Source organism: Hemitrygon akajei, chromosome 14 (assembly GCF_048418815.1).
Source record: "Hemitrygon akajei chromosome 14, sHemAka1.3, whole genome shotgun sequence".
Classification (NCBI taxonomy): domain Eukaryota; kingdom Metazoa; phylum Chordata; class Chondrichthyes; order Myliobatiformes; family Dasyatidae; genus Hemitrygon; species Hemitrygon akajei.
Window position 1 is genome coordinate 64775823 of NC_133137.1, and position 244162 is coordinate 65019984.

Below are 244162 nucleotides of genomic sequence, written 5' to 3' on the forward strand. Positions count from 1 at the left end.
CTCGAATAACCCTTTCATTCCTGGAATCATCCTTGTGAACCTTCTCTGGACCCCCTCCACTGCCAGCACATATTTTCTAAAATGCGGGGCCCAAAAGTGTTCACAACACTCAAGGTGAGGCTTCACCAGTACCTTATAAAGCCTCAGCATCATTTCCTTGCTCTTGTATTCTAGACCTCTTGAGATGAATGCTAACGTGGCATTTGCCTTCCTCACCACTGACTCAATCTACAAGTTAACCTTTAGGATGTTCTGCACAAGGACTCCCAAGTCCCTTTGCATCTCAGATTTTTAGATTTTCTCCCCATATAGAAAATAGCCCGCACATTTATTTCTACTACCAAAGTGCATGACCATGCATTTTCCAGCATTGTATTTAATTTGCCACTTTCTTGCCCATTCTCTTAATCTATCTAAGTCCTTACGCATCCTACCCATTTCCTCAACACTACCTGCCCCTCCACTAATCTTCATATCATCTGCAAACTTGGCAACAAAGCTATCTATTTCTAAATCATTTACATACAGCAGAAAACGAAGTGGTCCCAACACCAACCCCTGCAGAACACTACTAGTCACTGGCAGCCAACCAGAAAAGGATCCTTTTATTTCCACTTGCTGCCTCCTACCAATCAGCCAATGCTCTAACCATGTTAGTAACTTTCCTGTAATACCATGGGGTCTTAACTTGGTAAGCAGCCTCACATGTGGCACTTTGTCAAAGGCCTTCTGGAAGTTCAAATACAAAACATCCACTACATTCCCTTTATCTATCTTACTTGTAATCTCCTCAAATTACAACAGGTTTGTCAGGCAGGATTCTCCCTGAAGGAAACCATGCTGACTTTGTCCTATCATATCCTGTGTCACCAAGTACTCCATCACCTCATCCTAACATTTGACTCTAACATCTTCCCAACCACTGAAGTCAGGCTAACTGGTCCATAATTTCCTTTCTGCTGCCTTCCTCCTTTCTTACAGGGTGGAGTGACATTTGCAATTTTCCAATCCTCTAGCACCATGCCCGAGTCCAATGATTTCTGAAAAATCATTCCTAATGCCACCACAATCTCTAACGCTACCTCTTTCAGAACCCTAGGGTGCAGTTCCTCTGGTCCGGGTGACTTATGTACCTTTAGGTCTTTCAGCATTTTGAGCATCTTCTCTCTTGTAATAGTAATTGCACCCACTTCTTCTCCTTCACAGAACATATGGTACACTACTAGTGTCTTCCACAGTGAAGACTGATGCAAAGTACTCATTTAGTTCATCAGCTATCTCCTTGTCCCCTGTTATTATTTCTCCTGCCTCATTTTCTAACGGTCCTATATCCACCCTTCTCTTTTATTTTTAACATACTTAAAAAAGCTTTCACTATCCACTTTGATATTATTTGCTAGCTTGCTTTCATATTTCATCTTTTCCCTTCTAATGATTTTTAGTTGCTCTCTGTAGGTTTGTAAAAACTTCCCAATCCTCTATCTTCCCACTAATTTTTACTAATTCATCCATTAATTCATTCTTTGTTGTATGCCCTTTCTTTTGCTTTTACAATGGCCTTGATTTCCCTTGTCAGCCATGGTTGTACTATTTTACCATTTGAGTATTTCATCTTTGGAATACATAGGTCTTGCACCTTTCTCATTTCCCACAGAAACACATGCCATTGCTGCTCTGCTGACATCCCTGCCAACAGTCCCTTCCAATTTACTTCAGCCAACTCCTCTCTCATACCACTGTAATTTCCCTTACACTGAAATGCTGCTACATCAGACTTTACTTTCTCCCTATCAAATTTCAAATTGAGCTCAATCATATTGTGATCACTGGTTCCTCATGGTTCTTTTACCTTACGCTCCCTAATCGTCTCCGGTTCATTACAGTACAGTTGATCCCCTAGTAGGATCAACAACAAACTGCTCTAAAACCATCTCTTAAACATTCAACAAACTCACTCTCTTGAGATACATTACCAACCTGATTTTCCCAATTGACTTGCATATTAAAATCTCTCATGACTACCATAAAATTGCCCTTTTGACACGCCTTTTCTGTTTCCTGATGTAATCTGTGGTCCACCTCCCAGCCACAGTTGGGGGGCTGTACATAATTGCTATCAAAGTCCTTTTGCCCTTGCAGTTTCTTAACTCAACCCACAAGGATTCAACATCTTCCATTCCTATGTCACATCTTTCTACTGATTTGATGCCATTCTTTAACAGTAGAGCCATACCCAAACCCTCTGCCTACCTTCCTATCCCTCCGATACAACTTGTAACCTCGGACATTCAGCTCCCAATTACAACCATCCTTCAGCCACAATACCAGATCATGATGCAATTAGTTAGAATTCTTTAAACAATACAGCTTAATTTTTTTTAGTGTTCTATGACATACTGTATCTCCTTAACCCGCTGAGAAAGATGAGCGCTCTTTCCTCGTGTTTATCTATGTGCTCCACCCATGACTGGTCATCTCGTATGTTAACATCCAGGAATTTGAAGCTGTTTATTCTGTCCATTGCTGATCTGCCGGTGTAGACTGGTGCATGATTGCCCTCCTTCCCCACTTTTGCTGATGTAGAGCGAGATCGTTTCTGTTGCATCACACAACTGGATATCCCATCTCTCTCCTATCCACTGACTCATTGTCATTTATAATTCTAGTACCAGTGACAAATTTGAAGTTGGCTTTGGAACAGTGCTTAGTCATACATGTGTATATAGAGAATAGAGCTAAACTTCCAGTCTAGATGCACTTGTGATAATCAGAGAAAAGGAGATATTTTCAAAATAAACAATGGATGACAGAAATGATGTTCATGACATGATGGGGAGGAGAAAGTGTGGTATGTTCACAGATTGATTTAAAAAGAGCTGTGATAAATGGTGGTTGTAACCTCCCCCCCTCCGCCCCCCACCGAATTGGAGGAAGACAAACAATGGTGTTCCTCAAAAGTCAGTACTAACAACCCTGTGAAATCACTTGGACTTTAGATATAGAGTAAAATTTGACAATGATGCAAACAGGCAACATATAGATGAGCACAGTAACAGTTGAGGAGGCAAATGCCATTTACTATAGAGTTTCATGAGATTTTGGCATTAATGCTTATGGGTCAGATAGCCAGTTAGCATGCTGTATCTTTATAAATAAAAAATAAAGTTTCCTAGGTCTTATGGTCCTAGGTATATAAAGCTGAGGTTCTTGATTAGTAAAGGCATCAAAAATTATGCGGAGAAGGCCGATAAAAGGTGTGGAGAAGGATAATAAATCTGCTATGATGGAATGACAGAGCAGACAATGGGCCAAATGGTCTAATTCTGCTCCTCTGTCCTATGGTGCTAGGGAGAGGCAATGTGGACTTAATAGCAGAGTTATAACAAATGTCAGCATGAGATCTGAGAATTAAAGGTGTAGATCATTGAAAGTGGAAAGACACATTAAAATAGTAATTAGCAATATAACATCTTAATTTTGAGGACAAATGCAAGGAACTTATGGTTAGGCTTAATTATATTATTCTGACACTGGTCACGACTTTTTAGGAAGAAAATGAATATCCTTGAGAGGATGCATAGAATATTTACCAATTTAGATTCAAGAATCAGACATTTTAATTACAATGTTAGCCAGAGAATCCAGAATCTGATAGAACATTAGGTAACATGTCCTGCAACTGTTCTGATTACATAATCAAAGGCAGGGCAAAACAAATTTAGGATTTCAGGCAGGAAGGACAGGAGGAAACATAATACTGCAAAGCAAATGTGGCAACATGCATTTTATGCATAAGATGATGTAAGCAAGGTCAATGGAATATTCAACAACCACCTACATTAGCTTCAATGACCAAAATCTGCTCAAAGTATGTTTTAAAGACCATTTTAAAAAGATAGGGAATACATTTTCAACTCCCCTCTTATTCAAATTGTATTATCTACCTTAAATTATGTACACAATAAAATATTGGTAAAAATCACATTTCCTTCACTTTTCTGGTTTGCCATCAATAGGCTTAATAACCTCTCTGCTTTAGGGCAGCAGATATTCTCCAAGTTACATCTTACAGCAATTGAAAACTGAAATAAGTACCTAAGATTATAGATAGCAAGAATTGTTGTGTCACTGCAAAATGCACACAGCTCTGCCAGTATCGCAATGCTTGAATGTTTCAAGGGCCTTTGGTGAAGCCATTTTTGTTGTACACTATTTTTAAAAAAATGATATTTTCCTGTTTCTGATCTACCAGGCGTCTGTGTGCACATTAGTACTGCACAAGGCACAGAGAACAATAATCAATCTCAGTTATTGTGCTTCTGATCCTTAACTGAGTGTGCTGCCTGTAAAACTGCCATCTTTGATATTAGTCCTCATGAATATCTGCATTAGGAATTGCATTCATCGAATTTCATGTTCATCTGGTGACCAGTTTATTATTTACGTTTCAAAACCCTTTGTCATCATGTTTGTGACATTTCACACAAATAAGCCACGTTTCAATAAGTATTATGAGGGTTATTTCAAAAGTACATCACCAACTATGGATATCTTGAATCAGAAATAGCAGTGCATTAATTCAAATCTTTGTTGCCTTTTCACTTCATAGAACTTAATATGCCTTTTTAAAGTAATAATTACAGAAATGAAAGTTCCTGATGATTCAGAAACTTTTAATGTGTTTAACAATAAAAGTATTTTCCAAATTACAATACACACGGTGCATTTACATACAGATTAAATAGTCATTTAAATGCAAAACAGAATTTCACATTCATTGAGGTAATTTTTAAATTCATTTCAGAAAATGCAACTTACTCCTTGCAGTGTTTGGACTGCTCAAATTACGTTCTACATCAAGCCAAGATCTCTTCAGATTAGTTAATACAAACAGTACTTTAAATGTAACATAATTTGGCCTTGCATATGTATTACTTTGGTTGGTAATAGATGTGACAATAAATATGCACTTTGATACTGTATTCATGTGTGGTTATCCATTTCTCCTCTCAGTTCCAACACTTAAGAAATATTGGTAAATACTGGATGGCAGAAGCAGAATACAGAGAACACATTTGATTACAAATGTATATCACATCATTTATTTTCATTTAAGATTGACCACACCTGCCAACAGATTTGCCTTGATCAAATGTGGTAACATTTCTGGTCTTTTTGATAGCAATGGAAAAATGTGAAGTTTTTGGGGTATTTAAGCAAATTTTCCATTTTGCTGGTCAACTGTACCAGAATTACCAACTTAACAAAATAATGACCTGCAAATCATGCAATTTATTGTTAATATTTCAAAGTTTCAATATAAAATGTTATTCATTTTAGTTACAAATCTTTCAAAACACAAATGAAATAGCTGTGTTCATTCCCATGCACATGCTATTTTTCCATCACATCCTGGTCCAGCCATATGAATAATGTTGGAGCTACTATACATTGCATTTTCACAGAAATGCATGATATTGCTTAAAGTTTACATACATCATGCAAAACACAGTTTAGAACACAAAGCTGAGGGTATGAGGTTCAGTAGTATGGACTGGTTAGAAGAGTGTGATAATTAAACAATATTTAATGGCATGCAAGTACATGCAGATCACCAACTTTTCATGAAAGACAATAGTTTCAAGAATACAAACAGCACATTTTTAAATTTACACAGAACAGCAAGGAATGATAATAGACCCTTGCATTTTAAGATGATAAATTTAAAAAGCTGACTTCAAACTCAACAACTTAGTTGAATCTAAAAGCTAATGGGGAGCACACTCAAGAGTACTGGCAGCCATTTAGTTTTCAAGTTCAAATACATGCTTCAGTTGTGGTTTGAATTCTAATATTCCTCATTGCAAAGTTTCCATAGATTTTATGTTTATTTCATGTATAGAGTGAAGTGTGCCGAATACAGGACCAGCTCTGCATCAAAGAAGTACACCCCCAGATGGCCAAACAACAGTTACAAAATCCACAGACTTAACCTTCCTGGCTGGAAAGGAACAAATTTAAAAATCTGATGCTTTATAATTTAAAATAGTAATGTATATAAAATTAGGCATCTCAGTAGTACAGATGTAAAGAACACCAAGTACATTGAGCAAACATTTTCTTGGAGACAAGCCTCTGCATGAATCAGTTCTAATAAATGCATAAACACGTTTGAGAAGAATAAAGTAAACCCAGAAATAAAAATTGCAAACACTGTGGCGAGCCAACAGCCAATGTTTCAGACAATGACGTTTTACCTGCAATGATGAAAATCATAAATCTTAAGCATTAATTCTCTCTCACTACAGATGCTGCCCATCCTGCAGAGCATTTCCTGCACTTTGTTTTTAAGATTTCATGCATCTGCTGTTATTTTGCTTTCAAAGCTTGCCTGCGTTTTTCTTTGAAGCCATTGGAAAAATAAATGTAATTAATGGAACCAATAACCCTTTAGTTGAAGCAAAATGTGCATTGTGTTAATGTACACTATAATAATTAAAGGGGCAAAACAGGTTACTGACATCTTAAAGCCAGTTGCTTTAGGCAGATGGCACCCATCAAGCACAGTTGGCAGCTCATCTAGAAGGAAAGCTCTGATCTCAAACCTCCACTGCCTTGTGGCTATCTATACCTACTCATAGGGAAGGCTTCGTGAGTAAACTCCCAAGGAAAAATCCAGAGCTGGAGTCCTTAAGGCAGTTCTACTTCGAGTTCAACGCTGATTGGCAACTCAGGCAACGCTGCTGGTGCCAAACTGTATTGGTCTCTGCCATTCCTTTGGATTCATCAGCTCCATGAAGAGGGTGAGACAGCTTGCTTTTCATGTCTTAATAGGCAGTCATCGATCCCAGGGGATCGTGTGGGTTTGCGCCTCTGGTGGATTGTGTCCTCTCCAGGGCACAAGCATGGGCTTCATATCTTACTGCACTGACTTGCCTAACATGTAGACAGCTAGGACCCAATATCTATGGTTGATCTCAACCAACAGAGGGCTTCAGTAATTAAATAGAAAACCATCTTACCTTAAAAAAAGAGCACAATTTTAGATGCTTTGTACTATGGAATGTGGGTAAACAAATTCATACCTAACAAAAATGCAGAAGCCGTGCTGAATATACTGCTTGAACAGCAACAAATAGGGACATAATAGTTTAAAAAGCATGGCTGGCATGCTAAATCTTATACGAGAGATTCAATCATACTGCACTATAATAAAATCATTTTGATATACAAACTCTTATTTCTTTCCTCAAAACAATGGATCCTGACAAGCAGGACAAAATACTGTTTGTGCTTATTGTAAATAAACTTCTTGGGCAGAGTGGTTAAAAAAGATAATGGTGTGGTAACAGCAATTAAAATCTATCCTGGTTACTTGTACCACATGATAGCTGATACCAAGTGAACAGAAAAGGCAGTTCGTTAGATCTTGGAGCATAGAACTGTATTTACAGAATGTGAACCAATTATCCAGAATATGTAAATTCTAGCTTCCTCTTAAGATTATTTTTTTTTCAAATGTGTGCAGTCAAATTCATGAAAAGTTGTTAGTTCAATAATGTAAACTTTCCAAAGGTTTACCTACCAGTATTCTAATCAAGTGATGAGGCTGTACATCCAAAAGTTAAAACTTGTTTTACTGAAAGGAATTAATGATTCTAAATGAATTGGAAAATCTCATTTTAATTTTGTTTGCATGATGTTTTTCTTTTGTAGCTCTTATTATTCACCATCCATTGTCTGTTATCATTCTTCTGATCCCGTAGTTCTGAGCACAGAGTCTTCTCCCAAAATCTTGCACAGTTCATTCAATCTCTGTTGCATCTGAGGGGCTCCAGCCAGTTGAGACTCAAGTCTTTGCTTTTCTTCAGCTAATGAGAGTCGGGTGGCAGTATCCAGTTGTTCAAATCGCCAACCACCCTCCCCATCAAACTGTAACAGGTGTGTGTGGTATTTCCTGCAAAATTAATTAAGTCAATCTTATATGATCTCCTTCCATTTTGCAAACACAACTGCTGATGTTGTTCATACAACTGCAACATAATAATGTCCCTATTTCAAACTTCAATGTCCTGACTGATGAAGACCAGCATACTACATGCCTTCTTCACCACTTTATCTACTTGCAACAAAGTAGTGGATACCTCAGAGGCCAATAGTCATTGCCTCTAAAGGAAAAGCTTGATAACCTGTCTCAATTGGATTGTACAGTACTGACAGATATAATTGAAAACTATTTGCAATTCCTCAGCCTATCTCCCTAACAGATCAAGATCTCTTTGTAATTAATGGTAACCAGCTTCACTATCAACATGATCCCCTACTTCAGTATTATTACACAAATAACGAGCAGAGGTCCCACAATGACCTCTGCAGCACCACATTAGTCACAGGCCTTCAATGAGGGAATCAACCTTCAATTGTCACCCTCTGTTTCTTATCATCCAGTCAACTCTGAATCCACCTCACCTGTTCCTTCTAAATCCCATGCAGCCTAACTTTCCAGATCAGCCTTTCATACAGAACCTTGTCAAAAGCTTTACTAAAGTTGACATAGACAACATCCATTACCCTACCTTCATCTATCCCCTTAGATACCACTTTGAAGAACTCCAAATGATTCATCAGATCTCCATTGAATAAATTCATGGTGATTATTCATGATCAAGCCTCAAACATCCAAGTGATGGTAGATCTTATCCTCAGGATTCTCTCCTGTAATTTCCTTACAACTGACCAGCCTGCAGTCCTCTGACCATATGTACACAACGCTGGAAGAACTCAGCAGGCCAGGCAGCATCCGTGAGAAAAGAGTAGCCAACGTTTCGGGCCAAGACCCTTCATCAGGAATGGGGGGGAAGAGAGGGCCGAAGCCAATCGCCCCCCCCCCCCCCCCATTCCTGATGAAGCGTCTCGGCCTGAAACGTTGGCTACTCTTTTCTCACGGATGCTGCCTGGCCTGCTAAGTTCTTGCAGCGTTGTGTACATATTCTTTGATCCCCAGCATCTGCAGTTGTATTTTTGTGTTTTGAGTCCTCTGACCAGCCTGCAGTCCTCTGACTTGTTCTTGCTACCCTTCTTAAACAATGGAACATTAGTCACTCTCTAGTCTTCTGGAACTCTGCCAGTGTATAATGATAAGACAATAAGGACTTCTGTGATTTTTATTTTTTAAATTGGCCTCCCATAAGGTCCAGGTTGCATTTGGTCAGGCCCTAAGCATTTGCACATCTAATGCACTTCAAGTCTGTGATTACCTCCTTCCTTGCAATTGGCCTAAGTTCCAAGGCCTCAGTACTTATTACCTTCATTTAATTGGTATCCATGATATTCTTCTTAGTAAACACGAAGGAGAAGCAGACATTAGAAATCTGTGGAATCTCCCGTGGCTCCATATACAAATAACTCTGATGGACTGAGTCTCTACCTTGCAATCCTTTCTGCCCTCCTGATTTCCCTCCTTTTGCCTGCTCTTAAAATTTTATATTAATTGAGGGATTTATTTGTCTCCAGCTGTCTGAAAGTGATGTATGCTTTCTTCTTTTTCCCGAACAGAACCTTGATAATAATGCTTGTCAGCCAGAGTTCACTGAACTTGGTACGTCTACCTTTTACCCTAGCGGGAACCTGCTGCTCCAAACCCTTGATGTGACCCTTCTAAACTCTACCTCAGTGCTGACTGTTCCCTTGGCTTTAAAAAGTCACATGGATGACCCCAGCTAGATCCTAACACGCTCAAAGTTACCTCTGCTCCAGTTCAGGATTTTATCCTATGGACCTATTCTACATTTTTCCATAACTATTTCAAACTTAACAGAATTATGGTCACTGGACCCAAAGTGCTCCAACTATCACTTCGGTTGCTTGGCCCACCTCGTTCCCCAAGGAGGTCCAGAGCACTTTCCAGAGTAGGTTCCGATACATATTGCATGAGGAAACTCTCTTGAATACACTTCAAAAATTCTGCCTCATCCAGCTCCTTTGCACTCTAGGTGGCTCAATCAATACTGGGAAAATTGAAAACTCCTACTAACATTAACCACCTATTCTCACAACACAGTGCAATTTCTTGACATGTCTGCTCAAGCTCCTACTGACTATTGGGGTGTCTACAAAATAGCCCTATCAAAGTATCAATCCATTTTGATTTCTAAGTTCTACCCAAGTGGCCTTGTTAGATTATTCCACAGGAATAACCTCTCAAAGCACTACTGTTATGCTTTCTCTTATCTGTGGAACATTTAAAAATATTGTAAGGAATGTTGAATAGTAGACAGATAACTAGAGTATAAAAATCAGACAGAAGAGAATCATTTTAAAACATTGCAAATAACTATCATCTATAATCTAGTCCAGACTGTGGAACAGAGAGCAGGATGTTGCATCCGTGGCAATACTAATTAAAATACATATTTTTAAATATACAAGTCAATTTTAAGGATACACTTCAAAAGAAAACAACTATGATACAATAGCAGAGCAGAGTTAATGGGTTAAATGACCTAATTCTGCTCCTATGCTACAGTTCAAAAGCATGTTGAACATTACATTTACAGTATTCACTTTTAGTAATTTAGATCTTAAATGATTCAACTGCATCAAATGAATGATGGCACAAAGCTGCATTTTTGTATTAATTTTTAATACATTAATACTGTATGTAGCATCAAAATTTGAAAAGTGCTAAGAATAAATTATGATTCTTCTTATTATACTTAACAATTTTAAGAAACATTTATCCATGCCTTAAACTGAAATAACATATCAAGATGATTTCAATTCCTTTCTTGTTTAGTGCACTATAATAGAGGAGAATCTAGAATTTAGCTAAGGCATTTTGCAATAATGGTTTCTAACTTGGATGAAGCAGAATAGCAAGCATACATTTCTCATTAGAAATTTATAAGTAAGTACTCACCAGAGAGATGGCCTATGCGTAATTGACAGCAATGAGATCCCAGAATTTTTTGCAGTCTGAAATATCTTTCCTTCGACATCAATGCTCACAGCACTTGTGCATTCATCTAACAATGCATATTTTGGTCTAAATGGAATTAAATAAACTTAGTAAACCACAAAATCTATATATTATTAACTATTTTGTAACAACTTAACCAGATCTTATTTTAAATTAGACCAAATTTTGTAAAATACTTATGATATTCAGAATTAAAAGACATAATTTTCATTAAAGTCAAAGTGCATCAAGGAAAGCAAGAATGGGATGTTAAGTTATAATAAATCCTTTGTAACATGTAAAATGAGAAACTTTTAAATTGACAGTACAGCGATATGAAATAATGTTTCATTTGGTTTGGAGGTAATCCCATTATCTATATTAGCTTAACTTTGCTTAATGGGAATATTTCTATTCAATTGCTTAGATGGAATGTACAACTAAACCGAAAATGGTATTTATTCCCACACTTCCTCCCTTCCAACATCCTTCACTAAACCCAGTGGCTTTCTATCGTAATTTCATTTGGGAATTTGTCATTTTTTAAAAATCTCATAATAACTTTATTACTTTTCTCCCCCTTGTCTTCTCTTTTTGTCATAGTTCATTTACTCTATTCAGTTGAGCTAAAATCTGGTCAGTAAAGGTCAAACAACTAATAACATTCAAGTTGTAATTATATATAATACTAAAGGCTACAGAGATCAATGGGTATTGGAGGAAACCAGAAAAGAGATATTGAATTTGTATTATTAGCCATGATTATATTGAATGGTGGTGCTGGCTCAAAGGGCCGGATTGCCTGCTTCTATTTGCTATGGTTCCACAAAATAACATTATAGAAATACCACGCTGCCTTGAAAATACTGAAAATTGAGTTGCAAGTAGGCTATTTAATTTGGAAACAGATGATTAAAGTATTAAATAACATATCCATTGGAGATAGAGATGAGACTCCTCCAGTTCTCTCCTTCCAACAAAGTAGTGGATCCATTAAACAGAGGCCAATTAAGGGTATATTTGCATTGTCATTTATTGTCTTAGGCACTCTAGCTATATAAATGTGCATAAGACTTTTGCACAGTATTGTATGATGGAATACTTGGTTTCCCATTTCTGCACAGTATAAAAAACATCAATATTCAACTGTTTAGTCAATCTAATGTAGCTGAACTAAAACAAGGAATTACTAACATGTGTCTTTCAAGCATTACATCTGTTTAACTGTATAGCCGGGACTGACAGCAAGTAGGGCACCAAGCTAACACAGCTAGAAGTGGGGCTTTGGAAGAGAGGCTCCAGACATCCTGTCTTTGGGGTGGACTGGTAATGAAGAGGATCCTAGCCATTTTGTACCACAAATTAAGCTGAATTTAGCAGAGCACTGGCCCTTTGCCCTCTGGGCAAGGACTTGCAGCAAGAAGAATGTCAGCATCTTGACAGAAGAATCGTGCTTGCAATGACACAGGCCAAGACCTCTCACTGTTCTTTTGGCCTGCATTAAAAATATAACAACTGCCTCCCTTTTATTTGGTAGGGATCTCCACATTAGACAAATAACGAATGATGCAATTTGGGACAGTTATTGGTGAAAATGTTGTTTGAATGCTTTTTTAAAAATGCACACTTTAAGTAGCTAGTATGAGCTCGGCGCAAAATGCCTAGTGAGAAAACTGACTGGACCAACTTGCCAAATAATACTATCATTTAATTTCTGATAATATATTTTAGACAGTTAGATGGCACCAAATATTTTCTTAGAATCTGCTCCTAGACAATATTTGCACTGACTGGTTTTAAACTTACTCCAGGAAGTACTCTCTCCATCATGCTGAGAACTTTCGCAAACAGGTCCTATAGCAATTCCACTGTTTTTTTAAAAGTAGGAAGCATTGACAATATTACACTATTTAAAGACCTATTCAAATTTTTAATTCAACAAGCTACCAATGAACTGTCTACTTAACAGAAAAATAACAGACTACTACAGCCAAACACCAACTGACCAAACAAAAAAAATGAGCAAATAGATTGCACAAGCTTCCAGACAGATAATGATTCACACCTATTTTGATGGGGTTTTACAATCTATCCATTTCTCACCTTCTGAGGTGGTGCATCTAAAGGAGAATAATTGTCCCCAACAATGAGTATACTTTTCCTTTCACCTCTCCACACAGAGATCTTTATTGAGACAGCATGTTGAAAATTAGCAAATGATACCACAACCAGCTAATGGAATCTCAGAATCATTCAGCTTGGAAACGTTCTGCTGTTCATGCCCATGTTGGGTCTGTGTAACAGCCAACTGTTCAATGCTATTTACCCAGCTCTTTTCCCATGTACCTGCAATTATTTCTCCTTGAAGGTTCTGCACAGTTCTGTCTTAAAACTGACAGGTCAATTAACTGCTATAATCTTTCATCGAATGAATTCCAGAATATGACTATTTACTTCATAAATAAATAAGTTTTGTTCATGTCATGGCTATCAAAGCTTGCAGCACGATTTGGACCAGCTGGAAAAACAGCCTGAAAATGGCAAATATCAATAAATGAAGACAAGTATGAGGTGTACAAGTGTGAGATACTGTACTAAGTGCAATTATGAAGAAAGCACGGCAGCGTCTCTACTTCAATAGGAGTTTGCAAAGACTCGGTGTGACATCTAAAAGTTTGACAAACTTCTACAGATGTGTGGTGGAGAGTAGATTGACTGACTGCATCACAGCCTGGAAACACCAATGCCCTTGAACGGAAAATCCTACAAAAAGTAGTGGACACAGCGCAGCCCATTCATAGGTAAAGCTATCCCCATCATTGAGCACATCTACAGAAAGCATTGTCACTGGAAAGCAGCATCCATCATCAGTGACCCTCACCATCTAGGTCATGCTCTCTTCTCACTGCTGTCATCAGGAAGGTGGTACAGGAGCACCAGGTTCAGGAACAACTATTACTCCTTAACTATCAGGCTCTTGAACCAAAGGGAATAAATGCAATCAACTTTGCTTGTCTTACCATTGACATGTTCTCACAACCGACAGACTCACTTTCAAGGACTCCATGTCATGTTTTTGATATTTGTTATTATTTCTTCCTTTTCGTATTTGCATAGTTTTCTGTCTTCTGCACAGTGGATGAATGCCTAAGTTGGTGCGGTCTTTCATCGATTCTATTATGGCTATTATTCTACTATGGATTTATTGAGTACACTCGCAAGAATAAATCAGCTTCAAACTTTGAATCTGGGCAAGATGTAAACAGTGAATGGAAGGCACTGAACAAAGATACCTGGGAATACAGATTCATAATTCCTGAATGCAATGTTACAAATAAACAGAGTTATACTTATGGATTTTGGCACTTTGGAGTACAGGAGTTGGAACATCTAGTTGAAGTTGTACACAGCATTAGTGAAGCTGAATTTAGAGCATTGTGTGCAGTTTTGGTCACCTACCTATAGAACAGATACCAGTAAGCTTGAAAGAGTACAAAAAAAATCACAAGGATGGTACCAGAACTTGAGTTCTAGGTAAAGTTTGAATAGGTTAGGACCTGGAGTGTAGGGAAATGAAGAGTGATCTTATACATAATATTATGAGGGCTGTAGGAAGGGTAAATACAGTACATGTAGGCTTTTTCCTCTGAAGTTGAACAAGACTAGAAATGAAGGTCATGAATTTAGGGAGAAAGGTGAGGGGAAGCATCTTCATTCAGAGATTGAAGGGTGATATGAGTGTAGAGCAAGCTGCCAACAGAAGTGGTGGATGCAAGTTTAATTACAATATTTAAGGGAAGTTTGGATAGGTATATGGAGAGGGTATGGAGGGGTTTGGTTTGGTCTCCATGTGGGTAGATGGAACGGGGGGGGGGTAAATAAAACAGGTCAGCATTGATGAGATATGCCAAGGGTCCTGTTTCTGTGCTGTAGTGCTCTTTCACACAAAGTCAACCTTGGTCTTTTACCAATTACTTTTAAGGGAACAGTTTATCTTGCTCCACCCTGTCAAGATCCCTCAAGATCTTGAACATCTCTATCTAATCAACAGCAAACCCTGTTTTTTCTAAGAAAGTCACTTTAGCTTTGACAGCCTATCCACTTTACTGAAGTCCCTGTATATTGCCAGGTGTTGGTGCGTGGCCAAGTGGTTAAGGCTTTGGGCTAGCGACCTGAAGATCATTATTTCGAGCCTCAGCTGAGGCAGTGTGTGTGTCCTTGAGCAAGGCATTTAACCACACACTGCTCCTGCACCTTTATAGCCCAGTGGTGGCGGTTGGTGCAGTATGGACAAGACAAGACAAGCTTAGTATACTTTTGCCATAATCTCTCAAGCTTCACATATTTCCTATGGTGTGGAACTAGGGACAGACTATATTACCAGTGATAACCATGTGTCATGAATAACCAGAAAACAATTTGGCATACTTATTATTTAAGTAAGCAACCACTTTCCTTGAATTAATCTGGCAATAACCTTACAGCCCACTCACTTGTGATAAAACATTCGTGCCATCCCCATTCTTTGTTTCTCACCACCAGACAAGACATCCTTCCAGTCAGTAAAGGCATCCCATCCTGCAGCAAAAGGAAATAAAGTAATATAATGAGCACTGTAGATGTAGCAAAATTTGGTAAAATTATACAGTATTAGTATTTTTCATATTTTTATTATCATATTAAACTTGCTCAAACATTGGACGTATTGGTCAGGAATAACCATATAACAATCACAGCACGGAAACAGGCCATTCTGGCCCTCCTAGTCCGTGCCGAACTCTTAATCTCACCTAGTCCCACCTACCCGCACTCAGCCCATAACCCTCCACTCCTTTCCTGTCCATATACCTATCCAATTTTACCTTAAATGACACAACTGAACTGGCCTCTACTACTTCTACAGGAAGCTCATTCCACACAGCTATCACTCTCTGAGTAAAGAAATACCCCCTCGTGTTTCCCTTAAACTTTTGCCCCCTAACTCTCAAATCATGTCCTCTCGTTTGAATCTCCCCTACTCTCAATGGAAACAGCCTATTCATGTCAACTCTATCTATCCCTCTCAACATTTTAAATACCTCGATCAAATCCCCCCTCAACCTTCTACGCTCCAATGAATAGAGACCTAACTTGTTTAACCTTTCTCTGTAACTTAAGTGCTGAAACCCAGGTAACATCCTAGTAAATCGTCTCTGCACTCTCTCTAATTTATTGATATCTTTCCAATAATTCGGTGACCAGAACTGTACACAATATTCCAAATTTGGCCTTACCAATGCCTTGTACAATTTTAACATTACATCCCAACTTCTGTACTCAATGCTCTGATTTATAAAGGCCAGCGTTCCAAAAGCTTTCTTCACCACCCTATATACATGAGACTCCATCTTCAGGGAACTATGCACTGTTATTCCTAGATCTCTCTGTTCCACTGCATTCCTCAATGCCCTACCATTTACCCTGTATGTTCTATTTGGATTATTCCTGCCAAAATGTAGAACCTCACACTTCTCAGCATTAAACTCCATCTGCCAACGTTCAGCCCATTCTTCTAACCGGCATAAATCTCCCTGCAAGCTTTGAAAACCCACCTCATTATCCATAACACCTCCTACCTTAGTATCATCAGCATACTTACTAATCCAATTTACCACCCCATCATCCAGATCATTTATGTATATTACAAACAACATTGGGCCCAAAACAGATCCCTGAGGCACCCCGCTAGTCACCGGCCTCCATCCCGATAAACAATTATCCACCACTTATCCACAATTATAACATTAACCATCTTCCCATTAACATATGCTCACTCCAGATTACTATTTTAAATTAATATCAGTGGGGGTGGGGGGGGGGGGAAGCTTGTCATAAATAAATATGCAGGTTAAAATTAATTTATTAAAATAGCGTAAGATGAGAATTCACATGTAGTTGGTAGATATAAAAATCATTTTAATTGTATTTTTTACTTTCCCCTTCCTTGGAGATCTCAAGGTGTCAAGTTTTGATGTTAAATGCAAAACCAATGATTATGTGATAGAAATCCCAGAAGGGTTAGTTCCTGCAAGTTCCACTTTATATAATTGACCTGGGTAACTTCAACTCACAACCCTGGTACCATGCAGAATACAAAAGGATAAATGTACAACTTCCATTTTTAACCAATCCAGTAAGAGCAGGCATATTCCCTTTCACGTGGCATATACAGTATATTAGGCTCTGAATTTCTAATGGAAAGAAAACAAAAATGCTGTCACTTGTACGAGAGCAACATTTCCAGTGGTACTGAAAAAAACTTAATATTTTTTCCCATCCCATCAGCTTTAGATCATAGCACACTACAGCACTAGACAGATCATCTAACTCATGATATTGTGCCAAATCTTGATGTCAATTTATTCTAAATGTGCTCCTCTTAAATATCATTTATATTCCTCAATTTCCTTCATAACAAGTGTCTATCTAAAAGCCTCTTAAATGCCACTGGACTGCCTGCTTCCACTACAACCCTATTCCAGGCAACTACAACTCTCTGCGTAAAAAAAAATACTTGCCCCTCATGCCCTCATGTTACCTTTAAATTACTGCCTCCTCCCAGCTTAAAAGCATATCCTCTAACTTTAAAACATTTCTATCCTGGGGATAAGATTCTAATTGTTCACCTGATCTATGCATCTTATAATTTAAAAGTCCTCACGGATCTCCCCCAGCCTCCATTGCTTGAGGGAGAATAATCCAAGTTTGCTCAACCTCTCCTTGTAAGTCATACCCTCTAATCCAGGAAACATCCTGGTAAACCTCATCTACACCCTCTCTCTATTCTCCACATTGTTCCATAAATGGGATGACCAGAACTGCATGCAATACTGACATCCTGACAGCTTCAGATAGCTGCATGACTGGCTTAATCCTATACTCAACACACATACCAATTGAAGGCAAGCAGGTCATAACCATACCCATTTCATAGCCACCTTAAGTGAAGTATGGATTTTGATCCCAAGATCCCTCTGCATAACTGTATTCCTTCTTCTTTCATTTGACCTCCCAGAAGGCAACACCACACACTTGCCCAGATTAAATCCATCTGCCAATTCTCTCCCCTGATCTGTAACTGTTACATCTCACTGTACCCTATTATAGTCTTTTACACTGTCCAGAACTCCATTAATCATCATGTCATCTGCCAAATTTGCTAATCCACCCATATACAACCAGAATTCCACTGGTCATGACATCCAGTCAGAATAATAACCTTCCTCCTCTACACTGTCCTCTATGGGCAAGCCAGTCCAGAATCCAAACTTGCCATTCACCCTGGATCCCATGCAACTTTATCTTCTGAATCAACCTACCATGAAGGGACTTTATCTCATGCTGTCCTAAAGTCTACATAAATATTGTAACATACATTGTCTTATTTCATCAAGCTCCTTCATCACCTTGTCAAACTGAAATAAAATTTATTTAGAGATAAAGCACTGAAAAGTTCCTTCCGGCCCAGTGAGGTGTGCCACCCAGCAACTCATCCATTTACCCCTTGCCTAATTATAGGACAATTTATAACAACCAATTAACCGACTAACCAGTACTTGACAGATAGACCTCAGTATGTGCGGTTGGGAGACTGTAGGTCTGACACGGTGGTAAGCAGCACAGGGGCGCCGCAGGGAACGGTACTCTCTCCGGTCCTGTTCACCCTGTACACATCAGACTTCCAATATAACTCGGAGTCCTGCCATGTGCAGAAGTTCGCTGATGACACGGCCATAGTGGGGTGTGTCAGGAATGGACAGGAGGAGGAGTATAGGAAACTGATACAGGACTTTGTGATATGGTGCAACTCAAACTACCTGCGTCTCAATATCACCAAGACCAAGGAAATGGTGGTGGACTTTAGGAGACCTAGGCCTCATATGGAGCCAGTGATCATTAATGGAGAATGTGTGGAGCAGGTTAAGACCTACAAGTATCTGGGAGTAGTTAGACGAGAAGCTAGACTGGACTGCCAACACAGATGCCTTGTGCAGGAAGGCACAGAGTCGACTGTACTTCCTAAGAAGGTTGGCGTCATTCAATGTCTGTAGTGAGATGCTGAAGATGTTCTATAGGTCAGTTGTGGAGAGCGCCCTCTTCTTTGTGGTGGCGTGTTGGGGAGGAAGCATTAAGAAGAGGGACGCCTCACGTCTTAATAAGCTGGTAAGGAAGGCGGGCTCTGTTGTGGGCAAAGTACTGGAGAGTTTAACATCGGTAGCTGAGCGAAGGGCGCTGAGTAGGCTACGGTCAATTATGGATAACTCTGAACATCCTCTACATAGCACCATCCAGAGGCAGAGAAGCAGTTTCAGCGACAGGTTACTATCGATGCAATGCTCCTCAGACAGGATGAAGAGGTCAATACTCCCCAATGCCATTAGGCTTTACAATTCTACCGCCAGGACTTAAGAACTTTTTAAAAGCTATTATTAATGCTTTTTGAGATAGTGATTCAGATGCATATCATATTTTTTTTTACTGAGTTAAGTATTGTATGTAATTAGTTTTGCTACAACAAGTGTATGGGACATTGGAAAAAAAGTTGAATTTCCCCATGGGGATGAATAAAGTATCTATCTATCTATCTATCTACATCTTTGGACTGTGGGAGGAAATCCGGAACACAGGAGGAAACCCAAGTTGTCATGGAACAAATAAACAAACTTCTTATAGATGGTGCTGGAATTGAACTTCAAGTTCCAACAAACCAAGCTGTCATGGCATTACACTAACCTGTACCCTACCATGGCGCAGGAATGACTTACTCAGCACAAAGCCATGCTGACTGTCCCTGGGCAGGCTCTGCCTTTCTAAATGTGCATAAATTCCAACCCTCAGTATCCTCTCCAGTTGGTCCCCAATCACTGGTGGGACATTCTTTGGCCTATAATTGCACTGATCATCCCCATTTTCTTCCATGAATAAAGAGACAGAAGTTGTAAAATGTTCTACTGTAAATTCTGGTGTATAAGCTGAGAATTTGGCCCTAAATTTTGGTCCTAAAATTAGGGGGACAGCTTATACAGAGGGTGCCAACTTTGGAAAAATGAATACATGGACGTCAAGCCACCTGGGATGACTGCAATGTCCATATTTTCAGCTTTCAGTGCTGCTTTTGTCTCACCTGACAAGTGAGCTTTGAACATGTCCCAGACAAGTAGCAACTTTTCCTTCCTGAAACCTTCAGGACGTCGATGCCACACATCTTTAACCCACTTCAAGCAACCTGCTTCGTCCATCCAGCCATGTTCTTGAACGTAAACAACACCCCTAGGGAATTTTTCTTTCCTTGGGAATGTTTTCCTCTTAAAAATCACCATCGGTGGTAGTTTGGTCCCATCAGCCATACACGTTAACATGACAGTAAAATGTTGCTTCTCGTGTCCAGTTGTTTTGACAAGGAATGTTTTCTCCCCCTTCTGATTGACAGTGCGGTTGCCAGCAAAATCAAAGAACATTGGTGTCTCGTCCATGTTACCATCAGTGAGAGTGGGTGAGAATGTGCCTATCGATGCTTGATTACAAACGATTGGAAGGCCGTAACCTTATTCTCAAGATTACTAAGCAACTCCTGAGCAATCCTTGTTTTTTGTCTCAACACAAGATCACGTCTATTCATAAATCGGGTGCACCAACTTCGCGTAGCTTTGAGATTTTCGCTGACCTCACGGTGTTTCTCGGCCCATTTCAACACTTGAACTCGAATCATTTCTCTGGTAACAACGTATCCAGATGATCGCTGGTGATTCACCCAACTCTAACACTTTTTCTTCCAGTTCTGGTCATTGGCATGTTTTCCTGTGGTTTGCACATTTCGTCTTTGGCACTTCCCTCAGCGCGTCCTCCACTCTCGCACTTGTTTCTCGTTTACACTAAACTTCTTAACAGCTGCAGAATTATTCGTTCCTTTAGCAAAATCAACAACCTTCAGCTTGAAGCCAGCATCATATTGTATTAGCTTTAATCTTTTGTACATGGTGGTCGCAAACTCAATACTGAGTACATGTACTGATCCTGCCACCCTGTGTTATGTTTTAACGAGATTACGATGGGCGCTAAATGGTTTCATGGGGGTTACATTTCAGAGGATTCTTTAACATTGGGAACCTAATCCAAAACTTCCATCCCTGATTTATTTATTAAGATTTCACCTATAACGCTCTACAAAGTGTAGGCCTGTTTTCTTAGCAGGTACTGGTTCACAAAATTTCCAGGTTCCAGATCGGACAAAGCTGAGTACCGGAATGTGAGATCTTGTGATCTTTTCTGGTTAAATCAAAAACTTCTACAAAAGGGGTCAGTTTATACAAAGGTAACATGATAAAGATACTATTTTTAACCTTGAAAATGGGGGAGGGGGTCAGCTTATACTCGGGGTTGGCATGTATATCAGAAATTACGGTATTTTGGATCGGATTCTAATGTAGATCCCCTTTCACCTGATTCTGCGCTTGGGAGTATTGCTAGCCAATCAAACACCCCTTTTCAATCATGTACATGGGCATAATGCTTAAAAGCAAAGGATAAGTGTACCACTGATCCTCAGGTTGACTGAATTCTCATCTTGGAGGAATAGATGAAAACAAAAGCAACTGCATATAGATGCTTGTCCCCTCACCCCAAGTTAAACAAATGGAAATCCAAGTGAGTGAAAAATGATAACCATTTTTGAGTCTTGTGCTTTCAGTAAAAAATCTAACCAGGCAGTATTTTCCACCACCCAAGGGGCACAATGAATGACATTCTCTGTGCTTCTTTTAGAGAATTGTGGGGAATAAAGATCACACTATTCTGGGAAAGCTCTGTATTGGGAATTCTCAGGATAAAATTATCTTTCCAGCAAGGCATCAGACTGGGACATCTACAAGATGAGGCAAGAACTTGTCTATGAGTGCACTGCACCAAATCCCCTCTCCAATACCCCAATATTCAATCCACACCTCTTCAACAATCCCACTATTATAGAACACTCATGCGTGACCTATCTATTTGCTTCACCACAACCTGTAATTACTGTATTGAACTATCATTATGAACTTGGCTGGGGTATAACTGAAGCTGCCAGCTGGGCTCCAAAGACTTGCATGTTCTTTAGTGAGCAGGAAATTCCAGATGGTTTTCTCCATTGACAACTGTATCAATCTTGTACCATCAATCTCTGTTGCCAACTATCATCCCTACTCACACCACAAAATATTGTGCCCAGAATCCATGCCCTTTTGTCCTCCTTTTCCATACATAAACTCATCCATTCGATTTCCTGCATTGCCACAGCACCATTACGTCACAAAACATAACCTTTTGAAACTAACTTTGGTAAACTATTCCTCTACTTTCACCTCAGCCCAATTGCAGAATTAAGCAGAATTAAATATTCCCTCATCTTCCAAATCTCTCCCCCATTGTCCACCTGAGTGGTAATTTGCTCTTACATTACCACCAAATAAAGTAAAAACAGGTAAGTTAGCTGCATTGGCTTCTCTTTCCCCTCTTGTACTGTTACCCCTGGAGTTCCACAATTTTCTGTTTTCTCAGCTGCAATTACTGTATTTGCCAGTAATGATGTCATGATTTCTGAAATGCTTCTTTGGATCATGCCACTCCATCATACCTATCACCCTATTCAGCCAGTTTAAAACATTAGGTCAGCAGACTGCAGCTATTATTTGAGTCCATCACAAACTTAACTGCTCAATTATCCCAGAAAATTGAGTTGATTTGCAGACATGATCCTTTCTACAAAGGAAAGCCATATTTTTGCCCACATATCAGTCCTATCACTGAAACTGCCAACTGCCCAATCTGTAACAGAGCACAGCTCCATCTCTGTCATAGCTCATCTGTAAACAAAACTCTCATCTGCATATCTGTTTGCTACATCTAAACTTCAGGCAATCTCTGCTGAGCCCCTCAACCTTTAACCTGCCTAAAACAGCACTCACTCAAGACACCACTTCCCATACTTGGTCCAAGTCTAATTTACTCCTTAAATTTAAGCCTACAATATCAGAGCAAAATTTCATAAGGCCAGAAGACATAGGAGCAGAATCAACTATTTGGCCCCTCAAGTCTGCTCCGCCATACCATCATGGCTGATTTATTACCCCTCTCAATGCCATTCTCCTGCCTTCTGTCTATAACCCTTGACGCCTTTACTAATCAAGAATCTATCAAACTTCTGCTTCAAATATATCCAATGACTTAGCTTTAACAGCTATCTGTGGAAATAAATTCCAAATATTCACCACCCTCTGGCTAAAGAAATTCCTCCTCATTTGTCTTCCTCTTATTCTGAGACTGTGCCCTCTGGTCTAAGATTCCTCCACTATCCACTTGCCTTTCAATATTTGATAGGTTTCAATGAGATCATCCCTCATTCTTTTAAACTCTAGTGAGTGCAGATCCAGAGCCATCAAATGCTCTCCATACATTAACCATTTCATTCCTGGAAACCTCTTCTGGACTCTCTATGTCAATACATTCTTTCTTCGATAAGAAACCCAATATAGCTCACAAGATTCCAAGGCTGGTCTGACCAATACTGTATGCCCAGCACTAATGGATATTGAGACCTAGCTGTCTAAACAAAGCCAAGGCAGTGCAATAGGGAGAGCAAGCCTTTGCCCATGTAGCAAGCTCCCCCTCTCCACACATCTGATGAACCCAAAGGAATGGCAGAGACTGATACAGTTTGGCCACAGCAGCGTAAAAGGCATTGCCAGTCAGGGATGAATTCAACGCAGGATGCCCTAAGGACTCCAACTCTAAATTTTTCCTCTTCGGGTTTACTCTCGAAGCCTTTCTCCTAATTAGGTACAACCATAAAGCAGTGTTGGTTTGAGATCAGAGTTTTCCTTCTGGATGAGTTGCCAACAAGCCTCATCTGCCTAAAGTGAATAGTTTTAAGGCATCTTTGCCCTGTCTCCTCAGCACCACATCCTTGTTTTGTATTCTAGTCCTCTTGAAAAGAATGCAAACATTGCACTTGACTTCACCAATTCAACCTTTAGGCAAGTTACCCTTTAGTTACCCTGCGTGAGGATTCCCAAGTCCCTTTGCACCTTCGATTTCTGAATTTTCTCCGTTTAGGAAATGGTCTACACCTTTATTCCAACTACCAAAGTGCATGACCATACACTACATTCCATCTGCTTCAGCTCTGGCAACCTCAATATTAACATAGTTGTTCTTATTTATCCATTCCTGCCTTTTCCACTTACATAATAAAACATCACATACCACATTCCTGAAAAACGCCTGCTCCTGCGTGTCCATCAACACCTCCAGCCCTAAAAGCCTATTGAATCTGTGATCTTACAATTTTGGCCTATAACACATTACTTTTTTTTTACTCACTCCACTACTTTTCTGTCTTCTTTTCAGCTGTGGAAGTTGAAAGCTTTGTAATTCTTTCCCTACAATTTTACGCTTTTTTTTCTCCTTTAAGATGATACTAAAACTCAATTCTTTGATAAACTCTTTCGTCACTTTTTCTAGTTTCTTCCCCTGTAACTGTGTCATATTTTGTTTAATACTCTTCATACACTTTGCGATGCATCATTCCGAGAAACACAATGTGAAGTTATTGGCATTGTTTTAAAAGTATTGAGCTGAAATGCACACCGTTATGAAATGTCATATAATTCATGAAATGCAGATCCATGTAACGTGATTCTATTAATTACAGGAACATTTCATTGTGTAGCTTCAGAATTACTTAAGATAAAATTTTTTGCACAAGGTAAAAATTCACTACCACCCAGCTTGACGTTCAGTTTTATTGGCTGGTTATAGTTAACTTAATATAAACACATGGTGAATTACAAATTATCATATCATAAAAGAACTGTAGAGATAAATAACTTTTTATCTTTTTATCCAAGTGTAAATTTGGAAATAAACTGAAATGATGCATTTTAACAAATATTTCACAGAATTCTCTCTATTAAAGTATGTATTTTTGGAATCAAGCTCATACCTCCCTCTCTCTGTACTATGTGATTCAAGTGAACAATATCGAGAATATGCTCCAGATCGAGATCTGTATATCCTTTCTCATGCATGTCTTCCACAGAATCCGGATAGATAACCTGATCTCTTAGAGTTCCAACAGACATGTAAGGCCTGTGAACCCAGATAGAAATACATTGTTAACTTCATTTGTGTTAGAAAAATGTGGACAAACATGCAAAAAAAATGAAAGACGTATCATCTGTACAGAAAACTACTTCCAAAAAATTTGGAAGGGAACAGGATTAGAAAGGAAGTATCCAAGTTACAATGGTATACAATGCAATTCAGTCCATTTTAAACTACAGCTCAGATCTTCTAAGAACAATTCATGGAGATAATGCCCCTGAAAATGGTATCACTGTAATTTGAGAGACACTTCCAATCTTCCCTTAACAACTGGAGAATATGGTCAAATATTGCAGAGAATAGATACGGAAACAAATCAGATGGTCCTGGTGAAGGGTCTTGGCCTGAAACATCAACTGTGTGTTCATTTCAATACACCTGGCTTGACTGCTGAGTTCCTTCATCATTTTCTGTGTATTTCAGCATCTACAGAATCTCTTGTGTTTATGGTAATATTTCAGTCAGCCTAATTTTTCTCACTATATTGTACAGCTGGAAAAGCTTTCAGCAGAATAGTGAAGATACGATTAAATCCGAACAAAAGTGTAAGCCCCTGAGTCCGTACAATTTTAAAAAATATGAATATATCATTTGTTCTCAAACTTGTGAAACTTATCATTTAAGAGCTAGTGGTAACTAAAATTGCACAACCTTTTCAAGAAGTGCTCCATTGGCTCACCAGTAGTTCAAGTGTGAATCAAGAAAACCAGTTTCCTTTTAATTAACACATTAGCTGTTGGCTGAAATGAATAGTGTGATTCTGTACAAGTTATTAAGTACAATCTGATTTTCAATAATGAATAGCACTCTATCTTATCTTCCATTATACAATTTAATTAAAAGAAAATTTTAAATTAAGTTATAAAATAATTCTGAAATGTGGAAATGATACAAGAACAAATAGGAGGGGGGGACGTCACGTGATGATGTAGGATCGAGACGTGGAAATCCAGCTCTCCAGTAAAAAACCAGTAAAATAATGTTTAAGTGAAGAAAAGTTAGTAAATATTTCTTAAAAATTACTTATAAACTACTCAGGATTGTCTTAAGGTATGTCTCCTAAACAGAAACAGAAGAAGACTACTACTTTGAAGACAACACAAGTTGGAAAAGAATCAAGGCCGGCAGCCATGAAAGAGCCTCGGGCTCAAGTGCATTTTACCTCCGGCGATACAGAACAGGAAACTGCGGCAACATCAACCGCTTCCAAAAAAAAAGAGCAACAGAAATTGCGCATGCGTGAAGGAAGGGGCATGCGCAAACACGAGCAACCCAAACTACAAATCCCAGCTATGATCAGAACTGAAAGTGAAAGTGAATATGAGGTGGAATCAGATTCTCTGGATAAATCAGACAAAGATGAAGAGACAAAGAAGAGCAAAAGGAAGAGGTTGGAGGTGATATTGGAGACATAAAAAAATCTTTGGTGCAAATAATGCATGAATTAAAAGCAGTAAAAGTAATAAAAAAGATATTAAAAATATGAAGATTATGTTTGATAAAATGATGAAAAGACAAGACAAAATGGACAAGAAAATTAAAAACTTGGAAGAAACAACGGGAGACACCATTGATAGAGTGAATAAAATGGAAAATAATATTTCTGCCTGGACATCAGAAAGAAAACGGTTGTTGGAAAAAGTGGATGTACTTGAAAATTTTAGCAGACAGAATAATATTAAGATTGTTGGACTTAAAGAAGGTATAGAGGGAGAGGATCCAAAAATCTTTTTTCAAAAATGGATTCCGGAAATTTTGGAAATGGAAGAAGGAACCCAGTTAATTGAAATTGAAAGGGCTCACAGAGCCATAAGATCAAGACCTCAAGTTGATCAAAACCCACGATCAATCTTGATAAAATGCTTAAGATATCAAGATAAAGAAAAGATCCTGAAGGTGGCTGCCCAATGTGCCAGAAAGAGAAACGGGCCATTGATGATAGAAGGGAAAACAGTTCTTTTCTATCCTGATATAAATTATGACCTCTTGAAGAGAAAGAAGGAATTTAACCCAGCGAAAAAAGTTTTATGGGAAAAGGGTTATAAACTTATATTGCGCCACCCGGCAACCCTGATCATTTTTTTGGATGACGGAAAAAGAAGATCTTTTACTGATTATCGGGATGCGGAAGAACTTGCATAAGAACTCCCAAATATTCGCTAACCACAGCCAAAGATTTAAAAGCGAAACGGATTAAAGATGAAGACAGGGACAGTGAATGGAGTTGATGGATGTTTAAGGACAGAAGAATATTTAAATATATTCTTAATTATATGATACAGGGGGAGAAAGGTAAAAATTTGAGAAATATTAATCGAGAGTAGTGATATTATTTTTTCTTCTCTTATATATACTTTTTTATGTTATGGGGGAGCTGGGGGAACTTCGGATCGATTGCTACGGGATTCACGTGTGTAATCATGCTGATTGCCATGACCCGTACAACGGAGGGGGGTAATGTTGTGTTTTTTTTTATTCACAACATTAGTAGGGGGGTATTTTGTTATTTTTTTCTTTATAATCTACTTTTCTTTATCTTTCTTTCTTTGCCTGGACAATTGGGGGGGGGGGGGGGAGGGAGAGACACATAGCAACACGGAGAATTTAAAAAAGATTCCCCAAGGTACTACGAAAGTTAAAACGTTAGGTATTACTATAGACTGGAGTAACCCTGTTAAAAATAATGACTAATTTACTGAATTTTTAAAGTTTTAATGTTAATGGGCTTAATTGACCAGTGAAAAGAAAAAGGATTTTAACATACATTAAGAAAATGAAAATAGATATAGCTTTTAGCTGCATTCCATTTGAAAAAAATTACTTATAATTTAAGAGATAAATATGAAATATTTCTGAAAATTTGGTGCCCTTATTTACAAAAGATAGGATTAAATATATAGGTTCTCCGAAGATAAACTTATTGGTTATTTGGGGAAAGAAATAAATATATATACTAAAGCTATTATGAACTCCATGGAGCATGTGGGGATCTTCTGATATCCAGGCATTCTTTCTAACTTTTTTTTTCTCTTTCTACAGGGATATGTTAGGGGGAGGGGTTAAGGGGAGGTGGGGAAGGGTTGATAATTTTTTTTTCTTTCTGTAACCATTTGAAAATTCAATTAAAAAAATTTATATAAAAAAAGAACAAATAGGACCATGATTCAGACTCAGATGGCAGAGACAGTACAGGGCAAATGGACTCAAAGAGTGATGTCATCCAGACGGATCATCTTGCTTACACTGGTAAACAATACCAAGGATTTCAGTCAATATTCTATGGACTGAACTAGTTGAGTGCTTTATTGCATTTACACATTTCAAGCATAACACATCAATATTCAGCAGTCTTGCGCTGGGTAAAATCTTTCCAACCTATTCAAGTGTGACAAATTGTCAAGACCATAGTGAAGAAAACCTAAAAACACATTGGAAGGATGACTTTAATCCAGAGGTAAAGTGTTTCAATGACAATAAAGTACTCACCTTTGGGGAATGTAAAACATATGTTGCGGAGGAGGTTTATACAATACCCCTCCATACACCGGCCATAGACCACTTAATATCCTGAATAAAGAACTTTTTCCACATCCATTAGGCCCAGTGATAAGGAGATGCATACCTTCATCAACCTACAAAGTGAAATTCAGATGAGCAATTGTAAATTATTGCTCAATTTTTTTTTACAAATGCACTTTTATACAATTCAGAAAAACAGTTTCAAAACTAAGAAATATCAGTTAGCTTTCCAAATTGAAGCTCATAAATTACACAATATGCAAGCTTTTCTTTATGATGAATATGATTGAAAATAAAATCAGATATAAATCTAGCTTCAGAGATTTTATGACTTCCTCAACTTCCATTCTGAAATTAAATTAGTATGTTCTATCAAGTTAATATAGACTTGATGAAGTTACTGTTTCTGATGTCACCAAATTATGCTGTTTAAAGAGATTAAGAAAAAGCAGAGGCAGAAGGCAATTACTATTCATTTTTTCATGCCAGTATGGTCATTAAGGATCAAATGGTACAAATGAAGCATCACATAAGTGAGACACAATAGCAAAAAAAGGAAATAAAATAAAAATGAAAATGACAGGTTACAAGAAATAAGTAACATGGAGAAAACGGATGCCGTGATACAGTGGTTCAAGCACCTATAACTCGAGTTGAAGTTACTGCTTTGCTATATGTGGCCGAGAGATTATGGGCATAAATCTACAATCAAATGACCCCTTTTCTCCTTATCATGGTTAAGCAAAGGCTACTGCAATTCCCGGACAAGTCTGTTAAAAGAAAATGAATCCATGAAATAAATAATTAAGGTGGATAAAAGCAAGACACTTAACAAGAGATAATATGAAAACAATGACGTATGGCAGAAATGTTCATCTGGAAATGGGGAGGTCAAATGTTCATCTAAATATGGTCTTTTAAACTGTTATCTGTACCTACTATCTCTATTTGCTCCAATGCCACCAGCTATATTTCTCTTCCCAGCAACTGTAGGAAAACAACCAGATTACTGATATTAAATCTGATCCTAAATGAGCTTTACAAAACACGTCTGTGCCATCAGTAAGACTACTTAATTCCGCTCTTTGAATACCATCTAATTCTGCCTTGCCTTGACTTAGATATTCCTGAAATTTTGTGCATATTTTCTTATTCCATCCTTTTCAAACATGGCCCATGTGTTAAAAATCACAATTTCTACTCAATCAACAATCCCCCTACCCCATACAACCCTATCAAACTTGCCAACAAAAATAAACAGATGCAACTCAGAAATTTCTGGCTGCTTCAAAAGGACAGCAGTGTTTTCACTGTTTACTCCTCACTGTTTCTCACAAACCTCCATAGTATTCTTGACCTCTATGAGCAACACCAGTGCACATCAGATTACAGCCTTTCAAATTAAACAAATTTATTTAATTTCCTGAGTAGCATAAATATCACTGAGTATCAAAAGCAGACAAGATTCAAAATAATGCAGTTCCTCATCAAAAAGGTTAAGACCAAAAGCAGAGAAACCATTGTCTTTGCTCTCCTGGTAGGTTTACCATCCAATCCCTCCAATTCTGTTTTAACATCACCATTTGAAAGTTAGCCTTATTTTACAGTACATCTTAGATTAGTACTACAGTGGATGCTGGTTAATTGGATCATCAGTTAATCAGGGCTACCGCTTATTTGGAACATCTCTTAAAGAACAAAAACAGATCGAGAAAATAGCCAGGTTTCCTATGTGTATTTGAGACATTATGCCACTTAATTGGGACAGGAGACTGTTGCTGAACAGTTTCTAACTAGCATTAGTTTCCTACAAGTACATTGTCCGCACCAGGTACCTGCACTGATTTTGCTATTTACAGTCAATCAAAAGAATGCGGCAGCATACAGGTATACTGGATGAATTCCTTTGTTGATAACAATTAGGAACTAATACAGTTTTAGAGTACTGTGTTCCAATTTGTTCTGTATTTCATTTAAATACATAATTCGCTGCTCAGATAAATTGTAGTTTTTCTTTTTTTATACCTTTTTAAGTATTTCCATCAAAATTGGCTAATTGGGCCACAAAGTACTGGTTCCGGTGTCCCAGTTAAACAGAATCCACTGTATTATCATCATTCATTAGGGTAATGTATTTCCTATACGTCTCTCACTGTCTTTACAGTAACCTGGTACGTTATTTTATTCTTTGCTCAACTCCATGCCAATATTACCAAATATTATTCAAAGTGACATTCTCCAGGTAATAACTTCTATCGTGAACCTTCCCTAGTTCCACAAAGCCAATGAGAGAAATGAAGTCCAGCATTAATTCTGAGCTTACAGCTTTATTTGGAAGAACACCATCTTGAGGTGCATTTAATCTGGGGCATTAACATAGTTATGGAGTTCCACCCAGATTGATAGGAAAATAATTTATTTGAGGGAATGACATCCCTTTGCATTACCTCCACCTTGCTATAGATTCATCTACTGCATCTTCCAAGGACAAGAACAATGAGAAACACTCCTGCCCACTGAGTTTCTGCCCACAACATTGCTGCTGAAATAGGGAATTTATTGCAATGGGTGTATAATAAAAAAACATTAGGGACAAAACATGCCCTTTTCTCATTGCTACCATTAGGAAGGAGGTATAGATGCCTGAAGGCACACACTCAATGATTCAGGAACAACCTTTTCCGATCTGAATGGACATTGAACCCATGAACACTACCTCACTACTTCTTATTTCTATTTTTGCACTACTTATTTAATGCACACAATAATGGTATTTCACAGTTTTTTTCCTATTATTATGTACTACATTATAAAACTGCTGCAAAGTGAACAGATTCACGACACATGCCGGTGATATTAAACTGGATTCTGGTTCAATAAACATTTGGTAATCCAGAGCACTGATGATCAAATGTACCAACCATAAAAAATAATTATGACCAGATTCTCATTTTCAAATAATTCTACTTTCCTTATCATCATTAGTAGGATTATCAGTCCTACTTAAAAATAAATCTGTAAAAAGTAATTGATTAGAAAATTAACATCAAAAAGTTCAATGCTAATCAAATTTATTATTAAGAAACATATCAGCTTCAAGTAGCATTGGATGTTTTAAAATGATATACAATAAAAATGTTAAAGCTGATCAATGATACATAAAAATCTATGATATTCAAGTATTTAATTCCTACCTTAAAGTTTAGTCTGGAAACAACAACATCTCCATTTGGAGTAATAATAGGAACATTTTCACATATAATTCCTACATCAACATCTATAACTTGACCTGATAGATAAAGCAAAATTATTAAAATTAATTGTCATTACAGAAAGTCATTAAACATGGTACTTTGCTGTCTTAATGGATGACCAATAACAATCCTAACTCGGTGCTCAAGCTTTTAAAAAAAATATGAAATTACCTTTAACAATAAAAAGCTTTTAGCATTTAAGCAGTGATCTTTCAAATGAATTTATTGAAAGTGAATATATGTATTTATTCACTATATTTAGCTTTCACTACTTTTAAATAACAAAGCCTTAATCTTTAACCACATCTAAGGTATAATAAAGTACATTCTATATTCTCCAGTTCCCCACAAAACACAGCACTGAGGATCCACTAATTAAGAAACTAAAGCTCCTGTAAGTGTTCAATTTTAATGAATAGCGCATCAAATTTCCGGTTAAATAAAAGTATTATTCATTGAACCAGCACCTGTGTGCTTACTGGAACTTCTCTGAAAACAAATTTATTTGAAAATGCTAAATTCTCTGTCAGTCTGTATGAGATGAAAGTGATTTTTTCATCAACATGGAATATTTAAGTTTATTTCTAAGCTAGTGAACCTTACTTCAGCCAGTGGTTTTAAAAAAAATTGTTCTCCAGTAAATAGCTGTACGTTATACAAAATTAACAGCTCTCAACCTGGCTTCAAATATCAGAGTTGGAACTGATTTTTAAAGAAAATAACACTTCTTTTTGGCAGAGCTCACAGTGGGAAATTAGTCTGCCTTGGCAGTCTTGGGCACATCACGAAAAGCAAAATAAGAGAAATCAACATAGATCAATTTATTATCATTAAATTCAATTGTAAACTAACCACTTCTCAAAACTTCCTTTTTACTTAACAGTTAACAGAGAGGAAAAAGCCTTTTACCTCTCTGGTTGAGTTGAAGCTGATTATGTGCAGTTAGTTGCAAATTATGTGAGAAATTAGCCTTGCCAGTTCATTCATGTCACAAAACCAACATTGGAGATCTTTTTAAGATCTGGTTGTTGCACAACAGTGATGAATCTTAATGAAGAAAATTATAGAAGCACACCCTTGAGGTATAAATAGTTTAGTAAAGCCACATTTAGAGCCATGCCCAAATACTCAGAGATGTGGCTGTGCAGCCTACACTTGCATAATGATTAAATAGGTTGATTTGAAAAATGAATTTAGATTATTTAGCCAAAGCATCCTCTCACTCCCCCTAGTGTAACTGCTTGGAACCAAAGCAACTGCCAAAGACAAAGGGCCGCATTACAACCAACCACCTAGCCACAGCCTCTCAGAATCTCAAGGTGCCACAGAACCAAAGTCATGGCAGATGAGAAATTGATCAGTTACTGGAATTTTGTCTATTTTGATTAAGATAGAAACTTGATTAGGAACAACTCAACAACTGTTCAAACAGTACCATAGGATTTAATATTGCACTGTATAAAAAAGATTGGAATATGACATAACTTTTTGGAAAGATAATTCTGGACGAAGCTGCGGTCTAATCTACATGGGGTTTACATTCATAAGCTTCACATCCATATAATAAAGGTATTATTAACCAAAAGCTGACATTCAATAAGGAAATTATAGTCTGCCTTGGCAGTCTTGATTACTTCACATGCAGATTTAATTTAACATGTGCAACGTATTCTGAGATAACAGACAAATTGTGTAATTTTACCATATACATCAAGCTAACATTTTCGTAATTACAATTGTCCCCTCTTTTGAATGTGGACATTTTTTGATTTTTAACTCCTTGAAATACTTTTTTTTTTAAAAAAGGTATAATTGAGTGTAGTATTTATAAGAGGAAATTCAGCAATACAGAGCCAAACTTCAGTCAAATACAATTGGACAGTCCAGTGCTACTGACTTACATGAGTTATAAAACTATACATTTTTTCAATAAGTTATTTGTTGAAATCTGCAATGTGAAATATGTCCATTAAGGCATTAAAGCACAAGCATATTAAAGTTGATTATATTAAAAATGCACATATTCAACAGATCAATACACATAGTATAATTTTCAATAAGAGAAATGCTTAACTGGAATTACTAAGAGAACAGACATTTTAGATTACAGTGGTAATGGAGATGTCAAGTATTACCTGTGCAGTTTCAAGCTGAACATCATCATTCAACAAAAAATAAAGATTTAAGTAACAAAAAAAATCTGGAAAAGAAAGCCATCTGTTTGCTCCACCATTCAACAAAATGAAGGCTAACCTTCCTCTAATACCTAAACATTTGTTCACCTAATTTTTTTAAAAAAATGAAATTAATGACCAAACCACAAGCTTCTGAAGCAGAGATTTCCAAAGAGCCATTTCCTTTTTAATAACCAGCTACTTCCTTATTTCATTCTTACATATCCTTTCCTCAATTTTGTCTCCCATTTTTAGTCTTAGACTCTTCAGTCTGGGGAATTTTCCTCGGAATATACTCTACGTCCTTGAATAATAATGGTTAGCATTCCTAAGATTTTAGAAAAATAGTTGACTTCATTTTGTTAATGGTCTTTCTTGATAGCAATATACTCTTATTTACTATTTTCAGAATTCCAATGAACACAAGTAAAACTAATGTTTGATCTTTTCTGATGAAGGGTCTTGGCCCAAGAAGTCAACTATTTTCTCTATTCCATGGATGCTGCCTGACCAGCTGAGTTCTTCCAGCATTTTGTGGGTGCTGCTTAGATTTTCAGCATCTGTAGATTTTCTCGTTTGTAATATTTTATCTGCATGTCATAGACATTCTCAACTGATTACCTTTCTGTTCCAAAGAACTTGCAATATTTAAGCCATGTTTTGTTACTTTACTGGAATCCATCTCAAATTCTTGATTGATGGTAGACTTCTTATATATTCCCCTCTGAACTTCATCAAAAACCGAAAACATGTTGTGCACTCGAGCAGTATAGCCAGCCAATTCAGTGATCTGAAAGTTAAGAGAAAAAGCAACTAAACAGAGTATTTCAAACAACAACACACACAAAATGCTGGTGGAACACAGCAGGCCAGGCAGCATCTACAGGGAGAAGCGCTGTCGACATTTCGGGCCTGTTATGCCTGTGCCCCAACTCTGAGGGGCCGAAGGGTACAAAGTAGTCCCCTCCCTTTTGAGAATCGCAAGATCGCTATTAATTCAGGTCAGGAGACCCAGGAAATTAGAGAGAGACACAGAATCCACAAGGGGTTTGGAATGTCCTGGCCCCTCAGCGATACAAAGCCACGGGAAACGGCCATTGTCTCTTGGAGACGGAATTGTGTATTGAGTACTGTACTATTTATTTGAAGCCCTCAGGGAATGACCAAAAGTGGACTGGTTGAGGGGTGGCATCATTCCAACCTGATTGACATCTGAAACCCTGTGAGTAAGGATAAAAGAAGGTCTGGGGAACAACCCCTTTAGAGGCACCAGGAGAAACGCTAGAAATCCCGTGACAGCATTTAATAGCGACAGCCGGTGGAAGGCCCACGTGTGTCCTTTCCCGTTGCCCGGGATTGAGGCCTTACCACGGAAAACGGCTTAGCTAAAGAAGAGATCACCACCGACGACATTTCGAAGGATCGACATCATAACAAGGGAAAACGGGCAAGTTCTAAACATCCGTCTCTCTCTCCAACCAAAAGCTGCAGCCTGAATGAACTAAAGTGACTTTTATATTTCCATCGGACAATACATTATCCCCTAGACAACGATAGAGCTATTTCTTGTTGATTATTATTATACCCGCGCTTTTAGATTTAGTATTGACGACATATATTATCTGTATGTTTGCATTGAAATTATTTTTGTGTATTTTTATCCATAAATACTGTTAAAAATAGTACCATCAAACTTCAACGGACCTCTCTATCTTTGCTGGTAAGTGACCCAGTTACGGGGTACGTAACAGGCCGAGACTGGTTTGGATACAAAACGATAGAGTTCATGACTAAATGAAACATGTATATTTTTCTTTCCATTTTCACAGTAATGTATTGGATAAAATAAAAATGATAATATCAGTTTCTTCCCCTGCCCCACCCTCCACTTGTACATCACCCACAGACTCCAACCATTAGGTCATACAGCACTGCTACTATTGTACATTCAGTAACCACTAGATACACCTGCTCATTAATGCAAATATCTTATCAGCCAATCATGTAGCAGCAACTCAATGCACAAAAGATGCAGACATAGTCAAAAGGTTCAGACCAAGCATCAGAATGGGGAAGATATGTGATCTTAGTGACTTCGACCATGAAATCATTGCTGGTGCCAGACGGGGTAGTTTGAGTATCTCAAACTTCTATAGGTGAAAATGCTTTGCTAATGAGAGGCCAGAGGAGAATGATCAGACTGGGTCAAGCTGGCAGGAAGGCGAAAATAATGGAAATAATCTCTTGCTACAATAGTGGTGTGCTGAAAAGCATATCTGAACCTTGAAGAGGACAGGCTAAAGTACAGACTACAAACACTCAGTGAGCACTTTATTAGGCACAACATTTAGCATTTCTGAGTTTCAGAAACAGTCTCAGCCATAAGTGGTCAGATTACACTTGGAGTATTGAGAGCAGTTTTGGGGCCCTCATCTAAGAAAGGATACACTAGCATTGGAGAGATTCCAGAGGAGGTTCATGAGAATAATCCCAGGAATGAAAGGGTTAATGTATGAGGCGTACTGGTAGCTCAGAGCTTGTACTCACTAGAGTTTAGAATATTGAAAGGCCCAGATAGAGTGGGTTGTGGTGAGGATGTTTCCTATAATGGGGGAGACTAGCACCAAACTGCACAGCCTGCAAATAGAAAGACATCCCTTTAGAACAGAAATGGGGACGAATTTCTTTTGCCAGAGGGTGATGAATATGTGGAATTCATTGCCACAGATGGCTGTCAAGGTCAAGTCATTGGGTATATGTAAAGCAAAAGTTGATAGGTTCTTGATGGTAGGGGTGTAAAGGTTATGGGGAGAAGGCAGGAAAATTGGGGTAAGAGGAATAGTAGATCATCCATGATGGAATGATGCAGCAGACTTGAAGGGCTGAATAGCCTAATTCTGCTCCTCCGTCTTGTGATATTAAATGTTTATACAGTATGTTCAGACAAATATTTAAGAATGCAGTAACAGCATTATAAGCAGAAAATCATTTAATCATATTGTTTTTCCACAAACATTTAAATTGCCAGCAACCAAAAAGAAACAAACTGTCAACAATTTTACAATTTTGATACTGCAACGTTACAATTAGAGAAACCTTATTGAATAAACATTGTACATTTGAATATTTACTAATGTCAATGTTTCCAATTCTAACTTTTATGCAGCAGTTCCATCAAATGGAGAAAAGTTTGGGCATAATTAACAAAATAATCAGCCATAAATCAATCTTCACACTTACTCTTAATAAATAAATTTTCCCATTATAAACTACTTTATAGGAGTGCTTGTCAAATTTGTCACCAACACACATTAAGCTCATTAGGGTAGATAATTACCGTAGATTCCGGACTACAGAGCGCACCTGATTTTAAGCCGCTGGCACTAATTTTAGAAATAAAATCATTTTTTTAAATGTAAAGGCCGCACCGGATTTTCGGCCGCAGGTGTCCCACGTTGTAATATGAGATATTTACACAGAAAGATATTACACGTGAGGATTTTTTTAACTTTTAATTAAATCCATATGGTAACAAAAACAAATACATATTGCAAATGCTTTTTTTCGAACCGTGCCCGTACGCGGCTACTTTTAAATATACGTTGCGTATACTTCTTTACTGAACAACATTCCAATATCTCCTAACGACTGGTAAAAAATATATATACTGCAGCCTACCAGGAAAAGTTATTGATACCTTTAACTTAAAAGCAGAGTTCGCTCAGATCCAAAGCCGCTCGCGTAATCCGCTCCCCCCCTCCTTTCCGTTTCATCGCAAACGGCATTTAAAAGCAGAGTTCGCTCGGATCCAAAGCCGCTCGCGTAATCCGCTCCCCCCTCCTTTCCATTTCATCGCAAACGGCATTTAAAAGCAGATTTCGCTCGGATCCAAAGCCGCTCGCGTAATCCGCTCCCCCCTCCTTTCCGTTTCATCGCAAACGGCATTTTCCCACAAGACGCCGCGAAACCGGGTGTGACGTCATAGCATCCCGCGATGTAGTACAGAAAACAAATATAGTTTAAACTAAGTAGGGTAGGTAGCACAATGCTTCGAGTGTTTTCCATGTTGATGAGGGTGAGTACAAATGACTGATTTACAATAATTTAATTGTGAAAGTGCGCTTGATTTATCGTACAATTTCATTGGACCTCTGTGAACTACTCATCAATTTTATTGGTCTACTGTTACGAGGCAAAATGTTTACGAGGCGGCATGAAAAAAACCTTGCATTAGCCGCTTCGGATTATTGGCCGCAAAGTTCAAAGCTGTTCAAAATGTGGGAAAAAAGTAGCGGCTTAAAATCCGGAATCTACGGTAAAAGCTTGGCCAAAGAGCAAGCTCCGCAGAAGACTTAAAAGGAGCAGCTGTAGAATTAAACTACCGTAGAATCCGGATTATAAGCCGCTACTTTTTTCCCACGCTTTGAACAGCTTTGAACACTGCGGCCTTTACTACGGTGCGGCTAATGCATGGTTTTTTTTCATGCCGCCAAAAACATTTTGCCTCGTAACAGTAGACCAATAAAATTGATGAGTAGTTCACAGAGGTCCAATGAAATTGTACGATAAATCAAGTGCACTTTCACAATTAAATTATTGTAAATCAGTCATTTGTACTCACCCTCATCAACATGGAAAACACTCGAAGAAAAGCATTGTGCTGCCTTTATGGCAGTTATTTAGTTTATAATATTTTCGCTTAGTAATTCATTTGTTAGTATTTTCTAGTTAAAGTTAGAAGTGTTTTAAGTATATTTGTTTTCTGTACTACATCCCGGGATGCTATGACGTCACATCCGGTTTCACCGCGTCTCGTGGGAAAATACCGGTTTGCGATAAACGGAAAGGAGGGGGCGAGCGCATTAGACCCGAGCGAAAACGCTGCTTTTAAGTTAAAGGCGATCAATAACTTTTCCTGGTAGGCTGCAGTACATATTTTTTTACCAGTCGTTAGGAGATATTGGAATGTTGTTCGTGCACTGTTCAGTAAAAAAGTATACGCAACGTAATTTGTGTGTTACCGATACGTATGTATATTTAAAAGTAGCCGTGTTACAGGCACGGTTCGAAAAAAAGCATTTGCAATATGTATTTGTTTATGTTACCATACGGATTTAATTACAAGTTAAAAAATCCTCACGTGTAATATCTTTCTGTGTAAATATCTCATATTACAACGTGGGACACCTGCGGCTTAAAATCCGGTGCGGCTTGTACAAGTACAAAATTGATTTTCTTTCTAAAATTAGAGCCTGCGGCTTTTAATCAGGTGCGCTCTGTAGTCCGGAATCTACGGTAGTCATTCAAGAGCACTTGTTATATGCAGGAGTATCAATGAAGCAGCTAAAAAAAAATAAGAGATGCAAGAAGCACTAGAATTCAAACAATGCAGAGATTTTGGATAAAGATTAAAGGGCAAGAAATTCAAAATCAAGATATTTGCAAACCTACTTCCACAAGCAAAAAGACAGGAAAGCATGAAAAGATAAGACAGAGAATGCAGACATGGACATGTGTTAGCTGGTCTGTCTGAAATAATGGTCAAGGATAAAATAAAGTTAGTGGTTAGGAAAAGGAGTTTGTGCTGGGAACTCAAGATAATTGTTTATATTTCTGTATTTCACTGGACAAAATTTCTACCAATATTGGTGACAAATTCTCATCCTTAAGAATTCTCTAATATTACAGGATGTCTTACACATAGAATATTTCTAAGAAAAATTCCTGGAAACAGCCTAAATGTTACAAAGTAGCATTAATGCCCTGTATTTTTTTTAAAACTAGTATGACCATTAAATTATTACTAATTTATTTTTTTGCTTTAACAAATTGCTTCATCACACAACCCAACCATATATGGCTGAATTTGTTAATCGCATATGGAGACTGCAGAATCAAGAAATCAGAAAAGCGAACAGCCTTCATATTTCAAATGCACAATTCAACTTAAAAATATTCTGGGCCACATTGCTGTGATCCTCTGCACTTGATTTTTTTTAAAATCACTACATTTCATTACGGAATTAGATTCCATTTTTACTTTTGTGCTGCACAATACCTCTTTGTACGATGACATAATTCTTTCAATAGCGTCTGCTCCAGAAGCCAACAGATTGCGTGCAGTGGTAAAAGCTTCTGTTCGTTCACTAATCAAACTTACTTGCTTGTGACCATCTTCTGACTCTTAAAAACAAAATGTATTTATACATATTAAACCATACTCAATGGAGCAAAGCATTTTAATCATACACACTCCACACGTATACTTGATTCTAAAAGTAGTAATCATAATTGGGTACCGTATCTTGCTTCTGGTCATGTGCTTTTGAAGCTTGTGGATAATTTGATTTCAAATAGGGAAACGAGAAAACTCAAACAAGCTGAATATTAATTCTCACTTTCAAGTTATAAATTCTGATAATTGTTTGCATTCACAGAATACCAAGAGATATGTATTAAATAACCAAGGCAAAAATCACAAAATTAAATGTTCTATTAAACATCATGACAGATGCACATTTAGCAAAATTAATTTTAATATATACCATCTTGATCTGAGGCAATGCACTTAGGACATCAATTTAAAGTGAAAACAACAAGAGGGGAAAAAAATTGAAGGGCCTCGATCCAAAACATTCAGTTTTTTTTCCCCTTTCCATTGATGTTGCCTAACCTGCTGAGTTCCTCCAGCATTTTTGTGTTAATCATTATAAAAAATGTTGCAATATGAAATTTATAAAACATTTTTAAAAAAAGGAACTTATTTATGTTAACACAGCAGATCATCAAATAAATACCACTTTGGTGGATCTGGGTTCAGTTCTAACAAGTCTGTTGTTGATACAAAGCATTTTGGTTGAGAAACAATGCATATAAATCCTAGGTGTAAAACTGATCAGATTCCAGTCCAAAGTTTGGCATCTAAGCCTAACATTTAGAAAGCAGGATTCTATTGCTATCTATTGCAGGATTCTATCCCTTTCAAGTTTCTATATTTCTAATTCAAAGGTAATAACTGTACACACAAACACCTTTAGGTTTGTTAAGTAACAGAAGCAGGCAACTGTGACATTTCCAACCCCATGTTAAAGTTTTTCTGCAAGAGTCAATGCCCTTATCATTAATAATTCTTTTGTGCATGGAGGAATCTTGCGCAAACACCAAAAACCAGCATTGAAGATCATACTGGAAGATTGGACTAGATTGGATATGGATCGTAATATTGAAATACTCTACCAGAAGCACAGTGATACAGCTATTTGCCTGGGTGCACCAGTCACCTCCAATGAGCCAAAGACATACACCGACTCTTTAGTAGGTTAACTGATTGCTGTGAACTGCCCGTACAGTAGGTGAGTATTAGAAGAATGGGTGATGGGGAAAGGAGGAAGGTCAAGAAGATTACTGGTATAGTTCAGATTCTGTGTTTGACAGGATGGATCTGTATGATTCTATGGTTCTGAAATAGCAGTTAAAATTATTACACTGAACATAAAAACATCAAGATCACCTCTTCTAGATATTACACAAACCACACATTACATACAGTACTGCTATTCTCTATTGAGAGCACAGTAGGAGTGAAGAACAATTTATTTAGTCTTTCTAGCATTTTTCATTTTCTGTGTTTATATCAAGTTGTCTCAGTTTTTCTTAACTTTCTTTTATCGGCTTACCATGAGACACACACACAAAATAGCTTAAAGCTGTGCTCATGGCTCCTACTTGCAACTTGCCCACATTACTCTACAATTAACTTTCCAATCTCACTAGCAAAGATCTGTCATTAAACATCATTAAACTACATCAACTTTCCCCAACACAAATTTTCTTTGTTCTGCATATTTTCCTCCACCTTCTCTCCCACTGTAATTAGCTTCTCTCTATTTCCCTGTTCTGAGGAATGATCACAGACTCAATGTCTTTTGAATACAAGTGGCCCCCATTTTCGAACGTTTGCTTTACAACAGCTTGCTGTTACAAAGGACCTACATTAGTACCAATTTTCACTAACCAAAGAGGATTTTTGCTTTTACAATAAAAAGACGCCTGCTTTATACGTGTGTTTACCCCAAGAAAGACTACCATAACCGTGAAGCCTTGTGCGGGCAGCTGTGTGCGCATGCGTGTACATGCCGGTTTTTTTTCTCCAAATTGATTTTGGCTCGCTGTCCTCTCGATTTTGGTAAGTGAAACTACACTGTACATACAATATTTCTACTTTATATAGGCTGTGTATTTATCATTTCATTCCAGCTTTTACTATATGTTCGTGTTATTTGAGGTTTTGTGTGTTATTTGGAATGATTTGGTAGGTTATTTTTTGGGTCTGGGAACGCACAAAAAATTTTCCCATATAAATTAATGGTAATTGCTTCTTCGCTTTACGACATGTCGGCTTACAAATGGTTTCATAGGAACACTCTACCTTCGGATAGCGGGGGAAACCTGTATTCCTCTTTCCACAAATGCAGCTTGACCTGCTGAGTTTTTTGATTTTCAGTTCAGTCCTAGAGCTTCTTTAATACTAAAAACAATATATTAAATAAATAAATTCAAGCATTTGTGTGAACCAAGTTGAAAAATATTAGGAAAAGAAATCATTGACATGCAAAAAAACAATATTTTGAAATAGCAGAAGTTTACTGAGGACCAAGTTAATTACCAGAATGGTTGATCTGGTAAGGTTTAAAAAGAGGTGTCAGTGAACCAGGTATGTAAAAATGCCATTTACTGGAGAGGAAGCCCAATTACAATGGCTACTGTGAACAAATCAGAAAAGAATTAACTTTTTCCACTGCAAAAACATAATAAAATCTCCTTGTAATTCAGAGCAAATCTCCAAATTACACAAGCCCATTCTTAGTCCTTTTTATTTGCAGCTTTAAACAACTGAAATCGCCTGTTCTATACTAATTTCTTGCAACTAACAAAACTAAAAGGAATCATGATAATTAGAGATGAAGTACTTGAGAGCAACCCCTCTAACAGCTGAGTTCCAGCTGGGACTTTAAGTGTCAGAGGTCATTGTTTAATAATAACAAATCAAAATTTTAAATCAGATTCAAAAATCTGCCTCATTACCATTGTCTGCAAAACCTGTTGCCGTAATAATGGGCACCGCCACCATCACTAATCCACTTCCACTCCACACATACTTCATTAGAAATTGTTCCAACATTATGTACCATAATCTTTTAGACAAAATAAGATTCATCTGGGCAGCAAGCGACTTGTAACTTTTCTGTAGCTGATTCATTTCCACCTAAGGAAAGAAAATGGAAGGCTGTCATTATCAATGACTGAAGCACAATCATTAAACTCACCAGTTTCCTCAGAAAACAGACCCTTGGATCTCTTGAGCTTTATATTTTATGATTAACTTGATACCTGGGATTTAATGAAATGTCTTGATAAAACCCATGTCAGATATACCAAATGACATAACCTTCATCAATCCTCGTGGCTACTGCACAAAAACAAATCAGGATTTTCAAACACAACCTTGCCCAATTAACCCAATTGTTATTAACTTTTACTTCTGCTTTAATGCTGCTCTTCAGAACCAAATCCAAAATCTGCCTTGCCTTGATGTTAGGCTGAAGATTTGAACATCAAAATTCAGAACTGTGAAGTCTAGAGATGCTATTCCATCCACTTGTGTCAGACCCTTGCCCTTGTCCCAGTTTACCTTTTTCCCCATAGCCCTTCAAGCCCTTGCTCATGTACACTTGCAAAACACTTCCAGAAAATATTTCCCATATCTTCACAAATGTATCCAAAATCATTTATCACCCTCTCATTCCACCACCACCCCACCCATACATTTGCCAATTACTCCCAAGTTATTTGGATGCTAACCAACCTGCTAGAGGAACTATTTTCTCCTTACTTGCTCTATCAAACCCCTTTGAATTTTTGAATATCTGTGTTTGCTACCTGCCAAAGCTAATTCACTCCAAAGAAAACTATCCCAGCATTTCCAATGTAGAAATGAAGAAACTCATCACTGGTTTCATCATATTAAACATCTTGCAGTTTCCAAAACTGAGTCAGCTTTCCTCAACTGAAGTGCCCAGAAGCATAGTTGTTATTATCTAATCAACAACTTTTTAAACGTTTAGGAAAACGTCCATGTGTTAGTAGTAAATGCTTTGTTTTACTGGCCAAGAACATATAATATATTCTTAAATTGTCTTGATCAATTTTTCCCTCCTCACTTAATGATTAGTGAAACTGCTCCTGACCTACCTTCATTTAGTTTATGCCTCCATGCCTTGTTATTCTTGAAATCCATCATTTTATCCTCACTCGCAATAAACTCTTGCCACATATCTGCCAATTTTACTAATCTATGTGTCCCTGTAGGCTGTCATAGTCAACTATCAATTACTTTGTCATGAATAACATAACTTGCCAACTTTGAAACTTAACTCTATTCACTCAAATTTAGATAACATACACAGGAAAAACATTTCTAATACAACAGATCATTGTGCACTTCTCTGCAGCTGTAAGTGGCAGCCAGGAAATGAGGGGAGGGAAGGTCAATGAACACTCTCTGATTGAAGGATGGGTGAGATGAATCAAGGGGCAGATAAACGGGGGGGGGGGGGGGTTAATAAGTGAAGAGAAATAGGAAAGGGAACATGTGTTTCTCTGTGCATGCATACACATGTGCTAAAAGGCATTGACTGTGTTAAATCAATGCAAGTCTCCACAGCATATTGTTTACAAGTCAACCTTCATTAGCATTCAGAATTTATTAACACCAGGATGTGACGTGAAATTTGTTAACTTAGCAGCAGTTCAATGCAGTACATAATCTAGCAGAGAGAAAAAGTAATAAATAAAATTAAAAATAATAAATAAGTATATCAATTACGATATATGTATACTGAATAATTTTTAAAATATGCAAAAACACGAATACTGTATATTAAAAAAAATGAGGTAGTGTCCAAAGATTCAATGTCCATTGAGGAATAAGGTGGCACAGGGGAAGAAGCAATTCCTGAATCGCTGAGTGTGTGCCTTCAGGCTTCTATACCTTTTACATAGAAACATAGGTAACAGTGAGAAAAGGGCATGCCCTGGGTGCTAGAGGTCCTTAATATTGGAAGTTATCTTTCTGAGACATCTTACAAAGACACTCTCAACTTCTTTACCAGGAGTCATTTGTCAACAATGATTCTCCTGCCTTCTCCCTCTAACTTTCGATGGCCTGACTAATCAAGAATCTATAAACCTATTCTTCAAACATCCTCAATTACTTGGACTCTATAGTCATCCACGGCAATGAATTACAAAGATTCATTACAAAGGTTCTCCACCCTCTGGCTATAAAAATTCCTTTTCATCTGTTCTGAGGCTGTGCCCTCTGGTCCTAGTCTCTAGGAAACATTCTCTCCACATCCATTCTGTCTGGGCCTTTCAGTATTTGATAGGTTTCAATGAAATCCACCTGCCCCCGCCCATCCAGCAAATACAGGCTCAGAGCCAACAAACACTCCTCATACATTAACCCTTTCATTCAAGGAATCATTCTCATGAACCTCCTCTGGATTCTCTCCAATGCCAGCATATCTTTTCTTAGATAAGGGGCCCAAAATTGCTTACAATTCTTTAAGTGCAGTCTGACCAATATCTTATAAAGACTCAGCATCACATCATTGCTTTTATATTTTCGATCTCTCAAAATGAATGCTAATAATGCATTTGTCTATCTTACCACTGGCTCAACCTACAAGTTAATCTTTAAGGAATTCTGCACAAAGACTCCCAAGTCCCTTTGCACCCAAGTTTTGAATTTTCTCCCCATTTAGAAAAGTTTACACCTTGATTCCTTCTTCCAAAATGACAATTCACTTCTCCACACTGTATTCTGTCTGCCATTTCTTTGTCCAATCTCAGTTCTTCTACAGACTCCCAGATTCCTCAACAGTACCTGGCCTTCCACCTACCTTTGTATCAACTACAAACCTGGCAACAACACCATCAATTGCATTATCTAAATTGTTTCCAGTTCTCCAGAACCATTCCAGAATCTACTGATTCTTAAAGAATCATTACTCATGCCTCCACAATCTCTTCAGTTACCTCTTTCAGAACCCTGGGGTGTAGTCCATTTGGTCCAGGTGGCTCATCCAACTTCAGACTTTTCAATTTCCCAAGCATTCACTTATGCCCCCAGTATGCTCAAATTTCTGGGATACTGCTCTTTTCTTCCTCAGTGAAAACTAACATAAAATAGTATTAATTTCATCAACAATTTCTTTGCTCCCTATTGCTACCTCTCCAGTGTCATTTTCCAGTCTCCAATATCCACTCTCACCTCCTACACTTTACGTAACTGAAAACCTTTTAATATTATTGGCTAGTTTACCTTCACATTTCATCTATCCTCACCTTATGTTTTTTTTTAGTGGCCTTCTGTTACTTTTTAAAAATCTTCCCAATCCTCTAATTTCCCACTAACTTTTGCTATATTATTTTATGTCTCTTGCTTTTCTGCCAACTTTGACTTCCCTTGTCAGACCTGGTTGCCTCATCTTCCCTTCAGAATACTTCTTCATCTTTGGTATGTATCTATCCTGTGCATTCCGAATTGCCCCCAGAAACTCCAGTCATTGCTGCTCTGTCATCATTCCTGCTAGTGTTTCCTTTCCAATCAACTTTGGTCAGCTTCCCTCTCTGTAATTCCCTTTTCCCACTGCAATATTGCTACAACTGAATTTATCTTCTCCCTTTCAAAATGCAGGGTGAATTCTATCATTTCATGATCACTGCCTCCCAAGGGTTCCATTACCCTAAACTCCCTAATCAAATTTAGTCCATAACAAAGCACCCAATCCAGAACTGCCTTTTCCCTACTGGGTTCAACCACAAGCTGCTCTACAAAGTCATCACATAAACATTCTACAATTTCCCTCTCTTGGGATCTAACATCAACCTGATTCTCTCAATCTACCTGTATGTTGAAATCCCCCATGGTTATCATAACATTGCCGTTATTACACGTCTTTGTCTTCCCCGTTGAAATTTACATCCCACATCTTACCTACGGTTTGGGGCCCGTATACACTTACCATCAAGGTCTTTTAACCCTTGCAGTTTCTGAACCCCATCCACAAGGATTCTATATCTTCCAATCTTGTCACCTCTTTCTAAGGATTTGATTTCATTTTTTTCCAACAGAGCCACCCTACCTGCTCTGCCTACCTGCCTGTCCTTTTTTATAAAAGATGTATCCTTGGATGTTAAGCTCTTAACTACGATATTCTTTCAGTCACATCTCATTAATGTCCACAACATCATACCTGCCAAGCTCTAACTGCACTACAAGATCATCTACAGTACCTTATTCCATATACTGATTGCATTCTGACATACTTTCAGTCCTGTATCCATCGCTCATTTCAAATTTGCCCCCATGTTACACTTCACCTCCTCCCACTGACTGCAATTTTGCCTATCATCTGCCTGTCCTTCCTCACAGTTCCACTACACATTGTATACCAACTGCCACATCCGCAGCCCCATCATTCCTGTTTCCAACCCTCAGGAGATTTGGAGGTCAAGGTCTACATTGTTGACACGTTAACTAAGCAAAGAAAGTTTGAGCTTTACACACATCTACAAAACAAACCTTTAGCAACAAGCCTTCCACAGTACACCACCACTCTCTGACAATGAAACCTTGCAATAAGATCCTTAGCAATGGAGACCCTTTTTAATATCTCTCCGACTACCTGTCAGCAAAAGCATGTATCCATGACCTTCAACATTACATCTAGTGCCCTAGCACAGCCATTATACCTCTCAAACAATGAGTGAAGATCAAGACCTTCAAATTCACTGGCATAATTAATGAACACCAACATCTTCTCCCAGGTCAACATTTCCACCATTAAGGCTCTACATTCAAAGAGCACCACTGAGGAGAGCACAATGTTCAGATGCTTAACATAAGACACCTAAAACAGATGCTCCATCCAAAACTGCCACAGGAAGAGATTGTCAGTGGAAGACCTGGCATATGACTGCTAAGAAGAGAACAGTACATACCTGAGGAGCACACCAGGGCCCAACATAAACAAAATCTACACTTCCATCCTCCTTCAAGTACTTCATGCCTCTCTGAATCCCATCTTCAACTCAGAAACCACAGACCTGGACTGAAAGCAAATGGCCCTTGAATCCAAGGGACTGCCTGACACGATAGAAAAATATCTGTTCATCATTCTTTTTTTTTCCTTGAGACAATGTGATACTCAGATTACCAACATGCCATCAATCCAGTCCTTTTCTAGTTTCCAAACAAGTCTATGATACTTAATCACAATTCTTATCAATGTCTACTATATATAAAGAATTTACTAAATTATATTATAAAATAACTCCAGTCTGATGTCATTTGCCTTTTTCCAAGTCTCTGTTGGGCACCCCTTATTGATCCAATCTGCTCTATTTTTTGCTTGACACACACAGTGGCAGCTTTCCTACACCAGACAACTCCTATTGTATAGCAGTGAGGATCTTGCATTCCCCAAAGATGGTCCATATTACAAATTTCTGGAATGCAAAGCCATGGGGGGGTGGGTGCGCGTGTGCAAGAAACATAAATGTGCCATTTACATTTAACTTAACTGTGTAAAAGCAAATATTATTGTGTCTGAAATATTGGGTAAAGCTACCTTAACAGCTTTAAGTAGGGGTTTGGCCAAGTAATGGATTGAATCAGCCTGAAATTATGTTCATCGTCGGGTTTGTGAACAAGGCACAATACTGGCCTCCTGGCCTAAGGAAGCACTTTCGCTTCCAAGATGCTTTGAAAGGTTACAGTAAAACTTTGACATCTCCACAAGAACACAAAACAGTAAGATGGCAGAACATGTTTGCTACCCAGGCCCTCTGGCTTGCCTAACCATATTCAATATGAACATGGCTGTCTACCCAGTCTTCATCTCTTCAGTGCCCCAGCTCTCAATTCATGAATTATCTCTTTAAACATCTCTAGGCTTCTAACCTCCAAACCCTAAAGGGCAAATAATTCCATTAAATAACAGCCCACTTATCTTGCAACCACTTCCTGTCAGTCGTATCTTATGTCTCTACATTTAGTCTATCACATTCACTTTGGAACTCATTTGTTTTCAGTAAGATCACTCCTCGTTCTTCTACACTGTGGAAAAAATGTCTCCAATTTCTTCATCCATTCATGATGGAATAACCCTTACATCCTTGAAATTAGCTAAGAAATTTCTTCTGGATGACCTGTAATCTAATGTATAATTTTTTGAATAAGGGAACCAAAACTGCAGAGTACAAGTTTGCTTCCCCCAAACTACCAAACTGTCCTTTTAAAATAAATGACGTGGTCTATGTATGATCTATTTAGATGTTTATTTTCTTCTACCTCTTCCTTGACATTTCATTAACTTTATTTCCAAGTTTAATGAAGTAGATTACAAAAACATACAGACTACATTATTTAAAGATTTGCTGAATTTCTCAAGGACAAGAAGTTTTTACCTCAGTAAAAACATTTCTCACTTGCTAACTAAGCAGGAAAACCACTACTTATATCAGTTTAGTACCTAAAACACGAGCTTTTGCTTATTAGGATAGAAACACGCTATGAAAACAAGGAGTATTAAATCTTACAGCTCTAGGTATCATCACACTAAAATTTCAAAACCAAAAGAATGACGTGGCTCAAATGCTTTGATTTAGGATTTATTGTTATTGATCTCATCTGCTTGGCTCTAAATTACACAAAAGATTGCATGTCCCACTTCAAATTTAACTTACATAAGCAAGCACAGACTGAATTTAAAGTATTTCCAGAGAGCCACTAAACCAGATTATTTAGTGATATAATTATTCATTTAATTGCGTAGTTTGAAAAACTCAGGCACTGTTAGACTGCTTAATACTGCCCTTCAGTCAGTTTGCAACTATTGAATTTTACTGTAAAATTACTGTTGGTTTAAAACAGCTCATGGCAATGAATAATTCAGTTACCCCAATTTCTCTGGTTACACACAAAGAATAATTATACAGGAAGTACTGTTTTGTTCTTGAAACATCAGCAACATTACAGCTCAAAATAATCACTTCCTCATACCATCTAATTCTAACAAAGTACCATATTTTGAAATGGGATTTTGGGGAATTATTTGGACAAAGGACAAAGGATTTTTTGTTATACAGAAAGTAACAGTAAGCTTATCATTGATAAAAGCAAAGCTTTAACCACATGAATAATTTCCCACAGCATGACACTTGTTAGATCTTGTCTTCAACTCCACCAAATCTCTAAACTCAATATATTCCTGTTTTCTGTCTCCAGTTCATCAGATAATTCCTCAGCATTAAGTCCAGCAAATTTCCCTGTCAATTTGATTGTTTCAGCCTCTAGCTCTCATCTATCTTCCCATGAGGTGGCTATGGGAATAGATCATGACAACCAAAAGTTTAACACTCAAGCAACACACACAAAATGCTGGTGGAATGCAACAGGCCAGGCAGCATCTATAGGAAGAAGTACAGTCGACATTTCGGGACAGGACCCTTCGTCAGGACTACGGTAACTGAAAGAAGAGATAATAAATGATTTGGAAGTTGGAGGGGGAGATCCAAAATGATAGGAGAAGACAGGAGGGGAAGGGATGAAGCTAAGAGCTGGAAAGTTGATTGGCAAAAGGGATACACAACTGGAAAGGGGAAAGGATCATGGGACGGGAGGCCTAGGAGAAAGAAAGGGGGAGGGTAGCACCAGAGGGAGATGGAGAGCAGGCAAGGAGTGATTGTGAGAGAGAGAAAAAAAAGAGAGAAAAGAAAAATGGAGGGAATAAATAAGGGATGGGATAAGAAGGGGAAGGGGGCATTAACAGAAGTTAGAGAAATCAATGTTCATGCCATCAGGTTGGAGGCTACCTAGATGGACTATAAGGCCATGGCCTCCTCTACTGTCAAGACAAAGCCACACTCAGGTTGGAGGAACAACACTTTCTCTTCCCTCCCCTTCCTGTCTTCTCCTATCATTTTGGGTCTCCCCCTCCCAAATCTCTTACTATCTCTTCTTTCAGTTAGTTCTGATGAAGGGTCTCGGCCCAAAACGTTGACTGTACTTTTTCCTACAGATGCTGCCTGGCCTGCTGCGTTCCACCAGCATTGGGTGCTTGAATTTCCAGCATCTACAGATTTCCTCATGTAAAAGTTTAACACTTATTGTTCTATGAAGAGCCTACCATATTTCCAAGCTCACAAAGCTGATTAGCAACCTAACAGTTTTCACAAAGGAGTTAAATACTTTTGAAAAGAAGCAAACACACAACCATTAACTTGTACATTGTTTCCTTAATGCTTCTAAACTGCTGCATGCTTCTAATGTTTGTTCTTTTTTGTTTTGGATTTCCAAATCTATAATATCTTTTAAAAAATTACACAATAGTTTTGACTTTTGACTTTTCAAAACCAGGCTCCCAGAAAGTTTTTATAGGAATCATGAATTCTTAAACACCTTTTGCTACATGCTCAACTTTAAAATGAGATGTTTTGGGAGCATCCGAAACTCATTTAGAATTTTTGATATTCAACTCCATGTTTTATGCATAATTCAAATACAGCATCTTCTTCAGTTGCATCATCAGATATAATCTTCAATCCATATAATTACTATAAATGTAGAAATTAAGAGGAGTGACAGGAGAATGAATTATCTAACTTGATCAAGATAACCTTAGAAACATCAGTTTGGTGTAAATGGAATGGCCACAATGAACCTAGCCTATCCACATACAACATGAAGATTGCATAAACACATATATTTGCAGTGTACCACTGAGAATATTGTGTTGTGTTCTCATAAGATACCAACAGAAAGAAAATAAAAGGACAAACAGAAGCTTTATGTAGAAAAGGCACAATGATCAACCCAATATATTGCTATAGCTGTATAACCAGCCCAATCCTGATTTAACCATGCTGCACTTAATAGTATGATGCAAAAAGTGCCAAAATATTCATTTTCAAAAGTATCTATTTTCTACAATGCGTGACAATATTTTAAGGCCAAACTCATTTTTTTAAATGTTAATTTAAACAAACTTGGAAACATAAATGCCGATTTGTGCTTACACAGCCTCCTGAGCTAATTTGCACGGGGTGGAATGCAAGAGAACTTCAAGAGGCAAGTTTATGTCTGTAGATAGCCCTTACTGCGCCATAGCATATTTCAATATAAAGTTAGTTTCAATGGATATTGGCACAAAAATATCTTCCTCAGAGGCTGTACACAGGACCCCAATTTTTAAATCAGGGATTTTAGGAAAATATAACACATCTTATTTAAAAAAAAAACAGAAATGTATCCTTTTTCTTTAAAATAATTTCTGCAGGAGCAAATACTCTGTTTTACTAAGCGACTCAAATACGTTGCTTTTGCATTTACTATCAATCTTACATATAGTATCAAGGTATAAATTAAAATACAATGTATCAGATGTAACCCAAAATAATACGCTCATGGCTTCATGAAACCACTTCTCACTGTCATGATAGCCATCATCTAATGAACTTGAGCTCTAGTTTCACTTGGAAATCCTTACCCTATGTCCCCTGTAAAAAGCAATTTCCTCTGCATTGGCTATAATACGTGAATGGATATATCTTAAGTATCCTTTCCTTTGGGCTTCTTCGGCCACCAGTTTGCCAAATCTTGGAGAGAAGGCTCGTAGTACCCTTGCTGTGGCATAGACGACAAAGCCGGCTAAAATAGTGGGTCCCATAGGGTTTGCTCCCCGCGAAGTTGCAGTCTGGATCAAGGTGTACGAGGTCAGCATGACATCAAGGATGGGCTTCGTTAAATTTGAGTACAAATGTGCAATGGACTGAGTAAACATCAGGATATCTTCTGTCAGTGACTGATCGGGATTTTCCAGCCTCCCGTCCATGTTGCTAACCTTGTAGTACGTCTGGTCGGTGAAGTACGTGCGATATGCGTGATCAACCAGGCGGGTGCGAAATGCCAGAGCCAATTTACATTCCAGATAACGAATCACGCTATTGACAAAAGTGGCTGGGATGGCCACTAGGAGCCATTTGACCAGTTTCAGCACAAAGCTTTTGGGTTTCTTTTCAACGATTGTCTTCACGATCTTCCCATCCAACGCGGCCACGTAAATGGAGAGGAACGTCCTGGAAATCAAAGCCACCGAATGCAGGCAGAGCAAACCCAGTTCCTTGGTGAGCAGTTTGGGGAAGAGGATTTTGCTGAGTCCGAGGAGCTGCTGACAAAAATCAGCATCAACAGCCGGAGATTTCTTGGCAAAGCACTGGCCGGGTGTATGACAGGGTGACGATGCCCCAGGCCGAGGCTTGCCATGGAAGTGATGCTGGAGGATAGGATACAGCCTTTTGACACCATAAGTGGCCAAGGCCAGGAAGATGGCTCTGCGAGCAGCCGTCGACTTCGACCACTTCACAGCGGCCGCGACCTGCAGGAGGTGGGACATTGGCACACTTAACTGTCCAGCCTGCCCCAGGAAGATGAGATAGCGAGAAGACGAACGGCCATAACCAAGGAAGAGCTCCCGAGCGTCATGGTGCAGAAAACCAGGGCCACTACCGTCCGCTCTGCGGCACACGTGCGCGTCATACGTCACACGGCCGGCACGTCATACGCCCGGATTCCGGAGCTCGGGGCTGTGACGTTCGACTCCAATGATGTGCGCCTGCGCGACCTGGGCTCCTGCCCGAACTTCTTTGGAGCTATCGTGGGCTTTAGGCGACTGGAGATTTTTAAAATTTATAAACTGTTATTTGGACATTCTATATTGTTTGAAGCATAGTTTTTTTTTGGTGTCAGGCCCGCATCGCATGTTGGTAAACGGCTGTATAGGTTCTGAGATGCTGCATTCCGCCGTGGCGCCTGGAGAGGTAAGAGGAGCGCTGAAGCCCTTTGAAGGCTTGGGAGCATCACGCTTCAGATCCAGTGATCCAGGCAGGACTGCCACCAATACTGAGCAGTAGGGTTAGATTATGAGCAGTGATTGCAGAAATGAAAAGAAAACTGATTAAACTGCAGATGCTGGAACCAGAAACACAAGTGCTGGAAGAAATCAGCCAGTCAATCAGCGTCTGTGTGGAAAGAGAATTCAGCCAACATTCATGAGCCGAAACGTTAACTCGTTCCATAGTGTATGACAGGTTTTTTCCCCCCAAAACTTACTTTTTTATTAAAATATAGTTGTACTTCAGTAAGGGTAATTTAGTTAGGGTTTCTGAGACCGGGGCTTTTTACGATGTATGTTAATGATCTGGACTATGGGATTAATGGATTTGTGGCTAAATTTGCCGATGATACAAAGATAGGTGGAGGAGCGGGTAGTGTTGAGGAAAAAGAGTGCCTGCAGAGAGACTTAGATAGTTTAGGGGAAAGGAGCAAAGAAGTGGCAAATGAAATACAACGTTGGAAAGTATTTGGTCGTGCACTTTGGTGGAAGAAGTAAACGGGCAGACTTATTTAGATGGGGAGAGAATTCAAAACGTAGAGATGATAGGGACTTGGGAGTCCTAGTGCAGGATACCCTAAAAGTTAACCTCCAGGTGGAGAAAAAGGCGCATGCAATGTTGGCAACACACACAAAATGCTGGTGGAACACAGCAGGCCAGGCAGCATCTATAAGGAGAAGCACTTTAGACGTTTCGGGCTGAGAGCCTATGGAAGGGTTGATGGGCCGAATGGCCTTCTATATCTTATGGTCTATTATGGTGAAAACATTTCTGTTTGGGAAAACTTATAACTTGATTAAAGATTACATTCACATCATTTCCGTTCAAGATATCTGTAACTGAACCATGTGGGCTTTGTTTTTAATGAAGAGAAGGATAAGAATATGTTTACAACCCACTCTTATAGCATCTCATGAGTTCTCTACACCAGCAGGGTGGGCAATATTTCTGGAAAGAGAACCAGTCAGTTTGACAACACTTTGTCAACAACGGGACAGAAAGAAACAAGTTTTAATTTGCAAAGATGTGAGGGAAAGACAAATGAGACAAATAGCAAATGTTTGAGTCCAGAATTGCTGTGGGAGTGCATTGGTAATGGGATAGACAGGCACAAATACTTCATCAGGGTGTGGGAATTGAGCAGAAAAAAATAATGTGCCAATATCACAGGTGCACAACTGAGAGAAATGGCTAGTTCTGATAAGGACAGAGAAACTGAGTTGCTAGAAATTAGATAATTCAATATTGAGTTCAGAAAGCTACACAATGTGCTGAGATTGCAGGTAGGGTGCTGTTCCTAAAGCTCCTTCCAACTGTCCACAAAGCAGATATGTAAGAGTGGGATGAAGAATTAAAAGAGGCAGACAATAGGAAGCTCAGGATTGCTCCTGTAAATACTAAAATATAGAGGAGACTAAATTGTGAACAAAAGAAAAGTGCAGCTCTGGAAAAATGATGGATATATTTAACAAAAATCTAGATGAGTACTTGAAACCATAACCTGCAAGCCTGTGGTTAACAAGCAAGGAAAATGGATAAACCTGAAAATAGCATCCTGTCCATAAATTTATGTAATTCCATGAGTTGAAAACAAGCATTTCTGCACACTGAGGATGGTAGAAATTTGAACACTATTCTGGAAATAGCATTTGCAGTCAGTGTGTCTATGTTTACCAGAAATATTGAAGGTTAATATGTGGAGTTAAGTCATAGGTCAGCCATGATTATATTGATTGGTAGGACAGTTTTGAGATCCTACTGGTTTCCCCATTATCTATGTTCTCTGCTCCTATATACTAAAAACTAATATTTATCAATGATTAGAAAAATACAATATAGTATTCAAAAAGTGTCTGGAAAACATTCACCTTAGATCTTGGTCCTTTAGTGACTCTCCTTTCTGCCTCCCAAAAATAATTTCTCCTCCATGGTGTTGAACCTATTTGAATATTTGCACTAAAACTCTTTGCTCTAAGAACAATCATAGTTTTTAATGATTAGTTTTATTTATCACACATACTTTGAAACACAGTGAAATGGGTTGTTTGTGTTATCATACAACACACCCAGGAATGGGTTAGGGGCAGCCTGCAAGTGTCACTACATATTCGGGTGCCAACATAGCAGTTGTAGAGGATACAAAAATGCATTGAAAGTCATATTGTGGGAGGAGAGGAGAGTGGGATACACAGAATCCATACAGGTTGTGGATCTTCCTCCATTCTACATGATAGTTACTAATAGATTGACAGGATCATTTGGTAGAACAGCATTGTTGAGGGTCATCATGAAGCCACATAGAAATGAACATTGTCATTTTCAAAGACACTTTCCCTTTTAGTGACCAACAGATTTCGAGGATGCTGCTGTTGTCATGATCCTGGTGCCAAAATAGCATGCCTGTAACATACTAATCCTAACACATATGTCTTTTTGGAATGCAGGAGGAAACACACACAGTTAGGGAAAGAGCATACAAATTCCTTACAGACAATGGCAGGAATTGAACTCAAATTGGTGATTACGAGGAAATCTACAGATGCTGGAAATTCAAGCAACACACACAAAATGCTGGTGGAATGCTGTCGACGCTGTCGACGTTTCGAGCCGAGACCCTTCGTCAGGACTAACTGAAAGGAAAGATAGTAAGAGATTTGAAAGTAGGAAGGGGAGGGGAAAATGCGAAATGATAGGAGAAGACCAGAGGGGGTGGGGTGAAGCTAAGAGCTGGAAAGGTGATTGGCAAAAGGGATACAGAGCTAGAGAAGGGAAAGGATCATGGGACAGGAGGCCTAGGGAGAAAGAAAGGGGGAGGGGAGCACCAGAGGGAGATGGAGAACAGGCAGAGTGATGGGCAGAGAGAGAGAAAAAAAACAAATATATCAGGGATGGGGTAAGAAGGGAAGGGGCATTAACGGAAGTTAGAGAAGTCGATGTTCATACTATCAGGTTGGAGGCTACCCAGCCGGTATATAAGGTGTTGTTCCTCCAACCTGAGTGTGGCTTCATCTTGACAGTAGAGGAGGCCATGGATAGACATATCAGAATGGGAATGGGACATGGAATTAAAATGTGTGGCCACTGGGAGATCCTGCTTTCTCTGGCGGACAGAGTGTAGGTGTTCAGCGAAACAGTCTCCCAGTCTGCATCAGGTCTCACCAATATATAAAAGGCCACACCGGGAGCACCGGACACAGTATACCACACCAGCCGACTCACAGCTGAAGTGTCGCCTCACCTGGAAGGACTGTCTGGGGCCCTGACAGTACTCCAGCCTTGAACTCCAGGCCAGGTCCTCACATGTTACGATTGTGACTCCCGTCTCCCCTTCCCCCACCACCATTCCGCAATCCCCCTCCCTCAGATCCCATCGTCAGCTCCTTGGCCCTCAGAGGCTCCATCTTCCTCTCACCCCAACCCTTCCCTCTCCACCGATACCACCAGCCTCCCTCTCCCCTCTGATCCCATCTCTTATCCGTGCTGGGTCTTCACCATTCTCTCCGACCTTCAACTCTCTGAGGCAGAGCGCTTTGTCCTCAGTAAGGACCTCACCTTTGTCCCCCTTCACCCACACCTCAGCAAGTTCCGCGTACGCTATGATGCCGAACTGTTCTTCCACCGGCTCTGTCTCCGAGCTTACTTCTTTGGCAAGGACTCTCCTACCCCCACCGATGCCCCCTTCTCCCGTCTTCAACCCTCCTCTAGTCTTCTGCCTGCACCGGATCTCTTTATTGCTAATTGCCGACGGGACATCAACTGTCTCGACTTCACCACACCGTGTTCCAATTCCAACCTCTCTCCTTCCGAACGCTCTGCTCTCCGCTCCCTCCGCACCAATCCCAACCTTACTATAAAACCTACTGATAAGGGAGGAGCTGTTGTAGTCTGGCGTACTGACCTCTACCTGGCCGAGGCACAGCGACAACTCTCTGATACCTCCTCTTATTTACTCCTTGATCATGACCCCACTAAGGAGCACCAGGCCACCGTCTCCTATACCATCACCAACCTTATCAGCTCTGGGGATCTCCCATCCACTGCCACCAACTTCATAGTTCCCACACCCCGCACTTCCCGTTTCTACCTCCTACCCAAGATCCACAAACCTGCCTGTCCAGGTAGACCTATTGTCTCAGCTTGCTCCTGCCCCACCAAACTCATTTCTGCATACCTTGACACTGTTTTATCCCCACTTATTCAATCCCTTCCCACCTATGTTCATGACACTTCTCATGCTTTCAATGATTTTAAGTTCCCTGGCCCCCACCGCCTTATTTTCACCATGGACGTCCAGTCCCTATATACCTCCATCCCCCCCCACCCGGACGGTCTCAAAGCTCTCCGCTTCTTTTTGGATTCCAGACCTAACCAATTCCCCTCTACCACCATTCTCCTCCGTCTAGCAGAATTAGTTCTTACTCTCAATAATTTCTCCTATGGCTCCTCCCACTTCCTCCAAACCAAAGGTGTAGCCATGGGCACCCGCATGGGTCCCAGTTATGCCTGCCTTTTTGTTGGCTTTGTGGAACAGTCCATGTTCCAAGTCTATACGGGTATCCACCCCCCTCTTTTCCTTTGCTACATCGACGTCTGCGTTGGCGCTGCCTCCTGCACATATGCTGAGCTCGTTGACTTCATTAACTTTGCTTCCAACTTTCACCCTGCCCTCAAATTTACCTGGTCAATTTCCGACACCTCCCTCCCCTTTCTTAATCTTTCTGTCTCCATCTCTGGAGACAGCCTATCTACTATAAGCCTACAGACTCTCACAGCTACCTGGACTATTCCTCTTTCCACCCTGTCTCTTGCAAAAATGCTATCCCCTTCTCACAATTCCTCCGCCTCCGCCGCATCTGCTCTCAGGATGAGGCTTTTCATTCCAGGATGAAGGAGATGTCTTCCTTTTTTAAACAAAGGGGCTTCCCTTCTTCCACCATCAACTCTGCTTTCAAACGCATCTCTCCCATTTCCCGCACATCTGCCCTCACCCCATCCGCCCACTGCCCCACTCGGGATAGGGTTCCCCTTGTCCTCACCTACCACCCACCAGCCTCCGAATCCGATGTGTAATTCTCCATAACTTCCACCACCTCCAACAGGATCCCACTACCAAGCACATCTTTCTCTCTGCTTTCCACAGGGATCGCTCCCTACGCAACTCCCTTGTCCATTCATCCCCCCCATCCCTTCCCACCGATCTCCCTCCTGGCACTTATCCTTGCAAGCGGAACAAGTGCTACACCTGCCCTTACACTTCCTCCCTCACCACCATTCAGGGCCCCAGACAGTCCTTCCAGGTGAGGCGACACTTCACCTGTGAGTTGGCTGGTGTGGTATACTGCGTCCGGTGCTCCTGGTGTGGCCTTTTATATATTGGTGAGACCCGACGCAGACTGGGAGACCGTTTCGCTGAAAACCTACGCTCAGTCCGCCAGAGAAAGCAGGATCTCCCAGTGGCCACACATTTCAATTCCACGTCCCATTCCCATTCTGATATGTCTATCCATGGCCTCCTCTACTGTCAAGATAAAGCCACACTCAGGTTTGAGGAACAACACCTTATATACCGGCTGGGTAGCCTCCAACCTGATGGCATGAACATTGACTTCAATAACTTCCATTAATCCCCCTCCCCTTCTTACCCCATCCCTGATATATTTGTTTTTTTTCTCTCTCTGCCCATCACTCTGCCTGTTCTCCATGTCCTTCTGGTGCTCCCCTTCCCCTTTCTTTCTCCCTAGGCCTCCCGTCCCATGATCCTTTCCCTTCTCTAGCTCTGTATCCCTTTTGCCAATCACCTGTCTGGCTCTCAGCTTCACCCCGCCCCCTCCGGTCTTCTCCTATCATTTCGCATTTTCCCCTCCCCCCTCCTACTTTCAAATCTCTTACTATCTTTCCTTTCAGTTAGTCCTGACGAAGGTTCTCGGCCCGAAACGTCGACAGCGCTTCTTCCTATAGATGCTGCCTGGCCTGCTGCGTTCCACCAGCATTTTGTGTGTGTTGCTCCAATTGGTGATTGCGCTGCCTGGCCTGCTGCGTTCCACCAGCATTTTGTGTGTGTTGCTCCAATTGGTGATTGCTGATGCTGTAATGCATTATTCATTCCACATAGCTCCTTCGTTTCTGACCCAATTCTGGCATATCTCTTCTATATCTCCTCGAAGGCAAATAAAATCAGGTGAGCTTTAAGTATGCTAATTTTAAAAAATGTTTATCTTAAATTTCCATTTGTTTGATTCCTTTGTTTGTTGAGACACATGGAGCACATGGACACAAATCAAGCAGGAATCGCAGAATTAAGTTCAGCCTATCTTTGTGGCTTTTTAACTTATCCATTTCATATGAATTTTAATTTTGATTTTGGGATGTAAACAGTGGAAGCAGCTGTGATGAGCCCAGATGACACAACCTTGGCTTTAATGCTGAAAAATTCAATCCAGTGATGTAATTTGGCGTCATCATGTGGTCCAGATCAGAAACAGCATTCACAGAAGGTGAAAATGGGGTGCTCAGTGCTGTGAATCCCAATAATTTCTTAGCTGGGGCTTATGAGGAGCTGAATAAAAAATGTTTTTCAGTAATTGTGTGAAGAAAGTTGCAACCATATAAAATGGTATGGCTTGATATTTCCCTAGAGTTCAGCAGTGGAGGATAGTCATATTTCTGGTGTCAGTGCACAAATCAACAAGAAAATTTGCACATCCATATTCAACCTGCACTGTGCTTCACTCCAACATCATTCTGTCTAATCAAACTTAATCCATAATACACCTTACTACCACACTCATGTTAAATTACATGACCTCACGTCCTATTGATCCCTACACCTACATCTTTTTGTGATATCACACCGTATCCCTGGAGTTATCATCCCCAAATATACTGCAAATGAAGATGACTACATTATAATAAAAGGGAAGAGAACGACGCCAGAAGATATTGATAAGGGAGTGAAGGTTCTCAGCTATTCCATTGCAACTTAAAACAGTGATTTGAGGTTTAGAATTCTCAGTATTTTAATGATAAATTGCAAAGTTTTTGCCTTGGAAGTGATACTTATCTTTGCAGCCTTTACTGGTGATAAAGATTGACAATTCTTAGAGGAAATAAAGTTTAAATATTAGAGTCCAATGAAATCTTACGTTGTTGAATTTTCACCTGCGGATGATAATTGCAGGGACAACAATGGGAGATCAGTGTAAGAAAATATATTAACAACCTTTCCGACCCACCCACCCACCGTACTGTGGTAATTATGTACAGATGGTGCACCCTGGAGGTCATTAATGAAAAGGAGAAATCAATAAAAAGCAGTAGAAAGCATATGATGCACTGACAGACATAGTGTTATAGAGAGAATCAGAATCAAGTTTAATATTACCAGCATATGTCATGAACTTTGTTAATTTTGCGGCAGCAGTACAGTGCTCTACATGATAATAGAGAGAAAAAGAAAACTGTGAATTAAAGTAAATATATATACATATATATATGAATTAATTAAATTAAATAGGTATGAAGGAGTCTTCCTGAAGAATGTGTTGGTTGATGGGCTTTGCATGATGAGCTGTTATATAGGATAGTGTTGTCAACTTTATGGGAGGTCAAACATCCAATTAAATGAGCCCATGAAATGCAAAACTGCAAATAAAAGACATTTGTAATAAAACCAAAACATTCACTTTGGTACTCTTTCCAAGGAGACATTCGCCTGATATGCTGGATGTCTCCAATGTACAGTATTCTGCTTAATTTTAAAACTAGTCCATGTGTGTCTCTACTACAGTATTCTATTTAATTTTAAAATTAGGGTATTTGCCTGGTGGCCACTGATGGAGTAACAGCTCTCTGCTGGTGCTCCTAGCTTGCTTACTTTTGTCTTCAACCTTTTAAAATACTACTGTTAGACGGGTTATTATATTACTATGACTACCAAAGCAGCTTTGGAAGCTATTTCAGGCTCAATTCAAAAGCTTACTGAGGAGTTTCAGCAGTTCAGAAAAAAAAGCATCAGCTGATTAGCAACAAATCAGCGCTGAAATTAAACAAATAGGTATGAAATTAGAAGATATTCAAGCAATCCTAACTGAGCATGATAAGAAGATAAAGGACCATCAAGAGGTTATTACTATAATGGACAAGAGAATGGATGATTTGCAAAAGCTGTATGAAAAGCAATCCAAATCCAACAAAATACTGAGACAGAATATTACTGATTTGGAAAAAAGAAGTAGGAGAAACAACTTGCAAATCTTGGGACTTAAAGAGCAAATGGAAGGAGATAATTCTTAAGAATTCTTTGCAAAACTTTTGATGGAATTATTCCTTGATATTATAAAGTCTGCCTTTGATTGATCGTGCTCACAGATCGCCATCTATGGATTGACTTTGTTACGAACCCCGTAACTGGGTATCTTACCAGCAAAGATAGGAGTATCCGTTGAAGTCTGACTATTTTTAACAGTATTTATTAGTAAAAATACACAAAAATAATATCAATGCAAATATACAGATAATATACAACATCAATACTAAACCTAAAAGAGCGGGTATAATAATAATCAATAAAAAATAAGCTCTATCGTTGTCTAGGGGATAATGAATTGTCCGATGGAAATATAAAGTTCAGTTCGGATCATGCAGGCTGCGGTAGTTGCTGATCACTGTGTTGCAATTGTTGGAGAGAGAGAGGGAGTAACAGCTATTGACTTGCCGACTTTCCTTTTACGATCTTGATCCGTCGATGCGTTGTTTTTGTGACCATTCACGTATGACCCCTCCGTCCTTTAGCTAGACCGTTCCATGGTGGACTCGTCACCCAGGCAAGGGTGGACACACACACAAGCCCCCACCGGTCTCGTAGCATCTCTCCTGGTGCGTCTGAGGGGTGTTTCCCCAGACCCTACTTTTATCCCCACTCACGGGGTCTCAGGTGTCAATCAGGTTGGGATGATGCAACACATCAACCAGATCACTCTAGTTGCCCCCTGAGGGGATTCAATGAATAGAACAGTACTCAATACACAATTCCTTCTCCAAGAGACAATAGCAGTAATCAGTGGTTCCGTTCCGCTTTTGTTAGGAGGAGACATTCCACCTTTGTGTATCCCTGCGTTGCCTCTCTCTCATTACTGACATGAGCTGTTTATCTCTCTCACTTCCTTGGTATCAGACCCGAAATAATAGCGATTTTGCGATTCTCAAAAGGGGGGGGGGCGACTTTGCACCCTTCTGCCCATCAGAGTTGCTCCTCATTCATAACAACTTCAAAATCAAAACCAAGATCTGTCATTATATGTTTCCTTGAATTTCAAATAAAGGACCGTCTGATTCGTGATGCCCGTGGAAAAGGTATGATTGACTACCAAGGTCAGAAGATTCATATTGTTGAAGATTTTTCATCAGGAGTTATGGCAGAAGGTGTTAAGTTTTAAAAAAGTTACGGCGGAGCTATACAGGCAAAATTTTAAGCCTTCTCTTCATTTTCCGGCTCGACTGAGAATCCCAACGGAAGATGGATCACTTAAATGGTTTTGTTTGAAAGAGCAGGTGCAAGAATTTTTAGACTCAAAAAATGACTATACATATATTGAATAGATTAAAAATCTTGCAAAAACAGAAATACTATATATTAAAAAAGACTGTTTAATATTTTTCAGTATGAATAATTATTCTTTCTGTTTGATAAACCTATCTAAAGTTATTTTTTGCAGTATATTATCTAGTCTTGGAACAGTAAATAACCTTGAATTCTTTGGAGTGGTTCCAACAGGCATTCTAAGGGGATGTTTTCTGTGGGGGTAGATAGCAGTTGTTCTTTGACTGATTTTCTCTCTTTGGGAGGAGGGAGGGGGATGGGGAGTTCTTTTTTCTTGAAGCTGATTTGGGAATCTAGTCAATCCTTTGGCTTAGATATACATTTCTCTGACTGCTGCTTTAACTTTTCTTATAAATAGTTTTAAAATGGATCAAAGTATTAATTTACTTAGTTTTAACGTGAAAGGGCTAACTCATCCCATGAAAAGAAATAAGATTTTTGCCTATATTAAAAAACTTAAGGTACCAATTGTTTTTTCTTCAAGAAACCCATGTACGTAAGTGTGATAATGCACGCCTTTTTAATCGATGGAGAGGGTCTCCTTTCCATTCCTCATTTCAGGCCAAAGCCAAAGGCGTTTTGATCCTTATAGATAATAAAGTTCCCTTTGTTCAACATAAAGTAATTTCTGATACTAATGGGCATTTTGTTATAGTATGAGGGAAACTATATAACAGACTAATGGTATTTGCCAGTGTGTATGCTCGGAATATAGATGACCCAGGCTTCTTCAAGTGTTTTTTTTTCAATATTGCTAGATTGAAGTCTGTACTCGTTGGTGATGGGTGGAGACTTTAATTGTTGCTTAGATCCAATTTTAGATCATTCCTCTTTTAAACTAATGATACCAAATAAATCAGCTGTGTTTATTAAATCTTTTTTAATGAAATGTGGTATTGTTGATGCTTGGCGTTTTTTTCATCCGGTGGACAAGGAATACTCGTTTTTCTCTCATGTCCATCATACATATTCCAGGATTGATTATTTTTTATTGATAGCCAAATTATTCCATCAGTTCAATCCTGTCAATATAAAGAGATTGCTGTCTCAGATCACGCTCCTATGCTATCTTTAAATCTCCCTGGTCTTCTTCAAACAAATAGGTTTTGGCAATTTAATCTAACTTTGTAATCTGATAAAGATTGTTTAAAGTTTATGGAGAGACAAATTACTTTTTTTTGAAGAGAATATCTTAGAGGGGACTTCTAGTCTTATCAGATGGGATGCTTTTAAGGCGTATATTAGAGGACAAACTATTTCTTATACTGCAAGTATTAAGACAAAAGCTAATAAAGAGAGAAGTGATTTAGCTAATCAGCTGAAACAATTAGACCAAGAGTATGCCTTGGCTCCAGAACCTGCCTTATATAAAAGATGTGTTGAAACTAAAACTAAATATGATCTCCTTTTAACCTATCCAATTGAAACCCAACTCCCTTTTTGTCAAATTTTATATAGTCAATTTTATATTCATGGAGATAAAACAGGTAAATTATTGGCTGAGCAAATTAAAACCTTTAAACAGCAGATTAAAGAAATATGCAAAGCTAATGGTGATAGGACAACTGATTATTTAGAAATAAATGATACTTTTAGAGAATTTTATTCTAAACTCTATAGTTTTGAATCTTCTAAGGATAACACTAATGAACAATTTTTTAGACCAACTAAACATTCCTACAATTTCTGCCGACAACAGAAAGTTGTTGGAATAACCTATTTCTTTTGAGGAAATTGTTGAGGCTGTCTGCTCATTACATTTGAGGAAAGCTCCAGGTCCAGAAGGATTTTCTGGAGAGTTTTACAAGATCTTTTCCTCACTGCTTATACCTCATTTATGTTCAGTTTTTTCAGATTAATTCAAGTTGGGCAGACTCCCTCAATCTTTTTATGGGGCTTCCATTTTGCTTATTCTTAAAAAGAATAAGGATCCAACTGAATGCTCTTCTTATAAGACCAATTTCTTTACTTGATGTTGATACTAAGATCCTATCTAAAGTTTTGGCCCATAGGATTGAAAATATTTTACCATATGTCATTTCCGATAACCAAACTGGATTTATCAAAAATCAATATTCTCGCTTTAATATTTGTCAGTTATTAAATGTTATTTATTCTCCTTCTAACATGATATCAGAATATGTGGTATCCCTAGATGCTGAGAAAGCTTTCGACAGAGTTGAATCAAATTATTTATTTAAAACTTTAGAAAAAACTTTAGTAAAATTCAATTTTGGACCCATTTTCACTCAATGGATTAAATTACTTTATTTAGCTCCTTCCGCTAGGGTTATCCAAACCATTTAAGCTTCAACATGGCACTAGACAAGGCTGTCTGTTGAGCCCTTTGCTTTTTGATCCGGCCTTAGAACCTTTAGTCATTGCCTTTCAAGAATCTAATGATATCACCGGTATTTTAAGGAGTGACACTATTCACAGAGTCTTGCTATATGCTGATGATATGCTGCAATTTATTTCTAATGTTGAGAATTCGTTACCTCATGCACTTTCTTTACTCTCCTGTTTTTGCCAGTTCTCAGGTTATAAATTAAACCTACATAAAAGTGAACTTTTCCCTTTGAATAATTTGATACGAACAAATTCTAACCTTTTTAAAATGGTAAGAAACCAATTTACCTACTTAGCAGTAACAATCACTAAAAACTATGTATCTATTTAAAGAAAATTTTCTTACCCTATTGAATCACATAAAAAGAGTACTACCAAATTGGTCGCCTCTTTTGTTATCGCTGATTAGCCGAATTAACTCTATCAAAATAAATATAATACTTACCGTAGATGTCGGATTATAAGCCGCTACTTTTTTCCCATGCTTTGAACAGCATTGAACATAGCGGCTTATAATAAGGTGCGGCTAATAGAAGGTTTTTTCCCATGCCGCCAAAACATTTTGCCTCGTAACAGTAGACCAATAAAATTGATGAGTAGTTCACAGAGGTCCAATGAAATTGTACGATAAATCAAGCGCACTTCACAAATTATTGTAAATCAGCCATTTGTACTCACCCTCATCAAAATGGAAAACACTCGAAGAAAAGCATATGATGCAGCTTTTAAGTTAAAGGCAATCAATCTGGCGGTTGAACAAGGAAATCGAGCTGCTGCGCGTAATCTTGGCATACATGAATCGATGGTGAGACGGTGGAGACGCCAGCGCGAAGAACTGAATCAATGCAAAAAGACGACAAAAGCTTTCAGAGGTAATCACAGCAGATGGCCCGAACTTGAAAACTTTCTTGAAGACTGGGTTAACACACAGAGAGCAGGCGGCCGCGGTGTTTCCACCGTGCAGATCAGACTGAAGGCTAAAGCAATCGCCACCAAAATGAAAATCGAAGATTTTAGAGGTGGGCCATCGTGGTGTTTTAGATTTATGAGACGAAAAGGCCTGTCCATCAGGGTACGCACGACTCTCTGTCAGCAGCTCCCTCCCGACCATGAGGAAAAACTTGCTAACTTCCGCACATTCACTCAAACAAAGATAGCGGAGAATTCCATCGGGCCAGATGAAATCATAAATATGGATGAAGTACCTTTGACGTTTGACCTGCCTCTCACTCGGACTGTTAATAAAAAAGGTGACTCGTCCATCATACTGAAAACAAGTGGCCATGAGAGAACGCATTTTACTTGTGTTCTGAGCTGCACAGCATCCGGACTAAAGCTTCCACCGATGGTGATTTTTAAGCGGCTGACAATGCCAAAGGAAAAATTCCCAAAAGAAATCATGGTGAAAGTCAATAAGAAAGGTTGGATGATGGAGAGTCTAATGAAGGATTGGCTCAGAGAGTGCTACGCCAAGCGACCGGGGGGGATTTTTTCACATAAAAAAAGCGTTGCTCGTTATGGACAGCATGAGGGCTCATATAACAGATTCAGTGAAAGCTGCCATCAAGAGTACAAACTCAATTCCAGCTGTGATTCCTGGGGGCACCACGAAGTATTTGCAGCCACTGGACATCAGCGTGAACCGGGCATTTAAAGTGGCACTACGCATTGAGTGGGAGACTTGGATGACGAGCGGCGAGAAATCCTTTACCAAAACAGGCCACATGCGAAGAGCATCTTTAACTCAAGTCTGCCAGTGGATCCTAAATGCTTGGAGCCATGTCACAACATCCACCATCACCAACGGGTTTCGAAAGGCTGGACTGCTGCGTGATGAAGAGGATCGCGTGCGCTCAAGTGAGAGCGACAACGAAGAGATTGAAGTGAGTGATGAGATCCTGAGGTTGTTCAATTCGGACACTGAAGAAGAGGACTTTGATGGTTTTAGTGCGCAGGAGGAAGATGAAGAAGGCGATCAATAACTTTTCCTGGTAGGCTGCAGAATATATATATTTTTTAACCAGTCGTTAGGAGATGTTGGAATGTTGTTCATGCACTGTTCAGTAAAAAAGTATACCCAACGTAATTTGTGTGTTACCGATAGGTATGTATTTTAAAAGTAGCCGTGTTACAGGCACGGTTCGAAAAAAAGCATTTGCAATATGTATTTGTTTATGTTACCATACGGATTTAATTAAAAGTTTAAAAAATCCTCACGTGTGTTAGGATTTAATTTGGGACTGCCGCTTCAGGTCAGGAATGGCTCACGTGATATTAGACAGCAGTACAAGGGAGGGAGGGAGCGAAACTGAGGATTCCGCTGCACCGAAACTGCTAGCGATTCAGTAAACAAAAAAACAGTAAAACTCGTGTGTGAATGGTATCGGGCCAATAAGGACACAAGTGTCCGATGTTATCAAATACCGGTAGGTATAACAAAGTTTAGCCTTACCAAATATGTGTAGCGAGGGTTTGGTTTGGGGGAAAAAGGAGTATAAATAAGAGCAGAATGTAAGGGGAAGGCAAAACGCGTTCTGCAATAAAGCCACGCTGCACTGTAATCCGGTGTTGGTTGTCTCTCTTCCAAAACGAACACAGGGCAGAATTTGAAGCCCAACACGTGTAATATCTTTCTGTGTAAATATCTCATATTACAAGCGGCCGAAAATCCGGTGCGCCGAAAATCCGGTCCGCCGGAAATCCAGTGCGCCGAAAATCCGGTCCGCCGGAAATTCGGTGCGGCCTAAAATCCGGTGCGGCCTGTACAATTAAAAAATTGATTTTATTTCTAAAATTAGAGCCAGCGGCTTTTAATCAGGTGCGCTCTGTAGTCCGGAATCTACGGTAAATTTATAGATCTTTTTCAGGCATTGCCCATTTTTATTCCTAAATCATTTTTTGATGCTCTTGACTCAAGAATAAGCATTCTAGATTAAATAAAATTCATCTTCAGAAAGATAAAAAGAATGGAGGATTAGCCTTACCAAACTAGATTGTATTGTTGGGCAGTTAATAAAAGAAATCTTCCACTTTGGTTATATTACATTAATCGTGATGATTGCCCAATATGGGTTTTTTTAGAAGCTAATGCTGTTAATAAATTTTCTATTATTTCCCTTCTTGGATCCTCACTTCCTTTGTTTCTGAGTAAGTTAACTGATAATCTGGTAGTTAAACACATTAACTACATAGTCAAACTACACATACTATATTTCAATGTTACAAATTGATTATTCTGTATGGATATAGGGTAAGGAGTCTTTATATGCGATTTAGTATAATGTATTGATATATATATTTTTTCTTGTACTCTGTATTCTTATATGTAAATTAATAAAAATATTGGAAAGAAATTTTAAAATTAGTACATGCATGTCTGTACTACACCAACACAGACTCTGCGCATGATAATATATCTGTTAAGTAGGATGTTAGGTACTTAGGATGCATAGATCAGGGGTCACCATCTTTTTTGCACCACGGACCGGTTTAATATTGACAATATTCTTGTGGACAGTTCGGGGGGGGGGGGAGGGCGGTGTGGATGTTAGTACGACTGGAATATAGGTGATAAGTCAACTATAAGTCACTTATAAATGGCTAATACACTCAAATTCGTTTCTAAAAGGGTTTATCTAACAAATTTAATATTAAACACACAGCGCATATTTTCCTCGCATGAATATAGTGATAAGTCAATTATAACTCACTTATAAGTCAATAGCATCATAACATTTTAAGTAACGTTTGGATATTAAACACACAGCATATATTTTCCTCGTATGAACATATGAAATCATTGCAACACACCAGTGAGAGGACAAGGTCAGGGCCGGAGGTCCCCGTTCCGGGGCCGCGGCGGTTGCAGTCCGGAGAGAACGACCAACTGACCGAGGAGTGCAACAGGGCACCCCCCCTCCCCTTGTAGGTAGGTAGGATCTATCGGACGACAGAAGATTGGCTCGAGGAATGACTTTCAGTAGATCACAGTGAGGTAGCTACTCTGCTACTTAACGAAACCCTGAGCCCGAATTAGGTTGTCTGTGAATATTTTAGCACCGGGTTCCCCATGAACATTCAGTGTGCTAAACAGGTTTAGAGGTGGAGCCCATCTGTCCGCGCTCCAGGCCAGTAGCATTGGCACTTCTCACCGGCCGCACGAGGCGGCCGGTTACCTGGCACCAACCAGTAATCCCTGGCGCTAGGGTATCACTGCGTTTAGGCGACTGATGACCTCACATGGGTAATGACTTCGCGTGCATAATGACCTCACATGCGTTCAAGTTCAACAGTGGGTGTGACGGGGAATGAGGAAAGGTGGAGCTGACTCATTTCATATGGACATATCATATTGTTTCCTAGCACATGGTTGGGGACCACTGGCATAGATTCATTTAGGACAAAAGAAATAATTATGACATTAGTGGTCATTCTGAGATCTAAATATGATGGAAAAATATATTTCATTGCTGTAGTATGAGTCTCTGGATAACCTGCAGCTAAAGCTGCAAATCTAGCATGACTCACAGGTGAGATACAATCTCAACAGTAACAGCATCAATGGCAGAAGCTTAAAAGCTCAGCAAAGTTATTTAAAATGTAAGGAACTGTATAGAATGTTAAAGACAAAGTACCAATGTCCAGTCCTGTGTGGCCTAGTGCAGAGGCGTTACTTTGATGTTCAGAGAAATCCATTAATTTGGAGCCTAAAGTTGAGAAAAGATCCAGTGGTGTCTGAGGAAATCATAGAACAGGCAAAATGATATGGGTCGTGGAAGTTCAATTTGCTTGTTGACTTCTGATTAGGGCTAAAATACACTATCTTTCAGACCCTTAATAAACTGTGTTGCTCAGAAAAATCCTAATGCATCACGCAAAGGAATACAGAACTCAGTATTATTGTATGAAGATTGAACATGGATATGCACTTTTTGACAAGAGTCAATGATTCTGTCTACCCAGTGGGTTGCTTCACTCAAAAGCTGCATCCAGCTGGAAAACTGACACTGAAATTGTGAATCAGGAGCAGGAAATTAAACTGCAAAGGCTGTGCTTTGTTGCGCACATTTAACATGAAACATTTAGCGCTGCAAGGAAAAAGTGCTTCATTTTGTTGCAAATCTTTTATTGATTATAATTTCTCATTGAACGTATAAAGAATTCTAACAGTAGGTATGATTTAGAGTACATTCCCACTTTCACCACTTAAGCAAATATAGATAGCAAATATTTTTTTCTTAAAATCACCAATAATGAATTGCTTATTTTACCAAAGGTAAATACACATACTAAACATTTTAAAATTCCTGTATCATTTAAGATGTAATCACATAAACTAATTTTTTTTCAGTTGACTAGATGTGCAAAACTACAGTTTTGCAAAGACTGCTTTGTCTTTGCAAAGTTTACATGTGCAAGTCTTTGCAGAGGAGTACTTGTACTTCATAGTTTTTCCATTGCGGCAGTTCAGTGTTGTTTCTTTTTCCTCTACTTCATTTTCTTGACAACATTCACATTTGTGCATCATGCCATTTTTCATGGAATTAAATCTGAAAAATAACCAAATCATAGTAGGTCAACTTGAGATAAACTGTAATTAGATTAGGATAAAACCAAGTGCATTAGAAACATGGTGTGATGTATCATAGACATACATTCAGTGGTCACTTTATTAGTTACACCTGTATGTTGCTCATAAATAGCCAATTATATGCCAACAACTCAATGCATGGAGCATGCAGACTTGGTCAAGAGGGCTGTTGTTGTTCAGACCAAAAATCAGAATGGGGAAGACTAACTGTGGAATGATATTTGGTGCCAGATGGTGTAGTTTGACTATCTCAGAAACCTCTGATCTGCTGGAATTTTCACAGTCGACAGTCTCTAGAGAATACAGAGCATGGTGCCAAAAAAACCAAAAAAAATTCAGTGAGCAGCAGTTATTTGGGCAAAAATGCCTTTTCGATGAGGTCAGAAGAGAATGACCAGTGTGATTCAAGCTGACAGTAAGGTGATAATAGTAACTCAAGTAATCAGACATTACATCAGTGGTTTGCAGAACAACATCTCTGAATGCACAACATGTCAAACATTGAAGCGAATGAGCGCAGAAGTAAAAGACCTAATGAAGAGGCCGCTAAATGTAAGAACAAACTAATTCTAATCAAATACACAACAGAAGAAAATAAAGGAAGTTGTCAGCTACCTAGCCCTTCAGGTCTGACCTCCCATTCAATATGATCATGAAAGAGAGCAGAGAAGATCTACAAAGGCTTGAATTGGAGTGAGAGGTTGGGCGGGCAAGGACTTTATAGAGAGTAGGAAACTTATGGGTGATTTTATATAAATGTATAAAATCCTGTGGGACATATTTAGGATGAACATATACAGTATTTTTCCCAGTGAAGGAGAATTAAAATCTAGAGGATATTGGTTTAAGGCAAGAACAGATCATTTTAAAGGAACCTGAGGATCAATTTCTTCATGTAGAGGATGATAGGTATATGGAATGAGAAAGTGGTTGATACAGCTACAATAACAACATTTAAAAGGCACTTGGACAGGACAAATGGATGGGAAGGTTTTGGGAGGACATGGGCCAAATGTTATGAGCTTGGTGGGCAACTTGGCTAGCACTGACAAGTTGGGCCGTAGTGCCTGGCTCTGTGTTGTATTAATCTGTGATTTTAAACCTTGTCCTGTACTAGTTCTCCTTAGCACTCAATTCCCCAGTCATTCAAAAAACAGTCATGAACCTCTAAATATCTCTAATGATCTATCAGAACCCACCAAGATAGGGAATTCTAGAGATTTGCCATCCTCTGAAAAGAAATTCCAATAAATCTGTTTCAATAACAACCCCTATATTTTGTAACAATGCCCTCTAACTTTGAGATTCTCCAAGAATATAATGTCCCCTTTGGATCTTCTATGTTTCAAAGTAATTACCTCTCATTCTTATAAATTTCAAAGAATACAAATCCAGTTTCTTTAACCAGATGTGAACAGGCAATTTTCTCATCGCAGGAATTGGCCTAGTGAATCTATTTTGGATCGTCTTCATTAAAGATCCCAGGGGACAGTCTCCAGAAATTTGGGGACAAGTGCACAGTGCTCAAAGTGAAATTGTAAGTGTTTCACTGTTACTCAATGCTAATCCATGTGTTATAAAGGCCAATATTCCATTTGTCCTAGCTACTCCGCACCACATGCTAGCTTGTAATTCACATACAAGAATACCTCTTAGCAGAAACTTTGACTGCTCATTTCCCTTTATAGGTTCTCCCTGACCTGTTGGGTTCCAACAGCATTTTATGTTCGTTGCTCCAATGTGTCAAATATCAGTGCTCCAACTTCTGCTGCAGTCATAATACATCTTTCGCATCTAATACCTCCTCTATATGCATTAAAATAGAGGCTTATCTAGCTGCATTAATCGCACAGCAACAATTACTGAAGGACAAACATGCTCCATAGGAAAAGCTACGCAGAAGGAAGGAGCATTTTAGGTTGCAGGAAGAAATAGCTGCACAGATAGCCAAAGTTAATGTGCTAAGGGCTTCACATGAGGCAAATGCTAAAAGTACTCCAGCAGGACAGTCTTATGGTGTGAGTTCCTATATTGGAAAGGCACAGAGAAAAATAGAAACACTCAATGTCAATATTAATTCATTTGTTCCTCAAATGTTTGCGAAACATGCACAAGAATCTCAAGAGGTAGCTCAGGGTTTACTCTCAGTCTGCTCTAATAAGGCGCTCTGAACCTATGTCATATCCAGCAGCTCAAAGGGCTTATTAACCTACAGCATTGAAACACTCTTGTTTCAGATGATAGAGGTCAAAACAGTATTATTGATATTATGAGTCAAAATGAAATAAAAGCCTTATTGGTACAACAGCAATGCATTTCATTTTTGCCTAAAAGAGACATCCTAATCTTCGTTGGTGATCCATTGCATTATCCTGCATTCATTAGGGCTTTTGAAAAGAGTGTTGAAGGCAAGACCGATAGCTATCGAGACTGCCTCTAATTCCTTGAACAGTAGAGGTCGCACTAGAGAACCTGTCAGAAGGTTAATGTTAATCCTAAGAAAGGATATGGAAAAGCTGAGGCTTTATTACAGGAACATAAATTGAATAGAAATTTGCATCTGTCTACATGCAAAAGGCCATTTCTTGGGTACCAATCAAATCTGAAAATAAGAAAGCGCTTTAAGACAGTAGTCTTTTTCTTAGAGGCTATTGCAATGAAGAAGTAGATGTGAGCTGCATGAGCCTGATAATATATTGACTGTTGTAAAGAAATTGCCCTATATACTTGGGGATAAATGGAGAATAATGGTCTGTGAACTGCAAGAAAGGCACAGCTGTAAGATTACTTTCACCGACCTTGTTGATTTTATTGATTTGATTTTATTGAAAGGTACAAAGAGATTACTGCAGATCCGGTATTTGGGAATATAAAGGATGCGACATCACCAGCAATAAGCAGAGGTGTGAATGAATCTGAATCATAGTTTCATTCTAAGCCTAAAAGAAGCAGCTTTGCCATAATTGTCACCACTATGAGAGGTAAAGCTAAAAATGAACGTATGAAAGGGAAAAGGTCTTGTTAGCCAAAAGGGTTTGTCTGTTCCGCATAGGTGAACATACAGTATATTGGATTCATGCTCTCAGCTGGGAAAAAAAGGTTCAGTAATTAGATTGCCTTCCTAAAAGAAAATAATGTCTGCCTTGGTTGTTTGTGTACAGGACACATCAGCAAGGATTGTAGGAAGCATCTTTCATGCAAGGTATGCAATGGCAAGCGTTCCAGCATACTTTATATTCACTGTGACAGAAAGGGTGCAGAATTGAAACAAGCTATGAAAGAATCAGACACAATAGTGAGTAGTGCCCTGATATCTAATGGCCTTATGGGGGTTGGTGATCATAATTGTAAAATTCCAATACAAGTGACGTCTAAGAAGGGTAACAAGACAGTTGTTTCTTGTGCTTTCCAGATCAAGGAAGTACAGCAGTGTTCTGCACTGTGGGCCTCATGAACAAGCTCAACCTCACAGGAAAAAGGACACACATTCTCTTACACAAAATGGGTCAAGAGATGGTCATAAATAACTACATTGTTTCAGGATTGGAAATTGCTGGCTGGGATAGTAAAAACCGTTGTCACATGGGTTGGGGCATCGTAGAAGCTTTGTCTCAGTTCCATTGAGTCTGGTTAGAGCCAGCGAATGTGCTAGGAGTGATATTTTTTGTTAACTGTTATTTGATCATTAATTCCTCAACCACTATTCAATTGCTTATTAGACCATTATTTTGTTATTAGACTGCTTATTATGTTATTATACTGCTAGTTTCAGTTTCATTTAGTTTTATTGCTGTAAGATCGTTCATCTTTTTTAGTTCTGTAATAATGGATGGACGGAATATTCTTGACTTGAAAATTTGTTATTTTAGAAGTGCGTAAGGCAGTGTCAATCCCTTTCCCGTGCTTAGTCTCTGAGCGGTTTTGGTTTGCTTTCAAGTAACCACTACACAGTCATTAGTCAATGCCATGTGCTCTTGTGCACCAGTCACATGCTTACTGATAGATAGATAGATAGATAGATAGATAGATAGATACTTTATTCATCCCCATGGGGAAATTCAACTTTTTTTTCCAATGTCCCATACACTTGTTGTAGCAAAACTAATTACATACAATACTTAACTCAGTAAAAAATATGATATGCATCTAAATCACTATCTCAAAAAGCATTAATAATAGCTTTTAAAAAGTTCTTAAGTCCTGGCGGTTGAATTGTAAAGCCTAATGGCATTGGGGAGTATTGACCTCTTCATCCTGTCTGAGGAGCATTGCATCGATAGTAACCTGTCGCTGAAACTGCTTCTCTGTCTCTGGATGGTGCTATGTAGAGGATGTTCAGAGTTTTCCATAATTGACCGTAGCCTACCAAGCCGACAGGTTACACTCTATTGGCTCTGCTTAATATATCAAAGACCTCTTGCAAATTTGTCAGATATGATTTACCTTTCATTATATAATGATTGGACTACATAAAGCTTTTATATATGACTAGCTATTTTTTTCCCTGATTATAGACTCCAGCATTTTGCGAACAACAGATGTTAAACTAACTTACCAATTGATTCCTGCTTTTTCTCTCCATGTGGAACATGGGATTCACAGATGTAGTTTTTCAATTGATTAGTATCCTCCTAAAACTTGATGAGCTTTGAAAACCTTTAACCAATGATTACATTCTCTGTGCATTCCCTTCTTTCAAAACCAGCAGTTGCGCACTGTTGGGCCCTGGCATCTTATCTACCTTTAGTCTATTAGCTTTTCCAGTGCCTTTTTTCTTACCAATCAAGATTGTAATTAGTTCCTTCATGGTATTTGAAACTCGCCCATTTGTTATACTTGGGGTATCTGCAGTGTACTTCACTGTGAAGATTAATGCAAACTATTGTTTTAACCCACCTATTATTTCTTTATTTCTTGTTATTAATTCCAGGTTTCATGGCTTAGGAAGTCCCACATTTCCTTGGCCACCCTCATCATTTTTATATGTCCATATAGCTCTTGCTGTTTGTTTGATCTTACTTTCTAGTTTTCTCTCATAATGGGTTTTCTCCAGGCTTCCCTCTTGCTGCTAGCTACTGGTCTACCACTAGTCCCTGCCACTTTTAAAATTCCAGTTATAGATTTAATATTTTCCTTGTTCCTTTGTTCACCATGGATGATTCATTTGTGGAATCCCTCTTTCTAAATTGGATAAATTTCAATTTATTGTAATGAATGAACTATTTAAGTATCTGTCACTGATGCTGAATCATCATTGAGCCAAATTACTCGGCCCATTCTGGACAAATACATCTTCATATCTTGGTAATTGTCCTTAAGTGAAGGACACCGGTTTTGGACCCAAGGTGTCTGCCGCTTTACTGCAAGAAACTACTTCCTCTTGGTTGTCTTACCATTAGATCACTTATTGATCCAACCTCATTACATGTGAACAGATCTATAAAGGCCTATTGCATGTAAACACTGAAATATACTATATCAAGAAGCAATCCATGACCCTCTCCACAAATTGCCATTCCATGGTACCATTTCAGTTTGTTTAGTGCAATCAACCTGCAGATTAAAATCACTTGATATTGTTTACAGTCCCCGAACATCCCTTCAATATTTCTGCATTTATCCTTTTCCTGTTGAGAAGCAACACTTCTGGAACTATACACGAATCCCATCTATGTTTTCTTTCTCCAGCTATTCCGTTTTGCTGCCCAAACCCATTCCACATCACTGTCTAGTGCATCTCCATCACAACTCAGCATTGCTGGACACCTTCTTTGATAATAACACCACCCCGACTCCTGTCCCTCTTTGCCTATTCTTTTGGAGCACTGAATAACCTGGAGTATTGAATTCCCTGTCCTATTCACCTTGCACAAAATTTCACTGGATCCCGTATTATTCTATCCCAATGTCTCAACATTACTTTTGGTTAAAAGTCCTGCCACAAAAATCCTCTCCATCTCCAACTTGTTTAAAGCCCTGTAACAACTGTACTTCTGCAATTTGCCACTACGTTGATCCAAGCACACTTTGGATGAAGATGTGGCTCAGGTAATAATCTTGAGAGTAGTTCTGCCTTTCAATTTTTCCCCATGCCACTCAGAATTCCTCAGCAGAACTTCCGTCGTCTTTCTAACTATATATATTGTGCAATGAAGCACAGTGGGGTTCACCAGATCCCACATGTTACAACCATTGTGCATTTCCTGCCCAGCCAACTCTGTTCAATGTAAGTAGCTAGATGAATTACATTAATTAGTTTGAAGGGATTGAATATGTTTCCCATTTGCACTCCTGAGATAAACTAACACCCCTTGATTTAAATCGTGTGGCCAATCAGAAGTGAATGGGAGTGAATATTCACTGATCACCTGCTGCTGTCCTGTCACATGACACTTAGGTACTGAAAATCAGAAGCAAACTTGTAATCAGATCAGTGTCTTCCCATTCTTTAAAACTGAACTCTGCTTCAGTCCTCCCTCTTTATTTGCCCTCCAAGTCTTGGGCTTCCTGCTCTTCCACAATTTCGCCTTTACTCACTACATTACATTATAGTTAAACATAAAATACTGATTTCCCTCATAGCAAAAGAAATTAGAAATTCAAATTTTTTTTAATGCTAACTATGCATTCACTTCTACAGTTTTGTACTATTGCGGGATGACTAGCTTCCTTTTCTTTCCGTGTCTTTAGTTGTTATTTGTTGTATCAGCCAATAATCATTCCACTCTTTTTCTTTGTTTTTCTCTCCCCATACCTATTCACATGTTCTTTAATCTCCTCATAGAGTATAAATGCAAACCAGAGATTCTCTGTCCTGCCAGGAATTCTCACCTTTTTACATGTACTAATTTATTTTTTGTTTTAAAACTCAACAAATATATTCAATCACATGACTTACATGGAGAACGACCTGCAGAATCCTTCACATGAGTTCACTTCAACAAATGCTGAACAAACACCCTTGGTTAATTTAATCCGCTTAGGTTGAACTGCACATCGTTGGACTGTGGAGAAATAATAATGTGGAAATTATAGGAATCAATCAGTATCTTTAAGTTATTTTAAATGTATAATAAAGAAAACTTGAACTTTGAATTACATTGATTAAAACTGAAAAAAGGTGCATTTGGCAAAATGTTCTTTTATACTTTTTGTCATGGTAAAACTTTACATCTGCAATAAATGTCAATCCATGTACAAAATTTACATTTTGTTCTCATAATGATGCAAGTGGCTTTCAAACTTGGACAAACACGTTTGTCGGTGGAATGCGTTAGTTGTTAGTGATGTTCAGTAGTTAACAAAACCAGAAGGGTGAAAGCTTGGGCAGAAATGGGACAAAAAACAGAAGTGTGGACATCTGTCATGTATTTGCTCACTTCAACCTGTTCAAATTAGCCTGTCCCTTCTCTGTATTCTCTTCACAATACAGCCTCCCACCCAACTTTATGTAGTTTGCAAATTTGGGAAATATTTAATTTCCTCATTCAAGTCATTAATATATACATCATAAAAGCTGGGTATTTAGAACTGATCTATGTGCTAATTAGCTGCAGAGATAGACTGGTTTTGACACAGGTCAGAGTTACACCCCAGCTTTTCCATTGTGAAAGCCTATCAGTGTTTTTGGTATAAGGCAGCTAAACCTTAGTGGAGGAGCAGCAAGATCAACCCGCTGGATCAAATCAACTGAGTGTGGATAGAAAAGGACCACAGCTAACTCTTAACAGGCCAAGTTCATTAAGACCTAATTCAAAGCTTTTGATACAGACACTTCAACTTAATCTTCATCAACTGAAAATCCTAATGAATTAGTGGATACAGCTTCATCCATCATGTGTAAAGGCCCCGCCCCCCATAGTGAGCAGATCTACATGGAACACTGCCACAGGGAAGTAGCATCCATCATCAAGGACCCCCACCATCTAGCCTATGCTCTCTTCTTGTTGCTGCCATCAGGAAGGAGGTACAGGAGCCTCAGGACCCACACCAGCAGGTTCGAGAACACTAAATACCCCTGAACTATCTGGCTCTCGAACCAGAAGGGATAACTTCACTCACTCTATCACTGAACTTCCCTACATTATTTGTTTATATTTATTATTTCTTTCTTCCTTGCTTTTTGTATCAGCACAATTTGTTGTCTTTTGCATATCGGTTGTTTGTCAGTCCTGTTGGGTGCAATCTTCCATTGATTCTATTGTGTTGTTTGTATTTCTTGTGAATGCCCACATGAAAATGAATCTCAAGTTTACCTATGTTGACATGTATGTATTTTGAGAATAAGTTTACTTTGTACTTTAATTTTGTTCCAATCAAGATGGCCTAAGCACAGTTCTCAATTTAGTAATGGTGTGAAAATCTGACAGGAATATGTCTTGCTTCAGTGCCCTCTTATATGGAAAGAATTAATAGAAAATATCAGGACACAGCAAACACATTTTATGGCCAAGTTAAATGTAGTCACTTTTGTGTAACAGAAATGGAAATTTCTCCAGTTCTCATTTTTGTATAATGCACAATGTATATCATTTATGGTCCAACATGGTTTGATAGCTTTAAAACGACTTACCTTCTAAGGGACATTTAAAGCAGCAGTGGAATTCATCCCATACTTTAGAAGCCTAAATAAATGGAAAATATTGAATTGCACCATTGTCTACATTTTATTTAAATTTCAATTGTTATTTGTGATGTTTGAAAATTACACAGAAAATACGAATAAAGGTGATAATGAAAAATTGGTTCAAGTTAAATTATGGCAGAAATCAATTGCAATTAGTCACCCCTTTTTGAAACATGATTACTTTTCCAGGTTATTACACAAATATTTATTTCAGTCATCTATAACAAGAATATGGAGATGCCGTGTAATTGTGATTCCATCTATTTAATATATGGTGCTAAATGTCAATGTTTCTGTTGGTGGTCAATTTGTATTTTACAATTTCTGTTTTTCACAGGATTTAGATTTGTGTTTCTATCAAATGTGTTTTGTGTTCTGTGGCACTGTGACAATTATGGTGAAATTACGATTATATTCTGAAATATCATTTCACTGTCAACATTCTTTAAATCATTTATCATATACTTTGTAATTTCTAATGGCAGTGCTTTGTAAAGAAATACTGTAGTGTCCACAGTAAATCCTCCCTGCTTAATATGTTAAAGAATTGTTGCAAAATAAACTCTTCTCAACCCATTAATATTTCTTTAGTATCATTTTAGAACTATATCTATGTTTATATTGGTAAGTGTTTCATGTTATCCTATGATCAGATATGAGTTGATGAAATCAATTTACATTAATGTGTTTAGCTGGTAGGGAGAGGAGGCTGTTGCTAAAATAGAATAAATGAACTAGTGGAATGCACTGTCAAGTCAAATGTAGCATATTTAAATGTACATTAAGGTTTTCCTTATTCCTTGTCAACAAACTGACATAACAGACTTGAGTGAATTAAAATAAATCATTACAGCCTGGAGTTTCTCCCTCTGACATGATCTGCGGTTTTTGTGTCAATTTGTAATTTGTTCCCAACATAAATGAAACTAATAAGGTTAACCAATATGGTTTTATGAAAGCTATTAAAACTAGCATTTATTCCAGTAATTCGGGCTATATTAAAACCTCTGTTACTGATATGAACCAGCTTATCAATGGTTCCTACACTTTAAATAAAAATCTCTTGAAGGATTATGTTTCTCACCATCTTTTATGTTTCTATTACTGGTAGAAACTTTACAAGTGTTTTGGAAATCCAAAAATGTGCTTCCTGTTTTGCAGATCTTTTATGTGTATCACTGATTAGTGAATTTGTTACACTTAAGAATTATAGAAAAATACATCAATAATGAAAACAGAGAATGGTAAAACATTTTCAGCTGCTCAGGCAGTATCTATGGAAAGAATAGCAGTTAAACTGTCAGGTTAAAAAACTTTGTCAGAACACTTTATCTTTACCTGAAACATTAACTCTATATGTCTTTCCACAGATGCTTCCAGACATGCAGTGTTTCAAGCAGTTTCTGATTTTAAGACTTACAGAATTTGCTGCTTTTTAAAATTTTCAGTACATTGGTGTTATGAAAGTCAGTACAAAAGGAATCTGGTACAAATCCAACAGTTTTTTATACGAACCTCATCACAGCTTGATTGAGAAGAACATGTTATTTTAGTCTCTACAACCACACCTTTTGTACATGTGAAGTGTACACATGTGTTATTGGGGCGAACCCAAGTTTCACCTTCCTGAAATAGAAGAAATATATTCATTAAAAAAGTTTGAATAAACCCAATATGTCTATTTGTATTTGATAATAAGGGAAGAGAAATGGTTGTTAAATCCAGACAAGTGTGAGGTGTTGCACTTTGTAAGAAGTGTAAAACTTAAATGGTAAATGACAGGATACTCAGATTCACTGGTGTACAAAGGATTCTGGACATGCATATCCATAGTCCTCTGAAAGGACAACACAAATAAATAGGACAGAATACATGGCATATTTATGTTCATCAGTTGGGGTATTGAGTATAAGAACTGTTAGGCCACATTTTGAGGATTCTGTGCAAATCTGGTTACTGTATTATAGGAAGGATGTGGAGACTTTGGAGGTGGTTGATGCACCATCAATAACTCTCTCTGAGATGTGAAGGTGAGATATCGGCTTTTATTGACTGGAAGAAAGAACAAGCAGTAGTTGACCACCATACTACATCCTGGAGACTGAGGGCCGGGCTCAGGCCTGAATCGCCTTTATACAGGGGTCTGTGGGAGGAGCCACAGGAGCAGTCAGCAGGGGGCGTGTCCAGACAGGTATATGTAGTTCACCACAGTGGTGCAGGAGAGATTCACCAGGATGTTGTTTGAATTATAGACTTTGCTATAAGGAAAGGTTAGTCAAAATCAAAATTGGATTATTTCCTCTGGAACTTTGGAGGCTGAGTGGTGACCTCAGAGGTATTTAAAATTATGAGGGGCATTGATAGAGTAGATAACTTTCTTTTCTAGGAGGATATGTCAAATACTAGAGGGCATTGCTTTTAGGTGAGGGGGGGATTTTTTAAAGGAGGTTTACAGGACAATTTGCACGCAGAGAATGGTAGGTATCTGGAAAATGCTGTGAGGGAAATGGTGGGTGCAGATCCATTCACAGTGTTTGAGGTGTTTAGACAGGCATATGAACAGGCAGTGAATGGTAACATATAGACCACATACAGGCAAATTGGATTAGTATCATGATCAGCACAGACATTGTGGTTCCTTTGCTATACTGTTCTATGTTCTATGTAACTCCTCTCAAAATAACTCAGCTGCCTCTGGAAGTAAGTATTTTAATTATGTGATCCAGAAGAAACAATTTTGACATAGTTAACATCAGATGGTGAAACATTGGATCAATACCATTGTTATTTGGAAAAGGGAAAATCCTATCTTGAGTTAAAGATTGCTACTTTATATGTAGATATTATTATGTGAGACTGATATCTTAGATGTAATTCCCCACAGTTATTTATTGAATACCTTGCAACCATTGTCAAGGGTCATACATATAAAGCATGATCATTTTACGCAAGCACTGAAGGATGATCATTGGCTGTATGATAACACTTCAATATAAATAGTTGATGAAAAAACTAACGTGAAGAAGAACTGGAGGATTACAATGTGATCAACAAATCTCTGTGACCGGTCAGATAGTGGTATCTTTTCCTGTTTTAATGTACTGAAGAAATAAAAAATATATTCTGAAAATAATGTTCTATTCTCTATCTTTTGGAGGGAAAGACCGTTACAATGAGATCAAGTTGACCTAGAAAGACATGCTTAGTTCTGAGAAAGTATCTACAACCTAAAATGTTAATTGTGCTGCTTGACCTGCTGATTGTTTCCAACATTGTCTGTTATGATTTCAGATTTCCATCATCTACAGTGGTATTTGATTCTCATGCACAATGCATACCTCAGTTGTTTGAAAGCCCAAAGGCACTAATTCCATATTTAGAACATAGAAAATCTACAGCACATTACAGGTCCTTTGGCCCACAATGTTGTAACTACTTTAGAAATGGCCTAGGAATTCCCTACTGCATAGCCCTCTATTTTTCTAAGCTCCATGTACCTATCTTAGAGATTCTTAAAAGACCCTATTGTATCCACCTCTGCCACCTTCGCTTGCAGTTTATTCCAAGCACCCACCACTCTCTGTGTGAAAAAATTAGCTCTGACTTCCCCCTTGTACCTAATTCCAAGCACCTTAAAACTATGCCCCCTTGTGTTAGCCATTTCAGCCCTGGGAAAAAGCCTCTGGCTATCCACATGAAGAATGCCTCTCATCATCTTATACGCCTCTATCAGGTCATCTTTCTTCCTCTGTCACTCAACCTATTCTCATAAGACATGCTCTCCAATCCAGCCAACATCCTTGTCAATCTCTTCTGCACTCTCTCTATAGTATCCATATCCTTTCTGTAATGAGGTGACCAGAACTGAACACAGTACTCCAAGTGGGATCTAACTAAGGTCCTATATAGTTGTAACATTACCTCATGGCTCTTGAACTCAATCCCACGGTTGATGAAAGCCAACATACCATACACATTCTTAACAACACTGCCAACCTGTGCAGCAGCTTTGAGTGTTCTATAGACACAAACCCCATGACCTTGCTGATCCTCCACACTGCCATGAGTCTTACCATTAATATTATATTCTGTCTTCAAATTTGACCTACCAAAATGAACCACTTCACACTTATCTGGGTTGAACTCTATCTGCCACTTCTCAGCCCAGTCCTGCATTCTATTGATGTCCTGCTGGACCTCTGACAACCCTCCAGACTATCCACAACACCCCCAACTTTTGTATCATCAACAAACTTAATAACCCACCCTTCTACTTCCTCATCCAGCTCATTTATAAAAATCACAAAGAGGAGGGGCCCCAGAACAGATCCCTGCAGAACACCACTGGTCACTGTCCCCCATGCAAGATATGAAACCTCCCCAACTACCCTTTGCCTTCTGTGGTCAAGCCAATTCTGGATCCACAAAGCAAGGTATCCTTGGATTCCATGCCTCATTACTTTCTGAATGAGCCTCGCATGGGGAACCTTATCAAATGCCTTACTGAAATTTGTTGGAAATTCAGCTCATTTATTGATGGTATTGAAATTCTTTAGTGGTTCTTTATGTCAAATCACAGTTAGAACAGCATTATAGGTCTGCACCAATTCTCCATGTAATTCTTCTCAGTATGTGGAACTTACTGAAGAATATTTGTTGAATAATATTGATGATGTAAATACAAGTTGACTTATTGCTTTCCTTGCTTGGACTAGGGAACTAAGTCAGGAATTTAACAATGGAATTCTTGTTCATTTTGATTTGCTTTGTGAGTGAATTTTGGTATATGCGACAATAATAAACCAAGACCAATACTTGGTCAAAGGGGATTACACACTGGTAAAAACAATTGTTACATGAACACCAAGTATATTTTCAGAAATTTTGTTTGGCAAACAGCCACATTATATCAAGATAAAATGTGAACCTGGCTAGAAATTAAAATAACATAATAAATGCAGAACTGTTTCAAGCAAAGCAATATTCTATAAGGTATGATATAAGAAAAGTAATTAAAGAAATGGAGGAATGCAACTGTGAGACTGCACTTCAAAATTAAAAGGAGTGGGATGATAGAACGAGTAAATTTCAAGGTGCATGGAACAGATAGAGATGTAAACTGTCTGATTTAGTCTAATCTGGAATCTGATTAGGAATTGAATGCCACCTTTGTGCCTTCACCTAACTGAAATCTCAATGAAAATAGGAAACTGACAGTATATAAAATACAGAATGAAAATCTTTGATGGAGTAAATAAGAAAAAAAACTGACTGCATTGGCAGGAAGAGCAATATTGAGAGGGGAAATTAGGAAAGACATTAAAGTAAAGGGAAATGAGAATTATTTTTTGCCAATCAAATGTCATGGAGTGTATTACTTCATAAGAGCAATGGATACAGTTTTAATAGTGACTTTCAAAGAGATAAGGTAAATATTGTAGGTTACAGTGGAAAAGCAGTGCTCTGGGTCACAGGCATGTTGATTCAGTTGGACTCCTTCAGTATTGTAAAAACCTTAAAAATGTATCTGAACAGTTTAACCATGTTACTAATAACATCAGTTTCATTGCCAATGCTTCAATATAACCCTGGAGCAATTAGGATCCTGAAAAATGGTTAACTATAATGATGTTAACTGAGCTTTATTTATAAAATAGGATCACTTTTTTTTGGGAAATTGTATCTTGATTCTCAATGGACATTATAATTAGAAGAAAAATATTACTTAAAAATATAGATTCTAATAAAGCATTGAAGATTTTTAAAGTACTTACATTTCTTAATCTTCCTGAAAAGTCTTTGCATCCTACAGAAAAATAACACAATGCACAATTAAATTTTTTCAAACTTTCCAAGCATCAAGGAAGGTCCTTAATTATTTTACTGTGATTTATTAAGAATATAACAACTTACTAATACATGAAGGAACACACTGAGTTTCATCTTCAGATAGCATCATTCCGTCTGGACAAAAGCATCCTTCAGTGGGCGTATCGAATTCCTCTCCCAATATCATCATACTGGAATGATGATTATTATGTTTAAATGATAATTTCAAAATGGTATGAAATTCAGAATGAAATAAATGAAACAGATTTTGAAAATATGTATATTACAAAACACTCACTTGTTCTTGCAATAATTGTGATTATGACTCGAACAGGCCTTATAGATGAAGCCATTTGGACAAACATGGTCTTAGAATTAAAATAAAATAATATTAGATACAGAAATATTCAAACTATCCACAAAATTAAAACTTCAGAAGCAGTCAGAATGTTTCAATAAAATTTCTGTCTGAAATAAGTCTATAATGTAGGCTTATGTAGTTGTAGATGAATGTGCCTCCACAAAATCATTCTGAGTATTCCCTAAGCATAAGACCTGGATGAACCATGAGATCCTGATCAGTGGTATTCAGGTCACCCTCCTGAAGGATGCTGTCGTGTCGATTTCGGAGATTGAAATCATGGAGTCATTAGGGGCTTGTGGGAATTTGTGATGGTGCTTCCATGTTTTTATGGTCAAATTGAGCAGGAAAAGGCATTGAACTTATTTGGGAGTGACATCTTGTTGTCACCTCTGTCACTTGGTTTCCCTTTGTAGGAGGTGATAGCATTCAAGCTCTGCCACAGCCCTTGAGTATCCTTCAGATTTCTGTGCACATATGATATTAAAATGTGCATTTGAGGAAACAACATAGAACAAATTTCTTCCCCATTTTTTTCTGATATTTACATATTGGTTTATTTCTCTTCTTTACCACAGGAAAATGATCCCATGGGTCTAAAGGAATAAAATATGTGGAGGCGTGCAAATAAAGTGATAATCAGATGGGAATAAAACACTCACTTCCTGCTTCACTTTCCTATTGGAGACTCAGCCAATCATATCCTTTAAGCTCCTAACCTGTTTGGTTGCTGTTGTGTATATAAGTATATTTTTAAGAATGCAGAGCATCATGTTATGTGACTTTTGAGTACAATGTTGCACTCTCACCTGCTGCTAGTTGAGAGTTGATTAAAATCTGTAAGATTTTACCTCAATAACTTATATTTGTATGTGGCAACACTGAAGGGCCTGAGTCGCTCTGTGTAATGAGACAATTAATGTAACAGCCACAAGTCTGGTCTGCATCAGAATTAATAACGTACTTAATTTCATAAATCTAATCCAATTCTGAACCCAGCAGACAAAACACAACATAGGTACATTTTTAAAGAGAATTTGTGAGACAAAATTTAGTCCATTTTGATTTCATTTTTTAAAATGTTTTCACTGTTATTCAATTAGTATTCCTGTAGGATTAATGGAGGCAAATTTAGTACTAGGCTTAGTTTTCTAGATTCTGAAACAATTCTAATTATTTTTTTATCCCTAAAGGTCATGTTACAGGAGCCAAACAATGGGGCACGTAACTTCACTAGTTCCTACAATTTGAAACAAATTTTTAATCATAAGGAGAATGCTATTATTACACAACACTCACCGCATAATCCTTTTGTAGATGTTCTCCAGTCAATACATGACCCAGCTCTTCTACACATTTCAGCAGCTGCTTCAAGGCTGGAACAATCAATTTTCGGGGTGTTCGACTTACAGTTATCACCTTCACAATCAACTTCTGAAGAACCTGAGCCCGACTTTTCTTTAGAACCTGAGCCCGACTTTTCTTTAGAACCTGAGCCCATCTGTTCCTTAGAACCTGAGCCCATCTGTTCCTTAGAACCTGAGCCCTTCTGTTCTTTAGAATCTGAGCCCTTCTGTTCTTTAGAACTTGAGCCCATCTGTTCTTTAGAACCTGAGCCCTTCTGTTCTTTAGAACCTGAGCCCATCTGTTCCTTAGAACCTGAGCCCATCTGTTCTTTAGAACTTGAGCCCATCTGTTCTTTAGAATCTGAATCTTCTGTAGAACGTGAACCTGATTCACAACTCCCGTCTTCTTGGCTGGAACAATTTTCTCTTCCATTCATCTCACAATTGTCAAACTGACATGCCTTGTAGTAGTAGTCAAAATACATATTGTTGCTACACGTGCTGAATAGTCTGCAGAATTGGAATATAAAATAGTTAATACTACAATTTAACTTCAGTCAAATTATCTCGCATCTAAGCAAACTGAACATAATTGCATTAACAATAAAATTATAATGCATGTAAAATATTTTAAATTACTTTCTCAATTGTTTTACTATACTAGTATGTATGGAAAAAGATTAATAGCTATATTAAAATGTTAGGGGAGAATGATAAATAACTATAATATACAATGAGCCAGATCTCCAGATTGCTTGTTACAGGCAATTTTTCACTTTCCTATGGCTGTAATACATGTTATTCCCTTGCCCATGAAATTTGACAGTCAGCTTGAGCCAATTTGCTGTAAACTGCCAGCCTCAGCAATACAGACTGAAAAGTATTTAAAACTAGAGGAAATCTGTAGATGTTGGATATCCAAAGCAACACACACACAGTCCAGGAGGAACTCAGCAGGCCAGACAGCATCTATGAAAAAAATGTTTCGAGCTAAGACCCTTGGCTGCCTCGTTTTGTGCTCCCATTAATCCAGAAATTTAAAAAGGTTAATAATTTGCCAGTACAGTGATGCTACCTACTCATCCTCCACTCTGAATTCAGGGCAACCAGCCTTGGAAAACAGTCACACCTTTAACATCAAGTATACTTACTGAAGTATATTACTAAGAGGATCAATGAAAATAAATATTCAATGTCTCTGTTTATATCATACTTGACCATTTGTGCAGCATTCACAAGTTATCAATAAAACTAACAGCAGTTCCACTGCAGGAACATGTTGATATTATCTTCAAAAAATATCATATGTAAGAATGGAGGACGGGAGATAAGTGGGACTAGCAGGTAGTGACTAGTTGACATCATTACACAGTTAAATTATACAGTTCCAGGTGGCAACATTTTTTTTCAATTTCCAAGCACTGTGATATATTGCCAAGGTACCCCATCAAGATATGTAAGATGCACTACTCCGTCTTGATACATTAACTTAGAAATGAACGAATTAGGAGCTAAACTTCAAGTAATTTCAGGAGAGTATATATGAGGCAAGTTATTAATGAAGTTTCCACTCCATAGAACAAAAGTCATTGCCTACATTCTAGGTTTCATTGGTCCCCCAGGGCTTTGTTCAGGTCAGTACATTCAAGCAATATTGACAGGAACAGGGGCTTTGATGGCTGAGGAAATGAATCTGACTTTAAAAAGAGCTCAGCATTCTACTGCAGGTACTGACGGATCAATTAATGTTTCATGACATTGGGTACTTCTCAGTTGGTGGAATTTCAGAATTTCTAGCAGAATCAGAATCAGAACCAGGTTTAATATAATTTGCAAATATTTTGAATTTTGCAATAGCAAGGTGCAATAAAGACAATAATGATTTAATTAATTTTAAAGAAAAAAACATGAAATAGTACATACTCTTCCTTTAGGACATCACACACAGCTGCACGTTTACATGATGGAGGAGGGGGAGGAGGAGTGCAAGGCACATTTGTAGGTGCTGTTCTACATTGTGGTTTATTGGGATCATCGATTTTCCAGTCAAATGCAGTTTTGTGACAGCAGTTAGGAGGCTCTACTTTTCCATCCCTTCTTCTACAATCATCATTCTTGTTTTTGGAAATATAACCTATGAAACAGAAGTATAATTTATAAGTAAACAAAATATATTTCTGTGGAATTCAACTTGTTAAAACTGTATTTTTACAGAAGCCTAATAAACTAAGCAATCTATGATATTCATTTACTACAAAAATATAAGCAAAGAAGAAACTTATGGGGAAAAAGCACGAAGTGTGTAAGTAGTTTAATATCATGAAAATGAATATTTTCTCAGTCATAATTCTAATCTTTTCCATAAATGTAACAGCACGATAAATATTTACAGAGGAATCATAGCCTCAGAGCACTGATATTATTGCACTTGCCCTTAGTGGCAGTGAACCAAAATTGAACTGCAGAGATCTATTAAATATGAGAAGGTCTGAAGCTGCTGGAAATCTAAAACAACACACAGAAAATGCTGGACAAACTCAGCAAGTCTGGCAGTATCTATGAAAATGATTCACTTTCCCAGATGCTGCCAGACTTGCTGAGTTCCTCCAGCATTTTTTGTGTGTTGCTTTAGAGACCAATTAAAATGGCATTGTTTGACAAAGCTTATGTATGCTAGTATCAAGCATTAGCAATAATATATCTCTTACCGCATTGTCCTTGTGTGTTGTCTAGGAAATACTGCTCTGGTACTTGGATCCTGAAATGATGTTTGCGACCAGTAATAGTGGTTCGAATGTCAGGAAAATTAATGCGTACATTGAAACCCATCCTTGAAATATTAACTCCTTCTGCATCGTATGGGAAGCTCACAGGTATACGGTTGAATAGCACCTGTCAATAATTAATGAAAATTATTAATTATTTACAGTTTACAGTATTGGCAAATAATAGTCATATTAGCAATGAAAACAATAATCAGAGATCAATAGCTTTTTTTTAGGAAGATACAAACTTTATAAATTTTACAGAGGCTAGATTTTCTTGAGTAACTTTTGGTTCCTGTTACTGAAGCAAAATAAAGTTTATTTGAACTTGAGCAGCTGATTTAAAAGCTGCTGTTAAGTCTTTTATTGCAGTAGCCTTATTAAAACAAGTCGATACACCTATACTAAAAATGCTCAAGAATGGGCTGATATTCTTGTACTTACAGAGTGGAATTGCTGCAAACCTCAGTAGGTCAAGACCTACCTTTAACTTCAGGTTGAATAGATGACATATAGATGGTCAATAAATACTATCAACAGTGAAGTATTGTTCTACAAGATACTGCATTCCCTATAATGGTTTCAACAATGAGGGTGGGGCTTCTTATAATTTTATTAGTAAATTTCTCTGCATTTTATAGGTTTTTATTTCTCACTTAGATCTGTGCATCGAGAAATACGTTAGTCAAAACAAGTATTATTGAATTGTATTTCACATATGGAGTATGTCATTCATGATCTTCCAAACTTGCCAATTCATAAATCTGATCACATCCCAAGAGAGGGACCAATGAGGCCATACAACACAGAAGCAGAATTAAGCTGTTCAGCACATTGAGTCTGCTCCACAAAAAGTACTGAATAATGCTGGCCTCAACTGATGTTGCCAATTATATACCTTGCTCATCCATATATCCTTGAGCCATCTCAATGGCTCTCAGATTCCTAAAGTGATGTCTGCAGGGTGATGGACTGCTGCAGTGTCATGTGAAAATTCCATTCCTGGAATACTCCAAACACAAATGTCATGAATATTATGGTTTGAAATATGCTTGAAATCCAGAGCAAACCACATAAGATGCTTGAGGAACTCAGCAAGTTGCCCTTTCGGGTGAAGACTGGAAAAGAAGTGGGGAAATGCCAGAATAAAATAACAGAGGTAAAGGATGCCTCAGGATGTAAGGAAGTGGCTCAGAAGAGGTGAAATAAAAAAGGAATGTCTCACGAGGGGCCAGAAGGCAGGAGAGGTTGAAAGACAAAATTGTAATGGAGTAACTTGAATCAATGTGGGAATACAGAATGAAAGATAATCCGGTGGAAGTGTAAATAGAGAAAAATTATCAAAATTGCTTATGTTGTACATTGAATGTTGGATATCTGAAATAGAAGTATCTGAAATTGAATTATTCTGAATATATTGAGCTGGGTGTATACAAAGTCGGCATGGAAAGTGATATTTAATTTTTCAATTGTGGCAATACAGTATAATATTTTTGAACAATTTAAAGAATATCAGCTTTTCTTGCTTGTGTTCAGTTTCTAAAATAAATTGTGAGGAGAATAAAAATCAAAAGTAAGTACTTCCTACTGCCCCCCCCCCCCCACCATAAAATGAACAGGTTGAAAGTCTGTCACAGAACCAGAAAATCTTGAAATATTCAGCAGGTCAGTATCTGTGTGAAAACATAAAGAGGCAATGTTTCAGGTCAGAGACCATTCATCATAACTGAAAAAGAGTTCAAAGAAACTTGTAAAACTGCAGTGAGTGTGAAAGAGTGACCTCTGCTGGGGGGGGGTGTGAACAAGGGGTAAATTGTAACCAAGTTTATGTGGTCAATGATTGAATGGAAGTAATTAGAGAATAAGAACATAGACTAAAAATGTAGAGTTGTAAAATGCAGAGCAGAATAGCCTACTCTGTAGATGAGGCTGGGAATGTCCCCCAGTCCATGAGAAAAAAATATACGCTGAGCTCGTGTCACAGATAGATTCCTGAGACAGACTGAGAAATCAAATTATCCGAATTGCAGAATTCAATATGGAGTCCAGTTAATGATGCAATGTGCCCTGCCGGAAAATTAGGTTCTCATCCTCAGGCTTGTGTTGAGCACCATTGTGACAGTACAGGAGGCCATGAACCACTAGGTCAGAATGGGAGTGGGATGGCGAATTAAAGTGCCAGGAAATAAGAAGCTTATGATAGCCACTACAGACTCAATAATTTAATTCATCTGTTTCTAACATGGATGGGAACAGATGAAGACAGAATTTAGCGATATAAGACAGCAAAGGTAAATATACATGAAAATGTTTATGTGTCTGGGCAGATAATGGCTGCTATTGCGATAAGGGGCTTGTGAAGTTGAAGAAGATGAATATATTAATGCATAATTTGTACTTACGCTGGGTTGATATCCAGAAAGTAGATGTATGACATTTCCTCCATAATGGATAATTAATGTTCGTCGGCAGGATTTGGGCATTGATGATGTGCAGTAATAATTATCAAGTATCACAGTAAAGTTGTATTTTGGTACAATTTCTTGCACAAGAATATGTGCACAATTTTCAAAGAAGTTATAGAATATACCATCAAAGGTACGATAATGTCGACCTCCCCATACATGACAATCATCTAAAATTAACAAACATAATTTCATTTAGATTCATACTAAAAAACAAAAGTGAAACAAATTATTATTCTACTTGGTGTTCAATATGAAAGGAAAATCAATTTAAAGAGACTTACATTCACAATCCCATGCTGAACAGCAACCATCTTCGGTTTTAACTCTGACAGGTCTTAATCCATTGTAACACTTTGGTTTCAAAGGCATTTCACAGGCAACATGTTCAATTTTGAACATTACATCTTTAACACAAGTATGGGTTGCGCAGTTTTCTTTCCATGTTTCATTGCACTAGGAAGGGTGACAAAAATGTATACATCATAAGCTTCAAAATTTACTTAACTGATCAGATATAATTTTCATGTTACTGCACGTGAAAAGAAGTATAATTTTGGTTTGCTTGTTTCAATCTATTTCCAACTAAACAATTTGAATAAGCTAAAACATCCTATATTTGTTTTAAGAGCCCTGACTACCTATTATGATAGTCTGGATGAAGGATCTCAGCCTGAAATGTCAACTCTTTATTTCTCAACAGAGATGCTGCATATCTGCTAAGTTCCTCATGCATTTTGTGTTTGTTCCTCTTATTGTAATGATGTTTTTGGAGAATCAGCTCTGTGCTAACATTTATTTCAAAAATTTGAGGTTTTACTGACCATTTCCTATCAATTACCCTCATCTTCCAGATATTGGAAAGGCGATTCATGTTAGCAACACAAGCAACAAAGCTTCTTTGTTTTGTAACCTAGATATCAGCACACCACTTTTGCACTTTCAGGAGTGGAAGATTATGAAGGAAGTAGAATGGGAAAGGTTTGGCCATTAGCAAAACAATTTCAGGGGTAAGATCAAAGAAGATTCCATATTATATCTGGAATGTCCAACTGCTGGTGAGTCAGAATTCTGGCAAAAACTAGACCATGAAGACAAAAGAACACTCCAGCAACTCCACGAAAAGGTTATTGAAAAGCACAAGTCAGGAGATGGATACAAGAAAATGTTCAACTCACTAATATCCCTTAGAGTACAGTTAAGTCAATCATCAAGAATATGGTAGAGCTGTAAATCTGACTAGAGCAGGCCATCCTCAAAAAATGAGTGTGCAAGAAGGAGACTAATGAGGGAGGCCACCAAGAAACCCATGACAACTCTGAAGGAGTTACAAGCTTCATTGGCTGAGATGGGAGAGACTGTGCACAGAACTGCTGTTCAAGTGCTTTACTAGTTGTAGTTTTATGGGAGAGTGGTAAAGAGAAAGCTACTGTTGGGGGAATAAAAACATGCAGTCTTGGCTAGAGTTTGCCAGAAGGCAAATGGGAGCGTCTGAGGTCCGCTGAAAGAAGGTTCTAGGGTCTTATTAAACTAAAATTGAGCTTTCTGGCCATCGGATTAAATGCTATGTTTGACGTAAGCTAAACACTGCAAACCATAAACATGCCATCCCTACTGTTAAGCATGGTGGTGGTTGCATTATGCTATGGGGGTGCTTTGCTCTGGAACGCTTTTGAAGCTAGAGGGCAAAATGAATGCAGCAAATTACAATAAAATCCTGGAGGAAAACCTGATTCAGTCTGCAGAACTGTGACTTGGGAGAAGATCTTTTTTCCAGTAAAACAATGACACGAAGCATAAAAGCAAAGCTACACAGGAATGTTGTAAAAACAACAGAGTTAATGCCCTGGAGTGGCTAGGTCAGAGGCCAGAACTCAATCCAATTGAGAATTTGTAGTTGGCCTAGAAAATGGCTGTTCATTCATGATCCCTATGCAATCTGACAGGGATGAGCTGGTTTGTAAAGAAGAACTGGGGGAAAAATTGCTGTGTCCAGATGTACCAAGCTGATAGAGACTGATCCACTCAGACCCAAGGATATAATCGCTGTCAAAGGTGCATCTACTAAATACTGACTTGAAGGGGGTGAATATTTAAGCAATCAGTTATTTTGTGTTTTATACTTGTAATTATTTTAGATCACTTTGTAAAGATCTGTTTTCACTTTGACATGAAAGAATCTTTTTCTGTTGATCGGTGTCAAAAAAGGCCAAATTAAATCCACTGTGATTCAATGTTGTAAAAACATGAAAACTTCCAAGGTGGTGAATACTTTTTATAGGCACTATACAAATAGTTGATAAAGGAATATTCAGTTCTAGAGATAGCAAACAATGCATGAAAGATTTGAAGCAAGGGCAGAGATAAGTGATGTTAGAGGTTTTGGAAGTTAATGTTTTGGTGTTACAAACAAGTATGTTAAGAAATTCAGCTCAGAGTTAAATGGGATGCTGAGGTTACAAACAGTGGCAGTGAACTTGAGTCAATGGTAAGGTTTGGATCACAAATCACAATTCCTTTTGATAACTACAGTGAAAAAGTGGGCAAATTATTTTTTTTAGAGACAAGGTGTTAAGTATTAATTTACTACCAAATTAAAATTACATAATTAGATGAAAGTATTACCTTTCTTGGTGGATTTGTATCACAGAAACATTCTTCACTAGCAGTTGTAGTGGGGACAGTCGTAGTCTCTTCAGTTGGCTCACAGCAAACTCTAATTCTGTAGTCATTACACAAATCTCCCACAGTTTTGCCAGAGACTCTACACATCAGCCCTATGTCTGTATTGCATGTCACAACATTCGATGATAAACTTAGTGGCCAGTCAGATTTATTGGCAAACTGGCACTGAATGTTTGTAATTTTATAAGAAGATGGACACAATTGTTTGCCTTCTGATGTCAGCAATTCATAATCATTTGGATTGAGTGGAGATGGTGTATTTTTATTAATCCAAGAACTCCATACACCTGGACAATAGGGCTCTGTAATATAAAAGGAGGAAAACAATAGATAATATTCTATAAAAAATGAAGTGGGAATCATAAACATAAATATTACAAGTCAAGATTTAGGAAGTATATTGTATTTTAAAAGGAATTTTCCAAATTCATTAGGCAAAAGAAAACTGGGCCTATGCAAGAACAATAATATTTTGGGGAACTGTTGATTGATTGATTTCAATTGAAACCTGCTGTGTTGAAAGCGAAACATTATTTACCAGTGTATAATCTATAACTACAAGTGAGGAAGCATAAAGAGAAGTTTAGCAATAAAAATTCAACTTGTTGGCTGCACACAAGATAATAAGTTCTGATTTTTCAAGCACATGAGTATTGCATGCTCCCAACAGCCAGATATTCATTCCACTTTGATGGCTTAGATTTAGTTCGCCACTGAAGAACAGCGTAATCAGAACAGCTGTTCAGATACCTTGTTATCTTTTGACATTTATATAATGTTAATTATATGATGAAAAGAATGGGTAGATAAACACTGAGTTGAAGAAGAGATTAGTTGCTGAAGGCAAGAGGGAATTTGGAAACAAAGGCAGCTGGTTCAAGGTAAAATCCTGAAACAAAATGAACAAAGTACAAGGGAGACCGTATTAAAAAGTAGACCATTCTCAAGGTGTTTTGGAAGGTTGTGCATGCTCCTTTGCTTTGCAACTTCTGGGCAGTCTGTGTGGAGCTTTGATGTTGTCCTTGAAACCACTTTGGCTTCCTCCTACAACCAGGGAGGAGCTGGTTAATTTGTTACTCTCATTTATCCTACTGTACAGGTTAGTGGCAAAAAAAAACCCTCAAAAGTGAGTTACTTGGCAAGTGAAAAAGAATAAATTCTGGATTACAGGGAAGTAAGAAGAGGATGGATGGTATTGCACTGGTAGAAGCTGAGAAGCACTAAGTAAGCCGAATAGCCTACTTCTATGCTATAATCAGTAAGGTAGTTATAATATTCTTAACAGGAAATTAGTTCAAGATCAGGCCTAACAATGAAAGTTTTTGTAAAATTTGGTGACATTGTGATTGGCCGGTCTCATGAAGGTAGAAATGGGGTTGTTATTGAGTGCCATCAAGTCATTGTCGACTCATGGCTACCCAATGGATAGTGCAATTGTCCATAGGGTTTCGTGGCAAGATAGAGAAGTATGTAATTCCCTAGTTAAGATTTTTACTGCTATGCTGTAGGTATTTCCTTTTAGCAGTTTTGTAAGAGCAGTCTGTTCTGCTTTCAGCATGTGTGGGTTTAAGTTAAAGATAAGGAGTTGTGATGTTCTTACTTAGGAATGTAGTGTCCTCTATTCAGGATGGTGGAATTGGGAAAGGTTCTAGAGAATGCTGGGCAGAAAGATTTTTATAACGGACCCTGGTGCAGGTCGAGGTCTTTTTTTGGCGGGAGCTGGGAGGGAAGATGGCCAAGGATGCAGTCCCTGTTGCACAAGGTGCTTTGTGCAGATGAATGGCTTCTAGGAGGAAGGACCAATATTCCCATGATGGAGTCTGTTTGTTCGAGATGGATTTCAAGTGACGTTCGGAAGCTGGAGTGTGCTTTCACGCAGACAGTGGGTCCAACACATGGCTTAAAGACAACTTCAAGATGAGCTCCAGCTTTTGTGCACATTTGGACTGGGTTAATTGTAATGGGCCTCTTAAATTTTGTTTTCTTTTTCTTTTCCTACTAACTGTTCGATACAGCTGAAATTTGTAAGTACACTTTCTTTATAATTGTATGCAGTGTATGATCTGTTACTTCTTGCTGATGGGTAATTGCAAGTGGGCAGCATTTGCTCAGATTGGGGTGCAGGTGCTCAAAACATACCGTCTTTTCTGGTCTGGTGGGATGCAAGTCATATTGACCTAGCCCTTTGGATTCAAGAAAGGTGGTTTTCTCATCACTGAGTCCATTAGCTTGTTAACGTGGGGCTAAACAGCTATGTCTCTAGAAATGCCTGGTAAAAAGGGGTTTCAAGTAGATTGCCAGGCCATTCTTCCACAGAGATACTGCTGCTGCCCAGGTTAGGACACGTCTGGATATGGACTCAGGACCAGCCCCCTCAAAGTCTGGTGCTGATGCCACTACATCACTGGCCAGAGTATGGGAGAGAATATAGGCCAAACAGGCTAAACTACTTTTTGTCCACAAAGCAATCACAAATATAATTTAGAAAAATAATGGAGTTTGTAAAACTTTGAAAAAAATAATGGAGCTACCATTGCTGTGATTGTTCCTTTTGAAGAAAATTGGAGGCATTCAAACTCCAGGCTAAATGATTGAACAATTGTTATGCAATTCCTCCACTGGACAACATGATCAATTCTAAGCAAAATACACAGTTGATTTTAATGCATAGTACATAAAGATAGTCCAGATAATTTCAGGGCCAGCCACCATAAAAGAAGAAGGAACCACTTTTAATTAGATTATCAGGTATTGCTAACACTAAAACAATGTATGAAAAAAATTATTAAAACTTTAAATAAACATCTTTTATAAACAATAACATTATCCAGAAAATCTAGAAATTGTGCATTTCAGGATTTGTCACTGAAAATCTCTACTTTAAATAAGCACTGTCTTCAGGATGATGAAACTGATAATCTCATAATGCACATTGTCAATTTACACAGAGGAAACACTGAAAGGAAGGATTATAAAAAAGGAAAAGATACTACATATCACAACCTAAGGTTAGGAATGTATGACTTATGGATACCCATAGACAGGAATGAACCCCCACAACTTTATTAAATTCAAAAGTTAAATCTATGTACATACAGGTAGTGACCACTTTATTAGATACACCTGCCATTAATGCAATTATCTGATCAGTCAATCATGTGGCAGCAAATAAATGCATAAAAGCAAGCAGACATGATCAAGAGGTTCAGTTGTTTTTCAGACTAAACATCAGAATGGCGAAGAAATGTGATCTAAGCGACTTTGACAGCAAAATAATTGTTGGTGCCAGACTGGGTGGTTTGAGTATCTCAGAAACCACTGATCTCCTGGGATTTTCAAGCACAACAATCTTTAGAGTTTACAGAGAATGGTGCAAAAAAAAAAATATCCAGTGCATGGCAATTCTGTGGGCAAAAATGTGCTGTTAATGAGAGGTCAGAGGAGAATGCCCAGATTGATTTATGCTGACAGGAAGGTCACCATAATTCAGTGGTGTGCAGGAAAGCATCACTGAATACATAACATGTTAAACCTTGAAGTAGCTGGGCTACAGCAGCAGAAGACCACACCAGTTTCCATTCCTGCACCTAATAAAGTGGTCACCTGAGTGTACGTTTGTCCCTATGAAAATGAGAATTAGTTTTTACATTCTCTCTCTCCACTTATACAGTAGTGGTTATTTTTTCTTATTGGTGTTATGTGTTTGGGTGCTATTCATTACAGTGCTATGGAGGTATGCTCACTATTTCAAGTGATTTTTCCCAACTTTCTGACTTAGGGGCAAAACTGACTCGAGGATATCGACAAGACAGAACCTGCTTGTTTCCCAGCGATGGTCTGTATTACAGATGATAACAATTCAGAAGCATCCACACTGTGGAGACTCCAGCTCTTAGTTTCAGTTATCACTACTCGTAAAATGGAAAATATTGAAGGAGATAACCAATGTGATATCCTGTAAGTTACTACTAATTGCATGATCTAATTGTCATTTGGCAGAAGACTATGAACATACACTCAGTGGCCACTCTATTTTAGGTACAGGAGTGGTAATACAGTGACTGCTGAGTGTATAGTTAATATATAGCTCAGAATGACTCCTTTTTGTAAGAACTGGAAAACTTAGAAAGAAGCTAATTTTATGCTGCAGAGAAACAGGATGAATGGAGAAAGCAGAATAGAAGTCTGTGATGGGGTGGAGATAGGGACAAATTGGGTAACAGTGTTTACTTAAGGAGGGAAAGAAAGGTTAATAAATGATGAGGGATAGGTCCAGAGGAGGTGCTGCTATAAAGAAACAAGTAATATCCAAAATTGCCAATAAAAGCAGACACTTTAGAAAAAAAGGAAGGTCCATTGTTGAGTGGAGGCCAAGAGAGATTAACTGTTGCATATAATGAGTGTGTGAAATTGAATGTTTGTCATTTTCATTCTCTCCATGTTCTTACTTTCACTTCCCTATCTCCAACACTGTCCAATGAAATATAGTGCAAATTCAAGTTACAGCACCTCAACTTTCAACTCTGTACAGAGTTTTAGGACTCAAAACTGAATTTAACAATTTCAGATATTCAGCTGGTTTCTATCTTTCAACTGACTTTAATCGCTTTCTACTTTGATAGCTCAGATTTCATTTGTCTCCTCATATGCACTGTGGTGAACTACATATACCTGTCTGGACATGCCCCCCCTGCTGACTGCACATGTGGCTCCTCCCAGAGACCCCGGTATAAAGGCGATTGGGGCCTGAGCCCTGCCCTCAGTCTCCAGGATGTAGCATGATGGTCAATTGCTGCTTGTTCTTTCTTCCAGTCAATAAAAGCCTGTATCTCGCCTCATGTCTCAGAGAGTTATTGATGGTCCATCATGCACCAGTCACGAAGTTAGCACCTTCCATCCAATGACTTAATCACCATTTGTAACATTCATTCTCTCCTGGTTTTACTTTAATCTCAAACATGATCAATCCTCTCTTTAAATCTCTTGTTTTGTTGGCCAAAAAGAATGACAATCTTCAAATCAGTGAATTCAAATGAATCAAGGACAGTGGAAGCAGTCTTTGTTCTTGCCGTGTGTTTGGGGGATGGAGGCTGCCATTTTGTGAAGACACTCTATTCTCCATTTTGTGAGCTTGACATGCTGGAATTGATTAGTGTTTTAAAGAAGGCACAAAGACTCTTCAGGTAATCTGCTGGACTGGAGGTCATTTCCAAATAAGGAGTTATTTGTGAGGTGTTCTTTGGTTGGCTATAACATGCAGGATTGTGAATGCCTGAGGTGATTCGAGCTCATTGCTGACTGAGAACAAAGAGTCATGAGTCAGCAACTGTCCCTTGATGGGAATAGGACAATAGATGGATGCTGCTTTGAACCAGAGCCAATGACCAGGTGTTAAAGGCCAGACACATGACCTGCGGCCAATGACACGGGAATGTGACATTTGAATTGATAAGAAATGGATACAAAAGTGGATGCTTTGTGGGTGCTGGTGGCGGTAATTTTGAAGAATAACCATCACAGATACAAGTGAGAAGAACCGTGCATGAAGCACGTTGAGAGAGAATTGGGACCACAAGGAACAATGAGTGATCATTTGAAGAATGGAATGCATTCAATTTCTGAAGGAATAGTGTGCAGAATTCTTAATTTAATATTCAAATCAATAACCATTGAGATGTCAGTGTAACTTTTTTAGGCAGAGAGTGGTGAGTGCGTGGAGGAAGCTGCCATCGATGGTGGTGGAGGCTAATACGATCGGGTCTTTTAAAACACTTTTGGATAAGTTCATGGTGCTCAGAACGATAGAGGGCTTTGGGTAACCCTAAGTAATTTCTAGAGCAGGTAGATGTTTGACACAACATTGTGGGCCGAAGGGCCTGTATTGTGCTGTAGGTTTTCTATATTTCTCTGTTTCAATAGCCTGTGTTAGGTGTAAACTGAAGGGCTGAAAAGGCAAGAGACTGTAATTTTCATTAAGGATGATTGGAAGTTGAAAACAAAATGTGAGCACAGGTACACTACTATTGTTCTGAGTTGGAACACCATCCATAGTGAAGCCAGAAGACTCTAAAGTCGGCCTTCCCTGTGCTGTACTACTCGATGTCTTGGGACTGACTGTATCTGCAGTTCCATGAACTAAAGTCACAAATGTGGAGGGTGAAGGCAGAACACTGCGCCTGAGTTTGTGGAGCCTATGAGCAGTGTTTTAATAAAAATAAATCGATCAGTGTACATCACTCACCTGTTGTTGAAGTGGTCGTAGATTCAGTTGTGGTTGTTGATGTTGGTGTTGTTGTTTCTTCTGTGAAAATATTCATTAAAAGCAATTATGCTCACCTTGAAATGAAATACATTGAAAGAACCAACAGGAGAGCAAACAATCTACATACTGCACAAAATAAAAGACGATGACAGAGAATGCGGGATAAACCTTCAGTGGCTTCACTCACCTGTTGTGGAAGTAGTGGTGGTTGGGGTAACTGTGGTAGTTGTCTCTTCTGCAAAAATATAAAAGGCACTCAATATACAAGAAAACAATTAATACCTAATCTACTGCAGCAGCACAGCTCAGTCTACAAATGCAGTTTAATACCATGCTGAGCTGCAATTGTTGAAACACTGAGAATGAATGCCGAATAGTTAAAAACCTAAAGACTATTTAGTCAGTAGATATTAATTTGCAGCATTTACTGTGTGTTGCAATAAAGTAGCAATTTTCTTTCACTCTTCAATGTTTTGGTGTGTAATGATGTGCTGAACTGTAAGTGTGAAAGAGAAAGCAAATCTGATCATGCTCAGATACATCACACAAATTTGTAGAGCTATTAATGTCATTTGGCTCGTGTATCTGTTGATAAACATTTTGGAAAGACTTCACTCAACAGTTGTGGAACTGCTGATAAAAAATGACATTTATTGTGCAGATTAAATGTGTGAATTACTTTGAGCAAGTGACACCAAACTGAAAATCAGAAACTAACCAGCAACAATATTCACTTATACAAGCTCTACTTTATATGGTCAACATGCAATGGGCAATGAGTGTGATCTGCATTTGAGATACTGGTGTTCTGTTGTAGCTGACAGGTGTAATTCTCGGGAATCATGGAAATTAATGACAGATTGGACATGTAATAAAGAACATCCATCACTCCAAACTATCAGAGACAGATGTATCAGCAGCAGTTCTGTTTCTCATATCCTCATCTCAAGACGTCAGCAATGCTCATGGTGGTGTAATAAGATGTCCATGGCAGAGACCAAAAGGCTATCCCCAGTGGAATCTCAATTTTAGATTCCTGATTTCGCTACTCATGACGGAGCTCTTATTCAAGTTAGCATATCTTGACTGGAGTAATGAGTGATCATTTGAAGAAAGGAATGCATTCAATTTCTGAAGAAATAGAGTGCAGAATTCTTAATTTAATATTCACATCAATAACCATTGAGATGTCAGTGTAACTTTTTTAGGCAGAGAGTGGTGAGTGCGTGGAGGAAGCTGCCATCGATGGTGGTGGAGGCTGATACGATCGGGTCTTTTAAAACACTTTTGGATAAGTTCATGGTGCTCAGAACGATAGAGGGCTTTGTTAACGCTAAGTAATTTCTAGAGCAGGTAGATGTTTGACACAACATTGTGGACCGAAGGGCCTGTATTGTGCTGTAGGTTTTATATATTTCTATGTTTCAATGGCCTGTGTTAGGTGTAATCCGAAGGGCTGAAAAGGCAAGAGACTGGAATTTTCATTAAGGATGATTGGAAGTTGAAAACAAAATTTGAGCACAGCTACACTACTATTGTTCTGAGTTGGAACACCATCCATAGTGAAGCCAGAAGACTCTAAAGTTGGCTTTCCCTGTACTGTACGACTCGATGTCTTGTGACTGACTGTATCTGCAGTTCCATGAACTGAAGTCACAGATGTGGAGGGTGAAGGCAGGACACAGCGCATGTGTTTGTGGAGCCTATGAACAGTGTTTTAATAAAAATAAATAGATTAATGTACATCACTCACCTGTTGTTGAAGTGGTCGTAGATTCAGTTGTGGTTGGTGTTGTTGTTTCTTCTGTGAAAAAATTCATTAAAAGCAATTATGCTCACCTTGAAATGTGATACATTGGAAGATCCGACAGCAGAGCAAACAATCTACATACTGCACAAAATAAAAGACGATGACAGAGGATGCGGGATAAACCTTCAGTGGCTTCACTCACCTGTTGTGGAAGTAGTGGTGCTTGGTGTCACTGTGGTAGTTGTCTCTGCTGCAAAAATATAAAAGGCACTCAATATACAAGAAAACAGTTAATACCTAATCTACCTCAGCTGCACAGCTCAGTCTACAAATGCAGTTTAATGCCATGCTGAGCTGCAATTGTTGAAACACTGAGAATAAATGCGGAATAGTTAAAAACCTAAAGGGTATTTAGCCAGTAGATATTAATTTGCAGCATTTATACTGTGATTCAATAAAGTAGCAATTTTCTTTCACTCTTCACTGTTTTGGTGTGTAATGATGTGCTGAACTGTAAGTGTGAAAGAGAAAGCAAATCTGATCATGCTCAGATACATCACACTAATTCGTAGAGCTATTAATGTCATTTGGCTCGTGTATCTGTTGATAAACATTTTGGAAAGACTTCACTCAACAGTTGTGGAACTGCTGATATAAATGACATTTATTTTGCAGATTAAATGTGTGAATTACTTTGAGCAAGTGACACCAAACTGAAAATCAGAAACTAACCAGCAACAATACTCACTTATACAAGCTCTACTTTAAATGGTCAACATGCAATGGGCAATGAGTGTGATCTGCATTCGAGATACTGGTGTTCTGTTGTAGCTGACAGGTGTATTGCTCAGGAATCATGGAAATTAATGACAGATTGGATATGTAACAAACAACATCCATCACTCCAAATTATCAGAGACAGATGTATCAGCAGCAGTTCTGCTTCTCATATCCTCATCTCAAGACGTCAGCAAGGCTCATGGTGGTGTAATAAGATGTCTATGGCAGAGACCAAACGGCTATCCGTATTGGAATCTCAATTTTAGATTCCTGATTTCGCTACTCATGACGGAGCTCTTATTCAAGTTAGCATACCTTGACTGGTGTAATGAGTGATCATTTGAAGAAAGGAATGCATTCAATTTCTGAAGGAATAGTGTGCAGAATTCTTAATATTCAAATCAATAACCATTGAGATGTCAGTGTAACTTTTTTAGGCAGAGAGTGGTGAGTGCGTGGAGGAAGCTGCCATCGATGGTGGTGGAGGCTGATATGATCGGGTCTTTTAAAACACTTTTGGATAAGTTCATGGTGCTCAGAAACATAGAGGGCTTTGGGTAACTCTGAGTAATTTCCAGAGCAGGTAGATGTCTGACACAACATTGTGGGCCGAAAGGCCTGTATTGTGCTGTAGGTTTTCTATATTTCTATGTTTCAATGGCCTGTGTTAGGTGTAAACTGAAGGGCTGAAAAGGCAAGAGACTGTAATTTTCATTAAGGATGATTGGCAGTTGAAAACAAAATTTGAACACAGCTACACTACTATTGTTCTGAGTTGGAACACCATTCATAGTGAAGCCAGAAGACTCTAAAGTCGGCCTTCCCTGTGCTGTACTACTCGATGTCTTGTGACTGACTGTATCTGCAGTTCCATGAACTGAAGTCACAAATGTGGAGGGTGAAGGCAGGACACTGCGCATGAGTTTGTGGAGCCTATGAGCTGCGTTTTAATAAAAATAAATCGATCAGTGTATATCACTCACCTGTTGTTGAAGTGGTCGTAGATTCAGTTGTGGTTGGTGTTGTTGTTTCTTCTGTGAAAAAATTCATTAAAAGCAATTATGCTCACCTTGAAATGTGATACATTGGAAGATCCGACAGCAGAGCAAACAATCTACATACTGCACAAAATAAAAGACGATGACAGAGGATGCGGGATAAACCTTCAGTGGCTTCACTCACCTGTTGTGGAAGTAGTGGTGCTTGGTGTCACTGTGGTGCTTGTCTCTGCTGCAAAAATATAAAAGGCACTCAATATACAAGAAAACAGTTAATACCTAATCTACCTCAGCTGCACAGCTCACTCTACAAATGCAGTTTAATGCCATGCTGAGCTGCAATTGTTGAAACACTGAGAATAAATGTGGAATAGTTAAAAACCTGGACTATTTAGCCAGTAGATATTAATTTGCAGCATTTATACTGTGATTCAATAAAGTAGCAATTTTCTTTCACTCTTCACTGTTTTGGTGTGTAATGATGTGCTTAACTGTAAGTGTGAAAGAGAAAGCAAATCTGATCATGCTCAGATACATCACACTAATTCGTAGAGCTATTAATGTCATTTGGCTCGTGTATCTGTTGATAAACATTTTGGAAAGACTTCACTCAACAGTTGTGGAACTGCTGATAAAAAATGACATTTATTGTGCAGATTAAATGTGTGAATTACTTTGAGCAAGTGACACCAAACTGAAAATCAGAAACTAACCAGCAACAATATTCACTTATACAAGCTCTACATTACATGGTCATCATGCAATGGGCAATGAGTCTGATCTGCATTCGAGATACTGTTGTTCTGTTGTAGCTGACAGGTGTAATGCTCGGAAATCATGGAAATTAATGACAGATTGGATATGTAATAAACAACATCCATCACTCCAAACTATCGGAGACAGATGTATCAGCAACAACACATCATAACCCTGCAGTTCTGCTTCTCATATCCTCATCTCAAGACATCAGCAATGCTCATGGTGGTGTAATAAGATGTCCATGGCAGAGATCAAAATGCTATCCCCATTGGAATCTCAATTTTAGATTCCTGATTTCGCTACTGATGACGGAGCTCTTATTCAAGTTAGCATATTTTGATTGGTTTAATGAGTGATCATTTGAAGAAAGGAATGCATTCAGTTTCTGAAGGAATAGTATGCAGAATTCTTAACTTAAAATTCAAATCAATAATCATTGAGATGTCAGCGTAACCTTTTTAGTCAGAGAGTGGTGACTGCGTGGAGGAAGCTGCCATCGATGGTGGTGGAGGCTGATACGATCGTGTCTTTTAAAACACTTTTGGATAAGTTCATGGTGCTGAGAACGATGGAGGGCTTTGGGTAACCCTAAGTAATTTTTAGAGCAGGTAGATGTTTGACACAACATTGTGGGCCGAAGGGCCTGTATTGTGCTGTAGGTTCTCTATATTTCTCTGTTTCAATGGCCTGTGTTAGGTGTAAACTGAAGGGCTGAAAAGGCAAGAGACTGTAATTTTCATTAAGGATGATTGGAAGTTGAAAACAAAATTTGAGCACAGCTACCCTACTATTGTTCTGAGTTGGAACACCATCCATAGTGAAGCCAGAAGACTCTAAAGTCGGCCTTCCCTGTGCTGTACTACTCGATGTCTTGTGACTGACTGTATCTGCAGTTCCATGAACTGAAGTCACAAATGTGGAGGGTGAAGGCAGGACACTGCGCATGAGTTTGTGGAGCCTATGAACAGTGTTTTAATAAAAATAAATCGATCAGTGTAAATTGATCAGTGTACATCACTCACCTGTTGTTGAAGTGGTCGTAGATTCAGTTGTGGTTGGTGTTGTTGTTTCTTCTGTGAAAAAATTCATTAAAAGCAATTATGCTCACCTTGAAATGTGATACATTGGAAGATCCGACAGCAGAGCAAACAATCTACATACTGCACAACATAAAAGACGATGACAGAGGATGCGGGATAAACCTTCAGTGGCTTCACTCACCTGTTGTGGAAGTAGTGGTGCTTGGTGTCACTGTGGTACTTGTCTCTGCTGCAAAAATATAAAAGGCACTCAATATACAAGAAAACAGTTAATACCTAATCTACCTCAGCTGCACAGCTCAATCTACAAATGCAGTTTAATGCCATGCTGAGCTGCAATTGTTGAAACACTGAGAATAAATGCGGAATAGTTAAAAACCTGGACTATTTAGCCAGTAGATATTAATTTGCAGCATTTATACTGTGTTTCAATAAAGTAGCAATTTTCTTTCACTCTTCAATGTTTTGGTGTGTAATGATGTGCTTAACTGTAAGTGTGAAAGAGAAAGCAAATCTGATCATGCTCAGATACATCACACTAATTCGTAGAGCTATTAATGTCATTTGGCTCGTGTATCTGTTGATAAACATTTTGGAAAGACTTCACTCAACAGTTGTGGAACTGCTGATAAAAAATGACATTTATTGTGCAGATTAAATGTGTGAATTACTTTGAGCAAGTGACACCACACTGAAAATCAGAAACTAACCAGCAACAATATTCACTTATACAAGCTCTACATTACATGGTCATCATGCAATGGGCAATGAGTCTGATCTGCATTCGAGATACTGGTGTTCTGTTGTAGCTGACAGGTGTAATGCTCGGGAATCATGGAAATTAATGACAGATTGGATATGTAACAAACAACATCCATCACTCCAAACTATCAGAGACAGATGTATCAGCAGCAGTTCTGCTTCTCATATCCTCATCTCAAGACGTCAGCAATGCTCATGGTGGTGTAATAAGATGTCTATGGCAGAGACCAAACGGCTATCCGTATTGGAATCTCAATTTTAGATTCCTGATTTCGCTACTCATGACGGAGCTCTTATTCAAGTTAGCATACCTTGACTGGTGTAATGAGTGATCATTTGAAGAAAGGAATGCATTCAATTTCTGAAGGAATAGTGTGCAGAATTCTTAATTTAATATTCAAATCAATAACCATTGAGATGTCAGTGTAACTTTTTTGGGCAGAGAGTGGTGAGTGCGTGGAGGAAGCTGCCATCGATGGTGTTGGAGGCTGATACAATTGGGTCTTTTAAAACACTTTTGGTTAAGTTCATGGTGCTTAGAACGATAGAGGGCTTTGGGTAACCCTAAGTAATTTCTAGAGCAGGTAGATGTTTGACACAACATTGTGGGCTGAAGGGCCTGTATTGTGCTGTAGGTTTTATATATTTCTATGTTTCAATGGCCTGTGTTAGGTGTAATCTGAAGGGCTGAAAAGGCAAGAGACTGTAATTTTCATTAAGGATGATTGGCAGTTGAAAACAAAATTTGAACACAGCTACACTACTATTGTTCTGAGTTGGAACACCATTCATAGTGAAGCCAGAAGACTCTAAAGTTGGCCTTCCCTGTGCTGTACTACTCGATGTCTTGTGACTGACTGTATCTGCAATTCCATGAACTGAAGTCACAAATGTGGAGGGTGAAGGCAGGACACTGCGCATGAGTTTGTGGAGCCTATGAGCTGCGTTTTAATAAAAATAAATCGATCAGTGTATATCACTCACCTGTTGTTGAAGTGGTCGTAGATTCAGTTGTGGTTGGTGTTGTTGTTTCTTCTGTGAAAAAATTCATTAAAAGCAATTATGCTCACCTTGAAATGTGATACATTGGAAGATCCGACAGCAGAGCAAACAATCTACATACTGCACAAAATAAAAGACGATGACAGAGGATGCGGGATAAACCTTCAGTGGCTTCACTCACCTGTTGTGGAAGTAGTGGTGCTTGGTGTCACTGTGGTGCTTGTCTCTGCTGCAAAAATATAAAAGGCACTCAATATACAAGAAAACAGTTAATACCTAATCTACCTCAGCTGCACAGCTCACTCTACAAATGCAGTTTAATGCCATGCTGAGCTGCAATTGTTGAAACACTGAGAATAAATGTGGAATAGTTAAAAACCTGGACTATTTAGCCAGTAGATATTAATTTGCAGCATTTATACTGTGATTCAATAAAGTAGCAATTTTCTTTCACTCTTCACTGTTTTGGTGTGTAATGATGTGCTTAACTGTAAGTGTGAAAGAGAAAGCAAATCTGATCATGCTCAGATACATCACACTAATTCGTAGAGCTATTAATGTCATTTGGCTCGTGTATCTGTTGATAAACATTTTGGAAAGACTTCACTCAACAGTTGTGGAACTGCTGATAAAAAATGACATTTATTGTGCAGATTAAATGTGTGAATTACTTTGAGCAAGTGACACCAAACTGAAAATCAGAAACTAACCAGCAACAATATTCACTTATACAAGCTCTACATTACATGGTCATCATGCAATGGGCAATGAGTCTGATCTGCATTCGAGAAACTGTTGTTCTGTTGTAGCTGACAGGTGTAATGCTCGGAAATCATGGAAATTAATGACAGATTGGATATGTAATAAACAACATCCATCACTCCAAACTATCGGAGACAGATGTATCAGCAACAACACATCATAACCCTGCAGTTCTGCTTCTCATATCCTCATCTCAAGACATCAGCAATGCTCATGGTGGTGTAATAAGATGTCCATGGCAGAGATCAAAATGCTATCCCCATTGGAATCTCAATTTTAGATTCCTGATTTCGCTACTGATGACGGAGCTCTTATTCAAGTTAGCATATTTTGATTGGTTTAATGAGTGATCATTTGAAGAAAGGAATGCATTCAGTTTCTGAAGGAATAGTATGCAGAATTCTTAACTTAAAATTCAAATCAATAATCATTGAGATGTCAGCGTAACCTTTTTAGTCAGAGAGTGGTGACTGCGTGGAGGAAGCTGCCATCGATGGTGGTGGAGGCTGATACGATCGTGTCTTTTAAAACACTTTTGGATAAGTTCATGGTGCTGAGAACGATGGAGGGCTTTGGGTAACCCTAAGTAATTTTTAGAGCAGGTAGATGTTTGACACAACATTGTGGGCCGAAGGGCCTGTATTGTGCTGTAGGTTCTCTATATTTCTCTGTTTCAATGGCCTGTGTTAGGTGTAAACTGAAGGGCTGAAAAGGCAAGAGACTGTAATTTTCATTAAGGATGATTGGAAGTTGAAAACAAAATTTGAGCACAGCTACCCTACTATTGTTCTGAGTTGGAACACCATCCATAGTGAAGCCAGAAGACTCTAAAGTCGGCCTTCCCTGTGCTGTACTACTCGATGTCTTGTGACTGACTGTATCTGCAGTTCCATGAACTGAAGTCACAAATGTGGAGGGTGAAGGCAGGACACTGCGCATGAGTTTGTGGAGCCTATGAACAGTGTTTTAATAAAAATAAATCGATCAGTGTAAATTGATCAGTGTACATCACTCACCTGTTGTTGAAGTGGTCGTAGATTCAGTTGTGGTTGGTGTTGTTGTTTCTTCTGTGAAAAAATTCATTAAAAGCAATTATGCTCACCTTGAAATGTGATACATTGGAAGATCCGACAGCAGAGCAAACAATCTACATACTGCACAACATAAAAGACGATGACAGAGGATGCGGGATAAACCTTCAGTGGCTTCACTCACCTGTTGTGGAAGTAGTGGTGCTTGGTGTCACTGTGGTACTTGTCTCTGCTGCAAAAATATAAAAGGCACTCAATATACAAGAAAACAGTTAATACCTAATCTACCTCAGCTGCACAGCTCAATCTACAAATGCAGTTTAATGCCATGCTGAGCTGCAATTGTTGAAACACTGAGAATAAATGCGGAATAGTTAAAAACCTGGACTATTTAGCCAGTAGATATTAATTTGCAGCATTTATACTGTGTTTCAATAAAGTAGCAATTTTCTTTCACTCTTCAATGTTTTGGTGTGTAATGATGTGCTTAACTGTAAGTGTGAAAGAGAAAGCAAATCTGATCATGCTCAGATACATCACACTAATTCGTAGAGCTATTAATGTCATTTGGCTCGTGTATCTGTTGATAAACATTTTGGAAAGACTTCACTCAACAGTTGTGGAACTGCTGATAAAAAATGACATTTATTGTGCAGATTAAATGTGTGATTTACTTTGAGCAAGTGACACCACACTGAAAATCAGAAACTAACCAGCAACAATATTCACTTATACAAGCTCTACATTACATGGTCATCATGCAATGGGCAATGAGTCTGATCTGCATTCGAGATACTGGTGTTCTGTTGTAGCTGACAGGTGTAATGCTCGGGAATCATGGAAATTAATGACAGATTGGATATGTAACAAACAACATCCATCACTCCAAACTATCAGAGACAGATGTATCAGCAGCAGTTCTGCTTCTCATATCCTCATCTCAAGACGTCAGCAATGCTCATGGTGGTGTAATAAGATGTCTATGGCAGAGACCAAACGGCTATCCGTATTGGAATCTCAATTTTAGATTCCTGATTTCGCTACTCATGACGGAGCTCTTATTCAAGTTAGCATACCTTGACTGGTGTAATGAGTGATCATTTGAAGAAAGGAATGCATTCAATTTCTGAAGGAATAGTGTGCAGAATTCTTAATTTAATATTCAAATCAATAACCATTGAGATGTCAGTGTAACTTTTTTGGGCAGAGAGTGGTGAGTGCGTGGAGGAAGCTGCCATCGATGGTGTTGGAGGCTGATACAATCGGGTCTTTTAAAACACTTTTGGTTAAGTTCATGGTGCTTAGAACGATAGAGGGCTTTGGGTAACCCTAAGTAATTTCTAGAGCAGGTAGATGTTTGACACAACATTGTGGGCTGAAGGGCCTGTATTGTGCTGTAGGTTTTATATATTTCTATGTTTCAATGGCCTGTGTTAGGTGTAATCTGAAGGGCTGAAAAGGCAAGAGACTGTAAATTTCATTAAGGATGATTGGAAGTTGAAAACAAAATTTGAGCACAGCTACACTACTATTGTTCTGAGTTGGAACACCATCCATAGTGAAGCCAGAAGACTCTAAAGTCGGCCTTCCCTGTGCTGTACTACTCGATGTCTTGTGACTGACTGTATCTGCAGTTCCATGAACTGAAGTCACAAATGTGGAGGGTGAAGGCAGGACACTGCGCATGAGTTTGTGGAGCCTATGAGCTGCGTTTTAATAAAAATAAATCGATCAGTGTATATCACTCACCTGTTGTTGAAGTGGTCGTAGATTCAGTTGTGGTTGGTGTTGTTGTTTCTTCTGTGAAAAAATTCATTAAAAGCAATTATGCTCACCTTGAAATGTGATACATTGGAAGATCCGACAGCAGAGCAAACAATCTACATACTGCACAAAATAAAAGACGATGACAGAGGATGCGGGAGAAACCTTCAGTGGCTTCACTCACCTGTTGTGGAAGTAGTGGTGCTTGGTGTCACTGTGGTGCTTGTCTCTGCTGCAAAAATATAAAAGGCACTCAATATACAAGAAAACAGTTAATACCTAATCTACCTCAGCTGCACAGCTCAGTCTACAAATGCAGTTTAATGCCATGCTGAGCTGCAATTGTTGAAACACTAAGGATAAATGCGGAATAGTTAAAAACCTGGACTATTTAGCCAGTAGATATTAATTTGCAGCATTTATACTGTGATTCAATAAAGTAGCAATTTTCTTTCACTCTTCAATGTTTTGGTGTGTAATGATGTGCTTAACTGTAAGTGTGAAAGAGAAAGCAAATCTGATCATGCTCAGATACATCACACAAATTTGTCGAGCTATTAATGTCATTTGGCTCGTGTATCTGTTGATAAACATTTTGGAAAGACTTCACTCAACAGTTGTGGAACTGCTGATAAAAAATGACATTTATTGTGCAGATTAAATGTGTGAATTACTTTGAGCAAGTGACACCACACTGAAAAACAGAAACTAACCAGCAACAATATTCACTTATACAAGCTCTACATTACATGGTCATCATGCAATGGGCAATGAGTCTGATCTGCATTCGAGATACTGGTGTTCTGTTGTAGCTGACAAGTGTAATGCTCGGAAATCATGGAAATTAATGACAGATTGGATATGTAATAAACAACATCCATCACTCCAAACTATCGGAGACAGATGTATCAGCAACAACACATCATAACCCTGCAGTTCTGCTTCTCATATCCTCATCTCAAGACATCAGCCATGCTCATGGTGGTGTAATAAGATGTCCATGGCAGAGACCAAAAGGCTATCCCCATTGGAATCTCAATTTTAGATTCCTGATTTCGCTACTGATGACGGAGCTCTTATTCAAGTTAGCATATTTTGACTGGTGTAATGAGTGATCATTTGAAGAAAGGAATGCATTCAGTTTCTGAAGGAATAGTATGCAGAATTCTTAACTTAAAATTCAAATCAATAATCATTGAGATGTCAGCGTAACTTTTTTAGGCAGAGAGTGGTGAATGCGTGGATGAAGCTGCCATCGATGTTGGTGGAAGCTGATACGATCGGGTCTTTTAAAACACTTTTGGATAAGTTCATGGTGCTCAGAACGATGGAGGGCTTTGGGTAACCCTAAGTAATTTCTAGAGCAGGTAGATGTTTGACACAACATTGTGGGCCGAAGGTCCTGTATTGTGCTGTAGGTTTTATATATTTCTATGTTTCAATGGCCTGTGTTAGGTGTAATCTGAAGGGCTGAAAAGGCAAGAGACTGTAATTTTCATTAAGGATGATTGGAAGTTGAAAACAAAATTTGAGCACAGCTACACTACTATTGTTCTGAGTTGGAACACCATCCATAGTGAAGCCAGAAGACTCTAAAGTCGGCCTTCCCTGTGCTGTACTACTCGATGTCTTGTGACTGACTGTATCTGCAGTTCCATGAACTGAAGTCACAAATGTGGAGGGTGAAGGCAGGACACTGCGCATGAGTTTGTGGAGCCTATGAGCTGCGTTTTAATAAAAATAAATCGATCAGTGTATATCACTCACCTGTTGTTGAAGTGGTCGTAGATTCAGTTGTGGTTGGTGTTGTTGTTTCTTCTGTGAAAAAATTCATTAAAAGCAATTATGCTCACCTTGAAATGTGATACATTGGAAGATCCGACAGCAGAGCAAACAATCTACATACTGCACAAAATAAAAGACGATGACAGAGGATGCGGGATAAACCTTCAGTGGCTTCACTCACCTGTTGTGGAAGTAGTGGTGCTTGGTGTCACTGTGGTGCTTGTCTCTGCTGCAAAAATATAAAAGGCACTCAATATACAAGAAAACAGTTAATACCTAATCTACCTCAGCTGCACAGCTCACTCTACAAATGCAGTTTAATGCCATGCTGAGCTGCAATTGTTGAAACACTGAGAATAAATGTGGAATAGTTAAAAACCTGGACTATTTAGCCAGTAGATATTAATTTGCAGCATTTATACTGTGATTCAATAAAGTAGCAATTTTCTTTCACTCTTCAATGTTTTGGTGTGTAATGATGTGCTTAACTGTAAGTGTGAAAGAGAAAGCAAATCTGATCATGCTCAGATACATCACACTAATTCGTAGAGCTATTAATGTCATTTGGCTCGTGTATCTGTTGATAAACATTTTGGAAAGACTTCACTCAACAGTTGTGGAACTGCTGATAAAAAATGACATTTATTGTGCAGATTAAATGTGTGAATTACTTTGAGCAAGTGACACCAAACTGAAAATCAGAAACTAACCAGCAACAATATTCACTTATACAAGCTCTACTTTATATGGTCAACATGCAATGGGCAATGAGTGTGATCTGCATTTGAGATACTGGTGTTCTGTTGTAGCTGACAGGTGTAATTCTCGGGAATCATGGAAATTAATGACAGATTGGACATGTAATAAAGAACATCCATCACTCCAAACTATCAGAGACAGATGTATCAGCAGCAGTTCTGTTTCTCATATCCTCATCTCAAGACGTCAGCAATGCTCATGGTGGTGTAATAAGATGTCCATGGCAGAGACCAAAAGGCTATCCCCAGTGGAATCTCAATTTTAGATTCCTGATTTCGCTACTCATGACGGAGCTCTTATTCAAGTTAGCATATCTTGACTGGAGTAATGAGTGATCATTTGAAGAAAGGAATGCATTCAATTTCTGAAGAAATAGAGTGCAGAATTCTTAATTTAATATTCACATCAATAACCATTGAGATGTCAGTGTAACTTTTTTAGGCAGAGAGTGGTGAGTGCGTGGAGGAAGCTGCCATCGATGGTGGTGGAGGCTGATACGATCGGGTCTTTTAAAACACTTTTGGATAAGTTCATGGTGCTCAGAACGATAGAGGGCTTTGTTAACGCTAAGTAATTTCTAGAGCAGGTAGATGTTTGACACAACATTGTGGACCGAAGGGCCTGTATTGTGCTGTAGGTTTTATATATTTCTATGTTTCAATGGCCTGTGTTAGGTGTAATCCGAAGGGCTGAAAAGGCAAGAGACTGGAATTTTCATTAAGGATGATTGGAAGTTGAAAACAAAATTTGAGCACAGCTACACTACTATTGTTCTGAGTTGGAACACCATCCATAGTGAAGCCAGAAGACTCTAAAGTTGGCTTTCCCTGTACTGTACGACTCGATGTCTTGTGACTGACTGTATCTGCAGTTCCATGAACTGAAGTCACAGATGTGGAGGGTGAAGGCAGGACACAGCGCATGTGTTTGTGGAGCCTATGAACAGTGTTTTAATAAAAATAAATCGATTAATGTACATCACTCACCTGTTGTTGAAGTGGTCGTAGATTCAGTTGTGGTTGGTGTTGTTGTTTCTTCTGTGAAAAAATTCATTAAAAGCAATTATGCTCACCTTGAAATGTGATACATTGGAAGATCCGACAGCAGAGCAAACAATCTACATACTGCACAAAATAAAAGACGATGACAGAGGATGCGGGATAAACCTTCAGTGGCTTCACTCACCTGTTGTGGAAGTAGTGGTGCTTGGTGTCACTGTGGTAGTTGTCTCTGCTGCAAAAATATAAAAGGCACTCAATATACAAGAAAACAGTTAATACCTAATCTACCTCAGCTGCACAGCTCAGTCTACAAATGCAGTTTAATGCCATGCTGAGCTGCAATTGTTGAAACACTGAGAATAAATGCGGAATAGTTAAAAACCTAAAGGGTATTTAGCCAGTAGATATTAATTTGCAGCATTTATACTGTGATTCAATAAAGTAGCAATTTTCTTTCACTCTTCACTGTTTTGGTGTGTAATGATGTGCTGAACTGTAAGTGTGAAAGAGAAAGCAAATCTGATCATGCTCAGATACATCACACTAATTCGTAGAGCTATTAATGTCATTTGGCTCGTGTATCTGTTGATAAACATTTTGGAAAGACTTCACTCAACAGTTGTGGAACTGCTGATATAAATGACATTTATTTTGCAGATTAAATGTGTGAATTACTTTGAGCAAGTGACACCAAACTGAAAATCAGAAACTAACCAGCAACAATACTCACTTATACAAGCTCTACTTTAAATGGTCAACATGCAATGGGCAATGAGTGTGATCTGCATTCGAGATACTGGTGTTCTGTTGTAGCTGACAGGTGTATTGCTCAGGAATCATGGAAATTAATGACAGATTGGATATGTAACAAACAACATCCATCACTCCAAATTATCAGAGACAGATGTATCAGCAGCAGTTCTGCTTCTCATATCCTCATCTCAAGACGTCAGCAAGGCTCATGGTGGTGTAATAAGATGTCTATGGCAGAGACCAAACGGCTATCCGTATTGGAATCTCAATTTTAGATTCCTGATTTCGCTACTCATGACGGAGCTCTTATTCAAGTTAGCATACCTTGACTGGTGTAATGAGTGATCATTTGAAGAAAGGAATGCATTCAATTTCTGAAGGAATAGTGTGCAGAATTCTTAATATTCAAATCAATAACCATTGAGATGTCAGTGTAACTTTTTTAGGCAGAGAGTGGTGAGTGCGTGGAGGAAGCTGCCATCGATGGTGGTGGAGGCTGATATGATCGGGTCTTTTAAAACACTTTTGGATAAGTTCATGGTGCTCAGAAACATAGAGGGCTTTGGGTAACTCTGAGTATTTCCAGAGCAGGTAGATGTCTGACACAACATTGTGGGCCGAAAGGCCTGTATTGTGCTGTAGGTTTTCTATATTTCTATGTTTCAATGGCCTGTGTTAGGTGTAAACTGAAGGGCTGAAAAGGCAAGAGACTGTAATTTTCATTAAGGATGATTGGCAGTTGAAAACAAAATTTGAACACAGCTACACTACTATTGTTCTGAGTTGGAACACCATTCATAGTGAAGCCAGAAGACTCTAAAGTCGGCCTTCCCTGTGCTGTACTACTCGATGTCTTGTGACTGACTGTATCTGCAGTTCCATGAACTGAAGTCACAAATGTGGAGGGTGAAGGCAGGACACTGCGCATGAGTTTGTGGAGCCTATGAGCTGCGTTTTAATAAAAATAAATCGATCAGTGTATATCACTCACCTGTTGTTGAAGTGGTCGTAGATTCAGTTGTGGTTGGTGTTGTTGTTTCTTCTGTGAAAAAATTCATTAAAAGCAATTATGCTCACCTTGAAATGTGATACATTGGAAGATCCGACAGCAGAGCAAACAATCTACATACTGCACAAAATAAAAGACGATGACAGAGGATGCGGGATAAACCTTCAGTGGCTTCACTCACCTGTTGTGGAAGTAGTGGTGCTTGGTGTCACTGTGGTGCTTGTCTCTGCTGCAAAAATATAAAAGGCACTCAATATACAAGAAAACAGTTAATACCTAATCTACCTCAGCTGCACAGCTCACTCTACAAATGCAGTTTAATGCCATGCTGAGCTGCAATTGTTGAAACACTGAGAATAAATGTGGAATAGTTAAAAACCTGGACTATTTAGCCAGTAGATATTAATTTGCAGCATTTATACTGTGATTCAATAAAGTAGCAATTTTCTTTCACTCTTCACTGTTTTGGTGTGTAATGATGTGCTTAACTGTAAGTGTGAAAGAGAAAGCAAATCTGATCATGCTCAGATACATCACACTAATTCGTAGAGCTATTAATGTCATTTGGCTCGTGTATCTGTTGATAAACATTTTGGAAAGACTTCACTCAACAGTTGTGGAACTGCTGATAAAAAATGACATTTATTGTGCAGATTAAATGTGTGAATTACTTTGAGCAAGTGACACCAAACTGAAAATCAGAAACTAACCAGCAACAATATTCACTTATACAAGCTCTACATTACATGGTCATCATGCAATGGGCAATGAGTCTGATCTGCATTCGAGATACTGTTGTTCTGTTGTAGCTGACAGGTGTAATGCTCGGAAATCATGGAAATTAATGACAGATTGGATATGTAATAAACAACATCCATCACTCCAAACTATCGGAGACAGATGTATCAGCAACAACACATCATAACCCTGCAGTTCTGCTTCTCATATCCTCATCTCAAGACATCAGCAATGCTCATGGTGGTGTAATAAGATGTCCATGGCAGAGATCAAAATGCTATCCCCATTGGAATCTCAATTTTAGATTCCTGATTTCGCTACTGATGACGGAGCTCTTATTCAAGTTAGCATATTTTGATTGGTTTAATGAGTGATCATTTGAAGAAAGGAATGCATTCAGTTTCTGAAGGAATAGTATGCAGAATTCTTAACTTAAAATTCAAATCAATAATCATTGAGATGTCAGCGTAACCTTTTTAGTCAGAGAGTGGTGACTGCGTGGAGGAAGCTGCCATCGATGGTGGTGGAGGCTGATACGATCGTGTCTTTTAAAACACTTTTGGATAAGTTCATGGTGCTGAGAACGATGGAGGGCTTTGGGTAACCCTAAGTAATTTTTAGAGCAGGTAGATGTTTGACACAACATTGTGGGCCGAAGGGCCTGTATTGTGCTGTAGGTTCTCTATATTTCTCTGTTTCAATGGCCTGTGTTAGGTGTAAACTGAAGGGCTGAAAAGGCAAGAGACTGTAATTTTCATTAAGGATGATTGGAAGTTGAAAACAAAATTTGAGCACAGCTACCCTACTATTGTTCTGAGTTGGAACACCATCCATAGTGAAGCCAGAAGACTCTAAAGTCGGCCTTCCCTGTGCTGTACTACTCGATGTCTTGTGACTGACTGTATCTGCAGTTCCATGAACTGAAGTCACAAATGTGGAGGGTGAAGGCAGGACACTGCGCATGAGTTTGTGGAGCCTATGAACAGTGTTTTAATAAAAATAAATCGATCAGTGTAAATTGATCAGTGTACATCACTCACCTGTTGTTGAAGTGGTCGTAGATTCAGTTGTGGTTGGTGTTGTTGTTTCTTCTGTGAAAAAATTCATTAAAAGCAATTATGCTCACCTTGAAATGTGATACATTGGAAGATCCGACAGCAGAGCAAACAATCTACATACTGCACAACATAAAAGACGATGACAGAGGATGCGGGATAAACCTTCAGTGGCTTCACTCACCTGTTGTGGAAGTAGTGGTGCTTGGTGTCACTGTGGTACTTGTCTCTGCTGCAAAAATATAAAAGGCACTCAATATACAAGAAAACAGTTAATACCTAATCTACCTCAGCTGCACAGCTCAATCTACAAATGCAGTTTAATGCCATGCTGAGCTGCAATTGTTGAAACACTGAGAATAAATGCGGAATAGTTAAAAACCTGGACTATTTAGCCAGTAGATATTAATTTGCAGCATTTATACTGTGTTTCAATAAAGTAGCAATTTTCTTTCACTCTTCAATGTTTTGGTGTGTAATGATGTGCTTAACTGTAAGTGTGAAAGAGAAAGCAAATCTGATCATGCTCAGATACATCACACTAATTCGTAGAGCTATTAATGTCATTTGGCTCGTGTATCTGTTGATAAACATTTTGGAAAGACTTCACTCAACAGTTGTGGAACTGCTGATAAAAAATGACATTTATTGTGCAGATTAAATGTGTGATTTACTTTGAGCAAGTGACACCACACTGAAAATCAGAAACTAACCAGCAACAATATTCACTTATACAAGCTCTACATTACATGGTCATCATGCAATGGGCAATGAGTCTGATCTGCATTCGAGATACTGGTGTTCTGTTGTAGCTGACAGGTGTAATGCTCGGGAATCATGGAAATTAATGACAGATTGGATATGTAACAAACAACATCCATCACTCCAAACTATCAGAGACAGATGTATCAGCAGCAGTTCTGCTTCTCATATCCTCATCTCAAGACGTCAGCAATGCTCATGGTGGTGTAATAAGATGTCTATGGCAGAGACCAAACGGCTATCCGTATTGGAATCTCAATTTTAGATTCCTGATTTCGCTACTCATGACGGAGCTCTTATTCAAGTTAGCATACCTTGACTGGTGTAATGAGTGATCATTTGAAGAAAGGAATGCATTCAATTTCTGAAGAAATAGAGTGCAGAATTCTTAATTTAATATTCACATCAATAACCATTGAGATGTCAGTGTAACTTTTTTAGGCAGAGAGTGGTGAGTGCGTGGAGGAAGCTGCCATCGATGGTGGTGGAGGCTGATACGATCGGGTCTTTTAAAACACTTTTGGATAAGTTCATGGTGCTCAGAACGATAGAGGGCTTTGTTAACGCTAAGTAATTTCTAGAGCAGGTAGATGTTTGACACAACATTGTGGACCGAAGGGCCTGTATTGTGCTGTAGGTTTTATATATTTCTATGTTTCAATGGCCTGTGTTAGGTGTAATCCGAAGGGCTGAAAAGGCAAGAGACTGGAATTTTCATTAAGGATGATTGGAAGTTGAAAACAAAATTTGAGCACAGCTACACTACTATTGTTCTGAGTTGGAACACCATCCATAGTGAAGCCAGAAGACTCTAAAGTTGGCTTTCCCTGTACTGTACGACTCGATGTCTTGTGACTGACTGTATCTGCAGTTCCATGAACTGAAGTCACAGATGTGGAGGGTGAAGGCAGGACACAGCGCATGTGTTTGTGGAGCCTATGAACAGTGTTTTAATAAAAATAAATCGATTAATGTACATCACTCACCTGTTGTTGAAGTGGTCGTAGATTCAGTTGTGGTTGGTGTTGTTGTTTCTTCTGTGAAAAAATTCATTAAAAGCAATTATGCTCACCTTGAAATGTGATACATTGGAAGATCCGACAGCAGAGCAAACAATCTACATACTGCACAAAATAAAAGACGATGACAGAGGATGCGGGATAAACCTTCAGTGGCTTCACTCACCTGTTGTGGAAGTAGTGGTGCTTGGTGTCACTGTGGTAGTTGTCTCTGCTGCAAAAATATAAAAGGCACTCAATATACAAGAAAACAGTTAATACCTAATCTACCTCAGCTGCACAGCTCAGTCTACAAATGCAGTTTAATGCCATGCTGAGCTGCAATTGTTGAAACACTGAGAATAAATGCGGAATAGTTAAAAACCTAAAGGGTATTTAGCCAGTAGATATTAATTTGCAGCATTTATACTGTGATTCAATAAAGTAGCAATTTTCTTTCACTCTTCACTGTTTTGGTGTGTAATGATGTGCTGAACTGTAAGTGTGAAAGAGAAAGCAAATCTGATCATGCTCAGATACATCACACTAATTCGTAGAGCTATTAATGTCATTTGGCTCGTGTATCTGTTGATAAACATTTTGGAAAGACTTCACTCAACAGTTGTGGAACTGCTGATATAAATGACATTTATTTTGCAGATTAAATGTGTGAATTACTTTGAGCAAGTGACACCAAACTGAAAATCAGAAACTAACCAGCAACAATACTCACTTATACAAGCTCTACTTTAAATGGTCAACATGCAATGGGCAATGAGTGTGATCTGCATTCGAGATACTGGTGTTCTGTTGTAGCTGACAGGTGTATTGCTCAGGAATCATGGAAATTAATGACAGATTGGATATGTAACAAACAACATCCATCACTCCAAATTATCAGAGACAGATGTATCAGCAGCAGTTCTGCTTCTCATATCCTCATCTCAAGACGTCAGCAAGGCTCATGGTGGTGTAATAAGATGTCTATGGCAGAGACCAAACGGCTATCCGTATTGGAATCTCAATTTTAGATTCCTGATTTCGCTACTCATGACGGAGCTCTTATTCAAGTTAGCATACCTTGACTGGTGTAATGAGTGATCATTTGAAGAAAGGAATGCATTCAATTTCTGAAGGAATAGTGTGCAGAATTCTTAATATTCAAATCAATAACCATTGAGATGTCAGTGTAACTTTTTTAGGCAGAGAGTGGTGAGTGCGTGGAGGAAGCTGCCATCGATGGTGGTGGAGGCTGATATGATCGGGTCTTTTAAAACACTTTTGGATAAGTTCATGGTGCTCAGAAACATAGAGGGCTTTGGGTAACTCTGAGTATTTCCAGAGCAGGTAGATGTCTGACACAACATTGTGGGCCGAAAGGCCTGTATTGTGCTGTAGGTTTTCTATATTTCTATGTTTCAATGGCCTGTGTTAGGTGTAAACTGAAGGGCTGAAAAGGCAAGAGACTGTAATTTTCATTAAGGATGATTGGCAGTTGAAAACAAAATTTGAACACAGCTACACTACTATTGTTCTGAGTTGGAACACCATTCATAGTGAAGCCAGAAGACTCTAAAGTTGGCCTTCCCTGTGCTGTACTACTCGATGTCTTGTGACTGACTGTATCTGCAGTTCCATGAACTGAAGTCACAAATGTGGAGGGTGAAGGCAGGACACTGCGCATGAGTTTGTGGAGCCTATGAGCTGCGTTTTAATAAAAATAAATCGATCAGTGTATATCACTCACCTGTTGTTGAAGTGGTCGTAGATTCAGTTGTGGTTGGTGTTGTTGTTTCTTCTGTGAAAAAATTCATTAAAAGCAATTATGCTCACCTTGAAATGTGATACATTGGAAGATCCGACAGCAGAGCAAACAATCTACATACTGCACAAAATAAAAGACGATGACAGAGGATGCGGGATAAACCTTCAGTGGCTTCACTCACCTGTTGTGGAAGTAGTGGTGCTTGGTGTCACTGTGGTGCTTGTCTCTGCTGCAAAAATATAAAAGGCACTCAATATACAAGAAAACAGTTAATACCTAATCTACCTCAGCTGCACAGCTCACTCTACAAATGCAGTTTAATGCCATGCTGAGCTGCAATTGTTGAAACACTGAGAATAAATGTGGAATAGTTAAAAACCTGGACTATTTAGCCAGTAGATATTAATTTGCAGCATTTATACTGTGATTCAATAAAGTAGCAATTTTCTTTCACTCTTCAATGTTTTGGTGTGTAATGATGTGCTTAACTGTAAGTGTGAAAGAGAAAGCAAATCTGATCATGCTCAGATACATCACACTAATTCGTAGAGCTATTAATGTCATTTGGCTCGTGTATCTGTTGATAAACATTTTGGAAAGACTTCACTCAACAGTTGTGGAACTGCTGATAAAAAATGACATTTATTGTGCAGATTAAATGTGTGATTTACTTTGAGCAAGTGACACCAAACTGAAAATCAGAAACTAACCAGCAACAATATTCACTTATACAAGCTCTACATTACATGGTCATCATGCAATGGGCAATGAGTCTGATCTGCATTCGAGATACTGGTGTTCTGTTGTAGCTGACAGGTGTAATGCTCGGGAATCATGGAAATTAATGACAGATTGGATATGTAACAAACAACATCCATCACTCCAAACTATCAGAGACAGATGTATCAGCAGCAGTTCTGCTTCTCATATCCTCATCTCAAGACGTCAGCAATGCTCATGGTGGTGTAATAAGATGTCTATGGCAGAGACCAAACGGCTATCCGTATTGGAATCTCAATTTTAGATTCCTGATTTCGCTACTCATGACGGAGCTCTTATTCAAGTTAGCATACCTTGACTGGTGTAATGAGTGATCATTTGAAGAAAGGAATGCATTCAATTTCTGAAGGAATAGTGTGCAGAATTCTTAATTTAATATTCAAATCAATAACCATTGAGATGTCAGTGTAACTTTTTTGGGCAGAGAGTGGTGAGTGCGTGGAGGAAGCTGCCATCGATGGTGTTGGAGGCTGATACAATCGGGTCTTTTAAAACACTTTTGGTTAAGTTCATGGTGCTTAGAACGATAGAGGGCTTTGGGTAACCCTAAGTAATTTCTAGAGCAGGTAGATGTTTGACACAACATTGTGGGCTGAAGGGCCTGTATTGTGCTGTAGGTTTTATATATTTCTATGTTTCAATGGCCTGTGTTAGGTGTAATCTGAAGGGCTGAAAAGGCAAGAGACTGTAATTTTCATTAAGGATGATTGGCAGTTGAAAACAAAATTTGAACACAGCTACACTACTATTGTTCTGAGTTGGAACACCATTCATAGTGAAGCCAGAAGACTCTAAAGTTGGCCTTCCCTGTGCTGTACTACTCGATGTCTTGTGACTGACTGTATCTGCAGTTCCATGAACTGAAGTCACAAATGTGGAGGGTGAAGGCAGGACACTGCGCATGAGTTTGTGGAGCCTATGAGCTGCGTTTTAATAAAAATAAATCGATCAGTGTATATCACTCACCTGTTGTTGAAGTGGTCGTAGATTCAGTTGTGGTTGGTGTTGTTGTTTCTTCTGTGAAAAAATTCATTAAAAGCAATTATGCTCACCTTGAAATGTGATACATTGGAAGATCCGACAGCAGAGCAAACAATCTACATACTGCACAAAATAAAAGACGATGACAGAGGATGCGGGATAAACCTTCAGTGGCTTCACTCACCTGTTGTGGAAGTAGTGGTGCTTGGTGTCACTGTGGTGCTTGTCTCTGCTGCAAAAATATAAAAGGCACTCAATATACAAGAAAACAGTTAATACCTAATCTACCTCAGCTGCACAGCTCACTCTACAAATGCAGTTTAATGCCATGCTGAGCTGCAATTGTTGAAACACTGAGAATAAATGTGGAATAGTTAAAAACCTGGACTATTTAGCCAGTAGATATTAATTTGCAGCATTTATACTGTGATTCAATAAAGTAGCAATTTTCTTTCACTCTTCACTGTTTTGGTGTGTAATGATGTGCTTAACTGTAAGTGTGAAAGAGAAAGCAAATCTGATCATGCTCAGATACATCACACTAATTCGTAGAGCTATTAATGTCATTTGGCTCGTGTATCTGTTGATAAACATTTTGGAAAGACTTCACTCAACAGTTGTGGAACTGCTGATAAAAAATGACATTTATTGTGCAGATTAAATGTGTGAATTACTTTGAGCAAGTGACACCAAACTGAAAATCAGAAACTAACCAGCAACAATATTCACTTATACAAGCTCTACATTACATGGTCATCATGCAATGGGCAATGAGTCTGATCTGCATTCGAGATACTGTTGTTCTGTTGTAGCTGACAGGTGTAATGCTCGGAAATCATGGAAATTAATGACAGATTGGATATGTAATAAACAACATCCATCACTCCAAACTATCGGAGACAGATGTATCAGCAACAACACATCATAACCCTGCAGTTCTGCTTCTCATATCCTCATCTCAAGACATCAGCAATGCTCATGGTGGTGTAATAAGATGTCCATGGCAGAGATCAAAATGCTATCCCCATTGGAATCTCAATTTTAGATTCCTGATTTCGCTACTGATGACGGAGCTCTTATTCAAGTTAGCATATTTTGATTGGTTTAATGAGTGATCATTTGAAGAAAGGAATGCATTCAGTTTCTGAAGGAATAGTATGCAGAATTCTTAACTTAAAATTCAAATCAATAATCATTGAGATGTCAGCGTAACCTTTTTAGTCAGAGAGTGGTGACTGCGTGGAGGAAGCTGCCATCGATGGTGGTGGAGGCTGATACGATCGTGTCTTTTAAAACACTTTTGGATAAGTTCATGGTGCTGAGAACGATGGAGGGCTTTGGGTAACCCTAAGTAATTTTTAGAGCAGGTAGATGTTTGACACAACATTGTGGGCCGAAGGGCCTGTATTGTGCTGTAGGTTCTCTATATTTCTCTGTTTCAATGGCCTGTGTTAGGTGTAAACTGAAGGGCTGAAAAGGCAAGAGACTGTAATTTTCATTAAGGATGATTGGAAGTTGAAAACAAAATTTGAGCACAGCTACCCTACTATTGTTCTGAGTTGGAACACCATCCATAGTGAAGCCAGAAGACTCTAAAGTCGGCCTTCCCTGTGCTGTACTACTCGATGTCTTGTGACTGACTGTATCTGCAGTTCCATGAACTGAAGTCACAAATGTGGAGGGTGAAGGCAGGACACTGCGCATGAGTTTGTGGAGCCTATGAACAGTGTTTTAATAAAAATAAATCGATCAGTGTAAATTGATCAGTGTACATCACTCACCTGTTGTTGAAGTGGTCGTAGATTCAGTTGTGGTTGGTGTTGTTGTTTCTTCTGTGAAAAAATTCATTAAAAGCAATTATGCTCACCTTGAAATGTGATACATTGGAAGATCCGACAGCAGAGCAAACAATCTACATACTGCACAACATAAAAGACGATGACAGAGGATGCGGGATAAACCTTCAGTGGCTTCACTCACCTGTTGTGGAAGTAGTGGTGCTTGGTGTCACTGTGGTACTTGTCTCTGCTGCAAAAATATAAAAGGCACTCAATATACAAGAAAACAGTTAATACCTAATCTACCTCAGCTGCACAGCTCAATCTACAAATGCAGTTTAATGCCATGCTGAGCTGCAATTGTTGAAACACTGAGAATAAATGCGGAATAGTTAAAAACCTGGACTATTTAGCCAGTAGATATTAATTTGCAGCATTTATACTGTGTTTCAATAAAGTAGCAATTTTCTTTCACTCTTCAATGTTTTGGTGTGTAATGATGTGCTTAACTGTAAGTGTGAAAGAGAAAGCAAATCTGATCATGCTCAGATACATCACACTAATTCGTAGAGCTATTAATGTCATTTGGCTCGTGTATCTGTTGATAAACATTTTGGAAAGACTTCACTCAACAGTTGTGGAACTGCTGATAAAAAATGACATTTATTGTGCAGATTAAATGTGTGATTTACTTTGAGCAAGTGACACCACACTGAAAATCAGAAACTAACCAGCAACAATATTCACTTATACAAGCTCTACATTACATGGTCATCATGCAATGGGCAATGAGTCTGATCTGCATTCGAGATACTGGTGTTCTGTTGTAGCTGACAGGTGTAATGCTCGGGAATCATGGAAATTAATGACAGATTGGATATGTAACAAACAACATCCATCACTCCAAACTATCAGAGACAGATGTATCAGCAGCAGTTCTGCTTCTCATATCCTCATCTCAAGACGTCAGCAATGCTCATGGTGGTGTAATAAGATGTCTATGGCAGAGACCAAACGGCTATCCGTATTGGAATCTCAATTTTAGATTCCTGATTTCGCTACTCATGACGGAGCTCTTATTCAAGTTAGCATACCTTGACTGGTGTAATGAGTGATCATTTGAAGAAAGGAATGCATTCAATTTCTGAAGGAATAGTGTGCAGAATTCTTAATTTAATATTCAAATCAATAACCATTGAGATGTCAGTGTAACTTTTTTGGGCAGAGAGTGGTGAGTGCGTGGAGGAAGCTGCCATCGATGGTGTTGGAGGCTGATACAATCGGGTCTTTTAAAACACTTTTGGTTAAGTTCATGGTGCTTAGAACGATAGAGGGCTTTGGGTAACCCTAAGTAATTTCTAGAGCAGGTAGATGTTTGACACAACATTGTGGGCTGAAGGGCCTGTATTGTGCTGTAGGTTTTATATATTTCTATGTTTCAATGGCCTGTGTTAGGTGTAATCTGAAGGGCTGAAAAGGCAAGAGACTGTAATTTTCATTAAGGATGATTGGCAGTTGAAAACAAAATTTGAACACAGCTACACTACTATTGTTCTGAGTTGGAACACCATTCATAGTGAAGCCAGAAGACTCTAAAGTTGGCCTTCCCTGTGCTGTACTACTCGATGTCTTGTGACTGACTGTATCTGCAGTTCCATGAACTGAAGTCACAAATGTGGAGGGTGAAGGCAGGACACTGCGCATGAGTTTGTGGAGCCTATGAGCTGCGTTTTAATAAAAATAAATCGATCAGTGTATATCACTCACCTGTTGTTGAAGTGGTCGTAGATTCAGTTGTGGTTGGTGTTGTTGTTTCTTCTGTGAAAAAATTCATTAAAAGCAATTATGCTCACCTTGAAATGTGATACATTGGAAGATCCGACAGCAGAGCAAACAATCTACATACTGCACAAAATAAAAGACGATGACAGAGGATGCGGGATAAACCTTCAGTGGCTTCACTCACCTGTTGTGGAAGTAGTGGTGCTTGGTGTCACTGTGGTGCTTGTCTCTGCTGCAAAAATATAAAAGGCACTCAATATACAAGAAAACAGTTAATACCTAATCTACCTCAGCTGCACAGCTCACTCTACAAATGCAGTTTAATGCCATGCTGAGCTGCAATTGTTGAAACACTGAGAATAAATGTGGAATAGTTAAAAACCTGGACTATTTAGCCAGTAGATATTAATTTGCAGCATTTATACTGTGATTCAATAAAGTAGCAATTTTCTTTCACTCTTCACTGTTTTGGTGTGTAATGATGTGCTTAACTGTAAGTGTGAAAGAGAAAGCAAATCTGATCATGCTCAGATACATCACACTAATTCGTAGAGCTATTAATGTCATTTGGCTCGTGTATCTGTTGATAAACATTTTGGAAAGACTTCACTCAACAGTTGTGGAACTGCTGATAAAAAATGACATTTATTGTGCAGATTAAATGTGTGAATTACTTTGAGCAAGTGACACCAAACTGAAAATCAGAAACTAACCAGCAACAATATTCACTTATACAAGCTCTACATTACATGGTCATCATGCAATGGGCAATGAGTCTGATCTGCATTCGAGATACTGTTGTTCTGTTGTAGCTGACAGGTGTAATGCTCGGAAATCATGGAAATTAATGACAGATTGGATATGTAATAAACAACATCCATCACTCCAAACTATCGGAGACAGATGTATCAGCAACAACACATCATAACCCTGCAGTTCTGCTTCTCATATCCTCATCTCAAGACATCAGCAATGCTCATGGTGGTGTAATAAGATGTCCATGGCAGAGATCAAAATGCTATCCCCATTGGAATCTCAATTTTAGATTCCTGATTTCGCTACTGATGACGGAGCTCTTATTCAAGTTAGCATATTTTGATTGGTTTAATGAGTGATCATTTGAAGAAAGGAATGCATTCAGTTTCTGAAGGAATAGTATGCAGAATTCTTAACTTAAAATTCAAATCAATAATCATTGAGATGTCAGCGTAACCTTTTTAGTCAGAGAGTGGTGACTGCGTGGAGGAAGCTGCCATCGATGGTGGTGGAGGCTGATACGATCGTGTCTTTTAAAACACTTTTGGATAAGTTCATGGTGCTGAGAACGATGGAGGGCTTTGGGTAACCCTAAGTAATTTTTAGAGCAGGTAGATGTTTGACACAACATTGTGGGCCGAAGGGCCTGTATTGTGCTGTAGGTTCTCTATATTTCTCTGTTTCAATGGCCTGTGTTAGGTGTAAACTGAAGGGCTGAAAAGGCAAGAGACTGTAATTTTCATTAAGGATGATTGGAAGTTGAAAACAAAATTTGAGCACAGCTACCCTACTATTGTTCTGAGTTGGAACACCATCCATAGTGAAGCCAGAAGACTCTAAAGTCGGCCTTCCCTGTGCTGTACTACTCGATGTCTTGTGACTGACTGTATCTGCAGTTCCATGAACTGAAGTCACAAATGTGGAGGGTGAAGGCAGGACACTGCGCATGAGTTTGTGGAGCCTATGAACAGTGTTTTAATAAAAATAAATCGATCAGTGTAAATTGATCAGTGTACATCACTCACCTGTTGTTGAAGTGGTCGTAGATTCAGTTGTGGTTGGTGTTGTTGTTTCTTCTGTGAAAAAATTCATTAAAAGCAATTATGCTCACCTTGAAATGTGATACATTGGAAGATCCGACAGCAGAGCAAACAATCTACATACTGCACAACATAAAAGACGATGACAGAGGATGCGGGATAAACCTTCAGTGGCTTCACTCACCTGTTGTGGAAGTAGTGGTGCTTGGTGTCACTGTGGTACTTGTCTCTGCTGCAAAAATATAAAAGGCACTCAATATACAAGAAAACAGTTAATACCTAATCTACCTCAGCTGCACAGCTCAATCTACAAATGCAGTTTAATGCCATGCTGAGCTGCAATTGTTGAAACACTGAGAATAAATGCGGAATAGTTAAAAACCTGGACTATTTAGCCAGTAGATATTAATTTGCAGCATTTATACTGTGTTTCAATAAAGTAGCAATTTTCTTTCACTCTTCAATGTTTTGGTGTGTAATGATGTGCTTAACTGTAAGTGTGAAAGAGAAAGCAAATCTGATCATGCTCAGATACATCACACTAATTCGTAGAGCTATTAATGTCATTTGGCTCGTGTATCTGTTGATAAACATTTTGGAAAGACTTCACTCAACAGTTGTGGAACTGCTGATAAAAAATGACATTTATTGTGCAGATTAAATGTGTGATTTACTTTGAGCAAGTGACACCACACTGAAAATCAGAAACTAACCAGCAACAATATTCACTTATACAAGCTCTACATTACATGGTCATCATGCAATGGGCAATGAGTCTGATCTGCATTCGAGATACTGGTGTTCTGTTGTAGCTGACAGGTGTAATGCTCGGGAATCATGGAAATTAATGACAGATTGGATATGTAACAAACAACATCCATCACTCCAAACTATCAGAGACAGATGTATCAGCAGCAGTTCTGCTTCTCATATCCTCATCTCAAGACGTCAGCAATGCTCATGGTGGTGTAATAAGATGTCTATGGCAGAGACCAAACGGCTATCCGTATTGGAATCTCAATTTTAGATTCCTGATTTCGCTACTCATGACGGAGCTCTTATTCAAGTTAGCATACCTTGACTGGTGTAATGAGTGATCATTTGAAGAAAGGAATGCATTCAATTTCTGAAGGAATAGTGTGCAGAATTCTTAATTTAATATTCAAATCAATAACCATTGAGATGTCAGTGTAACTTTTTTGGGCAGAGAGTGGTGAGTGCGTGGAGGAAGCTGCCATCGATGGTGTTGGAGGCTGATACAATCGGGTCTTTTAAAACACTTTTGGTTAAGTTCATGGTGCTTAGAACGATAGAGGGCTTTGGGTAACCCTAAGTAATTTCTAGAGCAGGTAGATGTTTGACACAACATTGTGGGCTGAAGGGCCTGTATTGTGCTGTAGGTTTTATATATTTCTATGTTTCAATGGCCTGTGTTAGGTGTAATCTGAAGGGCTGAAAAGGCAAGAGACTGTAAATTTCATTAAGGATGATTGGAAGTTGAAAACAAAATTTGAGCACAGCTACACTACTATTGTTCTGAGTTGGAACACCATCCATAGTGAAGCCAGAAGACTCTAAAGTCGGCCTTCCCTGTGCTGTACTACTCGATGTCTTGTGACTGACTGTATCTGCAGTTCCATGAACTGAAGTCACAAATGTGGAGGGTGAAGGCAGGACACTGCGCATGAGTTTGTGGAGCCTATGAGCTGCGTTTTAATAAAAATAAATCGATCAGTGTATATCACTCACCTGTTGTTGAAGTGGTCGTAGATTCAGTTGTGGTTGGTGTTGTTGTTTCTTCTGTGAAAAAATTCATTAAAAGCAATTATGCTCACCTTGAAATGTGATACATTGGAAGATCCGACAGCAGAGCAAACAATCTACATACTGCACAAAATAAAAGACGATGACAGAGGATGCGGGATAAACCTTCAGTGGCTTCACTCACCTGTTGTGGAAGTAGTGGTGCTTGGTGTCACTGTGGTGCTTGTCTCTGCTGCAAAAATATAAAAGGCACTCAATATACAAGAAAACAGTTAATACCTAATCTACCTCAGCTGCACAGCTCAGTCTACAAATGCAGTTTAATGCCATGCTGAGCTGCAATTGTTGAAACACTAAGGATAAATGCGGAATAGTTAAAAACCTGGACTATTTAGCCAGTAGATATTAATTTGCAGCATTTATACTGTGATTCAATAAAGTAGCAATTTTCTTTCACTCTTCAATGTTTTGGTGTGTAATGATGTGCTTAACTGTAAGTGTGAAAGAGAAAGCAAATCTGATCATGCTCAGATACATCACACAAATTTGTCGAGCTATTAATGTCATTTGGCTCGTGTATCTGTTGATAAACATTTTGGAAAGACTTCACTCAACAGTTGTGGAACTGCTGATAAAAAATGACATTTATTGTGCAGATTAAATGTGTGAATTACTTTGAGCAAATGACACCACACTGAAAAACAGAAACTAACCAGCAACAATATTCACTTATACAAGCTCTACATTACATGGTCATCATGCAATGGGCAATGAGTCTGATCTGCATTCGAGATACTGGTGTTCTGTTGTAGCTGACAAGTGTAATGCTCGGAAATCATGGAAATTAATGACAGATTGGATATGTAATAAACAACATCCATCACTCCAAACTATCGGAGACAGATGTATCAGCAACAACACATCATAACCCTGCAGTTCTGCTTCTCATATCCTCATCTCAAGACATCAGCAATGCTCATGGTGGTGTAATAAGATGTCCATGGCAGAGACCAAAAGGCTATCCCCATTGGAATCTCAATTTTAGATTCCTGATTTCGCTACTGATGACGGAGTTCTTATTCAAGTTAGCATATTTTGACTGGTGTAATGAGTGATCATTTGAAGAAAGGAATGCATTCAGTTTCTGAAGGAATAGTATGCAGAATTCTTAACTTAAAATTCAAATCAATAATCATTGAGATGTCAGCGTAACTTTTTTAGGCAGAGAGTGGTGAATGCGTGGATGAAGCTGCCATCGATGTTGGTGGAAGCTGATACGATCGGGTCTTTTAAAACACTTTTGGATAAGTTCATGGTGCTCAGAACGATGGAGGGCTTTGGGTAACCCTAAGTAATTTCTAGAGCAGGTAGATGTTTGACACAACATTGTGGGCTGAAGGGCCTGTATTGTGCTGTAGGTTCTCTATATTTCTATGCTTCAATGGCCTGTGTTAGGTGTAATCTGAAGGGCTGAAAAGGCAAGAGACTGTAAATTTCATTAAGGATGATTGGAAGTTGAAAACAAAATTTGAGCACAGCTACACTACTATTGTTCTGAGTTGGAACACCATCCATAGTGAAGCCAGAAGACTCTAAAGTCGGCCTTCCCTGTGCTGTACTACTCGATGTCTTGTGACTGACTGTATCTGCAGTTCCATGAACTGAAGTCACAAATGTGGAGGGTGAAGGCAGGACACTGCGCATGAGTTTGTGGAGCCTATGAGCTGCGTTTTAATAAAAATAAATCGATCAGTGTATATCACTCACCTGTTGTTGAAGTGGTCGTAGATTCAGTTGTGGTTGGTGTTGTTGTTTCTTCTGTGAAAAAATTCATTAAAAGCAATTATGCTCACCTTGAAATGTGATACATTGGAAGATCCGACAGCAGAGCAAACAATCTACATACTGCACAAAATAAAAGACGATGACAGAGGATGCGGGATAAACCTTCAGTGGCTTCACTCACCTGTTGTGGAAGTAGTGGTGCTTGGTGTCACTGTGGTGCTTGTCTCTGCTGCAAAAATATAAAAGGCACTCAATATACAAGAAAACAGTTAATACCTAATCTACCTCAGCTGCACAGCTCACTCTACAAATGCAGTTTAATGCCATGCTGAGCTGCAATTGTTGAAACACTAAGGATAAATGCGGAATAGTTAAAAACCTGGACTATTTAGCCAGTAGATATTAATTTGCAGCATTTATACTGTGATTCAATAAAGTAGCAATTTTCTTTCACTCTTCAATGTTTTGGTGTGTAATGATGTGCTTAACTGTAAGTGTGAAAGAGAAAGCAAATCTGATCATGCTCAGATACATCACACAAATTTGTAGAGCTATTAATGTCATTTGGCTCGTGTATCTGTTGATAAACATTTTGGAAAGACTTCACTCAACAGTTGTGGAACTGCTGATAAAAAATGACATTTATTGTGTAGATTAAATGTGTGAATTACTTTGAGCAAGTGACACCACACTGAAAAACAGAAACTAACCAGCAACAATATTCACTTATACAAGCTCTACATTACATGGTCATCATGCAATGGGCAATGAGTCTGATCTGCATTCGAGATACTGGTGTTCTGTTGTAGCTGACAAGTGTAATGCTCGGAAATCATGGAAATTAATGACAGATTGGATATGTAATAAACAACATCCATCACTCCAAACTATCGGAGACAGATGTATCAGCAACAACACATCATAACCCTGCAGTTCTGCTTCTCATATCCTCATCTCAAGACATCAGCAATGCTCATGGTGGTGTAATAAGATGTCCATGGCAGAGACCAAAAGGCTATCCCCATTGGAATCTCAATTTTAGATTCCTGATTTCGCTACTGATGACGGAGCTCTTATTCAAGTTAGCATATTTTGACTGGTGTAATGAGTGATCATTTGAAGAAAGGAATGCATTCAGTTTCTGAAGGAATAGTATGCAGAATTCTTAACTTAAAATTCAAATCAATAATCATTGAGATGTCAGCGTAACTTTTTTAGGCAGAGAGTGGTGAATGCGTGGATGAAGCTGCCATCGATGTTGGTGGAAGCTGATACGATCGGGTCTTTTAAAACACTTTTGGATAAGTTCATGGTGCTCAGAACGATAGAGGGCTTTGTTAACGCTAAGTAATTTCTAGAGCAGGTAGATGTTTGACACAACATTGTGGGCCGAAGGTCCTGTATTGTGCTGTAGGTTTTATATATTTCTATGTTTCAATGGCCTGTGTTAGGTGTAATCTGAAGGGCTGAAAAGGCAAGAGACTGTAATTTTCATTAAGGATGATTGGAAGTTGAAAACAAAATTTGAGCACAGCTACACTACTATTGTTCTGAGTTGGAACACCATCCATAGTGAAGCCAGAAGACTCTAAAGTCGGCCTTCCCTGTGCTGTACTACTCGATGTCTTGTGACTGACTGTATCTGCAGTTCCATGAACTGAAGTCACAAATGTGGAGGGTGAACGCAGGACACTGCGCATGAGTTTGTGGAGCCTATGAGCTGCATTTTAATAAAAATAAATCGATCAGTGTATATCACTCACCTGTTGTTGAAGTGGTCGTAGATTCAGTTGTGGTTGGTGTTGTTGTTTCTTCTGTGAAAAAATTCATTAAAAGCAATTATGCTCACCTTGAAATGTGATACATTGGAAGATCCGACAGCAGAGCAAACAATCTACATACTGCACAAAATAAAAGACGATGACAGAGGATGCGGGATAAACCTTCAGTGGCTTCACTCACCTGTTGTGGAAGTAGTGGTGCTTGGTGTCACTGTGGTGCTTGTCTCTGCTGCAAAAATATAAAACGCACTCAATATACAAGAAAACAGTTAATACCTAATCTACTGCAGCTGCACAGCTCAATCTACAAATGCAGTTTAATGCCATGCTGAGCTGCAATTGTTGAAACACTGAGAATAAATGTGGAGTAGTTAAAAACCTGGACTATTTAGCCAGTAGATATTAATTTGCAGCATTTATACTGTGATTCAATAAAGTAGCAATTTTCTTTCACTCTTCAATGTTTTGGTGTGTAATGATGTGCTTAACTGTAAGTGTGAAAGAGAAAGCAAATCTGATCATGCTCAGATACATCACACTAATTCGTAGAGCTATTAATGTCATTTGGCTCGTGTATCTGTTGTTAAACATTTTGGAAAGACTTCACTCAACAGTTGTGGAACTGCTGATATAAATGACATTTATTTTGCAGATTAAATGTGTGAATTACTTTGAGCAAGTGACACCAAACTGAAAATCAGAAACTAACCAGCAACAATACTCACTTATACAAGCTCTACTTTAAATGGTCAACATGCAATGGGCAATGAGTGTGATCTGCATTCGAGATACTGGTGTTCTGTTGTAGCTGACAGGTGTATTGCTCGGGAATCATGGAAATTAATGACAGATTGGATATGTAACAAACAACATCCATCACTCCAAATTATCAGAGACAGATGTATCAGCAGCAGTTCTGCTTCTCATATCCTCATCTCAAGACATCAGCAAGGCTCATGGTGGTGTAATAAGATGTCTATAGCAGAGACCAAACGGCTATCCGTATTGGAATCTCAATTTTAGATTCCTGATTTCGCTACTGATGACGGAGCTCTTATTCAAGTTAGCATATTTTGACTGGTGTAATGAGTGATCATTTGAAGAAAGGAATGCATTCAGTTTCTGAAGGAATAGTATGCAGAATTCTTAACTTAAAATTCAAATCAATAATCATTGAGATGTCAGCGTAACTTTTTTAGGCAGAGAGTGGTGAATGCGTGGATGAAGCTGCCATCGATGTTGGTGGAAGCTGATACGATCGGGTCTTTTAAAACACTTTTGGATAAGTTCATGGTGCTCAGAACGATGGAGGGCTTTGGGTAACCCTAAGTAATTTCTAGAGCAGGTAGATGTTTGACACAACATTGTGGGCCGAAGGTCCTGTATTGTGCTGTAGGTTTTATATATTTCTATGTTTCAATGGCCTGTGTTAGGTGTAATCTGAAGGGCTGAAAAGGCAAGAGACTGTAATTTTCATTAAGGATGATTGGAAGTTGAAAACAAAATTTGAGCACAGCTACACTACTATTGTTCTGAGTTGGAACACCATCCATAGTGAAGCCAGAAGACTCTAAAGTCGGCCTTCCCTGTGCTGTACTACTCGATGTCTTGTGACTGACTGTATCTGCAGTTCCATGAACTGAAGTCACAAATGTGGAGGGTGAAGGCAGGACACTGCGCATGAGTTTGTGGAGCCTATGAGCTGCGTTTTAATAAAAATAAATCGATCAGTGTATATCACTCACCTGTTGTTGAAGTGGTCGTAGATTCAGTTGTGGTTGGTGTTGTTGTTTCTTCTGTGAAAAAATTCATTAAAAGCAATTATGCTCACCTTGAAATGTGATACATTGGAAGATGCAACAGCACAGCAAACAGTCTACATACTGCAGAAAATAAAAGACGATGACTGAGGATGCGGGATAAACCTTCAGTGGCTTCACTCACCTGTTGTAGAAGTAGTGGTGCTTGGTGTAACTGTGGTACTTGTCTCTGCTGCAAAAATATAAAAGGCACTCAATATACAAGAAAACAGTTAATACCTAATCTACTGCAGCAGCATAGCTCAGTCTACAAATGCAGTTTAATGCCATGCTGAGCTGCAATTGTTGAAACACTGAGAATAAATGCAGAATAGTTAAAAACCTAAAGTGTATTTAGCCAGTAGATATTAATTTGCAGCATTTCCTGTGTGTTGCAATAAAGTAGCAGTTTTCTTTCACTCTTCAATGTTTTGGTGTGTAATGATGTGCTGAACTGTAAGTGTGAAAGAGAAAGCAAATCTGATCATGCTCAGATACATCACACAAATCTGTAGAGCTATTAATGTCATTTGGCTCGTGTATCTGTTGATAAACATTTTGGAAAGACTTCACTCAACAGTTGTGGAACTGATGATAAAAAATGACATTTATTGTGCAGATTAAATGTGTGATTTACTTTGAGCAAGTGACACCACACTGAAAATCAGAAACTAACCAGCAACAATATTCACTTATATAAGCTCTACATTACATGGTCATCATGCAATGGGCAATGAGTCTGATCTGCATTCGAGATTCTGGTGTTCTATTGTAGCTGACAGGTGTAATGCTCGGGAATCGTGGAAATTAATGACAGATTGGCTATGTAATAAACAACATCCATCACTCCAAACTATCAGAGACAGATGTATCAGGAACAACACATCATAACTCTGCAGTTCTGCTTCTCATATCCTCATCTCAAGACGTAAGCAATGCTCATGGTGGTGTAATAAGATGTCCATGGCAGAGACCAAAAGGCTATCCCCATTGGAATCTCAATTTTAGATTCCTGATTTCGCTACTCATGACGGAGCTCTTATTCAAGTTAGCATATTTTGACTGGTGTATTGAGTGATCATTTGAAGAAAGGAATGCATTCAGTTTCTGAAGGAATAGTATGCAGAATTCTTAACTTAAAATTCAAATCAATAATCATTGAGATGTCAGCGTAACTTTTTTAGTCAGAGAGTGGTGACTGCGTGGAGGAAGCTGCCATCGATGGTGGTGGAGGCTGATACGATCGGGTCTTTTAAAACACTTTTGGATAAGTTCATGGTGCTCAGAAACATAGAGGGCTTTGGGTAACTCTAAGTAATTTCCAGAGCAGGTAGATGTCTGACACAACATTGTGGGCCGAAGGGCCTGTATTGTGCTGTAGGTTTTCTATCTTTCTATGTTTCAATGGCCTGTGTTAGGTGTAATCTGAAGGGCTGAAAAGGCAAGAGACTGTAATTTTCATTAAGGATGATTGGAAGTTGAAAACAAAATTTGAGCACAGCTACACTACTATTGTTCTGAGTTGGAACACCATCCATAGTGAAGCCAGAAGACTCTATAGTTGGCCTTCCCTGTGCTGTACTACTCGATGTCTTGTGACTGACTGTATCTGCAGTTCCATGAACTGAAGTCACAGATGTGGAGGGTGAAGGCCGGACACTGTGCATGAGTTTGTGGTGCTTATGAGCAGTGTTTTAATAATGTTTATAATGTGCCACTACTCTGAGGGGCCGAAGGGTACAAAGTAGCCCCCTCCTTTTTGAGAATCGCAAGATCGCTATTAATTCGGGTCTGGGACCCAGGAAATGAGAGAGAGCCACGCAGAATCCACAAGGGTTTGGTATGTGAGTCCTGGCCTCAGAGATACAAAGCCACGGATAACGGCCACTTTCTCTTGGAGACGGAATTGTGTATTGAGTACTGTACTATTCATTGAAGCCCTCAGGGGGTGACCTGAGAGGGCTGGTTGAGGGATTGCATCATCCCAACCTGATTGACATCTGAGACCCCTTGAGTAAGGATAAAGGATAAAAGAGGGTCTGGGGAACAACCCCTTTAGACGCACCAGGAGAGACGCTAGAAATCCCGTGACAGCGTTTAATAGCGACAGCCAGTGGGAGGCTCGCATGCATCCTTTCCCTTTGCCTGGGATTGGGGCCTTACCACAGAAGAACGGCTTAGCTAAAGAAGAGACCCACAACAACAAAATTTCGAAGGATCGACATCATAAAAAGGAAAAGCTGGCAAGTTTCTAAAATCTGTCTCTCTCCAACCAAAAAGCTGAAGCCTGTATGAACTGAGTGACTTTTATATTTCCATCGGACAATACATTATCCCCTAGACAACGATAGAGCTTATCTCTTATTGATTATTATTATACCCGCACTTTTAGATTTAGTATTGACGACGTATAGTATCTGTATGTTTGCATTGATATTATTTTTGTATATTTTTACCAATAAATACTGTTACAAATAGTACCATCAGACTTCAATGGACCTCTCTATCTTTGCTGGTAATTGACCCAGTTATGGGGTTCGTAACAACTTGAGGTTCTCGTCTCAAGATTTTATACCAAATTGGGGGGCCAGTGAATCGGGCTTGTAAGTCCAAACTTGGATCTGGTTATGCGGGTAGCCAGACGGGAAACCAGCAAAGATGGATGTGGATGAATTTATAGAAAACCCAACTCTGGAGGCGCTAGAGGCGGCCACAAAGTCGGACTTGATAAATATTGCGAAAGGACTAAACCTCGCAGAGGTGAGGTTGTCAATGAAAAAGCGGGAGGTGCGGAGGGCCATAACTCAGTATTATATTGTGAAGAATGTGTTTTCAGCTGAGGTATTGGAAAATATCCCTGAAAAGGTACCAGCTAGTGGGACGGCTCAGTTAGAGTTGGAGAAATTGAGGCTGGACGCGGAACAGAGGAAGAGGGAGCATGAGTTCCAGCTAAAGCAGCTGGAAGCAGCTGAAAAGGAAAAGGAAAGAGCTGAGAAAGAGAAAGAAAGGGCTGAGAGAGAAAAAGAAAGGGCCGACAAGCAAAGGGAGCATGCGCTCCAGCTAAAGGAGTTAGAGGTGAAAAGGGAGCATGAAATTCAGTTAAAACAGCTGGAAGCAGCTGAAAAAGAGAGGGAGAAAGAGAAGGAAAGGGCCAAGAAGGAGAGGGAGGGAGAGAAACAGAGGCAACATGACTTCAATATGAAGAAGTTAAGGCAAGAGCGAAGAGTTCAAGGGTCAGACCGAGAGGAGCGGTTTAATGTTAGTCGGGAGTTTATGTCAGTACCTCCGTTCGAGGAAACGGATGTTGATAGTTATTTCTTGCATTTTGAAAAGGTGGCAGTGGGTCAGAAGTGGCCCAAAGAGCAATGGGTGGCGTTGTTACAAAGTGTGTTAAAAGGGAAGGCACAACGGGCATATGTGGCGTTGTCCATGGAAGAGGAAGAGTCGGAGAATTATGAGAAAGTAAAGGAGGCCATTCTTCGGACCTATGAATTGGTACCTGACGCCTATAGACAAAAGTTCAGAAATTTAAAGAAAGGGTGGAATCAGACATATACCGAGTTCGCCTATGAGAAGGGTGTGCTCTTGGATCACTGGTGTGCAGCAGAAATAGTGGAAGAAGATTTTTGGCGTCTCAGGGAGTTAATTCTGATTGAGGAATTTAAAGGTTGTGTTTCGGATGATATCCGGATGTATTTGAATGAGAAGCCGAATAAGTCCATCTCCGAATTTGCTAGGTTCGCAGATGAATATGCCCTAACCCACAAGACAAAGCTTTCCTCGAATAAAAGTTACCAGAGAGACCATGGGAATGGTAGGGAAAGCCCGTCGGCTGAGGCAGAGGTCCCGCCAGGAGCTAGTGGTAAGATTGAGGAGGAGAGGCAAGATGGCAGGAGAGTTCCTGGTTTGACCTGTTTTAATTGTGGAAAGGGGGGACATATTGCATCTAGGTGCCTTGCTCCGAGGAAGGAGACAGGAAAGTGGAAAGCAGCAGTCCCTATAGGATGTGCTGTGGTAATCAGTAAATCGACGAGAGAGCCCCAGGTAGACAGAGTACGAGAAGGGTCTGAGACATGTATGTCAAACGGAACCGTGTCTGTGAGAGAGGGAGACACACCAGTTCCAGTGCGGATCTGGAGAGACACGGGAGCTGAACTGTCATTGATTAGCAGTAAGGTACTGGATTTTGGTCGCAAGACGGGAATGGTAGCTTTGAGAGGAATAGGAAAAGGGACAGAAGCGGTGCCCTTGCATAGGATCATTATAAATTGTGATCTGGTACCTGGACCAGTTGAAATAGGGGTGCGATCAGAATTCCCGAGAACTGACGTGGACGTCCTTCTTGGTAATGATTTAGCTGGTGGTAAGGTTTGGTCAGCAATGAAGCTGACGAGCCAGCCTGTGAGTGTTGAGGTCCCGCCCCTAGATTCAAAGATCTATCCCGCATGTGCGATCACTCGCAGCATGTCGAGAAAGGCAGCTGAGAATGAGAGCAGTTTAAATCCGGCCAGTATCAATTTGGCCGAGATGTTTTTACCGACCCTGTACCACGAGGGTTTAGAGGGTGGTAAAATGGAGAGTAGTAAAGTGAAAGAGAGTAAGGGAGAGGAGGTAGTCCTACCCTTAGCCAGGAGAAAATTTATAGAGGCACGAAGTAAAGATGAGAAACAGATAAAGCTGTTAAAAGGTCCAGGGTTGGATACGGATGATCTGTCTGGTTTGGCAGAACTGTTTGAAGAAGTTGAAAATTCTAAAGGTGTTCCCGATAATGAAATGAGGGCAGTCCTAGATGAAAAGGATGCCATTACCTTGAAGAAGTCTGCTGGATTGGCAGATGAGGTTGTTTCAGCCCGCGGGGTTGAGTTGACTCCGGAAGGGAGTTGCCCAGAGAGTAGCTGGGAGGATCAGGGGAATTTAGAATTTGAAAAGGGTACGGGTATTGAAAGCCTGGAAGAGGCAAATGTCCCGTTTGAGTGTGTCCAAGATGTGGATGCACGTGGTACTGAACCTAGTAATGGAGCTCAGAAAAAGTCTGAGGTATTTGATTCAGTTGAAAAGGAATGCAGTCCTTGTGGGTCGGATGGACTTGGTTCAGTGAAGAAAGGGTTAACCTTGGTAATAGTGGGAAGTGAGAATTCCCAGTTGTTTGTGTTCGAAGGTGTGTTAAAAGTTAGTGAGGAGATAAGAGGTGGTGATGTGAATCTTATTATTGAAGGAAAAGGGAAAAGTGTAGTTCCTAAATTGAATGAAGAAATTTTAAAGTTTGGATTGATGTCAAAAGCAGCCACCAGGTTACAGAGACAATGGCTTGGGAACACATTGCCTGCAGATCAATTACAGGTTGAGTTGGAATGTAAAGATGCCCCACACACTACTGTTATTCAAGAGTGTGGTGTGAAAAGCAGAATTCGAAATGCTGTTTGAACAAAGAGTTTAAACTGAAAACTAAAAGCATGAAGTGTCCTGAAGAGAAAACTAGCAACTTGCTCAAACTTAAAGAATTGTGTGGAAATTCGGAAAATGGTCTAAGTTTGGAACACATTGTTGATAAAATAACTCCTATGAAAGGAGCGGGCGAAAGCCTATTTCGCCATGGTGCACAAGCTCACCACGTGGGAGTTAACTGGAAAAGGGGCGAGGGTTGACGGGCTGCCATTTTAAATAGCAGGATCCGGTTTTAAGGGATTTCGACAAAGCATGTGAATAATAAAGACAACCCCCATGGAAGATTGACTGTTAAGTTTGAAAGTAACATAAAGATTAGTATTTGCATGAACTTTTGTAGTATACATGTAAGCTAAGATCACAACTCTTTAGTTTTTGTTTGCTGAAGAAAAGGAATAAAAATAGGTGGTTAGCAAATTGAAGTCTGATGCTACAAGAATTTATTAAGGTACAAGATGTTGAGATATTAAAGGAAGTGACAATGTAATCGTTAACTGTTTAGATGCTGAATTGAATGTATAACTGTATTACTCTGTAGTAAAAAAAACTCTTTTGTATTGTGTTAGATTCTAAAACCCTGTAAGACTCTGTATTACTTCGTTTTTACCGATGGTAAAAACGCATTGAAGGAAGGGGGTGTTACGAATGTGCCACAACTCTGAGGGGCCGAAGGGTACAAAGTAGCCCCCTCCTTTCTGAGAATCGCAAGATCGCTATTAATTCGGGTCTGGGACCCAGGAAATGAGAGAGAGACACGCAGAATCCACAAGGGTTTGGAATGTGTGTCCTGGCCTCAGCGATACAAAGCCACGGATGACGGCCATTGTCTCTTGGAGACGGAATGGTGTATAGAGTACTGTACTATTCATTGAAGCCCTCAGGGGGTGACCTAAGTGGGCTGGTTGAGGGATTGCATCATCCCAACCTGATTGACATCTGAGACCCCGTGAGTAAGGATAAAAGAGGGTCTGGGGAACAACCCCTTCAGACGCACCAGGAGAGACGCTAGAAATCCCGTGACAGCGTTTAATAGCGACAGCCGGTGGGAGGCTCGCATGCATCATTTCCCTTTGCCTGGGATTGGGGCCTTACCACGGAAGAACGGCTTAGCTAAAGAAGAGAACCACACCAACGAAATTTCGAAGGATCGACATCATAAAAAGGAAAAGCTGGCAAGTTTCTAAAATCTGTCTCTCTCCAACCAAAAAGCTGAAGCCTGTATGAACTGAGTGACTTTTATATTTCCATCGGACAATACATTATCCCCTAGACAACGATAGAGCTTATCTCTTATTGATTATTATTATACCCGCACTTTTAGATTTAGTATTGATGACATATAGTATCTGTATGTTTGCATTGATATTATTTTTGTATATTTTTACCAATAAATACTGTCAAAAATAGTACCATTAGACTTCAACGGACCTCTCTATCTTTGCTGATAAGTGACCCAGTTATGGGGTTCGTAACAATAAAAATAAATCGATCAGTGTACATTGATCAGTGTACATCACTCACCTGTTGTTGAAGTGGTCGTAGATTCAGTTGTGGTTGTTGTTGTTGGTGTTGTTGTTTCTTCTGTGAAAAAATTCATGAAAAGCAATTATGCTCACCTTGAAATGTGATACATTGGAAGATTCAACAGCAGAGCAAACAATCTACATACTCCACAAAATAAAAGACGTTGACAGAGGATGCGGGATAAACCTTCAGTGGCTTCACTCACCTGTTGTGGAAGTAGTGGTGGTTGGGGTAACTGTGGTAGTTGTCTCTTCTGCAAAAATATAAAAGGCACTCAATATACAAGAAAACAGTTAATACCTAATCTACTGCAGCTGCACAGCTCACTCTACAAATGCAGTTTAATGCCATGCTGAGCTGCAATTGTTGAAACACTGAGAATAAATGCGGAATAGTTAAAAACCTAAAGAATATTTAGCCAGTAGATATTAATTTGCAGCATTTACTGTGTGTTGCAATAAAGTAGCAATTTTCTTTCACTCTTCAATGTTTTGGTGTGTAATGATGTGCTGAACTGTAAGTGTGAAAGAGAAAGCAAATCTGATCATGCTCAGATACATCACACAAATCTGTAGAGCTATTAATGTCATTTGGCTCGTGTGTCTGTTGATAAACATTTTGGAAAGACTTCACTCAACAGTTGTGGAACTGCTGATACAAATGACATTTATTCTGCAGATTAAATGTGTGAATTACTTTGAGCAAGTGACACCAAACTGAAAATCAGAAACTAACCAGCAACAATATTCACTTATACAAGCTCTACATTACATGGTCATCATGCAATGGGCAATGAGTCTGATCTGCATTCGAGATACTGGTGTTCTGTTGTAGCTGACAGGTGTAATGCTCGGGAATCATGGAAATTAATGACAGATTGGATATGTAACAAACAACATCCATCACTCCAAACTATCAGAGACAGATGTATCAGCAGCAGTTCTGCTTCTCATATCCTCATCTCAAGACGTCAGCAATGCTCATGGTGGTGTAATAAGATGTCCATGGCAGAGACCAAAAGGCTACCCCATTGGAATCTCAATTTTAGATTCCTGATTTCGCTACTCATGACAGAGCTCTTATTCATGTTAGCATATCTTGACTGGTGTAATGAGTGATCATTTGAAGAAAGGAATGCATTCAATTTCTGAAGGAATAGTGTGCAGAATTCTTAATTTAATATTCAAATCAATAACCATTGAGATGTCAGCGTAACTTATTTAGGCAGAGAGTGGTGAGTGCGTGGAGGAAGCTGCCATCGATGGTGGTGGAGGTTGATACGATCGGGTCTTTTAAAACACTTTTGGATAAGTTCATGGTGCTCAGAACGATAGAGGGTTTTGGGTAACCCTAAGTAATTTTTAGAGCAGGTGGATGTTTGACACAACATTGTGGGCCGAAGGGCCTGTATTGTGCTGTAGGTTTTCTATATTTCTCTGTTTCAATGGCCTGTGTTAGGTGTAAACAGAAGTGCTGAAAAGGCAAGAGACTGTAATTTTCATTAAGGATGATGGAAAGTTGAAAACAAAATGTGAGCACAGCTACACTACTATTGTTCTGAGTTGGAACATCATCCATAGTGAAGCCAGAAGACTCTAAAGTCGGCCTTCCCTGTGCTGTACTACTCGATGTCTTGTGACTGACTGTATCAGCAGTTCCATGAACTGAAGTCACAGATGTGGAGGGTGAAGGCCGGACACTGTGCATGAGTTTGTGGAGCCTATGAACAGTGTTTTAATAAAAATAAATCGATCAGTGTACATTGGTCAGTGTACATCACTCACCTGTTGTTGAAGTGGTCGTAGACTCAGTTGTGGTTGGTGTTGTTGTTTCTTCTGTGAAAAAATTCATTAAAAGCAATTATGCTCACCTTGAAATGTGATACATTGGAAGATCCAACAGCAGAGCAAACAATCTACATACTGCACAACATAAAAGACGATGACAGAGGATGCAGGGAAAACCTTCAGTGGCTTCACTCACCTGTTGTGGAAGTAGTGGTGCTTGGTGTAACTGTGGTAGTTGTCTCTTCTGGAAGAATATAAAAGGCACTCAATATACAAGAAAACAGTTAATACCTAATCTACCTCAGCTGCACAGCTCAGTCTACAAATGCAGTTTAATGCCATGCTGAGCTGCAATTGTTGAAACACTGAGAATAAGTGCGGAATAGTTAAAAACCTAAAGACTATTTAGTCAGTAGATATTAATTTGCAGCATTTACTGTGTGTTGCAATAAAGTAGCAATTTTCTTTCACTCTTCAATGTTTTGGTGTGTAATGATGTGCTGAACTGTAAGTGTGAAAGAGAAAGCAAATCTGATCATGCTCAGATACATCACACAAATCTGTAGAGCTATTAATGTCATTTGGCTCGTGTGTCTGTTGATAAACATTTTGGAAAGACTTCACTCAACAGTTGTGGAACTGCTGATACAAATGACATTTATTCTGCAGATTAAATGTGTGAATTACTTTGAGCAAGTGACACCAAACTGAAAATCAGAAACTAACCAGCAACAATATTCACTTATACAAGCTCTACATTACATGGTCATCATGCAATGGGCAATGAGTCTGATCTGCATTCGAGATACTGGTGTTCTGTTGTAGCTGACAGGTGTAATGCTCGGGAATCATGGAAATTAATGACAGATTGGATATGTAACAAACAACATCCATCACTCCAAACTATCAGAGACAGATGTATCAGCAGCAGTTCTGCTTCTCATATCCTCATCTCAAGACGTCAGCAATGCTCATGGTGGTGTAATAAGATGTCCATGGCAGAGACCAAAAGGCTACCCCATTGGAATCTCAATTTTAGATTCCTGATTTCGCTACTCATGACAGAGCTCTTATTCATGTTAGCATATCTTGACTGGTGTAATGAGTGATCATTTGAAGAAAGGAATGCATTCAATTTCTGAAGGAATAGTGTGCAGAATTCTTAATTTAATATTCAAATCAATAACCATTGAGATGTCAGCGTAACTTATTTAGGCAGAGAGTGGTGAGTGCGTGGAGGAAGCTGCCATCGATGGTGGTGGAGGTTGATACGATCGGGTCTTTTAAAACACTTTTGGATAAGTTCATGGTGCTCAGAACGATAGAGGGTTTTGGGTAACCCTAAGTAATTTTTAGAGCAGGTGGATGTTTGACACAACATTGTGGGCCGAAGGGCCTGTATTGTGCTGTAGGTTTTCTATATTTCTCTGTTTCAATGGCCTGTGTTAGGTGTAAACAGAAGTGCTGAAAAGGCAAGAGACTGTAATTTTCATTAAGGATGATGGAAAGTTGAAAACAAAATGTGAGCACAGCTACACTACTATTGTTCTGAGTTGGAACATCATCCATAGTGAAGCCAGAAGACTCTAAAGTCGGCCTTCCCTGTGCTGTACTACTCGATGTCTTGTGACTGACTGTATCAGCAGTTCCATGAACTGAAGTCACAGATGTGGAGGGTGAAGGCCGGACACTGTGCATGAGTTTGTGGAGCCTATGAACAGTGTTTTAATAAAAATAAATCGATCAGTGTACATTGGTCAGTGTACATCACTCACCTGTTGTTGAAGTGGTCGTAGACTCAGTTGTGGTTGGTGTTGTTGTTTCTTCTGTGAAAAAATTCATTAAAAGCAATTATGCTCACCTTGAAATGTGATACATTGGAAGATCCAACAGCAGAGCAAACAATCTACATACTGCACAACATAAAAGACGATGACAGAGGATGCAGGGAAAACCTTCAGTGGCTTCACTCACCTGTTGTGGAAGTAGTGGTGCTTGGTGTAACTGTGGTAGTTGTCTCTTCTGGAAGAATATAAAAGGCACTCAATATACAAGAAAACAGTTAATACCTAATCTACCTCAGCTGCACAGCTCAGTCTACAAATGCAGTTTAATGCCATGCTGAGCTGCAATTGTTGAAACACTGAGAATAAGTGCGGAATAGTTAAAAACCTAAAGACTATTTAGTCAGTAGATATTAATTTGCAGCATTTACTGTGTGTTGCAATAAAGTAGCAATTTTCTTTCACTCCTCAATGTTTTGGTGTGTAATGATGTGCTTAACTGTAAGTGTGAAAGAGAAAGCAAATCTGATCATGCTCAGATACATCACACAAATTTGTAGAGCTATTAATGTCATTTGGCTCGTGTATCTGTTGATAAACATTTTGGAAAGACTTCATTCAACAGTTGTGGAACTGCTGATATAAATGACATTTATTGTGCAGATTAAATGTGTGAATTACTTTGAGCAAGTGACACCAAACTGAAAATCAGAAACTAACCAGCAACAATATTCACTTATACAAGCTCTACATTAAATGGTCATCATGCAATGGGCAATGAGTGTGATCTGCATTCGAGATACTGGTGTTCTGTTGTAGCTGACAGGTGTAATGCTTGGGAATCATGGAAATTAATGACAGATTGGATATGTAACAAACAACATCCATCACTCCAAACTATCAGAGACAGATGTATCAGCAACAAAACATCATAACTCTGCAGTTCTGCTTCTCATATCCTCATCTCAAGATGTCAGCAATGCTCATGGTGGTGTAATAAGATGTCCATGACAGAGACCAAAAGGCTATCCCCATTGGAATCTCAATTTTAGATTCCTGATTTCTCTACTCATGACGGAGCTCTTATTCAAGTTAGCATATCTTGACTGGTGTAATGAGTGATCATTTGAAGAAAGGAATGCATTCAATTTCTGAAGGAATATTTTGTAGAATTCTTAATTTAATATTCAAATCAATAACCATTGAGATGTCAGTGTAACTTTTTTAGGCAGAGAGTGGTGAGTGCGTGGAGGAAGCTGCCATCGATGGTGTTGGAGGCTGATACGAACGGGTCTTTTAAAACACTTTTGGATAAGTTCATGGTGCTCAGAATGATAGAGGGCTTTGGGTAACCCTAAGTAATTTCTAGAGCAGGTTTGACACAACATTGTGGGCTGAAGGGCCTGTATTGTGCTGTAGGTTTTCTATATTTCTATGTTTCAATGGCCTGTGTTAGGTGTAAACTGAAGGGCTGAAAAGGCAAGAGACTATAATTTTCATTAAGGATGATGAAAAGTTGAAAACAAAATTTGAGCACAGCTACACTACTATTGTTCTGAGTTGGAACACCATCCATAGTGAAGCCAGAAGACTCTATAGTCGGCCTTCCCTGTGCTGTACTACTCGATGTCTTGTGACTGACTGTATCTGCAGTTCCATGAACTGAAGTCACAAATGTGGAGGGTGAAGGCAGGACACTGCGCATGAGTTTGTGGAGCCTATGAGCAGTGTTTTAATAAAAATAAATCGATCAGTGTACATCACTCACCTCTTGTTGAAGTGGTCGTAGATTCAGTTGTGGTTGTTGATGTTGGTGTTGTTGTTTCTTCTGTGAAAAAATTCATTAAAAGCAATTATGCTCACCTTGAAATGTGATACATTGGAAGATCCAACAGCAGAGCAAACAATCTACATACTGCACAAAATAAAAGACGGTGGCAGAGGATGCGGGATAAATTTTCAGTGGCTTCACTCACCTGTTGTGGACGTAGTGGTGGTTGGGGTAACTGTGGTAGTTGTCTCTTCTGCAAGAATATAAATGGCACTCAATATACAAGAAAACAGTTAATACCTAATCTACTGCAGCAGCACAGCTCAGTCTACAAATGAAGTTTAATGCCCTGCTGAGCTGCAAGTCCATTTGTTGAAACACTGAGAATAAATGCCCAATACTACACATGAGCTTATAGAGTATATGAGCAGGTTTACAATTAAAACAAAAGAAAATGGGCTGTATACACTGAGAGAAGACATCACTCACCTATTGTTGAACTGGTCATAGATTCAGTGGTGGTTGTTGCTGTTGTTGTTGTTATTTCTGTGAACAAATTCATGAATGGTCATTACATTCAACTTGCAACATGATACATTTGTCGGACTAATAGCAGGACCATCATACAACATATTGTACAACTTTAAAAGTGTCTGATATGATAGGAAACAATAAAATGTCTGTGTTATTTATCTACCCATTGTGGTGGTAGCGTACTATTCAGCTGCCTTGGAAGTTGTTTTTGCTGCAACATAATAAAGTCAATTATAACAGAGGAAGCAAATATATACTTAATTTATCCAACTGCAATGCTCTGAATGCAAATGTAGTTCCATGAGCTAGAGTGCCTAAATTTAAGGATTTGTGACATGGATGATAAAGGGCAGATACTGTATATATATTTGTGGAGTGTATCAGCAGTATTTTGATTAAAATATCAGTGAATTAACATTAAAAGAAGGCATCATTTGCCTGTTGTGGAACTGGTGGTAGATTCAGTTGTTATCTCCATTTATTGTTTTGTTGTTATTTCTACTGCAAGCAAATGTATAAACAACCATGACATTCAATTGGAACATTGGCAAATGTGAGAGTGTATCAGCATATTCTGCATAAATAAGAACTGATTGCGTAAATGAGTGTGACCAAAATTACTGCAAATATATAACTACACTGCTCATAGAAAGAGTATTTCTTAAATGGTTCATCTGAACATTTGAGGCATTCTGTCAAATGACCACCATTTGGTGGGTGTGAATAGAAACTCATTTCATGCAGTGTAGTGCAATTTGCAACTTCCATTTCTAATAATGAGGAATAGTTGACAATGTAAAGTCTAAATTGTCAGTAGATTACACTTGGCAGCTTTTCCTGTGTACTGTAATAAGATACCAATGTTTTGAATCATCAGATCTTTGGTGTGTAATTCAACTCCATGATGTGCTTGCTGCTAGCGTGAGAGACTGAGGATATATGGTCAATAATGCACATCTGTTTATAGAGTAAATGAGCAGTTTCACAACTAAAACAAAAAAAAATTAGTCAGTGTACATTGAGAGAAGGCATCACTCATTGGTTGTGGAAATAGTCATAGATTCAGTGCTGGTCATTGGTGCTGGTGGTGTTGTTATTTCAGTGAACAAATTAATGAATATCCATTATGTTCAACTTGAAACATGATGCATTAATAGCGGAATCAATATACAACATATTTTACAAATTAAAAGTGGCTGATATGAGAGGAAGTGATAAAATGACTATGTTATTCACTTACCCATTGTGGTGGTAGTGGTGCCTCCGGCCCCATGATAGGAGGCTTTGGAGATGGTGCAGGAAAGGGCTTCCAGTATACTACCTGGATTAAGGGGCATGCGCTATATGGAAAGTTTGGGCAAACCTGGGTTGTTTTCTTTGGAACGGCAGAGGCTGGGTAGGGATCTGATAGAGGTTTTTCAGATTATGAAAGATATAGTAACCAGCCAGTATATTTTTCCTAGGGTTGAAGTGAAAGGGATTTAAGTTTAAAGGAGATGTTCAGGGCATAGTGTGTTGTGGGTGCCTTGATTGTCCCTCCATTCGTGGTAATGGAAGGAAATACGATACAGGGAATTAGCAGACTTTCAGAAAGAAATATAGATATGCAGGAAATTGAAGGGATTAGGCATTGTGTAGACAGAAGCCATTAGTGTATTTGTGCATTTCCCAATGTATTTAGTTCAGCACACTATAGTGGGTCGAAGGGCCTGATCCATTACTGTATCATTCTATGTATAATTAGTGAGGGAAAGCATCACTAGTTATGGGACTGCAAGGAGACAACATCCTGGTAAATCTCCCTTGCACCCTCTCTAAAGCTTCCACATCCATACTGTAATGAGGTGACCAGAAACGAACACAGTATTCTAACCAGAATTTTATGGTGGTGCAACAATACTTTGCAACTCTAGAATCCAATTCCTCCAAGTAATGAAGGCCAGCACACTGTATGTGTTCTTAGCCACCTTATTGACTTGTGTGGCAACTTGAGGGATCTATAGACTTCAAGATCCCTCTTTTCTTCAACACTATTAAGAATCCTGCCATTATCCTTATACTCTGCCTTGAAAAGTTTATCATTTCAAACTTTTACAAATTGAATTCCATCTGCTCTTTTGCCACCCATCTCTGCATCCTGCCTACATCCCACTGTTGCCTATGACAACCTTCCACACTATCCACAATACCCACCAACCTTCATGTCAGTTGCACACTTGCTGACCCATCTTTCTACTTCTTCATCCAAGTCATTTGTAAATATAACAAATATTTTAGGGGTCCCAGAACAGATCCCCTTGGAACACCATCGGTTACCAAATTCCAGGCAGAATATATTCCATCTGCTACCACCATATAAGCTTCTGTAGGCAAGCTAATTCTGATTCCACATAGCCAAGTTTCCCTGGATCCCACACTTCATGATTTCTGGATGACATTACCAAGGAGAACCTTGTCAAATGCCTCATTAAAATCCATATGCACCACATCCACATTTCTACCTTCATCTAATTGTTTTATTACCTCCTCAAAAAAGTCAATCAGGCTGGTGAGACAAGATATCTGCCCATCACAAAGCCACACCACCAATCCCTAATAAAACTATGCTTCTCCAAACCCTTGTAAATCCTGTCTCTATGAATCCTCATCATTAGTTTGCTCACCACTGACATAAGTTCACCAGTCTATAATTCCTCGGATTATTCCTATTACCTTTCTTGAAAACAGAATAACATTTGCCATCCTCCAATCCTCTGCCCCTACTCCAGCACTAACCCCTTCTTAATCTCAACATGCTCCATCATGTTAGCATCTTCTATGCTGACAAGTCCCTCTCTCCGATGAACACCATAGCAAAGTATTCGTAAAAGGCCTCCACTACCTTCTTCATCTCTGGGCATGTTTCCCTCCTTTAAGTGGTCCCAGTCTAATTCTAGTCATCTGTCTGTCTTCATATACATATAGAATGCCGTGTGTCTTTCTTAATCCTATTCACCAAGGTGTTCTCATGCCTTCTTCTCGCTTCTTAAGCTCCTACCTGATGACCTTATAACTTTCAAGAGATCTGTCTGAATTTTGGGTCTGAAAAGGTATGGTACACTACAACCAAATTATACACGTCTTCATTTTGTTCCCGCTGCTGTCAGTAAGTAGTTTATATATCTTTAGGTTTTCCACAGATTTTCTGTTGAAGTTGTGATAGAGATTGAAAACTGAAGTTTGGCCCGAAGTTTGACTACAGTTTGATCCAGTGAGCAAATTGCTTAGCAGATTCTGGCCTTACTGTTTCACTTTTTTTAAAAAAATGATACTTTATAATCAATGTTCCCTCTAAGGTGTGTGCAAGCACACATTGTTTTACTACTAGTGCACAAAGGAATTTAAGCTGCTCTCAAAAGCTCTACCTTGTTGGCATGTTAAGTATACCACTTCCACTTGAGCTGCCTCCGCAGACTTCTCCACGTACGATGGCAGGACGAAGTCCCAGACACGAAGGTCCTGGAGCGGGCTAGCACCCGCAGCGTCAACACCCTCCTACAGAAAGCCCAAGCCAGATGGGCTGGCCATGTCGTCAGGATGTCTGACAGTCGTCTACCAAAATAGCTGCTGTATGGAGAGCTGAGCCAGGGCAAGTGCTCAGTTGGAGGACAGAAGAAACGTTTCAAAGACTGCCTCAAAGTGTCCCTCAAAGACCTCAACATCAATCCCAGTAGCTGGGAATCGCTTGCTCTGGACCGCCCAACCTGGTGGTGCAGAACCACTAAAGGAGCGTATGCAGCAGAAATCAGACGCACCGCAGAGGCTCAGAGGAAACGCGCTGCGCGCAAGGCTCAAGCTACCTCCACTTCCACTGCAGCACCTATCCTCATGTGTCCCACATGTGGGAGAGCTTTCAGGGCCCGGATTGGCCTCACCAGTCACCTCCGGACCCACAGTCACAAACCCTCCACCTGACAGGAGTCGTGGTCATCTTCGACTCCGACAAAGGACGAACAACAACATTCCACAATCGTACACTATCACAATTCCTTTTCCAGCTTCTGATGCAGAGGTTGTTGACAACGTGGAGTTGTGATGATTTGTCTGCAGATTTTAGAACTGGCTTATTTATACTGTTTTTATTGAAATAAAATATTGATTCACTATGTTGAATTCCAAAGAAGCAAAGGGTGTGAGGTGCCGAAGAACTGCTAGCTCATTGAAAGTGGAATGGTTTAATGAAACAGTAGAAACTGGTACACTGAAAGCTCATGAGGCCAGGAACATGCAGCTACAAGGATGTTATGTACAATACCGAAACTGGTGTTACCTGCGTATATTGTCATGAAACAAAAGTTGCTAGAGAATTTGCAAGTGGGAAGAAGTGGAGTGATATTTGGAAACTTGACTTCTTAAAGTGTCATTTAGCAAACAAATCACATATGAATGGTGTGCAAAAGCTCCAGCAAGAAAATCCTTCATTACCCACTACCTGCCTGCTACGTATGTTTTGTGAGAGTGCAGAGAGCTAAAATGATCAAATTCAGTGGATATCGAAGTTCTTATTGCCAGTCATTTTATGTCTTTTAAACAGTGAACAACAAACTGGACTTGATAGTTTATTATCCTCAGAATAGCTTCAGGTTTATTTCCACTTAAAACATCAGTTCACATTGTTGTCACTGGGCAAAAAACTTGTAGCCGAAGACTTTTGAACACACTGGTCTTTACAAATTAGAGGGAACTCTTAAACCAATTTTTTCTTTGCTAGTTTGCTGCTGCATTAATTCATTCTTGGCATTTGGAATTTCAGGATATATAGTATTTCAGATATATTTAAAATAAAAAAATAGGTACAACTATTGATATGATTAATAATGCACTGCAAATCAGTGAACATTCTCTTATTGTGAAAAAATAATAATTCTTTATAAATACTAATTCTTTTAACACATAAATGCTAGAAGACATTACTTACGTCGGCAAGTTGTGATTCCATTGTGGCACACACTATAAATAGAAACAAAGATGTTTTTACACCAACAAAGAGATGATGGATAACAAAATGAATACAAAAAGGAAGCAGAAAGAGAAAAACCCTGTCTGTTATAAAATCATCGCCAAGGACAAAGTCCTCATGTGGTTTTTAAAATGCAAAAGCTATTTAATGTACTGTCTCAGTGTAGAATGAATAACAGAGTGAACAAGAGACTTGAGGATCTTTAAATAAATTTTTTGGTTCATTCATGGCCACTTAGTAAGCACTCTGGATTAGACTGTTGTATAGAACATCATTGCAATATATGAAGCAGTTAAGCTTTAAAGGGGTGATATCAAATACATATTCATTATTCACAGCAAAAATTAAAATATAATGCAGGAATGAAGGATTATTATTAAGGGATGGACTCTGAGATGGATGAATGGTCATGGGGTACAGTGAACAAAGAAAATGAAGGATGGAAGCAGACCTTTGTTAGGGGTACAAAAGAATTAATGGAAGTACATACTGCACAACAAAATCATTGAAATAGGTGAGTAAGAGTGGCAGCTGGGAAGGATTTCAAAGACAATTATTTTTATCTTTGTTCAAAAAAGAAATTAACAAAGATTTTAATAAAATGTTTTATATTTTATATCAGAGAACTTAAAGTTTTAAATGTTTTTGTATAGTTCATCTAAATTGGAATATGTCAAATAGCTGCATGCCTGAATTCAAAATGGGTTGATTAAGCTTTATAAAAAATCCTTTTTATCTTAAAAAGCATGTAACGCAGTTTACTGATGAAAATTACTTATAGCCTTTTAAGAATGGTTACGTATGTAAAAGATTCAAAACTCAGTTTTATTACAGGTATAATTTTGGATTTCAAGATCATAACAATGCAAAATATTCACTAATATGACGACTTTACCATTCTTCACAATCATTCATTGTTATTTCACCGGGTTGTAAAATCCTTCCTTCATAATAACATGTGCACCGAGGTAATGTAACACATTTCATAGTATTTTCATCCAAGTAAGGAGCATTATCTGGACACTTGGCATAGCAACCTAAAACGTGAAAGAGATATAAGTTACCATGAATTCAATAAATGTGGCAAACCTTCAGACTAATGTTCCATTTTGAAAATCTGTACATCTTCTGCAAATGACCAGCTTAACCTAGTACAAATTGTACACTATGAATCCATGTTTCTTTATTACATCTCATCTGTTTTCCTGATCTACAATGTTAAATATATGTCCCCTTGTCCCCTTATTCTCTTATTATTTTAGCCTATGATAATTTACTATTCCCATACAGTATGCCCTTCTGTACTTTTCAATGAACTAGTGGTGATCCCTCAGCTTGATTTTAAAATGGACATATTTCTGCTATGATCATTGCATCATCTTCCTATATAGCTATTTATGCTTGTAGTGCACTCATCTTATTCATCATATTATATTCATTTGATGGCATTTTTTCACATTGTTACATTCCAAATTTGTCTTTGTAACCCTCATAGTTGAACTTGGTCTGCTCCTACCTGAAATTGTATTGCCTTCTACACTTTCATTATCTAATGTTCCTGCTCCGAAATACACATTATTGTTTTCTTATACCTATATGTTGATGCCATCCTCCTGTCAGGGTTGTGCTATTTGAATAATAGCCCGAGTACCGCTAGCAATTATTTTGATGAGATTTCAGATGTGCCTGCTTTATTTTATTTATAAAACAGAGTTCTTTTAAAAAAAATTCTGGTTCCTCCCTTACTCAAAGAATAACTGTCTGCACAAGATACACTCCGTGGCCACCTTATTAGGTACCTCCTGTACCTAATGCTACAGTAGCCCATCCACTGAAAGGTTTGACATATTGTGCATTCAGAAATACTCTACTGCACACCATTGTTGTCTTCCTGTCAGCTTGAACCAGTCTGGCCCTTCTCCTCTGACTTCTCTCATTAGTAAGGCATTTTCACCCATATGACTGCCACTCACTGAATGTTTTTGTATTTTGCACCATTCTCTGTAAACACTAGAGACTGTTGTGCATGAAAATTCCAGATCAGCAGTTTCTGTGATACCCAAACCACCCCATCTGGCACCAACAATCATTCCATGGTCAAATTCATTAAGATCACATCTCTTCCCCACTCTGATGTTTAGTCTGAACCTCTTGTCCAGATCTGCATGCTTTCATGTTTTGAGTTGCTGCCTTATGATTGGCTTATTAGACATTTGCATTAATGAACAGTGTACAGGTGCATCTAATAAAGTGGCCACTGAGTGTTTAAACACATGTTAAAATAACTCTTTAAAGTATTAAGATCAAAGATATTTCTTGACACACCAGAGCAATGTTCAGGACAATGCTAAGGTCGGGTTGTGCTTTGTCCTGATCTGTGTCTGTGTTAGCATCAGCAAAAGCAGAAATTGTCCTCTTTTTTTAATTCATTGATTATTAGAAAGTGTGATTCTTTGTGAAGTTTCATCAAAGTATATATAATTTAATGGAAGCAACATAATGAAATGATTACTGTTCTTAAATTTTATAATGGAAGCTCAGTCTGGCAGGAAAAACATCTATAAAAATGAAAACAAATTGTAACATTTGAAAACAATTGAGTACCTTCGAGAACTGCAGAATACTTTTTTCCAACGAAATGGCTTGAGCATGTTTTTGTTGCTACTGTTCCACATGGCTGATAGTGCCAAATGCAGCCGTCAGGGGTGTTATAATATTCACAGAACACGGCTGGAGAATAAAAGAAAAACAATTGTAATTTCAGCTCAGAGAAAATGAACATAATATTAGTCCCCTCTGGCATACAATAAATTTGTACACATGTTAAATATATTGGTTTTTGATCTAGAGTGTTCAACACTCATAATTTTGTCTGGACAATTACAGATCCTCTGATAAATTTACTTTTGCTACCAAATGTAAACCATGTTGACTTATTAGGTAGCTGAAGGAGAATTGTCAAGAGGATCAATAAAATTATTCTATAAGGCATCCTTCCTTACTTAATGCAGAGCAGTTGGATATTTCACTTGGGGAAGTGCTGAATGTGTTTTGTTTAATGATTGAAGGATTATAATTGTACAGTGATGGTGACCTGACTTTTTTGGCAGGACCGGAGACACATTTGATACAAATGCTGCCAATCCTGAGGTGACCCATCAAACAGTAAACAAATAATGGGCCAAGGGTATCCTTCCAAACAGAATAAAATAGAAGATAATGGATGTTGTAGCAAAAATGACAGGGAATTAAAGAAGAAAACCTGCTTTCATTTTTGGAATTACAAAATAACACAAATTTCAAACAGCAGCAATCATAAATATGAAAAATGATGTGACTCTGTGAACCAATCTGCTCCGCAGTCCATAAATTAGTGTTGATGAAGTTTTGTACCTTAAACGTTTAGACTTACGGCACAGATCTGGGTTTCTCCAGCGAATACAAACATTGGCTTTGTTACATGCTTCTGCATACACTGCAATAGCAGTGCACAATCCCAAATATTTTCCCTCCATATCACAGGCGCAAGCTTCTTGGACACAAGCTTCATAATATGGAGTTGGGTCAACCTAGTAAGGAACCAGAGTGTCAGAAATATTGGCTGCAGTTTTGAAATATTTTATTTCAGATTTAGCAGGTATCTTACCATTTTATGACAGGCTTGAAAGATGGGACCAGTAATTATGCTGCACCTCTTTTGAGCCCAAGCTAAACAATATGGATTGTTTTCACAAGGAAATGTTCGACTTAGTGAATTGGAACATGATCGCATGGACTTCCAACTGTTCCCAAACTCCACAAAGTTGGTCATCAAGGAATTCCCCTTTGTTGACAAATCATCTTCAAGCTCATCGTTGAAATTTCCACAAAGACCACAAACTTTATTCTTGTGTGAGTAAGAGAAACAAAGAAAAACAATTACTATTCTAAAATCACCATTTGTTTCATTCCATTTCCATAAGTCATCAGAATGATCTCTTTTAGTACAATAAATAAACCACATAGACACTTCTTGGTCCAGTAAGACCAATATACATGGAATAAATTAATGAATTAGTTAATTCTCAACCCAGTCCTTAATCTTTCGGAGTTCCTTGTTCTAGGAGCACAGAGTTTACCAATCCAAAATGACTACAATTATAGAAACATCCAGTCTTTTACATCACAGCTGCAATCAAAGACATTAGTTATGAAGGCCTGTGCAGCAAGTTTAGGTTGCAAATAAATAAACAAATTCTTTCATCCTTGCCCATAGATTAGTGTGTTGAAAACTCTGCTTTCAAAAGATTGATGAATCCTCCAAAGAGGGTTTTTGGGAAGTTCTGGATTGATTAGTTAATCCACTGGCTAATGGTCTTCACTATAATAACAACGTAACAAATTTTATATGGACAGTTTAATGACAAAAGCAAATACAAACATATTTTGAATATAAATTGGAAATAAACTGCCTAATGCATAACTTTAGGGATGGGCAATAAATGCTGACCTAGCTGGCAATGCCCACATCCCATAAATGAAAAATTAAAAAAAATTAAATGGAGAATAATTTGATATTGCATTGTCTGTTTCAATTCTACTTCACCGTTCTCATTTGCAACTAACTTCGTACAAATTTTTGCTGTTTATTGTTCATCTCTTCATAGTTTTAAGCCAACCTTTAACATGAAATGTCACTCTTCTTATTTGTAATTCAAAATTTTTACACTAACTGCTTCCTGTAACTAAATACAGCAGATGCTTGAAAATAGCTGGCGTGAAAGGGGTATATGTATATATTTTTTAAAATTTCTTTCAGTTAAATGACTTAACATTTCATGGAAAACTTTTGCTTAACATATTACTGATTAATAATAGAACTTGGGCAAGCCTCTTGCTCCACCCACGTGTCAGTTTTGCTTTCCCTCTTTGCCTTTCCCAGCTTCTTGAACTTTTGAGCAAGCTTTTGAGCAGGGATTGTTCTTGCAAATGTTTCCCATCAGTAATGAGCTAGAACATCTCCTTAGGAGTTTTCAGCTTTAGGATAATGTTCAGTGAAAATTTTAAAAAAGCTGCTAGATATCTGAAATACAAACACAAAATTCTGTAAATACTCAACAGTTCAAGAGGCATCTGTGGAAAGCAAAACTTTTAATGTTTCTGATCATAGACACTTCAGTGTGTTAAAGATGGAAATTTGACCTGAAATGGTAACTTGTTTTTGCTGTATACAGATGCCACCTGACATACTGAGTTTTTTTCCAGTAATTTTTGCTTTTATTTCAGTTCACATTATTTATTCTCAGTTAAACAAATCCCAATATTTATCAAAATGTCAAAAATACATTCTTAGAAATTTGAAGTTGCATGATAATGCTTTATTAAATGTTGTGATCATGAAAATTGATGATTCGATGATTGATGCATGATAGTAATAATTTCTAGGACATGGTTCACTGTGTTTAGAACTTGACAGGATGCTTTCTGTTGTGTGACTCCAATGCTATTTCTATGTCAAAGCCACATAAGAGGACATTAACAGACCTCCCCAGGCTAAAACAGGGCTCTGTTCTTATGACACACGAGTGAATCTGCAGCTGCTGGAAATAAATAAAAACACGAAATGCTGGCAGAACTCAGCAGGCCAGACAGCATCTATGGGAGGAGGTAGTGACGACGTTTCGGGCTGAAAACCTTCATCAGGAGTGAAGTATCATGGGATGGTGGAGAGGAGATAAGAAGAGGGGGGAGGGATGAAGTAGAGAGCTGGGAAGTGATAGGCTGGAGGGAAATGGGCTAGGGGGAAGGTGGAGAATTATGGGAAATAAAAGAGAAAGAAAGGTAGGGCTGGGGGGAGAGATTATAGTGAGGGGGGAAAAGAGAGAGAAAGAGAACCTGACTAAAATAATAGATAGGGATGGGGGTAAGGGGGGGCAGGGGTATCAACGGAGGTCTGTGAGTTGGATGTTCATGCCGGCAGGTAGGAGGCTACCTAGGCGGGAGATAAGGTATTGCTCCATCGACCTGCGTGTGGCCTCATCTTGACAGTGGAGGAGGCCATGGACAGACATGTCGGAGTGGGAGTGGTCTGTGGAATTGAAGTGTGTGGCCACAGGGAGATCCCACCACTGCTGGAGGGCTGAGCGCTGGTGTTCGGCGAAACGGTCTCCCAGTCTGCGACAGGTCTCCCCAATGTATAAATGGCCACATCGGGAGCACTGGATACAGTATATCACCCCAGTTGACTCGCAGGTGAAGTAGTGCCTCACCTGAAAGGACTGTCTGGGGCTTGGGATGGTGGTGAGGGAAGAAGTGTGGGGGCAGGTGTAGCACTTTTTCCATTTGCAGGGATAAGTGCCTGGAGGGAGGTCGGTGGGGAGGGATGGGGGGGAATGAATGGATACGGGAGTGTAATTGATTTGTTTATTTTTTATTATTATTGTTTTTATTTTAATTATTATTTATTTTCTCTGCTAGATTATGTATTGCATTGAACTGCTGCTGCTAAGTTAACAAATTTCACATCACATGCCAGTGATAATAAACCTGATTGTGATTCTGATTATTGTCACATGTATTGAGGCACTGTGAACAAATCTGTTTTGCATGCCATCCATATAATAGTGCCAAACTGCTTCCTTCCTTTTCTGTTTGCTGGCATGCTAGTGTGACAGGCTTCCTCTCTTGATGAATAGTGCTGCTCCACACTCCCTTGACAAACTATTATCCCATTGAAGGCAATGGATCCAATTACTGATCAATGTCATCAATGAACAAAAAATTTGGGAACAAAATTTTATAACTGCTTACTAGCCCACTAAATAAATGAAAATCTTGTCCCACAATTCCAATTTACTTCTATTTTAGATCCAATGTTGCAGATCTTCAGTATATATTTCCATCATTTATCCTCAAACTCTGGCCTGTCCGTTCAAGGTATGGTTCTGCGCTCTTCAAACGAGCAGAAATTAAGGAAATGTTTTATTTATAACTCTACATACCTTCCATCTAGGATCCAATGTGACTGAAAATCTTGTACGTTTGTCCCATATCACAGTGATCCCATTGGAAAATGTCAAGACTAAGTAGAGTCCAACAGTGTGAAACGTGTATGATTTATCTGTGCACTGGTTATTGCGAAGCGACACTTCACTCACACCACTTTCACTTAGCAGAATTATTTCCTTTTCCTGTCAGAGTACATTTAAAAGTAGGTCAGTTTATCACATGCTTAACAATTTTCCTAGAGATCGATATGAAGATCTTTTTTCAAAATACCAGAGATTGAACATTTTAGTTGTTAAGAACCAAGCACATATACCTCAAATAAGATTCGGATATTTCTTGAACACGTAACTCCTTTTTCACAACAGGAAACACTTTCTGTCAGTATTTGGAATGTGCCGGAGTCCCGTAGACACTGATCCTAAAATTAATGATGATTAATGATAATTAATGATGATTAAACATGTATGAATTTGTGCAGCAGGATTACAATCTATAATCTGGGATGGCACCACCAGTTCAATAATTCCAGTATAATAATAATTATGATAATTACATTTATCTTCATAACTCACAGCGCTCAAGAAAATACAAGGTCAAAGGTGGGAGAAAAAGCCGGATCATATTAGGAGTTCTTGGAATCCTGTGCATCAAATAGTCATCAGCACTTTCAAAGACGTTAAAATGTTTGCTAAAGAACACTTCATACTTTAGAACCTGTTTGATACTATATTATTCAGTTTTGCCTGGTCTTCTTACTTACATCTCTGATTGCACTTAAAAACATTTGTGCTGATGTCAAAAGCCAAAACTGATTTCATTGTCATATGCACAACTGCAATAAATTTATTACTTGTGGCAGCTTGATTGGTACACAGCACTAGAGACACAGTATTTTCAAGAAAAAAATAAGTTAAACTAAATTATGCAAAATAATACAACAAGGAATACAACTAGAACAAAAAAAAATCAAAGTCCATCATAGTACAAAGTGTTCATGATATCACTATACTGAAGTAGTGTTGAGGATTGTGGATCACTCCATAGGTCTAATTATCATTTCTATCTCAGAGCATCAGAGACCATTCATATTTCTAAAACACAATCTAATGTGCTGCTGCATGTTTGTAATCTCACCTGTAAAATTTCAAAGTATGAAATTCTTTGAAATTATGATGTGAATAAGCAAAAATAGGAATGTTGCAATCATACATTGCTTCCTCTCCTCTAATAGCTAATTGTGACAAGAACCAATGGTCAGTCACGTTAAAGCGCAAAATACCTGACATTATCTTTTCACTTTACGTAAATATATTATCCTTTAAAGAACATCTCAAATAAGTACTTCAATGAAATATTTTATGTTCTAACCAGAAATCACTATTACAATAAAGAATATAGTTTTGCATACTCTATCTATGTGAATGTGGAAACAGTGTAAAAGACTTCTGATATAAATTGAAGATAATTTTTTATTGATAACACATTTGAAATGATTCAAATGATTTCACCACATGCCAATTGCAAATTAGTAGTGTATTTGATGTCCAATCATCTCGTGCAACCCCTAGATACTTCACAATGCTGAGCATGTGGTTTCCCCACTTTTTTTTTAACCTTATTTTCAGGATAATGAAATAGTTACAATTTCAGCCACTGTGACCCATTCACATAGTAAACTACTTAGCCATAACTTTTTCCAAGTAATTTTTTTTTCAGCGAAGGTCAAGTCTGAAGCATTAATCTGTATATTTGCAATTAACAAAAAAAAAATGGTAATAGCCACATTGAATGTGAATTGTACCTCAACAAAGATATATTCACAGTTTCCATCAAAGCTGTATCGTTTTCCATCAAAGGTTATGTAGTGTCCATCTCCGTAAACGTGGCAGGTCTTTGGACATGGATCGTTGGTGCAAATCCAAGTTCCACCTTTGCAATTGCTATAATTTGGAGCACAAAGTAATGACTTTCTATAATCCTCAAACCACCCACAGCTCCAATCTGCTAATTAAATTTGCTGATGATACTACATTGATTGGTCTTTTCTCAAATAATAATGAGGGAGCCTGCAGAGAAGTCATCACCCTGACACAGCAGTGTCAAGAAAACAACCTCTCCCTCTGTGTCACAGAAACAAAGGAGCTGCTGTGGGCTACAGGAAGAATGGAGACAGGCTAACCCCTATTGACATCAATGGATCTGGAGTTGAGAGGGTGAACAGCTTTAAGTTTTCAGCATACACATCACTGAGGATCTCGTGGTCTGTACCAGCTGTGTGGTTAAAAAAAGCACAACAGCGCCTCTTACAACTCAGACAGTTAAAGAAGTTTGGCGTGAATCCCCAAATCCTAAGGACTTTCTACAGGGGCACAATTGAGAGTATTCTGACTGGCTGCATCACTGCCTGGTATGGCAATTGTACTTCCCTCAATTGTAGGACTCTGCAGAGAGTGGTGCAGACAGCCCAGCGCATCTGTAGGTGTGATCTTCAGGGCATTTAAAGAGAGAGGTGTATAAAAAGGGCCCGAAGGATCATTGAGGACCCAAGTCACCCCAACCACAAACTGTTCCAGCTGCTACCATCTGGGAAACAGTACCTCAGCATTAAAGCCAGGACCAACAGGCTCCGGAACAGCTTCTTCCACCAGGCCATCAGACTGATTAATTCACACTGATACAATTCTATTTCTATGCTATATTAACTGTCCTGTTGTATATACTATTTATTACAAAATCACTATAAATTGCACAGTGCGCATTCAGATGAAGAGGTAACATACAGATCTTTACTCCACATGTACGTGAAGAATGTAAGAAATAAAGTCAATTCAATTCTCTGCTGTTAGTCTCATATTATTTAGTGGTTTTATTTTATTTCACTTTGTCTAAGCTCACCATGTATTGCAGTCACTTTTGATTGTTTCTCCAGGAAAAAATTTTTCACCTCCAAATAAACAAGGACATTGGGATGGTGCAATGCATCTTCCACTGGAATCTTCTACCAATCCTTTTGGGCAGACACACCCAGGGACACATGGTTTTGACTTTATAAATAAAGGAGAAAACATTTTATCAATTGGCTGAGCTAGCAATAAGTGGTATAGATGGACACCATGTATGCATAATTATCATATAGTTAAAATATACCTCCAAAATTATCCATGTAAATATCCTGGACTGAGATTGCACAGAACTGTACTCTCCCTTACCTTCTTTAGAAACAAGAGAATATAATTCTAAATAGCATTACAATTATCAGACCCACTTCTTGACAAAGACAAATATCAGTGATGAAATTCACCCTCAATGCATAAGCATAGCCTTTGGTGAAGAGCAAGACCAGATCTGACACAAACCTCCTGGCCAACCAAAAATTGGTGATCCCTGCAAAATAACAAATTGCTGGAATGCAGCGGATCAAGTGGCATCTGGGGATGCAAAATGGATGTGTCAAAGTTTTGGTCTTGACCATCTATCTGTATGGGGGTAAAGTGAGAAGAAGAGGAACGTTGGCCAGTACATAGAAAACTGGGAGAGGTGGTGTGGGACAGTAAGTGGTAGCTGACAGGTTGAACCATATAAGGGGGGAATGACGGCAAATAGAGATGGGATGTAGAGTAGAAAATGTAAAAGGGTGGAAAAGGTGAACAATAAGTGCTAACTATGCATCTCTCTCTCTCTATTTTTCGTATTTCTCGAATACTTTCACTATCTCTCTGTGTGTCTCTCCCTCCTACCCTCCCTCTATTTCCTTCACTATCTCTCTGTCTCTCTCTCACCAGCTCCATCCCTCCCTCTCTGTAATTCCCTGCAACGGAGATACAGAGAAGGAGAGTGAGTGTGAGACAGAGAGAGAGAGAGAGAGAGTGTGAAACAGAGTGAGAGAGAGTGAGTGTGAGACAGAGAGAGATGCATAGTTAGTACTTATTGTTCACCTTTTCACCTTTTCTACCTTTTCACCCTCCCCCTGCCCCTATCATTCTCTTTCTCATCTAATTCCACCTATCACAAATCGGCTTCTATCCCACTCCTCCCTGCATTTCTATATACAGGTCATCTTTTCTCTCTCCTGTACAGATCCTGCTTGTCCTCACAGATGCTTCTTAACTGATGTTCCCTCTAATTTGTAATGACTGCTGCGCACAAAAATCTTCTGCAAAGCAATTTTTGCCCAGTGACAACAATATGTGTGCACTGAATAACTTCTTCAATAAAAACAGTATAATTATGCCAGTCATAAAATATGCAAATTATCACAAACTCCACATTGTCAACACCATCCGCATTAAAATCCAGAAAAAGAAATGTGATTGTGTATGATTGTGAAATATACTTAACGTGCCAACGAGGTAGAGGGTGACAACCTTTTGCGTGCTGTTTAGCTTCCTTTGTGCGCCGATAATAAAAGATGTGCAAGCATGCATATGCACACACCATAGAGGGAACATTGTTCTTAACCTGAATTTTTTCATCTGTTTATTCTTGCTCCAGATTCTAGTACTGTAGTTTCTTGTTTTAATCATGATCCTTGCTCTCCTATATGCTTCTAAGAACTGGACTACCTATAGCACGTATCTCAAGGCAATAGAAAAAACACTACCAAACCCATTTCTGTAAAATCTTCTAAATTAAAACTATAAGGACAAGCAGACCAACATCAATATCTTTCCCTGAACCATCATTCACAGCCCTGCCCTGCTTACTCTTGTTTGGCCACAATGAGCAAGTGACGACATTCGTATGCCTGATGTCAGATTGCTGCAACTTTGCAAGCTCTTTCATGGGAACAGTCAATGAGAATACTGTGATGTGCTCCTTGGAATCCTCCTTGCAAAAATGCAGCATCCCCACTGCATTATGGAAATCTCTGGCTCATAACAACTTGAAGTGAAAATGCAGCAATTGAGAATGATATTGAAAACTTTGAAGTCATGGACCAGGAACACTGTGCATATGCTGGAAGGGGTGGATCACCTCACAAATCATCTGTCAGCACTGCCCATTTGTGTAAACGTCTATGTTTCCCACGTGGCCTCATTAATCATGTTAAAACCAAAAAAAACAAAATAGTGTTAAATTATCCTCGACCCTGAGGGATGGTGGAAGAAGATGAATATTGGAATGGATCCACATTTGTCTAATGGCAGATCCCTATTAAATTAAATATTGAGCGGCTTGTTTAATAAATATGATAATTTTTTAAAAAATGCATACCAAAATGATAATGGTTCATGGTCACTTACACATGGTTTATTTAGAGTTTCACATGTCCTCTTGCATACATCAGCAATTTCACAATCCGAAAATATTTTATTTTGGCTCTTGCAATCTAAAAAAAGATGTTAAACAACCACTAATTATTTCATTCTAAATTTAAATTGCATACTTCAGCAGCTTGATTTTTTTTTTACCTTTTAAGATGACTGTTTTGTTTCTATTAGGACAGGAAGGAACTCCGTTGAGACAGAAACTGAAAGAAAAATTATTTCTTATTTTATAGTTTCAGATACTTAGTTCTTTCAACAAAAATACACAGACCATAATGTTATGTACTCACCATTCCATTCCATTCAAAGAAATAACTCCTCTTTGTGGTATAATCATTCCATTTACATAACAGGGGCATTGTGGTCTGCTCACACATTCTTTCTTATCATTCATGTACAGTCCCTCAGCACAGCCACAACCATCAACAGGAACATCTTGAAGCTCACAAGTGAAATCAGGACTTGAGAGAAATTGGCACGTACGATTGCAAGCCCTCATATTGTGGTGATAGATTTGTGTACTGGGGCAACTTACTCCTAAAGAAACAAAAAAAAATCAATGTCAGTCATTAGATTTTTGTGATAAATTCCAAATATGTTTGAACGCTAATGCTTGCAAAGCTATCTGCTCAAGATGTTATGCAATTGTTTTCTGTTTGCAGATGACTTTTTTTTAAAGAAAAGGAAGAAATGTGCTTGATATTCTTGAGATAAAGCTTCTTATTCACTATTCAGAAGAACTTAGTTTTCCAACAGTGTCCTGTTTGGTTATTTTCTCCAAGAGAAATATTGTTAAGCTTAACAATAGTATTCAACACTGAATGTCTCTTTTAAACTCCTTTCTTTTATATTTGGCACAGGAATCTACAAGTTCCCATAAACTATTCAAAGGATGTCCCATATATACTGACAATAGACAATAGACAATAGGTGCAGAAGTAGACCATTTGGCCCTTCAAACCTGCACCACCATTCTGAGATCATGGCTGATCATCTGCTATCAATACCCGGTTCCTGCCTTGTCCCCATATCCCTTGATTCCCCTATCCATAAGATACCTATCTAGCTCCTTCTTGAAAGCAAGCATTGACGTGATCTTCATTTGATTTTCACTTTATTTTATTCAATAGTTACCAATATTTTTTAATAACAGCGTAAGATTTACTGATGCAAGGCTATCCTTTGTTGAGTAAAAAGCATCAATATATATGTTAAGTGGCCATAGAGTTGTTCTACCTTGGAGGAAACAAAGGAAAGGCCTGAGTGATTTTTACAGTTCCATCCACAATTTCATTTGGTTGAAAACAGCTGTGCTGCTATGTGTAGAATTCCAGAAACAAAAAAAAAATCTAAGGTAGGTTTTGACTCCCTTTAAGATTGTAAAAGGGTACCATCTGAAAGCTAACAGTAGAAAGCAATTTTTGAACTGAATTATGCATTGAAAATAATGTTAAGTTATTAACATATCTAAGTAAACTTTCATGCACTATATCAATTATTTCATAAGTCTCCACTTTTGGAAATTGTGATGGAAAGCTGCCATGATTTAATTGAGTAGCAGAGATAGGTCCAAAAAGTGAATGGTCTACCTCCACTCTCCACGTTCCCACATAACTTTGCTTTCAGCAATTAACTTGTAACATATGACCAAAAACACATACTGCACACTGATCTTCTCCAGTTCTTCACAGTGATGCCCTTTGAAGCACAAGCACGAGCATAGGCTCCCAATGCAGCACACACACAGTCATTGACGTTCTTGCAGTGACATGAGGCAGCTTTACACATCTAAAAACACAAAACACTTTTGTTAGAATTTTAAAAATATCCATTATAGATATCATGAAGACTTTAAAAACTATGTAATGAACTGTCATTTGAATCTTAATATTCTCCATTAATCTGAAACAACCCATAAGGGATTATTTTTACTTTAAAACATGCCAGCTTAAATTTGAACTCAAGATAATATTACTTTGCTGATAGGTAGGCTACTGTTTCATATGATTGTCAGCATAATCTGCTTTACAAGCCTTCTTAAATGCTTACTTCTGCTCTGAAAAGCTATTTTCTGTTGTTATTCCAATTACAATTCAAGTCACCATCATTATGTACCATGTCATATGATGTTATCAACCATAATTTTCCTTGGCAAATTTTTCTACAGAAGAGGTTTGCCATTGCCTTCTTCTGAGCAATGTCTTTACAAGATGGGTAACCCCAGCTATTATCAATACTTTTCAGAGAATGTCTGCCTGGTGTCAGTAGTCGCATAACCAAGATTTCTGATATGCACAGTTCCTCATATGATCATCCACTATCTGCTCCCATGCCTTCACGTGACCTTGATCGGGGGCAAAGCAGGTGCAACACCTTGTTCAAAGGTGTCCTGCAAGCTAGTGAGAGGAAAGAATGCCTTACACCTCCTTTGATAGAGATGTATCTCTACCCTTGCACCCAATAATTCAAGTACTTAATTTAAACAATTGATTTGTTTAATTTAATTAATTTCCAAAGAAGCTTTGAGGTGGCCACCTGATTGTCATAGTTCTGACAGTGGGACCCTGCTTTCAAACCCAGCAACTGACACCAGCCATTCAGAATATCTTTGACTTCCAGGCACATGCATTCAACTGAAAAATGTGTTCTGAAAGTCAGATGAATCTGACCATCCACACCACTGCTGGATTGAAAGAGTCACTTGCTGAGGAGAGTCCAGGTGCCATGGAGCTGCTACTGAGCTTTACACCAGCTCTTCAGGTGTGCTGTGTTGGGGGAAGGGGCAACTCATTCAACTTTCTACATCCACAAAATAAGTACATGGTGAGTGGAGACAACAGGCAGTACTTCCAGGTAGTAAGATCTAGCACAACATATTTTCATTTGCAGAGGTGTGTTTAAAGTTTTGACTTACTTCATAATACCTATCAAATTCTACCATGGCATGGCACCTGGAGAAATCTCCTGTAGGGTCTTTCAAATAGGCACAATGTTCCTTGGCAAAGTTTTCTGTAATAAGATAATGTTATCATTACATTAAATATGAAATGTATTTGATGTAGTAGATAAGATAGCTCACAATGTAGTTGTATATGTTGCTCATATACCAACTGACACTGAGTTAGTAAGGGTCATTAGATAGATAGATAGATAGATAGATAGATAGATAGATAGATAGATAGATAGATAGATAGATAGATAGATAGATAGATAGATAGATAGATAGATAGATACTTTATTCATCCCCATGGGGAAATTCAACTTTTTTTCCAATGTCCCATACACTTGTTGTAGCAAAACTAATTACATACAATACTTAACTCAGTAAAAAAATATGATATGCATCTAAATCACTATCTCAAAAAGCATTAATAATAGCTTTTAAAAAGTTCTTAAGTCCTGGCGGTTGAATTGTAAAGCCTAATGGCATTGGGGAGTATTGACCTCTTCATCCTGTCTGAGGAGCATTGCATCGATAGTAACCTGTCGCTGAAACTGCTTCTCCGTCTCTGGATGGTGCCATGTAGAGGATGTTCAGAGTTTTCCATAATTGACCGTAGCCTACTCAGCGCCCTTCGCTCAGCTACCGATGTTAAACTCTCCAGTACTTTGCCCACGACAGAGCCCGCCTTCCTTACCAGCTTATTAAGACGTGAGGCGTCCCTCTTCTTAATGCTTCCTCCCCAACACGCCACCACAAAGAAGAGGGCGCTCTCCACAACTGACCTATAGAACATCTTCAGCATCTCACTACAGACATTGATTATTGTCTGATTACGTGATTATTGTGCTGGGTGAGGTTCATGCCCAATCTGGTCATCAGTTACCCATATTTTCCTGAATTGGTTCCTTACTCAGTTACTCAAATTCTATTCCTTAGGGTAAATAGCATGCTTCATCAACCTAGGCCATGATGAACTTGGAGTTGGGAGTTTCCTGTCATTGATTTCATGAGAGGAGAATAATTATAGCAGATAAAGGTAAGTAAAATAATGCTTAAAACTTTTAATATTTTTTGAATATTTCTGCATGTCAAATGCATTCAAAGTTTTGGCAATCTCAGTACCAAATTCACTAAAATTTGTCAATTTTCCAACTGCCTTTTGACCAGGTCTTGTTTTACCCTCTTGTGCAACCCTAGCTCCATCTGATGAAATTTTGTCACAGAAGTCCTTGCCATGGCACAAAGACCTCAGATGGTAGGGTAAGCTTTTGACTCTGCTGACCACAAAATCTAGGAAATTAATGTTAGACACTTTATTTGATGGAACACAGCACGCAGTGATTGCTAAGGAACCCATTCGTTGGAGGGCACTGCCAACTTCTGTTATTGAATCAAACAACCATTCCCTTAACAACAAAAATAGGATAAGTTAAGATGGAGCAGGGATTACTTCACAAATCTTTTGGTTCAAGCACTCAAGGAACTCCCATGTACTAAAACTTTTACCAGGCTGTTAGCAAATATTGACAGAAGGGTTAAATCAGAGGTTGGAGTTGTGTCATCTATTATCAAACGATTTTACAAGAAGGTAAAGAAATTAAACTGAAGTACAGTTTATTGGAATGAACATAATATTTGTCTACATTTTATATGTTCAAGAAGTCAGTTTATTTAGAGTCTATATTTTCTCAATTAAGTGCAGTCTTTATCAATTTGTCTTCAAGCAGTTACATTGAATACGTTATTAGGAAATGACCCCTTCTTTATGGCCATCATATATTGTAGGAAGCTGGTTCTCTGGTTCCTGTGGTAACTAAGAGAGAACAATTTTCACCTTAACTGTGGTTATGGCAGAACAATATTTAACCTGATTCATCCATTAGACACAGACTAGCACTGTTTCCATTATATTCTTCTTTTGTCTTATTGTTTCTTAAAACTTCATTTTTCAATATTTTCTATTTTTAATCTTTTAATTCTTCATCTTCCACTCACGTTTATCAGCCTCCCTGATTCAGTTTTGCTGATGCTAGGAAATAGATTTTCAGTCAGCTTCAAACTCTCTGAGATTATGTGTAGGTGTCATGTTTTAATGTATGATAATGTGGGCAGGAATGGAAGAGGTGATATGGTGGAATCAAGACATGAGGGTCTACTATTTGCAAGTATACTGAAATTCGGAGTAAAAAACTGATGACCAGTTTAATTCATGCATTATATAGCCATTATAATTACCATTTTCTGAGCTAACACAGACTGGATTCAATTTTGGTAAAGGGCATATCTCATTATCTTTCCATGAGTCACTGAATGGGATGAAAGTGTGTTCCACAATGTTCTGTGCAGATAGAAAGTCATCTTCTGCATTGTCGTTGAAGGTGCCACATAAACCTGGAGAAAAGAGAAAAAAAAGGTCGTCATAAGAAATATGTAACCTATTCTGATAGATGAATGAAACTGAATTCATGAAATTCATGATCTACAGTTTATTACATTGTTATATATTTTAAAAAGTCAATGTAATGTGACAATGCATTGGGAAATTGACAAAATCAGTCATCAGGTGGTTTTACATTTTTCTATTACTTCTATGTTCCTGCAAAATCAGTGAGACCTATTATTGACAAACAGAGTAATGCACAGTCTATGTTATTCTGTTGGTTTCCTGATAAGTGGGTCACCTTAAAGTGATCAACGACTTGTTTTTGGGAATCTCCATTGAAACTTTTCACTTCTGTGTTCAATTTACCACATGATCTCATTTTGGACATGCAATTCCAAATCCTATTCTAAAAGAATGAGCTTTAATAGTATAATGTGGATTAAGAGGAGGCTTTACAAGAGTAACTGACTCCTTGTTGCAAACAATAATGTTAATGTTCTTAGTCAAGTATTTCTGCCTTTGTCAGTATCAACTGCAGGGAAATAAAGTCAAAGGTAGAACATTCTTCTTCTTTCAGACCTAATGTACAGATTGTCATTTAAAACTCTAAACCTGTTATAGCTGAGTAAATACTTCATTCAATATAGAGTTAATTCAATATTTCATTGCTGAAGCCCATAGTGAAAAAGAGAATCAAAATATACTCAGTGGCACTTTATTAGGTACAGAAATGGAACCCAGAGTGATCTACTGCTGCTGTAGCCCATCCACTTCAAGGTTCAATATGTTCTGCATTTAGATGCTCTTTTGCACACTACAGTTGTAACACATGGTTATTTGAGTAACTGCCACATTTTGTCAGCTTGAAACAGCCTGGCCGTTTTCCTTTGACCTCTCTCATTAACAATGTGTTTGCACACCATTCTCTGTAAACTCTAGAGACTGCTATGTGAGAAAATCCCAGGTGATCAGCAGTTTCTGAGATACTCAAACCACTCCATCTAGCACTAACAATCATTCCACAGTCAAAATCACTTAGCTCACATTTCTTCCTGTTATGGTCCGGTCCGGAGCCCGCATTCCAGGTCTTGATCCGGTCCGCAGACTCCGGACTCCAGGTCTTGTAGCCGTCCCTCCTTTCACCCTTAAGACCAAATAGGATTATCTTGGCTTAAGGAGGTGCACCTGAGACCTATCGGCTGGCAGGTGTATATAAGGGGCTCTGGGACTGAGTCTAGTTGAGGGGTTGTCCTGTATCTGTCTTGAAGTACCCACTGTTAATCATCTAGTTCTGTAAGTCTGTTCTTGTAGTCACTCTGGACTGAGCTCCCTTCTGATCCCTTGCCTCTGTTGGGTAAGCAGGCTGGACTGTTGTTGCCTGGTGGGGGACTCTGACCCTTTCCTACCCCTTTCTTCTGACAGGTTGTGCCCTGTACCTGGCCAGGCCCCTGTGTTCCTGCCTGGGAGGTTGGGCCCTGCCCAGGAATTATGTGGCCTGCTATCCTACCAGTATTCCTTGTCCCATAGACCCATCCTTTAGCCTAGCCAGGGTCCTGCCTTTGCTATGAACTCTCTCTGAACCCCAGGATCACCTTTGCATGCCATGGTCTCCCCATCTTGTTCTATCCTTTAGTTGTTCCTGACCTGCCCCTAGTAATTCAGTGCCTGCGTCCTGCATTTGGGTCCAGTCTCCATGTCCCCTTGTGATGCTTCCCTATTCTGATGTTTAGTCTGACCAACAACTGAATCTTTTGACCATGTCTGGATGCTTTTATGCATTGCATTGCTGCTACATGATGACTGATATTTGTATTAATGAGTATAGGTGTATCTAATAAAGTGGTCACTATCTGTATATTGACTGAGAAATTTAACTGAGTAATATGGTTTTATGCACACCATGTGTATAAAATGTAATATTATTAAAATATACTATAAATTTATACTATGTTCAAAACTGATTGCTGAGCAGAATTGTGGGCTAACCACATTCATTACAAGCTTTTGATTTTTCCTTTGGATCCTCCATGCACATAATATGTGGAAGTTCCCTGGAATTCAGAGGTAGCCAGGGTATACATCACAGATTGGTGCATCTCCTCCAGACAATTCACCTTAATGCCTGTGAAGAGCCTGAGCCATTCACGACCAACATGAGAACCAGTTTAGTGATATTTTATGGGTACCTGCCTGAACAGGATCCAGTTGCTGCACTCCCACCCAAATTACAACATGCAGTTATGATGTTATTCCAATTTTACCCTTAAGGTTTCAGTCCTCCCTGAGCTGACTCAGACTTGCAGGCTGCACCTACTTGTTTTTCTCCATTTTCTTCCCACCCAATTTGAGAATGAGTGAAGAAGCAACCTTTGAGTGCACTGAACAAGCAAAGCATGCATTGTTGCTGTACACTGAATACTTAGCACAACTTTCTCAGCATAGGAAAAACTCAATCCCATTTTATTATATTCAACAGGTAACTGTAAAACTAAGATGGGTGCAATATTGTTGCTTTAGTATCCCACTTAATTGATTAAATATTCCCTTCATTCAGCCCATGAACAAGGTCAAAAGAGCAAATTAATGAGACAAGGCCAGTTAATGAAGAATGTGACTGGAACACTGAAGAATGAACAGGACTGAGCAGTATGAAATAGAATGGAAACAGTTTAGAGCTGTTTTTCAGCAAATGTCTTAATGTTGTGAACATTATCTCAAAACACTGCTGAAATCAATTTTTTTATGCATTCCAACAAATTTACACAATTAGATGTACCTTTTGTACTTCCTCGGGCACTTTTGGGCAGTGAGATGTAAAGCTGCATGATGGGAGATATCTGTATTTGCATCTTCAGTCCAGATTTTGCGTGCATTTGAATGTAATGTGACGACTGCTCAAATATCATTATATTGCCTAAGAAAAACATTAAGAGGTGAATTACAAGTTAACTATTACCTGTTTGGTTGCTAAGCAGCTTGATTAATTAATTTATTGAAAGGTATTTACCATTTCCAAGAGGCAATTCCATAGTATTTCCATTATGTTGAACAGTGCCATCATTATTAATTGTGTAAATGTTCTAGAATGAAAAGATCAGTGTTAATATTCTTTAATTAAAAATGAACAGAAAGTGTCTGAATGAAAATCTCAAGATATACCTGGTGTATTGTGTATGTAACTCGTTGTAAACATGTCTGTTCGTATGCTGCATTACATGGATGCATTTCAATTTTCACTGACCAGTCCTTCGTCTGCAAAGAACAATTTGAGATCAAAAACTCAAAAATATATTTGATAAGCGAGCTGGGTAACAGATGCAAAATGAATCTTTGAAATACTGAACAATGATTAACATCAGTTGATGCAGCAAAAGCTCACGTACAACAACAGCATAATATGAGCAATCTCCAATTAGATTATAGTATGTGCCATCAAATGTTGTGATATGAGTTCCTTCTTCAATTTTGCAAGTTCCAGGACAGTTAAGATCGATACAATCCCACATTCCACCTTTACAGATGCTAAAAAAAATAGGGGAATACATTTATTGTAAATCATGTCTTTTTACTGAAACAATTGAACATTAATTAACTGATGTGTTCATGACATGAATCATTACCATGACTGGCATAAAGAATTTCTTATTTTTCCAGTGCTATAAATTTCTCCATTGTATTCACAAGGACAATCTTCTTGTCTGATGCATCTGTTACCACCTCTGAGATTATCAAGGACTAAACCTGAAGAACAATAAGATAAATAAGTATACTTATTGAAAGAGAAACAAAGTCCATGATTTTCATGTGAACAACGGGAAAGTTTTTTGAAGAACAATTAAGTTTCCCAGTAGAAATGAGATACCTTTCATTACACAATGGACAGAATTTCAATTTATTTAATTCTATGGATCATTCATGTAAGGCTAAGATGAGAAAATCTGCAGATGCTGGAAATCCAACTAACACACACGGTCCTGATGAAGGGTCTCGGCCCGAAACATTAACTGTTTACTCTTTTCCATGGATGCTGCTTGGCCTGCTGAGTTCCTGCAACATCTTGTGTGTGTTACTTATGTAGGGCTGCACATTACTATAGTTGATCCTATTTTCAAATATCCCTTTTAAGAAAACAATTTGCAATGTGAACAATTGATTAGCATTGATTTTAGTTTCTATTTTAACAAAACAAGATTTTGCCATTGAAGATTAAAAATAGATTTTTGACAAAATAATCTAAATTGGCTGGAAGTTGCCTCCTGAAAAATTGATCTTTTCAAAGCTTTCTGAAGATTATCTCTTTGCTGTGCAATCACAGTGTAATTAACTAAAATAATGAAAGCTGATCACTCAATAGGAGAACTGATGAGCATGATCAAGGAAGAAGTCCAGATGCACTTTGTTTCACTGCCACCAGGGAGTGCATATGTATATACGTATATGCATATACACAACACCTTCTGTCTAGCTCCCTTCTTAAAGAGTTGAGTGACATTTGCAATTTTCCAGTCCCCCAGAACCAACTGAGAATCTGGTGATTCTTGAAAGGTCACTACTAATGCTTTCACAATCTCTTCAGCTGTCTCTTTCAGAACCATGGGGTGTAATCCATCTGGCCCAGGTGACTTACCTACTTTCAGACCTTTCAGCTTCCCAAGCACATTCTCCTTATTAATAACAATTCCATTCACTTCTGCCCCCGACACACTCAAATTTCTGGCAACCTGCTGGTGGCTTTCACAGTAAAGACTGATGCAAAATATTTATTAAGTTCATCTGCAATTTCTTTATTCCCCATTACTACCTCTGCAGCATAATTTTTCAGTGGTCTGATATCCACTCTTGTCTCTCGTTAATTCTCTACATATCTGGAAAAGCTTTTAGCATCCGCTTTCATATTATTGGCTATCTTAACTTCATATTTTATCTTTTCTTTCTTTATGGCTTTTTTGTTGTTTTTATATAGCTCCCCAGTCCTTTAACTTCCCACTATTTTTTGCTATATTATATGCTCTCTCTTCTGCTTTTATGCTCTCTTTGACTTCCTGAGTTAGCCACAGTTGCCACATCCTCCCTTCAGAATATTTCTTCACCTTTGGGATGCATCTGTCCTGCACCTTCCAAATTTCCCTAGAACTCCAGTCAGTCTTGTTCTGCCATCATCTCTGAAAGCGTCCCTTTCCAATCAACTGTGGCCAGCTCCTCTCTCATGCTTCTGAAACTCCATGTACTCCACTGCAACACTGGCACATCTGATTTTATCTCTCCCTCTATGAACTGCAGGGTGAATTCTATCATATTATGATCTCTATATCCCAAGTATTTCTTTACCTATAACTCCCTAATCAAATCTGGTTCATAACACAACACCCAATCCAGAAATGCCCTTTCCCTATTTGGCTCAACCACAAGATGCCCTAACAAGCCTTCTCAAAGTTCAAAGTACAATTTATAATCAAAGTATGTATGCAGTATTTATTTCATAGGCAATCAACAATTTCTTGGGATTTCTCTTGGGATTCAGCACCAACTTGATTTTCCCAATCTAACTGCATATTAATAACCCCCATGATGATCATAAAATTGCCCTTATTACATGCCTTTTCTATATCCTGTTGAAATTTATATCCCATGTTTGCTACTGTTCGGAGGTCTGTATATAACTGCCATCAGGGTCTTTTTACTCTTGCAGTTTCTTAACTCTGCCCACAAGTATTCTACATCTTCGATCCTATGTCACCTCTTTTTAAGGATTTGATTTCATTGTTACCAATAGAGCCAACTCAAACCCTCTGTCTTTTCAATGCAACATGTATCCTCGGATCATTCTTTTTCATCTTGTTAATGCAGGTAAGTACTCGTGTTCTTGTTCCTCAAAGATTTAAGCTTTCAAAAAATTTTGAAATTTATCTATCACTTACTTTTACATGTTTAAAATAATTCATTCTGAACATTTATTTAAGACTAGTAGTATTTCAATGTAGGTGAATTTTCAGATAAATTCAAAAACATTTCAAAAGCCTTTGACACCACATGCTGTCAAAGACTGGAAGTGCTGAGGCTTGGAATCTACGGACTAAAACTTCTCATTTGAGCCCACTCCACTTTGTGGGAAGCTGTTGCTTGGGTCTAGAATAATTTGTTCTAATACTAACTAAAACACTTTCTTCAAGTAAGCTGCACCACATATAGCTGTTAAATGTTATTACCTGCTTTACAACCACATGTATTAATACATTGATCACACTGTTGTTGAGAGTTTGGATCGGTGCATGTGGGCATACAGGCAGGACCACATTCTTGGAAAACTTGATTTCCTGGGCAGCTGGGCCGTGCTGAAAAGGAAACATTGTTGATTTTATAATTTATACTGCTTCACCTTCACCTGGTTTCAGATATCTCCTGCCAGCTTACACACCTTCCCCTCCTCCAACATTGTTATTCTGGCTTCTGCCTCTTTCCTTTCCATTCATAATGAAGGGTCTCAGCCCAAAATGTTAACTGTTTATTCCTGCTCTATTGATGCTGTTTAACTTGTTGAGTTCCTTCAGCATTCAATGCGTGCTACAACAGAAGATGATTACCAAGTTCTTGTTTGTTAGTTTATTCAGACAAGAGATAGAAAAAAGTAAGTATTATTAAAAGGATCTAGCACTTTCCTGGCATATATAATGAATCAAGTCTTCTTGGGCTTCCAGCTGGGTACTTGTACATGTCATGTATCAATTTTAACCAATGTTTCTTTTCATGACAAACTCTGCCATCTTCATCAGGGATGATGCCTGGGTATGGATAGTCTATGCCCGTCATCCATCCCTCCTGATTGGTTAGTCCTCATCCAATCCAGTTTCCACTGTCCTACCTTGTTTACAATTGAATTCCAGTTCTTACTTAGAGTAGGACCTTAACAAACCCATAAGGAACCTCAAATCACACCTTATGCTGATCAAAGGTAACCTGGGACTCAGGATGGCTGGTGTTTACAGGATTCCCTGTGAATGTGGAGCAGAGTATATCAGCCAGACCTGCATCAAGGAGCACAAGTGGTGTATCCATTTGGGTTACCTGGAAAAATTGGTGGTAACAGAAGACCGTATTTGCTATGGTCATTGTTTTGACTTCATTGGTACAGAAGTATTGTGCCACGCCAATGGCTTTTGGGACTGCCTGGTCAAGGAAACCATTGACATAAAATTGGAGGGAAAGAATTTTAACAAAGAGGAAGATTTTGCTCCAAGCAAGAACTGGAATTCAATTAAATGAGGTGGGAGAGCGGAAACCTGATTGGATGAGGATTATCCAATCAGGAAGGATGGACATTGGGGGTATAAATTCCGCTGAACTAGACATGCCCAGGCATGATCGCTGATGAAGGTGGCAGTGTTCACCTGTACCCAGCTGGAAGCCTAAGAATAGTTTATTTGAGTACTATTAAGTTTTAAAGGAGTTTAGTTCGAGTTCTTCAACGACATAACTTACTGCAGTTATAAGTATCCCTCCATGTATTCCACATTGGTGGATTTACATGTACGCATTGCCTTGCTGCTCTTTCAAAGCTGGCACAATGACACCGTGGTGCTCCTCTACAAGCACAAACACTCATCTGACACATCTTCATTAATCTATTGTTGATGACCTCGGAAGAACATGACTTGAAATGCTTTGGGATTTCCGAACATACCTGAAGAAGAAAAAAATATTTACGCTGAAAATCCATAAGAAGAAAAAAATCAAGCAATCCTGCTTTTGGCAGGAAATTATTAGCAGCAAGATTCTTCCAGTGGATCATGAATTTTTTGTCAAACAGAAAGTTGGGAAAGAGGTAGGGGTGACATCGGATAATTAAACAGCTATATTGTGTAATCAACCTATGTATATTTACCTTACATAGAATAAGCACAAAATTCATGCTCTTCTTTTACATAATTTCAGTGAACAACTGGTGTTTACTAATGTTGATTACTGTCTTATTACATTTATTTGCATTTACATTTAATTTATTTATATTTGCATTTCCACAGTCTGTTGTCTTCTATGCGCTATTTGATCTTTTATTGATCCTAGTATAGATACTGTTCTATAGATTTGCTGAGTAAGCCCACAGGAAAAAGAATCTCACAGTGGTGACCAATACATACTCTGATAATAAAATTGACTTTGAACTTCAGAGTTGGGTTTAGTTAAAGTTCAGCATTATTTTTAAGATACACATTGGGACATAAAATAAAATGTGTCACATGTGTAAATGATGTGCTGGGGTAGCCCGCAAGTGTCTCCGGTTTTCAGAATGGCAATGATTACTCCAAGTTGTTGAGGCTAATTGAAATCATTCCTATAACTCTTAATGGGAAGTATTTAGAGGCTAAAAATGATGGTAGAAGTCACTCAACAGATTGTAAGTGTAATGCCCAGGCTAAGATTTCTATTAGTATGTTGTAGGTATTTTATCTTAACAGTTTTCTACAAAAGCAGTGTGTCCTACTGGTATAGTGTTTTGGTTTCGGCTAAAGATAAGAAGCCCTGCTGTTCAGGATGGTGGGATTTGGTGAAAGTTCGAGAGAGATTTGGGACAGACAGTAGTCTGGTTTGGGATCTTTTTGGCAAGAGTTGTGGAGTGGGACAGAAGAGAAGGTGCTGCAGAATGTTGTGTTAACGAGAGTCCCTGTTGCAAGAAGTACTTTGTGCAGGTGAGTGGCTCCAAGGAGGAGGGCAATACTCCAGAGAGAGAGAGCCAGTTTATGATGGACTTCAAGGGAAGTTTGGAATGTGGTAGGTGTTTTCATGCAGACCATGGGTTCAGTGCCATGAGTAATGGTTATACCCAGCTTTTGGAAGAGATGAGCTCCAATTGTCATGCATACATTTAGACTGGTTTAACTGTAACAGGCCCTTTTATTTTGTTTTTCTTTTTTTTTCTTTCTTTTAATAACTGTTTGACAAAGCTGAAATTGGTAAATATACTTTCTTTATAATTTTATGCAGTGTACAATCTGTTATTTCTTACCAACCAATAATTGTGGATAGACTATTTACACAGCATTCATTCAGATCGAGGTTTTTATAATCAGAGCACTACACCGTTACTGTTTGGTTGAGCCCCAAATCATACCGAGCGGAGACATATATTGTTTATGAAAGGTTACCATCGTGGCGCTGATTCACATGACCATTAGCAGAGCTAGCTAATGAGCCGAGTTTGCATATGTGCCTGGAGTGAGGGTTACATAAAGGTTTGCTGAGTCATAACTGAACACAGCCAAGACATTAAATTATCAGGCACAGCATTTAGAAGATAAGGAGAAATGGAGAGTGAGGCCATTTACCACAGGAGGTCGGGAAACCCTCCAGGCAAATGCTAAAGTGGAAGGAAGCAATTCAAAAGGTCAAGATGAAGAACTGTCCTCAGAAGAACATGGTAATAAAAAAACCTTGACACCAAGCAGTCAAAGTCAGAGAGAAAAAAATTCTTCAAAGCTCCTATTAACCACACAACCATCCTCACACACCCATTGTTCTATCGTGCAGGGAACTTGTGAGGACTGAAAATATAATCTCACATTGTTTAGACAGACAGACAGACAGACATACATACCTTATTGATTCCCAGGGAAATTTGGTTTCGTTTCAGCCGCACCAACCAAGAATAGTGAAGAAATATAGCAATATAAAACCATAAATAATTAAATAATAATAAGTTAATCATGCCAAGTGGAAATATGTCCAGGACCAGCCTATTGGCTCAGGGTGTCTGACACTCTGAGGGAGGAGTTGTAAAGTTTGATGGCCACAGGTAGGAATGACTTCCAATGACGCTCCCTGTTACATCTCGATGGAATGAGACTCTGGCTGAATGTACTCTTGTGCCTAACCAGTACATTATGGAGTGGATGGGAGTCATTGTCCAAGATGGCATGCAACTTGGACAGCATCCTCTTTTCTGAAACCACCGTCAGAGAGTCCAGTTCCACCCCCACAACATCACTGGCCTTAAGAATGAGTTTGTTAATTCTGTTGGTGTCTGCTACCCTCAGCCTGCTGCCCCAGCACGCAACAGCAAACATGATAGCACTAGCCACCACAGCCTCATAGAACATCCTCAGCATCGTCCGGCAGATGTTAAAGGACCTCAGTCTCCTCAGGAAATAGAGACAGAAAGCAATCTCCTACAATGTCTCTTCTCTTCCTCTTCCTCCTTACCCTCTTCACTTCTTATTCGCCACTCACTTTCTGCTATAATTATTATGGTCACTAGGTCACTAATATATCTCTGTCAGGACCCTTGATGCATTGCTTCTTTCTAAACTACTATTGGTGTATACGGGATCCCACAAAGAGCCCTTTTCTGCTTCTTGTACTCTTGTACAAGAGTACAAGGAGATGAGTTATACAGCTCTTGTTACATGCACATGCAGTTCAACTCTTTGAGTGATTAGGCAGAAAGTTTGAAGTTAATAACTCATCTCCTTCTACCTTAGGCCACAAACTTACCAATCACCCCTGCTGTGGACAGTTTCTGAAGGTCCAAGATCTGAATGCTCCATGACCGCTGGACTAAGTGTGTAAATGTAGGAGGGAACGATGTTGAAAAATAAATGTGCTAGGTTTTCTAAAATTGACTCCTTCTACCTTAGGCCATGAACTTATCAATCACCCCTCGTAAATTGGCATCTTTTTAGATATGTAAAACATTTACTGTTCTTACCTGTACCTCCTTGCCAAAGCCTCAGATCTCAGACTCCCCCAGTAGCCCACTCACACAACAACTGATCCAAAATAGCCTTCACCTCTTCTTGCCAAAGCCTCTTGAGCTAAGTCCTCGGTTCCTCACTCTAACTCTGCCCACTGCAACAATGGCCACTCCACTTAAACCTCACTTAATTTTTATTGGCTTCAGTGAAATTCACTCGCAATGAGGCTTGCTGTTTTTAATGGTTCTTGCTCTCACATAGATCTCAAACAAAATAGGCATTTCAGAAGTTATGTTTTAGTGTTCTGATTCCTGAAGCCCTTCTGGTGGAATGTGAACTTACCTTAGTGGACTCACAGGTGGTTTCTTCTGGGAACACAGTTGTACAGGAATTCTGTGCATCCAGGTTGGCCTGAAGGGTATGCTGGTAATCTGCACCAAAGACAATATACTAGTCACCAATTTTTTTAAAATAATATTCAGATAAACTAGAAACATTCACATGTCACATGAATGATTAAGTATTAAGAAATATAAATAGCATATCTTACCATAAATTGTTGAGACACTTTCATCAAAAGGTCCACAAAGTCCACATAACTTTCCCTGGTATTGAACATCTACAGTTATCTGAAAATGAAAGACAGGAATAAGAAAAGGAAAATATACACCATCATATGAACCAAATACATAATTATGAGAAAATTAGACCTGTTTACTCTAAACAGTTTTTCCATTTACATTCCATAATGTCCCTGTAACCACCAAATGTCAATGACATTAAGCATTGTTGAAAGAATTTAAATTAATCTTAATATAGTTCCAAATCTTTAAAAAAAAATTGAAGAATGAAGGGAATGTTGTTCACACTTTCTTACCGACAGTGCATCATTATAATTCCAGGTCACAGATACAGTACGTTTCTTGTTTGAAAAGCGTACTTCAGTTCCATATTGCTGTATATCGATCAACTTGTCATTGTATGGCAATGAAACTCTAAAGAGGGAAACCAATAATGATTGAAAAATTAATTGACATCTAAGACGTTGATATCCATCAACCTTAAGGGTACTGTATTGGCATTGTTTTAAATAGTGTTATGGTTAATATTTATACTGAATTCTTTCCATATTTAAAAACTTGAATATAAACCCACTTCTCAGAGGCAGAGGCATGATGCTCTCTAAAAGAATTTCCATGCCAAACTAGTCAGCTGTAGTAAGTAATATCATCACAATTGTTTGAAAGATAGTGGAAAACAGAAATTTCTAGCAGCTTTGCAGCAAATGCGCAATGGTTTGGGTGACTGGAAAATGAGTAAGCATTGGGTTCAGACAACTTTTTACCCAATTATATCCTTAGCAATTGCTCATCACTTCTCTCACAGATTATTTGCACTTGACAATTACTATCAAATTAATCCTGTGACACTTACACTTCGTTTTTAACCTTGATTTCACCATTTGCCACAACGATAGAACTGTCTTCAATTTTCATGAAAATGTGTTCTAAATTGCCATGTGAGTCACGCAAAATTTCCACATTAAAATCTTCTTGGTCACCTTGGCATTGGCGACTCAGAATATAACTACAATTTGATGTAAAATAATAAAAGTCGTCAGTGAAAGTCTTGAATGCTCCTTGTCCCCATGTGCTGCAGGTACCTGAAAAAAACATCAAGAAAGCAACCCCTTTCATTAGAGCAGGTCCTTAAGTTTGATCTTATGATAAATTCTGTATTATGTAGCAATGCAAAGCCATAAAGTAATGTGCTTTTTATGTATTTTGAAATGAAATGAATATGTACTTACGGGGTTCTTGTACTGATGCATTTGAAGTATCCCGTGTAAATCTTAAGGTTTGTGTAACACCTGATCCGTCCAAATCTAGCATGAAATATTTTAAAGTCTGATTTAATTCATGCAAAAAATGGGATTGAAAAGTTTATCCTTTCTAAATCATATTATTCTTTAGTTCCATGAGGCATTGACCACAATTGTGATAATTTCATAATTTAATTTTAGCCACAACATTAATTAAGATCTTTTATTTTTATTATAGACAGAAACATTACCAAATGGTCATATGATGGCAATTTTAAAAGGAGCGTAAGGTCTCCAACTGATCAAAATACAAATGCCACATCTTAATTTTTCATCAAAACTATGCTGGATTGATTAATGTCTTTGGAAAAGAGGAGAGTTTTTATTTCTGTATCATGAAAATTAATATTGCAGTCATTCTCTTGGAAAGATAGAAACAATGTTCTGTTTACTCATTTCAAAAACCTGCAATACCATTTTATCTGATCACTGTGAACATAATAACTTAGCTATGATATTGCTACGTACATTAGTTAATTAAAATTGTCCCCATTGTAACACCTTAGCCCTAATTATCCTGGTTTGTCCAGCTTGCTTGTAAATAATGTATTTGTGTAGACATATGCTTTGCTTGCAAACTCCAAAACCAGCGTGTAAACTAGATACAAATGTATGAGTAACTGGTTAGAGGGCTTGTTCTGACTCTTGAGTTCATGTCAATTACAGGTAAATCAGACCTTTGAAGTATGACAGCCTTGTGGGTGCAGATGCTATCTGCTTTGGAAATTATCTATTTTGCACAACTCCATCCCCCAGGTGAAGCTGGTAAGTTCCTTTATCATAGGCCAAAGACAATTTGTTGGCAATATTAGTGTGTGTGCATGTGTGTGTGTGTGATTTGCTTCATCTATGAGTACTTATGGTGAAGTAGGGTTTGGAAATCCTATTATTTCAATAAGTTGGAATTTTTAATGACTATGAACAAGATGGATCACCATGGTATGGGACAGCAAAAAAGCAATGCATTGGATAGTATAAAGTACTGAAATCGGGAGGACACTACACTGTGGAAAAAATCTGAAATCTTTACTGAAGAGACAAGACGCACCTACATTGTGAACCAACCAGCACTAACCCCAAAATACAATCTGCTAATGGAACATGAACCTAATTTATGTAATGATTAATTCAGTGTTAACTTACCATAGTTGTTCTTTAAGTAGCTCCTTTTTAATATTTTGTGGCTTAAGGCATGTTCTGTGAAAGACAAAAATCAAATTCATTCAAATGATCTGAGACATTTATAGTTTATTATTTATTCATAACTAAATAATGGTTTTTGGATTATGTTGCATAATTCTACTGATATTCAATAAAATAAAATGAATAAAAAGCACATTTTTAAAATACAATAAAATATAACATTCACTTTAAAAGAACAAATATCTTTGCATAATAATCAATCATACACTTACATTTATCTCTGGAAGTCTTTTTTTAACAAATGTAGGTAGTTTATCACTGATAAGTTAACTTTATTAGATCAAATATTTCATGAATTTTTATGATCAGCATAATTTTACACAATGCTTAAATTAGATTTAGTAATGGTATCTGAATGATGTTAATATTAAAATTGACTGCACCATAAATCAGTGTCAATGCATGAAAATAATTGTATTGTAAGTAAATGCATCAGGTAGATCTTAGTTATATCCAAGGGGAAATTGATAAGTTAGTGGCCTAAGGTAGAAGGAGTCAATTTTAGAAAACCTGGCACATTTTCCTACATTTACACACTTAGTCCAGTGGTCGTGGAGTATAGGGATCCTTTCTTTGTAGAAGTTGGCATCTTGGACCTCCAGAAGTGGTCCACAGCAGCAGTGATTGATACGTTCGTGGCCTAAGGTAGAAGAGTTGAACTGCGTGTGCATGTAACGAGAGCTATATAACTCATCTCCTCCTACCCTAGGCCACAAACTTATCAATCACCCCTGCTGTGGACCACCTGGAGGTCCAAGATGCTCTTGTTACATGCACATGCAGTTCAACTCTTTGAGTGATAATGCAGAAAGTTTTAAGTTAATAACTCATCTCCTTCTACCTTAGGTCACAAACTTATCAATCACCAGTGCTGTGGACCATTTCTATAAAGAAGGATCCATATGCTCCACCACTGCTAGACTAAGTTTGTACATGTAGGAGGGGACTATGTTGAAAAATAAAAGTGCTAGGTTTTCTAAAATTGACTCCTTCTACCTTAGGCCATAAACTTATCAATTGACCCTTGTATTTAAAATGTTGCAAGAAATACTCAACTAACTTTTCTGAGTAACTAATGATAGATAGAGGCCCCAAGAACATCTGCTCCTTCTGCAATTGCATGATCTAAGTCCTAAAAATACTTTGAGGGATTAGCAAACATCTTCAGCCAGAAGTACTGAATGGATGATCTATTTCACTTTCTTCCTGAGATTCCCATGATCACAGAAGACAGCCTTTAGCAAATTTGATTCACGCCGTGCAATATCATGTAATGGCTGAGAGCTTTAGATACACCAAAGGCTATGGTGTCAAAGAGCTACTGAAGAATAGAACTAAACATGTCACCTGCTTAGCTGTCCCAATAAATCTGGAACTCTGGCATCTAACCAACTATTTGACAAATTTCCCAAGAGTGTCCTGTTCTCAGAAAACCGGAAAAATTCCAATCTGGCTAATAATCACCCAAAGCATTTATCCAAAAATCATTCGCAAAGAGATGGAATCATCAGAAATATTATCAGGCCAAATTTCTTTCCCAATCACATGCTAAGGAAACGAAATCTGGGTGTATTAGAATTACATGGCTCTAGATCATGTCGCAACTTTGACTCAAACAGGAGCAAAAGAGTATCAAGACAACATTTGAATGGTGGGCCATGGAGGTTGCTTGATAAAACTAAAGTAAATGGTCATTAAAAGTGAGTTGCAATATATCTGACACAAAAGAAGACTGTTGTAGTTATTGTTGTTGGTCATCCCAGCCCCCTTAGAACAGGAACTCTGCCCAATCATCTTTAGCCTCTTCATTAATGACATTGCAGTCATGAGAAGTCAGTAGTGGGGATGTTGTTGAATGTTCAAATCCATTTGCAAGCCTTCAGCGATTGAAATAACTTATTCTTGCATGCAGTAAGATCTAGATAACATTCCGGAGAAGGGCTTATATGTGACAAGTTGCAGATGCGCCACAAAAGGATAATTAACACATTGAGTATGGACCAATAGAGGCTGTTCCCATTTTATTTGTTCACTTATTCTACTAAGACCTGATTTATCTGAGCAGTCGATGGCAATTAATCTTGCACAAGTTTTATCAAAATTTGCTTTACATGCTGTTTGACACTTCTGCATGTGCCCAGATGACCCTCCTAAATGCATTCACCCACAAAAATATTTCCATACTATGCTGTCTTTTCAATAAATACCAATCACGTTTAGATTAAACTGGCACACAAAATTCTTGAACATGAGAATTCATGTGATATTAAGTTGTCCAAACAGCAGAGGTGAATCACAATGCTGAATCTAACATCACTAAGTGTTTTTGCTGTGTGCTAATATATCTCCTCTAGCAGTAATCTCCCAGAATTTTCTGCAAGGCTGTTTTGCCTTCCAATGGTGCTCCCTTATCTACTGTGTTAAATATATTTTTGAAGGTGTTTTTTAACATGTTTGAGCTGGGATAGAGGATATACAGAGTGAAGCCCATAAGTTGAGCTGAATAGCGCCTGCCTCTTTTTATCACTACCGGCTGACTTAGTGTCCATTAAGAAACTGAACTAGTATGCCTGTGCATGATTCATAAATGTACAAATATTTTTTAAGCAAATTTCAGCACTTCTGTGCAGTTATAAACAATTTTAAATTCAAAAACCTGCTGACATTGGGGAACTTGACTAGGTTGATTCTGAACTGACTGTAGGCTGCTCTAGTACTTTCCAGGTTAGTTACTGTATGGATTTTTCCACCATTTAGCTGCTCAGACACTCAATACAAGGGTGGGATAGTGTCATGTCTACCAATTTGTTACTCACTGCTGCACCAGAGAGTGTGACTAGACACTGAGTTCAAATGGAGTTCTATTTCAATTTCAGTGAGTGATATCTGATACCTCTGGTACTAAGATTAACTCAGCGCCGGGGTGTTAACTCATTAACTCAGCCTGATCTGCTGAGTTCCTCCATCATTTTGTGTGTGTTGCATTGTTATGAGTGATGAACAGACCTGATGGACAATGGGGTAAAGAGTTAACCATCACCCCCCCCCGAGAAACCACGAACTATTACTGTTGTTATGCTGACCATGAGAGAGAGACGAAAAACAGGCAAGAACATTGGCGACAGATAAGAGAGAGGGGGAAATTGCTGATTAACCATATTGTGACTTCTTTTTGAATTACTGTTTTGCTGCAAGGACAATAGTTTGCTCATAAACATTCCTCAGTGGACTGAAGGAAGGAGTGGCCTTATTTGATGGACGCAGTCATTCAGGAGTGATGGATAGCTGAGTCCCCCGTTAGTAGGGATAAAAAGACGGGTCTGGAGAGACACCCTCCAGACACGCCAGTGGACACTGATTGAGTGTTGGAACCCACAAGAAAGGTGGGGGCTACGGAGACCAAACCAGGAGGTCGGTCATTAAAGCTATCAGTGTAAAAGCAGGGCCAGTGGGGACTTGTGTGTGTGTCCACTCATGCCAGAGTGATGAGTCCACCACAGAAGAACGGTCTAGCAGAAGGACGGAGAAGTCATAATGAATGACCACACCGATACGACGGATTAAGAAAGCAAAGGAAGGTTTGCCTGACTGTAGCTGTTACATCTCGCTCGCTCTCTCTCTCTCTCCAACGATTACAATACAACAACCATAACTACATCAGCACTTAGGAACTGAACTGAACTTTATACTTTTCTATGACAATTTATTTACCCCTAGACGTCGATAGAGCTTGTTTATTATTAATTATTATTATTCCTACACTTTTAGGTTTATTACTGCTAACTTGTTTTATATGTATATTTGCATTATTGTTATGGTTTTGCTTATTTTTATTAATAAACACCTTTAGTTTGGTACCACCAGACTCCAACGGATTCTTCTTTCTCTGCTGGTTAGACACCCAGTTACGGGGTACGTAACAGCATTAATTCATATTGTTGGTTTCTTGCAAGCTCAGCCATCCAATAACTGTACTCAAAAGGATATCAGAGCTTGTCCTCAATTGAGGAAACTCAGTGAGTTGAAACTCCAGTTAAAAAAAAAATCAGTGCTATTTCTATTTTTTTTAAGGGCTTTCCTGACATTTTCTGGTACTTTCAGTTGGAAACTGTGAGAACCCCTTATGAATTCTATCTATTTTAAAATAAGTTTACAGTATAGAAAATAATAAATTTGAAAGAACCTACAACAGTGGCCATAAAAGATGAGAAACTCTAAACTGGATTATTGAAACAGATCAATAATTCACATTCCCACCCCATTATGCAGTTTTATATTGAGCGTGAGAAATGATTCCTCTCAAACTTTAGCTTGTCTGCAGATTTGTTTACATAGGTTAACATTTGAAGTTAAACAGTCAACATCTCTTTACAATGTGAGACAAAATACAGCACAGCTTAAGCAAAGGATACTGTTAGCACACATTCTATTCCATTCTCTGTGGCAATAATATGATTTCAGCTATCACACTCAAAATTTAAGACAAAATTTCCAATAATAGAGTATCAGTTTGTAAGACTTTTAATGGTAATTTTTCTGCAGTAGTAAATTGTACAAATATCCAGTCAAAATCACATGCAAAGCAACTATTTTCTTCAATTAACATTAGTTATTGCAGAGTGTTATCTATTCTAAAATTATTTAAAGTTGTTTACCCAATACATATATCACCATATGATTTTACTTATCAATATAACAATGCCTACATGCTGCATTAATTCAATAACAAAAATAATTCACAGTAAAAATCTTACCTGTCAAAAGGAACAGAACAAAGGTAATTACATATATGTAATACCTCATGGCATTAGTCTGCAGATCAATTAGATAACAATCTGGCAGAGGTGAATTCTGCTTGTTAGGTGAATTCTGTTTGTTAGGTGTACTGTTTCTGACACGCTTTATACCTAAGCTTTAACTAGTACTGTGATAAGAGAATGAGGAAATTGCTGCTTGATGGTAAATTCTTTGAAACAGGTAGTGACTTCAGTGACGTCAAACTGACAAATAGTGCTGTGCCAGGATACTTCCCTTAAGGCAAATGGCAAATTGTGCAGTTTCGCAATTATAGAACATAAGAAATTATTAACCAAACTTATAACTTCTCTCTTGGCAATCACACTTATAAATTCCCTTTCTTTTCAAATCTTTTTTATTATTATTATTATCCAAAATACAAAGAGCCCATCGAAGTAGGTAACACAATGTCTCAAAGGGGAAAAAAACAATGTTTTAAAGATAGATTGAAAAATATGGTGACCCAAAAAAAAGGAAAAGAAAAAAGAAACCCTACTAAAGCAAAGAAAAGTGAGAAAAAAATTCCTTTAAAGTAAAAATTTGATTGGCGTCCATACACAGTTCTAATGCAAGGTCTCATCCTGAAATGTTGACCATCCCGTTTCTTCTATAGATATCGAAGCCAAATAATCCTTCCAGCAGTTTATTTTGTACTCTGAATATTCCATCAGTGGCTGTGGTGTGTACACTTACAAATATACTGTATTTATTTGCCTATAGCACATCTCAAATATGCAACCTTTACCAACAAGAAAAATGGTTGTAGCCTGTGAAAGGAAACATAGCTATATGCAATTTTATCTCTGTTCTGACTTGGAAATTGATCATTGGTCCTTAATTTTGGTGGTCTAAACCCTAGAATTCCCAGTCCAATAACAGTTTAGGACTATCTTCATGAGAAAGACTGCAACAATTCAACAAGGTGGTTGACCATTACTTTTTACAGGGCATTGGGGATGGGAAGTAAATGTTGGTTTAGTCAGCTACCTTGGATCCTGAGAATGACTTAAAATAAAAGCTATGATGGAAACAGTGTTTTATAAAGGATTATCATGGATTGCTTTTGTAATATAATTAAATTCCAAGATTGTGAATATTTTTAAACCACTTTCTTATTTCATCCTTTCTTCTTCAACAAATTATACACATATACCAATCCCTCCCTTGACTTCTCAATTGTGTACTCCCGTGGTTCCTAAGGTTGTTATAGCTGGAAGTGGCTGTGGGGATAAGCACCCACTGCCTCGTCAATGCACCCAATGGCATATAGGCTCACATAGTCTCTGACAACCAAGTCCAACCCCTGGCCTTCACATGTAGCTTAGCTACTAAACCCAGAACAGTTTCTACTGACACAAGAAGATGCAAATGCATTTTAATAGTACTTTAAAACTAGTCACTTCAGGCAGATGGGGCTCAAACAGCCATGTTTGGCAGCTCAGTTAAGAGAAGGAAAACACTGATCTCAAACCTTCGCTGCCTTGTGGCTCAAGCTACTCATGAGGAAGGCTTCAGGAGTAACCCTGAGGAAAAATCCAGAGCTGAAGTCCCTAGGGCAGTTCTATGTTGAGTTCAATGCTAACTGGCAGCACAACTGGTGCCAAAATGTATCAGTCTCTGCTTTTTCTTTGGACTCATTAGCTGCAAGGAGAGGGGAAGCCTGCTACATGGGCCACAGCTTGCTTTCCAAATCATACTGTTCTGGCTAGTGTACTTGTTTGCATATCAGGTAGACAGCTGTGATGCAACATCCATGGTAGACCCTGACCAATGGAGAGCCTCTCTTACCACCTGTAGAACTGTGCCCTTTTGTTTATTTTGCCTCCTCTGATTCTTCCCACCAATTGGAACACCACGTTTCTCAGTATTAAATCTCATCCACCATCTAACTGCCCATTCTGCCAATCTAGCTGTTTTCTCACACTTCAATAGGCTTCTACATTTTGTAACCCTTCCCAGAGTTGGAAATTGTTTTCTGTACACTTAAGTTCAAATTATTAACTATTTTACAGACTATTCCTTTGTTGAAAAATAAATTGCACCTGCTGGTCTCTATTTCCTGTTACTTAGCCTATTTCTGTCTGTACTGCTGCAGACCCTTTCACTCCATGACTTTCTTATTATTTGGGACATTAGCAAATGCCTTTTGGAAGTATTATGTCAGGACTTCTATTTCCCTCAACAACCCTCTGTTATTTAATCAAAAAACAGTCACTTGTAGATGCAATTTGCCTTTCACAAATCCATATTGACTCTCTTTAGTCCATCCTCTGTTATTTCTGGAACTTATTCCACCACTCAATTTAATCCTTCTTATAGCAGGGCAACCATTTAAAAAAATATTAACATGTGGATAAGGCCAAATGCAGGCAAATGGGACTATCTTAAGTAGGCACCCTGGCCAGCATAGTCCATTTGGATAGGAAGGCCTGTTTTCATGCTGTATAAATTCATGACTCTGTAAACATAATGCATACAAGACTCTAACTGTGGCAAACCAGAATTTTGTAAAGTTGTAAAGTAAGGTCCCAATTCTTACAGTATGCTCGATGGTCCAATCTCTCAAGGCAAGCATGCCACCTGTCTGCTTCACCACCCTATCTACCTTTGTTGCTACTTTCAGGGAACAATGAATTTCCATCCCTAGGTCTCTCCATTCATCCCTTTGTATCTTTCCACTTATTGTAAATCCCTACCCCAATCTGTTTTCCCAAAATGCATCACCTCACACTTATCTGAGTAAAACTCCATTTTCAGTTATCTAACCTTTCATGTCAGTGAAGTAAATCTGTGTTAAGATCAGCTGAGCTTTGATTTTACGTGCTCAGATGTTGGGAAGCTTCCATTTGTTATACAATATAGAGGACACCTCAGGCATGAATTGTTCCATACTGACTGGTTAAGTAGTTGGCAGCATGTATAGAGGAAGGGTGTGGTTGTCAGACACCTTACTTCTTCAAACACTATTGTCAAAGATATTATATACACAAAATTAATTTTGTGCTGATTAATGGAAATTATTGGCAAATAAATCACTGGGGTGTGGTGAATTGAACAATACACATCATTGCAACAATTTTGTCAGTTGATTATCAAAGCTAAATTATTACTGCACAGTGGCATTGATACCAATCATCATGAAATGGTAAGAATAGCTGGTAATTCCACTTAGCAAAAACTCCATTTCTGCCACAGTCAGCACTCAACAATATGCTTAACAACAGAACCTCTCTAAGATAGATGCCATAACATGCATCTGGCCATGACACACCAAGAAGACAAGGACACTTATGTCAGAATACTGTTTCTGGATTTCATTTCAGCATTCAACACTACTGTCTAATAAACCCTGGTGAATAAACTCCTACTCCATGCTCTAAATATACTATTGGGTGTTCCTAAAATATAGACCTCTCCTTCCTCCCCTTCATGCTCAATACAGGTGCCTCTCACCCTAGGGTTGTGTGCTGAGCCCACTGCTGTACACTCTGCTCACGCATGATTGCATGGCCAAACACCTGAGTAATCACTCTGCCATGTTTACTGATGAAATGACACTGGCAATGCAAGACATTTCCAGGGAAATACAGGCCATTCCCAGGGAAATGCAGGCCATCACCAGGAATGGAGAAGCGCTGCTCTTGGCATTTTCTGGACATGTTGACATCCTGAACAATGCATGGCAAGCTGCTTGATCTGCTGATCTATCCCAGGTCACCAGATAAAGCTTTGAGTGGATGCTTTCATTTTAACCATGCCTAGATGACCTGCATGTAGCTCCTCCAACAACTTAGCTCTCAATTTGGAAGCTACAACTCTCAATCTCCACTTAAGGTAATTCCCATCAAAAGCAAGTTTATCCCTGTGCTGGTAAAAATGAGGGATCTGGAATTTCAGCTGTACTTTCCAGCCATTCTGGATTGCCTTGAAGACCGAAGACATCGTAGGTTCTGTTTCGGTTTTCCTCTTTATCATCTCTGCCGTAATAGGAAGACATTTGATGTGCATTAGGGAGAATCTGTCAAGAGGTGTGTCCTCTTCTATACATTTTTCAGGTATCTCCTTTTCTAGGTTAGGTCCCCTAGGCCTGAGTGGACGTAGTAGTAGTAGTAGCAGTAGCAGCAGTAACAGTAACAGTAACAGTAGCAGTAGTCCTTTTCTAGGATAAATAATTGTCATGATAATTTGATCTTTTAATTTTGACCTCCAAGAAACAGATCCCATCTCTGCATTTGTGCTCAGGCTGTTGATGGAACATCCATCTGTGGATAGAAAATGGACACTTGTGGTTGATGATCAGTAATGAGAGTAAACTCTCTCCCATACAGGTGCTGGTTCCAATGGTTTTACCCTTCAAACCACACTGAATATCTCTCTGTCAATCTGTAAGTAATTTTCTCTCTGCTGCAGTAAGGCAATGTGATGCAGATGTTATGGGACATTCACTTCCCTCACTCATAACATGTGACATGATTTCACCTATACTATAAGACAAGGAATTATAGGCAAGCTTCACTTTTGGAAGTGGATCATAATTTATGAGTACAGTGTCTGACGTCACCATTCCCTTTCCCTTTTTGAAAGCCACCGAACACTCTTTTATCCATTGCCATATCTTCCCTATCCATGGCAATGTGTTCAAGGGGTGGAACACAGTAGTCAGGTTTGATAGGAACCTGTTATAGTAATTGGCATATCTTAAAAAAGGACTGCAACTGTGATATGTCCATTGTCTTTGGGGCATCCACCACTGCTCAAAATTTCTCAGCACACTTGTGTAAGCCTTGTGTGTCAAGGATGTGACCACAGTAAGTGAAGCTTGATTTAAAGAATTCTCACTTGTTGAATTGTGCCCTGAGCCCATAATCTTCCAATCTTTTAACAATGTCTTGAGATTTTGGAGATGTTCCTTGTCATCCTCACCAGTAACAATGATGTCATCTAGGTAACACTGAGTGCCTGGGCAGCCTTGCAGCAGCTGGTCCATAGCTTTCTGCCAGAGTGCAGGTGCAGAGGCTACTCCAAGAATATATTCATTATACTGATAATATGCTTTGTTAAAAGTGTTTACGGTGAGAAACACTAAGAAATGTCCTTCCTCCACTTTACTGAATTGTTAACCTCCTTTATCCTGGGCAGAGAGTATTGATCTACCAGTACTGGGTTGATGTGACCTTAAAATCACTTCAGATCCTGACACACCCATCCATCTTTGCTACTGGGTTTGTTCAATTTGTTCAGTATGCATCATCCAGTTATCTGTTGTGCAATCAAGCGCATCTATCTTTCTGATGTAGCCAACCATTCCTGCTTTTTAAAAAAAATATTATTAATAGCATCCAGTGTTCACTGTTTATGAACCTATGGCCACACATGTTGCTTGTTAATTTTGTGCATTTTCTGCATTTTTTAACTAGAACATCTCTCTGCCCCTCTGGAGATAACACATGCAGAATTTCAACAGATCTTTGTTAGGATATGCACCCAACTGCAGAAGCTTCTTAGGTTTAGATACTCTGACTCTCCAGATAGCTGGCACTGCCCTTTAAAGATTCAGGCCAACCCCACGAATTGTCGGCCATGTTTTGCAACCCCCGGATCTTAATATTTAAAGAGCAACTGAACTGAAGTTCAATGCTCAGTCACCAGCTCTACTTTGAATTCTTGTCTAGAGTCTAGTTTAAAACCCTGCTCTCATTTCAGTCTTGCATTATGTCTCGATTCTAGTCTCTGATACTCCAGCACACTTGGTCTCTCGTGACAGTATGATTGACCCCAACATGGACCCAGTGAGGTATCAGAGCCTCTCATCAGCTGTGGGCTGGGATGGCACAGAGCCAGGAGATACACATCCTCCAGATCGCCAAGTGCCATCTTTTGCAAGGAGGAAACGAGAGTCACTCGGGTGAGGCTGTCAGATGCTCTGACAAGTCTGATGTGTCTTCTGACCCCAGAGAGTTTCGACGGTGATCTGAATTCTTCCCGTGGTTCCTCACTCAGCGTTCATTCCTGGATTCCAATGGAATGTGAAAAGGTGGCCCCTATGATCTCTCTCCTAACTGGGAGAGCCCTGGCCTGGGCCAATGCTCATTGGGAGGTTGGACATCTGCTCTGCTTTGGAAGCATTCCTGAACACCATGAAGAGGGTGCTCCTTCATCCCACCGGAGCTAACAGAGTCTCAACCATCTGATAGAGATGTGTCAGAGTCGTCGGTCAGCAGCCAACTACATTACTGAGTTTTAGACTTTGGCCAAGGAGTGTGGATGAAATGAGGAGGGCTTGACCACACTGTACCACCACAGACTCCAAGGCAAATTAAAGAATGTCCTAGCTTTGGGAGAGCTGGTAAGAGGCTCTAATTAATGAGTCCATCTACCTCAGTAATTGCCTGGCGGAGTTTAAGTGGGACTATCTCAGGAGGTCGAAGAGGGCTAGCCAAACACAGCCTCAACACATCACAGTTCCACTTCCCAGCCTATCTCCTGCACCAGATCCTGCCGAGCCAATGCAATTTGGCTGCACAGGATTCTCAGCTGATGAGAGATCCCAGCATCGGATTTGAGGTTGCTGCTATTACTGAGGGAAGCAGGCCATCTGCGGGCCGAATGTCCAAAGCTGCAGCCATCAGGAAAACTGCTAAGACTATCCAGTGTCAGGAGGATTGTAACAGGAGCAGCCATTACTCCCAATCCTAAAAGATCTCTTGGGGAAAGAACGGGCAAGAGGTGAATGCCTTTCTGGATTTTGGGGAAGCTGGTAATTTCCTGGACTTGAGGATACTCATTTGGCTCAACACACCTCTGCAGGAGTTGCAATTGCTTTGAATGGCCATACTCTTGGATCCAGGCAGATCCTGCAGCAGTCATCAGTTTTGATAATGAGGATAGGAGAGCAAGCAGAGGACATCTGTTAACACATCATCAATTTTCCTAACATATCCCTGGTCCTTGGGTGTTCTTGGCTGTGCGAGCATAACCCTTCCATGAACTAGGAAGAGGTGAGAATCAGCACATGCTTATGTCCTTGAAAGAGGGAATGTTTTCGGTTTGATGTTCCAGACTCCAATGAAGAGGCCAATGAGGAGGCAAACTTTTGCTTGGGGTAACCTGAAGCCTTCAAGAAACTCAGTCCTGCCTCCAAGGGTAGACAAGCTGACTTCAATCAACAGGACTTTGTGAGTCCCGACCCTGTCTAGTCGATGGTGCACTCGAACTGGAAAGAGAAGGTCTGTAGATATGGAACAAACTGAGAAGCAGTTCCCAAGAGTTCTGGTACATTAGATAGATAGATAGATACTTTATTCATCCCCATGGGGAAATTCAACTTTTTTTCCAATGTCCCATACACTTGCTGTAGCAAAACTAATTACATACAATACTTAACTCAGTAAAAAAAAATGTGATATGCATCTAAATCACCGACTCAAAAAGCATTAATAGCTTTTAAAAAGTTCTTAAGTCCTGGAGGTAGAATTGTAAAGCCTAATGGCATTGGGGAGTATTGACCTCTTCATCCTGTCTGAGGAGCATTGCATTGATAGTAACCTGTCACTGAAACTGCTTCTCTGTCTCTGGATGGTGCTATGTAGAGGATGTTCAGAGTTATCCATAATTGACCGTAGCCTACTCAGCGCCCTTCGCTCAGCTACCGATGTTAAACTCTCCAGTACTTTACCCACGACAGAGCCCGCCTTCCTTACCAGCTTATTAAGACGTGAGGCGTCCCTCTTCTTAATGCTTCCTCCCCAACACGCCACCACAAAGAAGAGGGCGCTCTCCACAACTGACCTATAGAACATCTTCAGCATCTCACTGCAGACATTGAATGACGCCAACCTTCTTAGGAAGTACATTCGACTCTGTGCCTTCCTGCACAAGGCATCTGTGTTGGCAGTCCAGTCAAGCTTCTCGTCTAACTGTACTCCCAGATACTTGTAGGTCTTAACCTGCTCCACACGTTCTCCATTAATGATCACTGGCTCCATATGAGGCCTAGACCTCCTAAAGTCCACCACCATCTCCTTGGTCTTGGTGATATTGAGACGCAGGTAGTTTGAGTTGCACCATATCACAAAGTCCTGTATCAGTTTCCTATACTCCTCCTCCTGTCCATTTAGCAAGCCTAAGGAAATCAGTCTCCAGGTTCCACCCAAGGGAAAGGCTCCAAGATATAGACACTTGGAACCTAGCCTCAGGAGGATAAGAACTATTCATAGCACCTCATTGCCCTTGTCTGAGGATACAGTGAAAGATTTAGACTTTCTTTCGACTAAAGATTCTTGTGAAGCTATGAAGGAGACTCTGAGGTCTACAGAATTAGGAGCCTCAGGAGTCTTCCTCAGAGGGATGTTTGGAGGTAGTTGCAACACCTAAGCCATTAAAAAAATCCCTCTGTCCACAAGGATTTGAAAGAGGTCTTCAACAAGGAAAAGGCTTTGACTCTTCCACCTCACCGACCCTATGACTGCGGAATAGATCTACTGCCTGGTACTTGTCCTTCATGAGTCAACTATACGTGCTCTCAGGCACAGAGAGAAGCGCTTTGGAGGAGTACATAAAAGTAGCTCTTGCAACATGATTCATTCAGCCCTCTACCTCACCAGCCAGGGCAGAAAAGAGGCAAAATCACAGTACAACCAAGAATCACTACCCCCATCCACTCACGAACACTGCCTTCAAGATTCTCCAAAGGGCAAGAGCATTCTGAAAGCAGAGTGTGTACAATCTGGTCTGCATAAAAGAAGGTGACAATAGGAGGACTGCACTGAACACACTGACAGAATAATGAGTACCTGGTCGTGCCTTCAGCCTTGCTAACGGGGTAGCAATTTTCCCGGTCCTTATAAATGACGTGTTCTGGGATGCTCTCCATCAGTATACCTTTACCTATTTGGATGACAACCTAATTTTCTTGAAGTCCACAGAGGAGCGTATTGCTCATGTCAGAGATATCTTGAAGAGGCTTCTAGACTGTAAACTTTATGCCAAACTAGAGAAACCTGAATTTCATGGAACCACAGTTTCATTTCTGGGTTTTATCATCTCTAATGGCAATCTCAAGAGGGACCTCACTAAAACACAGTCAGTCTCAGATTAGCCTCAACCATCCAATATGAAACAAGTTGACATCAGAAATAGAGAACTGCTTGCAGTGAAGTTGGCTTTGGAGGAATGGCGTCACTGGCATGAGGGGGTTAAGGACAGTTTTATTAAATGAACAAACCATAAAAACCTGGCTTATATTCAGGAAGCCAAAAGACTGAATTCCAGGCAGATCAGGTGGTCTTTTTTCTTTAACTGGGTCAGTTTTGGTCTAACCCATCGAGCGCGAGCAAAAAATCAAAAACCAGATGCCTTGGTTTGTCAGTTCGATGAACCCAAAAGAGACGAACTGCCTACCACCATTTTGCCCCAAGCTCAGATGATAGCCACTTTTGGGGAATAGACACATTTGTTCACAAGGGGAGATTCCCAAGAACAGTCTTCTGGGTTGCCTGTTTATCCCAAGTTCTGTCATATCTAAGGTACTTCAGTAGAGACACACATCGAGAATGACTGCTCACCCAGGGATTGCCAGGACCCATGACTTCATTAAGAGAAGATACTGGTGGCTTGGAGTAGCTAAAGAGGTCTGACAATATGTGCAGGAATGCAAAGTATGTACCTGGAACAAGGAGCCTTGCACCCAAACTCAAGGGCTCCTTCATTCTGTACCTATTACGGACTGACCATGGGCATACATCTCCATGGACTTTGCCACGGGCTTTGCGCCTTTCAAGGGGAAGACCATCATCATGATGATTGTAAATAATTTTTTGAAAGCCGGAAAATTCATGGTGTTGGACAGACTACGGTCAGTGGTGGAGATGGCCTAGATTGTCTTGCATCAAGTCTTCAGGATTCATGTATTTTCAGTAGATATTGTGTCAGATCGGAGTCCACAACTCATGTTCCATTTCTGGAAGGCATTCTGTAGGCTGATTGGGGCTACAGTGAGTCTTCCCTCTGGTTTTCACCCACAGTTCTATGGCCAGACAGAGCAAGTGAACCAGGATATGGAATGAACCCTGAGATGCCTGGCCTCAGAAAAAGATGAGTAGTGCAAGCATTTGACCATCATGGTGGTATTTTCCTTCCTTCTTTTTGTTCTAGTCTTGTCTTGACAAAAAACAATGTTTATGCGCCTTGCATGCCTCATCCTTGGCCAGGAAAGGAATTCTGGCATCATCTTGAAACATAATGAGACAGTAATTAGCTGGAACATGCATACCCACAACCACAATTGCCAAATCTGTTTCACAGTCCACCCACAAAATCCTACAGCAACCCCACAGCAGAATCTGTGGTTGTGACAGCATCACCAGCACCAGCCTTCCCACCATCAAAGACATACATATACAGAAAGGTATTGAAAACTGGCTAGTAACATCATAAAAGAACCTACCCACTCTGCTCTTGGACCATTTGTCCCTCTAACATCAGGAAGGAGGCTACATAGCATCTGTGCCAGGATCTTAAGACTCAAAAACAGTTACTTTTCCCAGGCAGTAAGACTGATCAATACTTCCACCAATAACTTACCCCTCTACACTCCACATCACCACTACTTCATCATTTCTTGTCCGAGTCACCTTATGTGCAGACACTCCTATGCCTAGTGCCACTTTATGGACATACAATCAAAGTATATAAGTGATCTTAAGTATTTATATTTATTATGCTGTTTTATCATGACTTTGTGGCGACCCACTTCCTAGCACACTCGAACCGGCTCACAAATAGCCAGTGCGCTGGCATAAAGGCCAGTCCCAAAAGGACGCCAAGTCTGCTTCACCAGCAAGGGGAAAAGCCTGTGCAGGACAGTGAATACGTGTCCCCTACAGCATCCGCGCCCGGGGAGGGCGGGATCAGGAAGGCTTTAAAGCGAGGCCGCGAAGTTCGAATAAAATCTTTTTGTAACTGCAGCTCACCGACTCCGTGTCGTTATTTCAACGCTGCGTGTAGCACACCGCTACAATTGGTGACCCCGACGGCCCAAACAATATTTGGGCCAAAGGTGACCGACGCCACATCTGTTCATGCGGTTTTGTTGAAACTGCCAAGCTTCTGGACGCTGCGACCTCACCTATGGTTCCAGCAAGCAGAAGCCCAATTCCACGTTCGGCAGATAACCTCGGAGCACACACATTACTATTACATGGTGAGCTCCCTCGACCAGGACACAGTGGCCCAGGTTGAGGAGTTCATACAGTCTCCCCCAGCGGACGGCAAATACGCGGAATTCAAAGCCCTGCTCATAAGGACTTTCGGCCTCTCATGGCGCGAGCGGGCTGCCTGCTTACTGCACCTGGATGGTTTGGGAGACAGACCTCCATCGGCTTTAATGAATGAGATGTTGTCTCTGGCCGGAGGACACAAGCCCTGCCTCATGTTTGAGCAGGCATTCCTGGAGCAGCTGCCCGAGGACATACGCCTGCTGCTGTCTGACGCGGATATCAGCGACCCCCGAAAGGTGGCAGCCCGGGCGGACTTGCTGTGGAACGCCAAGAAGGAGAGTGGGGCGTCCGTCACACAGATCACCAGGCCATGCTCCCAGCAGCAAACTAGACCAGGCCTGGCCACAGAGCCCACTAACCCCAGAGGCAGGGGTGAGGAGACCAACGAACAATGGTGCTTCTACTACTAGCGGTGGGGCGCAGAAGCCCGCCGCTGTCGCCCGCCCTGCAAGTTCCCGGGAAACGCCAGGGCCAGCCGCCGCTGATGGCTACGGCGGCTGGCCATCGGGATAGCCTCCTGTATGTGTAGGACAAGCAGTTGGGACGCCGTTCTTTGGTCGACACCGGTGCCGAGATCAGCGTCTTACCTCCGATGAGTTACGACACCCGCAACAGGGCACGGGGTCCCACCCCGCGGGCCGCGAACGGCAGCACAGTAAGGACCTACGGCACAGCTCATGTACGGTGCAGCTACAGTTCGGCTCCAGCCGGTTCACGTGGGACTTCACACTGGCTGCCGTAGCCCAACCGCTTCTAGGTGCGGATTTTTTGCGGTCTCACAGCTTACTGGTCGACCTGCCGAGGCAGAGACTGGTCCACGCCGAGACCTTTCAGACGTTCTCCCTGGGTGAAGCCCAGTTGCCAGCCCCACACCTCGACTCCATCACGCTGTCCGACAACGACTTCACCAGAGACCTGGCGGATTTCCCATCGGTTCTGGAACCGCAGTTCAAGGCAGCCATGCCTAGACATGGCGTACAGCACCACATCCCGACCCAGGGACCACCCCTCCATGCCCGTGCTCGAAGGCTTCCCCCGGACAAGCTCCAACTGGCAAAGGAGGAGTTCAAGAGGATGGAGGAATTGGGGATCATACGGCAGTCCGACAGCCCATGGGCCTCCCCCTGCACATGGTGCCCAAAGCGACAGGGGGCTGGAGACCATGCGGCGACTACCGCAGGCTGAACGAGGCTACAACACCGGACCGCTACCCTGTGCCGCACATTCAGGACTTTGCAGCAAACCTGCACGGCGCACGGATCTTCTCCAAGGAAGACCTCGTCCGGGGATACCATCAAATCCCGATGCATCCGGATGACGTCCCCAAAACGGCACTCATCACCCCGTTCGGCCTTTTCGAGTTCCTCTGCATGCCGTTCGGCCTGAAGAATGCCGCACAGAAGTTTCAGCGGTTAATGGACGCAGTGGGATGCGACCTGGACTTCGCTTTCATCTATTTGGACAACATCCACATAGCCAGCAGCAGTCGTCAGGAGCATCTGTCCCACCTCCGTCAACTCTACGTCCGACTGAGTGAATACAGCCTGACAATCAACCCGGCCAAATGCCAGTTCGGGATCGACACTATTGACTTCCTGGGCCGCAGGATTACTAAAGACGGGGCAACCCCTCTGCCCGCTAAGGTAGATGTAGTCCGCCATTTCCCCCGACCCAACACAATCAAAGGCCTTCAGGAATTCGTGGGTATGGTAAATTTCTACCACCGCTTCCTCCCTTCAGTTGCCTGAATCATGCGCCCCCTGTTTGCCTTGATGTCGGGTCTGGGCAAGGACATTACCTGGGACGAGGAGTCCGCCGCCGCTTTCATTAAAACGAAAGAAGCCTTGGCAAATGCCGCGATGCTAGTGCACTCCAGAATGGACGTCCCTACCGCCCTCACAGTGGACGCATCTAACACGGCAGTCGGTGGGGTACTGGAGCAACTCATCGAGGGTCGCTGGCAACCCCTGGCATTTTTTAGCAAACACCTGCGACCACCCGAGCTCAAATACAGTGCTTTCGACCGGGAACCGTTGGCGCTATACCCGGCAATCCGGCATTTCAGGTACTTCTTAGAAGGTAGGCCCTTCACCGCATTCACGGACCACAAGCCGCTTACCTTTACATTCACGAAGGTGTCCGATCCCTGGTCGACCCGCCAGCAGCGCCATCTGTCCTACATCTCTGAATACACGACGGATGTCCAGCACGTCTCGGGTAAGGACAGTGTCGTGGCGCTCTCTCACCCTAACATTCATGCCCTTTCCCAAGGGGTAGACTTTGAGGCGCTGGCAGAGGCGCAGCAGGCAGACGAGGAGATCCCTAGTTACAGAACCGCAGTCTCCGGTTTGCAGCTCCAGGACCTCCCCATAGGCCCAGGTGAGAGGACCCTACTCTGTGACGTCACCACCGGCCAACCCCGTCCCGTCGTCCCGGCAGCCTGGCGGCGGCGCGTTTTCAACTCCATTCATAACTTAGCACACCCCTCCATCAGGACAACCATCCGGATGGTAGCCAACAGGTTCGTTTGGCACGGACTCCGCAAGCAAGTTAGTGAATGGGCCAAAACGTGCACGCACTGCCAGACGGCCAAGGTGCAGCGGCACACCAAAGCTCTGCCGCAGCAGTTCCACCCCACCCACCGGCGTTTCGACCACATTCATGTGGATATCGTGGGCCCCCGTCAGTGTCGCGTGGAGTGTGGCACCTCCTCACTATCGTGGACCGGTTCACCAGATGGCCAGAGGCGATCCCACTTACCGACACCACCTCTGAATCTTGCGCCTGGGCACTGATCGCCACCTGGGTATCCCGCTTTGGTGTACCGGCCCACATTACCTCCGACAGAGGCGCCCAGTTCACCTCCGGCCTGTGGTCAGCTATGGCCAGCCTTTTGGGGACACAGCTGCATCACACAACTGCCTACCACCCACAGTTGAACGGACTAGTGGAGCGTTTCCACCGTCACCTAAAGTCGGCTCTCATGGCCCGCCTGAGAGGAGCTAACTGGGCGGACGAGCTTCCCTGGGTCCTGCTTGGCATCCACACGGCGCCCAAAGACGATCTGCACACCTCGTCGGCCAAGTTGGTGTACGGCGCACCCCTGGTCGTCCCCGGGGAGTTCATACCAGCCCCAAGGGGGCAAGAGGAAGAACCCGCAGCAGTCCTGGGCAGACTATGCGAGAGGCTCGGCAACCTGGCCCCCATACCCACTTCGCAGCATGGGCAGAACCCGACCTGCATACCCAACGACCTGCAGAACTGTAAGTTTGTGTTTGTACGACGGGGCGGGCATCGGCCACCGCTACAGCGGCCCTATGAGGGGCCGTTTACGGTGATCAGGAACAACGGGTCCACGTTCATGCTGGACATTGGGGGGAAAGAGGAGGTTTTCACGGTGGACCGACTCAAACCGGCCCATGTGGACATGGCGCAACCGGTCGAGTTTCCGGCACCGCGGCGCAGAGTCCGACCTCCCAAACAGGGTCCGGCCCAGACTGTGGACATTGGGTGGTGTATCGCCGGTTCTGGGGGGGGGGGGTTATGTGGCGACCCACTTCCTAGCGCACTCGAACCACCTCACAAATAGCCAGCGCGCCGGCATAAAGGCCAGTCCCAAAAGGGCGCCAAGTCTGCTTCACCAGCAAGGGGAAAAGCCCGCGCGGGACTGTGAATACGTGCCCCCTACAGCATCCGTGCGCGGCACAGGACTGTGAATACGTGCCCCCTACAGCATCCGCGCCCGGGGAGGGCGGGATCAGGAAGGCTTTAAAGCGAGGCCGCGAAGTTCAAATAAAATCTTTTTGAAACTGCAGTTCACCGACTCCATGTCGTTATTTCAGCGCTGCGTGTAGCACACCGCTACAACTTTATATTATTGTACTTTATTGTGCTGCATCAGATCTGGAGTAACAGTACTTTTGTTCTCCTTTACACTTGTGTACTGGAAATTAAACAATTTTGAACCTTGAACTGTTGAAACTCTATATTGCAGAACCCAAAATCTGATTTTTTCACCAACCGTAAGGTGTTTCCTAAACATTACTTGGAATATTTGCATGACCCTCTGATGATATTTTTCAGCATTTTGTTTATGTCACCAATAAACAGCAATAGCATATTGTGAGAAATTCTGCCAGATTAATCACACATAAATAATCTAGTTTTGACTTTTGGTGTAATTTGGACCCACAATTCACTTGTGAGCTATAATAATGGAATGTCAATGTATCATTTTGGGTTTTGACAGCCAAATCCAATTAGTGTACAAATATGCTTTTCCAAACCAGCTGCATCACACTATAGTGTGAGGAATTCTGCTAAGGTTTTCCCTCTCTTCATGTGCTCCAGTTGTACCAGATTTTCCCAACACCTGATTCAGATCAGAAAATTAGAAAAAAGTGGGAACCTGACCTTTGAATTTTCAATTTCTTATACAATTTATTATCTAAGTCATATATGTCACCATCTACAACCTTGAGATTTGTTTACTTGCAGGCATAAACAGAAAATCCAAGAAACACAACAGAATCATTGAAAGACTGTGCCCAGCCATTCAAGCAAAAACAATGTGCAAAAGACAACACAGTATGCAAACACAAAAGAAAAAAAGACTTTGAATAATTAATAAATAAGCAATAAATATCAAGAACATGTGATGAGGTAAGTGATGTTGAGTGGTTAAACCCCTATTCGCAGTTTCACGCATCTTCTTAGCATAGTGGACCGTACCACCAGGTGGCCAGAGGTTGTCCCTCTGGTATTGACGACAGCCACAGACATGTCTTAGGCATTCATCAGCACTGGAGTTGCTCATTTTGGCACCCCGTCTGATATTCTCTCTGACTGCGGTCCCCATTTCATTTCAGATCTTTGGACTGCAATGGCCTGGAACCTCAGCCTTAGGCTACAGTGTATCACCCACAGTCCAATGGCCTGTGCAAACAGTTTCATCAGTCTTTAAATGCTGCTCTGAGGGCTTCCCTGACAGATGAGTGTTGGCATGATTGTCTCCCGTTGGTCCTGATATGGCTCAGAACTGCTTCAAAAGAGGACCTGCAATCATCCATGGCAGAGTTGGTATACGGGCACCCATTACAAGTGCTAGGTGATTTCATTCCTGCCTGGTCAGCCTCTCACCAGTGTTCCACCCTCCTCAGTAAATTCAATTTCTTTTCAGCTATTCCTACCTCCCATCATGGCATACAGCAAGCACTCCTGGGTTCCTGTTGATGTACATTCCGCCTTGTTTGTTTTTGTCCACCATGATGCACACAGATATCCCCTTAGGCCCCCATATGATGGCCTGTTCCACATATTAGAATGGGAAAAAAAGCCTTTTATCATAGTTAGGAGGGATAAACCTGAACGTATTTCGGTAGATCCGCTTAAATCAGCCCATCAGGATTCCATCCCCTTGGCATCACGGCATAACGATGAGCATGTCAACACCTGAGAACTCCAACCCGATACCACAACTTCCTGTTCCATATTCTGAGCTACAGCCATTTCTGTATTGTATAGATCAAGCCAAGATTGCCTTTGTCATCTCTGGCTTGACTAGATGAACTTTGACTTGGGCCACTGACAACTGGGACAATAAAACCATCATTGCAATAAATATGAGGAATTCACAGGTGAGATACGTTGGGTTTTCAACCATCTGGGAAGTGTAAGGAAGGCAATGAATGGATATTTGGCCTGTTTCAAGGCTCACATTTTGTGCTTGATTTCACTGTGGTATTCAGGACTCTCATGGCGGAGTGCAGCTGTAATGTAATAGTACCACTGGCCCATTACCATCATGGCTTCTCGAAGCACTTGAATTCTGAGCTGTCCACCCTGGAGATGCCCATTGACTTCGAAAGCCTCATCATTTTGACCTTCTGTATTGGGAAGCATCTTCTGGAATGACCCAACAGTCATCGTGCAGAACCCCCATTTCATTTCCAGATCATTTCAGGCTGCAAGTTTGTCACCACCAAAACCTCCTGAACCCATGCAGTTAGAGAGAGCTTCCTTAACCCCCTCCACCCCTCCCCCACAAGTGTGTGAGAGTCAGTGGAGAAATGACTTGAGCTCTTACTGCAGAGCAGCCAATCACCCACATGTCAGGTGCCCAATGCATCCAAGAAATTACACCAACTGGGAGAGAAAAGGGGCCTTCTATCTGGTAAGCTCCCCAGCCTCTTGTTCCTTTACCATAACTCACCTCACTCTCTTTGTCCTGCTCCTGCTCTATACCCCACTATACGCTCAAAAGTCTCTGGTGGATTCTGCTACAGCAGGCAACTTTCAAGCTCAGACCCTGTCTGTGCAGCTTGGACTCCCTACCTAGCTTATCCCTCACCCCTTCTGCATCATGGTCATTAAAAGACGTACCTCGGAGTGTCAGATGATCAGACCACACATGTAGCCTGCGCACGTACACATTAGAGAGCACCACGTCCATCCAATTCCTCCGGATCAACTCATCTAACTCAACTCCCATCTCTAGGTTAGCCCTGATTCTCCATTCACAACCTTCACTTTGCCTTGTCATCTGGTTCACTGATAAGTTGGGGACCCTCCAGCCGGACGACAGTCAACTTCACTGCATAAATCCGTGGAGAACTTTGACTTCACCAAACTCCAACAGGGCCCAGGAGTATTGGAAACACTCCACAGGGCCCAAATCTCCACCCAACTGGATCAACGGAGCGTGAACAACCTGATCTGTGTTCACCGGGGGGGGGGGGGGGGGTGAGTGGATGGCAGCATTTATAACACCAATTGGCCACTATGAAGACATATTGATGCCTTTTGGATTTTCCAACAGTCCAGCCATTTTGAAGCCTTTATTAGGCTCTGAGAAATGCTTCACAGATATTATATATGTTCACCTACCTTAATGACATCCTTCTCTTCTCCAAGGACACAAGACCACATGTGTCACATGCAGTTAGTTTGTCAGCATCTCCTTGAAAATGCAATAAAAAAAAAACATTTCAATACATAACAATTTCCATCCAGGGTTGCGACCTTTCATCCCAAGGCATATCAATGGAACCAAAGAAAGTGTGCGCAGTCATTGAATAGTCCCAACTGCACTCCCTCAAACAACTATAGTGCTTCTTGGTCTTCTCTAACTTCCACCACCCTTTCATCAGGAACTTCAGCCAAATTGCTGCTCTTTTCACTTACCTCATGTTTAACCTGCTTTGCTGCCAAAGACCATACTTTTGTGAAACTCAAGAGACATTTCACTACCACTCCCATTCTCTGCTATCCAAACCCTTTTAGACCTTTTGTGGTAGAGGTGGACATATCTGACGTGGGCACCAGGGCCATCCTGTCCCAGTGAGGACCCTTGTGCCTTTTTCTCATGCAAGTTTAACTCTACACAGTACTGTTACAGAGGAGAAGACTTACCATTAAATGGGCCTTGGAGGAATGGAGATATTGGATGATGGGAAGCACTGATCAGGACTGACAAGCAGAACCTCATAATCACACAACAAACTTGCTAGCCCCAGATCTTTGACCAATCTGACTTGGCACTTGGGTTCACCACCATCCATAGTTCTGTCATTACAATTAATACACTGTGACTCACATTGACTCAAATTAACCAGCACAAACTAGGCAACTCACTAGGGTGGATACTCTGTCAAATGATTTAACTATTTTATCCCTAACACCATTCATGGCATATGTCAGAATCTTCCTAGAATTTCTTCCGCTTGCCTGGATGAATGCAATTTTACAACATGCAAGAAGGTTGACACCATCCAAATCCAAATAACCAATCACTATGCACTATGGATGCACCGTAGTTGCATTGCATATATTATACAAATGCACCTCAACAGCATGGCAGATTTCTTTTGAAACTGGCTCCTAAACTTCTGATCTGTAACACTAGGAAAGGCACAAATGAGAGCAACTGACTGGCTTCATTACTGCCTGGTATGAGAACTGTGCCTTCCTGAATCACAGGATTCTGCAGAGAGTGGTGCGGACAGCCTAGCGCATATGTAGTTGTGGGCTGCCCTTGATTTAGGACATTTACAAGGACATGTGTAAAAAGGGCCCGTAGGATCATTGGAGACCCAAGTCATCCCAACCACAATCTATTCCAGCTGCAACCATCTGGGAAGTGGTACCACAGCTTAAAAGCCAGGACCGATAGGCTCCGGGACAGCTTCTTCCACCAGGCCATCAGACTGATGAACTCACGCTGACTTGAGTGTATTCTATATTACATTGAATGTTCTATTTGTTATAAAGTATTATAAATTACTATGATTGCACATTGCACGTTTAGATGGAGATGTAACATAAAGATTTTTTTCCTCATGTATGTGAAAGATGTAAGAAATAAAGTCAATTCAATTCAATATGAATAAAGCCAGCTATGTTTACACATTACATGATATGCCAGTTTGGTGATGAAGGAAGTTCTTAAATCACTGCTAGCTAAAAATTGTATAACTCCTTATTTAATTCTACATTACTTAGGTTTCACATGAAAAGGAATTAATGTTATTCAATTACGTCACCATCTCTACCACAAAGGCAATTTGGGATGGGCCATATCCCTTAGCAAAAATACCTGCTTATGCTGGTGAATCATAAACGATCACAGCAAATGCTGCAGCAAGATTCATCCCAATACTTCATCAATGTAGAATATGTTGTAATTGATGCAAAAAACATGTTTGTTTCGAAATTATCTAAACTTTATAACCTTTTGTTTGCCTGACATACTAATGCCATTAATGTATCATTAAGAGAAAAATTTCCAAAACTGCAAATGCCACAGTTGGAAGCTCTGTGAAACATAAGAAGTCTAAAGAGATGTTGAGAAACTGCATTTACTGTGGGTGGCAGGTGAAATTTAATATAAAGAAATGCAAAATATCACATTTTGGTAGAGAGAATGAGAACAGATAATAAAAACTAGAGGGTTTTCATTTCCAAAAGGGGTAAAAGAACAGAGATTAAGGAGCTTGTAAGCACAGATGTGGTAGTTGTCAATGTTCCTAAAAGAGCATTTGAGTTCTTGAGTTTTTTAACAGATTGAAAAATTGCCTGGATGAAGTGTGTTCAATGGAATCATGATCAGATATCAAAACTCTGCTGTTTTCCTTGTTCCAAGTAATTGAAATACCTTGGATTAGGCACTTATCTCATTGTGGAATCTCAGTGTAATGGCTGATAATATTCATTCGCAACTCTTCAACAGTGATCATCAGCCAGCATGCTTGACTGTTTTCTCATGCCAATGTTTATCAAACATGCTCGATGCACCTCTTATACATTGTTGTTCTTCCACAGAATGGAACAATGGTTCAGTGTCAGTTTTGGACAACACTGAAAGAGTATTGTCCCAGGGGTTCTGCTATCTTTTTGTTATGTTTACAGAGGTTACATGTGACAGTTTAATCTTTGAAGAACAAAATATCTGTCAGCAATAACTTAAGATTGTTCCATTACAAACAAGTTCACTTTCCAAATATAGTATTTTTGGAACTGACAAAACTTCCTGTAAATGCATAATATTTAAATGATATTTTCAAAGTTCCTTTTTCAGTTTAATTGAGCTTAGGAGGATGATGGCGCCTAACAACGACTCCTTTGCTTGCATCTTTGAAAACAGTTCTATTTCTATCTTTAATATCTTTTTTTTCCTTTTTCAGAGTTCTTTTGAAGACCCTGACCCGGAGTTACACACTGACTTTGTTTCTTTGCAGAAATGGGACCCGCTCTCGGGGTCTCACAACTGGCCGATTTTTGATAAGCAGGACGTGGCCTAGAAGTCTAGTGCACCTCCAGGGTGCCGGATTTTCGTGACTCTGGAGGCATGTCTACTGTTCCATCCCTAGACCAGACATCATGAAATCTGGTCATATGGTTGTCCTTCTACTACTTGCATACAGGCAGAAGCTAAAGAGCAAGGCAGCAGAGGTAAGGACAACAAAGAGGTTGTCACGGCAGTTAAAGGAGCAGCTATAAGATAGCTTGGAGTCTGTGGACTAGACCATGTTCAACGACTCATCAGAGGATCTAAGTGAATATGCCACAGTTGTTATTGACTTTATAAAGACACTCATTGACGAGTGTGACTCCACAAAATCATTCAGAGTCTCTCCAACTAGAAACCCTGGGTAAATCAAGAAATCTGCAATCTGCTGAGGGCAAGATTGGTAACATTCAAGACCGATAACCCAGGAAAGTACAACAGGTCCAGATATGACTTCTAGAGTCATATCACCTGCTTTGGTTGCAAATCTGGACCAAATCTGAATCACAGAAGGATGTTTGACAACTGCAGCAGGACTTAAATGCCATCACCTCCTACAACGAAAAACCAAGTAACATAACTGAGAACAGGACTTTGTTCCCAGATAAGATCAATGCCTTTTAACCTCTCTTTGACTGACGCTGTGAGGCTGTTCTGGCTGCTGTGCTTCATGTCTGCGAGTTTTGCTCTGCTAATATGACGAACTGAGACCATGGCTTTGGGCCTACTCTGGGGATTTGAATCTAAGGACTCATTTTGGTTTGGAGTGCTGTTCTTCGCTTCTATTGTTTACATAATTAGTTTTTTTTTTCCTTTCTCTGTGCATTGGGTGTTGGTCTTTATTTTTTTCTTAATTGGGTTCTTTCAGGTTTCTGGCTGCCTGTGTGCTGTCAAGTCTTAAGGTTGTACAATTTATACATACTTTGAATCTTTGAAACTCCCTCACTCAGAGTGATGTGAGAATGTGGAAAGAGCTGCCAGCACAACTGCTGCATGCAAGCTTGATTTCAACATTTAAGAGAAGACAAGATAGGCACATGGATGGCAGGGGTGTGGAAGGCTATGGTCCAGTGCAGGTCAATGGGAGTTTAAATGATTCAGCACGGACCAGATGGGGTGAAGGGTCTGTTTCTGTGCTGTATTTTTCTATGACTGTACAGTTCATATTCTCAGTATTACTTGATTACTTATATTTTTTGTTGTTTGCAGTTTGTTTTCTTTTGTACGTTAGTCAGTACAAATGTCAGTATTTGTGTGTAGCTTTTTATTGATTCCAATATATTTCTCTGCTCTACTGTAAATACCTACAGTAAAATGAATTCTTAAGGTAGTATATGTTGACATATACGTACTTTGATAATACATTTATGTTGAACTTTGAACAGTAAATGTTTTGATATTGAGTATTCAGACTATTTTTCTGAATATTATTATTATCAATGGCATTCAAGTGGAGAGTGCACAGAAAGATTTGTGGATGTTAATGTGACTGAAAGGCTTGCATTATAATGTTTAGAGCAAGGTTTCTCAGCTGGGGTTCTGTGGAACCCAAGGGTTCCATGAGAGGTTGCAAGGGGTTCCGTGTGAGATCGTGATTTTAAAAAGTGATTAAAAAATAGTGTTTTTGAACTTCATGCAATGCATGACGCTAATGCTCACAGTGGTGGGCAGTGACTGAGCAGCACCATTAGCAATCTTGTTAGAGGTCTCTCAGCCCAGTAGGTCTATGTTTATTTGCTTAAGTCCATTCTCAGTTTTTAACACGAGATAGGGAGGTCATTGATAATTGGTGAGCACTGTATTGCACGGAGGAGAGGGAGGTAGGCTGATAATTGGTGAACACTGTATTGCACGGAGGTGTGGAAGGTAAGCTGATGAGAAGTGTGAAGAGTGTTTTCCAAGCATTGAATGAACTCACCTAACTTGAACTGTGACATTAACCACTTCCTCCAGAATTATTTCCACCAGCTCTCCCTTAAGCACTGCTGAATAACTTATAGGAGTGAAGAAACTCTACCAGTGTAGTAGAAAGTTGGAGGGAAATTTTCATTCTAAAGACGTTTCAGTGTGGCCATTTTTGAAGAGGAGCTATGAGATGATAAAGGAAAATTCTAGGCCTAGGTGTATGGACAATTCTGATAAGGTTAATGTTGAAGAATTACAATCTTCTGAGTAATTTCACTGCGCTAGTACAACAATGGCCACAAAAAAGTCCTTTTTTTACAGAACTATAAAAGTTTATTTACACAACAAATACACAAAGATAAACATGAAGTATTTACAAGGCAGTGAATAAAATCAAATTAAAATAAAATACTATTGTCTCTAAAACAGTCAATTGCCTGGGGAGTCAACTGCTCCTGGAAATCTCCCACTGTACCCATTGTGACGGCATGCTCCCTCTCCAAGAACAGCCGGGCACGAATGTATCCTCGAAAGAGGGCAGGCCATCAACCCTGGCAGAGCCCTTGACTTTCTACCGCCTAAACCCATGAATAGCCATCTTGGCCAGGCCAAGGAGCAAGCCCACCAGTAGATCTGCCTCACGACCCGTCCCCTCCCTGCTGGGTGCCTGTATATAAGGAGCGTGGGGCTAAAGTGCAACCTGAACTTGAGCAGCTGTCTCTTCAGATACTCAAACAGGGCTGCAAGCTCACACTCCATATAAATGTGCTACACTGACACCTCCAGGCCACAGAATGGACAGGTAGATGGAGTGTCAGTGAACCTCCATCTGTTGTATGGAACAGCCCTATGCAACACCTTCCATCCCATGTCCACCCAATTTTGGCAATGGGTGGAATCAACAAGGGTAATCCCACAAAATGTGAAGAGTAAGTGGCTCAGCTCTCTCTTGTTCAAGATTGTCATTGTCTTGAATTTTTGTACAGTGGATATTAATTCCCTTTGAGCAGTCTCTGCTTTAACGTTGTCTTGGTCTTCTTGCTTGAAGTAAAGGGGCAACAACATATTCTGAGTAGTTGTGCATTCATCAATGGACATAACTTCTTTAGATTGTTCAAAGAACAGAGGTTTTTGATGAAGAAGCTGAGAATATTTATCTAAAAGTAATGCTGTCATGAACTTGCAATTAAGTCTTGGGGCTGAGATGATTAGCCTCTAGCAAGCACAATAATCTTCTTTTATGTGAGATATGACTTCATCATTGACCCTAATTTACACTTCAGTTTTTTCTGACTGCCTTGGAAATAGTTGCACCATTTTCCTTTTTATCATGGTATGCACTGACGAATGATCGAACCAAGTGCGGAAGCAAGACAGGCTCCCATGTAGAGACAAATAAGCGTTTATTCAGAGGAATTCCAACAGAACAGCAGCGGCTAGACCGAGTGATACTATGAGATGAATCATCCTTGAAATACAAGGACCCCCCCACAATAGGTGCTAATCGGGAGTCTGGACACACACAACTTAGAAGTGGAGACAGCAGGTGTGAAAGGAGGAGAATGTTCTTCACCAGTATCTAATCTTAACGATGTGCATTCAAAACAGAGACAGAACATTCACCTGTAAGGGAAAAACAGGCCATTACCACATTCCAAGCTGACACCACTTTATCTTCCAAATGTCCATTTTGTATTACACATTTTAGCATGTACCCAAGAGGAATCAAATGTAATTCTTTCTTTACAACTCTTTCCTAACATATTCCATATAACTCTCCCTTCCTCTGCACTTCTCTTCTTTTTCTTCCAGACTCTCACTCATATATCTTGCTCTTTCATGCCTTTGGGATTAGTATGGGTACTGACTACAAAGCATATTTCAAGATCCACGTGATCTTGATCAAGCAAGATAAAACATAAAACACACAGACTGTCCTGAAAAAGGTCTCCAAAGTCAAAAAGCATTTCTTTTTGGCAACCAACGAAGTAAAATACATACAGTGTTCAAGAAAAAGTGGTTAAAGAAGTTAAAGATGTGTAAAAGTCTTCATATAGCATAATAAAAGATAACATTAATCTTAAAAATGATTTAATTTAAACCTGCTCATACGATTCCTAAACTGTCATCACAGTACGTTGGAAATGTTGCAAGTGAAGCAAAATGACACTGGTTAAAGATAAATTGCTGAAAAGAAGAAAACTTCACTGAAAGCTTCACGTTGAGTTACTTGTTTTTACGTCATATGATAGGGTTTTTTAAGAGACCTTTAGATAGGTACACGGAGCCTAGTAAAATAGAGGGCTACAGGTAAGCCTAGTAATTTCTAAGGTAGGGACATGTTCGGTACCACTTTGTGGGCTGAAGGGCCTGTATTGTGCTGTATGTTTTCTATGTTTCTATGTCATGAAGCCAAAGAATTTGAAATCAGGCAAACAAAATGTAAAATTTAGATAATTTTGAAACAAACATGTTCCTCGCATCAATTACAAATATTCTTACAAATAATAGTCCGAAAGCGGCCTGGTTGAGGGAAGTGCTAGTCTTTGGCTTGAGAGTCTTCGGCGAGGAGGCTGAGGGAGGAGACTAAGTCAGGTACAATTGGAGAGGGTGAAGTCATGACCGCTAAGCTGATTCAGTGTGCTACGTGCATGATATGGGAGGTCAGGGACACTGATGGTGCCCCCAGCTGCTACAGCTGTGGAAAGTGTGTCCAGATTGAGCTTCTGAAGGAGCATGTTGCAGCACTGAAGAAAGAACTGGATGACCTCAGGTTCATCCGCGAAAACGAGAGTTTTCTGGACAGGACCTACAGTGAGGTTGTTACACCGAGGATACCGGAAGAGAGAAAGGGGGCAACGATGAGGACGGAAAGGATGCTTGAAATACAGGAGACCCCAGGGGATGTACCTCTCGTAAACAGGTTCACCCTCTTGGAAGCTGTCAGGACAGAAGATACTGCCAGTCTGAGAGACAGACAGGTCTGCAAGCCGAAAATTGGTGCAGAAGCAGAGCTGAGGAGTCAGACATCAGGAAGAGCCGTGGTAGTAGGGGACTCTATAGTGAGAGGTACGGAAAGAGGTTTCTGCAGCAACAGGCGAGATTTAAGGATGGTATGTTGCCTCCCTGCTGCTAGGATCCAGGACATCACGGACCGATTGCAGGGAATCCTCAAGGGTGAAGGTGAACAGCCGGAAGTGGTAGTGCATGTCGGCACAAATGACATCGGGAAGAAGAGGAAGGACATTCTGTAGCGGGACTTCAGAGAACTCGGAAGAAGGCTGAAAAGCAGGACTTCCAGGGTGGTTATCTCCGGTTTGCTTCCAGTTCCTCGTGCTGGAGAGGGCAGGAACAGAGAGATAATGGATCTGAATGTGTGGCTGAGGAACTGGTGCAGGAAGCAAGGATTTACATTCTTGGACCACTGGGATCTGTTTTGGGGTAGGGATGAATTTTACAAAAGGGACAGGTTGCACCTTAATAGGCAGGGGACCAGCATTCTGGCAGACAGGTTTGCCACTGCAACACGGATGTGTTTAAACTAAGTAGTGGGGGGGAGGGGATGAACTGGAAATATAAGGATGGAGTTAAAGGGAAAGTGAAAATAAGAAAAGTTAAAAAGGACAACAGAATCAATGGAGTAGAAAGCTCAAGAAGAGATCATACAGTATGGCCAAGTGAAATAGGAATTGATATGAAAGGAGAGGGGAGTAATGAATTAAAAGTATTATATATGAATGCACGAAGTATAAGGAATAAAGTAGATGAGCTTGAGGCTCAGTTGGAAATTGGCAAGTACGATGTTGTGGGAATAACTGAGACATGGCTTCAAGCGGACAGGGCCTGGGAAATGAATATTCAAGGATATACATCTTATGGAAAGGACAGATTGACTGGCAGAGGGGGTGGGGTGGCTCTGTTGGTGAGGAATGATATTCAGTCCCTTGCGAGGGGGGACATAGAATCAGGGGATGTAGAGTCAGTATGGATAGAACTGAGAAATTCTAAGGGTAGAAAGACCCTAATGGGAGTTATCTACAGGTCCCCAAACAGCAGTCTGGATATAGGGTGTAAGTTGAATGAAGAGTTAAAATTGGCATGTTGCAAAGGTAATGATACTGTTGTCATGGGGGATTTCAACATGCAGGTAGAATGGGAGAATCAGAATGGTACTGGACCCCAAGAAAGGGAGTTTGTGGAGTGCCTCCAAGATGGATTCTTAGAACAGCTTGTACTGGAGCCTACCAGAGAGAAGACAATTCTAGATTTAGTGTTGTGCAATGAACCGGATTTGATCAGGGACCTGGAGGTAAAGGAACCATTAGGAGATAATGACCATAATATAATATGTTTTAACCTACAATTTGAGAAGGAGAAGGGAAAATCGGATGTGTCAGTATTACAGGTGAACAAAGGGAACTATGGAGCTATGAGGGAGGAGCTGGCCAAAGTACAATGGAACAATACCCTAGCAGGGAAGACAGTGGAACATCAATGGCATGTATTTCTGGGAATAATGCAGAAGGTGCAGGATCAGTTCATTCCAAAGAGGAAGAAAGATCCTAAGGGGAGTAAAGGGCGGCCATGGCTGATGAGGGAAGTAAAGGGCAGTATAAAAATAAAAGAGAAGAAGTATAACATAGCAAAGATGAGCGGGAAACCAGAGGACTGGGAAGCTTTTAAAGAGCAACAGAAGATAACAAAAAAGGCAATACGCCAAGAAAAAATGAGGTATGAAGGTAAACTAGCCAAGAATATAAAGGAGGATAGTAAAAGCTTATTTAGGTATGTGAATAGCAAAAAAAAAGTTAAGACCAAAATTGGACCATTGAAGACAGAAACAGGTGAATTTATTATAGGGAACAAGGAAATGGCAGATGAGTTGAACAAGTATTTTGGATCTGCCTTCACTAGGGAAGACACAAACAATCTCCCAGATGTAATAGTGGTCAAAGGAACTAGGGTAAAGGATGAACTGAAGGAAATTTATATTAGGCAGGAAACAGTGTTGGATAGACTGTTGAGTCTGAAGGCTGATATGTCCCCGGGACCTGATGGTCTGCATCCCAGGGTACTTAAAGAGGTGGCTTTAGAAATCGTGGACGCATTGGTAATCATTTTCCAATGTTCTACAGATTCAGGAACAGTTCCTGCTGACTAGAGGGTGGCTAATGTTGTCCCACTTTTCAAGAAAGGAGGGAGAGAGAAAACGGAATTATAGACCGGTTAGCCTGACGTCAGTGGTGGGAAAGATGCTGGAGTCAATTATAAAAGATGAAATGATCACACATTTGGATAGCAGTAGAAGGATCAGTCCGAGTCAGCATGGATTTATGAAGGGAAAATCATGCTTGACTAATCTTCTGGAGTTTTTTGAGGATGTAACTATGAAAATGGACAAGGGAGAGCCAGTGGATGTAGTGTACCTGGACTTCCAGAAAGCTTTTGATGAAGTCCCACATAGGACATTAGTGAGCAAAATTAGGGCACATGGTATTGGGGGCAGAGTACTGACATGGATTGAAAATTGGCTGGCTGACAGGAAACAAAGAGTAGCGATTAACAGGTCCCTTTCGGAATGGCAGGCTGTGACCAGTGGGGTACTGCAAGGTTCGGTGCTGTGACCGCAGCTGTTTACAATATACATTAATGATTTAGATGAAGGGATTAAAAGTAACATTAGCAAATTTGCTGATGACACAAAGCTGGGTGGCAGTGTGAAATGTCAGGAAGATGTTATGAGAATGCAGGGTGACTTGGACAGGTTGGGTGAGTGGGCAAATGTATGGCAGATGCAGTTTAATGTGGACAAATGTGAGGTTATCCACTTTGGTGGCAAGAACAGGAAGGCAGATTACTATCTAAATGGAGTCAAATTAGAAAAAGGGGAAGCATAACGAGATCTAGGTGTTCTTTTACATTAGTCAATGAAAGCAAGCATGCAGGTACAGCAGGCAGTGAAGAAAGCTAATGGCATCCTGGCCTTTATAACAAGAGGAATTGAGTAAAGGAATAAAGAGGTCCTTCTGCAGCTGTACAGGGCCCTGGTGAGACCACACCTGGAGTATTGTGTGCAGTTTTGGTCTCCAAATTTGAGGAAGGACATTCTTGCTATTGAGGGAGTGCAGCGTAGGTTCACAAGGTTAATTCCTGGAATGGCGGGACTGTCATATGTTGAAAGATTGGAGCGACTAGGCTTGTATACCTGGAATTTAGAAGGATGAGAGGGGATCTGATTGAGACATATAAGATTATTAAGGGATTGGACATGCTGGAGGCAGGAAGCATGTTCCCGCTGATGGGTGAGTGCAGAACTAGAGGCCACAGTTTAAGAATAAGGGGTAGGCCATTTAGAATTGAGATGCAGAAAAACTTTTTCACCCAGAGAGTGGTGGATATGTGGAATGCTCTGCCCCAGAAGGCAGTGGAGGCCAAGTCTCTGGATGCATTCAAGAGAGAGTTAGATAGAGCTCTTATTGATAGCGGGGTCAAGGGATATGGGGAGAGGGCAGGAACGGGGTACTGATTGTGTATGATCAGCCATGATCACAGTGAATGGCGGTGCTGGCTAGAAGGGCCGAATGGCCTACTCCTGCACCTATTGTCTATTGTCTATTCTACATTGATGAAGTATTGTGATGAATCTTGCTGCAGCATTAGCTGTGATCTTTTATGACTCATCAGGGTAAGCAGGTTTTTTTTTTAAGGGATATGGCCCTTCCCAAATTGCCCTTGAGATAGAGATGGTGACATACATAATTGAATAACACTCATTCCCTTTTATGTGAAACCTAAAAAAGGTACAACCAAATAAGGAGTTCCACAGTTTCAATCCAGCAGTGATGAAAGGTCTATTTTCATTGGAAAACTGGCATGCATGCAATTTGTGAACATAACTGGCTTTATTCCAATGTGCCTTTCGTAATGTTACAGATCAGAAGTTTAGGAGCCAGTTTCAAAGGAACATCTGCCATGCTGTTGAGGTGCATTTGTATCATATATGCAATGCAACTATGGTACATCCATAGTGCACAGTGATTGGTTATTTGGATTTGGATAGTGTCAACCTTCTTGCATGTTGTAAAATTGTAAAATTGCTTTCATCCAGGCAAGTGGAAGAAATTCTAGGTAGATTCTGTCATATGCCAGGTGAATAGTGATAAGGATAAAATAGTTAAATCACTTGCCACAGAGTATCCATCCTACTGAGTTGCCTAGTCTGTGCTGGCTAAGTTGAGTCAATGTGAGGGGTCACAGTGTGTTAATTGTAATGAGCTATGGATGGTGATGAACCCAAGTACCGAGTCAGATGGTGAAGTTGAATTGGTCAAAGAACTGGGCCAAGTGAGTTTGCTGTATGGATATGAGGCTCTGCTTGTCAGTCCTGATCAGTGTTTCCCTTCATCCAATATCTCCATTCCTCCAAAGCCCATATAATGGCGAGTCTCCTACTCTGTAACAGTACTGTGTAGAGTTGAACTTGCATGAGAAGAAGCCACAAGGGTCCACAATGGGAGAGGAGGGCCCTGGCACCACCGTCAGATATGTCCACCTCTACCACAAAAGGTCTAAGGGGGTTTGGATGGCAGAGAATGAGAGCGGTAGTGAAGTATTTCCTGAGCTCCCCAAAGGTTTGGTCTTTGTCAGCAGAGCAGGTTAAACATGAGGTAAGTGAAAAGAGCAGTAATTTGGCTGAAGTTCTTGATGAAAGGATGGTAGAAATTGGAGAAGACCAAGAAGCACTATAGTTGTGGTTTGAGGGAGTGCAGTTGGGACTATGCAATGACCGCGCACACTTTCTTTGGGTCCATAGTTATGCCTTGGGGTGAAAGGATGTAAACGTGGAAGGAAATGACTGGGGTGTTGAACTGGCATTTTTCTAACTTCCATTTTCAAGGAGATGCTGAAATACTAATTGCACATGACATGTGGTCTTCGGTCCTTGGAGAAGAGAAGGCTGCCATTAAGGTAGGTGAACATATATAATACCTGTGAAGCATGTCTCAGAGGATCTCATTAATAAAGGCTTCGAAAATGGCTGGACTGTTGGAAAATCCAAAAGGCATCAATATGTCTTCATAGTGGCCAATTGGTGTTATAAACGCTGCTTTCCACTCACCCCCCGGTGAACACGGATCAGGTTGTTTGTGCTCCGTTGATCCAGTTGGGTGGAGGTTTGGGCCCTGTGGCGTGTTTCCAATACTTCTGGGCCCTGTTGGAGTTTGGTGAAGCCAAAGGTCTCCATGGATTTATGAGGTGAAGTCAACTGAGGTTGCAGGCAGGTGGTCCAGCAGGAAGGTCCCCAACTTATCAGTGAACTGGATGAGAAGGCAAAGTGAAGGTTGTGAGTGGAAAGCCAGGGCTACCCTAGAGATGAGATTAGTGTTTGGTAAGTTGATCAGGAGGAATTGGCTGAACGTGGTGCTCTCTGATGTGTAGGTGCACAGGCTACGTGTGTGGTCTGATCATCTCACACTCCAAGGAACGTCTTTTAATGACCATGATGCAGAAGGGGTGAGGGATAAGCTAGGTAGGGAGTCCAAGCTGCACACACAAGGTCTGGGCTTGAAAGTTGCCTGCTGTAGCAGAATCCACCAGAGACTTTTGTGTGTACAGTGGGGTATGGAAGAGGACAAAGAGAGTGAAGTGAGTTTATGAACAACAGGCTATCTGGGAGCTTACCAGATAGAAGGCCCCTTTTCTCTCCCAGTTGGTGTAATTTCTCGGATGCATTAGGCACCTGATATGTGGGTCATTGAGTACTCTGCAGTAAGAGCTCGTCATTTTTCTACTGACTCTCACACACTTGTGGGGGAGGGGTGGTGTGTGTTAACTGTATGGGTTCAGGAGGATTTGCTGATGATTGACTCGCAGCCTGAAATGATCTGGGAATGAAACTGGGGTTCGGCAGGATGATCTGTTGGGTCATTCCAGAAAATGCTTGATGATACAGATGGCCATAATGATGAGGCTTTCAAGGTTGATGGGTAACTCCAGGGTGGACAGCTTGGAATTTAAGTGCTCCAAGAAGCCATGACGGTAATGGGCCAATGATGCTACTACATTACAGCTGCATTCCGCCATGAGGGTCCTGAATTCCACAGTGAAGTCAAGCAGAAAATGTGAGCCTTGAAACAGGCCAAATATCCATTCACCGCCTTCCTTTCACTTCCCAGCTGGTTGAAAACCCGACGCATCTTACCTGTGAATTCCTCATATTTATTGCAAATGGTGGTTTTATTGTCCCTGATCATAGTAAGCAGTGTGTGTATTTAATATTTAATTTAATTTTTCAGTTAATTTTATATATTTTGGGTGATTAAGCATTCTTATTTGTTTAAATAATTCATTACAGGTTATATGTAAAAATTGATTAATTGCCTACATCATCACTCTACCATGTAATATGTGCGCACCTCGTTTAAAGTAAGTTAGACCCACATTCGGTTTCCTTATTCTTCAATGGTTGCAGCACTGTAGCAATGTTTGGAAGAAATTGGTTAGAGTAGTTTACTAAGCTGAAGTATGACCTGAGGTGTGACACATTTTCTAGTTTGGGTGCCTGTAGCACTGCTTGCATCTTCTCTTGTGACTTATATAAGCTCTGCTTGTCATATGAGATTTCGTTGTTGAAAAACTCACATTTCTCTCTCTTTGCACACAGATCCTACTCAATCAGATTGGTAGGCACTTTACCAAGGATCTGGAGGTTCTCTCCATAATCCTTGCCAGCCGCAATGATGTGTTGCTTGGATATCTTGAAGCACTTGTAGCCAAATTGCTGGAGTTAGTGCAATATCAAAGACAAGATGATTACACTAGAGTTGTCTCTTGTGAGTGTTGATTGTGAGAAACTTCCTACTTGACTCTTCAATCTCCATTTGCAAATAAGCTTGTGACAAATCATTCTTTGAAAACCTTTCCCCGCCTGCCAAAGGTGCAAAAATGTCTTCTATTTATGGTAGGGGATACTGCATAGTACACGGCACTGGGTTGATGCTCTCAGGGAAGTCTCTGCATGTGCAAACAGCTTCAGCGTTTCCTTTCTTGATCACCAGGACAATGGGCCTGACTTAATTGCTCCACTCAACCCTGGAGAGAATGCCAGACGTCGCCAAGCTCGACAGTTCAGCCTCCAATTTAGGACATAATATGTAAGGCACTGGACGCAATTTATGGAATCTTGGTGTTGCTGTGCCATCTAGTTAAATTCTGGCCTTCATGTCTTTGAGTTCACCAATAACCTTCCTCAAACACTATCTCATTAGCATTAAGCAGCTGTGACAGTCTCTGGTTAGTACTGACATTTGGGCTGCAGTTGCCTGCAGATGACATATTGACAGCTTTGATTGTGTGCCAGTCCAACTGGTATTTTCTTAACCATTCACTTCCAAAAAGTGCTGGCCCTCTTGTTTTCAGTACCTAAAGCTCTAATTCTGAGTTTTGCCTTCGTAAGTCACACTTTCAGTTTGCCTTTGGGAGATACTTCCTTGCTGGTGTTGGTCTTTAGCATCACCCAGGTCTTTTTAATGGTAGCTTCAAAAAGTCTGTTGTAATCTGCCTCTGAAATGATAGACAAACCTGGCCCTTTATCCAGCTCCATTTTCAGTTTTACACCAGACACATTTTCACATTTTCATTGAACCAACAGTCATTTGCATCATGGGAGGATTTGCCACATCGATAACAGTTTTGGATTTTTGCACCATTCAGGGATATTTTGTGTGTTGCACATTCTAAACACTTTTTCTATAGTTCTGCTACATTCTTTGCAGCAGTCTCTAATGGTCAATGTCCGTTTTAAGGTTAGGTCTATTTCTACACGTAGCCTCTTTTGAGTGTTTTGACTATGCATGCCACATACAACTCTGTCCCTTAAAGTATCAGAAAGTCCATCTGTAAAGTTACAGTATTGGGAAAGTTTGCACAGTTTCTGCTAAAGCTTTCAGCCTTTGACTGGTTCCTTCTGTAAAATCTAAGTATCTCAGCTATTACGAGTGGTTTAGGGCTCAAGGGATTTTGTGACAATTTCCTCCAACGTCTTGCTTGATGGCCACTCAGAGACAGTACATTTGTTTTTCTTATTTTCTGTGGCCATTGCTGATGTGATTAGCATTTGTTGCCAATCTTTAAATGCTCTTGAAAAGATGGCACTGAGCCAATTTTTTGTTGCAGTCTTTCTGGTGAAGTTACTCCCACAATGCTGATGAATAGGGTGTCCTAAGGATTAGATCCATTTATCAGGAAGAACCACAATTATATTTCCAATTCAGTATGGATTGTGCCTAACATGGAGAGTACCCCACATATGCTGATTTGCTTTCTTCATTATAGAAGTCATGGATTTGGAATCACATAGACAAGCATTGACAAGCATTTTGTAGACCCTACAGCTACTGTGCACCAGTGTTGGAGTGATGGATACCGAACAGGATGTTTGTATCAAGCTTCTTGAGATGATGGTGCTGCACATATCCAAGCAAGTGGTGAGAATTGCAGCATAATCCCAATTTATGCCTTACAGATGATGAAAGAGTGTTAGGATGCATAGAATGCACAATTTCAACGTGTTGCTGTGCATTTATATTGCCGGTGCTGTTAAATTTCTGATCAATGATGGCCTTAGGAAGTTAATAGTGGAGGATTCAATCATCAGAGCTCAAAGGAAACAGTAATGCACTGAGGAGTAGCTTCAGATTGTATTGCTGAAATTTGTTCACATAGGTGGATGTGAGTTCAGGTTTTTTTTCAACTTACCTTGATGGGTCTTGAGAGATCGTGAAATTTCTTGTGACAATATCAGAATCAGAATTAGGTTTAAAATCATTGGCACAAGTTGTGAAATTTGTTGTTATGCAGCAGCAGTACATAAAAAACTGCATATATAATATATATTTAAAAATTTTAATTAAGTATTGGAAAAAGAGAAAAAAAGTAATGAGGTAGTGTTCATGAGCTCAAAGTCCATTCAGAAATTTCATGACAGAGGGGAATAAACTATTCCTGAATTGTTGAGTGTGTGCCTTCAGGCTCCTGTATTTCCTCCCTGATGATGGCAATGAGAAGACAGCATGTCCTAGGTGATGAGGGTCAGGGATGGATGCTGTCTTCTTTAGGCATTGCACCTTGAAGATGTCCTAGATGCTGGGGAGGTTAGTGCCCTAGTCCAGGTTCTGAGGTTTTCATTCTGGTAAGATTGTTCTCTTCATTTCGAGCCGGCTCTTCTAATGCTGGCCCTGGTGGGTATCCTGCAGCACTCCACTCCAACCTTACTGCCCCACCCCCAGGCCAACTGCCTCTCACTGTTAGATTTAATTCTAGAGGATTTCAGCCTTCGTTTTTTTTTCTCAATGACAAAAATGTGCCGCTGCTGCCTTGATTCCATCGAAAATGTATCTTTAGATGTGGATCCCTGTTACTGCATTCACACATGCACTGAATTGTATGGATCCCATTGGAAGACATACAGGTTCCATTTTAGTGTTTCTTTCTGGATTTAAACTAATGTTATGCTCAATATATCTTTAGCCATGCAATACAACTAAACATAGATGAAATCTAATTTCTCAGGTACTGCATTTGTTTGGAATCTTGTCCTGCCAATGTTGGCTGCATGTGATCACCAGGACATATTTAAACAGAGAACAATACATTCAAAAGATGGTAGCATGGTGGATATAAAGCAAATCTGTCCAAGGCTTGTACATTTCAGGCAAATTATTTATGTCTTTCCATTTTCTAGCAACATATATCTTGCATAATACTGAAACAGAGGACATAAACATTTAGAAACATAACCCTACTTTTCATGTTTGATGATCTCGGGTATGGAACAGAAATGAAATTTCATCTTGCAACCTACATGGATTGCTCATTGAAAAACAACCAATCTTACACAAATTCATATATAGAAAGATTGGCCTCCTCATAATTAGGCATCTGAATCTTAAAGGCCTGTGTTGTTTCTGTATCGCCTACTGTAGATGGACACACTATTATAACCACAGACCTGACATAAATTGACAATGATTAGAGGGCTCAGGAAAGTGTATGACTAAATTTATTCACGCTCCATCTCTATCAATTTAGGACATTACCAAGATCTATTTCTGTGGCACAGCTCCTTATCCTAGTTTGGATCTTGTCATCCAGCCCTGATTTTTATCTCCTCTGTTATCCTTTTGAATTTTCTTGTTAATACTATACGCTATCATTCATTTGTAACTGTGTAACTTGTTAGAAAACCAATCATTGCAATCTATGAATATGGCTTTGAGAATTCTTACTTATTTGCTGTTTTTACCATTAGGAAAATAAACAAAGTATTTCCATGATAATCCAACATTGCACATAAATCTTTGAGAACAAAAGTATCAAGGAAAAGAAATACTAGTTCACTCCTCCTGACTAAGTATCTAAAGGAAATCATTATCAACTTCTTTAACCAGTACTTACAGACCTTTCCCTAGATCTACCACTCAAGATAGTTTGTAAAATTATAAATGACATGGCCTTGGTAATACCAGGATCCAAAAATGTGAAATGACTCAGATTTGGTTAACAGAATCACAATCAGGTTTAATATCACTGGTATATGTCGTGAATTTTGTAGTTTTGTGCAGCAGTACATTGCTACACATACTAATAAAAAAGTATAAATTACTGTAAGTATATAAAAACAATAAATTAAATTAGTTCAAAAAGAGAACAAAACAAAAAATAATTAAGTGATATTCATGAGTTCATTGTCCATTCAGATATCTGATGGACGAGGGGAAGAAGCTGTTCCTGAAGGGTCTCGGCCAGAAATGTCAACTGTACTTTTTTCCATAGATGCTGCCTGGCCTGCTGAGTTCCTCCAGCATTTTGTGTGTGTTGCCTGAACACTGAGTATGTGTCTTCAGGCTCATGTACCTCTTCCTTGAATGTAGTAATGGGACAAGGGCATGTCCTTAAGTCTCACAAATGAGCATTTAAACAATAACAATTACAAATTGATTCAGTTCAATGCATTATTTGACGGGGAAAATTAAAACAAAACAACTTTTGGAATTTTGGTTTTATTAACTTCAACAGGGTAAGTTAGCGACATTTCACAACAAAAGAACCGAAAGTTGTAAAGGTTGTTAGGTAAACCATTATGTATCTATTTTTAATCATGGGTGTGCCAACAAAATTTTTTGCACATTCCAATTTGAGCACGCACACCATAAGTTTACCATCCTGGAAAAGTGTTTCAATGAGGAGCTACAAGATTTCAACCAAGCACATTAATAAGCAAATATATTTCCAAATCACAATGGCAACATTTTGTGGTGGTATAGCTCACCCATTTGTGTATTTTACTTTCTATTACTTTCTAGGTAATAGAAGCAAATTTCTATTGACAAAGTCATAATAAATTGCTCCCATCTGTTGTGTAAAAAAATACACATTGTAATTAATTAGTCTCCCTGTGGTGAAAAGGAATGAATATTCAAACTGACGAATTAAGTAGACTGCTTTATCCTAACTGCAACTTCCAATCCAGTTAAGGAGAGAACATTCTTCAGTACGATCAGTTGTGTGCTCATCCATGCAGGTGAAAAACTTAATTTGTAAACATTTGCCTTGTAACTGTTGGAAAGCTTTGCAAAGTGTTGAGTTTTAACCCTCCCTATAGAAAATATGTAGCAGTGGATACATTAATTCTTTAGTCCAGGTAAATTTCTATTCATCAGTGATCTCAAGGATATCATGGAGAATTCAACAATAGCAACATATTAAAGTCAACTCTCACTTGCTGGAAATATATATTACTTGCACATACAGCATTATGTAAGTTATTACATTTAGCTTCCAAACCTTAATAATACGTAAGTTCTTTTGCTTGCATTTTCCTAGTTCAGATAATGACCCAGTTAGCTTCTTAATAAATTGCAGGATTATTAACATTATTCTTGATGTATGTCCAGAGAGATACTTTTGTTCCAGTCTTTCTATTTTTAATTGTCCTGTTTCTCTTCCTTTTGCAGTGATCATTGGGAAATGGGCAGCATCTTCATAACAGATGGATTATGTAGAATATAGCAGGTACTGACAAAACAAAAGCTCCTTCTAAGATGTACGCAGTCTTTCATAGGCACTTGCATCACCAGATCCTCTGCTCAAGCACTTCAAATGTAGCAACAATAAAATAATTTCTGCAAATAACCATAAAAGAAGCTTAGGAGGAGACAAAAGCACCTAATGGCAACTCCTCTGCTTTAATCTCCGGAAACAGCTCTATTTCCATCTTTAATATCTGTTTTTCCCTTTCAGGGTTCTTTTGAAGACCCCGACCTGGAGTTACACGCTGACTTCAGTTTATTGCGGGAATGGGACCTGCTCTCGGGGTTTCATGACGGACCATTATTCAGTGTGCCAAGGGTGTGGCCTAAGAACTTAGCTCATCTTCGGAGGGCTGAGATCTTGTGGCTCTGGAGACGGGCGAATCGGAGGTCGGTGTCCCAGCAGACTGGTGTGTTGTGGGAGTCAGAAGATTTTATGGCTGTGTGCCCAGAGACCTGAGATCTTTGGGCATAGAGCTCAGAAAAAGCGACACAACAGACTTTTAACACAATAAACCAGTGAGTTGTTTGTTATGTTTCCCCTCTTGCTGTGAAACAGAGACATCTCCTCTCTTATTAGGAGAGAGAGAGCCTGTGGTATGTCGAATACTGGGTGAATGTGTAGTCTTTGGGGTACTGCAAGCCTGAGTCTTTGCTGCATGCTTGAGTGCTCAGTGGTGGGTGCTGATGCTTTTTTTTTTGCTGGTGGGGGGAGGGATCATTACTTGCTGCTGCTTACGTGCGGGAGTGAGGGGAGCTGGGGGGGGGGGACTTGTGGTTCTAACATTTAACTGTCATTCATTCCTTGGGGGTACTCCTCTGTTTTCGTGGATGGTTGTGAAGAAAAAGCATTTCAGGATGTATATTGTATACATTTCTCTGACATTAAGTGTTAAAAGAACACTGCGGCTGTCAACAAGAAGGGTCAAAGCCATCTCTACTTCCTGAGGAGACTGAGGTCCTTTAACATCTGCCGGATGATGCTGAGGATGTTCTACGAGTCTGTGGTGGCCAGTGCTATCATGTTTGCTGTTGTGTGCTGGGGCAGCAAGCTGAGGGTAGCAGACACCAACAGAATCAACAAACTCATTCGTAAGGCCAGTGATATTGTGGGGGTGGAACTGGACTCTCTGACGGTGGTGTTGGAAAAGAGGATGCTGTCATGCCATCTTGGACAATGTCTCCCATCCACTCCATAATGTACTGGTTAGGCACAGGAGAACGTTCAGCCAGAGACTCATTCCACCGGGATGCAACACTGAGTGTCATAGGAAGTCATTCCTGCCTGTGGCCATCAAACTTTACAACTCCTCCCTCGGAGTGTCAGACACCCTGAGCCAATAGCCTGGACTTATTTCCACTTGGAATAATTTACTTATTATTATTTAATTATTTATGGTTTTATATTTCTATACTATTCTTGGTTGGTGTGACTGTAACGAAACCCAATTTCTCTTGGGATCAGTAAAGTTTGTCTGTCTGTCTTTGAAACCTTTGAGAATGGAGAAGGTCAGGAGAGCAAAGTGCAGTCAGTTTTGACATTGATCCAGGTATGAATTAAATGTCCAGCAGTGAAATCAGGCTATAATGAAGTTAGTTTATGCAATCTTGCTGAACAACTTTTCAGAGAACAAATGTGATTAAAGTAATGGTGATATCCATGGGGGAATTAAAGTAAATCGGGTGTTAAGAGTTCATATCTGACTATCAATACGATACCAATAAAATTGCATATCGATTTGCTTGAGTTGGGATAAATGAAAGATCATGAAGAATAGCAGGCTGTAGAAAAGATAAATGCTTCAGTGGAGGCACTAAGTGATAACTTTACCGATATTCCTGGCAATTCACTTGTAAAATAGTTGAGCATCCAATCAATTTCTGGGATAAGAGCTCATAAGTCTCAGTACTTACTCTACTTTTGCAGTGAAAATATATTTTAAAATGTTACTAATATAATTTTTCTCAGCTGGTCAAAATACAAATAAGCTGAAAAGAACATTGATCAAACTGCACCTCAAATGTATCCATTTCTGCACTACCTTATCACACAGTCATTCTGTATGAGAAATGATCCAGGTAGCAATGAGAGGAATTTTAGATGTCTCATATTGACTTTACTAATCATCCTCACGTTGAAGATTAATTTATTTGTGCCACACAAAATGTATTAGAATAGCAATAAACATTGAAAGATACAATATTCCAAATCTGTAAATTGGCAGATATGTTTGTAGAAGCATGATGACAGGTCAAATTTCTCTGAATCGGCTTTCATAATTTTGTGTATTGCTAAGACAATTATGAAATCAAAACTGGAGAACCCTGAGCGAATTTCCTACCCACAATTTATTGAAAGCCAGACGTAGAATCTGAGTAATCACTTGTTCAGACTTAATAGTTGCTCATTACACACCAATTTCACCATTTTTGAGCAATATGCTCAAAAAATTATCACAGAAAATTAGCTTCATTGAAAAGTATTTTTATTTTCATAGTGATTAGCTAGTAGAGGAACAAGATTGCATACTAAGATCAGCAGAGTCATTGGTAGTAAATAAGAGCAATGTTGAATGCAGGAAAGTATCCATGGATACTACATTTTTGTTGACTTTCAGACTGGCATTACAGCAGGTAAAGTTCATACCATTATTATCCTTGGCTATGCATTTGTGCATGAATGATTCCACATTCCTAGATTTGCTTTAGACTAAAACCATGCAAGAACCTTTTGGCAAAAATGAGAGTGGTGATTAATCTGAGTAACTGTTAACTCAATAATATTGATACGAAGTTATAGATGCCAATGGCACTAAAATAGGTGGGGCACGTTGCAATGAGATTATGACTCTTTAATAGGTTATGTGAGTGGGCAAGAATTGGTAGAGTTTAATGTGGGAAATGTGAACTCACACACTTCATCGACAGAAAGGCTGTTTAAAATTTAAATGGACGAAGACCGCAGATGAGGATCTGGGTGTGCATAAGTAAAAATTAGCAAGAAGGGGCAAAAGGTGTTAGAAAAGGGTTACAAGTGGATTTGAGTTTAGAAATATGGAAAGAGTTGTTACAATGGCACAGGGAAATGATGATGCCAGAGTTGGTATGTTGTGTAGTTTTGGTCTCCTTATTTAAGAAACCATATACTGTTATTACAGTCAGTCCAAAAGAATATCCTCAACTAAACACGAGGAAATCCGCAGATGCTGGGAATTCAAGCAACACACACAAAATGCTGGTGGAATGCAGCAGGCCAGGCAGCATCTATAGGATGAAGTACAGTCAATGTTTCAGGCCAAGACCCTTCATCAGGACTAAACTAAAACCATGCAAGAACCTTTTGGTGAAAATGAGGGCGGTGATGAACTTGAGTAACTTTTAACTTGGTAATATTGATAGGAAGCCAAATCCAGGGATGAAAAGATTGTCTGTCACAAACAGCTGAAGAAACTAGATCTTTATTCTTTGGAAATTTAAAATGCGATACAATCAAACATTACAAGCCTTAGGGAGCTGACTCTGTAGATATTAAAATGTTTCCACTGGTGGGAGAATACCAACAAGAGGACAGTTACTAATATCACCAAAAGTGCTTAACTTAAAAAGTGACATGATAAATTAAACTGCATTCGAGGAAACTCAATTCACAATTATACATTTCACCTAAAACTTTCCCACTTCAGGAGAATGTTCACTGTTATATCCAGTTTTCCCTTTGGGACAGACCTGTGGAAAGAAAGATTTCAGGTCAGTTAAAATTGCAGAGCAAAGTTGCAAATGGAATTCATAAATGTTAACTGGGGCGGGAGAGAATTAAAGGAAAGAAGAAAGCAAGGAGGCTTGAAACGGTAGAAGGTGAGGTGTTGGTGGTCGGGTGGAAGCGGGAGGGATGGATGTCAAGGCAGTTGGGGAGGGGATACGATTGATTCGGATTGAATTTCACTTGTTACCGCTTAATGGTGGGTGGGGTAATATTTTCTCCTCAAACGTTGGACCAAGACCTTCGCCGCTAATCTGAAGAGCCCTTTCGCGCTTCGTCCACCGGGCTCCGGAGAAAGAGCAGCGTGGAGATCTCGCGATGCCTGGGGGGGGGGGGGGGGGGGGGGGGTCGCGAGCGCGGCGGCGGCCGGGTACCGAAGGTGGAGGCGCCATGAACTGGGTAGGAGGCGTGCGGTGAGTTTCCGACGCACCGTAGGCTGTGGTGATGCCATCATTTTGGGGTGGAGTAAAGAACCGCGTTCCGAGTTGGGAGGCTTGGGGAAATGGAAGTTACTGGCAGCGAAGTGGAATGAAGCTGAGGGAGAAGGATAGGTGATGGAGGAACCATATTCTCGTCTCCTTGAAATTCAACTGTCATTTGCTAGCGCATTTTTAAGAGCTGCTGGGGTTTGTTTTATATTTACTTTTCTTGAAGTGGGCAATGCTTGACCAGTTTCACGGTCCATCCGTGACTGCTCTTGAGCTATTTAACAAAAAATCATTGTAGTCCTACTTAAAGGCCGATCTAAGGAAATGGATTGTTCTCACCTAATAGCAAAGAATCAATGGTGATATACTTCGAGGACTTGTAGGAATCGTGCGATGTTCCCACGTGCTTGTGCTTCTTGATAGTAAAGGTCATGACGAGGAGGTGCTGTGAATAGTTGAAGGTGAGGAACTGCAGTACATTTTGTAGATAGAACAGACACATTACCATGGCACACAGGTGGTGGAAGGAAGTCTTGTTCTCTATGGTAGATAGAGTGCAATCAGTTTGGGCATTTTTGTCCTCAGGTGGCTTTTATGTTGATGAAACTGCAGTTTTTCTGTCAGATTGGAAGTCAGTATCCTGATGAGATTTTTTTTGAGACAATGGGAAGTTGCTGAAAGAAAATTAGAAGTCACTTCAGTCATCCTCCTGCTCTTCACATATGCATAAAACGCCTTTTTGGTTTTCCTTAATCCTGCTCACCAAGGCGTTCTCATGTCCCTATCTAACTCTGCAAAAAATTCTATTTGTAATCTTCTTCCTGACTGCCTTGTAACTCAAGAGCCCTGTCTGATCCCTGTTTTCAATATCTTAACTATGCTTCCTTTTTCCTCTTGACTAAATAATCCACATCTTTTATCAATTGTGGTTCCTTTACCCTACCATTCTTTCCATGTCTCAAAAGCAAAATCTTATCCAGAACCCCAGGCAAGTGCTTCCTAAACAACCTCCTCTTTCTTCTGTGCCTTTTCCTAAGAACATCTTCCAATCTATGTTTCCAAGTTCCTGTATAATACCATCTTAATTAGCTCTCCCTCAATTAAATTTCTTCCCATACTATCTGTCCCTATCCTTGTCAATGGCTGTACTAAAGGTCAGGGAGCTGTGGACACCATTTCTCAAATGTTTACTCAGTGGCCTGTCCCCTGACAAGGTTCATTACATGGCACTAGGTCCAGTATGGCCTTTCCTCCAGTCTACCTGACCACATACTGTGTCAGGAATACTTCATGATTACACCTAACAAATTTTGCCTCATCTTTTTGAACTGAGGAGGTGCCAGTCATTATTAGGGAAGTTGAAGGCATCTATGACAACAATCTCGAGGAAATCTGCAGATGCTGGAAATTCAAACAACACACACAAAATGCTGGTGGAACACAGCAGGCCAGGCAGCATCTATAGGGAGAAGCACTGTTGACATTTCGGGCCGAGACCCTTCGTCAGGACTAACCGAAAGGAAAGATAGTAAGAGATTTGAAAGTAGTGGGGGGAGGGGGAAATGCGAAGTGATAGGAGAAGACCGGAGGGGGTGGGATGAAGCTAAGAGCTGGAAAGGTGATTGGCGAAAGTGATACAGAGCTGGAGAAGGGAAAGAATCATGGGACGGGAGGCCTCAGGAGAAAGAAAGGGGGGGAGCACCAGCGGGAGATGGAGAACAGGCAAATAACTAAATATGTCAGGGATGGGGTAAGAAGGGGAGGAGGGGCATTAATGGAAGTTAGAGAAGTCAATGTTCATGCCATCAGGTTGGAGGCTACCCAGCCGGTATATAAGGTGTTGTTCCTCCAACCTGAGTTTGGAGGAATAAGCCTACAGACTCTCACAGCGACCTGGACTATTCCTCTTCCCACCCTGTCTCTTGCAAAAAGGCTATCCCCTTCTCACAATTCCTCCGTCTCCGCCGCATCTGCTCTCAGGATGAGGCTTTTCATTCCAGGATGAAGGAGGTGTCTTCCTTTTTTAAACAAAGGGGCTTCCCTTCGTCCACCATCAACTCTGCTCTCAAACGCATCTCTCCAATTCCCGCACATCTGCCCTCACCCCATCCACCTGCCACCCCACTCGGGATAGGGTACCCCTTGTCTTTACCTACCACCCCACCAGCCTCCAGGTCCAACGTATAATTCTCCGTAATTTCCGCCACCTCCCAAACACATTTTTCCTCCCCCCCCCTTTCTGCTTTTCGCAGGGATCACTCCCTACGCGACTCCCTTGTCCACTCGTCCCCCCCCATCCCTTCCCACTAATCTCCCTCCTGGCACTTATCCTTGTAAATGGAACAAGTGCTACACCTGCCCTTACACTTCCTCCCTCACCACCATTCAGGGCCCCAGATAGTCCTTCCAGGTGAGACGACATTTCACCTGTGAGTCGGCTGGTGTGGTATACTGCGTCCGGTGCCCCCGGTGTGGCCTTTTATATATTGGTGAGACCTGACGCAGACTGGGAGACCGTTTCGCTGAACACCTACGCTCGGTCCGCCAGAGAAAGCAGGATCTCCCAGTGGCCACACATTTTAATTCCACGTCCCATTCCCATTCTGATATGTCTATCCATGGCCTCCTCTATTGTCAAAATGAATCCAAACTCAGGTTGGAGGAACAACACCTTATATACCGGCTGGGTTGCCTCCAACCTGATGGCATGAACATTGACTTCTCTAACTTCCGTTAATGCCCCTCCTCCCCTTCTTACCCCATCCCTGACATATTTAATTGTTTGCCTGTTCTCCATCTCCCTCTGGTGCTTCCCCCCCCCCTTCTTTCTCCTGAGGCCTCCCGTCCCATGATCCTTTCCCTTCTCCAGCTCTATATCACTTTTGCCAATCACCTTTCCAGCTCTTAGCTTCATCCCACCCCCTCCGGTCTTCTCCTATCATTTTGCATTTCCCCCTCTCCCCACTACTTTCAAATCTCTTACTATCTTTCTTTTCGGTTAGTCCTGACGAAGGGTCTCGGCTCGAAACGTCGACAGTGCTTCTCCCTATAGATGCTGCCTGGCTTGCTGTGTTCCACCAGCATTTTGTGTGTGTTAGTTGTATGACAACAATCTGGTTATTTTTCTGCCATCCTAAAATCTGCCTACTCTCCATTCTCACCACAAACTACTCTGCACGTAACATGCACAACACGCTGGAGGAACTCAGCAAGTCGGGCAGCATCCGTGGAAATGAACAGTCAACGTTTCGAGCCGAGACCCTTCGTCAGGACTGAAGAGGGTTTCCTTCTACTACCCATAGTGCTTTCCCCTTACATCTCTTCTTCACCTTTCCTGCCTATCCCCTCCCTGCCTCCCCTCTCCCATCGCTTGATCTTTCCCCTTACTGGTTTTTCACCTGCAACCTACCAGCCTTCTCCTTCCCACCCTCTCCCCACCTTCTTTATAGAGCCCCTGCCCCCCCCTTCAGTCCTGAAGAAGGGTCTTGGCCTGAAACGTTGACTGTTCATTTCCACAGATGCTACCCGACCTGCTGAGTTCCTCCAGCAAGTTGTGCATGTTGCTCAGTTCTCACAATCTTTGTTGCTATTGGGCAACCTATAGAATGCTCTCAATAGATTGTTTGCTCCCTTCCTGTTTCTGACTTCCGCACACCCTGACTCAGTAGATGATCTCTCCTCAACGTCCTTCTGCGCTGCAGTTGTGATACTATCCCTAATTAGGAATGCTACCTCTCCTCCTCCACCTTTCCCCTCCCTCCCTCTCCCCTTTGAAACATCTAAACCCCAGAACATCAAGCAGACAATTCTGCCTCGAGAGAGCCAAGTTTTGGTAATGGCCACAACATCTTAATTCCATGCACTGTTCTATTTTTCTAAGTTTGTCACCCTTGTTCTTAATACTTATTGCATTGAAGTAAATGCATTTCAACTTATCCAGCTGAATGTATTTATGTCTCACCACTGTCTGTCCTTTCTCAGTCTCTCTTCACATTGCCTCTACCTTTACACCAGTTGACCATCATTTGACTTATTATTCAGGTTCCCATCCCCTGCAAATCTAGTTTAAGTCCTCCCCAACAGGAGGGTTGCTCAAGCAAACTTGCTCACAAGAATATTGGCTCCCTTTAGTTTTGGTGTAACCTGTCCCTTTTGTACAGCTCATACATTCAATGATCTATAAATCTGAAAACTACTTTCACCAACTCTTCAGTCATGCATTCATCTGCCATATTGTCCTACTTCTATCCTTATTGACACATGGCACAGACAGCAATCCAGAGATTGCTACCCTTGAGGTCCTGGCTTTAGTTTCCTTCCTAACTCCCTACATTCACTCATCAGGACTTCTTCCCTTTTGCTAGTGTTACGTATCCCGTAACGGATCACTTACTAGCAAAGATAGAGAGGTCCACTGAAGTCTGATGGTACCATTTTTAAACGTTTTTATCTATAAAGGGGCACAAAAGTAAGGTTAATACAAACATTCAGATAACATACGTCGTCAATACTCAATCTAAAGTGCAGGTATAGTAATAATTAATAAGAAATAAGCTCTATCGTTGTCTAGGGGTAAGGTATATATTGTCCGCTGTATATCTAAAAGTCTCTTGCGGTCACTGCAGTTCCACCAGCTGCCGTCTTTTGGGGTGTCGCGGTGGTGCACTTTTGTTGGAGAGAGAGAGATAGAGATTGAATGGAACAGTTACCCGGCGGGTTTTTCCAACCTTTATGAGTTCAATCCGTTGGAGTCTCGTTGGGGAAGGGCCGTTCACTTGTGGCCTCTCCTGTATCTAAGCCGTTCTTCCGTGGTGAGGTCGCCAATCCCAGGCAAGGAAAAGACGCACACGAACAACCCCCCCCCCCCCCACCGGCTGTCGCTATTAAACGCTGTCACAGGATTTCCAGTGTGTCTTCTGGTGCGTCTGGGGGGCCGTCTTTACAACCCCTCTTTTATCTGAACTCACGGGGTCTCAGATGTCAATCAGGTTGGGATGATGCAATCTCTCTCCATCTCTCCACCCACATTGCCCTGAGGGTATACACGTAGTACAGTTCCCAATTCACAAAGGTGTCTCCACGAGACAATGACCACAGTCGCCAGCATTTGCCTTGCCGTGAAACGAGGGACACCGCACGTATCTCTCTCTTCTCTTGGGTCATTGACACCCCCCCCCTTCACTAGGGCTCTTGCGATTCTCACAAAGGAGGGGGCTGGGGTCATAACACCTCCCCTCTTAAAAACGTTTTTACCAGCGGTTAAAACGGAGTGGTACAGAGTTTTACGGGGTTTTAGGATCTAACATAGTACAAAAGCTTTTCTTTTAACTACAGAGCTGTACCGTCATACATTTTTCAGCGTCTAAACAGTTAACGATTACAGTGGCACTTCCGTTAATATGGTAACATCTTGTCCCTGACTAAAGGCTGGTAGCATCAGTTTTCAACAGGCAGGGTTCCAAGGGGGTTGTCTTTGTTATTCACATGCTTTGTCAAAATCCTGTACAGCTGGTTTTTCTATTTAAAAATGGCGCCCCCATTAACCGTCACCTCTTTTCCATTGAGTTCCTACGTGGGGGACCTGGGTAATTTGGTGAGGTACTCTCCCGCCTTTCCGTTCCATAAGGGTTATTCTCTCAACACCATGTTCCAAACTTAAATCGTCGTGTGAATTTCCACCCAATTCTTTAATGTTACACAGGTAGCTAACCCTTTTGTCAAGACCGTGCAGGCTGATGGGTTCCAGTTCGAACCTTTCCCTCAGGCCGCATTTAAAATTTGGCTTTTGCACAGCGCTCTCTTGAATAACAACAGCGTGTGGGGCACCTTTACATTCCAAATCAACCTGTAATCGATGCGCAGGCACCGCGTTACCAAGCCATCGTTTCTGTAGCCCGGTTGCTTCTTCTGACACCAATCTAAACTTTAAATTTTCTTCATTCGATTTGGGATCTACAAACTTCCCGTTCCCTTCAATAATAATGTTTATCCCCCCATTGTTGAGTTCCACTTTAAGGTTCACCACCCCTTCGTGTACAAACACCTGGGAACTCTCCCTTCCCCCAATTACCAGGGTTAACCCTGTCTTCACTGAACCCAGTCCATCTGACCCACAGGGACTGCATTCCTTTTCAACTGAATCAAATACCTCAGACTTTTTCTGAGCTCCATTACTAGGTTCAGTACCACATCCACATCTTGGACACACTCAAACGGGACATCTGCCTCTTCCAGGCTTTCAATACCCGTACCCTTTACAAATTCGAAATTCCCCTGATCCTCCCAGTTCCTCTCTGGGCAACTCCCTTCCGGAGTAAACTCAACCCCGCGGGCTGAAACAACCTCGTCTGCCAACCCAGCAGACCTCTCCAAGGTAATGGCATCCTTTTCATCTAGGACTGCCTTCATCTCATTATCGGGAACACCTTGACAACTCTCAACTTCTTCAAACAGGGCTGCCACCCCCGACAGATCATCCATGTCCAACTCTGGACCTTTTAACAGCTTTTTCTGTTTCTCATCTTTATTTCCTACCTTTAGGACCTTTCTCTTCGCTAAGGGAAGATCTAGCTCCTCTCCCTTAACCCCTTTCACTTTACTACTCTTCGGTTTACCACCCTCAGAACCCTCATGGTACAGGGTCGGTAGGACAGTCTCGGCCAAATCAATACTGGCCAGATTTAAACTGCTCGCTTTCGCAGCTGCCTTTCTCGACAGGCTGCGAATGCTCGCGCCTGTGGTACAGACTGGAGATGCGAGGGGCGGGGCTGCAATCCTCACAGGCTGTTTGGGCCGTGTCACCCTTGTCCAAACCTGCCCCCCGGCTAAATCATTTCCGAGGAGGACGTCCGCGTCAGTTCTCGGGAATTCTGATGGCACCCCTATTTCGACTGGTCCAGATACCAGCTCACAATCCATAATTACCCGATGTAGGGGCACCATTTCTATTCTTGTACCTATCCCCTTCATGGCGACCATTCCCCTTCTCTGACCGAAATCTAGTATCTCACGGCGGATCAACGACAGCTCCGCCCCGGTGTCTCGCCAGATTCGGACGGGAATGGGTGGGTCTCCCCCCTTCACGGACACGGTTCCGGGTGACAGCCAAGTCTCTGACCCCTCTCGTACTCTGTCTACCCGGGGCTCTCTCGTCGATTTACTGATTACCACAGCACACCCGATAGGGACCGCTGCTTTCCCTTTTTCTGGCTCCTTTCTTGGAGCAAAGCACCTAGAGACAATATGTCCTCCCTTCCCACAATTAAAACAGGTCAAGCCCGGAAATCTCAGGCCGCCTGGCCTTGCCCCCTCAACCTTACCACTAGCTCCCGGCGGGACCTCTGCCTCAGCCGGCGGACTTTCTCGGTCGTTCCCACAGTCTCTTGGGTAACCTTTTGGTGAGGAAAACTTTGTCCTGTGGGTTAGGGCATATTCATCTGCGAACCTAGCAATTTCCAAGATGGACTTATTCGGCTTCTCATTCAAATACATCCGGATCTCCTCCGGAACACACCCTTTTAATTCCTCAATCAAAAATAACTCCCTGATACGCCCATAATCCCCGTCCACCTGTTCCGCGGTGCACCAGCGGTCCAAGAGCACACCCTTTTCATAGGCTAGCTCGGTATACGTTTGATTCCACCCTTTCCGTAAATTTGTGAACCATTGTCTATAAGCTTCAGGTACTAGCTCGTAACTCCGGAGAATGGCCTCCTTTACTTTGGCATAATTCTCCGCTTCCCCTTCCTCGACGGCCAATGCCGCATATGCTCGTTGTGCCTTCCCTTTTAACACACTTTGTAACAACGCCACCCACTGCTCTTTGGGCCACTTCTGATTTACTGCCACCTTTTCAAAAAGCAGGAAATAACTATCAACATCCGACTCTTCGAATGAAGGTACTACCCTCAACTCCTGACTAACATTAAACCTCTCCTCTCGATCTAACCCTAGATCTCTTCGCACTTTCTTTAACTTCTCCATCTCCAAGTCATGTTCCCTCTGTTTCTGTTTCTCCTCATACTCTCTTTGCTTTTCGGCTCGTTCCTTCTGGTTCTCGGCTCGTTCCTTCTCTTTCTCGGCTACTTCTAGCTCTTTTAGCTGAATTTCATGCTGTCTTTGCTTTTCAGCTGGTCCTGCTCTTTTTTCACCTGTAACCCCTTTAGTTGGAGCTCCTGGTCCCGTTTCACCTCTAACTCCTTTATATGGAACGCCTGCTCCCTTTCTTTCTCGGCCCTTTCTTTCTCTCTCTCAGCCCGTTCTTTCTCCTTCTCAGCTACTTCCAGCTGCTTTATTTTAAATTCATGTTCCAACCTTAATTTCTCCAACTCTAGCTGATCCATCCCACTAGCTGGTACTTTTTCAGGGATATTTTCCAATACCTCAGCTTCGAACACATTCTTCCCAATGTAATACTGAGTTATGATCCCTCGCACCTCCCGCTTTTTCATGGACGACCTCACTTCTGTGAGGTCCAATCCCTTTGCCAAATTTAACAAGTCTGATTTGGTGGCCGCCTCTAGCGCCTCCACAGTCGGGTTTTTCATAAATTCACCCACGTCCATCTTTGCTGGTTTCCCGTCTGGCTACCTGCGCAACCAGATCCAAGTTTGGACTTACAAGCCCGATTCACTGGCCTCCCCCAATTTGGTGTCAAATCCCGAGACGAGAATCCCAAGTTGTTACGTATCCCGTAACTGGATCACTTACCAGCAAAGATAGAGAGGTCCGCTGAAGTCTGATGGTACCATTTTTAAACGTTTTTATTTATAAAGGGGCACAAAAGTAAGGTTAATACAAACATTCAGATAACATACGTCATCAATACTCAATCTAAAGCGCAGGTATAGTAATAATTAATAAGAAATAAGCTCTATCGTTGTCTAGGGGTAAGGTATATATTGTCCGCTGTATATCTAAAAGTCTCTTGCGGTCACTGCAGTTCCACCAGCTGCTGTCTTTTGGGGTGTCGCGGTGGTGCACTTTTGTTGGAGAGAGAGAGATAGAGATTGAATGGAACAGTTACCCGGCGGGTTTTTCCAACCTTTATGAGTTCGATCCGTCGGAGTCTCGTTGGGGAAGGGCCGTTCACTTGTGGCCTCTCCTGTAGCTAAGCCGTTCTTCCGTGGTGAGGTCGCCAATCCCAGGCAAGGAAAAGACGCACACGAACCCCCCCACCAGCTGTTGATATTAAACGCTGTCACAGGATTTCTAGCATGTCTTCTGGTGCGTCTGGGGGGCCGTCTTTACAACCCCGCTTATATCTGAACTCACGGGGTCTCAGATGTCAATCAGGTTGGGATGATGCAATCTCTCTCTGTCTCTCCACCCACGTTGCCCTGAGGGTATACACGTAGTACAGTTCCCAATTCACAAAGGTGTCTCCACGAGACAATGACCACAGTCGCCAGATTTTGCCTCGCCGTGAAACGAGGGACACCGCACGTATCTTTCTCTTCTGTTGGGTCATTGACCCCCCCCTTCACTAGGGCTCTTGCGATTCTCACAAAGGTGGGGGCTGGGGTCATAACACTAGCTATGTTGTTGTATCATGTCATCTGGCTACTCACCTTCCCCCTTAAGAAGCTGAGGACTCTATATGACATCTCTGATTCTAACGCCAGGGAGGTAACACTGCATCCAGGAGTCTCATTTACATCCACAGGATCTCCTGTATGTTCCCCAAACTGACAACTTCCTTATCACTACATTTCACTTCTCCCCCTTCCCTTTGGAGCCACAGACTCAGGCAGTGCCAGGGACCTGGCTGCTGCAGCTTTCCCCTAGTAGGTTGTCCTGCTCAAAAGAATCCAAAGCAGATTAATTGTTATGAGGGGGACAGCCACAGGGGGACTCTGCACAATATGCCTATTCCCTTTCCCTGTCCAGACAGTCAGCCAGCATCCTACCTCCTGCAACTTACTGCCTCCCTGTAACTCTTGTTTATCATGTCCTCTGTCTCCTGAATGATTCATGGATCATCCATCCTCAGGTTTAATTCCCAAACATGATCAGCAAGGAGCTGCAGCCAGAAGCGCTTCTCAGAGATGTAGTCATCAGAGACAGTGGCGGGCTTCCTGACTTCCCACATCCTGCAAGAGGAGATCTGACTGCCATTCCCACTGCTCTGACTACATTACCAGTCAGCTCAGATTGGTAACAAAATCTCCATCAACCACAGGTTTATGACAAGGCTGTGTGCTTAGCCCCCTGCTCTACTTGTTTTATACCTTGACTGTGGCTAAGCACTGCTCCAATGCCGTATTTAAGTTTGCTGATGACACCATTGTAGTAGGCCAAATCAAAGGTGTGATAAATCACTATATAGGAGGGAGACTGAAAATCTGGCCGGATGGTGTCATAACAACAACCTCTTACTTAATCTCAGCAAGACCAAGAAACTGATTTTTGACTTCAGGAAAAGAAAACCAGA

The 244162-nt window shown here is 39.8% G+C and overlaps 2 protein-coding genes across 3 annotated transcripts; both read right to left on the reverse strand.

The window, feature by feature from the left end:
* Nucleotides 1-4409: 4409 nt before the first annotated feature.
* On the reverse strand, nt 4410-53747 carry LOC140738646 (ATP-binding cassette sub-family D member 2-like). 2 transcript variants are annotated; one of them, XM_073066262.1, is made up of 10 exons: nt 52697-53747; nt 43167-43347; nt 40141-40265; nt 34704-34872; nt 31849-31943; nt 28622-28767; nt 24975-25120; nt 15451-15535; nt 10919-11044; nt 4410-7957 (listed from the first exon to the last, which is right to left on the reverse strand). In XM_073066262.1, exons 1-10 carry the CDS (start codon nt 53600-53602, stop codon nt 7747-7749), a joined length of 2190 nt encoding a protein of 729 aa, XP_072922363.1. In that variant the 5' UTR covers nt 53603-53747; the 3' UTR covers nt 4410-7746. The 2 variants fall into 2 exon arrangements, with proteins under 2 accessions (XP_072922363.1, XP_072922364.1); XM_073066263.1 differs by lacking the exons at nt 43167-43347; nt 52697-53747 and adding an exon at nt 42511-42564.
* A 17443-nt stretch (nt 53748-71190) lies between these two features.
* On the reverse strand, nt 71191-191597 carry LOC140738191 (uncharacterized). The gene is made up of 93 exons (XM_073065303.1): nt 191446-191597; nt 186632-186685; nt 185417-185491; nt 185041-185269; nt 184484-184601; nt 184157-184235; nt 183949-184037; nt 180398-180599; nt 179128-179253; nt 176542-176662; nt 176305-176443; nt 176081-176173; nt 175929-176001; nt 175698-175835; nt 172774-172929; nt 170509-170603; nt 169256-169382; nt 167885-168131; nt 167739-167797; nt 167571-167656; nt 165223-165371; nt 164129-164267; nt 162641-162745; nt 162321-162509; nt 158987-159226; nt 158753-158909; nt 157945-158070; nt 156236-156377; nt 155299-155330; nt 150297-150353; nt 150013-150060; nt 149805-149864; nt 148227-148274; nt 148028-148078; nt 146449-146496; nt 146250-146300; nt 144671-144718; nt 144463-144522; nt 137642-137689; nt 137443-137493; nt 135879-135926; nt 135680-135730; nt 134098-134145; nt 133899-133949; nt 132316-132363; nt 132117-132167; nt 130552-130599; nt 130353-130403; nt 128756-128803; nt 128557-128607; nt 126992-127039; nt 126793-126843; nt 125196-125243; nt 124997-125047; nt 123432-123479; nt 123233-123283; nt 121673-121720; nt 121474-121524; nt 119910-119957; nt 119711-119761; nt 118114-118161; nt 117915-117965; nt 116355-116402; nt 116156-116206; nt 114592-114639; nt 114393-114443; nt 112810-112857; nt 112611-112661; nt 111046-111093; nt 110847-110897; nt 109250-109297; nt 109051-109101; nt 107486-107533; nt 107287-107337; nt 105690-105737; nt 105491-105541; nt 103930-103977; nt 103731-103781; nt 102165-102212; nt 101957-102016; nt 95656-96017; nt 93315-93486; nt 92968-93200; nt 90509-90692; nt 89724-89934; nt 87754-88310; nt 86392-86461; nt 86178-86284; nt 86039-86070; nt 81780-81890; nt 80211-80262; nt 78537-78642; nt 71191-71597 (listed from the first exon to the last, which is right to left on the reverse strand). Exons 1-93 carry the CDS (start codon nt 191492-191494, stop codon nt 71417-71419), a joined length of 8571 nt encoding a protein of 2856 aa, XP_072921404.1. The 5' UTR covers nt 191495-191597; the 3' UTR covers nt 71191-71416.
* Nucleotides 191598-244162: the final 52565 nt, after the last annotated feature.

Coding starts and splice junctions, on each gene's coding strand:
- LOC140738646 (XM_073066262.1), bottom strand. CDS start 53,602: ATGTCCCACCTCCTGCAGGTCGCGGCCGCTGTGAAGTGGTCGAAGTCG. Junction 28,768..31,848: donor TTTCCAGACTAAACTTTAAG/GTAGGAATTAAA, acceptor TTCACTTTGTAG/GTTGATGAAGGTATGCATCT. Junction 25,121..28,621: donor ATGTTTTACATTCCCCAAAG/GTGAGTACTTTA, acceptor CTGGGTTCACAG/GCCTTACATGTCTGTTGGAA.
- LOC140738191 (XM_073065303.1), bottom strand. CDS start 191,494: ATGAGGTATTACATATATGTAATTACCTTTGTTCTGTTCCTTTTGACA. Junction 128,804..130,352: donor TACGACCACTTCAACAACAG/GTGAGTGATGTA, acceptor ATATTTTTGCAG/CAGAGACAAGCACCACAGTG. Junction 71,598..78,536: donor TTCTGCAGGTCGTTCTCCAT/GTAAGTCATGTG, acceptor GTTATTTTTCAG/ATTTAATTCCATGAAAAATG.